The 288358-nt window shown below is 41.0% G+C and overlaps 11 protein-coding genes across 13 annotated transcripts; 7 read left to right on the top strand and 4 right to left on the bottom strand.

Annotated features, from left to right (window-relative positions):
• Positions 1-109833: 109833 nt before the first annotated feature.
• On the top strand, positions 109834-110301 carry LOC121175691 (transmembrane protein 100-like). Its single transcript, XM_041029500.1, has one exon. It carries the CDS (start codon positions 109834-109836, stop codon positions 110299-110301), a length of 468 nt encoding a protein of 155 aa, XP_040885434.1.
• Positions 110302-147344: 37043 nt separating this feature from the next.
• Positions 147345-151199, bottom strand: LOC121201437 (solute carrier family 2, facilitated glucose transporter member 11-like). The gene has a single exon (XM_041067267.1). It carries the CDS (start codon positions 150960-150962, stop codon positions 149358-149360), a length of 1605 nt encoding a protein of 534 aa, XP_040923201.1. The 5' UTR covers positions 150963-151199; the 3' UTR covers positions 147345-149357.
• Positions 151200-151538: 339 nt separating this feature from the next.
• LOC121200925 (RNA-binding protein with serine-rich domain 1-like) lies at positions 151539-155137 on the top strand. Its single transcript, XM_041066422.1, has 7 exons — positions 151539-151588; positions 152167-152313; positions 152541-152714; positions 152864-152966; positions 153628-153781; positions 153893-154034; positions 154189-155137. Coding segments are annotated over exons 1-7 (822 nt in total). The 5' UTR covers positions 151539-151586; the 3' UTR covers positions 154289-155137.
• A 666-nt stretch (positions 155138-155803) lies between these two features.
• LOC121175500 (C-C motif chemokine 24-like) lies at positions 155804-156865 on the top strand. Its single transcript, XM_041029279.1, has 4 exons — positions 155804-155915; positions 156040-156196; positions 156338-156419; positions 156714-156865. Exons 1-4 carry the CDS (start codon positions 155849-155851, stop codon positions 156738-156740), a joined length of 333 nt encoding a protein of 110 aa, XP_040885213.1. The 5' UTR covers positions 155804-155848; the 3' UTR covers positions 156741-156865.
• A 1717-nt stretch (positions 156866-158582) lies between these two features.
• Positions 158583-183674, top strand: LOC121201232 (arf-GAP with dual PH domain-containing protein 1). 2 transcript variants are annotated; one of them, XM_041066975.1, is made up of 12 exons: positions 158583-158674; positions 160878-161092; positions 169458-169585; positions 173849-173940; positions 175605-175687; positions 179435-179547; positions 179659-179805; positions 181110-181193; positions 181485-181547; positions 182675-182746; positions 182836-183064; positions 183545-183674. In XM_041066975.1, exons 2-12 carry the CDS (start codon positions 161002-161004, stop codon positions 183571-183573), a joined length of 1131 nt encoding a protein of 376 aa, XP_040922909.1. In that variant the 5' UTR covers positions 158583-158674; positions 160878-161001; the 3' UTR covers positions 183574-183674. The 2 variants fall into 2 exon arrangements, with proteins under 2 accessions (XP_040922909.1, XP_040922908.1); XM_041066974.1 differs by having other exon boundaries at positions 179435-179805.
• Positions 158994-160036, bottom strand: LOC121201233 (cytochrome c oxidase assembly protein COX19). Its single transcript, XM_041066976.1, has 3 exons — positions 159874-160036; positions 159469-159580; positions 158994-159371 (listed from the first exon to the last, which is right to left on the bottom strand). Exons 1-3 carry the CDS (start codon positions 159953-159955, stop codon positions 159278-159280), a joined length of 288 nt encoding a protein of 95 aa, XP_040922910.1. The 5' UTR covers positions 159956-160036; the 3' UTR covers positions 158994-159277.
• Positions 183675-187650: 3976 nt separating the features above from the next.
• Positions 187651-190409, bottom strand: sox8a (SRY-box transcription factor 8a). Its single transcript, XM_041066973.1, has 3 exons — positions 189880-190409; positions 188554-188804; positions 187651-188435 (listed from the first exon to the last, which is right to left on the bottom strand). Exons 1-3 carry the CDS (start codon positions 190281-190283, stop codon positions 187651-187653), a joined length of 1440 nt encoding a protein of 479 aa, XP_040922907.1. The 5' UTR covers positions 190284-190409.
• Positions 190410-191222: 813 nt separating this feature from the next.
• lmf1 (lipase maturation factor 1) lies at positions 191223-207117 on the top strand. Its single transcript, XM_041029421.1, has 11 exons — positions 191223-191466; positions 191926-192235; positions 192680-192690; positions 194267-194415; positions 199658-199723; positions 202657-202824; positions 203420-203600; positions 204773-204926; positions 205033-205216; positions 205519-205631; positions 206276-207117. Exons 1-11 carry the CDS (start codon positions 191223-191225, stop codon positions 206460-206462), a joined length of 1767 nt encoding a protein of 588 aa, XP_040885355.1. The 3' UTR covers positions 206463-207117.
• Positions 207118-208181: 1064 nt separating this feature from the next.
• Positions 208182-217488, top strand: LOC121201334 (sterile alpha motif domain-containing protein 9-like). The gene is made up of 5 exons (XM_041067126.1): positions 208182-208354; positions 209968-210123; positions 210582-210719; positions 211207-211252; positions 211371-217488. The coding sequence occupies exons 2-5, from the start codon at positions 210023-210025 to the stop codon at positions 216207-216209; spliced, it is 5124 nt and encodes a 1707-aa protein (XP_040923060.1). The 5' UTR covers positions 208182-208354; positions 209968-210022; the 3' UTR covers positions 216210-217488.
• Positions 217489-218844: 1356 nt separating this feature from the next.
• On the top strand, positions 218845-280367 carry LOC121175668 (ras-related protein Rab-26). Its single transcript, XM_041029480.1, has 9 exons — positions 218845-219303; positions 221043-221153; positions 246563-246604; positions 248067-248133; positions 256142-256194; positions 275007-275072; positions 275746-275802; positions 276521-276597; positions 279001-280367. Exons 1-9 carry the CDS (start codon positions 219115-219117, stop codon positions 279101-279103), a joined length of 765 nt encoding a protein of 254 aa, XP_040885414.1. The 5' UTR covers positions 218845-219114; the 3' UTR covers positions 279104-280367.
• Positions 268026-270592, bottom strand: LOC121175667 (putative protein TPRXL). 2 transcript variants are annotated; one of them, XM_041029478.1, is made up of 3 exons: positions 270490-270592; positions 268731-269731; positions 268026-268552 (listed from the first exon to the last, which is right to left on the bottom strand). In XM_041029478.1, the coding sequence occupies exons 2-3, from the start codon at positions 269677-269679 to the stop codon at positions 268482-268484; spliced, it is 1020 nt and encodes a 339-aa protein (XP_040885412.1). In that variant the 5' UTR covers positions 269680-269731; positions 270490-270592; the 3' UTR covers positions 268026-268481. The 2 variants fall into 2 exon arrangements, with proteins under 2 accessions (XP_040885412.1, XP_040885413.1); XM_041029479.1 differs by having other exon boundaries at positions 268026-268549.
• Positions 280368-288358: the final 7991 nt, after the last annotated feature.

The following is a 288358-nucleotide window of genomic DNA, read 5'->3' as shown; positions in this document are numbered from 1 at the left end:
ACAGACTGTTCATTAAATAAAGGCCTAACCGCTTAATTTTTTTTCTAAAACGGGGACTTCAGCAACACGCTGCGGACACTCACACAAATGACAAGCAAACTGCAACTATTTCATACACGCAACACATTTTTCGAGCAGAATGTGACACATCCCTCAATAGGAGTGTTTCATGAGTAGCACCACCTTTCAGCAATGTGACCTAGTAGCCTGAAAGGCCATTTGATTGGTCTACTCCTGCCATTTAGTTTTGCACTTCCATAAAGTTTGGGAATTGCAAGACGTTTAAAAAGAGAATGGTTAAAAATACAGGCCAAGCTTTATAACCCCTGGATCCTACACTTCCCATAATGCAACTCTGCAGTGCTATTTGTTTGACCCTTTCTTCCTGGTATTTAAAGTCATTAATTAAATCATTGGCTTCCTGAAGAGGCTTCCAGCTGTTTTCGAATGTTCTCCACATGATGAGTTCACTGAACCTGATGCGTAAAAACTGAGTGAATGAGGTAAATCCAAGGAAATAACTAAACAGCTGATAGAAACAACCTTAGCTAACCTTTCCTAGATACACTGAGGTTATGTCTTTCTAACTCCGCCCCCCCCCCCCCCCCCCCCCCCCCCCCCCCCCCAACAGCTCGTGTTGCGACTCTTAGACGTTATTTTATTCACAATCCAGAAGGCTGATCATATTTTTTTCTGGACAGAGGACCAGAACAAGTAGAGTGTGTGATTTCTAAAGTTAGTTCAGAGATTCTACAGATGCAGTAAAACGCATCATCATAACTTTCCATCACGGTAATTGATAGGCTGTCTGGGGGAAAAGGAGCATTCCTGTAGCCTGACTCCCATGTCTCATTTTCACTAATAGGACATTGCACTGGGGAGATTCTGGCTCGGAGAAAACAAGGAGCATGTATCGGAGATCAGCCAGGGAATGCAGCTAAGCAGACACAAATACTCAGAGTGAAAGTAAAGAGGGACCAGAAGGAGGAGGAGTGGGATGTAAGAGAGGGATGGGAGATGAAAGAGAGAGAGGAGAGGTGCAATGAGAATAATAATAGGGAGGGATGAATGTTTTGTTTTTACATAGATGAGGACCTAAAGCTGTGAAATTCAAGTCATGAAGTGGGAGAGGTGGGACCGACCAACACACACACACACACACACACACTCAGACACAAGTGTTTATGCTAGCAGATGCTACAGACATACCTGATTGAAAGACCATTCTGCAGTAGTCTTTCATCATATTGCATCATCTCATAATATTACAAAGCTTGGTAATGTGAGGCTCTACTATGAAAATAATAGTAATAGCAGTCGTGCCTGAGGGAGTTATGTTTGCAGTAGAAGCAAAATATGACTTGGAGGGGATGTTAATCATGAGATTACTCTCTCAGATTTTTGAAACATGTTGCAATCCTCCCAAAGAAGATGTGGTGTATTGCTGCTGCAGCTGCTGCTCGCACTTAAAAACCACCGAATCCAGCCAACGCACACATGGCTTCAGATAAATAACTTGCAAAATATATTCCTTGGTCAAATAATGTGATGGCTTTAAGTCTTACCTGATTGGTTGACTTTGATCAGCTTATTGTTTCTGCAGCAATCCAAAGACTGTACTAATTCAAAGAATCACTGAACATGGGCTCACTGTGGTGCTAAGGGTGAACTAGGCCTTGGCCTCTGCCTGTATCCTGACTTCCTTAACTCAAATGAGATGTGATGTGTCAGCTTCTTCTTCTTTGACGTTTTATTGCTGCTGACCTCCTTCATGTTGCATCGCTGCCACCTTCTGGATGTCATCTCAATGAATGCCCAGTCTGATCTGTCCAGTTACTCTGAGAAAAACAATTGATCAGTCTTAATTTTTCAGTTCTGTGATCATTTCCTGTCTCTGTTCTATGACGTTTGTTTTTGTTTATTTGTCCTTTCTAATTTCCCCGAGCATTTCTCAATTATGCTGGGACTCACATGAACTCTGTGGCCTCTTTCTCTTCCTGAACTATTATTGAGTTAGTGAACAAGATTTTGTACAGGAGATTCTGATGACTGCTGGATGCACCTGATTTAGTACTTGTGGCCAATACTAAATCACTTTATGTTTGTATTTCAGCATACACCGTACCTTGACTTAATCAGGTTTTCATCTAGAAATTTCTATATACTGTGAGTGTCATAACAGCACTTACAAAAATTCTTCACATGTTGAAATGTTTAAAGGTTATCACTCAATCATGACTTGGAAACCTGGGCAGTAAAATTTTCCCTTATTTTCTGACTTGATCATCCAACCTTATACATATAGCAGTCACGTGAACCTTCATTTTTCCACTGTACCATTTCCGACAGCACATGACTGCAAGGATACGTTCTGTACTAACACTCCAAAACAGACTCTCCAGCTGATGCCCCCATTTCCCTGCTCAATCATCCACCGTTCCATTGTTGATTTCAATTGGTCTTACATCTTCCTGTATTTTGTTAGATGCGATTATGTTTTGTATTTTGGCTTTGCTGCCAGATGCAAATTGCTCAAGAGAGATGATGAAGCATTAAAGTCTAACCTAAGCCTTTAAAGAGGGTGTTCTTTACTGTGATCATGGGCACAAAAAATAGCATGAGTTAGGAAGAATGAGCTACTTTATGTGTGTTATGACTAAATGTATTTGAAGCACACAATGCTTATTGTTATAATTAATGTTGTCTATGGAAATAAAGACATTTTCTGAAGCTGATATGGCTCAACAATCACAGCTCATTATGACCAAATTTAAGCCAAAAGCTGGACTCTTAGCATGTTGCCCTGTAACTGCTGGCACATTTTAACCACTATTTTGATTTGACTGCTTCACACATTAAATCATAAATTTTTGACCTCAGATTGTACAAAACATGGCCTTTAAAAAATACTGCAAGGGGTTTGTGTTGGTGAAGCCATCACAGCCAGGTACTGGTGAGACATACAATATGATCCAGGAAGTCCAATCTGAGGAACAGAGGGTCCAACTTTGACCACTGTTAGATCCATGATTTTAAAAACAGTTATGTTCTGCCCTGTATTTGACTGAACTGTAAATACTCATCATGAACCAGTTTATCATCCTATGACCTTTTGTCTATGAAATGTGCTATACAAATAAAGTTGCCTTACTTTGACTTACTGTAACCATCTGCAAAGTATAAACAAAGGCAGCATCATTGCTTTATTTCATCCTGGAATGATTCATACATACTTGTGTGTACTGTACTTTCAGTGATCAGAAGAGTACAGACAGACATTTTCAAAAGATTAAAAAAAAAAAAAAAACTTTCCCTATAGCTACTGTCAATTGTTGCTACAGTTGTTTCATTGAATATGTTTACATGATTTCACTACTACTTAGTAGTGAGATTTCTCCCCTACCAATATTATTTTGGAAGAACATGTTGCTTATATAGCGTGTTACCTTTACCAACAGCTACTTTGTGTGTGTTCACCAAACCCTCAAGTTGCTGCTCAAGTGGAGGAGCCCAGTGCAGCCTCTACAGCTGACAGCAGAAGCCTGTGGCTGCCCTGGGATGCTCCCAGGTGTAAATGTGTGAAATTGTGTGAGTGTGAAGCAGGACGTGGTGAAAAAGAACATACCTGCTGAGTGAATCTTTGCTGGATAAATAACGTTTAATAAAGTCAAATAAAGCTCAGTAGGAAGGACTAGTGTGGCCAAACAGATCACTTAGCTGGAGCTCAGTATTGCATAAGAAAATTCAATAACAACCTTAAAGTTAACTGTTTCTTTTCCTTCCCCTGAGTGCATGTCATCTCTCCTCATTACTGGCACTCCTTTTTTTTTCTTTTTTTTGTTTTGTTCCTGCACACATTTGGAATCATTTTCCTGATCGCTCAGGAGAATTCAGTTTTGCCGGACCCTTGTGGGATACTTGCATGAAGAGCATAGCTGGCTGATGCTTTGTTATCATGTTTGTAATTTTTTATTTCTTTTTTTTTTTTTTTAAAGCAGAAACAGCTCCAACAAATCGACCGACTGGAGAGACAAGAACATTTGGTCACCAGATTTTTCATGTTCCTCGTTACTGTTAGCAGGAAAACCTGAGGGTTTTTTAGAAAAACATTGTCAGTCGGTGGCCATGGATCTGACAGGAAGAGAAAGTGAGAGAGACTGAGAAATTGAGGCATAATGAAAGTAGTACTGAGGAAATGATGCTGCCCTTGAGGAGCACCAAACCCCTGTGTGGGAGTTGTGGGGAGGAGGCAGGGCTGAGGCTCATTGCTCATACAGGAGCAATCTTATCTCACTGTCATTAATAGCATCCTGCTGTTCATGTCCTCTGTTGCAGTTTGTGCCGACCTCTGCTGCTCCTCTTTTTCCTTTTCTTTCCAGTAAACATGTTCTGGTATTTGTACATATACTAATCAACTTGTGCTTAAACTTTTAAGAACCAAAGAACCAACAAAAAGATGCATCATCTCAGGAGCCTGTTTTTTCATGTAGGACTATGGGCATGTAAATTTTCTTTTTTCTTTTCTTTTTTTATGATGCTGACAATTGTGCAATTGACTGACATAAAAATGACAGAGATAAATGAAACTAACAGGTAACTTTATTTAATTGTAAATTCTGTTACATACTGTACTAACCACACTCTTCCCAGTTGGTTCTGGCTTAGGACCTTTGATGCCTGTGCTCAGCTTTCTTCTTCCCCATGTTTCCTGTCAATATCTGTTATCTGTCAAATAAAGGCAAAAATATCATTACAATGATTTAAAATAATAATAATGATTTGTCACCATTGCATGTCCAGCTGTTCAGTACTAATGTTAAAAAAGAAGCCTGTGATCTAATCTAATCTTTGACTGCGCTGTCTTTTGACGCTCATGGACCTGTTTTGTTCAGCTGAGACATTTAACCAGGTTTAGGACGTCCCTTTCCATGCTTTCATTCATGCTTGCTATTATAACCTGTGGTTCTTCACAGTCCTGTGTCTTGCATAGATACATGTGATTATGACTGAGGGTAGTTACTAGTAGCTTTTAGCATGAGCTAGAAGCAGATCAGCTGTCAAAACAACACCCATTCAGCCACAGAGCGTTTAGGACATGCAGAGAGGGGATGGAGGAAGGGAGGGAATTGAGATGAGAGAAGGAGGAGGAGGAGGAGGAGAAGGAAAGCAAAGGAATTCTGGGATGCACAGACCTTCCACCCTCCTCTGGCCTCCTCTCAGCCTCCCCTCCTCCTCCTTTTCTCTCCCTTCCTCAGCCAGGAAACCCCCAGCGGTTTTAAGTGGAAACCAGATCTCTCATCTCTCGTCTGCATGTTGTGCTGGGATGTCCCGGCCTCATTATCCTGCTCATTATACTCCCCTTTTATTCCCAAACATAAATACTATCTCCCCTATGTCTTTGTCTGTGTCTCCCTTCCCTCTTTTTCTCTGTCTCTCATTCATGCTCTCCATTTCTCCATCTCTCTCTCTGTCACTGTTTTTGTCTGTCAAACTCCCCCACGTCCACCCAACGATCCCCAGTTGACCATTAAAGGACCAATGATGTAATCAACTGCTCATAAGTCATTGTGATTGACAGCTGGCATTGTGTGTGTATGTGTGTGTGGGGGGGCACAGTCCATCACTGCTGGGCAACTTCTTGATTTAATTTCAAGACAGAGTGAGAGAGGGGAGGATGTAAGAGAAACAGATGCATTCATGGGTGTGTGGTTCTGTGTGTGTGTGTGTGTGGTTGTGCAGCAGACACCGGCAGGTCCAGGGCTTTAGCTGATCAGCAGAGACCTGTCAAAGAGTAAAACGTGTTTTAGACAGCTTGCATACAAGTTCAAAGTTCAAGGTCAAACTGGAGTTTCTCGTGCAGGATAAGACATGTAGCAAATTGTATGCGCATAATATAATGTGCACTCACCTGCCATAAAAGTCACCCATAAATTTGAAAGCAAAACTTGGCACAAAGCACCAATTGTTCTGATATTTAATCAGGAATTCACAACAGACACAACTCTTCAACGCATTGCTCATTGAAATGGCACTTTATAATCTTGATTTTTTTTTTAAATATCTCTTGCATTGTCTAAATTGTGCATCATTATGTGTTACACTTGTTTGAATTTAATGTAAAGCACAATTATTAACACTGAACTCCACCCTGTTAATCATCCAGGCAGGGGAGACAGATGGAGAGTGCAGTGTGCTGGTTGAAGTGACCTCCGTTTTGGAGTCCTGTCAGACATAAAGACGTCTTGTCTCACTTCTGACTTTCTCCTGAATGCAAATGTTGCAACTGCAACAACAAGTGGCTTCATAACATGTCAGCTCAAACAGCAGTCATTAATCAAAACTGCCTTCCCACTGTCTCCTTCTCACTACGATGGGCCCCTCATTATGTCACATTACACTAGTGGCCATTGTCGCTGTCACTCTTCTTGCATTTTTGTCCCGCACCGACCACACTGTTCTTCCTGGAGATGAAGTGACAGCTGAGCAGCTGCTGGGTAAAGAGCAGCAGCTGCGACTGAGCAACTGTGATTGTGTTTCAAAAACACTGTTTACATTAAACTTATCACACACTTTTGTGCTACTATTCAATTCTTTAAAATAATTCTGCAGTGTGCTCTTCACTCAAAAGAGTGCCAACAAATAAGGCCTGACAGACGGATCATAAAACAGAAGTTGAAGGACAGAGTGTGAAAGTAATGGACAGAAGAGTGGCAGGGAAAGATGGATGAGGACTGTGAGGGAAGGACAGATGAAGGGAGGAGAAGAGGGAGGCGTGACGTTGATTAATGACCCTCCTGGTGTGCGTATGTGTGGGTGGGTGTGAATGGTACAGTATGACAAGCTTGTTGGGGCCTTTATCAAACCTTGTGTTACTAATAAATTAAATATAAACAACAACATACAAATAAAACAAACACAGATATTTTTCAAGAGAACAACTAAGGGACTGAATGAAAATGATTGGGTATAGGATGAGGGTGGGGGCGGGGCTATGCACCAGAAGAGGTTTAATGTACTTTTCTTTTGATAAATCTTTTACTTTTTTCAGTTAAGATTATTTTGTAAAGCTACAACTTCTATGTTTGATGTCTATGAAACATCACCAAGCAGTGAAGTTTCAAGGCGCACACAAACTCCTGAAGGCCGTGACCTCTGCCCCGCAAAACTTCCTGTCATTAGCCAACCAGATGATAACATCCTGGTGACATCACCGTTCATCCATCATTTCACTGGCTGGAGCACTGCTGCATTGATTGCAAGGCCACTGATAGTGATTGGTGATTGTGGTAGGATGCTGATTATGCTAAGCACTCTCACAATTGTGTACCAGTTGTATGTGTGTGTGTGTTTGTGGGTGTGCGCATATAATAGCAAATAAAGCTCCACTCAGTCATCTGCAGAGATGCGTTCACATTAAAACCTGATTACCATTCAACCTGCTGACCCCGACCATGAACCCTGACAACTGCATGACTTCTTCTTCTTCATCTTCCTTTTCCTTCTTTCCTGTTTCTCTCTTTGTCGTCTCATCACTCCTTTCATTTCCCCCTTTTTTTCTTTTTGCATGTTTGATTAGGTTAGAATTACCACTGCTGTTCAGTAAAATAACCCCCCCAAGAAACATATTTTAAGGCCTGATTTGTCACGAACACCACTTCTCAAGATCATGGCACCTCAAATGTTGTGGTTAGACCTTAGGTAATAATATCCAACCATGCAGGCACACAGCACTCACTATAGTTGCACTTAATCATAGAGTTTGCTGTGTTGGGGGGTATAAAATAACCCCCACTGGTCTGGATTTCAAGGGAGAATAAGTTTGGCTATCATTTCTTTCCATTTATTACAATGGAACAAACATGCTTTTCAAACCACTGTCATGGGTTATTCAAGCCGTGGTTGCACCATCGTGGAACTGTGCTGACCACAAAGCCAAAAAAGATACTTTAAACTGACCCTGCACCCCACAAAACTCATTCAGCCTTTCCCCTAAATCCTCTCTCAAGTGAAAAATGAGGGGAAATGAATACAAATCCACCACAATCCTCTTTTGTTGTATCCCACCCCCACCCCCAAATTTGGGGCTGCTTTTTGCAATCACAGCACACACGCACATACACATACTTCATGGCTGCACAAGTGTATTTAACACCTCTAGCCTCCCCCGTGTATCCACCCCACCCTGACTCTCCCGTGTCTTTTCACCCAGTGTACTGAGATACAAACTGCTGTGGGCCAGAAACACCCTGTTAGCAGAGAGAGAGACAGAGAGGAGAGGCTAATGGCTCTGGGTGAACAACTGCCTGCTGATACTGAACATTCAGTTTTAAAGCCTGTAATAACTTTTTTTTCCTCCCCTCCTTCCTTCTTTTGTTAAGAACGCTTGCCCAGGGTTACAGTGGGTTGCATTAACTGATCAGATGAGACAGACAATGGAGACGATGAAGGGAGAGTGGATGAGATACAGGAGGTTACAATTTGAGCTTTAAGGGATAATTCCAGTTATTATAACTTGGGTCTTTCATAGTTTTGGCCATCATTTCTTTCGACTGTGATAACATTGTATTCAACAAAGTCTGACACGAGCAACTAGAATATTGAACAGGTTGTAAACAGGCCAACACAGTCAGATTATCTGAAATACTTTATTTGGAAGTAAAACCGCATGCGAGAAAAGCCAGAATGTCAGCGGTAATTTCTCTCTTTGCATCAAAACTGCACAGTCGCAGTAAGTATGATGGTCAAAGTTGAACCCGCATGATGGTCTGTAAAATGCAAGTCCCTATGAACAGCGCTTGGCTGTGAGGTGCATTCGGTGTAGTGGTCACAGTCAATACTGCAGGATTACAATGACACACACTAGCCTGAGAAGACTCTGCTGTAAAATAGGGCCAAAATCTACAGAAACCCAAGAAGGCCTGAAAACTATTTTTGGCCAATGTGTCTGGTGAGCAACTTTGACTAGAATGAACGATGCACCATGTTGGAACATTGTTGGCACCCCGTTCTCCTGATACATTCACTGGAAACTGTGATGAATGTTTACAAATCAAAGTTTGGTTAAAAATGTTTCCTCTCTGCCATCATTTTCTTTTCAAAATAAGTTTGGCTAACTTGGGCCTTAGTTTCTACAGACATCAACTATGACCTTGCTGAGTGTAATATTACTATTAATGATAGGAATCATGGCCAAAACTGTGAAAATGAGATCCATGTTGTAACAACCCAGAATCTTGGAGATTTACTCCTGATTGGTTTGGCGACAGCTGTGGTTACGGCTGGTAATAGTGAAGGTGTTATAATTACACAGGTCTTTTACAGGAGTTCTGTTTGAAATGACATATGTACTTCGCCAAAACTGCAACAGCACACTGAGTTGAAAGTTGGGTGCTAACTGTGGGTTCATCACTCTGAACAACTCCTTTCACACTATCCACAGTCATTTGTTACTATGTTAATTTGAACATCTCTATCAGTCCAGCTATAAGGATTATAAACGGATATAAATGGACAAATGCCTACATGTTTACAACCAAACAGCACAGCAGCTGATTCCAGCAATTTGTTTCTTCCATTCTCATAAAAAATGCACTAATCAGAGAAATCAGCAGCTTGTTTGGAAATGAAAAAGTACTCACTCTCGGAACATTTGGCACATGCTCGATAATCACAGCCACGGGTAATCAATCCCCGCGTACCTTTTTACGATCCCCAAATGAACCCTTCATTTTTTTAGCTTTGTGCAAGACACTAGCAGAGAGCTGAGGGTCCAACTGAGAAGGAAAACAAGACTCCGTGGCTATCCCCTGAGGCACGAACTAGCAGAGCAACAGATGTCACAGCATGTCAGACAATTAAGATCCTCTTACTGATAAAACAAGAGGAAAACTGGGTGGACATCATTTTAATTCCACAAAATAAAACAGAATAGAAAAGACTAATATGAAATGGTGTGTGGTGGTGTATATGCACCAAGTGCTCTCATGTCCACCAGAGACTCAGTTTGTGTCCACATGGATATTATCCGCTTCACTGACTACCTCTCTCTCTGCTAAAATGTTGTTTCACAGTCCAACGGATGATCAAGTTTCCAAGCTCCAATCTGTGGTGAACAATGCGTTGCCAATAATAGCGTTCACATGAGCCTTGATACTAACCCCGGTGAGTGCCAATGCCTAATTTTAATTACGGGAAACCTCTTGGTTCGCCAGCAGCTTTATCACTTCTAATTGCCCCTGTTTCGAAACTATGTTGTGTCCACGTTGAGCAACACTGAGGAATTTTTGGAAGGTGCGGTGATAGATGTTTGGGAGCTTATCCTTCATGTGTCCTGCATGAACACTCCCCCAGATATTCCTTGTCACTTCCAATGATAACTAAGAGAGAACAACTTCATTTTTCCAACCATCCTCTGAAGGATGGAGAAGAGCTGCAAGGATAGTTAAACTAGAAAACAAGCGAGCCTTCTGCTGTGGTTACATCTGAGATGCTGAGCACAGAGGAGCATCTTATGATCATTAAGCAGATACAGTGACGGCCGCATTATCTGAGGAGAGTAGAATATAATGAATGACTGATACGGTAGAGAAGATGAGACCCCATGGGAGAGGGGAAAGAAGAGCCTGGGGATGAGAAGACAGGAAAATAGATTATGGAGAGAGAAAGTCTGAAGGAGGGAATGTAGGAAAATACCAGAGGTGGAAAAGGTTGAAAAACAGCAGAGAAAAGCAGACGATATGGTGTCCTCCGGAAGGTCAAGAAAAGAAATACTGATATGCTTTGCAGAAAGCTCTCCCTGAAAATATCATCTTCTCCTGAATCTAAAGACGCACAGGATAAGAAGTCAAGAGAATAAAGAGTGAGTTTTTTGACCCGCAGCTGCAGCGTCTTACACATGTCCGGCTACCAAAAGCCTACTGAAGCCTCGCTATAACAAGCGGCTAGATGATGAGGTGCCTATGAGGTAGAGGTGGAGGGAAGGAAAGAGGGAGAGGAAGGGCTGGATAAGACCACAGGATCAAAGTCAGATTCAAACCGGATAGCTCTCCTTAAACCCTCCCGTTACATTAGGTCACCCTGCGAGCTTTGTCACCTTATGAATTCTCATGGAGCATTTTATGATTTTTTTAATGATTTCCACTCCTTGCCATAGTCACACCCTGACGCAATGTGCTGCAGCTCCAAATAGAAGGTTTTTAAATTGCAACTGCGTGTTTCCAAGTTAGTGTACATGTGTGACACCCACATAACTTCCTCTCTCTTGATTGCTTCGTCTTACCTTTAAATGAAATCCCTCATATTTCCCCAAGGTGTGTGCGATACCACGAACTGCACTCCAAAAGCCAGCTCACATGATTAAGGTCTAATCCTCCTGTTAGCTTCTGGACCCTGATGCACAAACACACACTTCTAATCACGCACACAAACATTCTCACCCACCCTCCCCTCCAGGACCGTAGGGATCAAGTCTGTCCGCCTTCGAGTGTGTGATGTGGTGGTAAGCCAGCTTACCACAGAGCAGAGTGAGTCCCTTTATGGACCTAGGCTGAAGCCTTATAACTAAATATTACACTCTGCCTCAGTTGATTCACACACATGCTGTCGATGTTGAGTTAACACTGTCTCTAATGACATGAACTCAAATGTATGAGTCTGTGTGGTATGTGCTCATGTGGATTTCCACTTGGAGTGTGATGACTTCTACAGTTTGTTGTTTTTGATCAGAAGATTAGCAGAAAAGTTCATTTCAGCCACTCTAACGGCATTGCACTGAGGATGGCAAGGCCAGTCTATCGGTCTGTTGCTCAGCTGGTCCTGACTGAAACATCTCAACAACTACCAGATGGATTACTAATACATTTTGTACACACATGATCCTCAGAAGATAAATTCTAATGACTTTGCTGATCCCTTGACTTTCTTCTTGCATCACCATGAGGTTGACATTTGTGGCTGTGAGTGGAATATCTCGACAACTATTGGATGGATTGCTATGAAATTTGGTAGAGACGTTCATGTCCCCCTTAGGATGAATTGTAATAAACTTAGATAACTCTTGACCGTTGACTAACTAAACACATTCCCAGCAGGTTCAGCTGTACTTTTAGTTTAGTGCAAGGTAAACAGTATATCTTTAGAGTCTGCTCAGGTCTTGGTTAAACTGCTAAACTTTTCTTATTATGCAGCCTGGCACTGAAAAAAAATTACAAGACAAACAATCTGGAAATGCTACGTTCATACATCAGACTTTGAAATACAAACAAAAAATGTTTCATGAGGATGGTAATAGTTGTAAGAAGTCAGTTTTATTGTCTTGTTTTGTTGTGTTACATGCGATTGTTGTAAATTAATGATGTGTGTTCTTACGTAACTATGTGATGCTTACTTTATGTATTTTTGCCAGGTCTTTCTTGTTAAGGAAAGTAAAAGACTTCCAGTATCTCCAGAGACTTCAAGGTTAAATAAAGAAAAAATAAATATATCGCCAAGCTAGGATTAGCACTTAGCTCAAAGCACTGCTGTGTTTCATAACAGCCCCTCAGAGCTCCTAGTACTGCCTTGGCCTTGTTTTAAATTATGGGGTGGTTTAGGTTCACAATGCCTTAATACAAGTGAACCAGAACTTGTAAACAAAAATCACATGGACTCACAAGAAACTCATTTATTGGACAGAGTTTTGTCATCTGTCATCCTGCAAAATTAGACAATATGGCAATAGGAGAAATCAAAATAAACCATTCAAATCCCTATAAGTTTATTTCATAACAAGCAATTCCACATCCTATTGCAGTTTAACTAATGCCCACTTGGCTGCCATCTTAAATTCAAATTCAATTGGCATTACCTGCCTAAACAAGCCAACTAATTCTAATAAAAGATACTGTGAAAGCACCCCTAACCTTTTCCCCCCATTGGAAGTGTGCTCACAGATGAAGCCATCAGACATGGAGTTGGAAGAAGACCCGCAACATCTGGTGGACATTTTGTCAAGAGTCACGGCCCCTCTCCCTCTCCTTGTTTGTTTTCTCCTCCTCCTTCTCCTCTACAACCATTCTACCCGATCTGCTTGTGCTGGGTTGCATTGGTCCATGCCTCTGTGTTTGCGCAAGGAACCAAAGGGGAGAAGCTGGAGTGCAACCTAAATTATCGACAAGTGTGTGCTGAGGTCAAATAAATTGTGTCAAAGCGTGTGTAGCAATGTATGTGTCCTTATTGTCATGTTTTTGTACAGTGGTTGTCATTATAAAAGGCTGACTTCATGCTTCTCTCATTCATTGCTATATTGTCAACCTTTGAAAGAGGAACAAAATTATTTTTGACAAACAATACTCTTGAGGATGGTACAAAATTGCAGTGAGCTGAACAGGCCTGTAGTAAAACGAGACTTAAATGGCCACATATGTTCCTACGTCATATCTGTGGATTAATAGACATGAGCTGGATACCACTTAGAGCTGAGACAACATAGGACAGTTAACCCAGTCCTTGCTCTTAAAAGCTGATCTCATTTTACCTCCATGACCCTGGTGGTTTTGGATTAGGTTTTAGGTTTGGCCCAGTTTAGCATGGATTCACTTGAGAGGCATTGGCCTCTTTAGTCAGGTCTGTTGCAGAACTGAGCACCATAACACAGAGAGAGTGATCGGGCTGACATATGAGTGTAATTGAGAGACATATTAGAATAATTGATTAACTAGTTTTATTCACAAAAATGTCACCAAACAATGAAGTCAAGAACTTCACACAATTAAGTTTCAGGTCCTTTTGTTGGAAAACGTTACAAATTTAGTAGTGTCAGTAGTCCGATTTGGGGGCAATAAAAAAAAAAGGAAAATGTTACTACAGCTGTTCTCGCTGTATCATCAGAGCGGTGTCGTACTACCACAGAATAAAACATGAAATTAGCTGCCACAAACACAATCTGTTTAAAGAAAGTGGTCCAATGTGGACTGGGATATGAGACAAGGATGCTTCTGCTACAGTCTGAAGCTGATGGGGGAACTAACATGATGCATTGAGCGCATCTTCTCTGTTCTTTCTCTCTTTCTGTCTTCCTCTCACACCCCCAGATCATGTTCACCAAATGTGAGATTCTGTCCACCAGGGTTTGAGGCACACATTTTTCGGGTCAGGCTCAAAATACTTTGGTAGGCCTGTTCCCTAACACAGATTGAAATTATCTACCAATGGTAGATAATTTATGGTAATTGGACAAATCGTTAATGGCCAGTTTCTGCCTAAGCACTGCCCCGTGTCAGGTTTATTGGTCAAAACCTTGAAAACTAAAAGCTTTATACCACTTCTGATAAGCTCAGTCCAGTGAAGATCTGTGGAAAATTTGGAAGCAACCACACTTATGGTTTAGGTCAAAAAATTGAATTGTTGGGCCTAAATTACAGTGCCACCATCAGGCTCCTGTTTCTTGTGAAGCATTTGCACAGTTATTGGGCCAATCCTCATGTTTGTAGCTCATTCCAGCTCACAGCAGTTTAAGCTGATTCGGCATAAAAATAATAATAATAATAATGATAAACCAGTAAAACAAACAAACAAACAATAAGGTTCTGCCTCTTAGAACCCTAACAAGGTGCTGCCAAACAAAAGAAAAACATTTAGCAGTAGATTACCACCTTAAAAATATAATATTAGGAAAGGCGTTTGCCTTTTAGGATGCTTTATTTGGCCATAGTAGCTATACACGCACACATGAACATACACACTGATCAAGCTTTCCAATGCCTCACAGCAGCACCCAATATGCTTGTAATAACAACGATGACCAATCCACAGCAAGTGCCCTCATAAAAAGCATCTTGACGTGCGACTGCTGATGGAAACTCTCTGTTCTCCTAATAGTCCTGGAACAGAACGTGGTGTCCTGTCCACTCTGAGAAGGAAAAGTCAGTGGAAGAACCTTTAAAGGTGCCTCATAATAAAGTTCCACAAAGGTTCTTCGGAGACACTCTTTAAATATAGATCTTGAGTCATTGCAGTTCCTACAAGATGCTTTAAAATGTGTGAGGTTCTCCACTAAATCCTTGTTGTGGTGAGAAAGACTGAGGTGTTTATTAGCTTCCTCTTTAAACACCCCCAAAACAATTTCTCTTAAAAGAGTGCACGTCTCAGCCCCACCCCTACAGAATTGCCTCTATCTTCCGCCATAAACATCTCATTTCGTAGGTGGATGGGTGAGTGGGTGGGTGTGGTTGAAAGGGCCGAGGGTGGTGAGTGTTGCTTGGCTCGATGTCACATTTTCCAGCGTGAGGAAAACAAGTCTATTTGTGAAGTCGCCACAGGAGCAGAATGTACCTTTGCTACAGGAGCGTGTTATGCGTGCTGAGTCCCCACGTGTGCCTCTGTGTGTGTGTGTGTGTGAGTGTCCACGGGTGTGTGAGGGTGTGTGTGGGTGTGTTTGCAGGAGCCTGCTTGCTGGCTGGCTGGCTGGGCTCAGTGACATTTGTGCTGTCATTGGGCAGCTTGGTCGGTGAGCCATGTTATTACCAAAGCTTGGTTACACACAGACATAACCAAATATGTATTAGAACATGCAGCAGCTTTCAGAAATGTAAACCGATTGAATTCTTTCACCAAACAGTAGAACAACCTCAAATTAAACAAGACATGTCGTAAAAGATGTCTTCTTTAGGCGCTGAAAACAATGCAGTTACCATAGATTTTCCCAAGATCCACAGTGCTCTGTCTTCCTCTAAACTCTTACATCACTCATCAGTGTGTGAGAATGAAAAATGAAATATGTGTGTGCGTCTGTGTGTGTTTGTGGGATAAGGATGATGAAGCAGAGAGAGCATACAAGGCTGTAATTTAGTAAACCATGAGATTGCGGGGGTATCAACATGGCAGAACAAATCAAATGTCACAGTCACCCCGTCTCTCTTTTTCTCAGCCACTTTTCCATCAGGGGTGTAGTTAGCATGGTGGGTATTAGCCTGTACCCACATCCCATAGCCATAACTTTGAGGTCAGTGCTGCTGTTTAAAATCGGACCAAACGGCACCAGAACAAAAAAAAAAAGGCCAAAACCTATCAAGCGATTTTCCACTGCAGTTTATGGGTCAATGAAGTCAAGTCAGGTAGCAAATAAATGCGCTCGATTGCTAAGAAAGTTATAATGACATAATGAGAAACTCAACATACATTACTTATTCAAAGAAGTTTAATCATTTCTTCAGGTCCCCTGAGAATTTACCCTTCTAGTTCAGTTATTTAAAGTTGATTTATTTCAAGGGATCAAGTATGAACTGTTCAGAGTTGTGTAATAGCAAATGCCCAGTAATGTTCTGTAATGTGGACTAAACAGTGACACCAACAGCAACTCATTTCTCCATTCTACTATGCAGAGACTGTGCTCCCAGGCAAAATGACTGCATCGGCAATTTCAGCAAGTGCCACAAAATGATATATGTTTACTTTTAAGCAACAAAGATCTCTGGCATCTGTAGTAGCCTAATTAAGACAAGAGCAACAAGGAGTCAGAGGAGGGTTTTATAGAGTGACCACATAGAAAGGATGGGGCACATGGGATAATAAAACCCAATATTTTGTTGTTTAATTTGAAGGACTTGAATATCCAAACAGTAGTGCCAGGGGAGCAGACCTTGTCTAAAAACACCTTGGAGAATAGTTTATAAACAGTTTAGTATCACTTCACTTCATTCATCTGTACTGCATAATTCTACATCTCAAGATTCACATCCCAACCAACCATACTTCAGTATCAGTCTGGGAAGTAGTGTCCCCTTTCTGTAGTGGGGACAATTTTGAATTGTTACCGTGAGCTTTCCCTAACCTTAACTAAGTGGTTCAGTTGCCTACCATTAACCATACTTTAACTAAGGTTGTTGAGCTTCATGTTACCTTATGTGAGAATGATTCCAAAGATCTCCACACAGTGAAGTACACAGGGTATGGAACAGGTGATCTGTATCAGCAGATAGCAGTTCAGGTACAGAAATCGGCATCTGGAGAAAAAAAACCCCATTGGTACAGTAAAAATTAGTATTATAAAAAAGTATTATAAGTATTAAAAACAAAATTGTTGCCACTAAACGTAACCAGGGTTTTTTTTTTTTTTTGTTTGTTTTTTTTTTAAGGCAATTTCCCTTTGTCACAGTAACCCACATTTGGATGCCCATGGAAACTTGCTGAGAGATGTAAGATTTCTATCCTGAGCCTGTAAAACACCCCAAAAGTTTTTAGAATTAACCTACTTTGCAAGTCCTCAAGATTCAGCTGATGTTGACTGTACTATGTTAAATCAGGAAGGTGAATGAAAACTCCACTTCGTCCATGATTTCACCAGAATAGGAGGTTATTTGTTGTAGCAGTGTGCTCTATCAGGTTGCTGAGCTCCGGGACTTCAGCAGTGGAATCAGTAAGGATGGGCCATGACAGGCAAAAGTGACTCAAGAGCAAGGTTCGTATGCTGGGACGTGAGAAAGCTCTGGAACAATGGAGCTTAAATGAGGTCATTGATATGCTCCTATGTTGTCGTAGGTTATAACCAGCGTGGGAGTAAAGTAATTGCAGACATTGCAGTTCATTATGAACTTATCAGATTACATTACATTACTCAGGGAAGTACTTTACAATGGAGGTCACCTTTATGTTTAGTACTGTAGACAGTCATACTGAAAGTTGTACTGTGAAATCATGAGTGTATTCTAAATGGCTGTTCTTTCTCCATTTTGTTACTTAAAAAATCAATTGTTGTGAACTGATCTTCCAAAAAGTTGTTTTACTTTACAAAAATGAAAAAATAACACAATCCTACTCCTGAATATAAGAATAAAAACAATAAGTTTCATCAGTTTCATTCCAAGTTCAAATCTCAGACAACTCTTCAATCTGTCAGTTCTCAGTTCAAGGCCATGCAAGTTTGAAATCAGACAATAACCAAGTTCAAGGTGGTCCAAGGTGGAAACGCCCTTAGCACTGTTTTATGTGTCAAAATGAAGGTTAACCAAACAAACTCTTCAAACATGTCTCTGGCCAGATTAAAAAAAAAAGAAGTGATGCACAGAATACATCCAAAGTGTGAGAAAAAGAAGCTGAGAAGCTCAGACAGAGACTGGACTACAAACCTTGACTAGATAGACAGTTTGGGGAATGGCACTACATTTGTCTGGTTTTGACTTATTTGTGTTTTATTTGTTTCTTTTTTGTACTGCTGCCTTTGCTCTTTGGCACTTTTAAGAGAAACTGATCCAAAACCAGCTACTCTGACACAAAAATGACTTTCAACCTGTCATATAAAGGTGCACAATTAATGGAAAATTCTGTGATTGGTGATCTGACTGAAATAGGAAATCACCTTAGCAGTCATTTTTCACACACCTTTTTCATCCCTCGGACTTAAACCCTTGGACTGGCAGAGATGGGTCATGGCCGGTTGTGACTCAGTGCCATTGTTCATAGGGTGGGAAAGAGGAATAAGTGAGAGACGGAGTGGAAAAGAAATGGAAAGTTTCTTTTTTGAGAGCGATTCATTTTCATCCTCATCCTATTTATCTTCTTCTCTCAGACTGCTGTGGAGAGGCATCTCATATATCCTAATGATGAATATGAATTTGTTGTGGAGGTTCAAAGCCAAGTGGTGCAGGACTGACAGCAAGACTGACCCAGACAGACAGCTAGACAGATAGTCATCCTGTCCGCCAATCTCACCTTGTCCTTTGAGAGGCTAGTGTTTCTGGGAAAATCCCACTCCGCCTGCTGCCCTGTCAGTTACTTACAGCTGGCATGGGCATGTGGATGGATGACAGAGTGCAGGGGAAAATGGGATCCAGTGAGCTGGTAAGACAAAGAGTGGGGGAAGGATGTGGGTGATGGACATGGGTGAAGGAGTGGATATGGTTTAGTCCACGAGTGACTGTGGATATAATCTCCCACCTCTGGTTCTTTCTCACCTCCTCTAATTGCACCACTTTCCCCTCAATGTTTACGACACATACACAGAAAGCCAGTGAAAGTGGCTTGGACACTTCCCTGGCAAACAGCAGCTCCTGAATGTCACTCTCTTTCAGCAACACTGAAATCACCACAAATCCCAGGGTCCAAGGAACGAAAAAAAGAAAAGGAAACATTTTACCATATGACAACAGGATGCAAGTCTGAGGAAAGAAGGCGGCTGGAGAAAGCACTCGTTTTTCAAATTATTCTTTACAATTTCTCCCGACTTCCGTACAAATTAGGTGCCATTATTGGGCCGACAAACCTGGGCATTTGCTCCAAAGGGGAGGGTCAGACTTGGACGGGATGTCTAAACAAACGCAACAATGGTTTTTATTGTCGGGCTGGCTCAAATTCACCCACACACCCCTGGCAGGGAACACAGCTTTCAGTGGAACAGCCCGTCAGTAAGCATAAAGTCAATCTGGCTGATTATGAACTTGAGTGGTACTCTTACAGAGACAGGGTTTCAATTTTTCTCTCTTTTTCTTTCACTATGCTGTGTTCCCAGCTTTGTTGGACGGAGAGATAAAGGAAAAGGAGGCTGTCAGAGACACAAAAGTGATGGGACAAGGGGGTTTTTTTGCTTGTCCTTGAGTGGTTTCCAATTATGTTTTCTTTAATATCACTCTGTAACTGATTTTCTTGGAGCTGTCCATTGCCTTTTGCTTTTCATATGTGTGAACAATGAATATTGGTGGCTGCCCAGCTAATGTGGCCCTCCCGGCTGGCACCATGCATCCATCAAGTGGCTGTTTCAAGCGCAGCATGGTCGGCACTGGAAAGCCTCTGGTTGTTAGTGGTTAACCCAGGGCTCCCCACGGGGCTTGCTGCTCACTCGTCATCCTGCCAACCTCCCAGTGAATTGCATGAAGTTTCCGGTGTTGATGACGTAGGAGTGATCATTCAAAAATATAGGACGGTATTTACATTTAATGGTGAGAAATGACTATAGTTTCCATATATTGATGTAACCAGAAGAAGAAGAAAAAAGATTTTCCTGCAACACAAAAAGTTCCCTTATATGAAGACATCCTATATTGGTCCTGTTTTAATACTGTGGGAAATTCTGTCTTTAATGGTATAACCAAATTAAGTAACTGGTTTCCAACAAATCTGTCTACAATTCCACAACGTTACAGAATTTGACTTTGAAGCCCAGGAGTGACTTTTTGCAGGGATAGTAGGTGAATCACTGTAGATGGTGAGATAACTTGTCCATCACACCAGCAGCTGTAACAGATTGTGTCCCCAAACTGAAACCAAACTTTATCTGAAAGATTTCAATACACATTTTCCTCATGCCAGGATGAGCAACCTTTATTACAAAGCGACAAGAGTCAATTAAGAGGGCAGGTTATACAGTAGACGTGTAGCCACGCATGATACGGACAAGTGCACAGCCCTTTTAATACCCATGACCAGTGGAAAAGCAGCCTTCTGATGAAAAGCCCAGAGAGACAGAAAGAAAGAAAGGGGGGGTGTGCTCATTGCCAAAAGTATCACACTCCACAAAACACTGCAAGTAACCCACAAACTGTACCACAGAGAACCACAAAGTCTAATTTAAAATCATGAAGTATCACAAGGTACTACACCCAAAAAAAAAAAAAAAAACTGAACTGCTAGACTCATTATAAACCACAAAATAATGTAATGGCACTGGCAGCTTTGTAGAAGTTCATGTTGATCAGTTGGATAACAAGTGTGAAAAAGTAAGATGCTTTCCTGAACCCTGAAGGCTCAATATGCTCCCATCTTATCATCAGGATCCGACCCAGCGACGGCACACGAAGCCTAACGCTCACAAAATGCACTCACTACATTTATTTTCAGTGCCTATACCTCAGCTTAACCACAAGTCCTGGCTGCGACACCAGGTTTCAGTTTTATTACTTCTCTCATCTCCTCCAGTTCCCTCTTCTTCTTTTCCTCTGATGATTATTTCTCCATGCCGCTCTCTCGCATGTGTCTGCTCTTGGGTATCTGAGACTTTCTGGCAAAGGAGCAGAGCTGGACGCTAAATGTTGCACGGTGTTTTGGTTACTGTGGCATAGCCTTGTGCCATTTAGCACTTGAACGGTTATGTCAAAATGCTCTATGTCCATTCTGGGGATAGAATCATTACATAAAGTTCCTCATGCCATATTTCTTAATTATTGATGATTTGGTTTGTGAGTGTTTGCCATTTTGTCAGGCAAGAACTTACAGTAAGTTACCTAATAAGTGCCATTTTGTGTTTTAATTATGTGCTATCAATCATTGTGTAAGAGTACACATTGCCTTTTGCCAGTGGTGTATATCTCATTCTCTCTCTCTCTCACTCACTGTCTCTCTCTCTCTCTCTGTGTCTCAGATGAGCTGCCATCAAACATCGGTGCAGAGGTAGATTGTCTAAAGGGCACGACTCCCAAAACCACAGCGCCATCAGAGGAGAAAACCACAGATGCAGCTGTTCAGACAGAACGGAGTGAAGGATATGTTTCTCTCACTCTCCTTCTCTGTCTCTCATTTTTAAAAGACGGGCCTCATTAAATGGAAGTAAGGCTGCTCGGATCCAAAACCAAAGAGAGTCATGCCCCTCGAGAGCGCTCCGCTGCTAACCATAGAGCTGGCACGGCGCAATGTGGAAAACAAGTGAATCAAATGCAACCGCTGAGCTGCAGCGAGTGTACAAAGACATAATATTACATGGTATTACGTGAGTTCAGTAACAAGGGATCAGCTGTAGCAACAGCACTGCTGCTTCACAAAACACTATTGAAACAGTACAGGACACTTTTTTTTTTACCACTGAGTAAATCATGTATCACAATGTGGAAGCACAATAGTCAGGGAGAGGGCGACAGTAAAGTCACCTCAGTCTCACTTCATTTTCCACCCACACAAGCAGCATCTCGGCTTCTAGGAATCACAACGTGGATTAGTCAGTCCACTACTTTGGTCCAGACTGAAATATCTCATCACCCTTTAAATGGACTGCAGTGAAATTTTCTACTGACATTCATGGTTCCCAGAGGATGAATGAATGAATCTTGTGTCCAACACCCAGAGTGAAAACGAAGCAATAAAAGCAAAACTAAGCAAAATAACGTACTTCAACCTTAAACCTGCAGTAACTGAGTTGTGAGCATCATCTTCAAGCTGATGTGGTGAACTTATTAGCAAACACATCCAACAGTTATGGAGCAACTTTATAATTTATTTGGAGTCATACTTTTGGCCATCTGACGTTTTTGAAGATAAATTTGGCATCTAACTGTGTCTATCTGCTGTTTGGTGCTGAGCCGGCAGTGAACAGTGGGTTTTTTTTAGACCCTACAGCTGCTTTGTGTGGCTAAAAGTGACGTTGTGACAGTCGTGAGAGTGAATTAAAGCAGTGATTTTACAAAGGTAAGAAATAAAAGTCAAGGAGAGCTGTAGATGTGGGTGATGATGTGCTGTAGGTTCATCACGACCACTGACTCCTTTCACATTATCATATTGTCTTGACATTAGGAAAAGTTATTTTTTAGACTATACATGTAACATATTAATGTCCCTGAGAATATATTAAAATTACACTGAAATCATATGTGTGAAACTAATTCAAGTGCCATGGATAGAGGCAAATATTACATTCATGTAGCTCAAAATCTCCCCACTCTTATTTGCTGTAGCTGTAGCCATGATAAAACATAAACCTTACATCATTTATTTGAGTCAGTTGTCATTTTTGACATACCACGGCAGCTTTAACTGCATTAACATGAAGGACAAGGAGACATAACAGAGAGATTTGATATTCACTTTTACCACAATGTAGTCTCTGACTGTGTCTGTAGCGGAACAGTATTTTGTGGTACTTTGTGCTTTGGGTATGCTTTGTGGTTTGTGCTGGTAGACTTCACTGTAATTTGTGCTTGTGTGTTGGCCAAGTGGAAAAACAAACAGACATGATCTTTTATTTTTCTTTTGTAATCTCAGAATCACGTCAGTTATTGTTTCAGATGTTACTTACGTTCTACAGCAGATATAAATTTTCCCAAATCAGCTACGTGCAGCAGTTCAGAGTTGACCATGAAGGCCTGTGATGTGGATATAGCCTTTTGTCAGAGGGACACAGACCAGCTGAGATTTTGAGCAGGGAAGAGAGAGAGAGATGGAGTAAAAGAAGGCGAAAGGGGTAAAAAAGACAGAGGAAGAGAAAGGAATGTGGTTAGGAGTCTGTTTGGTCACGCTCCACAGCCAACAGCCTTAAACAAACACATATTTGGCTCCTTATATAAACTATTGCTACCTGAGTCTGCAGCGTGCCCTGATCCTCCTTGCCTGAAACCTTGTCTGTGGGTTATTTCCTTTTTTGTAGTTCATACACTGGGTTTGAATTGTTCCCTATTTAGAAAACTACGTGTGCCATGGTTATTGATATGAAGCAATTAGAAGTAATACTGTGTGGATTCATATATTTAATAGTCTTAGATATTGATAAACATTTTTCTTAAAGTGTCCTTAAACTTGGGAATGAAGAACTGTTACAGCATTGGTCCTTTTTTTCTTAATTTAGTGGAAATATTCTTTTATAGTAAAAACACATTTTACCACAAGGAAACCCAAGCAACAAATAAACAAGAATAAGAGCCTACAGCCATACTAGCTGCTCTATGATGCTGCACTCAGGTACCACAGTGGTTTGAGCTAAGTGCTAAGATCAGATCAGCTCATGCTAACACTGACAATGCAAACATGCTGATCTTTAGAAGGTATACTATTTACATTGTTTGTCAGCGATCACTACAGTCATTAGGATTCATTCTAAATGTCTGTACGTGCCGTTTTTAATGGCAAACCATCACCATCAACCAATAGCTGTTGAGGTATCTAACTCCAGAACAAAGTGGTGGACTAAGCAACAACACAACATTACCATCCCTAGACCTATGCTTTGGTTGAAAGGGAAATTCAAGTATTCACGCGAATGTAGTTTGACTGCCTATAAAAAAAAAAATCAAATCAAATGTAGTTTCTAACTAGTTTTCCCTAGACCTCAACCAGTGAATCTCATTTCCATATTGCCGTCCTCAGCCTTTTATGTTACCCTTCATTTCACAAATATGACAGCGTAAAGAAAATAATATACTGCATCTGGCAATGTCCCTTTTCTTTCAGACCATCGAGTCCTCGCCGTGTGTGGTTGGGATACCTCATTCAAGCTGAGCAGCATTCCCCCCTCCACCACAGACTGAGATCAGTTTCTCTCAGATAACATCTGAGTGGATGGTTAACACAGCCTGTTTGGCCTTTCCTGCAAACAGACGATCAGGTTTGCATGTGGATGTTCCATCACACGACTCCCTCGACAGGTTTGTTTGGTCAGTGTGGCGCCCCATGCACAAATACCTGGGAATGGATAGCACGTACACACATCACACCCAAACACACACAACAGCGCATGTGCAAGTGCACACACACACACACTCTCTTGCAACAAAGAGAAAAAGCTGAAAAACCACAATGTTGTCTTTAATGAAAACATTTCCTGATTGTCATGGCAACTGCTAAAGTCGGCCAAGGAAATTCAAACCACAGATTTCACCATCCATCCCGTAAAGATGACAACTATTTATCTTGTCCCACATTCAACAGCAAAATGATATGGTATCAAATCTGGTCCATGAGTACATAAAAGGCTCAGAAACCTCAGCTAAGCTGCTGTGAAACACATAATCTCATGGCGGGTGGAAAATCAATTTTTGATGACCCTTTAAATACTTTTCCACAGATAATCACACAGCACAGGATTAGGTTAATACACAGGTAACAGTGACTACAGGGAAATGCAGACTGCTCTCAAACCGGCATGAATTCAGCAAATTAGGACACGGTCACATAACACTTCTATCCCACCTTTTTCCCATTCGCTTTAATTGGAGCTTGTGCTGCTGAAAGATTCGCGCATGTGTTTTGTCTTTCAGTGTAATCTGCTGATCAGCTCTGACAAACTTGCATGTCAGAGTTCACCTTTATTTAACTTTGTTCTGTGAACTCGCATACTCGGCCAACACAAACATTGATGCTCTGTGTCTGAGAATTGGGGGAAGTCATTATTACAGTGATGTGTCATCATCACGCTGCTGGATTACAAAGTGCAGCTTTGTTCTCAGACACTGTTTACAATTTGCGGTCGCTCTGCTCAGTATTTATTTGGATCTGTGACATCACATCCTTTTACTGGAGCTCAGGGCAATTTAGCAGTGAAGGCTGATGTGACCGTACCTTAATAGCAAACCACTGAAATGAATTCTAATGAACTGAGCTGGAGGTAGGATGTAGATTGTGAACAGTGGAAGCAGCCTCACCTAAGTACTGTTAAACAGCTTACATATTAAATGTTGTCCAGTTTAATCATTATTTGAGCAAAGTGCTCAATAATTGCAAGGTAATTCTTCATACTAACACAGTTGTAAGGCTGTCAGCAGACATAGAGCACCACTCATGTGACATGTGTTAAGCTTTTGGGCTTATCCATCTCAGCACTGGATAAAATGTGTTTTTTCCCACCTCAGATATAAAAGAAATAGCTTGCATCATTACACAGAAGTAGTGACACCATGGGGACTGAGGATTTATAAAAACAACCGACTGTTCACACGTTCGTGCACCATACACAAGACACTTGCGTCATCCGTTTATTAATGAAATGCAGTAGCTGCGGCGTTTGGAAAGGAGACACACTCCAGTGTTCAAGCCCCATGCCATGCAGGTGAAAATTTGCCAGTAAAAGATATGAGCTCTCATTAATTTTAACAGGGCAACAACCCCCTACCCGGAGTCCCGCCCCCGCAACAGCGAGGGTGGGATTTTACTGGCTCGTTAATGTGACTGACAGCTCAACAAGGTTGGTCTGTTTGTCTGCTGCGATGCAACGGCTTCCATACTTCATAAAGAGAATGACGACAGTGGGTCAGTAGTGCCAGTGAATTACTGGCTGTAGATATTACAGCATACAGGTTTGTGCCAGCTGGTTGGGTATAAGCTCTGTGGTCATTAGACACGCATAGCTCACTCTCTCCCTTCTATCATCCACCACACATGTTAACTACCGACAAAAAAGAAACCAGTCGGCCGTCACATAGACAAACAGCAAATGAAGTTACATTTAAAGCAAAATGCCAAACCAAGCTCTGTTCTCTCATCTTTTTCCACCACGACAATCGATTCTCTTGATGTTGAAATATATTACTTGAATGAATACAGAGGTACTTTTTTCTTTATTTGGAAACCTATGTGGGACAGGCCTGATGTGTGGCACAACACAAACATAAAAACTAAACTATAATTAATTATTCTCAGCTCTCATAGGTTATACATGAAAATATATAATGTGGTTTTATATGTTTCTGCTGCTGCAAATCACGCCAATAGACAATACAGTATTTATTAATTGATTTCCTGTCTTGCATACAGCCATGTTGTATTTTATTTAATTTGCAGACAATTAAAAACTGCTTTCATCACAGAAGAGGTTTTGCCATCCCTTTTTCATTATCTCTTCATCCAGCCTGCTAAAAACTGATCAGTTAGCTAAACTTGCCTCAGCATGCCTTAGGGACATAAAGACCTGGATGACCAGCAATTTTCTGCTATTTATGAAAAGTGACCTGAGATAACTTTTGTTATGATTTGGCGCTATATAAATAAAACTAATCAGACAAGTCATTGTGTCTCTTAATGGTCATTTTGTGGCAATTTGCTGTTGTTTTGTGTCTCATTTGGTGGTTTTGAGTCACTTTCTAGTGGTGTTGTGTCTCTTTATTGTCATTTTGCTTCTCTTTGTGATGGCTTGGCATCTCTTTGTGGTGGCCTTATGTCTCTTAGTTGTTGTTTGACTTTCTAACAAGAAATGTTCAATGTAACTCTATACAGAAGTTCTGATATTAACAAGACAACTATCACCTTCTTACTGGTGATTGGCCACCCTCTGATTGGCCAATCATATACCAGGGGGGCCTGGCCAACCCTCTGGACCTGCCTGTACATTCTTTGCAAACCTCCTCTCCAACACATTACAGAATACTTGCAGACATCATGAAAAAGAAATCAACACTTTCATCAGTACTTCATTGCACTGACTACCAGGGGACTGCAGACTTCATATCCAGGTGTTTTAGTGCATACATTCTTTAGATTTATATAAACAGACCAATGCCAACAAATTTATTTCTGTCATTGCTATTTCCACTAGTGACAAACATTTTTGTTATTCATATTTTATAATGCCAGAATGTGTGCCAAGTGGTGTCAGTGTTATGGGCTGTCCTTTTGTTGTTCCTGTTTCCTTCCAGGAATTACTTCTGATAATTGCCAATGTCTAAATATTTGCTTCTCTGCAAGACACCTAGACTTTATTTGCAGTTGAAGGTTTTGTTCCTTCCCAAAAAAGCTAGTCAAATAAGTATGTGTCACACATGCCTTCACAGATCATGACTAGTCGTGAGACCTCTCAGACAACAAACCAAAAATAACTCTATATATTATAATCATTGCACCAACAAGTGCAATGATTATAATACAGTCACAGTTTGTAATGAGGGTGCCACTTTGAGAAAGCCCATGTGGTGATTTATTACCATAGCATATGAATGTATTAATGTGTATATTCTTGGATCTTGTGCATAAGGAGATTTCCATCCAATAGGGGCAATAAAGGCAAGTGATCATTAGGAGCATTAGGATTAGGATTAGCATTAGGATTTAACAATGATCAATGAGAGCAAATTGCATGAATCAACTGCCAAATCTTTTTAGCGCCATGTCACTGTGATTCAGCAGTTCATTTTTGTGCAGGTGAAACTCACTCTCACAAACACTGTACACACTCACAGACAGACCTTTCTCACGGAAGACATTTTGACATGTCCTGGTTGTACAATGATTAATGATGGCTGAGTTCTATTTAGTTGCTTTGGTTACGGGGCCCTGGTATTGTACTTGCTGGCTCACTGTCACAACGTCATTAGTAACACTTGTGCTTTTCCTTTTGTAATATAATTTTACTTCAATTTGTCATTTTCTACATTTTCCAGACTGCCTTTTGGCAATTTTTATGTAGAAAAAAATGAAGAAGCCAAATGAACATTCAGCTGTGGGTTGTATGTTTTAGTGGTGAGAGCCATAGTGATGTTGATAGTATACTAAGACATAGGGAGAGACCTTTCCTGCTGAGCAAAAGGGAAGCAGCCATTCTGGTCTCTTTTCTGCTACAGTGAGTCTAGAAAAGTCGTGGGTGGTCTCTGACCAACACCTGATATTTACTGTACTGTTGTTGGTTTAAATCCCACAGTTATCTACAGTAGGTTTGGCATATTAATAGTGTTAAATTCTATAAATGTACGCATGAACATGTTCATAGATTTGCACAGAGTTTTATCTTTACAGACAGTATCCACCACAGTATCCTGAAAATAAAGAAAAAAAGCCTGGCTCAGACAGAGCCTGGGGACAGATTTATACAGAGGAGATTTGGATGATTACACACCATGAAAGTTCTCAGTGATTGAGATTGGAAAATCACACCGGCCAATAAATCAACTATGGGATACAGTAGCCAGTGCTCAGAGTCTGGAAATTACAATATAATGTAATATAAAAGTAATCTTTTATTAATGGTACAAGTAAGAAGAGACATCCAGATGTGGAGCTGTGCTCATTGTAAATGACAATCAGGAAAACGTAGGAACATCAAGAGAGAAATAGATGAAGGTCCTGATCCAGATATTTAAACAACACAACCCTCACCTGACTTCACCTGACAAGAATGTTATATGTTGATATTGTAGGCAAACAAGGACAGAGAAAGATTGCAGTGAAACTTAACTGAAACTCATGTGTCCTGCATGGAAGAAAGTCAGACTTGGTACCTGCCCATCCACCTCCCTGACCTCCACACTCTCACTTTCTACCTTTACACATAGAGCACACACTACTTCCTGCCTCCGCACTGAGATCTGATCTTAGATATAAATTGTGAGAAGTGGAATTGTCTAAAATGATCGTAGTTAGCTAGATACTGCGCTGAACAACCAGACTAGTCTTGTCCACACTCTCCATTTTTGTGGACCATGTTCTTGGTCCTGCCTTCAAAAGCTCTGATTGGCTAAGTTCTTTGTCCAAACTGGGAAACAGCCATCAATGAGCACAACACCAGACGTTTTTGGAATCACTGAATCACGTGTCAGAGTCATTTCAGAGATCTGAAATGAGGATAAGTCAAAACAGATAGCTGGCATTTCACTTCTTGTCTCCCAAAAGAAGAATCAGAGGAGTGAAGAGGGAGAGACAGAGGGAGACAGATAGACAGACAGGCACTGCTACATCCAGACTGGTGAAGAGAGATGGATTGATGGCCAAGTGAGAAAGGATTTGGATGGATGGATGGAAGTCAAAGCATGTGGGCAACAACCCCAGCCATATCTAAAAAATGCACTGGAGCAAACAATAGCATAAATTACAAAATATTCAGTCTCCCATGTCTGAATGTGTAATACTAAAAGTGCACACAATCATCTCTTCTGAGCTGCTTTGCATTGAAGAATCCAGTAAGTTCCATATATTAAAATGTATTTTTCCACTGCATGATGCCATTCTAGATGTCCATTGATTGCAAATTATCTGTTATATTACCTGCTTTGTATTACCTGAGTTTATCGTTACATATTTTCCTCAGTTTATGTAAATAATGGCGCACTGTGCCAACATAGACATGGTTATGAGTATACAATTTTACTGTAATCTTTATCTCAGCTTACACCAGTGGAGGCTGGCTGCCTGAATTGTATACTGTTTGTGCATAGATGTTCTTTTTCTCTGATTAAATCCTTACACAAGCTTTTATTTCAACTCCAAAAATTTGCTCATATTCTCCCGTTCACGTTAGAGGTCTCAGTGATTCCTTCCTGTGTCTGTCTCACTGAGGAGGCCGATTGTCTCCTCCGTGTGCTGGTCTGAGGCCAGCTGGCAGCGAGTTAAACAGCAGCAGCAGTGCAGGACTGATCCTGGAGAGCATTAACGGATCCCAGATGACCTGATTGGCCCACCTGTGCGTGTGCTTGTGCAGTGGTGTAAGTGTGCTGATTAGCACTGCTGCTTGTTATCTCTCTTCACTGGAAGCTGCCTGGTGTTTTATGAATCTTTCTCTCTGGGGGTGGATGTGTGTGTTTGTGTCTGATTGCATCCCTCTAAGATTAGTTGCTTAGTTGCTTTCATCTCCACATTAACACACACACACACAGCAAAGTAGACTCATAAAGAAACAAGCCATTGCCTAATGCCACTCAGTGTAGTACCAACAGCAGTTCAATGGCCTGGGGAGCGGCAAGTACAAGCAAACCTGTGCATGTTCTCTGCCACATAAAACACATAGTTAGCCATCAGGAATCTTGTACCAAACAAGATTGTGCACATACAATACTGTATACAACACAGCAAAATGCTTTGGCACACATCTCATATCCCCTGCTCTCTTTACAGGGCACCCTACAGCCACTGTCAAGCACTGAGGGCAGTTTACGATACATGGGAAAACGCAACCTTGGCACCACACCCAACTCTCTGCACAGAGTTCTGTTGCAAGTGGGAGATGGTGGCACACACTGAACAAAGTGTGCTGACAAAGGAAAAGCTTGTAATAGACGTGTATATTGTTTAGGAAAGTTATGATTTTGCTAAATTCCCAAGCATCCTCAACTAAACTTTCAGTGGCTAAAACTGATAGCATTCACAGCCTTTTGTTAGCAAGACAGAAAAAACAACAGGGTAAAGCATACATGACATTAGTTACAGCTCGTTAGATAAACGTAGCTAGCTAAGCATAATTAATTGAGAGCGTTGGTTGGGTCTGAAGAATACAAGTGTGTTAATCTGAGTTAGAACACAAATTACAACTTGTGCTTGGTTGTTCATGTTTTTGTGATTTGTATGCTTGTTATCTATTAATTAATATCTTTTAGATGCATTTTACATATTACCTTGGGCTTCGGTCCAGACTGAAACATTTTATGATCTCTTGATTTCATGTTTTTTACTCTCCTTCCTTACTAAAAATGCCCTGTTCTATCTATTTCACTCCCTTTACCTTCAGTGAATTCCTTCAGTTTTCATCTCAGTTACTGTTCATTTGGAGCACAGTCTCTTCAATGTTTGTAACTGCCTGTGTCAGGCTTTGAACACAACCCAATAATAATAAAAAACCCACTAATGGGAGTGTGTGGAAAAAAAGTGTACCAAATGCTGTGTATTTTTTGCTTTTTTTTTTTTTTATCATTCTGATATCATCTACAGAACAAACCAAGTCCACTGTTGACACATTTATCTGTTTCTTACATCTGTCCATAAAAACACAGTGACTCATGTAGCCTCCCGCAGCTCATCCTCATCACCAGGAACTACGAACGCAGCGCAAGGGTTGACTGACCGGGCTAAATTATGTCATCGACCATACATCATAAAATAAGATGTCTGTGATTATTTACCAGACCTTGTTACCATGCGGGCTTTTTATAGGTTCTGATCCGATGAACCTTCATAAGTAACGGTTTCCTACTCACTGATGATATCATAGTCTGAGAGTTTAGAGGTTGATAAGCATTTTGAGGTAAGGAGATAAATGTGTGTTTGCTGTCATGCTGGCATGAGAATTAAAGGTAACAGTAGGACTGATTGTGTGACGTTAAGCAGTCGTTATAACTGGGTTGGAAATTTGTGGGTTGTGAACAAAGAGAAAATGTTGGAAAAGCATTTGCAAGGGAACACGCACAGCTGAGGAAAGTAGGTGAATGGACCACACACACACTAATCTATGCACATCAGTGTCAAAAGGGTAGGAGTGCTAAAAAGATTTTTGAGGATAAAGTTGGAGACTGAGTGCCCAACAGCAGTCCAGGGGAGGTCAGGGGTTTTGTGAAGAATCTGTCCTGACATAAAACTAAAAGTTATAAACAGCAGCTACTTTTCTGCCAAGAACATGTTCTAATCGCACCTATAATTCTTATGAAGGGAACAGTGATTTACTCATATGTGAGCTCTTGTGTTAAGCAACAACATTTGTTCTTATTTTCCTGCATTTTACTCACAGATATGCAAAACCACTTTAAAGAAACCTTTGCACTTAGTCATCTGTCAGGACAGAATAGTGACTTTTGGTATTTATTAATAAAATCCAAAAAATACAAATACAAAATATGTAAATGACGTTTACTGTAGCTGGAAACTGCAGCCCTCCCAGATGCCATGGATCCAATCAGCTTACCTTTTACTGATCATATGCTAAAGCCCTCCCCTAACCTGCAACTGTCCAATCATAGCTGAGCAACAGACCTGTCAAGCCACATGAAATACTCTGTCTCTGAAAAGGTTGGAAGGTGGAGTTTCAATGTTTAACTTAAGTAGCCAAAAATCATGTAATGCAGTGTTTTTCACTCTCATGGTACTGCCTCTGTTCTGCTAGCTCCTTAATTAGTTAACTGCATTCAAGTGTGAAACAGTCTTTAATTAGTCTGGTTGCTATGGTGATTTAGTTTGCTCATACTAAAGAGTTTACCTTGATGTTTTACCAGCAGTGATTTTTTTTACAGCAGCGATCTCTTTGTTTACTTTATTATGCTGTTTGATTAGTAGGAGTAGGAAAGGTGAGTGTTGACAGGCTGAGCAATGAAGCAAGGCAACTCAAAGGTGATGGCTGTTTCCGAATAACTATCACACACTGATAACGAACGTGTTTACCGTGTCCCATTTGTATGACCTGCATAGCTGTGTGACATTTGATGACAGTGGAACCTTCCTCATACGGCCCAGAAAAACTCCACAACAACAGATCAGCGTCTAATAGATTTAGATCTTGTGGCAAGCTTGGAACGGATAGACGCAAAGCAGGAAAATGAGTGATATGAGGCAAAGCTCATGTCTCTTATTTCACATTTGCTGTGCCGTCTGTCCTCATACGGCCTGGACACTGATCGCATCACTGAGGACGCCTAGGTTCTTTTAATGTGACTGAGAACAGAGGAAAAGGCTAAGGACTGATTTTGCTGGTGATTTCATGCCTTTCACCTACGCTCGGTAACACAATAACCTGTGGCTGCTGTGAATGGACAGAGCTGTGATACCAGGAGGAAAACAAACGAATGTCAGCGAGAGATTTGTTAGATTAATCGAAATCATTAATACTCCATATTGTACTCTAGCTGTCTGTAAACAGGATATTTGAATTTGATTACATGATTCAAGCTGAACCTGCAGCTGCCTTTGGAGCAATATCAAACATATATGCTTCATATTTAGTGACTCATCACTGTGCACTGTACTATGTCAGCATTTGTATATTTACAGTCATTTAAATGCCATTGAATGACAAATGACATAATCCAGACATCTAAAACTTTTTTCAGACCAAACTTCAATCAAATTTTGCCCAGTTTTAACCAACAGATATCTTTGCCCTACATATCAGTGCTTACTGGGTGCATTATCCAACTGACAGTACAGGAAAAAGGCTCAAAATTTGTGCTTGACAATGACAAATGACAATTAAAAAACAAACACTGAGACAAATTCCAAAAACCCCTACTGTTAGCAGGTAACAGAGCATGACAGCTCTTGAGTGACACAGACATAAAGTGAGTCACTCTGGAGCAGCAGAAACCTGTTTGGAGGGAGCTAGGATACAGTTCCCCTACAGCTTTGTACTGCAAACATTAACTAATGATCACATTTACCGTATTGTATCATGACGGGGGACAGAAAATGATTAGCCTTTTTAAGGGTTTTGCCATTGGCACACACCCAAGCACGCACACTGTGCTAGTATGTACAGAATGAAGACATCTGAAATGACTCTCATACCCAACAAGTTAGCAGACCTAACAAGCAAACAAGCAGCTGTATTTCACCAAGCCTGCAGTAAAAGAAAAAAGAAAAACCCAAAAAACTTCAATAACAAGCACAAGCTCGACATTTCAACCTTGCCAGACAGGTCCCATAACTCTCGCCCACAGCTGGTCGACCTCTGGATGACCTCGAGAGGAAGGGTCAACCTCCCAGTGTCAAGTCTTACATTAATGTTCCCCCTGACACACACTTACAAACATGTCTGTGCACAGGCGTACGTGAGTGGACCAGACTAGAGGAGGGTAGGACACACACACAGAGACATGCTGGAGGGTCCAGGTGAACTGTGATCCTAAACATTACCCACTGGACCCTGTTCAGCCCCCTGAGATATTTACATCACACGTGTTTGTTTTTGCTCTTTTCCCCCCGCAGAAATCATTCTCTTGTTCCCGTTTCACTATCTGAAACATGATCTTCCTCCATGAGGTTGCATGCTTGCTCTTGTCTTTTTTTCCATTAATGGCTTTTTGTGACCTCTCCACTTTAATTTTCTCTGTAAGTAATGAGCTTTAACACCAGTGGAACACACAGGAATACAGACACAATTAATTTTACAAACAGATACTGGTGGCATTTTCATTCTTACATATAAAACATATAGCAAGAATTTATCTGTACGTTTCATAGATTAAAACAGAAAGCAAAATCTTAGTCAAGAGCTGACTCTTTTGGTCTGGACAGATATTAGGAACAGAACAATGGACAATTACTGACATTTGCATATCTAGGTCAGTGTCACCACAATAAAATCCTGCTGTGTTACTATTGTCATGATGACATGACTGTGGTAGAGTGGAGTTCATTTTCTCAAAGACTGGTGCCAGCTCCCTGTGATTACTCCAAAAAAAAAAAAAAAAAAGCCAAACGTCTGTGTGTGGTTGGCAGGATTTTGAAGTTAAAACACTGAGGTTTGGGAATAAGACGAGAGGAAGCGAAACTTTAAGAAAAAATCAACTCACAGATAAATGAAATTAAATGGAAGAGGAGCGGAATGGGAACAAAGGGGGAGCAAGGAGGTGTAAGTAAATATAAGGCCCTGTGTTACAGTATTGCTCCTGCCAGCTGTCTATTTACCTGACTAAGTTACCAAAAATGCATGACTGATTTCATCTCGCTCGGGACATGATGATAATTTGATTGAGCTTGAAAGAAGAAGAGAGATACAGTGGAAACAATCAAAAACCGGTCGGAGGAGGATGTAACATGCTCTTCTTTTTAATAATCCTGTTGATCTTTATCACTCATTTCTAATGAGCTCCTCCCGGGTCAGGTTACAGCAGCAGCGGCAAGATGCCGCAGTCTACGCGGTTTCAAGACCGTGCTAGTGACAGAGCAGGCTGGCTCTCTTTCAGCTTGGTTCAGCCTTGCTCCGTCTAAGCTCCTTTACTGGGAAGATAATTAGGGAGAAATCCCTGTTTGCAAACAGGGTCACTGCCTTGGGATGAATCCACAAACAGAGAGGACTGATCTGTCTCATGTGTCACCACTTAGCAACCGAGCAAGACATGTCAAATTTGAACTAGGGTGGATAAGGTTACATTGTTGCTTTTATGTGTTTTTATATTACCCAATAAACAGACAAGGACTAACTCATTTATTGGAATGAGCTGTGGTAACTCGTTCTCCCTTTTTGCAAACTGATCAAGCGAACAGCTCTTAACTTTAATAAAGTATAAAAAGGTTTTCTGTGCTATTTGTTAAACCAGTGTAGAGAACATGTATAGGGAACACACTCAAGCCACTGCAGAGACCTGGGCTCACTTGCTTAAATGGTGTGTGTGCACAACAAAAAAGATTTAAACACCATTTTTCAACAAATTAGTATTTACAAGAACATGCATACTTCACGCCTGCATGCATGCACATGGTATTCTAGAGCCACCCAAGACTGAATGTAATAATAATTGATATACAAGACTAGTGCATGCACAGCTTTATACATTTGACAAACATTGTGCACATAGATGTTTCTGTTTTTGTGCATCTTTTCTGGCCCTTGAAGTCTGAACTGCAACTGCTGGCATTCAGGCATCTGCACTCAGCAACAACTCAGCCTTATTCCATTATGTTGCATTAATACATCATCATATTAAAATATTACAGCCACCATTACTGTCTCTATCAAGCCAGTTGGGCCAGTTACTGTAGCTGCTCTTTACTTGGGTGGGGGAAGAATTCAAGAGCAGTTAAAGGTATGTTAGATCATGGTGTAACAGTGAAAGCTCTGTCAGGATTGCTGTGGAAGGTCGCTTGTGAAGCTTCCACTTTAATTCAAAAGGAGGCAGAATGCCTCAGTTCAAGTGTGCAGAACAGGACAGGGATTATTGGTTTTAACCCAGGAGTCCCTCCGGCCACAGCTCTTCAGAACAGAGCAACCTGACACCTGAGCCTGACCCAGGGCCGAGACAGATCACTGCATGATCAGGAGATGGTAGAAAACTGGAAAATTAGCTAAAGAAACACTATCTCCTCCCTTATGAGCTTCTGATAATCCTGTCCATGTGCTGTCTACCACAGACATCATCGGATGAAGGGGGTGAAAGCATGGAGTTGAAGATGAGGAAGAAAGAAAAAGAAAGAAAAGAAACAGTGAATTAAAGAAAAATGAATTAAAGAAAAACCAAAAGAAATAAAAGGAAAAATCTGATTTTGTGTGTCTGTGTGTGGTTGTGTGTACCAGTATGTGTGTGGCTGACTGTGTAAAACCACAGGCCTTAGTCCCACTGGTCCGATTGCTATGGAGGAATGAATATGAAACTAGAAACATAGACTGGGTGATGTGGTTTAATCGTCTATTAAACTTTTTAATTAGAGGCTTTTTTAAAAGATTGGACCGAGTCACTGAGACATTCACTAACACACAAAACTTAATGTAACTTCTCCTGTATTTCCTCTGCTGTTTAGGCCGAATGCCTAGAGAGCTGGAGGAGGGGGGCGTGGGTGATGGCACCTCCCATCACACATTTGGAACTAGACCCATAATGCCTCTGGGTGATAAACCTTAACTTCTGGCTTCTCACAGTGTGGTGGGTCTTCACTTAGTGGACATTGCTGGTTATACTACAGCTAATCAGTATAGCTAGAAACAGAGAAAGAGATGTCCTGCAACTTACAACTAAAACCGAATGATGGCTGCGTCAAACCTAAGGCTGACACATGAAAAGTAGGTTAATTTTCACCAACCAGCCCTGCAACTTATTACATCAACAAGGAAGAGTCCATGCCAAAATATGCAGAGGTGTGAAACCTAACCCAAGGTCTGTGCTGTTTACATACACCTGCTGTTTTCACGGTGCCTCTGCAGATTACACACGCTTTCTCACTGCGGCCTGCTTCTAATCTGTGGATCTGGTGGGAAGTCACAGTGGGTCAATATTTGTCAGGCCAGTAGGTAGTGATCAATACGGGCTCTGTTTTCACACAGATGATAAGGAGATTAGTTAAATCTGAGAGCTGTCTGTGATGACCTGTTGACTATGAACTTTCATGTAAAGAAATATGAACCCGTGTGTTAGATTTCATGGGAACATAGCTGACAGAGATGGATAAGTAGTTCGGGCCAAGTACTATGTGGGCCAAGTGGCAAAAACACGATCTGTTGATCATGTGATCTTTAGTTGATAAGAAATGACCTGGTGTTGTCAGTCTAAATCACAAAGGCGGGGCACAGTGGGGAGGTGTGTACTCACCCCCAGGTAAAGTACACTACAACTAAGATGTATTTTAATCCTTAATCTTGTGGCTCTGTTTTGGAAAGCTTTAGGTGCCATGATCAAAGGTGCTGCAATATTAATTCAATTTGATTTGATAGCTTGATTGAAATTCAAATGATTTTATGAAAAACATATTTTTAGCAGCGGTTTTACTATTTTTATGTTGTGTTTTCAAACATATCCCAAAGGAAGAAATAAGCAATGAACATCAAATTTTGTTTTCTATGCAGTTTCCCTGCAGCCAATGACATGACAGCTCATCGTTGCCAGTTGTCACAGTAATGCGACAACCTAAAGTTTTTCACATACAAAGAAGTCAGAAACTGCCACTGTCAGAGTAAGCGATGGAAACATTCGTCACTGTAAAAAAAGGACTTCAAACAAATCCTGATACATCTTAGTCATCCCAGCATGTTTACTCAAATTACCATCTGGTACCAAGTAAAACATTTTCCAGCTTTGGGGCAGAGCTTGATTTCTGGGTCTCTGTCCTCATAATGAGATGTCATGTATAATAATCTGCTGTGTGAGCTGTACTGTGTGCGCTGTACATAATGAGATGCACATACATGTACATACACAATCCACAGAGTGTGGGGGGTTGAGGTGGTTAATGATGCCCTCAAAAGGAAATTTTTTGCCCTGGCACCTACAAAAATGTTTAATCTGGCCATGATTTAATGTGTTTATTTTCTGTATCTGCTCCTCCGACTCTGAATCTGTCCCAGCATGCATTAGGTGAACAGGTAGAGTAAACCCATGTCACATTGCCAGTCTATCACACACACAAACAGATACACATGCACACAAATGTATTCTCAGCTGGCCTAACCAGCATGTTTCTTTCTGCAGTCTGGGAGGAAACTGAAACACCAGCAGACACGTGGAGAACAAACTCAACACAAAGTGTGACATCCAGAGAAACACCCAGGACCTTATTGCTGTGAGGCAACAGAGCTATAACCACTGAGCCACTGTGCCACCACTTACTGATGTCACCTTCCAGGATCTGTGGGTACTGCAGTCAGTTTCCTCCAACTGCCATCTGGCCCTCACATTTTGCCTTCCATTCACGAGAGAACAGAGTGAACTGCAACTCGTCACAGTAACCAGGATATAAAAAAAAAAAAAAACATTTAAAACCCTGGTGGATTTCCTCTGAGTCTCGCATCCCTCTGTTCATCCTCTGCACTCACCCACGGGCGCCTGTTTGTGCGTGGAGGCAACACACATACACACGCCTTGTATTCCCACTTATACACATTCAGAAACACCCATACTGTACACATTTATATACACACACACACACACATGCACACACACACACCTCATAAAAGGTCAAACCACAAAACACTGCACTGTGTTGAGTCATCACCAAAAATGGAAAGTTTTAATCTTTTCAGCCTTTTTTTTTATTTTTATTATTTTTTTTTTTCTCAACACAAAGAACAAACTGAGAAATAGGAAGAAAAAACAGCCATAAAAAACCAGGCCATTTGTCATAATTTCCCGCTGCCGGTAGCTGTGGACAGAATGAGAAAGTGGTGGCGGTAGCTGGGGACATGATGGTGCATCTTAAACAGGGGAGTTCCAAACCAAAGGGAGGGGTGTGTGGCACTGGCGTGGCCCAAGACGGTGCACAGGTCTGGAAGTGGAGGGACTGAGGTGGCCCCTGATATGAAGTGTAGCGTGGACATGGAGGTGATAGATGGAGCTGGAGGCAGGATATCTGGGTAGTGTTGAGGTGTGTGTGTATGTGTGTGTGTTGGTGTGTGTCTGGTCAGTGTAGAGAGGCTTGTAATGATGTTGGTCTGGCTGTACTCACGAGTGTAGAACACAAGCCATTCGTTACACAGAGACAGTTACACACCAGGCTAAATGAGGCTTATCCAACAGTCTGGCTGGAGGTGTGTGTGAGGGTGTGTGTAGGTGTGTCTTAAGAGTTTTACTGTTCTTTAGTATGAGTGTATAATGTGTGTTTCTGTGTATGTGTGCGTGTGCGCTCCACTGTACCATGTCACCACACTCATAAAAGCCATCACAACGGACGCTAACCTCAGAACCAGCGCGACCCAAAAACGTGGCTCTTGATGTGAGAGGAATCAGAATTGAGCTCATTACTTTTTCCACAATGAGAAAGTTGTTTGTGTGACACTCCTAATGCTAATACTTGTGCATGGCCTGCTTTTATTTGGAAATTTCCCTGGCTGTCCTCTTTACTCTTCTCAACACACTTGGTCTGCTCACTTTTCCTGAGCCGCATTTTCCAGAAAAGGCAATAAGTTTGACATAATTGACAATAAACAGAGGATAAGCAGATTAATTAAATCAGCTCAAGACAAACATTGTAAAATGAGCTTTCTGTTGGATGTAAGCAAAGAGACCAAAGACTTTAAAATCCTGCCTGCGTGCCAGCGACAAAAGAAAAAAGCCCTCGAGCAGTTAGAGGACAGAATCGATAACATAATGAAAAACTGTATTCCAAAACAATAATCTGCCTGGTCCTGGCTTTACAGCTGCTTTGGGCTGCAAACAAATTAACTTCTTGCCCTTGAATTACTCATAAAAGAAAAAAAAAAAGAACTGATGTTGCAAACATCAGTTCTTTTTCTTCTGTGTCCAATCTTTTATCTTCTCTCAGTATTTGCTTTTCAAAAACAGTTATTTGCCCAGAGAAGACTCAGCATGCAGGATCGTTTTCAGAAACGCTCGGCTTCACGTTCAGGTAGTTAGGAGCTGCACTTGGGAGCTGCCAGTTTAACCACAGTCCACTACTCATGGCCACTGAACAGCTCTTTTGGAGAAACTGGGACCCCCCCAGGGGTAGAAGCTGATGGAGGTTGTTTTTCTTTAGTCACTGGACAAACTTTCACATGAGAGGGGCACAGACACTGCAATTTTATTTATTTAATTTTTTTTGCTTTTCTTTTTGCCACAAAACCCATTTGCATGCATTTGTTGCTGCTGGGGCCCCACATATCGGCATGTGGTGGTTTTGTTCAAGTGAATGGGAGGGCTGCCCAGAGTCAAGACAACTACCAAGGCATCGGACACTGAAACAGAGGCTGAGGAAGGACTCAGTACTCTTCTCCTTTTCAGTAACACACATCTAACAAACCCACGACACTGCAGACCTTCTGTTAAGAACCAATCACGTCTCTCTATCAAAGTAAATGAACAAACTTAAACATGACTCCTATACTTCTACAATGAGAGAGGAACCTACCAGTGTTTGTTTTATATCACAAAAAGACATCCATCTGTTATGATGATGCTATCAACAGGTGAAATCCAAATTAACTGTACTGTATTTCAGTTGTTTGTCCCTTCCCTCAGATGCGAGCCCTAGGAGCGTCCCAGATGTACCGGGCTGTCATCGTCATGGTAACAACGATAAACACAGGGGTGAGGTTGTGTACTAAAAGATACTGCATTCAAAACAAGGGTATGAGGGGATGAAGTAGCTGAGTGAAACAAGGCTGGACTGTCAAAAGTACAGCTTTAAAGTCCAAGAAAACATAAGCAATACATGAAATGAACTGGTCTGGCAACTGTTCATCATCCATTTTCTATAACCACTCATTCCTCGGTGGGTTGCAGGAGGATGGAATCTATCCCATCATGCCTCACAGAGGTCAGGCTGTACTGCATGTTATGTCAAACTGGTTTAAAGGAGGATCAATATTATACGTTTCTCTCCTTTTCTAACCTCCGATCATTCGTTTGTTTTCCACTTTCTGACCGAAATCAACTCCTGCACTCTCTCTCGCCCTCAGCCCACAGTCCCCTTTAGCTGTCTTGCCATTCCTCCACTGCACCCCTCTCCCCTCTCTCCCTCTCCCTCTCTGCCCTCTCTGTTTCCTCCATAATGATGTTAATAAAGTGAGCAGAATGGATTATCCAGATTCCCATGGCAGTTGGCCTGCCCTCTGCTCCGTCTCCTGCTCCCCCTCTGTTTACTGGAGGGAATCATTCACTTAGTCTTATCGCTTTACACCCACACTATCTGAGCACACACACACACAGGCCATGCAAACACATATACTGATTAGCGGCGTGTTTACATGGCTATGATGTGAACACAACGTAAAGTTAGGAGATGGGAAACTCAGAGGGGATTTGATAGAAGCTTAGGTAACTAAAGACACAGATCAAGTCCAGTTGTAATGTAGAGGATCAAACACAGAAGGTGGAGAGAAAGAAAGAAAGAAAGAAAGGAAGGCAGCATCCTCTAAATGCTTTCCAAATGTTTCCTCCCTAAAGACTAAGGAGACAGTGCACAGAAACAGGCCCATATTCCCACCACTGGTCACAGTGTAATTGCTCTAGCAAACCTCTCTCGAATCTAATATAAACTAACGAGGCAGATCACTCCATCAGACGTTACCAGACAGTGGACAGTGAGCAGAGAACATGCTGTAGTTCCATTAAGCCGAAGTTTCTCAAGGCAGTGGAGAAAAAAAGGGGGGAGAGGTGAGTGGCTGGATGTGGAATTTGTACCCTTTTTTAATAAGTTAAGCTTCTACGTAGCACGTGCTTATTCTTCATTACTCGATTACTTTATCCCCTGTTGGTTGTTACCACAGTTACTCTTCCTGTGAAAAAGGAACTGAAAGAAAAGAAATTGAAAATATGGAAAAAGATCTCAGGATTACAGGAGTATTAAGTGAGAGGCAGCTGGGAGAGGTGATTTACTGGTGCTGACCAGGATGCACTTCTCCCTTCTATCAAGCCCTGAATGGGAAAATGATTCTGAAACCTACTGACAAAGACCAGGCCAGCTGTGTATCTTAGAGTGAGAGATTGGGCACATCTGGATGATATCATAAGGAACAGGTAGTGTAAGTTTCCCAAACATGGTACCCAGTGTATCCTGCATTTGTAATGCAGAACAGTGGAGGAATATATAATAAGTTAGGACACTTAATCAAGCACTTTGCCTAAATGCAAACTTGAGCTTTGTGAGTGTTTAACTCAGATACTCAGACTAAATAAAACCAGTGTTTTGGGGATTTTTTTTGTCTTTAAACAAATACTTCAGTTTTTTTTTTTCCAAATCAGTCTTAAAACATTACTCACATCTATAAATCCATGGAAACTGTGTTTGTTTGCTGCACTTGTTCCCTCGTACTGGTCGTGAAAAGATCAGTTCTTAATGCAGTTCCACTGTAAGGGATGGGCTAAAATCCACAGTCATGGCCATGGCTGTATCAGCAGTAGACCTCGAGGAAAGAGGGTGAAAGAGCATGAGCAGTAAGAGGGGGAAAAAAAGATTTGTGAAAGAAAAAACAGTGATTTGGAGTAAAGAGCCATGGAGGGAGAAGAGTAGGAAACAGAGGTGAGATTGTAGCAAAGGGGCTAGAGGGAGGGAGGGAGGCAGGAAAGGAGGCACTGGCCAGTTGGTGAAAATGGGATGGAGACTGTACCTGAGAATGAATAAGCACATTGCAATTCCTTAATACGGTTAGCCAATTAGCTAAGAGGAGAGCCATGCCAGCTCCAAAGATTCGTTACGGCCTCAATCAAGTCATTCACAGTCAAATATGCTGGCATTCAATATGGAATCAAAATGGAAAAGTGCTTGATTGAGTTTAGAAAGGAATAGATCTTAAAGAATTAGGAATAGGAATACTTTGTGTTGGTAGCAGTACAACACTTGGATGTTAGACCCCTTTTCACTTTGCTCTTGGAGACCAGTCAGGATTACGCAGCAACTGAGGAGACCAATTAAATTTAAGCAAAACAGAGGAGCAACTCTTCCCTCATTCCTCATCATCCTTCACGCTTACTCCAACGATCCTCCCTTCGCTTTTTCCTCCCTTCGTTCGTTCATTCCTCCTCCTCTCGTCTTTCAGACGTCGCTCATGTGTCCGTGCATCTTTTTCCATTAGTCAGCGACTCTATCCGTCTATCAAAAATATCTAAATCTCTTATCTTTGTCCTCATCGCCCCCATCTCGTTCTGCAGTGGGGTTCAGCAGAGCGCCACCAGGCTCAAGGCAAACCTAATTTGGACTCTTAATTACTGTCAGCCCTGTTGGACACAGTCATGAGTAGGAGGAGGGGTCTGTGCGTAGCCTCGAGCGAGAAGACGGAACAGTGCAAAATGTTCTTGCTCTGCTTTCCCCCTTTTTTTCCACCTCTCTCATCGTCACTTTTCTTTATTGTCCCCCGTCTCTCTCTAAATGTCTTTGCGCTCCTCTCTCTCTCTCTCTCTCTCTCTCTTCCTCTCTCTCTCCCTCTCTCTCTCGAGATGCTACCCCCCACCCCACCAGCTCCCCCTCCCTCTAATTAATTATGCTGTGAATTAATTACCAGGAGGAATCTTCCCAAAACAGAGGAGAGAGGGGCGAGAGTGGGGAGCAGTGGAGAGGGGATCTGCATTAATCACCTCACTATTCCTCAGCAAAAGAAAAATGAAAAGCTCGAAACAAAAAGAGGCCACGAAATGAAAGAACAGCACAACAAAAACACAATAAACAAAATTGTTTACTTCGCCCTCACCTCCGCAGATGAAACCCCATGGGGATGTGATTAGGAAAACAGAGCTCTTTCTCTCCCTCTTCTTCTTGTTTTTTTTTCTTTTTTTTTCTTTTTTTCTGCCCCTCCTTGCTCCGCCGCTCACTCTTCTTTGATGAAGTTGTGGGAGTTCAGAGGGAAGCTGCGCAGCTGGGATATCGCCCGAGCACAAAGCACCATGGGAAGAGCAAACTTTGGCTCATTTGAGGAGACGGTCGGGAAGAGGTGTCTGCATGTATGTGTGTGTGTATGTGTGTGTGCGTGCGCTCTGCGACGGCTCTCTGTGCGTGCTTATACTCAGGAGTGCTGTCATACCCGGCTGATTAAAACTTCAAAAGTGAGAAATGTGAAGTTAAAGCCTTTTCACTGATATTTTACCTCATGCCAGATCACTTCCCCGTGTCCTGCATGCTAATCAAGACGTTTGTTTAGCACAAAACACAGAGGCTTGTCAAACTTCAGGGGGCCCAACAAACCAGTGACTCAGTCCTGCTTATGCGCTCGTTACTGAGGTAACCCAGACTCCCTGAAAGAGTGACAGCGAGGGGATATGATGTCAGGAAGGCGCAACCTGATTGGACGCATCTATGTCGAACAACATTACACTTTTTAATGTCGGATTTCTCAATAATTCTCGGTGAGAGCCAGAAGACATTTTCACGTTTCTCTCCCACATGGGTGGCATGTGAGCAAAGTCCCTCAATCTGAGCGCGTGAAGGAGGGGGCGGACGCTAGTCACACTCACAATGAAGATGTCATCAAACGAAGCCTAATCCCCCGCCCCCCCCCCCCCCCCTCCCCATAGACACATGTTCACGCAGCAACTCACCAGCCCCACCCAGAACTGAACACACAATGCATTCACACACTCCATCTCCACACCACGCCAAGCCCTGATCATCAGCACAATAGCTGTTCCCCTGCAATAAAAGGCGGATTTGAATGAAATCCTAAACTGTGGTGCACCACATAGGAAGTGTCCTGACCTGTTGTCAGAAGGAATAAAGCTTGTCTGTTGATATATCTCGAAGCACACGAAAACAAACGGCCTGAGCCTGCCACCTCCCACTCTGTTCTCAGGGTGGGACGACACCTTCAGTTTGTTTCAAAGTCACATGGACTCATGGGTAGCTGCTTTATTATTCTTAGACTTCCATCTTAATGGCCCTGAAGGAGATACGAAGCTGAATGTGAGCAACCATCCAGACTGCGGTTTTCCATCAATTCATTTTGTTATGATCAGCTTTCCAAGCTCGAGTAACTGCTGGCTATCACGTGTCAACACCCGTCTCCTCATAACCATAAAAATTCTGTGATTTGGGGTTTGTTTCCTGTTGGTTCAGATTACAATTCTAATGAAACTCGCCGCAGTTTGCTTGGCAGAGGAGCGAAACCCACATTTGCAGTCATCACGGTTATGTCATGTGGACGATGGTGTGGCATCTCTCTCACCTGGCCAAAGGAAACACACTAATGGAAGTAAAAGCTCTTGAGGAGTTTAAATGTGCTCTAAAAAGCACAAAGCTTTCCCATATGGCACCTTCTCACAGCCTGACACCTTCCTGCTACCAAACTAAACTGTAAACATGTTTAACTCGCTGAGGCAGAGACAAAGTGAGGGGCCAGTTATTATCATACAACAGAAGCCAAATCGTTTTATGATTCATGTTTTTGAGGTGATACTAGGATAAATACGGTTCAAAAGGGTTTTGGATGAAGAGTTTCTGTGGGAATAAAATGTTAGAATATTGCCAGCATATTACAGTAAATGACACTGCATGGGAATGAAAAATGCAGACATGTTACATAACTTCTGGTAAAGTTTGTACTTTAACTCCAGCCTGCTTCAAAAGGGTAATCATGTTTTGCCATTTTAGGTTGAGTGAAAGTCTGACATAAAATGCCACAAAATTACCACGAGCTGCAGGAGTGGAGATTAAAACTCTGGAAGTGTTAATGTCTTGCATTCTTTATTAACCCTTTGGCCCCTGGATGTTTTTGCTTAGGGCTCACTCCCATTGTATACATGCTTATTTCATAGTAGCTACATGTGTTACCCAGACATGCCACATACTGTTAATTTCACAAGAAGTTATGCCACTCAGAAATGCCAACATCTCAGTGTTTTCATGTGTAACCATGTTGATAATAATACATTATATGTATTAGTATTGCCACTACAGCTCTCGTCATGCCTTTGGGGAACAAGTGCAATGTTGCCATCCAGTCAGAGACAGAGTCGAGGTCCAGTTTTTTCAGCTGATATTGGTTTATGTTTTGGCAAACCTGCACCATTGTTAGTCCTGCTGCTGTAGGTGCAACAGGATCATTAAATCAGTCTCATCCGGCTGCGAACCGGAGAGAGGAGGAGGAGAGAGGCTGTGCGCAGGTGAGAGAGGTGTGTGTGTGTGTGTGTGTGTGTGTGTGTGTGTGTGTGTGTGTGTGTGTGTGTGTGTGTGTGTGATGGACAAATGTCTGGCTAAGTGCAGAAGAGAGTGGGACGCACATAGGGAGTGTGCATGTGGGTGAAAGCAACAAATGATCTCCAACTTGAGGTTAATCCTAACTGGGCCTGTACCCAATGAATCCTATCCAATCCTCAACTAGCTCTGAAATCCCTGCGTGGAGGAGTGTGATGAGAATAAAGGCAAGACAAGGGAGACAAAGGGAGTTAGAGAAGGAAAGAGAGAGAGAGAGAGAGAGAGAGAGAGAGAGAGCACAGTTTATTTTCATTAATAGCAAACAAAGAAAGTAACAAACAGTCTAGGACCAAATTCTGTGTGAACCACAGATGAATTCAGATAACAATCACTCTGACTAAATATTAAATACTAAGAATAACTTTAGTGCAGGTTCAGAGTTCTTGAAAATCTTTAGGACTGAAGGGGAATAACAGAAAGAAGTGGAGTTTCTGGTGAGTTCTGAGCTCTGTCTGAATACACCTCCAGAAGAAAAAGGTCAACATCTGACACAAAAAGCAACAATCAGGTGTCAAGCTGTTAATGGTTAAGTTCCAAACGTAAGACAATTCCAAACCAGTGCTTCGCTCAACCCAAATTAAATTACACAAGACCACAGGTTTCTCAGACTGCCGCCATCCGTCATTTCAGATACACTCCATCACACTCAGCGACACTCTTTTTTTTTAGTGAAGAGACTTCAGTGTGTCTCAGCTTAGTCTGGGCTTCTGTCCTCCACACAGAGGCCTATCGACACCGTTTGGAAGCGGGGATGATCGATGAGCTACTGCGTCATTCCCCAGAGCGTGCTCCGTCAGAACTGTCACCGTGCGCCTCGTGCCAAGCCCGCCGACGTCCAAAGACAATGTGATGCATCAGTCATCAAGCCAGATTTTTCCCCCGGACTAGAGGATCTGAGCCCAAGTTAGAGGGTGGTACATTTTCCCCTGCTCTAATCCCATCTCCAGCCATGAACCATCAGCTGCTATCCCAACCCAGGCCACATAGAAACCAAAGCCTTGTGTATTTCAACTCAAAGCCAAGCCTGTCTAATTTAGCTCACTTTATCACTCCAGTAATCAGACCACTGCTCCCACACAGAACAACATGTCCTGTTCCTTCCAGATTTATGCCAAAACTCCATTCATTCCAGTGTATCTCAGTGAGACTCGGCTCCTGAGCCAGCAGAGACCAACATGTTTCTACCTTATGTCCAGGGAACCTCTGCTGTTTCAGTCCTGAGCTGGCACCGGCAGCATGTGGGGAGGGGTAATGGAGGAAATGGGACTTTGTTGGGGCAGGAGCTGCAGGATGAGAGACATCCACACAAACGCAAACCAGATGGAGGAATAGACGGATGGATGAGTAGAGAGGAGAGCCTGAGTCATCCTCTTTCTCTCTGTCTTCCTCTCATTCTGTTTCGATGGACACTCTGATACAGGCTGTGTTTGCCTGCATGTATGTGGTACTGAACAACAGGTAATTTCCACTGATTGGTCAAAGCTAACCTTGTTAATAGCAGTGCACGGTTAGAGGGTGTCATACTTTGGTGATTCATTATTGAGTAGTGATTTTATGCTATATATTATAAATGACTTGATTCTTTTTTTATTTCCCTTAGTCATCAGTCAAGTTTGCAATTGTGATACTAGCTCTTATTGTGGCAGAAAAAGGATGTTTCAACCATTTATTTACTGCTACAGCCCTCGGTCTAAACATTTGGTGTTAAAGTGTTACAGCTGACTTAGGTCAGTAATCTGGTGCCAATCATGTTTCCTACAAAAACTATTTTCAGTTGCAGTTTAATTTTATATAAAACATCATTTTTAGGAGACAGGATTGTATTTCTGACATATGGTATCAGATTTAGTTTGTATTTCCAAGTCATTGTTAATAGCACAAGTAGTCCTTTTTTTGGGTTTCTGTCCAAACTGCATTGAAATGTTGCACAATTCGGATCCGGAGCCACTGAACTGATCTGCCACCTGTACTCCAAGACTCACACTAGCATGCGTCAGCATTTCCATGACAACTAGTAAATCTTACGTCATTTATCTGAGAAAGCTGTCATAGTTTTGGCAGCTTTTACATGGACAACAAAAAGACACAACAATGAAAAGAGAGCCAAATCACTGACATCACTGGAACTTGGGGAGATGCCTGATTTCAGTAGTAACCTCAGTGATATAATGCTGACTGAGAGATGAGATGAATCTTTTGTTATTGTTACTGTTTGCATAGTTTTCTTTGAAAAACTGCTGCTGTCAGTTCATGTTGGTATCAGTTGGCACTAGCTGAAGTCATAGATAGTGTTCCAAAGAAAGAGATGAGTGGTAATTTTGGTATGAAGACCTGTGGTGTGGACTGTCGTATTTTCCTTTCCCCTCTGTCTCTGTCTTTTCTTCTTCTGATACATTACAATTTGCATGCCTCTTCCACTCAGAGAAGGCGGCAGGTACAGGACTGCACAAAGCCGCTCCGTTCGTCACACCCTCTCCATCCTACTAAATCTATCAGAGCGCAGGCCAAGAGAGGCCGAGCACTTATATAAAACCATACACTTCACCTCAGACAGAGTTAAAGAGTGACAGAGAGTTAGAGACTGAAATGAAAAAGAAAAAGTGAAAAATAACAAGAAACATGACAGCTCTGATGTCATTCACCATTAGAAGCCATTAGTGGGTTTGAATGTTCCATTGAATGTTTTCAAGTCAGTGCAGTGTAGGTGAAAACCCATTGACATCTTACTATCACCCCATAAGTAACTTCACACACACTTGTGTGGATGTTTAGTGGTAAATTGGGAGTAATGAAGCAGAAGTGGGGGTCACAGTAGCTCTTTGACGAGCACGGCTTCCACTGCACCTACACAATTACACATGAACGCACACACACGTATGTATGTATGTACGCAGACAGGCCATCACTCCACCGCCACCTAGCAGTCGATGGCATGATGTCATCAGCAGTGGCCCATCCTGTTTTTCCCTTGGCAGCGTGTTTGGTGTGTCAGGCTGAGGTGGCGCTGACCCGAGGAACGAAACATGAAAGAGAGACAGGGTGAAAAAAAAGGGGATGAGGAGGGCTGCAGGAGAAGACAGACACGCACACAGAGACCTGTCACTGCCTCAACACTGCATCATTTCCAACCACTTGGCCGCTCATGATTTCTCCCTCTCTTCTTTCCATTCAACTTACCTGTTACTCCCTCATCTTATTTTGAACGGCTTTGAACTTTTACTAGCTCAATATTCTGCCTCTATAATGTCGATGTGAAAAATAGCAAAGTGAAAAACTAAAAATCTCTGTTCTTCTCATTTTTATTCATGCTGTGGTTTGATAGAGACAAGAGGAAGCCAAGCCATGACTTAAATTGCATCTGACTGGCCAGTGGGACCGCTCATCCCTGCCGTCCCTGCTTGCTTTCATCACTCCTGACAATCATGGCTGGTTACATGGACCATTTGAGGTGAATGAGTTGCACAATAGACAAAAAGACAATTTCAGCGTGGACAACAATAACAGACAGTCAGGAAGTGTGGCTTGCTTTGCAAAAGTCAATGCACATTGGCATTCACGCTTTTGGTGCTTTAACGATGCCTCTATGCAAAAAGGATGGCGCTGCAAAACAATTCGGTTATCCAAAATGGACTAGTGGTTCCAGTCCAACCACAAAGGCTTTTAACAACATTGTCCATCTTGTATTTAACTCCTGAATGAAGAAAACATGCCATTTTATTTTAACCTTTTACTACCAGCTTTTCAGCCAATGGAACACTAGCATCACATATAACTCCCATGGACTACAAGTACTGTTGGCGTCGACGCCGTCCACATTGGGATAATTACAGTTTTCTGATCTGCTCAGTCCATGTGCTGTGGTGAGTTCATTTTGATGCAAAACGCTACAGCTGATACTGAATCCTCAATTTCTGCATGTGTTTCACAATGAATATGTTTTAAAACAAATGTAAGCCTTCAAGTTGCATTATGGGAAAAGAAGATTTTTTTGGAGATTGACCAGTACTAGGTGCTTCAGTTTTCACTTCTCTTTTTACTGTATCAGCTGTATGGAAGCGCAATGTCAAATCACTTGAATACCTCTTAAAGGAAACGTATTAAATCTGCTTCATTTTATTCATGATAAACCTTTTTTAAGCAGCTGGAGATAAAGAAAACACAAGGGATGAATGTGTCTGCTGGAATTGGATCTGTACTCAATATTAGCCAGTATTTGTATCAGAATCAATACTGGTGGTAAAGTTGGTGGAAAAAAAAAAGGTACAGTCCTACTTTTTGGTCATTGTTGTCACTTTTAATAGACCACAGGTGTTGGTCTAAACTAAACAAACTTCAAAGGCTGCCACTGTAGGGGCGCACAGGGAGCAGATGTGGGTCACCTTGGGCCCCAGATTCACATCCAGAACCAGTACCAAGACCAGAACAAGCAGAGCGGAGCCCCAGTAGATATACAAGCTGCCTGCCAGGACCACAGCCCAGCCATGGAGCTTTATAGAAGCTGGGTCTGGTTATAATATGAGGGAGAGAGAGGTTGGTGGGGTGGAGGAGTTGGATAGCAGGGGTTATGTTTCCATGCCCCTGTGCGAGTGTGGATGATCCAAAACCCCATGTCTGTAAATGTCAAAGTTAGGAAGCAGAATCCAAGACTGAAATCTCTATAAGCTGTCCCGTAAGAAGCAGTAAACCCAGACTGGAATGGAACTGAGATCTTTATCAAACTACAGACCAACACATTTTGCTGCAAAGACGCTGCTGTGCTACAGTGGCAGCTATTGTGTAAGTCCTCCTTCAATCTGCTATCTTCCATCTACCTTTCATTAGTACTGGCAGCAGTTGATTTTTTCATACAGTTAATTCCTAAATTGTCAAACAAAACTCTCTTGTTTCTGCTCCATCTAGTTCACAGACGAGTCCTAAAGCTTCTGACACACAAACAAGATCAAAACTTAATATTTCTAGTCATTCAGTCAAGGAAAAACAGTTATCTCATTTGGCCTCCTTGAACTTTGAGGGTCCCCTTTGGCCTCCAACGTGCTATTTGTTTCCAAAATTTTCAGTTTTCATGGACAATGAACTCTTAGACAAGATATAATGTTACTAAAGTCATTACCATTTGAGCGTTTCTTTCAAAATGTGACACATGGGGACATGGCGACAAACGCAAGAGAAACATGAGATTTATTGTATGACTCAGTAAATACAATAAGAACAGATGAGTCATTTGCAAATGTTACTGTTGAGTTTGGATGCTGCAGGTCACATCTCAAATCTGTGCTGCGATGTGGTGTACAGTGGAAATCTCTGTTCAGAGCGCTACCTTCTGGTTCTCATTATTCTGAAGGGAGAGGATCTCTTCTGCAAACCCAACACTGTTAAGCTTAGCACATTTTGTGAAATCTGAGCACAAACACCAGCTTGAACTTCTAGAAAGGTGGTCAAACAAACTGATTGCACTGATGTTCAGCTGAGTGCACAGTCACGTTGGAGCTCCACAGGTCTTGAGTAACAGTGAAAGTGAATAGCTGATTGCATTCAGAATAGTATGAGCTTGTCAGATTGACGGTTAGATAAGATCACATGACTAGCTAATCTGTGTGTTCTTGTCTTTTGCCCCTGCCAAAGTTAGCAGGCTTGTTAGTGTAACATTGAAAACAAGAATTAGAAACTGATATTCTTTTGGCCACTTTGGGGCAGCAGAAGTAAGTTGTTAACACAGAGTAGACATATCATCTTTTAAGATGAGGTTAGCAAACTTTATTTATTTATTTGGAGGAACATTATCTTTAATTTGGAGTCATGTTTCAGGCCACCCGATAACTGTAGATCCAATATTTACTCTCTTTTAGTTCTGTTTTTGGTCTCTACCAACTCCTAAGGGAAATATCTGTTTTTGTTAGCTGCTAAATACTCCCCTATGTTCACCAACAGACTGTCTGTCTGCTTTTCGGAACTGAGCATGTAGTATATAGTGAGTTTTCAAAGTTTTTGCTGAAAACAGCAAAAAAAAGCTGCCTGCTGAGGCCGAAACCAAAGTTTTGGGTGGGAAACAAAGGGGAGCTCCAGATTTGAGTGTTAATTCTCTGTTGCTTCATCACTAGGATCAACCCTTTCACATTATCACATTGTTTTCACCCTACTACATAGTCTTCATCACTCATTTGTCATGGAAATGGACCTGTTGGTCTCAAGCTGGGATCATAGTGAGCACAGTGTTATCAGAACCAACAGAGCCACCAATGTCCAGGGAACAAAGATAAAACCCAAGTTGTAATAAATCTGACTAAACTGTATTTTTGTATCAGATCACAGACCAGCTTTAGATACACATCTCTGCTGCTTACCTATATTCATGATTCATTATCCATTATCCTCATCATTACTATAAGTTATCTTGAAATACCTATCAGATGCTGGGAAAGCAAAGCTAACCAGCTGCTCTAGGACTAGAAGAAGTGCAAAGAAAGAAACGGGGGACCACTTGATCCCAGGAATCCCCAGTGAGATTTTTCAGCCCTGCAGCCTTTTAGGAAGACCAGGGAGAACAAACAACATGAGATAAAACACGGTCACACTAGGAGTTTACTTCAATGTCTACATCTATTTACTGTGTGAGGATTGCAGTGATTCTGCGGGGGATCAGCTGGATGTAATAAAGTGATCAAAATGACATGATGGTTTATAACATAAACCAGATTTTAGAAAGTGCCTTCCAAAAGGCTTTACATGAGAAAAACTACTAAAAAACATGAAAATAGAGAAAGATGTGAAAGAAGTGATTATTAGAAACACAAGAAACCACACAGCATGACAAACTTGGCAAAAGCATTCCATAAAAGCAATTCTTCAAATAGCAAATCAGGGGCCGGATTCCCAAACATTCTGAGAATACTCACAGAGAGAGTCCTAACTTAACACGGAGTCCTAGGAGTGATTTAGGAAAACTCTCTGAGCCCACAAGGTTGACCCTGTTGCAAGGCATGGTGCATTCTTTTGAAAGCTGTGATTTTTGATAAAAAAAAAAAAGAAAAAGAACAAAAATACACTCTGAGCGACAACAATAGATAGAATGGACAGTGAAATCCATAGGCCTAATCATAGACTTAAGTCTCTATCAAAGACGTGGTGTAAGTCGGATTTCTATTTAATATAATTAACATCTCTGTTGAATAAATTGTAAATCATACTTTAAATGCAGTGTATGAAAACACAGTTGTACTTATTCAGTAGAAGTACCAGTATACCACAATGTAAAAATTCTCCATTACAAAGTTAAAGTCCTGCATTTATAATAATATATGAAATAATGTTACTTTTATCCACTTCAGATAAAGTTTGTGTGAGCTCTCATTCTGCATCAGAAAAGTAATTTTTTCAGTTTTCAAGTTTTTTGCATTATTTCCTTATTTCCTTTATGTTTTATTTTGATGTAGTGTGAGTAAAGTTTTAGATTTTTGAATTTTCTAGGCCTGTTTGAGTGTCGCACATTTCAGTCGTGTCTCTGGTCGTTTTAGTTTGGTGTTGTGTATGTAGCACTTACAAGAGAATAAAAGAAAAGATTATGCAAATGAGTGTATGCACACACAGAGACACACACACACACATTGACACACGGTCCAGCTGGACACATCATGCATTTTTTGGCTAATGGCTCACGTGGCCAGTGGTTAAGCGGGCAGGCGTCTCCACCACCCCCAGCAGTGTCTGAGGAAAGACCACAACCACCATCTCCTCTCCTCAGCCAAACCTCCGGCCGCCTCGGGAAAGGGTGAATATTCATGTGTGCATGTGGGTCTGTGTGTACGCCGTGCTAAAAGGCCTCCAGAACCTCCAGCACCTCCCTCCTCCAAGCCAAGCCCCAATCACAACAAACCAGAAACAAGCTCTAAATGGGGTTGCAACACGCTGCATGTTTGGATCTCGCTCCTTCTTAAAGATCGTCAGCTTTTTTTCCTCCCAGGGGTAAAACAGTTACATAGACCATCTGCTGCCATGCAAGTTAGATAACATTCCTAGTTAAACTGAACCCCTGGCAATCCTAAATTCAGCAAGAAGATGACATGCCAAACTGAAGGAGCAGAGAGTGTGTGTGTGTGTGTGTGTGTGTGTGTGTGTGTGTGTGTGTGTGTGCGGGAGAGAGAGACAGTGAGCGAGGAATGTGGTGGGCTTTGTGTACTATCGGTCACTGTCGCAGTTAATGGGCTTGATCAGTCACTTACTGAGGAGATTTGTGGCCTGTACAGTAGCTGCCAGGAAAAATCCAAAGCAACACACAAAGACAAACATGTACAGTACACTTAGAGCTCAGCTTACTGTCCCACATTCAAACACACAAATCCTCCTTCGACATCATTCTGTCATAAGACTTCTTCTGCTATCACATGGCAGTCGTTTGGCTCGACCTATCTAATCGTCTCAGACATTTCCTCTACACTAGCCATCTGGGTACCTCTGCAAGAACCAAGATCTTGTCACCACCTTCACAATAAAAGGCCTTTAATCTAGCTCTGGCCCACAACCCACAAAACACAATTTTCCCTCTGTGCCTCTTTCTTTGTAAAGTCACTTATATGAGACAATCTGTAGCTAAATACACAATCAAATCCTTTGGCTCTGGGTGAGGCAGGTTATCCAGGTATTGGCCATGTTTGGAAAGCTCTTCCTGTACCTCGCTTCCTGTGAAAAATATGGACATTCTTTGAAATGATGGAGCATTTTTAGAACATATGTACTTTAGTTCTGGTCCTGTCGCACCAGCATTTAAAATGCCAAAAGTCGGCGGCAACGTGAGTTAATTTCAAATGAGTCACTGTAATCATTGGAAGTAAGTCTGCACAACTTCAACTTCAGTGAACTTTGACACATATATTTAAACTGTTGACCAACAGACAGAGCCTAACTTTGAGGGAAAGGAGAGCTGGTAAGTCCAAAACAAAGGAAACCATCATGCTCTATTACCTGTGTTGCATCATCAACTTTTATTGAACAGCCCTCTGTAGAAGTATAAATTGCTCCACAAAAGAGGAATAGTTTTCCTACTTCAGTCACTCTTGATGGAATAAAATGACATACAAGAACAAAATCCCAAAGAAAACAGAAAGAAGCTGGAAAATGATTTTAACTGACTAGCACTGGCACACACACAGCTTTCTAGCATGTTAGGCAGCTAAAGTAGTTGGCCAACTAGCCCTTCCCTGTTTAATTTTTTTTTTTTCCATGCCACTTTCTGGTGTAACCAGGCAAATCTGAATTCAGTATTTCTTTATTCTATCTTTAAATTGCAAGAAATGTGATCTTATTGATGTACATTCTACTAAATTAACAAAGTAAATTGGCATCAATAATAAAATGAATTGCAGATTCAGATTTCCTAAACTTGACCTTCTTCCCTCACTTAACACTCGACTCAACAGTCAGTTGACGCTGAGGCGTCAACGGTCGCCCCAGCTTGGTCCAGCGGTGTGAAAAAGTCCTACATGTGGTTCAACAGTGGTATTGGTCCTAATTATGTTGCAGCAATGGAGCTTTCCTTGACCGCAGCACCAAAGGTTTACAGGGCTCTCATTATACACTTAGCTTCTACTGTAAACCAGGAAACAAGGAGCCAGTAAGCTGCTGCTCTAAAACCACACCACTTCCTAGTAGGTCCAAAAAAACACTTTGTTCCCTTTCTTTGTTGTCCACTGTGATCACTGTCAAAAATCAAATGAGTGTTTTATTCGTTTGCCAGCTGGCGCACACGCACAATCAAAACTGCGTCGCTATCCTCTGTATATGTAGTTGTTTTGATTCAGTTTGATGTTTTACCGATGGTTACGTTATATGATACTTTAGCTATTTCCAGTTCCACTTTTTAAGCATACCCTTATGCTAGTGGTCATAGCTGTCTTATGATCAAGGATGTATGTTCCAAACATATACATTTTCTCTGTTTGTAAAAATGAACTTTAAAAGAGTGTAACACACTCAGACAGTCCAGTTGGACTGCTCAGTGTTATTTCAAAGGATTGGTTCTGAAAATACAACACATTCCAGTTAAATACACATTGAACCATTAATCGTATTGGACTTATAATGTGGTATAACACATAATTTGGAGAACATTTTCTCAAAGAGCCTTACAACACTTTGAGTGCATATATTTTTTAGCAAAGATTATCCCAGCGGGAATCAAACCCCCAACCCTGGCAGTGTTCGGACTGTGGTACAAATGTATCACAGTTTCCATTTGTCAGAATATACAGTAGCTTATCAGGATCACAACTGCTTTGATAAAGAATAAATAAACATTTAATAATGATAGTAAAAACTAACTAAGTGGAATAAAGGTTGTCTGTGCAGATCACAGAGCCAAGGCCTTGCATTAGTAGAATTAGAGAGTATTTGAGAGTGGCTCAGCCTAAGCCAAGAGTATTGGGCATACTGTTGAAGATTATAACCCGGTCTGCAGCCCTCTGCAGTTCTGTTTCCAGCTCATTTCTGCAAAAGATGATAGTCTATTGGCCGAGTTCCGCTGCGCTAAGTGCCATGGAGAGAGAGAGAGAGTCGTACTTAGCCAAGTCCACTGGTCCACTGGCAACAGAGACTGGCAGGAGAAAGTCCCAGCTCCATGGTTTAAACAGCCAACAGTAGATGATTGGCCTGGCAAAACAGACCCTTTCTGCCTAGCAAAACACATGGCAGTGCTTATGTTCTTAACCCTTACTCAGGTCCTACACTATAACATAGCTTATACATGCATCAGCAAAGAACAGTGGATGGCTCAGACAGTTGTCCCTTATGTCGCTACCGTCCATTTCTGATGGTTTCTTTAAAATGTCTGCTTGTGTTACGCTACGGGCTGAAGAAGGAGACCTTTAATCAAACAAATGGTTAAAATCTGATTGGATAAAATCGGAAAAGTGAATCAGAAGTGTGCTGCCAGCTCACAGCTAGTAGTGTCAAGTTGTTCTTGAGCAAAGAACAAAATGCTCTATGCTGCTGGAGCTGCTTATTGGACCTGTAAACGCAGCGATGAAGTATTACCATCATTTGAATCATTGATAAATTCTGTGATTGAAATAGTCTCTCATTGAAATCATGGCATGGATCTTGATAAACCAATCCAGACTGAGGCAATCACATGTGATCTAATGATAGCAGGAGAGGATGTTGTTGCAGCCTTTCAAAAAGCCCCAATTTCTCTTGAGAATTGCAGAACTTGTGTGGTTTTGTGCCAAACTCAAAGGGAAATCATGCAGAGAAATCAAGATTTACTGCCTTTTTACCAGATGGAATTTGCAAGTAATGATTAAAAAAAATCTCATTTATTATGCTTCTCACATTCAATAAAAAAATTAAAAAAATATAAACTAAAAAAAAAAAAAAAGTAACCTGCAGAATATATGCATGGTCTGCAGGGACTGGATAAAATAGTACGAGACATATTGCCTTTCCCTTGAACGTCACACACCAAAAAAACACACACACATACCAGAGACAAACAATTATTGACATTGGGTTTGGATTTATCTGTAGCTGCAATCCTGGAAGCAACTGGAGCCAGAAAGTTCTCATTTGGGCAAAGAGGTTGAAGCCTGGATGGATATGAGGTTGCAATATTTTCTTTTAAGTTATATTACCTCCTTACGGAAACAAAATACAGAACTGAGATTATAACTTCTTGTGGGGTAAACAAAGACTGAGAGTATAGGGCCTAGGCTTAGAACACTGTGGCTCCAGCATTCAGCCATAGAGGCTTCAGTTCAGATCAGATGATTTCTATGAATCACAATTCCTGCTGTTTGCCAAAACAGGCTCTGTATGGTCATACATTACTTAAACCTGCAATAAGTGTTTAATTTTCTGGCCACTTGCGGGCAGTGGAAAGAAACAAGTTGTGAATGAAACATTAATGTACTATATCATCATCATCTCTACCAACGCCTGAGGGAAATGCCTGACTCTTTGGCTGCAAAATGCTCCACTATGTTCACCAGCTAGTCTCTAACTGTGTCTGTCTGGCGAGCAGACAGTGTGCAGTGGGTTTTCTTCTCAAAAACCTGCTGGGGGGTCAAAAAACAATGCTATGAGAGCAGTGAGACTGAATCCAAACAGTAAAGTTGGTAAATAATGGGCTGAATTTTGCTGTAAAGCTCCATAAAGTCAAGTGAAGCTGCAGATTCAGGTGATCATGCTCTGTGGGTTTGTCACTACACGCGACCCCTTTCACAGTTATTTCATCCATTGTGGTTATAAAAATATTGATTACAGCTGATTTAATGTCCATTTATTGTTGCTGAAGATTGAAGGGAGCTCATGTCACAAAGAGCAGCAGTGCATAACACGTATGCTGCAGAAAACTGTGGCCAAACTTCCTTGCATGTGTTTTTCCCTGACATGTTCAGACTAATCAGTTACAGTTACCGATGATACCGTTTTAACATGCATGTGCATGGAACCTTTGACTCATTGATGAAATGCTTTAATGATAACATCTCAGAGAAGGGGGTGAAACTTTCAGTTCAGTTTATGGAAACGCAATCAATTGCAGAATAAACCCTACGCATGAATGCAATGCGTCTGCAGTGCCATCGATCTGTCATCTGAAAGGAACAGACCTCCATCTGAGAGCAACACGTTCAACAAATTAAACATGAGTCGAGGGTGAAAGTGACAGGTTTGCGAGGAAGAAAATGTTCCCATGTTCCTTCAGACATTTACTGGGAACACAGCTCTCAGGCTGAGCTGTGACACCAGTGGCAGTGCCGGCATAAAGCTTCACATCTACTACAAACCCACTGTTCCGGAGCGCAAAGATACACTGTGAGATACACACAAAAACTCAGTAAACAGCTCCTTGAGTCTGTAGTCCAAACCTCAACCCCCCAAAGACCTCAGACCTTAAGGCCTGCTCGTGGCCATAACATCTCTTAACATGCCGTCTTGAGACACAGACAGAGTGAGTGAGTGAGTGCCAAATAATAAGAGACAGATAGACTGACAAGAAGGCAAATTGGACTAAAAAAAAATCCCCTAAAACCAATTGTTACACAGAAGGAAGAAAAAGTCACAAGGAGAGGTATAAGAATAGATAGATCTCGCAGCCTGTTTCAGTGTGTTTTTGGCGCTGTATGTTGGATGGAGGGGATCAGATTGCAGCACTGAGCCCCGCCAGCCAGATTTCTTGGAGCGCCCGACGCTACGTTCTGCCAGGATTGTGTCAATAATCTGAGGCGGTGGACTCCTTCCACCTCCCAACCCACTGCCTGTTTATCAGCAATGCCAAGCACACACGCACACACACACACAGACAGACACAGACATACAATACAGCAGGGCACAAACATATGGAGAGACAGACTCGCACATAAGCTTGTTCATACTGCGTACAAACAAACCCAGTGGCATGTTTTTCCTGTCGCTTTTACATCAACCAGACAAGAAAACAAGGAGAACGCATGAATTTATAACGTACATTAACACAACGTACAGTCTATACTCTCCTTCCCAACTCACTAACATGCATGGAGCGCATATGGCCCATAATTCAATACTACACATTAGGTGTTGAAGATTTGCCATAAATTAAATTGCACAGATGTAGTCATTGTAAATTATTGTGGGCTGAATATGTTTATAAAACCCCCATTTACTCTGTTCATATTTATATCCTATATTTCTTTGATGTATCCTATTACTTATTGCAGCAGCAATAACCATATTTCTCAAAGGAGATGATTAAAGTTTCATCTAATCTAATCTAAAAGCCCCATTTTTACCCCATGCGGCACTTCGGCTTTCTATCCAAGTGGAATTGTTTGGAAAAAGTTGGAGTTTTTTTTCTCTTTTTACGCTGCCAGAAGTTACAAGAAATGGTCTGGTTGGTTGAGATACAACAAAGTTTTATGTAACAATATACTAATCTGCTCAGCTGTATAACATTCAGAAAAGAACCTCCTGCAGTAGTTATGAAAGAGAGATGCTAAGTAAATGCATGAATGGGGACTTATTCAATAATACACATTAGATGTTTTAGATTTAAGTGTAACTGTAGCAGAGACATTCGTGCAATCGGTGCAGCTGAACTGTGCAAAGGAACACACTACAAGCTGTGAATTCCAAGATAATGTTAGATTGTATTACATAAGATCCACAGAGAGGCTAATTTGAGATCCTGCAAAATTCTCTCACACCCTGTTTCTCTGTGATCGCCGAGGATTGAAGGAATCCGCAGAGGGGCCAAGATCTGGTCAGAGGCGAACATCCAACATGAGCCGATGGGAGAGGAAACGCTGAATAACTCTAACAATAATAATAATGATGATAATACACTCACTTTCCCTCCCTCCATCTGCCTCTCTTCTCTCACTTCACTGTCTTCCAGTCAAGATTTTCTCACTTTTCATTATCATTTTCTGTTCAGTTTTTCACAGTTTTTCCACACATTCTTGAGTAAACTTCCCCAAGTCCAATAAAGACCAGGACAGAGCTGTTAGTCTAAACTCTGGCGTCCGAGACTGGTGCTAGAGAGGACAGTCTTTAACACCAGACCATCATTTCCACACACTCAACATATATTACACAGTGGATGTGTTAGTCATAAACATGACTTTTTTTTTAAACCCATGACTCCACAAACTAAAGAAGGGAACAATGTTAAAGATATGTTCCTTGGCCTTGGAATAATGTTGAGATGCTGTTTGACTATGTAACATTCTGTTATAGGTGTTTAATCCATTCCTATACTTTTCCTTGAGTTTTTGGTTTTAGAAAGGCTAAAAAAAAAAGGACACCACCACAGTCCTTAAATGCCAAGTCTCTTACTACAGCTCCATGCACGCTGCTTAGTGGAGGGGTTTACAGAGCGGTCAATTGTCAACAAAGATAAGGACACAAAAAAACCTTAAAAATGATCTCTTCAACACGCCAAACCTGGTTTGGCTCGATCCCCCCACCCCACCCCCTTCCACTCTCTGTTTCTTTGCTCTCTAAACTGTGAAAGGATATAATGTTGGGAAAAACACAAACACAGAATCAAATGGTAACAAGCTGAAGTAGTTATGATTCATTCTTGCCGAGACATCTGGATCAAGGCGGCAGATGGGATTGCGGGTGGGGACACAGACCCATGGCCCTAAGCCTGCTCTCAGATCCTCATGCAGTCAAGGGATGTCACATTTAGCCCCAGGTCCTCTGGACTTCTCCAGTCCCCGCTGAGCTCTATTATCTCCAGTATATTAGGTAATACAGCAATTTGGAGATACAGTAATTTCACACAACTGGGGAAAACACATGTAGTAACAGTGACAGACACATACAACGTTAAATGTGTAATTTTGTATGACATTGTGTATTAACAAGATACAAGCTATTGCCAGTGAAATAAGATAACAGCACAGTTCCAAAGCTCTTTCACTTATTACAAGAATTTTCAAGCAATGTCTCAAAGCAAGAGAGATGAAGACATCGAGCAGAATCAAGACAATGGCAGCAATTCAAGGAAATTCTTCAGACAAACTGACTTACACTGGCAACAAATGACACAGTCTCACCCCACTTGCAGTTTCACTTGTTAAAAGGAAAATTACTTGGGTTTTTTTTTTTTGGTTTTTTTAAGACAAATAAGATAAGTCTTTGACCTTGACGGCTATTATGAGCTGTACAGGCGCCCACACTGAAACAGCTCGGAGACCCAAGCAGATGGAGTGTGAGACCTTTGTCCAAACCTCAATCCCCAGACCTCAGCTCACACTTGGCTTTAAACTTCTGTAACGTGCCATCAAGACAGGGGAAGGGAAGGAGAAAGAGAGGACAGACTGAGAAAACAGAAAAGTAATCAAACACTTCAGAGTCAGAAGAAGTTGATAAAAAGAGGAAATGCAGAAAACACGTGATATGGTCTAATTCCATCCAACACTATTTCAACATATCATCTTGGGTCTGTTCATAGAGATCTGAAGCCATTGCTGTGTTAATGTCAGCACATGTATTATCCAGATCAGGAGTATCACCCAGTTTTATGAAGACTGGACTGTCACCTTCAAGTCCCCAGTAGGAGCTGTAGTCCTGGTCCTTCTTTCATTTTTACCCTATGAAATCCTGTGTGTCAACAGCTGCAGTGAGTCAGTTGGATTTGACCATTCATACCAAGCAACAGGTCTAAGTATTTGCTTATATTTATTAACACAAAACTGAAAGTGTTGTTTTATACACATCACTGCTAAACTAAACAATAACAAGTTACTTTATCATCATACCAGCGTGCTGAGTAAATGAACCCAGATCCGGGATAACCTGTAAAGCTCACTTAGACCTGGTTAGCTCATCCTTTCTTGTCCGTCTGGGACTGATGTCTCATTTCCTTAATACTCCCTCTATTATTGAGTTCTATCCACAAATTCCCCAATTGTTTTTTTGTCTGCAGGAACAGTGTGGGGCTCCCAACAGGCTCAGATAACATGCCATCTGAGAGACAGACCCCTACAGTCTTCTCCAGATGGCTAGCCCTCATTACTCTTATACTTTTTCATCTTTAACAACTTAATAAACCTTCAATCACTAATTGTTGCGTTGTGGTTCAAATGGAATTCACGTGGATGGTCTGTAGGCTTTCTTTTCTGCGTTCTGTTACCTTGTAGAAGGTTAATTCAGCTGCTTTAAAAGTTTTTACAATTTTGTTCAAGTGCATTTAGAACAGCAGAGTTTAGGCCTGGGAAGGCCACAGATCACTATACCAACATCTACTGCTGCAGTTTCAAACCTGTGTCACAGGCACACTGGACTCATGTTAGTAACTTGATGTTAATCCATTCCCATCAACAGCAAACATATTCTGTCTAGGGCCACACTGTGCTCTGAAAGTAGCTGGAGTCCTATATACTTAATACCAGTTTTCACCTGTCTGCCAACTGAGTTTCCATGCACAGTCCCTAAGGGCAGCTCTTCTTCTACTAAAAGTACCACTTCCACCTCCCCCACTCCAAACCGGTGTACCATCCGCATCCCCACTCGCAGTTCCAGCCTTAATCCAGGTCTCAGTTCCAGCTCCTGTGCTGAGCTCCAGAGTATCCAAACCCCAGGCACAGACCAGGCCTGGGGTGGGCCCACTAGTTGCCGGCATCTGGATCCAATCACGGGTGTTTGTCGTCGGGAATTGAATCAAATTAAAAAGTTTAATATTTAATGCGACACCAGATGGAAGCGGAGAGGGGAAAGAGGCCCTGCGGTCAGCACTAATATCCCCTTCTGAAGAGCCATGCTGCATTCCTGGAGGGAGAGCCTCTGGAAATATGTAGAGAGAGACACACACACACATGCATACACGCACAAAATTGCATATGCACACAGACACAATTAGTGCATCAACACTGGCAAATGCAATGACAGCCACACACACACAGAAGAAATGCACAAAGGGTGAAAAGGTGCAGCATATGTAACGACATTACAAACCTACTGTGCACAAGAACAACAGGTCTACAAGCTGGCCTGCCAATCAGAGTGACAGACTACAAGATACACAGGTGATGAGTGCAAAACCTACTCACACACACACACCCTTTAAAAAAAACAACTCTTGCTGAGTCATTTAACACTGCAACTCATCAGCTCAGTCGCTCACTGTCGCACAAAAGCCCTGATGAAGGAAAAAAAACTACAAGCTCATGCATAAATAAGTGATATTTCTGACTATCATTCATACTCACATGTTACTGTTTATTCCTCCTATATGCCTCATTTACTGAAAATACAACATCAATCTCAGAATCAAGTCACTCACATGACGTAACTCTCAGTAAATGTGTCTTTAATTTGACTCTCAGACACCAATAGATTCGGAGTATTCTCATTTTGTGAAATCAGCATATAAATCTTTCTGACATTCTTCAAAAAGTCTCCAACATGTCTTTTAATATAGACTTTTACCATGTCATTATATATTGGGTGTGTGCTATTTTATGCTTATTTAGGTTGATATTAAATGCTTCGAGGACAGCACGGCTCCAGGATTCAAGAAGAAAGTCACGGTAGATTTGGTTTCCCTCATTTGTTACTGATGCATTATATTATTTATTGGGTTTTGATGTATTTAGTGTCAGTATACAGTACAGTACGTGTTTCTGATGTGCTTTTTTTTTTTTTCTTTTTTTTTTTTTTTTGAGCGTGAGGGTTTTTTTTATGATTCCCTCTGGGGTCTATAAAACTTAACTAGACTTGACCTATACTCAATTGAATTAAAGTAAACTAAATTAGTTTTATACCTACGAAGGCTTAAGGCCTGGAGCTGCCCGTTCTAATCCTGTGGTCTCCCACCATCATAAAAGAACTTGTGAGGCTCTGCCACTGATTAGGTACTATACTGCTGTTCTACTCTAGGGTACGTCGGATTTAACATCTGCCAGTATCAAACCTGGACTTTATCTTTACTATTTTTTATTGCTAGTTTGCTATAAAGGCGTAACAGTCATGAGGAACTGCCAGTGAGCTAATGAAAAAGTCTATACTAATTGGGGATGCACAGATACCAAGGTCATTTTAGTCAGTGAAGCATCTGTATTTACTCACCATTTTCCCATTAAAGGCTCATTACGTCTACTCAGGTGTTGTCTGGTTGGTTTGACCTCCATACACTTTAAAGTTGGGCCAAGCTAGGCTAAGCTAAACAGGTGTGACAAAACAAACAGGAAGATGTACACTGCCTTGTGCTTATACCCAGAGAGTCCTGAAGAAGATCTCTGATGGAGCACCAGGGGGACAACACGTGTGTGTGTGTACCATGGGTGGACATGGCTTTTATTTTATCTGAGGATTTTTTCAAAGTGTAGTACTGTAGTGACTGTTTATCCCTTAGTATGTGTCTTCAGATAAACCTGCTAATAAATATGTTAAAGGTTAAAAGAGTGGAGATTCCACTGTTTTTTGACTTTGTGTGTTTTGGTAGCAATTTATTTTTTTCATTTGTCAGATTTGTAGGATATGTGTGTGTGTAGGTGTGTGTATGTGTGCGTCAGATTTTCTAAGGTGTTAATGATTAACACAGAACAAAAAAAAGCTGAGATGTAGAATTTCTTTTTTTTACAACATATGTGTGATATGTCTCCAGTTAGTCCAGGGAATGTGAAGTGAGCTGCAACACACGTGCTTTGTGATGAAGTTGGCTCGTTGTGCATGTGTGTGAATGTGAGCCTGATTAATGTAATGAGGATTAATTTCAACCCTTCTCAGAGGACCACCCTGAGTGAGACACAAGACTGGGCACCACCTGGTTAGCTTTCCTTTTCACACACACACAGCAACACTTTGTTCATGATGCAGGAATTTGCATAGCATAGCAAGCCATCTCGCTGTGTGTGTGTGTGTTCCCAAACTCAAACATAACATTGTAGCTCATCGCAAGTAACAACCCAAACTTCTGTCACCACCTGCTAATACATGCACAAAGGCAAATACACATGCAAAATCCTCCTGTTGCATTATCTCATTGTCATATGTTGTGTTAGCATCTGTCCAGCCATTCACAGACACACACACACACACACACTGGGAAACCCCATCAAGCAGCATGGAATCTATAGGAGTGGCGTGGAAACAGAGAGGCTCGGCTGCTGGGGAGAAATCCAGCAGAAGTGATTTCCATCCTGAAACGGTTCACTGGTGCCCGACTGCTCTCTGATCCCCTGGCGGTAACAATATTCAGCTGACATTTCACTGGAGAAACTTAATCCCATCTTCCCCTGCCAGTGATACCTTATTTCAGGGCTGGCATGCACACATACACACACATGCACACACACACTTCCTGATGTAAACCATCCACACATGCATGTACACAACTGGAAAAACACAGCCACGGCTGATTCTCATCCAAGTCACACCCTCTGACCACCAATATTTTTCCCCCTTCATATATGTGATATATGTTCCTTCGGTCTTATTGTGGATTTGGTTGATATGCAGGCAAAACATGGACATAACATGCTACAAAGGTTGGGAAACCACTCACTTGATTATTGCAATGTGTGGTTTAAAAAAAGAGTTGAAATTTGCAAATATAAAGGTGGTAAAAGCAAACAAAGGAAAAGAACAGGATTTCTGCATGTTTGAAGGGATCACTTATATAAAATAAGTAGGCTAACAATGCAACACCAAACTAAATAGTAAATTCCTGATGACGAGGCAAATCTACACAGCTTTTAATTTACAGTAACTGTGAACAAAGAACATCATTATTATCCTTTCTTTTAATTGGTGCTTTCACACCTAACCCGTTTGATACGGTGCTAGCAAAGTTGTACGTTTGCCCGTTTGGTTCAGTTCCTTTAGACTGATGGGTAAAGATGAGAAATGGCCTGAAAGCATGATCTTGGTCTAGGTCTTGTATGGTTTGTTTGTTGAGTAAAAGCAAAGCAGAAAAGCCACAGCAGCAAGCTGTAAGAGAGGTCTGCCCATACTTGCATCCTACTCCTTAATTTCCTGTACATCCCTATATGTTGTAGTGTCAGACACCTCTTTCTCATCTAGCTTCTACTCGTCTGTCACTATTAATGACATATGAGGTCCAGTTGTGGTCTCAACTCCTAATGCTTGCAATCGATTATTTCCTCATGAGTTTTTGTGATGTCAGAGAGGATAAATAAACACATAAAGCAGAGTAAAGTGCGCTGTGACTTCCTGTTACTTGGTTAAACTTAAATTTTCCCAGGGCCCCATAGCACTGATAGTGCAGTCAGCTAAACATTTAAGCAGAAACTAGCTCTGAGTCACCAGTAAGTCCAACTGACCTTATACTTGAAAACCAAAGGGCAAAGATCAATCGTTTCTTTCCTTAGAGTTTTGATTCTCTATAACTGTAAGATAAAAGTTACAGTTTACTCCTAACATACATTTCCTGCAACAACAGCTCTGATTTTGATGTGTACATGTGGGACAATTTGGTGCAAGAAAATAGATAAATACAATTTTAAAAATCCCTGTATGAATCTGTGCTGCATTAACATTCATGCAGGCTCGTGACCAGAAGTAGTGAATCTCTGTGACTGAATCAGACAAGCAGGGCAGGGCTGAAAAAGATCCAGTGTGCACAGTCAACTTTCCCCAGATAAATAAAGGTTATAGGAAAAATCAAACAAGCATGCAAGCTTTCATTGCTAAAATTTTGGGTGCGTGATTTAGGTCTGGCATCTCAGCATTTTCCAATGTTTTCCACTTATGGGAAATACTGATGAATAAGTTCCAATGTGTGAAATTGGGAATATTTAACAAGTTGAGTGGTAAAGGCCACTACTACTGTTGGAAACAGAAATTCTTTTTTTTTTTTTTTTTTTAATTTGTCAGCTGGTGTGTGATTCACCCCGTGGTCCTCTGATTGTTACACGACTCCCAGGCCTAGAGTTGGGTGTCACATTCAAGTCCTACTGTTTACATTGGAGTTTAGACTCGGCCGTGCGGTCTTCACTGCCACTGTTATAGAAGAAGCAGTAAAATAATGGAAAAGGTTTAACACGAGTGTGTGGAAAGGGAGAGGCGTGCATGTGTGTTATATATATTTAAATACTGTCTGTGCTTGTGTGTGTGTACATTCTGCACGCTGTTAAATGTGCATATGTGCAGCTCACGTGTGTGTAAAAGCATGTGTGAGCGTGTACAGGCATGTGCGTGCATGTGTGTGTAAGCGTAGGCGTTCGGTATGCCTGCCAGTCTGGGGTTCTCCTGGCAATGAAGGCTTCCCGCTGCAGCATCAGAGGTGACGAGGTGCGAGGGCGTACGCACACACACAGACACACACACACACACACACACAGAGGGTTTTCCTCAGTCTCGTGCCAAAGCAGGGAGAGGAAAAGACCAGTGTGAGGTGCTGGGAAATAAGCAGCATTAAAATAGTGAGGGCTTTTTCCACTGGCACATTCCCACATATGGCGAATACACAGAAGTGACAGGTGACTAGGCCTGGCGTGACTTCTGTCTACACACACACACAGACACACACTTAAGGCACACAAACACATCATCCTCATATGCATACAAACTGTAAAAACCATAAACATAAGCATGCATTGCAGACGCTGTACATGAGCGAAAGCACAAGATGTGCATCAACACTCATGATGACAAAAGAGTGCACACACATGCCGAGGTTATTCAAATACCTTTAAATTCATCATTAACACAGTTAAGTCCACTATTAAGAAGGGGGGAAAAAAAAAGTTATGTTTTTCCTTGCCATGTGCTTGGGGCTTTGGCTTGTATTTTTGTGTGAAGTGTTCCACGCTATGAACTTGATTTATTCATTTGTTCAGAGAGGCTCTCTGGATCATGTTGTCTTTCTTGCAGTTTTCATTCTGCTTCCATTTTATATTCTGTATGGTTCCGGTAAGCAATAACAGGCCATCGTGTTCTTATTGCTCTCCAGTGTGTCTCCCTAGCTTGGCAGTTACTAGCAAAGTAGTCACACACACACACACACACACACACACACACACACACACACACACACACACACACACACACACACAAAACTGTGCTCATACACACAGGCACATGCACCCTTAAAACACAAACTCCTGCATACAGATACACAGATGCAGATTTACTGACTTTGCGTGGTGCTGCGTCACTAAACACAGATTTTTTTTTCTGGCTAAAATGTTGGAACAAGCCCAACTGAATGCTAAGCTTTCTGTCCTACTATAACTGAAAAAACCTGCACTCTATAATGGCATAGCTAGTTAGCTTAGTTGACTTTCTGAGTTCAACCTTCCAGTAATATGCAATTAAAAAAAACAAAAGAATAAAAGACTCATATACTGTGAGTCAACAGCTGCTAAAATACCGATCAACTTAAATCTACTTAAACCACATTCACACATCCAGCACAAAAAGAGCAACATTAGCATTTATTTGGAGTTGTGTGTATATGTGGCTATCTAACAAACATAATGCTTTGCTCTCCAGCAGCATCTGAGGGAAATATTTGGGTTCTACAAGCAACAGTATGTTCACCACTAACTCAGTGTGCGATTTGCTGCTGGCCAGGTGGTGTGCTGTTGGTTTATTATTAGCACTTTGTAAAAAAAAACAAAAAAAAAAAAAAACAGCTACATCTAAAAATGACACCCATCGAGAGCAAACCAAAACAGTAACATTGCAGGACATAAAACCAAAACAATGAGCCAAAAGATGCTAAAATGCTACACGGAGCTGAGGGAAACTGCAGAGTGAGGTGGTAATTCTCCGTGGCTGTGTCTCTAAGACTGACACGCATTACGGCCACAATGGACCACCCAACCAAAAAAGATAAGCTGAACTGCCCTTCTGGATGAAGCAATTAAATATTAATTGTATAATTTGTAAGAATATCATTGTTGTTGCTGTTGCCACCACAATGATTGGAAGGATGTCCCCACATACGTCCCTGGATGGTTGTATATTTTGAGTTCCTCTCTTCCCATTACCTTACCCAATTTGCCTGTGGCTGTGGCTTTTGTGGCTCAACCAACTGACGACTGACTCAAGCAGTGAGTTAATTTCTGCCTCCGGAAAAATGTTTCTATATAAATCCAACATATTTAATTCATACGCATTATGAGCACATTTCGTCCTGATGTGCACAGAAGAGGACATCATACAGGCATAAAAAGTGGCAGCAAGCAGCAGCGGGGTACTGGCTTTATGTGTGAAAGCCAGCAGCAGACATTCACAGTGGCTGTACACCATTCATCCAGCACATAAAACAATCAGCACCGAGCTTGCACCAGCAGATCATCAGAGAAGGAGACATGATTCAGTGGTGCCATACAGCCCTGCCACTCCCTGCGCTGTGTGTGTAGCCGCACTGTGTGTGAGCGTACCTGAGTATTCGCACTACATATCCCACTGTTATGAAATAAAGCAATAATGGATACAATGATGTAATATATACCATCTTCGGTTCACCATGACAGATGCTATAACCTGCCATAAGTTTCCATACATTACAGAGAAGGAGTGTCTGTGCATCAGGGAAAAAGACGGGGGAAAGGGACAGGGAGAACCGTGAGAGCGGGAGCTGTGTGAGGAAAAACTCTTTTCACTGAAAAAAAAAAAACAAGAAAGAAAAAAAGAAAAAGATAAAGCAACAATACAAAAATCCATCAATGATTACTTTGTGTTTAAAGACAATGCAAAACCTGCTACAGTTTCTAACAGCTGACCATTTAGAAATTAAAATTTCCTCTGTTGAACTTTTAGCTGAGCTGGCTCAAAGAAAAGACAAGAAAAAACTCACAGACTGCACTACCACCATCTAGATGTGGTTTCCGAAAGTCAGCCTAATGTTGCCTGAATAAAAATACTTTACATGATGTGTCATGACCGAGCTGCACATTATCTCTGTTGTCAATGATCTACATGAGACGTTTCCTTCCGTGGTGACGATGCCATATCTCAGAAGAATGTGCCAGTTAACTACCACATGTGGTCTGAAAGTATGCAAACAGTGAGAGAGCTCATAACCCAGTCAGTGTGTTAGAGGTGGCAGGGGCTTCCCACACATTAACAGATTTACAATTAACTAAAAATTACTATGGCAGGTTGAATGCTAAACTGTGGTGATACTGCAGAAAGAGAGACACCTTTTTCACAGGTAGAGCTAATAGCCTTGGGCAGTTATACTGAAATGATAACTTTATATCACATAGTGTGTTTGTAATTTAAAATTCAATAATTACATTACTGATAGTAATCCCAGATATGCTTTATTACTCTGACATTTTGAGGGTTGGGTTGTTTTCTTTTTGACTGTCATTAGAAGAAACAAAAAAGAGGACAAATAGAACTTCCCATAACTCCTAAGTTGTGTTACTTAAATATTATGCATTTGTAGTTGGCCATGGGTAAAGTCAATATTCAATACTTTGTTCAAAGTGGGTGTGTTAATTCCCTGGCAGTGATATGTAGATAGGCAGGCACCAAAGAACCAGCTGCCCTAAGGCTCGGCTATTATGTTACGTGGTTAACTGTAAATATTTAAATTTTGTGTTGTTATTGAAAGCTGCTCAACAACACACCCTGACTTCTCTGCGATGATGTACCACAGTGTAATTGACTCGTTTACTTGCTACTGCTACGTCCAAAAGCTTTTCCAATGCAAAAGAGCAGTTTCCACACGCGTGTGTGCATGCATATAATAATGTGTGCAACATAACTGATCTCAGAATAGTGGAAGCTGAGTCAAGGGCAGCTTGACAAACACACTTGTCTGTAGTTAGATATACCAAGTCACCCATCAGAGATCCCTGGACTATCCACAATGTTCAGGTTATTGTTATATTAAGGTTATTGTTACACCTGTGCTTTTTTTCCATGACAGGTCAGAAATGCCTATGTTGTGTCAGTAGATAATGTTTTAAATAAAATAAAAAGTAGAATACCAAATAAAACTGTTAGCATTGCCAGTTATTACCATCATTATTAAAAAGGCTGTTCAGATTCACGCCAATTCTCAGAAAAGATCTTTCCATGTATTTCGAGCCTTATTATATCGTATTACCTTAAATTATATAACATTATAATTCACAACAGACAGCCATCAATCATTTTATATTCAGATAAAATAAAAATTCTTCATCAAAAACCTGATGCTGGTTTGATTTGCTTGTTTGGCACCATGGGAGCAGCAGAAACAAGTTGTGAGAGCAACATTGATGTATCACCACCTTTTAAGTTGATACCTCTGATATGATAGCAAAGTAATTTGGCAGTTACAAAACAAAATTAGCCTTCATTTAGAGCTGCCATCTAATGAATGTAATTTCAGTATATACTCTTTCAGCTCTGTTTGTGCTCCATAAAGCTGCAGCAGGACTCAGATTCATGTGATAATTCTCTGTAGGTTCATCACTATGAGCCACCCTTTTACCCACTTTTGTCACATTGTTTTCACATTGTCATTTCATACATTTTTTAATAAAAATATCAATAACAGCCACTTTAAAGAAAACTACTTATTCAATTGTCAACACATTTTAATGGAACTATTATTATTACAAAATGTGGTAGCTTTGTGTTCACCTAACAAGCCCATAAAAACTCCATTGGTGCTGTGAGATCCTTCAGCAGTGAGGAGAATAATGGCTGTGTGATGCAGAGCGGTGAGGGTGATAGAGCGGTGAATATGAGTCACGCTGGTTTCCCCCCTTGGTCATTATTCTGTCATTGAAATTTCACTTGAAACTCAAGCGCAGTCCCGAAACAATCCAGGCACTCATTCACATACAAGTTAATACTTTACTAATTATGGTCTACGCCCACTGTATGGACCGCTCGAGTCACAGACAGGCCGTAAATGCAACATCATGTCCAGAAGCGGCCATTGTAGTCCTCCTTTACACATTTATCCTGCATCTGTAAAGTTTCAAAGACTATGAATTTATGAAGGCAGAGACTGATACCGCTATTATTGAATTAGAGTTGCCAATGCATATTTTTTTCCCGATATTCAATATCATAAAATGCGAACATTCTGATGCCAGAAGTATCCTGTTATTTTCTGTATTTCTGTCTACTCAGAGTTTCTTGGCAGGACAGAAAAGCCTCTAAAACTGCATTTATACCATTAAGCACTAAAATCCCCACTGATATAAAAATAATAATACTTATATCTATAATAATAGTCTTGTATACTTGTGAGAAATTGTGAGGAACATGTCACATCACAGTCATTTTAGCTTCCCAAGGGCTGGATAAAATTTTACATCATGTAGTCAGCAAAGAAGGAAAAATACATGGCTATATCTTTATCCATGGAGAATGAAATGTCTGTGGACATGCCATTGCATGCACACATTCATTCAGATATATTCTCAAGTCTAAGGATTCATAAAAGTCTCCTTCGACTGTCCTGGCTGCTGTAATCTCCTCCACCATGTCTGCAGTGGAACCCAAACAGCAAGACCTGTTGTTTGACTTATATTTATATAGGGTTTGATTTTTTTTTTCCCCCCCTTCATAGGAAGCAAATGTCAAGATCACTCAACACGATAGTGTAAACCCAAACATCCTATACTGCACTCTAGGAATTTTAGGAATTAAACTTTCCCCTGCACGCTTCGCAGGAAGCTGCGGCCTCGAGAGGAGTTTGTGGCTTCAACTTTGACTTCTGCTGATAGTCTGACAGGCTGTCAGTCTGTCATGAAAGCACACAGATGAGTGTTGAGATGCTTATTTAGTCTGCACTAGGCATTGCATAGACCATAAACACACAATCACAATCCAGTCAACTTCAGATCGAAAGAAGATACGCAAAACTGACAAAGGAAGAATACTGAACATAGAGATCCTGAAAAGTGATGACTGTAAAATCAATGGGAATTAAATGTTTGGGTGGAAAACAGAAAGAAATAGACACCAGGGGACATTTTCTCTTTAGCTTGACTGAGGAGACTTTTCTTGGAGGACCTTCAGAAAAGCTCTCATTCTCTGTCCTCTGAGAACTTCTCACTAAGTCCCAGTTGTTTTCTTAAAGAAGTGATCCGCCAAAATACTTCATCGCAGCAATAACAGAATTACAGCTGACGTCAACAAGAATTGCTGGTGTGAGTTATTTGGGGTGTCGAAAGATTTGATTCTTAAAATGCAGTTTCCGTTTGGATTTTTTTTTTTTTTTTTTTTTTTCATACTTGACATTAATGAAGGACATAAAACCGGTTGGAAATGCAAACGGAGTGGCAGTTATTTCCGAACGAATCCATTAACTTGCTCAAGCTCTGGGACTTTTACTGCCTCGATGTCTCACTTAGTGCTAAGACTAACTTCAACAAATCACCATGCATAGTTATTTCAGATGGGCTTCAGTGAGGCGGGGCCTGGTCGACCTGGCCAAATACACAAATGTTTCTTACCTGTAGCTTTGGGATCTTTTAATGTTCATTATATACAAGACAGAAATAGTAATCTATCACATAATGTGGGCATAATTCTCAAGCTGATTTAACTCAGGCTTTTCTATTTTCATTGCCAGAATGTAGTTAATGCTATAGAACAAGTAAGAATTTAAGATGTGCAACATAGGAAAACAAAATCACGGCATTTCATTTACTTTCTTGAATTCATCCCACTGAAACTGCAGCAGTTTCAGCTGGATGAGTCTTTACCTCAGTTTGCATCAGCTAAAGCAGATGTGCATCTCTTTGCCTCCTTTCATTTCTTTCCACTGACTTAGTGTGCATCCTTGCCCCCTCCATTTGGCATTTTGATGAGGTCCCACACTTCGAACCCTGCTGCTCTCTGAACCACCAATATATTACAACATGCCCTTGGAATGCCCTTCATATCACATAGTGATAAAAACACCAGACATCTTACTAAAGAACCAGGCCAGAACCATAGCAGACAAAGTCGTTCACCCAACTAAAAGACGTCAACCATATGGTGGTAATATCAGGGAAAGAGAGTAATAAAGAAAGGAAATGTGTATAATCTAATGCGGTAACTCATTAGAATTTCAATTGCAGTCCATTAATCATTCATTTCAATTAATTTTCTTTGTTTTTAGCAATGCTAAAAAGGACTGGCTCTATGGATATCTGTGTCTGCTGTGAGCTGCTCATGGCTGTAGACTCTAGGTCTTGTAAACTTTTCCCCCTCTTAAGCCCCCACTTTTCCAGAGATCCTCCTCTTCCCTTTTATCTGCCCCCATGCACCCCTCTATCCATCCAGCCCTTCCTTTACCCCTTCTTCTCTATTCCCCTCTTCCTCTCCATCTGCATTGCCCCAATTAGTACTCCCAGTCAACCATAAGCCCATCTCAGTCGTAATAAGCTCTGAGCCAAACAGACCCAAAAAGCATAACTTTACGAGCTGTGACTCTGTCCGTCTCCATCTCCAAGCCTGTTTAAACTGTGATCAATGAGTGCACGCAAGTGATGCTGCAAAGGCCACTAAACAAACTCTTAATGTTGGAGAGCAGCAGATGGAACATTGGGGAGGTGGTGAACAACATTCTTGACTTCCACTTGGTTGTTGATTGGAAAAAGCTTAAACAGTACAATCGTCTGCACTTTGATGAGTTTCCACACCATGAAAAGAAGCGGGATTGTAATGTTTGAGTCCTCAGACTGGCTCCAGAAACATCTGAATCATTCACTGTAAAAATGACTCTACATTGAGAGACAACAACAAAATCTAAACTTGTATTTGTCCTTTATTTAAAAAATTGCTGCAGCACAACCAACAACTGAACAAGAGCCGCACTTTAAAGGTATCCTGAGACTTTTCTAGCGCTTCCCAACCTGTTGATCAAAAACTTTTCTCTGAACTCATCATATTGATCCCACACTCCCCCTGTGGGTTCAGTAAATTATTCTATCTTAACACTCATCAATCTTAGTCAAATGCCAGCTGACGGCTTTGACTTGACTGCAACGACTGACAACAACATCCATGACATCAGTCCCAGTACTACAGTGATGCAACAACTAGCATGGTGAGAGATTGGTGCAAAGAGCCACATACTGAAATACTTTGCTGCTGACACCTGTCAAGGAGGGACAGAAGAGTGATAAAATGGAAAAGAGGACAGAAGGGGACGGGCTTGGGTGAAAACATGATCCGGTGGTGATGGATAGGCCTCACGTTGACAGCTCAAACGCCAGGCCTCCACACGACTGTCAGCGGTGTGAGGTGATGACGATAACAAACGCACGCCCTTATACACACATGAACCAGAGAGAAACATGCATCTTAAGCAGCATACATACTGACAAGTTTTAGGTAAGTGCATGTGTGTGCTGATCCATGCAGCTGAGTCGAGGGTAATAACACTGATTAATGTATATGTGTGTGTGTGTGTGTGTGTGTGTGTGTGTGTGTGTGTGTGTGTGTGCATGTTTCCATTTGCATCCAGATGCAGCAGAGCGAACAGGAAATGTGGTGTTAACTAGAGTCTCACTGCAGTGGCCCCACAGGTTAAATGGTGTCATACTCAAAAGAAAGGGTTAAATGGAACCACATGGACACACACACACACACACACACACACACACACAGATAAACCAACACAGATGCAAACAGATGCACATGTGGACACATCCTACACAAGAGGGAAAATGCACAGGCGCTTTTCTCTCTGCAAGTTTTGGAACATACTATGTGCACGCGCAACACGTGTGCGTGCACACGTGTTAAAATGCAGATGTTTTCCCTCTCTTTCCTTTTAGTTTCACACACTGAGACACATGCAGCATTCCATCATTATATTCTGTCACTTTCCCTCTTCCTGTGTCTCTCTATTGTCTGCTTGACAAGCCGGCTCAAGAGTGTGTGAGCGTTAGTTTTGTGTGTGTGTCTGTGTGTGAGTGAGTACGCCTGCACATGTGTGAGTGCATGCACTACGGCTCGGCAGCTGAAAAACCTCTTCTGCAACATATTAGCGGTTTTGTCAGGGCTGTGTGTTTGGCCCTGTTGCCACGGTGACAGACCCTGCAGGCAAGCTCCAGGGCTACTCTGTTAGCGTTAGCGCTGTTTATGATGGCACTGCGCGGAGAGAGGGAGGGAACCAGAGAGGGGGAAAAAAACAGAAAGAGCAAGATACTGAGAGATAGAAAGAGTATGTCAGACATGGTTTTCATCAATCATGTCTTATTTTTCTAATTTTATAATTTGCATTCTCCTTTTTTTGTCATTTCTCTCTTTATATGTTTCTTTTCTCTATATTTAGTGCACTTTAGACATCTCTTAACAAATGGTTACTTTCTGCTTTCTTGACTCAATCAGTTGCATCTTTTCTTTCCTCTTGTAATTTTCATCTCTGCTTTCTCTCTGAGGTGTAAAGTGGTGTATGTGGACACGGACTTGTTGCTGTGAGGGAATCAAGCAACACTGGTGACTTTTTTTTGTAACTATACCAATCAAAAAATACTGAAAAATACAATGTTGTTTCATCCATTAACAAGCTTAAAAAATGTAGCTTTTCCAGTCCATTTGCCACTTTTTGGGGTTGTCCGTGTGTGCTCCAAGCCTATTAGTGATATTTCCAACAACAAATGAAGGACTCAACTTAGATTTAACTTGGACTCAGCTTTGGATTTTGGCACCATCGTGTTTTTTCAAGAACGTTTTTCATCCCTCAAGGGAAAAAGAAAAAAAAAACAAAACACAAGTTTCCTCTATTTAGGAGGATTTAGCATTGCCAGGATGGTCAAGTCCTGTAACAGGTGGGCCTCAGAGCACCCACACATCTAGTTTGGTAAATATTTTTCCAGCTTATAGCCAATTATGGCTGATTTTTATTAAGAAACCATGAAGTGATATTTTAGGCTTGAGATTAATCAAAAACAGTATATGTATTAAACATATTTATATATAAAGGAGCCTATGCTCCTATACTGTTACATAAGGGGTCATGTAACCCATGACTCACAAGGCCTCCAATTTCAAATAAGTGCAGTACCGGATTGCTGAAATACTCCTTGAATAGCATATATTTACAGTATGTCACGAATCCTCCCTCCTCATAGTATGCAAGGTCATTGTCGCCTCTAGGCATAACTGCAAGGTTTCAAATCATTCAACCAAAAACAAAAAAGAAGCAGGAGAAAACAAACAGAGAGCAGCAATGGCAGAAAACCAAGAGTGAACATATGGAGAACCCCACAGATGATTGAATCTATTTCATTTGCTGCTGGACAGGTGAAAAATTAGAAGACGCTTGTACAAAATAACATATAATTTTGTAAAGTTTAAAATCAGTATTAATCAATATATTAAACACTAAACAATAAAGCTGGAAAGGCGGTGTCAGTGTTTCTTTCTTTCTTTCTAAAATATGTACATAAGCCTTAATAGCGCCGGCTGTACCGACTCTCTCAGATCACTGGCAGGGAGAAGTGAAAGGGGCAAGCTCTAAACGAGCACCAACTCCTGCACATCTTCTCCAAAACTCTCATCTGTAATTAGTTGTTTCACTCATCTGTCACGCTGCTAAATGACACGTTTCCATTTGTTTATTTCTGTTGCAGGCAAATAGGAATAAATGACCCCACAGATTCTACTGAGGAGTGTGTATTTGGTCTGGCCACTGGTTCCCATTTATTTCGCAACAGGTATTAAACAAAAGTCAACATGCAGAGATTTAAAGGTCTAAGTCATATATCACAGTAAAAACTTAGCAGCTTTTAGGTTTTTGCTGTGGCAAACCAGGGCTGTTTAAAAAAAACTCCTTACTGGTGCATTCAAGGAAAACTTGGCTGCTAAAAAGCATTGCATTGCACAAACAGCCCCTGTCCGCAAATTCACAATGCATATAAGCTTTCAGCTGAGATGTATCACCATAAACTACCCAAATACTAACAAACTATCCAACAGTATACCATTTAATTTGGCTCCACACTACCTGCATCTAAATTAAAATGCTGCACATTCAGGTCATCATTTAGAAACAATATAACTAAAAACATTTCATTCATTAAATGTCAAATACATTTTAAATATATAGTATAACAGAATTAATACTAGTTCAGCTACTGTGCATGAGGTCTTGTTGTGTGTATAAATATACACTTGCCACTTGACATGTTACTCAATGAGTTATCAACATTGTCTTGCTAAGCTGAAGACGAGCCTAAACCTACAAACACTGGACAAACCACACATAAAGACTGTTTCCACCAGCGTCCACACATGTTCCATCTTTGACAGTGAGGAAGGAGCATAAGCCTTACAACTAGGTAAATACACTAAACAACAAACTGAACCACTGCTCAGTAAGTCAGTGGAGTTTTGGTGGAAGAAAGTCCCTCAGATCCCGCCAAGAACGCCAACTGTCACGTGTTCTTGTACCAAAACAAACATGGATGGAAACCAGCAGCTTGGACTGTTTATGTGCAGTGACATTTGCATTGAAAAGGCCAAAAAAAAAAAAAAAAAAAGGTGGAAAAAAGCTCAGAGTTTGAATGAGATCCTGGATGGAGAGGCATCTGTATAGCCTACACAGGGAACTGGAAGTGGGTGAACTTTTTAAAACAAAGCTAACTTTAAGTTAAGGTTATTTACCAGTGTGTCTCCCTAGGGTGACACTCAAGTGTTACCCATCATTCTCTGGTGTCAGTCACAAATATCTAACAATGTCTACATGTGCAAAATGCAGTCGGCTTCAATTTTCATTCTATATCTTCTTTAGCTATGAAGAGGTTTGCGTTTCTGCCTTTGTGTTATAACTTTTGCAACGTCATTATTCATGTTCTAAACTGTGTACATTATTTTCTTGTTTTCATTTCCTGTGTTCTGTGTGGGAGACTTACTGTGGTATGTTAGATCAGGACACGTTACCAGGTGAATTGTCTTTTGCTGCAGTTTCATTAAGATAAATGAGATTCCAAGGGAGTTAGGGAGTTGTGGGAAAGCTGTTATCTGACCAGAACTGGAGGGTCTGAGGGGAGAAGAAAACCAGGAGCTCACTCTCACACACACTCACACTCACACTCACACACAGTTACAAAAAGATTGAAAACGTACATTGAATGCACACACATAAATATACTTGTGTAAAAGCTCAAAAACACAAATATGCTTAGTCATTCTACTCATGTGTTCATGCACTCAACACATACAAATTAACTACGAACACACAGATACACACACACACACACATCATGGGATCCTTGTTGCACATATCCAAAACACTAACCACAATGTTTACCCACCTACGCTCAACTGTAGCTTGTTACCACGACAACAGCAGCAGCCGTAACTCCCTATATTGACTGAAACGATCATTAATCTTTTCAAGTCTCTCCCAATGGACCAGTAATGATACGTTAGTATTCCAACCTCCTAGTACCACAGCGTTGGTGGACTATCACCCACCAAATGAAAATATGAGGCAATGGCATGTTGGAGACATGGAGAGAGAGAGGCTTGTTACCAGAAGGTTGCCAGTTTGAATCCCTGGGAAAGCAGGGAAAGTCTGACTGGGGATAGAACATGGGGTAGAGCCTGCAAACTGCTCTCCATTCTCTCCAAGACTCTGCCTGGGATAGAGGGGAAAATACACAGTGAGTCTGGGTCAATGGTCATTTTATTGACCACCGGTGATGAGGGCAGAGACACTGTAACCAATGACAACTGAGCAGCTGGGATCAAGTGATGAAAAGTGAGGCAGAGTATGGTGCAGACCAACCGTTCGGTGATTTACTCACGCCAAACAATTTATAACTACACAGGGGGAAAACATGGAGTGGCTGTGGAGCATGTGTGGCCTCCACCAGCAGCAGCCTGAGAATGGGAAACTGGCAGACTTTTATACTTTTTATACTATTTTTCAAACCATGTTTCAAATGTAGAATTGATATTTTATGAACACTAATAAATAACAAATTATTGACATTAATACAATATAAACCTAAAACCCCAACTAAACAGTTCCCCACATGCTGTTTCAACCTTTAGTCCCCCCTGGACTGGTGACTGGAGAGACCACTGGAGAGGACACAAGAAAAGACAGGTAAGTGAGAGCTCCACCAGTACTTTACATTGTAGTTTTGTTTGATTTGATGTCAGTCATGAATATGCTAATTAGTGTATTACTTTATCCAGTGACATTTCATTCATATCAAATGAAATATATTGTATTTGTGTTGCCCAAACCCACCTCCAAAATTAGTGTTAAAGGGTCTTTAACAGAAAAATAGAAAGGGACCTTGGGAAGAGCAACAGTGGAGGGATTCCTCTTCCAAGACAGACAAACATGCAGTGGATATCATTTGTACAAAGCAGAGAGAAATGGAAATACAATATTGATTGCAAACATATTTGATGAATATGGATCCGGGAAGACATCAAGCAACTTCCAGGTGCTGCCAAAAGAGGCTGAACCTGGACCACAAAACCTCCTCTCTGCCACAAAGAAAGGATGTCGCTCTCTCCTCACCTCCTGCTTATCTTTTATTAGCTTGGCAGCCATTAACTGTCTGAGGGAACCAAAGTGTCTTCTGTAAATGGAAAGTTAAACAGGAGATGCATCTCGGGGCTTGCATTCATCTAACTTCTATGAGCTACACTGACAAATCCTCTAAAAAGGCAACCTAAGAGCAACGAAGTGTAGGAGCAGCATTTAAAAGCAGCTCTCAAGTGATTGTGATTCATCACATGTAGTAGGAAGAGTCAACGTGACCTAAGAATATAAGTTCAAAAGTTTCATAAATATGGGCCCAGATCTCCAGAGCACAGTGTCCAACAGAGGGAACTTAATGGAACAAGGTTCGATGCCATTGCCTATATTTCATATTTCAGGAATTTGCTGGGTACATTTGAGTATTCAAATCATGTCAACCATTTTCAAAAGACGTTCCACCCACTTGACAAGATTACAAAACAAGGGTGATGTCATGTTTTGTTTTTTTTAATTTAGAAATTTATTGGATGAAAGTAATTGAAACATTACTTAAATTTGATGCCCACATGGTAGCAGGAACAATACCTATATATGGTATATATACCTGTGCACTGTATATATTCTGCAGATTTTTCATTATAGTTCTCATCCAAATCAAGCTTAAGAAGGACTTCATTAATAAAATCTGGGGGAACAAATCCAATTTTTTTGGACTCCAAAAAAAAAAACTCGCTAATGCTGCAGATAAGAAATCCGTCAAGTCACTCTGGCAGAATTTTATTCCAGCACTTCACTTCACCGCTCCAATCTTGCAACTCAAAACAAACCACTCATGGCATATCGAACATACCCGAGGCCGCATTCTCCATTCTCTCGCGCCGCCTTATTGACCGCAGTGGCATGTTTGTTTTGCTTGCACGCTAGGCAAAGGCTAAGATAAATATACAGAATTGGGAAAGCTACATGTGATGGGTTATTAATGCGGCATTTTATTGTGGACAAATATGTCTTGTTGCAGGGTGGGGGTGTCAGGGGCTGGGGCGGGTTGTGTAATAAGCACATTTTCATCTAACCATAATGACTTTGGACTGAGAGAGAGGAGAGCAGAGAGGAGGCGAAGGGAGTAAATTAAAACCTCCATCTCAGTTCCAGGTCTTGGAGCATAAGTAAAACTGATTGTTACATGTTTATCTAAGACCAAAGACAATATACACACAGTGATGGAGATGCATTGGATTCCTTTGGCCAATAATGGGGAAGCCATTGATGGCTTTTTTTTTTTTTTTACATGCTGCACTCTCTGTGCTTTCTCCATAAGCAACACCTCCCCCTATTCTTTTCTTTTTGGCTTTATCAAACACACACACACACACACAAAAGGAAAAAAAAGCATAAAAGAGTGAGGAAGTCAAATCCTCATCTCAAACTGTGTGTGATATTAGCTATTAGCCTGTGGGGGCCTGTAATCTCTATGTCCATATGACTTCACAGGCTAGGAACTCGCTGTTTCTGCCGCTCATGCAGTCTTCACAGAGCCTATGTAAACGATGAGATGATAAGCAGGGCAACTCTGCGCCTCTATCCAGACACGTGTATGCAGCGGACAGTTAGTTCCAGCGAGGTCAAGTGGGTTTTAAAAGAAAAGAGAAACTCAGAAGGAAGACGTGCATGTTAGAAGGGAGGTAAAGGATGGAGTTCTTTTGATTTGATGCCATGCTGCCATTTCATTTCATTTTTAAAATCATTTTATTTGCATTACAAATTATCTTGTCTGTAAAACACATAACTATGAAGAAAAGTCCTATGTGAAGTTCATTATTATTATTATTATCACGCAGACACACACTATGCTTGCATAGTGCTTGTTTGGTGTCATGTAACAATTCAAACTATTGTATTAGCTTAGCTACCGCTGCGCATTGTCACTGACAGAAGAATAGCTGCCCAGCCTCAGCTGATGTCCTTGACAACTGTCTGTAGGAGGCTAATACCTTAAAATGAATATGTATACACACACACACACACACACACAATGTAGTCTGAGCTACTTTCACTCTGACAAGCTGGAATTTGGTGCTGATCTTTTTTCACTCATATTCTGTGCTAAATGGCTTTCAAATGGCCGTTCTTGCTTGTAGATTTGTGACTGTAGAAGCCCGTAACGCAGCTTAAATGCTGCACAGATCTGTATGTTCATAATGAATGATGACCATTTGTTTGTGCAAAATTTTGATTACTGCAGCTTTGACATCTGAGCGTTAAGAAGCTTTAATATCACTATAGGCATTAGTTGACTTATGAGAACACGCAACACACACACACACATATTATGACACTTGCACGCACTCACATGCACGTACACTATCACCATTACCTCGTTTGAACACATGACAGAGACAGTGACAGAAAGGAAGAGGAAAGGAGAGAAACTGAGAGGCAGCACCTCTTTCCATCAGTCATTATTTTCTCTATTGAAACTGGATCTCACGGAAATTCAGGGTCTCGCTTTTTTTCCCTCTCTCCTCTATCCTCCAGCTCCCTCCTTCTCCCTCTGACGTCAAACTCAGCAGCAGCAAAACACACTGCCTGGATGTGGCAGCCTTACAAAACTTAATAACACATGTCAAGAGTCCCCTACCCATAACCAGTTGTGTAACACCGGTGGATCACATTATGTTTCTATTTTTGCACTGCTTTGGCCACAGTCAGTCTATTACACAATAAAACCCACCCTTATTTTCATTTTGCTTAAGTTTTACCTCTATATACTATACACTCACAGATGCCTTTTCCTGAACACAGAGTATGTTAACCCCGTTTAGACCTCTGAAATACAGCTGCTCCAAAAAGGAAAATTCATTTTTGATAGAATGGGAGAAAGAATTGTTTGTTGACAGGTGGATCTGTGACAGTGCCCCGTGCCCAATTTCAAATAAGAGTCCACATTCACCTTTTCTAAACTAAAGATGGAGGGAATCAAACATCCTTTTAGAGAATGATAGGTCAAGGGATTTTGTTCTTGTTCAGCAACTTCTCAGATCTAAAAATTGTCTTCTCTTGTTTATGATCACATCAGAGCAGAACTTAACAACAAGCTAAAACATGACACACACAGAGAGTGAGAGACACATGGAGCAACATTAGCACTTATTTGAAGTTGTCAATTTCCGGCAGACTGATAAATATATGTCCACTTCTTCTACTCTGCTGCTAAATGCTTCTCCGTGCTCATCACCTCGTCTCTTACTTCACTTGCCTCCTATCAGGTGCTGGACAGGTTGTGTACAGTGGGTTTTTTTTTTTTTTTATAACTTCTACCCTGACCAAAATGAAAAAAAAACTACCATCTGTGGCTGGAAGCAGTGCTGATGAGAGCGGTGAGACTGAACCAACACGTGGATCGTAAAAACCAAAAGAATGAGCTTACAGATGCTAGGATGCTCTGTAGAGCTGGGATGAGCTGCATCATCTGAGTAATAATTCTCTCTGTGTTTATCAGTATAGAGTGACCACTTTCACATTGCACAATGACTGCAACAGCAAAGTTAAAAGACTTTTAAAGTTAGGAGGAGCAAACGTATGCAAATGTATAAAAGCCTGCTGTACTGTATATTTTGCCTTTAATGCACCAGTGAAAGAGCTCATTGACCAGCATTTTTACTTTGTCTTATATCTTTTCTGTGCTTCTTCAACCTGCTGCACACTGAAGACAGGAAGTGAGCACTTCAAAGACGGCGAACTAAGAGGAGGAGCTTTTTCAGAGCTTTCCAGGATGCTCACTGGGTGAGAGGTTTTTCCTTTTCATCCCAGGAATAGAAGAGACAGCAGCTATGTGCCAGGAGAAGCTTTGAGGGTCTTGCCAAGGTACACAGAGATCAGAGAGAGATGAGTCTTTTTCAGAGGAAAGAGAAAGGAACCTCCATGGTGAGATATGACCTAAACCTCCTCACAGACTCATGTTACTTTGTGTAAAACCAAAATGCCACCGTAGCACATGAGGTTCAGGACAGTTCAGTTTTGACACTATAATCAATTTTTAAAGAAACTACATCTTAAATTTTTCTTTAGGATTATTTTAACTTTCTTATTTTAATGCTGTAATGACCTCTTCTTTTAAGATGAAAAATAAATAAGTAAAAATTAATAAATATAACAGCAAGATATTAAAGACACACATCATCTGGATTTTCAAACGCTGTCATGCTAAATTCAGTGTCTCAAACAACATGCGCGTATCTGCTAAACCCAACTATTAATATTTTCAAAAATGGAAACTAAGTGAGAGAGAGCCAGCTAAGACCGCACACACATTAAAATAACTGTGTTGTATCAACTTAATTATTTCATTATGGTGCAAACTACACCAGAGGGACACTGGTCCAGAGACATATCAGGCTGTTGCAGATACAGCAAACCTATGAGTAGATTCAGATCCTCTAAACATTAACAGAGGACGAGAGGAAGCACAAAGCTTTTGTGAGCTGAGGCTGGGTTTTCTGGGGTCACTTCTGGAGTGTGTGCGTTTGCGTGTGTGTATATATGTGCATGATATATATGTATCCCACTGACTCATTAGATGTAGAACAGAGAAAACACAAACTAAATGCACTTTAATTGCCTGGCTTGCATTTCTCCTCTGTTGGCTTTTTGTCTTTTTCTCCCTTTAGATGGACAAACATGACTGTTTATGCAGCTGCTGGCCACCAGCAAAACATGACGACAAATATTGGGTCTCAAAGGTCCATTCCATCAATTTGATCGTGCAAAGGTCTTCCTCTCCCGCTCTCTGAACCTCACTCATCTTCTCTGTTGCAACGAAAAACAGTGCACCCAGCTCAACAGTTCCTACATACTGAGCAGAGCCAGCAGGATGGGACAAGATCAATCTGCAGAGTATGCCACAGGATGTCTTGTTTATTACCCCCAACATCAGGTTGCTTATCTTATTAAGCAGCAACCTGACATCACCATTGACCCTTCCCTGGTGCAGTACTCAGGGCTGGACTCCACGGCTGTGCTGCAGGGTTATATGTCCTCTGCGTTTGATGTAAATCGGCTGCCAGACTACACAGAGAAGCTGGGATCTGCTCTGGGGGGTCTTGAATCAGTACCTAATGCGGTAGGACTTGGGTGCCTGGTCATCTCCATGATACTGGAGCTGATTGTGGGCAAAACAAATACAATAAGCACCGGAGACATGCTGCGCAGGGTGTTCGCTGAAGAGAAAGCTTCGGAAATCAGAGACCTGATGGATGAGTACATGAGACGTCTGTCTATCAACCTGAGAGACTCACAGCTTCAGCTGGAGGACACCCGCAGGATAGAGGCCATGCTGAGCACCCAACTCACACGGCTAAAAGTATACACACTTCATTCTAATCTTAAAATGTCCAGAGTGCGTGAAGGAGAGTTTTTGTTTGTTTGTCTTTTGTTTGTTTGTTGACAAGCAACAAGTGATCCAACACACCTGTCATTAAGGAGCTTTAATACAAATTACAACTTGCTTTTGTATATATTATATAACCTTTACTTCTTTCTCCTTTACCTTTGTTTGGAATCAGAACTCCATGCTGAAAGATGGACACATGTCACCTAGAGCTCTCAGTCACTGGGTGAACGGAGCCGCGTTCCACACCCAAATGCTGATCCACCAGGCTCGTCTGGAGGGCGGGGACGGATCCAGAGCCAGAGCTGCTGTGGATCTGTACCAGCAAGACCTCAACCTGCTGAACAACAACTACAGGAACCACGTGTCTGACTTCTCCAGACCTGTGCAAGTTAGAGGGCAAGACATGTCTAATCTGCAATGTAAAAGGGAGCTGGTAGAGCCGAAGAGATATTTTTCAGAGGTTCGGACCAACATCGATGCCCTTGTGAAACAGCATAACACTTTTAATGTTTTAATCAATTAATGAAATACTAATGGGATACTGAATGTCCCAGTAAGAGTGATTAAAGCATCAAATGACTTTACTATGTAGTTACATCTTGTGTTGAACTTTCTCTCCTGTTGATTTTTCTTGATTCATTAAATGTGATGTGTGATATGTGATCACAGTGTAGCAGTGTACCAAAAAAAAGAAGAAAAATAATTAAACTAGTAAAACTGCATGAGTTGGGTTTGTTTTCTATGAAAAACTGGTGGAGTAGGTAGATATATTAATAAGCCATCAGTGTTGTGCCATATCCTCTGGACAATGTTGGGCGGGGCCAGATTAACTCAACTGTGAACTACTTATCCCCGCGCATGGTTAAGATCAAGGTACATTTCTAAAAACTAAAAAAAGTACCTGTGCCAAAAACGCTGTCAACTATTAAGACATTGGAGGTGTTCACAAGAAGGAGAGACATACCATGACACACTGTACCTCTAAACTGCTGCCTTTGTTTGCTGCTGAAATGACTGCATTACTTATGAACATGGTGGAGACGAGGAGAGGCTGATTTTGTTTGATTTTGCTCTGGCCTTGACCTGCCTGAAATAGTACATAACAGTGAGGTCAACGCAGGCCTTTTGTGGATAAACCCAATAATACTGTGTAGGTCTGACAGCTCTAAATGTTAAATTGCTAAATACTCTGAACCCCATTTCTTGTGCCTTGCCCTTAAAGTCAGAACAGTGGTGTTGGGTTTGGTGCTCAGGTGGCAGGAGAGAGTTAATCCACAGCTGAGGGTTTGAAACAACAGAGGTCCGTCCCACTCTGGGCAGTCCAAACTCTGACTTATCGCACTCCAGCGTCTAACAATGCAGGAAACGAGCCCAAGCCGGATCCAACTGCCTCTGTTACATTAGCCACTTATGCCATGGGCTCTAATTCCACTGTGTGTGTGTGTGTGTGTGTGTGTGTGTGTGTGTGTGTGTGTGTGTGTGTGTGTGTGTGTGTGTGTGTGTGTGTGTGTGTGTGTGTGTGTGCACTCCATGTGTATGTGATGCAGGGGATTTGAGAGTGGGGTTTTAGAGACCTAAATCTTTTATTGCTCTTATGACCAAAGTGTACTCTGGACTATTTCCTCAACACACACGTTGACGCAGGTCTTGCACACATCTACACAAAATATACTTTTACTACACAGTATATACATCTTCACTGGCATCACACACACATTCAGTAGATATAACTAAACTGTGAGTTTGAGTTGGCTTGAGAACAGAGCAGAGCAACATACGAGCTGCTGAAACAAATCAGAATTCCTCTCAGGAACCAGCTGAGAAAGATGGATGTGTGGATTTGGATGTGAGGGCTTTTTGACATTATTAACAACTATTATTAACAACATAAACTACTTCTTTTACTGCTACAAACTCTGCTATTTCAGTGCCATAAAGTACAGAAAGTATGATGTTTTTATTAACAATCAGCTGTAATAAAACCATATAACTCACACCATACACATGAAACACCAAATCATGTATCCCCTGTAGATCATAAGCTCTAGTGCTCCGTCCTAACACGCTCTCATAAACTGTAATAAATTGAACAGATTTAAGATCAATAAACCTTTTTGCCTATACCCAGATATTTTTAACTTATGCTAACTAATTATTTAGCCATGTGGGGTCAGCATTAATTGTTAATGTATAATATGTATAATAGGAAATTTTGATTAGAGCAGCTTTAACTATTCAGGTTCATGTAGCTTTTCAGATACAGCTTCATACAGTAAATGACAAAAACTTTTCCAACCACAATCATGTTAGCATCTGACATGATTGCAGATAATCAAATTGATGGTATTGTTCACTTAAAGTTAGAGCCCTCTGGAGCAATCTTTGGGGACTTTACATTCCATGATTAAAAACTCATACATCAGGTAGTTTATAAGCTGAATCCGATATTTTCAAGACTTTATATGTTACATATGTTTACCGTCATCTGCTAACCGTGACTCCTTTTTTATTATTTCTGTATTTCTTGCTTTAAACTGCATTTATACCTTCATACTGGGAAATACAATTAGCGGAAACTATAACTGAACAGTAAATAATAAATAATAATAAAAAAGAGACCTTGTAGAGGGTGTGGGATATGTTGGGGGGACCTCTGACCTCAGTATGCTTACAGTCGTGGCTATGGCCCTGCGTCATTTGAAGGAATTCACCGCAGGGATAATACAGGCCTATTTTATTATAGGGGAAAAAATGGAATACAGTCAGAAGTCCATAAATTTTTTTATTTACACTAAGAAAGCACAAAAATGAGATTGCCATAGTGTTTGTTTAGGATTTTCCTTTCTGGGCTTGTGGTTTGGCGTTGTATATCCCTTCACATATATTCCACTGAAGCAATGACTTGACCGTCTGTGACAGATATTGTTTAAAAAAGAAAAGAATCTACATAAACACTTTAATGGTGACCAAATGGCAACACATCAGCAGGCTGTCCTCTGTGCCTTTGATGACAGATCTCACAGCTTTGCTGGTGTCATTAGCGCACTGAGTCAGCATAGAGGCAACATCAGAGGCAGGGATTTGTGGCGAGGGGAGGAGGCGCCTTTAGCGAGGTGACATGGGAGAGAACGACCGTAGGGGTGATAGCAGAAGGACAGGAGGGTTTTAAAGAGGGAGTCAGTCACTTTAAAGTCATTGGGTTGACCCCTGGGGGCCCATGTTTGAATGTGACATAAAATGTGAGACAGAGGCAGAATTCAGCAACTAAGGGCCATGTTGTAAACATATGTACGTCACACATGGACTTGTGTAATGTCTGTCTGTGTGTGTGTGTGTGAAGTGAGCAGGGAGCTGAGGACTGCAGCTCTCTGTAATGTTTGTTATTGTAGCACATTGTGCTTTTTTCCCTCCCCTCCCTCCATCTCTGTTCTCACTCTCTCTTGATGCTACATAATGAAATCCATCCATCCCAATTAGGAGGTGTCGCAGTCTGTTGTGGTGTGGGAGAATGACGGTGTGTGTGTGCCTGTGCGCATGTGCATGTGTGTGTGTGTGGGCAGGGGTTAGCTTTTTGAATTGGAGCTTTACATATGACAAACAACTGTACTAATGTGTACACAAAACTGATTCAAATCAGGACAAAAACCTTGTGTACATATATAGCTCTGAATATATGCATGTGTCTGCCCACGCATACTAGTATTCACACACACATACACACACAACTACATACACACCCAGATCAGTCACCCCAACACATGCTCCAGGAGAGTGTTTTTGTTTTGAGAGGAAGAGGGGTTAATTACTTACATTCTTCAATCGGAAACATCTTTCCACCCCCTCCCCCCTTGACTCTTTAGCTTCTTTTTCATTCTACACTCTAAAAACACGGGGTCCAGCTGGGGTTCCACGCTTGGTAAAAAAAAAAAAATAAATAAAAGAGCATTGGAAAATGAATCCTTCAAAACAAATGAACTGTTTGGGGGTTTCCCTTCTGACCAGTGCATCTCATAATCTTCTAATGGACAGTATGGAGGTTCTTAATGGGATCTTTCCTTTTGGAGTGAAGACAAAAAGAAGTGCCATATAAATGTTCATGGACTCATGTTGAGGGTTCATGAAGCTACTGTGGGGGGAAAAAGTTCTTTAGAAAAAAGTTTGGTGATTTGGTTACAAACTAAAGAGTCAAAAAAAAGCTCCTTGAATTCCCTTTGCCCCTTTTACTTTTTACAGTGTATGCTAATGGTGAGGAAGAGAAAAGGGGGATGGAGAGGAGATGGGGGGGTGGGGGGGTTAAAGTCCCAGGGAAGCTCAATGGGGACCAGCTGCAGGGTACTGGGCAAGGGCCAGGGAATGTTCTGGATGGATAAAAAGCGGACGAGATACCCCCAGGAGAGGAGAGGAGAGGAGATGAGGAGAGAAAAAAGAAGAAGTGATTGGAGATGAGATTTTTAAAAAAGGAGCAACTTTGCAAAGAGCAGAGGCAAGAAAAGACAGAAGCAGGAAAACAAGAGAAGAGATAATTCATAAATATGGAGAAGCAGTGAGATAAACTTTACAAGGAGGAGACGTAAAAGAAGCAAGAATAGTTAGACCATCCATCTGTGTAACCATAACCAGCTACCAACCAGCATATATAGTCCCATTTTGGGCGAAACTGAAGCAGGAGAGATGTTGGTTCAGATCCATCAGACTAAGGTGAGCATTAAGAAAGGAAACAGCCCTTCATTAAAAGGAGCTGTGTTGATTTGTGTACCAATCAGACAATGAATCATCATCCAGGAAGTAAAGTTTCAGTGATAAATCCACTCATCTGGATGCTTATGGATGCTTAAACGCTGCACGGTAGTTAATAATACTTTAAGACACAAATGTGCCTTTGCACATTTGCACCAGAAGTTCAAATATGAATTTTGACCCAGGCTGCACTGACTTTGGTGGACACAGCCAATTTCACCTGGTGAAATAACAGCATGCAGATGCTCAGTTTGAGTCTCTGTAATGTAGTGATCTACAGCTAGTAACGTTCGCATTGTAACTAAGGTGTCAGCTTTTAGTCATGAGGAGTTTCAAAATGGTAAATATTGCACCATCCAGCACAGAACACATACACACAGTGCAAGACCCTGGTTTTTCCAGAGTAATGTGAAAAGGCCTTAAGGTCCCGTCTGCACTGGCGAAGACATGGAATATGTTTCAGGAAATCCTTGAGTCCTTGAGACTGAAGGCTTATCAGACACTCCAACATCACCAGCAGCTACTCTGACACAGGATTTTACAACTCTGTAAAGTTATCACAACTACAACCATTTTAATTTTCAATGTGACCTTTGTTCTTTGCAATACAGTACTGTTTAGCCCTTGAGCAAAGCACTTAGCTTTCAACTACTTCAGTGGAGCTCCCCAAATATCAAAAGGAAAGGACCTCAGCTTTACTTTGCACATTCCAGTGTGGGATGACAGCAAGAGAGTTTGAAGAACAGTTTGGTTTGGCTGAAGAAAACAAAGACAAATGTATTACTGTCAGCAACAACTGAATAAAGATAGCTTCAATATCTCAGACGGCAAAGACATGAACGTGAGCACAGCCAGCCATCTCTCAGCTCCAGCCATTTATTCTCCCAGCAGCAACACAGCACTGTAGCAACATGTTCTGAAAAAATTAAATAAATAAAAAGGATTGTGGGTATTTAAATAAACACCTATCAGGTTGGTTCACCAAAGACAGATTTATGTTGAACGCACTTAATTTGTGGTTAATGTAGCTGTCAGTAGCGACAGATCAGGAAAAACTACCTTTCATTAACAACCACACCTTCACTGAGAGAATCATTCACTAATGACAGAATGTAAAGTCTGTTTAGAAGAACACTAGAGTTTTCGGTGTAGACAAGAAGTCAAGAGTTTCCATCAGAAACATGAGAAGGAAGGGAGAGAGCTGCCATAGTCTTGTCTCGTGCCACTAAGGCACATTAAGCAACAACGCTTGTGTTTTGTGGGTAGCTGAAAGCTCTGATATGTGGGTTCAGTAGCCAACAGCACTGATGAACACCATTGTCTTAGTGGAGCACTGCTGCCACCATGTGCCATGAATATGGAAGTTTATGCAAGGGTTAGCTTGATCCAAACAATCTGAGCATGGAAAACGCTGAGTAATATACTAAAGGACTGTATAGAGATGGAAACATCCACTGCGAAGATATTTCATGTTCCCCAAATGAAAAACAAGGATCTTCTAAAATAGCTCACAGTGTATTTTTGATACTACACAATGACTTTGTAGTGACATGAACTCATCCCCTGTATGTATATTTCACTGACTCATCATTTCTAATGACTACTACTGTACTCTTATTGGATTGTAAATGATAAGGATCACTGCTTTTGAAAGTACAGCAAAAATCACACTTAAAAGTATCAAACAGCACCAAGGTGTGTATGTGTAGGGCTCTTCAGGCTGATGTGGTGCTGTTATATCAGATTGAATTATATTGCATTATATTGTTGAGATGTGCAATAACTTGGGAGCAGCAGAAACAAGCTGCACACACAACACTCATGTTTTCTGCCTTTTAAGTTGATAAAGCTAACTTGTTAGCAAATGATATACTTGCTATTTACACATCCAAGATACATTTGCATTCATGGAGCAGTCTGACAAAAGTGAGACAAAACAGTACCTGAGCCAAATGACTCAGAATCCAACATATAGTGCTCAAATGGTTTACACTTTGACAACTCAGTAAAGATACATAGAGTATCAGTATCTCATGAATGTGATCTGATGTTGATTTATGTTCTAAAAGTCAAACAAATGTGATGGGCTCACTCTGCAAAGTAGCGACTGGAAAAGCACAACTATCTATGCTGTGATCACCAGCCACAAAATTAAAAACAGAGTGCTGGTGCCATCTAGTGGCTAATTTTTGTATAACATATAAAAAATGATGGTAATAAAAAAGTCTGTGTGTAGTGTTTAGGATGCTGTGCCTCCCTTTGTTTTCCCTTGTGTCTGTGATAGTCATGTTACAGGGTGACGGAAGAGCTTCGGATGAAATACTAGCAGTTGCTATAGGACGGTTGTTATTTCTGTGAATCATGAAAAATCAAACTATGACAAATCATTTTCAATTTAGTTAGTACCTTTTTTCTCAAACACAAACTCTGACAGACCCTTAAGAACAGCCTGTGTTACCTCATTGCTCATTGTCAGGTTACCACAGGGCTAATTTCCTCAAAGGACTGTTTCTTCCTGTAACTATCAAACCATCACTGGGCATCACTGATATCAGTATTACTACTTGATATTTCTCTGGATAATGAGTCATTAAATGCTGTATGTCTCTGTCAGGGAAATGTTACATGCTGACCTCCTGCTACATGCTGACTTACAGGTGTCAGGTTCTTTCAAATGAAATTCTAAAATGACTGTACATGAAAGAGCAAGCTGTTGTGTAGGCAGGATGGACTCAGTGTTTTTTCTCTGAGAGAGCCCACTCCATCCTCACTCCATCCCTCTCTCTCTCTATTACTATTTCAGCAAGTAGGAAATCTACTTATATCACTGACTGAGGCGAGACTCCATTTGTGAGCGTGCACCCACCACAAACCCACGGACTGGATATCGACAGAGAACGTATTCACTACTGCCAAGATGGAATTATATTTTTGCGAAACACCAAGAGGAAGCTTGGAAAACAGAGCAGGGTGAGAGACAAGACTGATAAAGAAGAGGAAGAGAAATACATAAACCCTACAGTGCTACTCATTAATCCTATTATAAACCTTATTATTTTCCCTTTAAGTATCATTGGGAAACTTTTTTTTACACTATATATGGTGCCGCACTAATTAAGTATCTGCTGATTCCACAGTCTTGTTGAAACAATAAGATATTTAATAAAAAAATAAAAAATAAAATATAATATAAAAACAGAACAAAAAGCAGAGTAAATATTGGACTTAAATCCATCAGGTGGCCAGAAATGTGACTCCAAATAAAAGATAATGTTCTGGATGTGTAAATATGTAGGCAACTGCTAAGATAAGCCATATCAACTTCAGAAGATATGTCAGTCATAAGTTAAGAGAAGTCTTAAAGTCCAGTCTGACTGAAAAGGTTGAAAAGGTTGTCCAAACCACTTAGTTTTGCCTCCATCAGGTTTTGCACCCCCCATCCCACACACACACCTGCCCCCCTCAATTGTTTGCACATGCTTCCTCTAGCTGCTTTCCAAAGACACCATTAACCAAAAGGAGTTGTCAGTAAAGTTGGCAGTGTCATTAGCAGAGCTGTGACTGTCAAGAATCAAAGCAACACTCAGAATCATGGAATTACCACAAATAACTTCTAACCAAAGCCAGTGATGGCTTTATGTTCACTGAGATGGATTATGGCTCTCAGTTAAAGCTGTTTTTCATGCAATACAGAAATTAACAGGCTGCTTCTTAATTGAGAAAAACATGTAATTTCCCCAACTACTGCTCTGAGCCTTTAAAAAAACAACAACATGAAAGGCGAGACAATTACATGGTAGAAAGGTCAATTATCGCTTACACCCTGTTAATTTTGTCTTAAAGCATCATTAACAAGAAGCAGCGATGGTGATGCGTAGACGTATAGCTCAGTGCTGACAGACTGATTTCACACACCTGGAAAAAAAACATCACATCGCAGCCAACTACTAATCATCCCTTCACAGTGCACAGCATGCTAATCAGCTAGAATGCATAGTAAAGAATGGTGAAGACTAAATAAAGATGAATCCATGGGCATGTTGTGTCAGAGTGAGAGCTACAGCCTGTTATTAAGCCCAATAAACACAACATGACATGCTTCTGAGGTGAAGTTAATGAAAATGAAGATAGATACTTGACAAATACACCTGTGGATAATGTGTAGACTTCATTAGTCGGCTAAGCCTTACATCCTTAAATCTGTACAGCAAACAAGAGCCAAAATAAATAAATAAATAAATAAATAAATCTGAAATCACTTTCACTAAAATGATTAAATGTACACCCACATACAGATTATATGCCTTTTCTCTCGTGCACTTTCCCTCCATTTGACATCCTCTCCACTTCTATTTTGTGTGTCACCCTAAATCTCATTTTTAGATGGCATTCCCTATACTGTTACAGCTATCAGATCACCACATTCATTTTAATACTGTGGCTTAGTGTGGTGCACCCAGCTGTGTTCTGGCACCAGAGGAACCAGCTGTGAGCCACCTCTGGCCTGTACTGTATCCTGTTTCCTGCCTGACTGCCAAACCTGGTTAGGTTTTGATGGTGTGTGGTTTAGCTGAATATGCTCCAGTTATCAGCATTTGGGTTAGCTCTGGGCCACTGGATTTGGACCAGCAGACTTGGGCCAATTCTGGGGTGTCTCTCTGCATGAGACCTGCAATCCCAATCCTGCAACCAGGTGGACACAGTCATCCCGAGGAAAGAGACAGCACCGGTTGTTTCAGCCCAAACATGCCATATGTTTATGTTCAAGTTATTGTGACTGTTCCTCCACTAGAAAAGAAAATAGGGAGATGATAGATGTTACAGAGCAGGAAAGTCCACAAGGGAAGACGTCTGGGTGGTTGGATTCGTCACCAGAATATCAGACTATGATATAAGATTTTGCTATTTGTGTCCTATGTTGTGTCTTATGTTGTGTTCATTCCCCATCACTTACACTGAAATCTCTTTAGATTCTGAAATCTCTTTTTTATGAGAAAGTTATTTTAACTCTAACCACAATCATTTTAGTCCTTAAACTTTAGTACAAATTTACCGTAGTGTTGTCAGATCAGAAAATGTTTGTTTCTTTGTTGTTTTTTCCAGTGACTTGTAACGGTTTTGGAAGGTGCAGACAAATGATGTTGTACATTGCAAGTACACTCCGTCGAAACTGCCTGTCAGATGGTTGAATAGCTTTGCTTCCCCCAGCACCTAACCGCTGTCGGGATTGTGTCTCACAATTTCTACGTTTTTGTGAATCCGACATTCACACGCACTTCAGAACGCCATTAGCCAGCTGTTGAGAAACAAGCCAGAGTTTTTTATTCTTGATATAGCTACTTCTTTTCATAAGAAAAACCAAGTGTCCAACACCATAAGTGGCTTCGAGGAATTTGCCTGAAAATGTGTGTTATCATCCATGCTTTTAAATCACATCACATCTCTCCACCTCACCATGATGGCAGGTTCTTCACTTGGCCTTCCAGTGTGGCCATTAAAAACAATTAGAAACATCTCACGTGGCTCTGGTCAGACAGCACATCGTACAGATTAGTTCTGTTCGAACATATGTGCACATAACACGTTATTTTTGAGAGCAAATAAAAATGGTGTATATTATCTAGCAACCAGTCCAGAGTGCTTAATTCTGTGCCTTTCACCCAGTGCATACTGGGATAAGCTGCAGCATTTATTAATTCTGAATAAAGAAAAAGCTGGTAAATGGATGGAGGCACGTTTTAGTGCTTTTCTAGTTCCAGAGGAAAACCAGCAATAAGAGCCTAAGGTTGCAGAGAATTTATGGAAAAGAGGGCAAACCAAAGCAACACATGATCCTTTAATGGAAGAGGTGACATTATTGGTGTAATGGACCCTTTTACAAAATGGTCTACTTCATTTTTTTTAACTATTATATTTCACAGGCTTCTGTCCACAAGAGTAGTCATGGCTTTAATTATTCAGCAGAGCCCCTCAGGCACCCACAGTGACACCTAATTAGATTTGGTACCACTTAAGTAAATGTTAAAGTGTTCCACAGTATCATGTTGCTCTGTTTATTCCAGTGCTATCTACACTGTGCATCTCACAGCCATTTTCATCCTATGTACTGAACCACGATAAAAACAAGTCATCACACACTGCCATGTCATTTTTCAGGGCTTTAAAGAGGAGTGGGAGACTTGTTTGCAAACCATATCGTTGTGTTTTCATTTTATTAAATCAATACTAGATGTGTTCTGTATTTCAGAAAGAGCATGGATATAGAAAGCTGGATCCAAATACAGCTTCTCAAATAGACTGCTCTCCCAGAGTGTGACTCATCATCCGACTTGCAGGCCCCTCACGCTCTCTTGCTTCATCAGATTATTATCGGTAATGATAACCAGCCATCACTCTGCTTTTAAAAGGTCTGAATTGCACCGACGGACCTGTCAGCTCACCTTCCTGTTGACAGGGTGATCAAATTGCCAGCACTTCAAACAGGAAAAAGCTTGAGCGTTTGCATGTGTATTTAGATATCCGTAAACACAAATTTGCAGGAGTAGGCAGTGTGTTAGAAAGATAATGCACTCTATAATGTTTTGACATGGTAAAAGACAGTCGAAGCAGCTCTGTGACAGACCACAGCAGATATTGGATGTGGAGTTTTCTGGGGCTTTTCAGTTGTTCTCATCTTTGTCAACAAACGTGTCCTTGGCCTGCGAGCAAACTTTTTTTTAGATTCATATTGATCTTATCTTCTGTCCTTTGCTACAATATGCACCAAAAGACCCCTTCAACCTGATATAACAAAGAACCTCAATTTGTTTTTCCTGACTAGAGAAACTCTCTTACTCATACACCTCTATAGCTCTTTTGTGTTCTTCACCTATATGCACTGTATAATACAGTCAGAAATTGTCTTTTGAAGCTCACAGAGATCTGAATAAAATCAGCACAGCTCAGGGAAAAAAGGACCTTAAAAATCCTGAGGTAAGTTTTCTGTGCAACTTCCCAATAGTGTCACTTTATTGTTTTATACTATAATGAGCCATACATGTCTCTGCTTTCTTATCTGAAAAGAATTCATCTGAAAGTATGTCAGATTCTCTGACATAAGCTCCTTGCATCCCGTTCACACAGTCCCCTGCTACTGGCCTGCATGTTTAGAGCAGTAGTTATTGCTCAAGGGCACCTCAGCTCTAGATGCTGAGACGGATATTCATCCACATTTTTCTAGCTCAAGACCTTTCCACCAAACAGACACTATATCTGTATCTCCATGCCAACACACACCCACACTCTCACGTTTTACACTCTTTAGATCCCAGCTCAAAATACATGTTCTCTCTCCACCAAGTGGTGCTGTTCTCTTCCTATTTCTCCCATCAACATGCTTTATGTTTACCACAGGGATTGTTTTCCCTCCTGCACTGGTTAAATTCATTACATCACATTACACAGCGCTGAACAATGTTATGTTTTTATTTTGCAGTTACTGAATTCACCTCCGCAAACTCATGTTGGCAGTGATGAATTCAGAGGGGTAGGATTACTGCTTGTACAGCAGAGACTGCGAGTACAGAGTAGAAAACCAGAACTGCATCATGTTTACAAAATCACCAATAGACATGCTCCTGACTATTTATGCTCAGAGACAACAACGGTCCATATTCAACACGGCCAGAACACCAGGCGCAGTTGTCTAATGCCTTGAGGAAAAATTGTAGTTAGATGCCTTCATGTATACTGGTGCCATGATGGGGGAAAAACCCATCATTAAATGTGAAGTTGACAAACAGGGGAAAAACAGAGAGAGAAAGGGAGACTTTCAGGGGTCAGATCACATCAGAGCTTATTTATGGAACTTTGACTTGGGGTGACTTAACTTTCTGGGTTCCCTCTCATCTCTCAGTGTTGTTTCCAGCAGCTGTTTTCTTTGAAAAAGCTCTGATAAACCCACTGTACACAAGAGACCAAAACGGTGCAACTAGAAGAATGAATATTTTGTTCACATGCATCAGGTGGGCAGAAACATGACTCCAGATGAATGTTAATGTTGCTGTTTAACTGCTGGATGTGTCAATAAGCCACTGTTTGCTAACATGCTATCACCTTCATAAGTTCACAATATACCAGCACTGTATTTACATCTAGTTAAATTGCCACAAAGCACAGACAAAAAAAAAAGAAAAAGTTACTACAAGCCACTTAAAGCTTGACTTGATATATATATGCAAGTTGCATAATTCTTTTACAATATGAGCACGAGGTAGAGTTTTCATTTACGGTTGAGTTTAATTGAGTCTAATTACCCCAATGATCAGCAGAAATACAAGTGGGCTGATGATAGCCAGCCTTTCTGTGAAGGATTGATTGAGGAAAATATTCAAAGGATACTTTATAAACTTGATCTTGTGTCAGAATGGACACAGTCCTCAGCCCCTTAGTAGCCTTTGTTGTTGTTTTTCAAAGAGAAAAGTCACTGGAGTAACTGCATGTCAATTAAGGATAAGGTACATAACCTGTTTTATCAGGACACTCCTTAGTGTGTGCTGTTTATGATGTTTGTGATTTAGACAATGAAATAAACTCACCCCCTGTAGTGTGTGAGAGTGTCAACTAAAAGCCTAAAACAGAAAGAAAAGAAAAGAAAAGAAAACCCAGCCAATTAGTCCGAAGCACAAGCAGCAGCATCTTGGCAACGATGGCCTTACTATCACTTACTCGTAGGCTGTCTGACCTCTGTCTCGCCAGAGTGTGTGTGTGTGTGTGTGTGTAGTGGAGGGACATGTGGCGTTTTTTTTTATGAATGTGTGTGTCTGCCTGCTGCAGACTGCTCTTACACACCCCCGGCTTCTCTTTATCTAAGTCGTGACCATTTGCCTGTTTAAAATTTAGAGTATTCCACCATGAGTCATAGCGACTCACTGTGTATGTGTGTGTAAAACAGTGTGTGTGAGTGACAAGAGAGAAAGTGAGACAGACTTGACTTCATGGGTACTATGTCTGTGTGAGCGTGTGTAGTAATGTGTGGGCTTTGTTTATTTAGCTTGAGCCTCATCTAAGTCCACTAATTCTCAAGTCCAACAAATAATAATGGAACAATAAGTAAAGCTTTAATCGAGTAAAGGCAGCAGAACCAGTCCATACAGAACGCTGATGATTAATATGTAGAATTTTTCGCCCGCTCTGTGAATAGCACTGTCCAAGGAAGACTGACCTTTTACAGAAAGGGAGAGATAACACTAACTTGACAGGGGTCTATAAAGGGCCTGTAGATTCATGCCTTTAAAAATGTCATCACTGTATCCTAGTGTAGCTGGTGGTGCCTTTTCTTTTTTTTTTTTTTTGTCCTATATTAATGAGGAATGAAATCTCAGCTGAATGTCATTTTGTATCTTACTCCTCCAGTTCACTGTATATACTGTATATATGCTTCAAACAAACTCCTTGTTCAGCCATCGAACAAGTGTGTGAAAACCTCTCGCCTACATGCTTCTGACATCAGAAGTGCGAGCCTGCATCTGACAATATTTGTGCGTAGATCTATAGGTAATGCCAGTAGGGGAGGGATCGCACTCCTTTCCCTCAGTCTGCAGAAAAAGGCGAGGGTGAGAGCTGTGTACTAGTTAGATCCCAGTTTCTGTTCCCGTTTCCTCACTATTTGTTTGTGTAAGTGATAGACACACATTTCTGCTGTAAGGTTCAAGTGTTTATTTTTTTGATTGAAGGAGATCAGGTCATGTGGCAGCTAAAGTAAAAAAGTCAATTTTGCTCATTCAGAAAAGGGTGAAAAAGGTAACTTAGCTGTGGAAACTCTGGTTCTGAGACTGCATACTTAAATCTCTACATTATGATGTGGAGGCTGCACCTGAATATCACATTAATGTATAGGTTTGATGATATTCTATTTTCCTATTGTCAACAAATTCCATTACAAGACAGGTATATGACAATAAATTGATCCTGCTTACGAGTATTGTCTGTCTGCAGTCTGATCGAGTTGATTCCTCTGTACCAGAGACCAACACTGATGTCCACAAACTATTCAACACACAACCTTTCTCTCAAGTCAAATTTTTTCTTTCACTTCCACTTTCAGCATCCCTGCATTCACATGTTCATGGCCATTCAACCAAAAGTCTCCATCAAACACCTGCTGACTTTACACCACCAATACCAGAGTACAGACTCCATCTTTACATCATTAGAGAAGACCTGACGGATTGGTGGTTTTGATTTTGTTCCACAGGATTTGTTTACAACAAGAAACCTCCAGAGTGTCCCCAGCCTGATCTTTTAAGTTGTAGTGTTGTAGTTACTGTGGTGGAGTGTATTTGGCTGTGTGAACATTTGCCTCCATGATCAATAATTTACAACTTACTGGATCATTTCCTGTCTAAAACTCTTGCTGCAGAAGTTTAATAATGCTGTCACTCTAATATTTCCCGAAATAGCAATTCAACAGCTTACGTATCGTCCTGGATTCCTACCTGTTGAGACTTTCTGTATGTATATTCAGTTTACCATAACCATGACAACAGAACAGTAAGTCCAACTATGCTCACTTTAGTCACCCCTCCACCCTCTTTGTAGAAATTAGACAACAGTTTTTAAATTGACGATCACTTAAACCAACAAATTGATCTGTATATTTTTGGAACAGATGTTCAGCTCTGTTAAACTGTCAACAACAGATTTGACAGTTGTCTTGATGAAACATGTTTCCCTGACAGTGCTGATGAAAGAGCAGCTCAACAACTTCCAGTACGGATTCATATAAAGACTTAAACTAATTGATACATTTTTTTTCCCTTAGTAACACAACACCCACAAACTCCCCCACATGGTTGTTATCTATCTTTGTCTCCCAGCAGAAACACACTGAAAACTGAGCACACTCTCACCAGCGACAGCCTCCCTGCCAATATTCATCTTCCCTGCATCAAGGTTATTTAATGTCACATCTATTTTAATTTATTTCCCACTTCACTTTGGTTTTTGTCTGATTGTCTTCTCCAGGCTGATTGTTGTAATTTTCTCTCAGTGCCAACTTAATTTATGTCTAATTATTTATTGTGGGAAGTCTTTCTTTTTTTCCCCCATAAGCCGTTTTTCTTCGCCTCCTCCTTAGTGTTATAATTTCTTATCACTTCTTCCTTTTTATAGTGATTTGTCTCTCACAAGCAAACCGTTACAGTTCGAGTTATTGATGTGATTGCGGAGGTGGAGGGAATCTCAACCTTACAAATGGAGGGAGGGGAACTTGAAAGAACCATTGTTCCCCTGAGAGCACGAGTGGGTGACCAGAGGAGGAGGGTTCAGACAGAGTTTAAAGAGGTAATCCACAGACTTTGTTTGGACCATCTTTAGTGCCATTGTATTGCTGCACTTTACTCTTGTTAAACCGTGTGGGCTGTGCTCTGATGCTCTTTTCTTTTGATTTACAGTTGAGGTTTGAGTATTTGTAGGTGGCAACTAGCACTTGGTGAGATTATTTTGCATGATCATGTAAAAGTGGATCAGTACTCTAACATGGCCCTGTGCCAACATCACGATACATTATGATGCAAGGCTGGGTACAACCGCATTAACACAATCCAACATGCTCACTCTTAGCCAGCCATTTGCTGTCATTCAGCTGTTATTTCAGCACCATGGAGATTCTGTGACCTACCCCCAACCTTTTCACCACCTCAACTGCAGTCACCTGGGCATCTCCAATCACCCTACAATCAGAAGTCTCTTTCTCATGAGGACATCACAACCTCTAGGTCCGTTCCTCATCACCACCACCACCACCAGCGTTTAGGCGGAGACGTGCACCAAAGTCTGTCCCTCCTGTTCTCAATAAATTTAACTTAAAATTTTCTACATTCTCTTTCATTCCTCTTGTACATCTCCCTGACTGAACTAATGTTACAAAGCTTTCTTCATACTGCAGGAAATAAAGGCCTTGATCTTAAATATCTTTAGTTGTTCTAGTTGTTGTTTTTGGCCAAAAGTAACCACAGTTAAAGCAGCAATAATAAATATTGTACTAACAATAAATCAAATGACTGTGATGTGAAAGGGGTTATTTGTAGTGACAAACTCACAGAGAACCATTCCCTGACTCATCTTAGCACCTTTTGGCTCATTGTTTTGGTTTTGGGGCCCTCAGATGTAATTCACTGTCACCACTCACCACCACCACTAAAGGATCATTTAGCAGGTAAAGAACCAGACATTTTCTCTCACAAGTTGTTAGAGACAAAAACAAATCTAAAAGGAAAGTGAATATTGGGCTTTACATTTGTGAGGTAGTAAGAAACAGAAATTCAAATGAATGGTAATGTTGCTCAGTCTCTGCTGGATGTGTAAATGGGCAACTGTTTGCTAACTTAGAATATTCCTTTTATAGGGTAAATTAAATTACCTACTAAACCAAGTACTACTAGGGGTTTGTTAGAAAATATGTGTATAAGAACTTGGGTGGACTGAACCTTTAACATGTTAAACAACATAAAACTTTATTTGTAATCTAATTAGTAAACATTGTTAAAAGAAAAAGTTTCTACTTTTAAACATGGCCCCAGTCACAACATCGGCTTTATACAATTAAAAAAAGGAGCAGCAGATGATTATATGAACCCAGAGGGACAAGAAAGGGAAAGTGGAGAGGTTACATCCTGGAAGTGTTGACGAGGATGTGAGTGCATAACTGAGCCTGACAGGTCATGATTTGGCTCCGGTCGCAGCCAGATGGGCTTGACAGCATGAACCTCAAGGCAACAGTCAACCTGCCAAGGCCCATCTCAGTAGCAGTGCCACTGCATCAATTTCCTGTCCAACAGGCGTTCTCCTGGAGCGCCCCGAGCCGCACAGGAGCTCGTGATGGCCACTTGCTTGTTTAAACAGACTGTGTGCTGGCTCGCTCCCAACAGAGCCGAGGAACAGAAAAGACAGAAAGATGGTGGTCTTGGCGTGACCAAATAAACAATCACATGGACCCACGCATGCAGACACACACTGTGTACTGCTATAGTATACTTTTTCTGTTGTGCAAGTTTGCTTGAAGTATAGATTAGATATAAGTGTAACTTTATACACAAAATAAGACTGAAGTTCTGCACTTTTACTGTGTGCTTCAGCCACAAAATGACACATTACTGTACATTTACATTAAAGTACAGATTTATATGCTAAAAAGTGGGCCAAGTCAGTATTAATGGGATCTGCTTACATGTACACCAACAGTTTATCTAGCATATTAACATAAGTATACTTATTCATAGAAGTATATTTAATGGTGAATATGGATGTTTGTTATTTCTTTTTAAGGGCTTAGACACAGTGTACAAACAGACACGCACACAAACACAAATACACTAAATGTCTCCTTCATTCCCTAATCTTCTTTTAATGCTCTTTCATTAAAGCCACAATAGACAAGCTGTTGAATAAATTCACATTCAAGTCAACCTAATGGGGACGGAGCAAACAACAGCAGCTAATTCCCACTAAAACGTCCTATTCATAACTCTGTAATTATCAACCAAGCATAGGTCGATAGGTCTCCTTTGCTTTAATGCCACAACACCAAAAAGGTCACAGGTGAGCACGGTTAGCCATAGGCTAAGAGTAACATTTGTTTTATAGGGTGACAGCTTAATGGCTCTAATGTCGGAGATAACAACAAGCAAATGTCCTACTGATTTTCTATCAAACCTTCATTCCCTATTAACCTGTGGGCCACCTCAAATCCTTCCAGAAAGAAGTGTAACATCCTGCAGCTGTCTTTTATGACTCATGTAAACATAACATAAATTATAAAAATTCTATTTGAAATATTACAGAGGTCCTTGTATGTAGTGTAACTGATCTGACTTTGTGCATGTAAAAATGCTGATTAGGTACCAATGTCATTTTAGTGTTTTCCAACACAAAAGTACAGTTCCACTGCAACTGTTTCTTAAAAATTACATTAAAGTTCCTGGTGTTGACATAATAAAGTGTTTAATTGTTGTGATTTATTTTCAGATTCCAAATTGAATAGAAATGACACAAAAAGGGTTAAAAATCCACCTCTCTGTAATCTGCAAAAATATATATTTTTAAAAATGTATACAAGTATTGTCCATTGTTGCTGCTGTTGACCATGAATAGCTCACACATACATGCACACAGCCCACATTTTAACCACAACTGCTCCAACTTCCTGCACTGCGATATTCTCACTTTGTTCATCTCACCTCCTGATAAACAATCACCAGCTCCACTGACCCACAAGCAATTGGTGTTTATGTTTCTCAGTGTGTTCAGTGGGTGTGTGTGTGGGATGGGGGGGTTATGTGTTTCTGTACATGCCTATCTTCAGCACAAAGCTGCTCATTGTTACCGAGCGTGAACGGGTGACGGCAGCACAGTGGACAGTAGCGTGTAAGATCTTTCTATAGCTCTCATCTATTCCTCCTCCTCCTCCTCCTCCTCCTCCACCACCCTCCCTCCCTCTACGCTTTTTATCCCCACCGTGTGTGTTCAAACACTCACACTATCCATTATTGAAGGCTGCTATCTGCTATTAGAATGACCTTCTTCCATAAATGGAGACACACACGCAGAAACCTGCGGCACGCAAATAAACCTTCATGCTATGCCAAGGTAACAGCACAATATCACCTTCACTGCCAATGCTTTCACAAGTGATTATGTCTCCAGATTAAGAGGGCTATCTTAGCCTTTGCTTTACTACTTGCAGGCTCCTTTGTGGCTGTGACACCACAGAAAACATTATAGCAGTGCCAGAGAGCATTCATGTATAGCAGAAAACACAAGGATGTCGACAATTCTTGCCTGCAAATGGGTATTTGGGGCATTTTAGAACATTTACTACGGTGTTACCAGTGGTAAAATGAACTCAACATGCGTCAGACAAAGCCCATAAAAAAAAATGGCGAGCAATTTTACTGCAGATTGGCTGCATTTGCTTTCTGCTACTTAAACACCTGGAGATACTTTATGGAGGCTTGTTACCAAACGAGACATCATCAAAACGTTTGACAACAAACAGCGTCAGCACACAAAGCCAGGGAAAAACTCACTGCTCATGTAGATGGCTCCAAAATTGGGCATACACTTCCGTTCTGATACAAAAGACAACACATAACACATAGATAGTGTCTTACCTTCAGTTGAACTTCAGTTGATGCTTTCAATCCAACAACAAGGGACACTGGCAAGGTCTCACACAGTGTCAGTTATTTCCACATTAATATGAGATAAGATCTGTTATTATCATGGTGACTCTTGGGCACCACTGTGAGAACACAGGGACTAGCTCAGGTATTCAGTGTGCTCTCCACTTCACTGGCCACACATTGCTAATTAGCGCTGAGGCATTGAGGCACTGACCCATTAAGTCACCACCAGCAACACCTGACTCATACTGTAAGTTGATATCAGGTAGAGAGAGATTTTAAAATCAAATATGTAGATTTTATATCCAAACACTGATACCATACTTTGAATCGCAGACCTTTTTCACTGTGGACACTTGGACTTGTCACAGCAGGAACAGCACAGGTGTAGCAAATGACATTAATGATGGTTCCACTCACCACCAGGTGTGCCGGTAATCCATGTCAGTGAGCCAGTGTGCACAATAGCACACAAAGTCCTGGAAACACACCTGAACACAAAACATTGACGCTATCAGTCAAAATGTCCGCTTAAAAATGACAAATTTACTGTTCAAACAAATTGTCTCTGCTTTAAGCTCATTTTAAGCTGCATTAGTGGTACAAGATACTCAGAAAACTTAACTTACATCTTAGAAGCTATTTTATTTCACGTGCCACAGGAAATGTGTATGGTGAAGAACAAAAGGAATGCTCACTGTGTAGTAATTTATTACAAAAAGGCAAACAATATAACTGTGGCTCACATCACATTTTTTTAACATTAGCAAGCTACATTAACATTTCAAGCTCATCAGACAATTTTGTTTAATTCTTGGAAGCTGTTTTAATTTAAGTGCTACGGAAAACAGCACTTTTATTTTACATCTCCTCTTGTATGTAAAATACATACAATATATGTTTTGTTGTGCCAGTTTCAGTGCCTGGTATTGTTCATGCTGGCTCACTGACATGGTGTTCTGGTACATTTCATTGGAACTTATCAGTGATGCTATTAATCACACCTGTCTTTGTCATGCCATGACAGGTCAAAGTGTCTGCTGTGAAAAAGACAGGCCAGTGGGACTGATTGAAAACAGGTGTGAAGCTGAAGAGTCTCCTTCATATTAAGGACGAGGAAAGGATTTCTAGCATTTTGTTTGCTTGAGGAACGACAGCCGGTGTTCAAAGCCAGTAGATAAATCTTATTTGCATCTGTTTACTGAGGCCACAGACAGTGGATGGCTTGGAAAATAGAGGGGATTAAAATTAAATGGATTGGGTGGTATCTCCCACCAAGTTGTGATTGTCATCACTGTCATTCTGGTGTTCAGGTGACATGCACTGTGGCAAACAAATGTGGCTTGCAGTCTAAAATGTGACAGGTGACAAATCTAATGATGTTTTCAAGTAATCTGACAACTATGACCCAGTGCTTGTGACAACTTTCAGGTGCAAACAATACCAATGTGCACTAGTTACATGTCTAATTCAGAAAAATCTGATTACAATCTTTTGTGTAGTGTTACTCTAGCTGTTAGTCAATGGGTTTATCTGAGCCAGCGATTAGTCGTCATTAGAAGAGCTTCATATCAAACCACGTCTATCTTGGATTCCATTTTCAGCTGGTACGGTTTCTGCGTGAATATTAGCTCCTCTTACCCTTTGCCATTTTCACTGGGCTTCAGTAATAGAAAACGGTGGCTCTGTGGCTCCACTGTTTGAGGTTTAATGCAACCACTGAGATTAGTGCTGCCTCCAGAGCAGCTGTGCCTGTGAGATATCAGCCGGAATCGAACATGGGATAATTACGGCAGATCCTGTAGACTGGAAAATTTTCACAGCCTCAAGAAAGAAGAAAATCATGGAGAATAAAGATTACTGCACATGCATGCACGCGCATACACGTACAAATATTGCACTGTATGCCCTGTTACCGGTGATATGAGCCGTCCCCAGGGATGCAGTTGGCTCATGTGTCTCACAGTCATTGTCTGAGAGGAGAAAGGGTAGCGTGCACAGCAAGGGGGACATATATGGGGAGAATTTGATGAGGACAGTGACAGTGACATGGTTAGCTGTCATGCCTTTGTGCAGGGGAACCAGGATGACGCACAGCTCGGTTTTCATGTGGAGTAGGAGACAGTTTGGAGGTACAAGGTTTCCAGCTAACAGTAATGATATTCTACACAGTAAAAAAATGCAGATGTTGGAGGTTTTCACATAACGAGTGTGACAGCAACTGTGAAAAATGGATAGAGACGAGAGACTGACATGCAGAATGGGCTGCACGTACACTGTGCATGTCCAGCCAAACCAGGAACGACAGCAAATCAGTGCTTATATCATGTTATTCATAAAAACTGCAACAATGTCAGATGATTTCTGCTTTTGGAATACGAACCAATTCACTTTGAGGCTGCAGCATACCAAAGACCAAGAGCAAGGCACTACCTTCAAGACATCTCAAATTCCTTGTCACACTAAATAATGAATTAATATCACTGAATGAGACCGCTGAACAGTTAACCTCACTCCCACCCCTCCTCCCTGAAATCATTCTGCAGAAGGAGCCAATTAGAGCCTTGCATCCTGTCTGCCACTCCCCTTGGCCCCTCCTCCTCTCCTCTGTGATTATATAGTCTATGGACATCGGCATCACAACACACACACACATCGTGCTGCTGCTGCTGCTGCTACTGCAAGCAGCTCAGAAGACGAGGCTGCTCTGAAAACATTCACCCATTCATGGACACTGAAAATACATGGTGAGTGCATCCTCTGTTATTTTTTTTTCTTTTTGCCATTTTCTTTATGAATGTTTGAGTCTGCCCAGCTGAAATGTTTGCCCAGTAGTTGTTTTTTCTTCTACATCTCGTCCTATTTTTTTCTCCTGCTCTATTTCCAGCTCTTCTCTTTCCTTCTCTCCAATTGCAGGCACATGCTGGCAAGTGTTGAGAGCAACAACAACAGCAGCAACCTCCCCTGCATTGACAGCACCAGAAGCAGCTTTAGAGAAACCCCCTGTAGCGTCATAAGCGCTTGTAGCAATCCTCGGACGCACGCTGAGAGGACCGCTGCCGCTTGCATCGTTATCCAAGGACAGGAGCTCCGAGATGGGCTGTTCTTCTGGCCGCCAACCCCCAGCCCCGGTCCTTCATCCGGACCTGGACTGTAGTAACAACAGTGAGGCCAACACCTTACCCCAGGACTCTGAGAACCAGGGTTTGAATGGCCTTGGAGAAGGAGTAGAAGGGGAAAGGAGCGTTGGAAGAGACCCAACAAAACCTCCGGAGTCTCTCCCCACGCTGGAGCGACTTGCTCAGGCTACAGGCGGGACAGAGAAGTCCTGGTATCGCTGCGTGTTTCCTTTTGGTGTCATATCACTTGTGATTGGCATGGCGGGCACCGGGGTGACGTTCACCTTTAACACGCTTCTCCAGACCAAAGTGGTGTCGGTGGCATTGCTGTGTGTTGGCGTAGTGATGTTGCTTGTGGCAGCCGTGTGCTGGAGGGCCCACAGACTGAGGAGGAGGAAAAAGAAGGAGGGTGGATTCTTCACCGCTGATCAGGGCACTTTGTGATGAAGGTGGACTGAAAGTCATATCCTTGTTAGTTTGGATAGAGCACTTCAAGTTGGATGTTTTGAATGAGAAGGACAAACCGTAGAGTAGAGTGAGATGTAGGGACATCAGTGCTTTTCCTCTCTGACCCAGGGCAGAGGGCGAATACTTATTATGCCAGGGGAACTTTGCAACAGTGATTCAGTATTCAGAAAATGCCACTTTAGCAAAGGCTTCATCGCCATCCTCAGCAGATACACAGGGTAAAGTATGACTCACACTAAAAACTCCCCCTCTCCTCTCCCATTCCTTCCTGTTATGGATTTACCTGGGGATCGAGTGGAGCACAGAGCCTAGAGCGCATTATAGATCATCGCTCCGAGGCTGGCCTCTTTGTGTCAGGGAAACGTATGAGAGATAGCCACCTCAGGAATAGTTCTTTAGCACCTCCTGATCCTCTATCTGAAGCTTGACAGTGCACAGTCACCCTAAAGAGGTGTGCATGTGTGAGACGGGAGGTGTTACGAACACATATGCCTGTCAGGAACATCTGGATCAGCTTATTTTAGAAGCGATCAGAGCAACTCTCAGGGGGGAAAATAGTTTTTCCTTCCAAGGGAACTGTAACTGAAACACAAGCTCACGACCACAAGTTTGCAAGTGTGAATCCTGGTCTGACTGGCAGAGGTATATGAAACATAATTTCCCCTCCCTACAAAACCACTGTCAAGGTGCCCTTTTGCACGTATGCCACTTAGTCTCTAACTGCTCCAGTGCCTCTAATCATCAGGCAAAAGTACCAAGCAGCAGTGAGAGGCTGTATCTGAAAAGGAAGTGGGGAATCAGGCAAAATCACACAAAAAGAGTGAGCATGTTTCAGGAGGTTTTCCATTGTGACAAATTCTATACACATGCAGCCTCTCCTTCATGTTCCTCATATTTCTATCTGCAGTGCAATTTAGTGTTATCAGACACAAAGGTCAACACTTTTCCTTCCTGCCACCAAGCTTTGTGTCGGATAATCACGATCCAGCTGCGACGGATCGATAGAAATCACCAGTCTGTGAAGTGTTAAGCTTTGGAGGTAATGGTGGGCATTTTCAGTCCCTGCAGATGGAATTGCTTTCCCCCCAGCACTTTTGGTTTTATCATAGGTGACTTGTGCATTGTATGACAAGGAAATCCCGTTACAGACATGCCTTAGTGAACACAGACCAACAAACACAAAGCATATAAAAGCCTCGTCGTTGCCTGCCTGATTCCTCTGATCTTCACCTCCTGCTGAACAAAACACAAGTGACACCGCTGAACATTTAGGTGTGAGCAGCGAGGGAAAATCAATTGTTTCCTTTCTTTCAGCCCTACGCTCTCCAGCTCAGCAAGGAAGGATTTACACTATTGTTTATATAGGCTGGATGTGAGGAATGGACATGGCGTTAACTCTTCCCTGGGCGCAAGCTTAACCAGGTTTAACTTGTGACTCCTCATTGGTCAAGTTAGTTCTCCTCCGTCTGAGTTGAGGAGCCAAAATGTAGCAGTAAATCAGCCACAATAGCTGTAACAGTGTACGGTCTATAGCAGCAGGTGACGTGATTTAGAGGAAAACCCAGCAGCTTCTTGTCAGCTGCAATGTTCTTGTGTTTGAGTGATGATATTTGATAACTAAAATGTTTACTGGGCATCATAAGTAGTCCATTTATTTTATTTATTTAGTTTGCATGGAGTTACTACAGTTACCATGTGGAGCAGCAGCTGTAGAAGTGTGCGTATGTGTGTGTGTGTGCGCGCACACCAAAAGCTACACTTAATCTTTTTTACTCTGGTTTCCCTATGTCCTCCTCCTCGTGTCGATTATCCAGTTTCATGGGGTGCTTTCACAGTTTGCTCATAAAGCCTGAGATGATCTAAGGTAATCCCTTTTTGTATTGATGTGTTCATGCGTGTGCGCACATATTTATTCTGAAATACTGAGTATTCTTCTAAATGACATATCATAAATACTGTAGGTACTGTGTCTAACTAAGAGTGTAGCCACATTTCTGAATGTACCTCCAGCAGTGAGTGTCTTACAAACATCCTTGTACAGATTGTAAAGAGTATTTATGGATCTTCTATTTTGAGTAGAAAGAGCAAATTTAGACATAATGTACAGTGTGTATTAATCTGAGGCAGTTGTTTACACTATTGTTTTTATTTCTGCTTCAATAGCTCTCTGGCTGTAATTATTTCAAGTGCGTTGCAGTGAGTTTAAATTGTAATTGTTTCATTCCAAAATGAGACGTCTGCCGTTTGAGGAAAGAGACATAGACAAAGTGGGAATTCCCATTAAAGTGAAGCACATTCTGGTTTATAATTATAGTGATTTTTAAGAACATGAACATTTTTTCGTTTTTTTTTTTTTTTTTTTAAACATTGACAATTAAATTTCAGATGTATTTTTTTTTTGCCAAACTTGATAAATATCCATGGTTTTGGAATGAAACTGTTCAGTTGCCTAAGTGATTGTTTAGTGATCAGTTTATTGGCATGGCCCAGCTTTTCTCTGAGTGCCTTTTACTTGCAACATTAATATTCCTCTGTAAAAAGCAGTTACTGTAAGCTGTGCAGACTTACTGGTGCCAGTAATAGAGTAGCCAGAAAGAGGCAGGAATATTTTCTGTGTGAGTGTTTTGGTGTGCATGAAGTTACTTTAAGTCACAGTTTGACACAGTTTCTTTAGTAAATACCCAGAAATACCAAATATATTTATCAAGAAGCTTATTTTTTGTCTCTCTTAAATGTGTGTAAGATTGTACTTATTTTGTTGTTGTTGTTGTTTACTGTAACATGCTGAAGCGCTGAATTAAATGCAAAAGTACATTTTGGAAACTAGCTCTGTGGTTATTGTTTCTCTTCACCCTGCTGGGAAAGTGCTGCTGAAATGCCATTTCGTGTCATTAGTGAAGTCATTCATACGGAGCGCTTGCAGAGCAGTAGGAGCAGGTCTGATATGACCACCATTTCCTCCTCACTGACCTTTTTTATTCAGTCCATAATACAAATTACAGGCAGCATACACTACGTTAGCTACTGCACAGACTTTTAGATGATGAGCTGAAGTGAAGCTTTAGTTGTATACTGCAGAGCAGAACCTGAATGGAAAGTTTAAAAAATCTAAAGTGACAATATTGTGCATACTAAACAATTCATTATGCAATATGTTTTTCATTTTGTGAAGACTAAAGAAAAAAAATTAGACAATGCAAGCTCTCCGTCAGTTATGCACCAAATTATACAGTAATGCATCCAATTGTTGTGGAGACATTTAACTCAAAACCACAAATTTCAACCTTATGATGGCGCTAGAGGTAAAGTTATATGGATGCATCCCCTGGGAGCCATGAACACCTGTGTAAAATGTGCCAATCTGTCCAATAAATCTTGAGATATTAAATATAACCATAGTTGGTAGGCTTCATTCTCTGGGGACCATGGATATGTGCACAAAATTTCATGGTAGTCCATCCAACAGTTGTTGAGGTGTTTCAATCAGAACCAAAGTGGTGGACTGACCAAATAACCGTAGAGCCAGAAAGCCATGCCGCTGGCACGGCTTAGAAATGTATGTTAATTCATGGTCATAGTATAATGATATGAAGAGGCCTCAGCTTTATAGAAAACCAGGTTAGTCAAAAGGCATCAGTAACCATAGTAATGGAAAAAAAATGGAAATCAAGATTTGCCAGAAATTGATTTTAACAGATCTGATTTACTTGCTAATCCTCTTCTCTGGAATGTCCTCAAAATACTAAAATAAACAAGTACCCGTCATAAAAAGATCAGTTCTCAGAAGCAACTCAGCATTGGCCGTTTAGAGCCTCTCTTACCATAATTTAACTTTAGCTAAAAGCTAATAATATGCAATATTAGTAGCATAGTATATATTTTTGAGAGAGAACCATAGCCAGAGAGCTGAGAACCTTTATTATGTCACATGAACCATATTAAATTTCAAATCATCTCTCGCTTTTATTGCTGTTGCTCCGTTACATGAGCATGTCCCATGTAACTTCTCATTAGTATGCTCTACTTATTAGTCAAGCCTATCATCCTAAGCTCTCAGCAGCGGAGACCTCTATTGATTTTCACCAAAGCATCCATGCTCATCTCCGTCTCGACACTTTTGTGAACACAGCTGTTTCTATGAATATTGAAATGAGCACCCATCCTGAATGCGCCCACGCTTTCTCCTCTTCCTCCTCCTACTCTTCTCATCCACCCATCTACGAGGGACTATGTCATTCTCTCTCCCTCTTCCTCTCCCCTTGGGTGGAGCTAAAAATAACTTGGGCTGATGTCAAAAGCAAAAGAAAACAGCGAGAGGGGTGGGCTGCTGGTTTAGAGAGGAATGTGTTTGAGTGAAAGTGGGGAAGCGGTTCAATTGCACCTCACGATTTTCACTGGACTTAATTGCCAGTAGATGGACACTGAAACTATTTAGACCAAGTGAAGATGCAACTGATTACTGTAACACAGTCACATCAAACTGCATGTTCAAGGAAATTACTCATTACACATTGGATTTCCTTGGTTTCTAAGGTGCACAGCTTTGATTAAACAAATTGTGAGGCACTCAGAGTGGCTATTATCAACATTTTTATACCAACAATGGATAATGAAACTAAAAGGATTTGCTCCAGCACAGAATCACTCAGCTCAATCCAGGTTCACTCAGCACTGCGGAGCTTTTTTACATGTTTCAGCTCATTGTTTAGTTTTCCATCCTGTAGTTTTTATTGTCTTGGTTCACGCTCACGAGTCTCCATCTGCAGGCAGCTGTTTTCAGCCAAAAAGCTCTAAAAAGAATTCACTGTACGCTGCCTACTCAGCACCAAACAACAACAGTTAAACAACAAAGTTAGTGGATATATGAAGTTAAACATTTAGCAGTTGAAGAGACAAATATTTTTCTCAGGGGTTGGTGGAGAACAAACCAGAGCTAAAAGGAGACTTGATATTGGAGTTACCTGGTGGACACCAGATGTAAATCACTTAAAGATCTTAATTGCAGGATTAAAATAACAGTTAAACATTTTGTTTTCTTTCTGAAAGAGAAAAGAGAATATCCTTGTTTCTCTTTGAGAAATCAAAATAAGCACATTTCCCAAAATGTTAACCATCCTTTAAATGTTCTTTGTTGTTACTCACCAATAAATGAAAAGCTGTAATAGACTAGTTATAGAAATATTTATGGCAGAGTGAGAGAAAAACGCTTCACTCTGTTCAGCGTCATTTACCTTTTACTATTTACACATGATTTCCACCTGCACATGAGCAGACCACCGTGGCGAAGCTTCGGCAAATTAGTTCTGATCACCTTTAAATATCACCCTCCGTGCTTCCATGCTGATTGCTTATTTCCTCCCCTCCTCCCTTGCCGTTCCCCTCGTAGCCCAGTGTCATGGACAAATCATCTCATTAGCGTGCTCTGTTAATTAGTCTGCCATGGATTCCTTCTGCTTAGTTGCTACTCTTTGGTGATGAGTCTGGTGTCAGAGGTTGCCAAATATCACAGAGCGAAGTCGCCTCACATGTTCTGATCTGTCAGCACGATCTCTCATCCCCTCTGCCATCTAGCCCTTCTGCTGCTTTCACTTCAGCGGCTCATTTGCTTGATTTAGAACGTGAAAAAAGCAGGTGTTATCACTATAAAAGGTGAACACCATCTCTCATTAAGCACCTGGAAAAGAAATAATCATTACACACACAAGCCTAAAGGCACTACTTGGCACAAGCTCAACTCTAAGAGCAAGGGCTGATGTTTGCTTATTCATGAAGAGTTTTGCAATTATGTACCTGTGAATGTCTGTATCACGTGTCCTCAGATCTGTCTCTCATGTTATTTCTCATGGGTGAGGGAAGTAAAGAAAACCTAAGAAGAAATACAAGCTTGAGGAGACAAACTGACATACAGGTACAGTGAAACAAGTGCAAAAGAAATGTTAAATTAGTAGGAAGCTATAAGGCTGGTATCAGTTGATGCAGGCATTCATTAGGTATGAGACACCACAAAACTTTCAGTATCACTAAAGTGAGCAGAAACACCTTGAAGAACTGCCTCTTGGAGACAGTGCAGGCCTTTCATGTATGTTATCTTCTTCAAAACAACTGGATTTTTAAAAAAAAAATGAAATGCAACAACAGATCATCTCATCTATTTCCGCCTCATTAGTCATGCCCAGTAACTACAGAGCCACAATAGGCTTGAGCCGTGAGATGATTGAAACTACTCTCTGTTGTCATGGTTTCTGGCGTGCTGCCAGCTCATCAGTTTATTCTGTTTTGATTTTCTTCTTATTCACCTCATCTCGTATCAGACCCTTCCACTCCTCACCTGTCCAGTGGTCACTCTTACTGTGAACCTGTTTAAAACTGATATTACCATGCAATATATATCTGGATATTTTATTCAAATAGGGAAAAACGCATGTTAACGCAACTTATAAAAGCAGAGTGCATTATGATCAGGATGGGACTGAAACAGCCAGACCACATCTGGAGGTGGCAGATTTCAGGGGTAAATGCAGTCCATACAGTGTGACCACATCGTTAAAGACAGTGAAATGAAAAATGTAGCTTTTGGGTAGCAAGCAGAGCAGAAGTTGTGTGTTTGGACTTTGCCTGGCAAAACCCTTACTAACATTGCCAAAAAACATGGTTGAAGTTTCAAATTTTGTATTCTGCACCTATCCTCAACCTCCCGAGCCTGTCCCAGCCCCAGTTTAATCAAATTTCAATCTTTAGAATTTGATTTACTTTTATAAAGATATCGCCCACTCACCTGAATAACAATTGCTTTCCAAGCACATAAGCCAAAAAAGTGCTTATAGGTTTTCTTCCTTGTGAGGTCCACGGCACATGCCCTGCCCGCATGTTCCTCCTCAACCCATAGACCAAAATATACTCCTAAATGTCTGTGAATGTTCTCATTCATCCAGGTCATAGTTCTCTCTTTGAAAATTGAATCGAAGGCAACTGGACATATGTTTGTCTGGGAAGACGTTTCGCTTCTTATCCAAGGGGCTTCATCAGTTCATACGCATCGGTCTATCTAGTCCGCACTAGTCTGTGTCTTCCCAGACAAACATATACTCCTAAATGTACAGAAACGAGAGGGAGTGAATTCCTGAAGGGACGGCTAAAACACCAATGTAAGTGTCTCAAAGTACCTTGGGATTGTAGTTCCACATTTTAGTGAGGACAAGGCCCAGGTAGTGGTGGCCTCTTATCTGCCTTCTTGAGCTGGAGAAGGGAGGGGACTGCTAGATCAACAGCCAGAGCAGTTCTAGCTTTTCCTTGGGAAGTGTGGCCTCAAGAGGGAGAACCTGCTCTGCACTAATAATCTGTGAAGACAGGTGTTTATAAAGGTGTCCACAGAAGTCTGAGGAAGGAGAGTGACCTAACACATCTGGTCCTCATCTGCTGTGTGTGTGTGTGTCACCCACTACAGTTGCCTGTTAAGCTGCTGACACACTTGCTGACACACCATCAATGAAACGGTTGCTATGTCAGTGTTATTTAAACAGTGATTGCGCACTTTTAACTTTTATCTTTGTATCTAGGAGATTAAAAGGTTTATCCACTTTGGGGCAGATTACCATCCAGATACAGATCACATGGTAACACCAAGTTAAAAGAGGCCAGTGTGTTCCCACCTCAGTTTGTCCCCACACCTGCCTGCACACCTCCCCCTCACTCCTTCATTAGCCCCACTACTCCACTGCCTGTGTGAGCTGGTTTTGACTGCCATCAAGTTTCCACTCTTGAGTCTCAACAAAGGTTAAATAAAGACAGTTTTAGCCTCACCTGCTGAGGCTTCTCTGACTCACTTTGCCATTACCATGACACTCTGTTCCGACAGAAGCTGACCACATGTCATTGCAGGTACGGCAAAGTTGTTCCACGTGGCTCCATTTTAATGGAGTGTAAAGCAGAAGTCATCTCTCAGGTCCTCTCACACTGTTCTGATCTCATCAATCTGGCGCACTTACTGTGCTCTAGGTGTTAGTTTCTGATCAAGTGTAAATGACTTTTCCCTGTGTCCTCAGAACTCCTCGCCCTGAATCGTCCTTCACTTCCTATAGTGTCCATAATTTAACGATTCAGTCTGGATAACAGGCATTGAATTATTCCATGTAATTAAGATGATTATACTACTGCTACTATTAGTTTATATTCTTAGTACAAGTGACATGTTAAGATTCCTATGTGATCATATAGAAGCCAATACAAACGTACACTGTTGCCCATAAAGTTAGAATAAAATATATTTTAGCTCTTCTCGTGAAATGATTGTGACAATGGGATTTATTCTTGATAGATAAAGTGTAAATTTTCTCAAAACTTTATTGATCAGTCTCTTCCAATGTGATTACTGATGTGTATAAATAGGAAGAGTTTGCAGGTGCTTTCCATTTGGTGAACATGACCTCTCACTTCTCTCACTTTTGTTTGTGAAAGGCTGCAGGCACCGTAAGTTTGTCCTTAACAGGCTCAGGCTGGATAGTATCAAACAAAAAAAATATTTCAGCTGTGCCGCTGTAAAGTACAAATATTTGGATAGCTAACTTTTTTTTTGGATAAGTAAAAAAAAATTTAAAAAGGAAAGAAAAATCTTTCAGCTGATGAAGAAAAAGTGGACAAAGGTGTAGAGAGTGGTTGACCAGCCACTTAACAGATCCCGAACAAAGAGGTGCCATTCTCCGGTAAAATAAACTTCCCCAGAGAATACACCTGTGGTTCATCACTCCACTAAAAGCCTCCTGTCTTCTCATCTCCTCTGAGATGCGTTTAAAGAACAGCCTCAATCATAGCAGGCCTTGACTGAATTCTAGGTCACGAGCTGGAGGACAAAAGGAAGCACAATTAGCTGAATGGAGAGCAGATTAAGGTTGGCTGTAATGTGGACAGCTGTGAAAGGTCAGCAGGAAACAGGGTCAAAGTTCAGATAATTAGAATTTTGAGCACAGAGCTGAAGTGTAAAATCTGACCAGTGCGCAGGGGGAGCGAGGTTGAGCATCACAGTTCTCTCCTTAAGAAGTGAAAACCTCTAGTTGCCATTTAAAAAAAATGGTAATCATGTGCAGACAACCATAATGTCACGGCACTGATGTAGATTGAGAAATTAGCATCCTCTGGAAGAGATTTTTTAACGAGTTAAAAAAAAAAAAGAGAGACTTGGGTTTAGGCTGTATTTTTCTGTTCAGTACTGCTGTGAAGCCTCTTTAATTATACTGTAGCTGCAGAAAATGCTTGTCCGTGGCTGACAAGTGTCCATTAAACTCACATAACAGGACACATCAAACAACAGGACACATCAAACAGGACACATCAAACAACATCAGTCAACGGTTTAATCACTGCGCAGAGTCAGTGCACAGTGACACAGCTTCTGCTTTACAATTTCTTTACCAGGTCACTGTCACCGATGAAGCCAGCCTAACTATGGGTTGAAGTGACTGCAAATGAAATTCCACATTTAGATGATGATTTGAATATGGCTTATTTTGTGCCAGTGTTTGACCTAAGACCAGTGTTAAAAAGACAATAAAATATCCCTGTTCCTCCTTTGCTCTACATGAACATGGAAACATTTTGACCACAAGTGGGTAAATGCGAGGGTGTAAAAACAGCGGTATGCAAAAGTCTGGGCATCATTTTACATATTTTGTTGATTTTTGAAGTGAAAAGAAGTAAAGACAACCCCTGCAGCAAACAGACATTCAAATATTTTTAGAGACTTTCTGCACTCGTTAGTGCACAGTTGCTTTTTATGGCATGAACTTAAAAAAAAATGGAAAAAAAGATCAGTAATTGTGGGTTTGGGCACCCTTCTAACACGCCTCCACTCCTCCACTTTAACTGACTCATTAAGCAGGTCAAGAGTTATCATTAGGAACTGTCAGCTGATGGCATTTCCAGAGCTGATTAATTCTCTGACTCTTCAAAACTTCTTGTAACAACCATGGGCTCCTCTAAGGAACCAACTGAGACGAAACTAATTGATGCCTACAAAACGGGGGGGCTAGGAAAAGTTATCAAAGAGCTTTCAGCTGGAAATTTCTACTGTTTGCAGAGACATTAATAAACAGCAAGTTGAGGGAAACTGTGGAAGTAAAGACAAGATTTGGATGATCGAGAAAACTTTGAGATGAAACTGCACTGGAATGAAGAATCTTTAATTTCTTTAAGTTCCTGAGCCCAATGAAAAACAGGCTCAATGTATCACACAGCAATAGAAAACTTTGAAGTCATCACAGAATAAATATTTACCAAAATAAAAACTGATGAAATAAAATTGCTGAATGTCATTTTGCAGCCAGTGAAAAGTACAAAAAGCTATACATTAATAAATAACAAAGGAGTAATATAACTTCTTGTTATCTTGTGTTTTTTTATATCCTTGCAATGAATATTAGAACAGTTAGTGCTTGGTTAGTTTAACTTAGGTAAAGGATGTGTGTTCCTCTGTCATCCACTTAGTCTCTTTGCTGAAGGAGAAGTAGAAACATGTTCAGTAACAGCTGCAATATTTTTTCATTATGAAAAAATCCAAACTGACAATAGATGTAACTGGTGACGGACATCACATCACATTGTGGCTTCTTCTCCATCTGTCAGGGCCTGTTATCTTTATAGATCTCAGGTTTTCCTGTGAGCTCTCTGGTGTTTTTTTTTTCCTTTTTTTTTTATGAAAGTCTCTTTTACTTAATCTTCTGAATGTGTGTACCATGAACATCACAAGCCAAGAGCATTTGTTCTTCTCTCAGATGAATCAGGGGCGACTGACAGGAGAGCAAATGAGATCTCCTATCAGGTTCTTTGTCTCAACCTGGCTCTCTATTTTATGTGTATGTGTATGTGTATGTGTATGTGTATGTGTGTGTGTGTGGGTGGGTGTATGAGTGTGTGTGTGTGTGTGAAGGAAAAGTTAATAATAGGCTGACCATACCATGTGAGAGTGGCAAAGTCTGACTCACTAATCAATGAACATCCCTGCAGACAGCTATGGACACTTCAATAACACATACATAAACACACACACACAAGCATAAACACTAGCACATGTGACCATTCAATTACACACACACACACACAGACACACACTCACTCACACACTGGACAGTTCATTTACAGGGTGACTTTGCCTTGTCACTACCTTCAATTGATGCTATTTCTTCTCTGGCTCAGATGCACCAGTGTGGAGCTGATGGCCACACAGATGTATAAAATACAGGGACTGGAAACAATAAAATTATACCATGTAATGTAATCCTGTGCATCAACACAATAAATAAGGGGCTACTAATCCTACATACATTTCATCTACACATATAATAAAAATATTGACTAGTGCAGCTTTAAGGAATTTGCTATTTATTCAGTTGTGTTCCAACAAAGAGACTGCAGGAGACTTGATTGCCTCTGCATGTTACCATGCAAATGTGCAGTTTTTTTAATCAGATTTCCAGAAAGTACATGATTACACAATCCAAACAGCACCAGTAACTCTTTTTGTTGCTGTTATGAATTAATTTTTTTCCTCTATCCATACATACCGCAAGTTTTCCAGATATATTAATGAGTCTGGAAATTCATCTGTTTGCTGTTAAGGTGTCATTTTGGGTCAGTTTATTAAATACACCCAAAAACAGATGGCGTTGGAATGAACATCACTTCATGAAAACAAGGTAAAGACAAGCAAGAAGAGCTAATTAGGGAGGCTTAATAAAGTAAAAAGCAAAACATCAATGACATAAAAGTGAACAAGAAAACAAGAAACAAAGGAAGCACTTCTCTGAAAGGCACAGATCTGTAAACCACCATAATCACACTTTATAACTGAAACTTTTCCTGCTGGCTGTCTTCAACTTGAATAATCACACAGCACTTTTTTGTGACTCAGTTTTATGCGCCTGAGAACACAATGCTTTTTTTCTCATCACAGGCATATATTATTTTTTGTGCTCCAGTGTGGAAAAATATACATTTTATTATACTGCAAAGAAATGATGGGGAGAATGAAAACCCAGCACCATCTGCTGTTATTACAGATTTGTCTTTTTTTTTTTGTGGAAGAGCAGGCAGCCATCACATCTGTCACTGCCGGGTAGAGCTAGCTTCCTTTGTATGCCAATAAACTTTCTTCTTTGTTTTTCTTTTTAGCAGCCAACTTTCTTTTTAGAAGTTTTGTTGTTCTTATTTAGAGTAAGATGTTTTATAGTCCCCTTGTGCATGGTCTCACCCACACATATTGTGATCCTATCTCTCTGTAAAAAACAGAGAAAAAAAGGATTAAAAGCCTATTATGTGTAATACAAGTGTGTAATTTTGTGCACTGCAATTTGAAATAAAATGTGCATATCAACATCAAAAGTTTGTCATGAACTTGTTCTATAGTATGTTTTTATGCATTATAGAAATGCAAAACAGCGGTACATTCATCCTAATGCTGGCACCATTCAAGTGGAATTACCAGAGGTGAAAATTTACACTCTGACGTTAGCTAATGTAGCTTATTTTCTGTGCTGCACTGCCCACTTTAATTAACATGGGAACTCTCCTCAGTAATGACCCCACAAAGCAGAAATGGTCTGCAGTTGTAAGATACAAGTTGATGGTACAAATACATCTTAACTGCATTAACTAACAGTTAAAGTTCAAGCTTGCTGATAACTGTCCGTTAGCATCAAGCTTGTTGCTAAGTGTCAATTAGCAAGCTTGTTAGCTTGGAGAGCCTCTGTGCTTCTTCAGTTAAAGTACCAGAGAGTAAATGACACTGATGCTTGGATAAATTTGGCAGTGGGGCTTTCTGGTGTGACCGGGCCTGAGCTCTACTTACTAAAACACATTATAAGTCTGTATAACTAATGCAAGCTCAAAGGGCTTTCATGGGGACACCTTGCAGTTTCAGTAATTAAGGAACTGGATTATTGGTTGCGCTCACTGATCCCTGTTCTGCCTAAGTACACTATCTGAATGCCTGCTGTGTGAAAGCCGAAACATGGCTATACTACCTTGTTGACTTTTCTCCAGGGTAAATGGATATAAAGCAGGCGGCTTACCCTGAATGAAATGTCAAAACTTCCATGGAGGAATCGATATCAATTTTATTTAATGCCATTTCGTAAAAGGCCTCGCTGAAGTCACCAAATTAGAAATGGATTAGCTGTTAGCTCTGACAAACACAGAAAGAACTCACCAATAATAAAACTGTCGTCAAGTATAGTGTTGCTTGACATTTTCCTGGTATTCGTTTTTGCAATTTGTGAGGCTGCTGTGCATATTCACTTTCAAATATTCAAAACAGTGGATCACGTTTTTTGATGAAGTTTTGTGGTTTAGCTCTGTTGCTTGTGCTGGGGCTTGAAAAGAACTTCTACCTATAGCTGCAAACCCTCTCAGGGGTGTCAAACCATAGGTGTTGATGATGGTGTTGATGTGGATAGCAATTATGTCTTAAGCTTTATGTATCCAAGAATTTTGCAAAGCACTATTTGTGTATTGTGTATTTATGTTTAATAGTTACAATTTTTCTCATTCAGTTCTGAGCCTGAACAACCACTTTTCTTTAAGCAGCAACTGACTGGGAGTTAACCAAATGCCCACACACTGTTGTCTTGTTCCCAGTTCTTTTTTTAACTTCTTCATGAATGAATGAATGGAATAAAGTGTCCACCTAAGGAGCCACTTCTTGTTAGAGTTGTCATGACAAAGAAGACCTGTGTATAAGAAAGCGGTGTGAAGAGTTTTTTATTGTCTTTTCTGTGGATTGGTTCCCAGCACCTTAAAAGAAATTATGGATGTAAATGCTTGATGATTGACTGACTCAACCAAATGGATGGGTGAATCAAAATAATGAATGAAATGTGGCTTAAAAGCTGCAAAGCCGTTCAGACTTAGATGCTGATTCTCAGTGAGAATGGTAGCACTGCCAGTGCTTTCCCCATTTGACCTTATAAGGAGTCAGCTCAGTCAGTGCTCATAAGAAGCTAAGAAAATCACTACATGGAGCTTTAAAGTTGGTAACTGTCATAAAAATGTCTTATGAATCATGTACTGAGCTAATGTAATGCTCTCTATGACTCATTGGTGTGACAATCTCAGTTTACAAGCCAGGTTGCACAAATGCCATTACAATACATTACAATATCTAAAAATGCCTTTTACTTTAAAACATTTTGTTGGAGTGGGAAGATTATACTGTAGGACTTAGACAGCGGTGACTGATTTGTTACACACAGAAAATTTAGCCTTTCACAATCCCACCTTTCACTAAATAACATTTACAATCTCTGAAGAGCCTTGGGCTAAAATGAAAGAGAGGAAAGTTTTCTGGTAAGAACCATTTTTGCTTCAAGCCGGGAAATGCTGCAGTCATCCAGGGGGACGTGTAATAATATGTATTATACTGTATATTGTAATGTGTTAAATTGCCCACACAGGGTTTGCTGAGAGGCAATGTGAGAAATCAGTAACTTAAACAGAAGCAGCAAAGCCAGTTGAGAAAGAGTATGTTTTCCAACTACAACTACTCAGACTTGTGGGTTATAGATTGGTTATTGATTTGTAAGTGTCTGTTTGTAACTGTCTATCACAACAAAAGGATACATTTTTGTCGTTGCTGTAGTTGATACTGTGTGGAACTTCAAAGTTACACAACTCTGTCAATTCTTGCATTGCAATGATTTTGGCACAAGTTATGAACCAAGCATTGTTTTCAGTTGATAATTCTTTTCAGCTATTGTTGGGACATTGCAGATCTAAAGTTCAATATCCAGTCAAAGCAGAGTTTGTTGGGCTTTTTTCCCCATAAATTCCATGCAATGTCCATGTAAATGTCCATATTTGCGATGTGTGTTCTTGGCAAGCCAAAGTTGCTCTATGATTGGTATGGCTAAGCTGACATACGAACATTTCATAGATCACTGATATAACGTTGAACATGTCTCCAATTCTCCTGTTTTCTTGTTGACCTGTTGCTTCATGCTGCTGATGTCTTAGGAAGGAGCACAGCACTACAAGCTTCAAAGAAAAAGTATGTGAACAGCAACTTTTATAATGTACTTATGTGACCTCTGTGTGACTCGTGTGACCCCTGTCTCACAACTTATCATATCATTAAACCAATTACTTCAGTCATGCAGAAATTTGAGAAGTATGATTTGTAGTCTAACAATTCTATTAATGCTTTGTTAGTCAAGCATTACTAAATTACTAAAGCGTTACTAAATTTCCACTACAATGGATTTGAATCAGCACCCTCATAGCCACAAGCCCACCTCATGACGACAATGACGGTGAAGGAGGTGATGACGTAATTTCACACGGTCAAAAGAAATTCAGAAATATAACAGCCTGCTTGTGTCAGATATTAGTCCTGTGTAGACCATCTGCCGCCTTTCTGTTTAAGAGCTGTTCAGAAAGCTGAAGTGGGAAGGTTGCCATGGATCCTTCATCAGCTTAAGATAGTATCTGTTTATCCTTCTCTCCCCCACTTCTTCTCCCTTTATATCTTCCTCTGATTCACCAAAAAACATCTCTTCCAGCCTGGCTGGGAGGTCCAGTCTCTTTTTTTGGTCACTTCCTCTTCCCTCTTCTGCCCATGTCTCTGATATGCTCCTCTCCCCGTCTCTCCTCAGTGCCTTTCCTCTCACATCCACTTCAAACTTCGGCACTTTACATGACAGTCTACCCAGAAGGAGGCCACTGGGGTCAGCTCCTGGTAGCCGGCATCTGTGCTGTGTGGCACACACTTACACACATCTTGGCATATGGGCAGAGTGTAGTTTTGACAGTGTATTGTCTGTTAGGCTGGTCTCCACGCTGAGCTAACAACACACCAGATGCAATCGTAACTTTGTGTGTAAGAGTGTGTAGCTGTGAAATCAATGGGCAGCCACTCACCGCAACATGCAAGCAGACTATCAGTAGCCCACCTCTGAAGATGTCAAATGTTTTTATTCAAGCATGTTGATGTATATACATATGTGTATACATGAGCATATATCCATCTAGCCATGCAAATATACACACAGATCACAATATGATCTTTTTCGTTTTGCCTGCCACAGGAGTTAAAAGTGTGTTTATAGCAACACGGGCTCTCTGATCTCAGTCAGCCACTGCCACAGGAAGCACTCACTCAGAGATTTGAATCTTATGTCCACAAAAGGTTATAACTGTCTTTGAAAATGGAAACATTTCCACAACAGCTGCTTTATCATTGCAGATTATATTTTCTTACACAAAAAAAGATCTAAAGCATTTAAAATTCTTAACTTTTAAAGCAGTATCCGCTGCACCATCGTGAGGTGTTTTTTTAATAAAACTTTCTCAGATGGATGATACATCATGTTCCCTACCAGCCCCTGCAGGCTTGCCAGCATCATTTGTGGGGGACGACATGTCACTGTTACCTTATTTTTGAATGAAAAGAAGAGCGGAAACACAAGAAACACCCAAAATATCGTTTTACAAAACCTCTCTTTCAGCCTGTGCATTTAGAGAGCGTGGTGTTAATTAGAGTGGATAGCAGCTCTCCATTCTCAAACAGATGCTCACTGCTTTATTTCACTCACAAAGATGTGTATCTATCCATCCATTTCTATGTTCAGAGGGTTTGTATTATGTTATCTGGTTTCATTACAGGTGGTTTTTCAAAATAACTCCTCAATGCTTCATGTCTGCTGATGGCTCATACGACAAGAAAAGGCAAAATAGACATCTTATTTCTATGAAAATGTCACACCATATTACTTTAATTGCACTTTTGCTCCACCGTAGATCCCCTTACACAGTTGCGCTTGTGTGTGGGTGGGTTGGAGATGCATTCTTGGATTGTCTGGGAAAATGTCATAGGAGAAAAAAAAGAGAAATTGAGAGGATGAAGCGGTGCTTGGGTTGACATTGATCTTCCCTTTATACTGCTGCATATTGCATCACTCACTCATTTGCAACGGGCCGTGTGCAAGCGTGGGTGTGCAAACGTCTGCGCATCCTGAAGTGTGTGATCTTGTACGTTTCTTTGTGCACCTAAATGCATGTGTGAATGCTTAACCTGATTTGTTTCACAGTATGCATCCAATTTGCCTTCAGAAGGCTCTTTTTAATCATCTCAAGTGTCTCCCATGAGCTTATGTTGTATATGTGCTTCATCTTCTGTGGAAATTGGCTTATCCACATGGCTAGCTATCATTTTCACTTCAAGTCTCAGGTGGGAAATGCAAGCCTTTGGTGGGTATCCAAAAATTAAAACACAAAGTAATGGATATGTTTGATCTTAATGTTTTGCTGGAAATAAAGAACATAAGTCACTAACCTCCCTTTCTTGATCTGGAAGTCACGAAAATATCAATGAGTTCAGTTCACGCATGCACAACCTCCTGTACGCTTTCCATATGTTGATCTGGAAAGAGAATTTGCAAAGTTCCAAAATTTAACCTAAAAGAAAACTGCACAGGTCACTGCTTCCCAGCAAAATAAACCACTCTTGCTTAATATTAACACGCCAGAGTTTGTGTAGGCTCCGTCTCATGTGTGTACATGTGCGGAGGAAGGTGCTGTGCGGCTGGTGCTAGTTGAGAAAAAAACTAAAGCACAAATTTCCTCCTTTCGTTCTTTGTCTGTCATGAAGTACCCTTTTCTTTTTTGCACCTACACTCTCTCAATGCATCATCTCACGTGGTAGAGGGAATGGCTCCCCTCATGGTCCTGCAGCGCTCTTAGCTTCTTCACTGGTCCACCCACAGCCCCTGAGAGCAAGGTGTGAGTTAACATCAACAGTCATTACCACTCTGGTCCTATTCTGCCTGGCCAGCATATGTGTCAGATGGTGCCTCCATATGCAGAGTGCGAGCAACATGGTGCTTGTCTCAGCTTGTCTTGGTGTGACAGCAACGAAGGCTGGGTGAACGCTTTAAAAAGTTTAAAGAGTGAGTACAATGATGCTTAAGACATTTAAAATATTTCCATATGGAATTCACTTATGGGGTATTTTAGGAGCTGTTGTGTGAAATCACCAAGAAAGTACAAATGTAGAATTCACATAAACAGCTCAAAACTAACTGCAGAAAGACGGTTTTCCTGCAATATCATCTATGTTCAATAAAAGAGAGAATGTGGAAAACGTTAGCTTAGCGCAGTATAGGGAGACACTGAGAGGTAACAAGTGATACCCCCCTAGTAATTTCAAAGTTGTCTTATTCACATGCTTGTCATCTTAGCTGGCTTGCTAATATTAGCCTCCGGCAAACATTAATCTTTATAGTTGGAGAATATGAGTGTAGAGTACCATTAGCCTTTACCAAAAGAGGAGAATGTACCGCATAGTAACTCCAAAATTACTGAAATCTTGTTAGTCTCGTTAGCTGGCCTGCTAACGTGTTCAACATACCCGTAGGAATCAGCAGAGTTTGTGGGCTAACATTAAGCAAGCTGTTGGCACAGCTATGCCTCATTTTGTTTCTACATGTGTTAAACACACATGATGTGATATATAAGGAGGCTTTGGAGCTGTTTACAGTCATGTTTGACTGAGCTGAGCTGAGTAACGAATGTTAAGTAACGAGTAGTGTAAATAATTATTTTTTCCTTTTAATTACTGAAGTAATTCAGTTCTTATTTCACTCAGTAATAATGAGTGGCCACATTTCCCAAGTAGCTTGTTCAACTGGGCTTATGTACCATTATATGGAGCCTGCACCAAGTTCCATTGTTGCACTGATTTACTGACACTTGTATTGACACCTGTATTTGTTACAGGACTGCTCTTCAGTGTACACATGCTCTTTTCCAAACATGAAGGCTGTTAGCCTTTTGTGCTCTACTCCTAACAAGTGGCTTCCAGCTACCACCTCTCTCTTATGTACCTGCCTCCTCCCCACCTACTCTCTCTGTTCTTTGTGATACCTCAAGTAGCTCTCATAAACACTGCAAGGTAGACTCACTTTTCTAAATGGTAAGAAAATGTGTGGGAGGTTACCCATGAGAGGGCAGGGAAACACTGACACCTTCTTTATGGGGTTTCATTACACTTATTGCTGAATCATATCGCTCTCCCTCTTCAGTCCTCAGTTGTTTTCACTGTTGTGTTGCTAACTGTAACTGTACACTACCGGTGTACCATTTAATGAACAACTTTATCCAGTGTGCCTCATTGGTGTTTGCAAGATGTAAACAAGAGTGTTTTGAGTGTCAATTGACCTTTGCCCCCCAGACACCAAGGATGACATATACCCTATACTTTTCTATTCACTTGTGTTTTGGCACATTAGTGATAAAGCTAACAATCTTTTGAATACCATTTTTGATAAGACTGGAACATTTCATTATATATTGTCCATGACACAGATTAGTGAATCATTTTACTGATTTTTTCCATAGCAAATAGCTTCTGTTCTTGGGAGAACATCAACAGCAGAAAACAGACATTTACCCAGAAACTAGCAGAACAGATAGAAACTGGCAAACTATATGGATTTTTATTCACTATTAGCACAAGGCAAATGTACCTGTAGACTTCCTAAACAGTTAAATTTGCTATGAGTTGCATCTGTGCGCTAATACTGGCTAATAATATAATTATATATTCATTTAGAGACATTTTCGCCAAAGAATTCACCAGTTATCGTAAATAATTATACAGTAAGTTATACAGTGAGTTATAAAAAATACAAACAAAATTCTTCTGGGAGATAATTTACCCACATAACAAAGGCACACATTAACATTAGCTCAAGAACACCACAAGCTTCAGCACATAAGGAGGAGGAGGAGTAGGGGCGAGATGAAGGGAGCGTTGACAAGCATTGAGTGTATTAGCAACATGTCTAGTTAGAAAGGCATCACGTAGGAATGAATATGACTGGAATGACAGTCAGCTTGGCTATCAGCTGCTGTATGAGCCGTTGACTCTGAAGTATAAATGGAATAGCTGATACAGATCAGCTGAGTGCATAGTGGCCCTTGACATTAAGGTTTACCTTGTTTTTCAGGTTTAATTCTCAAAGACACCAAGAACAGCTGCCACCAAATGGTCCCTCTGGTGTTCCAGGTAAGGGTGGAAGAGAGAAGAAGGGAGAGAGAGAGAGAGAGAGAGAGAGAGAGAGAGAGAAAGCAGTTGGCCTTGTTAATCACACCTCCTGTCAGAAAGATGGATGCTTATGCAGGCAGGCTCAGCCACTCTTCAAGCTGCTTCTTCTCTCTCCATCATCTCCACCCCTATGCGGTCTAAAGCCCCCCCCCCCCCCCCCCCCCCCCCCCCCCCCCCCACCTGCCTCATGTTTTATCCATGAGCGGTACGACCCATTTTCACTTAACACACGATGTTGTCATCCACCCAGGTTCCCACAATGGGGAGACACGCACACCCAGGTTTGTATTGCCGTACTTGTGAGGGCCTCTGTTGACTCCATTTTCTCTAATGGCCACAAGATGAGAACTCAAAGAAAACTGCACTGAAATTAATATGAAAGCACTCGTTTCCCATCAGAAATCAGAATCAGAAACACAGTATACCGTTTTATACAACCTACATTCACTTCATGTAATCCAAATTTTAAATTTAAATTTTACATTTTTTTCAAGCAAAACAATATAAAGAATTAAAGATGGGAATGTTTCAGGGGTGTGTTTGTTGACTTTTTTCTCTGCTGTTTTGTGCTGGGTAGGTGGTGCACAGTGGGTTTAGCACTTTTGCTGAACACAGCTGCCTATGCAGCTGGAAAGATGAGAGCTGTGTGAATAAATCTAAACAGTCAAGTTACAGGTCGTAAAACCAAAACACTGCTGAAACACGCTAATATACTTTGAGGGGAACTGCAGAGTACAGGGTTGGAGTCAGGACATGTTTAGCCTAGCTTAACATAAACTGGAGGCAAGAACGATTGGCTGGCTAAACTGATCAAACACATTGAAGGAAACCTGCCTGGTAGCTCAGAGAGCAGAACTATCTGACTAGCGATCTGGCCACAGCTCTGGATTTGATGAACGCTGTGGATGGTTGCAAGTTTTAAGGTCAGACATCTCACACTGTCACTGTGTGTTTAAGGTTGTTTAATGAATATTTCTGAGGCTCTGTGCTAGAAATGCATTGAGAGTTTCAGTTTGGGAATTGGTGCAAGCGGATAGAAGAGCAGACTTATTATAGCTTTGGATTGAAAATGCATTACACTGTGATGCTTTGTATTTTCCACAGAAAAAAAATTAAACCAGTGCACAGAGTCTCTTCTCATGATACTGTTTTAACATTGTGGCTGCATCGTGTTTTCTGCACAAATGCTGGGTGTGCAGCGTTGATTGTTTGTAAATGGAAAATGTAAGTCGACCATTAACTTTTTATAGTTGCTACCTTTGTCTCTTTGTGTTTATCAGAGCTTTTTCAATTAAATCAGCTGCGGCTGGAAACAAGATGGATGCACAGGCCTCCAAGCAAACTTGAGAAAGACACAAATTGTTCTATTTGCTAGTTTCAGGCAGTGCCCAGATCCCATCTTTATCATTTGTCCTATAGGGTACCTCAGTCTGCTGCACCTGTCACTTGAGTCACTCATACACAAATGCAAAGGGACATCTTGTATATTAACTGCTAGGGCATAAAATAAAGTTATATTCAAACTGTTTCCCCTCACTTAAAGTAACCGAGTCTAATATAAAAGGGAGAAAATAATAAAATGCACTTTCAAGAGAAGGTTTTTTTCACATTTCTATCTTTGTGAGGACACTTCATTTTCTGCATAAATATATAAGACAGACACGCACAGAGACATCTACAAGCGGTCGCAGGTGTGGTTGTTTTTTTTTTTTTGTGTTTTGTTTTTTTTCCAGCCCCAGCCTCTCGCTATTATTAACTTCCTCATTTCGTCTGTTGCAAGAATTGGCTTTGGGAATACAATTCTCCTCGAGACAGACAAGGCAAATAAGAAAGAAAAATTCACTGTGAATTTGTCTGTTACAGAGAGACAGAGAGATAACAGATTGCGCAATTGCATGCACAGTGATCGATGACTCATACAAGGAAGCAGCTGATGGACAAATGGGCTGCATGTTTTTTTTTTTTTTTTGTCATTCACAATTTAAAAAAAATGTATTTATTTATTTATTTATTTAGCTAGCTGTGTGTCACTTTCCAGATGTCATGAATAATTCAGTGTAACGTGTTTGGTGTGTGTGTGAAGGAAAGAGCTGAGGGTCGAGAAGGGAAATAGCTGTGTATATCTTTCCACCTCCCCCCTTCTCAATGTAATGTGGTATGAAAGCGTGAATTCAGCCATGGGACTGGTGATCATGTATGTGTGTGTGCACATGTGATGAGGGACATCACTCTTCTTTAAACAGGCATGCACTTCGCTCTGTGTTACATGCCTTTTCTTTGTTCTTGAAGCTGTTTCATCTGCGATATCTGTGCCACTTGTTGTAGTATGAGGGACCACAATGGACAGACTGTCTGGAGAAGATGAACTTTGATAGCAATATATGACAAAGATATTTCATGCATAGGAGACGCAAAGAAAGTCCTTTGCTGATGAATAAGTAAAAGCAACAGAAATGCATTTGCTGAAAAATTAACGAAACAGCAACCTTTGTAGTAAAAGGCCATCCATCCACCGAGATATCCCAGAAATGTCATTTGCGCTGTGGCTCAGATAAAAGCACCCATCATGGTTGTCTGACCAACAGAATGTATTGTATGTATTGTTGCAAAGTGCATTTATTTTTTGATCTCTGCACGGCATCAATTCTGTAGAAAGAGCGATATTTGCTTCAATACGTTGCCTACAACAGAGTTTTGAGGAAATACAGAATGTGCTCTGTGTGAGAGAAACGCCAGTAATGCTTTAGCATAAATGATTAATATACCATATAATAATCTGAATGTACCGTGTTACATTCTGTACATTTAATCCATTAAAACTCGTTTCATTCAAAATCCATAAATGACTCAGATGCCTTTCCTCAACTTGATGAATTAGAGCACACCGCTCAATTTGTAAAATCAAATTTTAAATGGATTAGTAAGAAGTGCCCGTCTATATTTTAATTTGGTGTATCATAACAACAGCTTTAAAAAGGCCGTTCATTTTTAATAATTGCCACTGCCGTTTATTTTTTGAATGGTCGTGGCAGTGTTGAGTCAAGCCATGGCTGTGACACTTCTGACTCCATTAGATTAATGTGTTCAGAGGTTTGGCAGCATAATCATCACAGTAATTGTAGGCAGTCGCATCTTCCCAGAGATAAAAATAAACCTGTATCACCAAAATAAAACAAATCCAAAAATCTGCCTTTTGTTGCAGTATATGGCCAAAAGTTTGTGGACAACAGATGATTACACCCATCATCACAGATTAATAAATTTCAAAGCCACGAGCATTAATATGATGCTGATGATAGCACTTAAGATTGTAGTCGGTGCAGAACAGATATTATAAGAAGAACTAAGTGCAGGTTTTATGTCTATTTAACCCTTTCTCTTACCAACAGATTTGCATACATAGTAAAATTTACTTGCAGAGTAAAATAACATAGACAGCTACACACTAGAGAGGGAGGAAGCCTTGTTGCCAGTCCTCTTGTCAAACACCAGGGGAGTTACTGAATCCTCAGACGGTGGGTGAGGTTACTGCCCCCTGTCCTTCACGGCCTTTAAGATTTGCTTCAGTGCGATGTCTTATTGAACCTCACCGGCTGAGACACAGCAACTGGTAGAAGGCCAACAAATCTGTTCTGAAAGGCTGAAGGGCTTGCTCTTTCAAACTATAGTGTTTGAGTCAGTCTCCCTATCAAAGTCCTCTAAGTGTTATTGATTTAGTAATGCATCAATGCTCTGTAGCTTTCCATTCTCCTCTCACCCTCATTTCTCTTGCCTGGCCCACTCTCTTGTTTTCACTTTTCATATTGTAAAGAAAATTCAATCAGTTCAACTAATTATACCACCAGCAGCTGTGATGCAACTGGACACTGTAATGAAGCTATGCATCATTTTTATTAAGTAACCAGTAGAAGATATAGAATAACAGAATCATAAAAGTGTTGAATGTAATATTATAGTTCAGTTATTGTTAATGTATTTAGCTATGGTGGAGACTCAGCTACACACACTCCATGTGGGGGGTGACGAACGTCACAGACATGCTCATCCACCCCCTGACCTCTAACACGCTTGTTTTCTGCTTTGCTATAAATGGCACACACTGCTTCCTGTATTGGCAAGTACATTTGCACTGGATGTAAACTGTGAGGTGCAAAATACTCAGATGTGGATGTAATACCTAAGGAGGTTTTTAGTACTGTTGATTTAGTTTAGATTTAACATTCATATGTCTTTATTAACAGAGGATTAGCTCTCTCAGCAGAGTCTTTGTTGCTGCTGAGGTTCTTCGAGAGCTCCCTCAGAGAGCAGAGGCTTTTCTGCCAAATGCAACAGCATCACGAGCTGCTATAATTGGTCCATTCATTGATGTGTTTCTGGCTCATCTGAAAAATGCTGCTAAGTGGTAATTCAGCCTAATTTGCCACACCTTTCTAATAGTGTTTGCAGCTGTAATGAAGTTAAGTCCCTTTCCACACAGTGATTGCCTTTTTTTTTGTCTCCCTGCTGCCTTCTGTTTGTTTCCCTGGCCACTACACATTAATGAAGTGTTGCTGTTTCTTCTTTTTTTTTTAATCTCCTTCTCCTCCGTGATGACAGCTGTGCTTTTTTTCATGTCAAAAGTATTCCTTTTCCATTTTTATCAAATTTCTAAATGCATTTACAGTACTGCTAAAGGATGGCAGTAGGTGGCAAAGACAGATCCTGAGACTCCAGGAGTTCCCCCCTCCCACCCCCAGCTGTCTCACCCTCTCCCTGGTTTCAACGTCGATAGAACAGGCTAATTTCTCATCCCCAGTCCTCCCTAGTCATTACGTTATTTCCCCATCACTCTTTTCCCTCTACTTTTCGCTCCCCTTGTCTCCTCCCCCTGCTTCCTGCTCAAACCCTCCCTCATTCATTTCACCATCTCCACCCCAAGTCTGGTGGTCTGTCAGCCGAGGTTAAATGCTTTCAGAGGGTGCAGAATGACTCAGTACATGTTTCTCCTGGAGGTCACTGTTAATGCATACCAATGGCAGTGTGGCCAGATGGCTGGTTTCTGGGCTGGGAGGATGACATAAGGGTAACAGCATTACATGGACTCAGCAGACAGCCTTGTTTTTTCCTGCAGTCGGAGAGGGCAGAGAGAAACGTCCCCATTTTGTTCCCCAGTGAATGAACAAAACAAACTGTCTGACATATAGCAAAGTTTCTGAAAAGTTAACATAGGAGACATATGGTTTTCATATGACAGCAAAAAACACTTTTTACATTCATACTGCAGCTACAGGCGTTTGTTTACTAGCTTATATCCCAATAACACTACTTATTCAAGTCGATTATCTCTTCAGACTGTCAGTGTATCAAGTACCTTATGTCATTTTTTTAACCTCCCATTTCTAAACTGGGGGAACAGATGTATCTTTCAGCCTGATATATTTACTGACATAGACATATTCACTTTCCCAGGGTAAAATGATGTAATGTAACGCAGACATACCGTGTTATTCAAGCCTTAACAAACAAGGCAGATCTACACTGTGACATTTAATCCAGCAAGTAATTTACAAAGGATAACTCAGTGTAAGCCAAGCATGATGTATTAAGTTACCATACAGTGCAGAGGGGAAGTGTGGGTGTCGGGTGCTGTGAAAACTGTAGGTGTTAACCTACGAATGGCATAAACAAAGCATAAACTAAATACAGTAAAGCCAAACACGACTAAGTTGGGCGGCTGAAGTTTAATACTTCCTGGACAGAAATGAGAAATAACTCTGAGCAAGAAAGCATATGAGCTAATGTGTCACCAACGGTTGAACTGTTCCTTCATGCTCTGATCGATTGATTGTTGAGACTGAACAGATTCATAGATCAGCATCTGATTTCAAATGTAATACTTTATACATACACTGTATCATATGTGATCAGGCCATATCATACTTATATAAATATATAACCCACAGTAAGTGAGTTTATGTCCTGTCATTTAATTTGTGATTCAGCTGAGCGAACCACATATTTATAGAACTTGACTTCTGTCTACTTATCTCATTACTGAATTGGAGACATGCAGACACTGCAGTTACATAGTTTAAGTCACTGTATCAAGGAATTTTGATCATATTGAGAATAAGGTTTTCAGTCGAGATGTCTGCAGCTTCCTCAGTGCGTAGTTACAACCAGGTCTCCCTCGAGATGCTGATTCGTGATCTGAATTGATTAAATGGTTAAAATAAAGATAATTTGAAACTGTCTTGGGTTAGGACCTGCATAATATCATACAAATTAGGTATGAATATAAAATAAAAGGAATCTCCGTGGACAAGAACAGTATCCAGGCTCCTGTGTCCCCCTGCTTCTATTATGCATGCTTGGGTGGCTCACTTGTCCACCTCACAGACAGGCAGGCGAAAATGAGGGTGGAGCACCATGCCACTCCACAACATACCCAAAAACCTCACCTTCTGTGCACACCATTATTACCTCGGCAGCAGTTACAAGTAATAAAAGTTTATCACCCACCGTAACTTTTAACAAACCAGCAGACCTCTCATCTGTATATCTTCCAATTAATGAAAATAAAGAGGGGATGAGCAGTGAGCCAGTGCAGAAAACTAGAAGACTAATCACTTCTATTTCTTCCTCTCCCTCTGTTAAACAGAAACCAAATTCCCCATAAAAAATAATTACGTTCTTTCATCCTAAATGAGCAGTAATCAGCTATCTTGCATGTTCAAACCCATTCCAGTTTCCTTCTGTTAAGACATTTTGCATAGATTTGATTATTTTACATACAGTATTGGATGTATAGGACAATTAGAGCTGCATGCAGTGATACAGAAATACGACAGCTGGGCGACAGTTATCAATGTAGTCATGAGCTATGCTCCTGTTTTATTTTGAATGACCTTTATAGTGTGTCCATAATGGTGTTACTTCCTGTCTTTGTCCTTTTCCCTATGTGATTGTCTGTCCTGGCCTAATGTGTTGCACCTGTTCCCAATTACCTCTGCCTCTGTATTTAAGTCTCTGTGTTCCTTTCACTTCCTGCCAGTCTGTGTGTGCACTATCCCTTGTGTTCCTCTGGAGTTTAATCCTGTGTTAGTTCCAGGGTTTACATCTGTGCCAGCTTCCTGTATTTATTTCCCTGCTGTTTGTTTATACATGGGATCTCATCTGCCAGTAAGCCTGATATTTCTTGATTTTTTTTGATTGCCTTTGGGTCCACAAGGAAGAGAAAGCAGAATTGTGACATTTCAAATGTTGTCTGTGTAAAATGCTGGGTTCCATTCAGGCATTGCAGTTCCAGGGTCCTGGAATATATATTTTTTTTTCTGTTACTGGTTGTCAGCATGACGTACTGGAACATCAAAAGTGGGCAGCACATGAACTAATTTAACTGAAACACAACTGCAAGTGATCTAAAAGCCATAAAATATATTTGTAAGGTTTAAGTGTATGATAGACCCCACAGATGAAGCTGCACACTGGCAGCTCTGTGTAATTCACAGCCTGAAACAATACATTTATTGGGCATCAAACATCCAGGGCTGGACCAAAAAGCTTTCATCTCTCTCTCTGTGTCTCTATTTGTTGTCTTGTACATTTATGCACAAAGAAAAATGTCAGACATTTAGATTTTTCAATTGTATTTAAATTGCATGATCACTTTGGACAATTGTTTTCTGTGATGACACACTGTGATATTTCAGTTCAGCGCAGTGTCAGGAATTAGGTAGAGAGTAGCACCATCACTCAGTTTACAGCCTCAGTCTACTCTCCTGTGCTCACATGCCTTTGACGCTGTTCGCACATGTAAACCTTCATCAGCTAATAACTCGAAGGAGACTGCCGTCGTTACAGTTTTCTAAAGAACTATGCAAACACACAGATGCACGCAGTCACGAGGATTGTGTTGATGATAAAGAGCTAAAGGCATAAGACCTCATGGCCTTAGCTTTCAGATCAGCACATAAAGTGTTGTGTTTTCACTCAAGCTTGACTATTGCACTCATCTTTCATTCAGCTGGCAGTTCAGGCCTGTGTGAGGATAATGACAAACAAAGCCCTTTTCAAAACAATAATGAAAAGGCTCACATTTGATTCAGAGCAGCACAGTAATCAATAAACTACAGTTAGAGAGAAGCTAGAATAGTTTTCTTAATTTATCATACATTGTACTTCACAGTGTTGGCTTTACTATGCACACACACACATATCATCTGGGATCACGGAAGGGCTTTTTCAGGCATGTGAACCATTAAATGGGAACCCAGGGCTCATGCTGCACTTGTAATTGTATAGATTTTGCTCCAGGGCAGTATGGTGTCACTTTCTTTGCTTCCAGAATTCACTGTGATCCATAAAATAAAGCAGAAGCACCTCTTACATTTTCATCGGTCTTCTACTCTTTTAACTTTTTGTGTTTAATGTGGCAAAACTATCACATCTCACTCTGCAGAAGAAAAGTAGACTTTGATCTATCTCCTCTGTATACTTCTGTGAACTGGAAAAAGGGGCATTCAGGATACAATGAGACAGGTTATCACACACACACTGTGTGGCTTTGCCGACAGGAGCAATACATCAACAGTGGGCAGGTTAGGTAGCATCTATATGGCTGTGAGTGTTACCCAAAGGAGGAGCTGAGCTCTGACAGTCGCAAATTCTCAACCAGTTGTTGTCGTTCAACAGTTTAACCGTCACTCGCTGTTTAGTTTGTCACAGCTTTGCCTTTTGTAATCCGAACTCAGCTGACACGTCTGAGCTATGACTACATGACTGAACCGAGAAGAGAAAAGACAAAGCAAACTTTAACTGAATGATTTCTGAACTACCAGATTATACTGTACATAAAAAAAAAGATGTATGACTTGAAAAGAGAGTCATACATCTCAGCTGTATATCACAGTGATGACCACTGAAATATACAGTCTAGGATTAAAGCTCTTTGGTGTTCAGTCTTTTGTCTTCATCAGGTTGAGCCATATATTGCCAGTCAGTTTAATGGATTTGAAAAGGGGCCTCCACTGAAATGTCCAACCTGTCTTAAAACTCTGCTGGACAGATATCAGAGTGACGGCTCAGACAGAGCCTCACAGCATGCAAGACGGAAGTAAATGCTAAATGAAGACTTACAGTGTATGTTCCTGTGGGGACAGATCAACAGTGAAATTGTTTTAGTTCAGAGCGGATATTTCAGGTATCATGCTTTCAGTTCCTGTTGGTATTGCTCATGTCACTGCGCTTTTGTTCGGAGGCTTTTTTGATTAGCACGTCAGGGTAACAGTATTACACTATGTCCTATTTTGTGCTTTATGTGATATATACCATTATGTTTCCCGCATCCTCCGTGTTTTGTTGTGATATTCTCAAACTTTAACATCTTAAATCTTATTTTTGTGTTACAGGATGGGCTGTGGTCGCCTCTGTACTGTGTGAATGCATCAATACCTGACTAACAATAAGCGCTGGCACACAATGCTCTATGAAGAAAGTGTTGGAGCATCTAAAGCTCAGACAAGCCACAGACAACATTTTCCTCAATGACCCAGATAACAAGAAATTCTTTGAGTTTCAGTAATCTCCACTGAGGAATGTGGTGCAGAAGATAAACAGTATTCATGGGCTGTTACTGAGAAACAAGAGGAGGCTGTCATGTATGGACCTTATTATCCTAATTACAACAACAGAAGGAATCCTCAGAAGACTAGAAGGTGTGTGTTTTCACCATGAACAGCTCATGTTTGCTAAACCTTGTTCAGAAAGCTCAGGAGTGGTGGACTGTGTATGGAGTAAAGGCTCATTTTGGTTATGTGATATGTTGAGGCTTCAAAGGAACCAAAGAAAATCTGTTCAGGGACACTGACGACAGCCAAGTGGATTGTATAAATCAAACTGAGGACCATGAGGACTATGTTAAGGACATAGTCACAAAGAAGCCGACTGAAGACTTCAATAAACTGCACCGTCCAGCTTTTTATCAAAGATATGGTGAAGTTTGCAAACAAATACTTGTAAATTGGAAGGATGCAGCTTTCAGAAGAGGCAAAAGGTAATTATATTTTTGGTAATTATATGTGGCAGTATCCCACTTCTACATGTTGCCTCCATACTTGTCACAAGCAAATTAAAGTTGTGTTGCTAACATGCTGTGCAGTTTAGACACAGTATTCTTCATACAGTTTATCAAACAACTTTCATATTATAGACAATAAAGGCCTTTACATATTAAAAAAGCTCCTCTTGTGGATGCACATTTGTACTTGTGTCAGTGGAGGGAGCTCCATGTTACAATAACTGCATCCAAATAATATCAATCATGTGCACCATTCTTGCTTCATAAATAGTTTATCATGTATTTTTCATAGGATTGTCAATACTGACATGTTTTTATACTTTAAATCCGAAGGACAAAGGCACACAGTGAAACTGATCCACAAACACCAGGCCGTCAGGAAGCTGATCCCAAGATGGATACACAAGATGGATATCAATTGTGAGTCTGAGGACAAAGCAGGAGAAGAAATGTTGCTGGAGGAAATGAAATGGCTGAAAACTGTCCTGCAGAACGAACGAGCTTCGTGAGGTGAAGAAAAACTGAGGGCGAGGGAGAATCAGGAGAAGCTCAGCGAGGAATGGGAGATTGTGAAAGAAAGAAAAAGTTTTATTAAGAGCAATGAAATTATCCATGAGAAAATGGAACAAGCCTCGCCTGCCAAAGAAAAACAGAGGGCAAGAGAGAATGAGCAGAAGCTCAGCGAAGAACTGGGAGGGTCACATACAATGAAATGCTCTGAGACACAGTGGATTTGTTAGAGAGGGCACAGGAGATGATGCTGCATTTACAGGAGGACTGGATAAAACTTCAGCAAAACTACAAGAAGGTGATAGGACTCCTAAAGTATGAGAGAAATACACATAACGCCCCTCATGTGAAGATCCAGCACCTTAAAGAAAAGCCAGAAGAGGGAGTTGCTCGAAACCATCCACAACCTGAATTTGAATCTGGCTCGGTAACAGAACTCACTTTACGGGAACCAGGCAGAGATAGCTGCTCTGCAAGAGGAAAACTCCAAAACACAAAACAGCTCATGTACGTAGGAGGAAGGTCAAGGAGGAGGAGGTGGAGAAAATGAGTGATGAAACGGCACCTGGGCCTCCACAGGTGAGCTGTAGACATAACAATGAGTTGCCTGGAGTTCTGATAAAGAAGGAGACATGGTGTAATGGGATATGATATTCATGGTGACAAAGGTTCAGAAATTCCGAATCAGATTTATCCAATTTCCAGTATTCAGTTTGTATTGAACTAGCACCAAAGTAACAGAGGCTAATCCAGGGAGGCTAATCCAGAGCCTGCAGCTGTTTGAAACACTGCAGCTGCAATGGAAGAAATCAGTGCAACAGGGCCATGTGTTAAGAAGTGCTATGACAATGAAGGAAGGCATTGACAAAGACTCCCTAAGAACTGGTCTGATAATGGATGGGTACAGCCTGTGTCTCTGACTAGATTAATAGATGTTAATCTGCTTTTCTGGCAGATTATAGTTTTAAGAAATGTCCTTCCTTCATCCTGCCAACATGTGCCTGATCCGCTGAAGAAAAGACTTGGCTGTCGTAGTTACTCCTCTGTACCACAGTTGCTTGAGATGAACAGATGAAACAGTTGCATAGTCTTGGTGCTTTGACTGCTGAGAGACTGTCATTGGTTTTGAAGCTTGGTCTGTGGCTGTGTAGAATAATAATAATAGAATAATAATGACTCTGTCCATCCTATTTATGACTCATCTTGTATCATTTTCAGATATGGAAAAGATAATGGTGAAGAATGATTGTGTCTTAAATGATAATGGCTCAATTTCCGATGGGATGGCTTCCTCCTGCCACCAGAAAGCAGATGACAAAAACAACAGAAAATGATTTGACAAAATCTAGACTGAGACTTTATGCACTAAATGCAGAGAGCAATTTCCCCAGGAGGGATCAATAAAGTATAAACTTACTTACCTTACCTTACTTATGTTGAAAAGGTCAGGCCCAAAGTTATTCATTTAAAGCCCCTCCCCTGATTAATTTTTATGTAACCTGTAACCACAAAATGTAGCCTCAAATGGTCCTTGGCCTTGGAAGTCAAGGTACCATATTGTTGGTTAGCCAGACATGCTAACAGATTACTAGCAGATAAACACACTGTTTAATTAGTGTCTGAAATGACACTGCTGACTAGAGTCCTGCTGACAGTGAGAAGCAGGGTGACAGCATCCACTGTGGGTCAAACGTGGGTTTAATTGGTCTGCATCATACATGGGTCTGCTGTCTGAAAGTGGTATAAACTATATTGGAAAATTGCAGTGTAGAGGCCTGAAGGAGCACTGATGCATTATTTATGCTGTGTTTTTAATGTTTAACTAATTTTAACATTAGTGATCTAAGAAAGAAAACTACAGAGCTCTGGCTCTGAACATGAGCTACATGACAAAACTGTGTAAATGCAAAATGTCGCCTCTCCACCTTTACAGTATCAAAGCACAGGCAAACACGTTTGGGCCCCCCCAGCAAACACCTTTCAGTGCAGTCCAGTCAGTGCAGACGGGCTGACTCTCCGTTATGTTGATCTAATGACAGCTACTGCCAATTTAGATGAAAATCTGCTGTTTGAGTGCTTGCCAGGTACCTCATTATGTTCGCAATGGCTCTCATTCACTGCTAAATGCATCCTCTCCCAATGTGGGGTGATGAGGAGAGAGATGAGGCGATTTTTCTCCATCATCCTGTCATGATATCCACAGGAAGACGCGAGGGGGGCTGCCCTGAGAGCTCCATGCCTGCTGTAACTGCCCTCTCCCTGGATGCACAGCATCAGTCATGTCCCTTGAAAAGCCCTGGGCCTCCCCTGGGTGCCAGTCATGTTGTGAGCTCAAGTAAGCCTCCATTTACCCAACACCAGTCCAAAATTCAGCCACAGGTGACATTTAGAAAAATGGCAGTCTTTTTTTTGTTTGTTTGTTTTGAATATATAACTCCATTCCCTTCCTCATCTTCATTTTCTCTTCCTCTCTTTATCTGTTTTCATCTTGTTCTTATCAGAGTGTAAATAAGGCCATCAGGAAATCAATGCTCTGGTTAAATAAGATTACTTTTTCCCTAAAGTCCCCTGAGTGATGCCTACTGACACTGCTGCTGTCAGACACACAGATCAACTTCCTGAGGGAAGAGAGCAGTTGATGAAAGCCCCTCCCCCTCTAGCAGTAATTTTATATGGCACACTTTTTGGATAAGGCTAGAGCTAAAGTATCCAAATAGATGAAACTTACCAGTGTTTCTTTGTAAATCACATCAAATGTTTTCAGAGAAAAGGTACAGCTGCTGCAGCCCAGGGCCTCCTGTCCATTTTAAAAGTGACAATGGCTCAGTAATTGTAAAATTCAGATACTCACTGCTGTTAACGAGAGGCACAATCATGTTTCTCATCATCAAAGTTTTATGTTATGTTACACAATAAAATAGAGAAGAGAAACTTAATGTGAAACTAACTGCAAACTTCTTTTAACTGAAGTATGCATTTGTATGTGCATCTTGAAAGAGGCAGAATCAAACACTTTGGTCCTTTTACTGAGGCTCGGGAAAGTGAGGAAACCCTTTAGTCTGTTGGTGAATCTTTTTCCTGTTAACGGTGACATTGCACCTTCCCATCAAGTGCAACATGAGGACAAAGAGATCCTTTTCTCTTCCTTTTGCTTTTCTGGGGCCTCTTCTGGGTTCCTCTTCTGTTTCCCAATGTCACTGTCTCTATTTCATCCTTCCTCCTTTTCTTGCTCTCTTTCCATTTTCATCCTTTATACTTCCCATCATTGGTGCACATCAAGTTGTCTCAGTTTTCTTGTCCTTACTTTTCATTAGTCTTCTGGTCATCTTAAATACATTTCTTTCATTAACTCCAGACATATTATTACATCTATTGTATGACATGGTGCAAATGGTAAACTGTTACTGTTGTCACTGATATTAAGCCTTTTAGTAACCCTTACAATTAGGTGATAATTCGCTGTGGGTTTGTTACAGCAAGCAGCCCCTTTCTCATTTCACTTGATCATTTGATTCATTGTTAATATAAAATCATTGATTTGTGTGGCTTTAACACACAGATTTGAGATTGATATCGATCTTCTCATTTCACCTTTGGCCAGAAGGCAAATAAACATATTTTCCAAGCTGCTGAAATATTTATTTTAATGATTGTAATGTTTTTTGTGTTGTTGTTGTTTTTTGTTCAGGTTGGATGTTCCCTTTAAACCTTCTGACCTGTCCATTTTGATCTCAGCTCTCAAATACAGGGTAATAAGGTAAGACAATAATGATCATACAGATGGAAATTGTATGATTATCCACCATATGTGAGCTGGACAACACTGATCAAACCATGGCCACTTTGCCCAAGGCTGATGGTTAATACTACTGTGTTGTATGTTCTCAGCTATGTTCAGTCAATATAGTGCCAAAGTGCATGTCTCTCCCTGTTGCACCTTCCCAAGACAAAAGGTCAAATGCTAATAACGACTCAATTTCTCCATGCTACCTGCTCATATCGGAGTTACAGGTCGGTCTGTGTCGAGTACAGTGGTGATGATGATGAGGCTCTCTGGTCCACTGTGACCCACTGTCTGCTTCATAATAGCATCATCAGCCTGTTTTGTTGTGAAGGGGCACAGAGAGACTGCAACTCTTAGACAGCTCTGATGATACAGACTATTCTTGTCCATGGCATACGTGTATAGGTCATGACAATAGCCTCTGATATTGTTTTCTATATTTTTTTTAGCCTATAAAATTGTGTTTCAGCTCAGTTTTCATGTATTTTGTTCTCTCAGGTGACTGGCAACATCTTCTCATATCGTCATAGAAACCAACAGGAAATGTAATGAAAGGTAAGGGCCCAGTATTTCTGTACTCTATTTCTGGTTGCTAAAAAAAAAAAAAACTTGTACTCTTCAGATGCAAACAGCAAACAAACACAGCGAGCTGAAACACGCCTTTCCTTCATTGTCAGTCCCTTTTTGCAACCACTTCTCCAAACCTGCTTTCACCCAGAAAAGACCAAAGACGCTGAAGCACCACTTGGTACCAGAAACGTTCAGAGCAGAAAAAAATGAAGAGATGCACCTCTTTGAATAGATATGTCAAGAATACATTAAAATAGATGAATGTGACATGTCTCCTTCATGAAAAATGAAAGACTCGATAACAAAACCGTTCATCCATTTAAAAAATGCCAGAAACCGGGCCAGTGTCCAACTTAAATGTCAAAATAACCTCAAATGTCATCTTGAGCATGTTTCAAAGTTTGGATACTGAGTTCTAGATCAGTTTTCTCTTAAATTCACTGATAGGAAGTGACATTCAAAGAAGCACGTTTTTTTTATACGAAACTATTGGCTTAGACAGTAGTGGAGTAGTAATCGAGAGTGTCAAATCCCAGTAGACTGGTACCATTTTAGGCTGGCACTGTGGGCCAGCTGGTGCTCCAAAGTTTGAGTGTTATTTTTCCTTGGTGTATACCAGGTCTGGATGTCTAAATGAGAATATTTAGCATTTTCCAGTATTTTGTGGCCCTTTAAGGCCACAAGAGTGCAGGACACACAAACATGATGTGCCAGTATCAAGTAGAAGTAAAACAACATCATTAATCTAACAGTCTCTTGGCTGAAGCGTCATGTTTAACAGGCTGCTGTGAGAGGGGTGTCAAATTTTGGATCTCATTTTTGGTAGCACATTCCCCAACATGTCTGATTATTTCTTTAACTACAGACTGAAAGTTCCCTGGGCACTGAAATTTCTCAGACTCAAAAGAAGTAGAGACCATCTTGTGACAGGATCACGCCAGCTGTGACACCCATCAACATGCTGACATTCTGATACATAAGCACTCACTGTTGTCATCAATAATAATTGATGAATTAGTATTATTACAAGAGTACTTGATACTCATGGCTTGGACCACACCCATCTTTGAATTCATTTTGATCTCAACTTCGCACTTCGTGGTAGTTTCTGGTACAGTGGGTGTCTCCAGGACCAAAGTTTGTTTTCACAAGGTGAAAACAAAACCAACCATCCTGTTGAGGCGGGTGATTATTATTAGAAAATGAGCGTAAATAGTAAATGTCATTCAGTGTTTTCCCAGGTTAGTCCGATGAGTCACTGTGTACTGTATGAAATCTCCGATGTGCTTTGCCGAACTTTCACTCCAGCCCTAAGCACTGATAAACACACAAAATCCCTGAGATCATTAGCCAGCCCGCAGAATGGACCAGTGTGTGTCCAGAATTTAACTTGCACTAATGAACATGTTTAAACATGTCCCTGTCTTTGTCTGGTCCATCTCTCAGGGCTAGATTTACTGTATCTTTTCTTAAGTGTGCCATGAACTGGTTTTGCAAGTAGAGAATCTCTTTTAGTTTCTACTGTCTTAACAGTATTTTTTTATTTTTATTTGCGTTATAATACAGCCAAGGCTAATGGATTTTAGAGGCCTGCAAGAGCAGAAATAATCTGTTGTGATTTAAAAAACAGTTCCAGCTAAGATTTCTAGTGTTTTTACAGCCATTCTCTCCTACACATAAAACACCCATTTGTCTGGCTAAACAATTAAATATGAGTCTTGTTTTTTTTTCATCTGTTTTCAATTTTAACAGCCAGGAGGCATTTCTCAGTTATGCTGAAATGATGGAGCAGGGTCCGGTGAAATAGCACACTTGACCATCTCACCACTTTGGAGTGAAGTCTTCTTACACAGCACTTGTTTCCATAAATAAACAGCATTACGTTAACAGTTTTAACGAGAGTGGGAGCAGTTGGATTAAAGTGCTGAGAAGCAAAGGCTGCCAAGGTGATCAAATGTAATTAAGGAATCAGCTGGATCAGACAGGCAGAATCACTCAGTGGCCAAAGACAATCATGGTGTAGGTCAGCACCTTTATGTTTTATTATTGCACATATATTTTATCATTGTACATATAGTAATAGTTTGCATTGAATAAATAGAATTTAATAAATAAATGCAGCCAGAGAAAAATAAATCTTTTCATTGACTATATAATACAACCTGAGAATTACACAGGGTGGTTTTTACCATATCGTTACTCTTATAACATGCTTTGGATAGCCGGTGTCATACAATAACAGCAGTTTCATTCAGTCTGTGCACAGCACCTTCGACATGCTACAACAATGGTTCTTTACCTTAAATCCAGCATGAAAATAGACGTTTCCAGGAAGTAGAAGGGTGATTTGTGGCGAAAGATTCACTATATTTACATTTTCCTGCTATAATCTTAAAAGCACCTTAAATAAAATAATAAAATAAAATATATAGTTATCTGCTATTCTAAGAAATGATTCAAGTGACACAGACTGATAAAGAGAGCATACAGAAGCAATGACAGATGGCCAACAGAAGGCCTGGAAGGGTTGTGAGCTGACAGCTGTTGAATTTAAAAGTGTCATCCTCACTTGGATGTTACATCTGTGATTCACTTTGCTATTATACAGCTTTATATTTGAGTGCATAAAGGAGAGCAAGCCAAGAACACTGCTGACACCTACTGGTCAATTTACAGTGCTGCATTCATAAATTGCTCGAATACACAGAACATGTTTCAGACGGTGGTTAAATTCCTTTTGTACATGCAGTTAGTAGCAGTACCATAGGGTTTTTTTTTTTGATATTCATTTCAGTAAATAAATAAATGTCCTGATGGACATCATGCAGATAAATGTATGACAGGCGAGTCTAACTAATATAGTTCAAATACACGTACAGTCCAGTCCAGACTTCCAGAGTTTCAAGTCAATATTTCCACTTGGATCACAGAATGGGAAAATTGTACACAAACATGAATCACTGAACTGGACAGATAAGTCAACAAAACAGAGAATATAGTCAGATGACACAATAAACAAGCACCATTAGCTACCCAGTGCAGAGGTGTTGAATTAGGGTGAGGGTCTACTGTAAAGTCCTTCAGAGAGTTTGAGTGGGTCTGAATGAAGCTACATTTGAGGTATATGATTGTCTTGACTGCTTCCTTGATATTAGAAACAAGCATCAGGACTCAAGATGATTACTTAATGTATGTTTCTCAGTGAAGAGGCAGAGAGAGTAGACCAGGTTTAAAAGCTCTTTAAAAAGCTGTTTGTCAGCAGTTGTTGTTGCTACACGAATTTCTTAAACATATAAAGGTACAGTAATTCAAAATGCCGATCAGGCATAAAGTCATGTTTATGAGGAAAAAAAAAACAGAATCATAACAGTGAGGACAAACAGCTGATTGAGGTAATATAAGGTGAACTGTGATGTGAACAACCTGGGAATGTTTCTCATGCCCATCACATTGCTTTTTAGTTGATCAGGCAGGGTGTGCTGAATGAACGGGCGATAGGACAGATTTGAAAACTCAGTACAATAAACCTCCTCATATTCTACGTTTGCTGGAGAGTGAGTGGACGTTTGTATGCAACTCTTTGAAAGGACAATTTCATATTCAGATCACAGTTATGCTGTTATGTGACAAGAGACTTTGTATAGAGAACAGATCATGATGTCATCGCTTTTGAGAGCATCAGTGAACTGCTGGATGCCTATTCTGTGTAATCCTACTGTATGTAATTACTGAAAGAGAGAAAACAGCATCTTTGGTTGTTTTAAACAATTTAACACCCTCTTGCTTGAGTATTATGTTAAGTACAGCACTTCTACTTTACACATCCAGTTAACAGATACAGAATCTTAGAGGACTCAGCTGATGAAACCATAATTAAACTGAATTGTCAGTCATTATGCAGAGATTGTCTTTCATAAGTAGGAAACTTCACATTACATCTCTGGAGTAATCTGTCTGACAGTGCATTAAGTGATTACAAAGGCACAGCCTGGTTTGTTCCCTCTGTTACTGGATCATATCAAATTTCAGTCCCCATTTTTATGGCTAGGACCAGGATCTTGCGTTAGGGTATCAAAGGAGCAGGCTGTACCCGGTTGGTAGTGATTCATAATGGGCTCATCCACCTGCTTCTCTGGCCTCTCTTTCTTTGTTTCTTTTTTTCTGTCAAACTCTGCAGTAATCTCAGCCAACGTCTTGCCTTTAGTCTCTGGCAAAGTGAACCCCAAAAACACAGCGGACACAAAACATACGGCCAAGAAAGGCAGGAAGCAGAAGTTCCCCAAGCTGTTGACGATGAAGGGGAACAACATTCCCACCAAGAACAGGCTGATCCACATAAGAGAACCAGCAACCATATACGCTGCCGGGCGAGCCGCCTGGTCGAAGATCTCGGCTGGTAGGATCCCCGTCACCCCTGCAGGACCCAAGCCAAAGCTAAGGATGTAGGCGAAAACACATGCCATGCTGAGGTAGGGCATCCCAGCCACCCCGCGGCTCTGGAGGGTAAGAGCTACAGTGAAGACTACAGTCCAGCAACACATAAGACTGTACCCTCCAACAAGAAGGTACCTGCGGCCCACACGTTCAATCAGGAGATTACTTAATATAGAAGCAGTGAACTCAGATGCCCCTGTGCCGATGGTGGCATACTGGATTTTCTCTGGTGGGATCCCTGCTTCAAGAAAGATGTAGGAAGCATAGAAGTAAATGGAGTCATTGCCGCAGAGCATCATGGCACTACTGGCAGCCATGACTGTTCTGAGCTGGGATCGCAGGTCATGATCCTTAAACAGGGACCAAGGCGTCTTGGCAGAAGGTGCAGATCCAGGATTTAAGGCTGTTGACTGTTGCTGCTGCTCCTGAAGCATCTCTTCCATCTCCAAGACAGGAACTTCCCCGCCACGGAGTCTCCCAAGTGCCTGGACACAAGCCTCCCTGTCTCCTCGGTCAATGAGTAGGTATCTGGGGCTTTCAGGGAACCAGGGTAGGGTAAGCAGCTGGATCAAGCCCGGCAAAGCGTTACTAGCTAGTAAGTAGGGCCAAAGAGGCTCTGTGCCCAGCAGCTCAGTGAGTCCCACAACCTGACCCAAGAAAATCCCAAATGCAGTGAAAACAGCAGAGGAAAAAGCCACAGCACCTCTGAGATGTTTGGGAGCACTCTCACCAAAATACATAGGCTGGATGTTCATACTTACACCTGAGTTCATCCCCACCAAAAATCGAGCAAGAATGATCATCTCAAATGATTTAGCCATCCTGCACATTAGCACAAGCACAGTGCCAACAAACAGGAAGGAATTGTTCAGAAGCAGGGATTTCTTTCTCCCAAAGCGGACTGCCATAGGCCCTGCTAACAGTGCACCTAGCAAACCTCCCAGTGAGAAGGCTGATACAATCACAGTCCACACTAGGGTCACCTGAGAGATGTCCAAGCTTGTGCCCCAGCGCTCCATGTAGGTATCATTAATGAAGCCCTGGATGTAGCTAGTTGGAGCGTTGATGATTGAGATGTTGTAGCCATACTGGAAGGTGCCTCCAATGGCTGCAGAACACACTGTCAAAGCAAGTACCCTGGCACTGCCTGATGGTATGTTGGTTTCTTCTGGCTCAGTATCACCTGTGGAGTTCATCTGAAGTCCGGCTGCCCCAGAGGAAAAGAAACGTGTATGCCCTTCCCTCTGTGTCCTACAGCACAAGAACCCTTACAGGAACTACAGTTAGCTTATGCTAGCTTTAGCTTAATAGATAAGTTTACTGTTTAATAATAAAATGGCATACAGGAAGTGTCTTTGGTCTTCTGTAACCTAGCTAATATTCTCCTTTGTCGGTTTGAAAGACAGGGAAACTCATATTTTACTGTTGAAAGGGGTTTCATTTTATTGTGTATTTTTTGTGCCCTCAGTGTAACCTGTCAGGCAACTTCCCGACTATCAAATACACCAGTTTGCTGCACTGCATCTACTCCAGCTGTTTAACATAGTCGTCCTAAGCCAATGGAAAAAGTCGGAACGGTAACGCTGTAACAATGTTATTGCGTTCAACTGTTACCGTTAAACGTATGACCAGGGATAACAAGGGCTACATAACCAAGGAAAATAGTAGAAAATAACCTGACAGCCAGTATTGAGGGAACACATTTTTAAGGGCGAAAGCATGTCACCGTCTGTGTGCGTACAGAGTTGTGATTGGTTTACATCAAGCTGGAGCGTCACGTAATCTGTCTGCGACTATAACTGTCACTAGTCGGTTAAAACATGTAAGTATATGTCCATTTTAATTTGATGCTTATAATTTGTCTTACAATAAATTTGACCAGTAAATAGTAACTCAGAGTCGAATATGTATAATATTTTTGTTTTAAACACGTACACCTGAATACCAGCACCAAACCAATATTAGTTCACTAGCTAATGCTAACATGGACAGGCGTTACAAACTGAATACCGTTTAAACGTATGCTTTCCCTCCTGAGCGGTTTTGTGTTTGGGAAATGGCATGAGTCAAATTCTGAGGAGTCAATTCTGGCTTTGAATTGTCTGTTTTATTGCACTGTATATTTTCATACATCTTGTCAATACGGCAAGTCTTTATACGTGAAGGGACAACATTATTACACAGGTTTATGATAAAAGATTGGCTGTTTTTAATTCCAGTGGACACTTACATGACTACTTATGGAAATTTCTTTGGAAATCAAAGCCATGTTGTACGATTGAGTGAGAAATATCTATACATCTATTTTTGCTTTTTCTGAAAGTGTCTGATTTCATATCCACTGAGTGAAATCCTTTTCCTTAAAGCTTAACTGTTGTTTGTTTTCTTCTTCACCAACAGGGCGCCTTCCCCAACAAAGAGGAAGGAGGATGACAAGAGTAAACAGCGAGGTAAGGAGAAGTCAGGAGCCACGAAAGAAGGGGCTGAAAAAGACCGGGGCCGAGAGAAGAACCGTACACGGCGTAGTGCTTCCAGTGGAAGCAGCAGGTCAGATTCATTCGGCTTTTATTGCATAAGAAGGAAACATTAGATAAAAGGTTGTTTGATTTCAACAGTGGTTCTCTGTCTGTCAGTAATAAGCTGGTCAGTGTTGACTCTGACACAGTAGTGTTGATCTTTAGTAATTCCTTTTGATAGTTGAAGAGTGACATTTAAAGTCACACTACATGCTGGTTCAGCCACTTCTTCCCATTCTAAAACCTGCTGTTGTTTAGGTCCAGCTCCAGCTCCAGCAGCAGCTCAGGATCCAGCTCCGGCTCATCCAGCGGCTCCAGCTCCTCTAGCCACTCAGGCTCGTCCAGCTCCCGCTCATCTTCTTCCTCCTCCTCATCCTCCTCGCCAAGCCCCAGCCGCCAGCGCCACAACAACAGACGACGCTCACGCTCAAAGTATGGAGCGGGTCATTATGAAATATTTTTTGTCCCTTGCTCAAGTAAAACTTTAAAACATGTATTTTACTTGTAACACAGTATTGCTACACTCTAGTATTTCTACTTTTCCACCACTGACAATCACTGAGCTATAAATATCACTGTAGGTCGAAATCAGCAAAGAAGGATGACAGGGACAGACGGCGTAGGAGCCCCACACCCAAACCCACCAAGGTCTACCTGGGGCGGCTGACCAGAAACGTGATTAAGGTGAAGGCCTAACCACGCTGCTGACCTCGAGGGACATCTCTCTGAATTGGTTGCTCATAGAGATGCTGCTGCTGTTTTGTGCTACTTAACAGCAGTGGTTAAATGCATGCCTGATACAGGCAGTGTGCATCAGGGCAAAAGGCAACACATACAAATTTTGGCAATACACTGTGTTAATTCTAAGCTGTATTGTTCCCACTGGTTTTCCATCGTACTTCAATAATTTGGCACAGTGAAAGAAGAAAAAATAGACTCTAAATGCTTATTGTGTGATGGTTGTGGGCTTCATTTTCTTTGGGTTGCATTTCAGTGCATTAATTTAATTAAAACAATAACAGAAATCAGATGGAGGTGTTTACACACCTTAACGCTTAATGAATAATGTCATTATCTTTATCTGGTTGTATTGTTAGAGTGGTTGAAATCCTTCCACAGAAATGTATAATATTTTAATTAGCTCCTCTTGCTCCATTTTTAGCTTTATGTTTGAAAACCACCTAAAGCTTTCCTCATATGGTTTAAGTTCATACATAATAGAAAAGTATTCTACATATTATTTAAAAAGCATTGGATAAAGTTTTCGGTGGGATTATTTTGAAAATATAAATGTATCTAGATGTAGATGATGGGCCAAATGTTCTTTTATTTTTTGCCTTTGAAGGATCACATTCAGGAGATTTTCTCCACCTATGGCAAGATCAAGATGATTGACATGCCCATGAACCGCATCCACCCTCACCTGTCCAAAGGTTACGCATACGTGGAGTTTGAGACACCCGAGGAGGCAGAGAAGGCCCTGAAACACATGGACGGAGGTAAGAGGAAGACATCGTGGAAGACACAGAACAGATTGAATAAGAGTGCAGTGTAGCTGACAACAGAGGCACAACTGTGTCTGTTTTCCTGGATTTTTTTTCTTCCTTCAGGTCAAATTGACGGTCAGGAGATCACAGTCACAGCTGTGTTGACTCCCACAGTGCGTCCTCCCCCTCGCAGGATGTCCCCTCCTCGCAGGATGCCTCCTCCACCACCAATGTGGCGACGCACTCCACCTCGAATGAGGAGAAGGTAAGCAGCGTGTTGTTAGTAGGCTTTCAAACTCTACAATACTGTATATATAAAAAGAGTGAGCTCTATTCCTTTTTACTCTTGTTCTTTCTCATGTTCTGTCTTTCCTTCTGATTCTTTTTCTGCCCCTGTTTTGCTTTCCTTTTCCATCTAGGTCTCGATCTCCACGGCGACGCTCTCCAGTACGACGCAGGTCTCGATCCCCTGGACGCCGTCGTCACCGGTCACGCTCCAGTTCTAACTCCTCCCGCTAGTGACGAGGAAAACCCCTCCTCCTCTTCCTACTTCCCCCTGGATCTGTTCCTCTGCTGTGAAATATAAAAATATGTACTAAGTTTTTATGGTTGAGTGATGAGAGCATGGACATCAAAGTCATTACTGTGGCATTACTGTAAATTACCAAAAATCTACTTTTGCTTCTCTCTACTGTTTCTTGTTACCCGTGGGCTGATATCTAGACCCATATATCGGCAAAGCTAATATCAGCCTATATGTTCCATGTTGCTCTAGCTCTACTTGCAGGTATATGACCAGTACAGGTGACGATTAAAATATATATATTTCTGCTGTAAGTGTTAAAATGTCCTGCTTTGATATAACTTGTTTGCACCAGTTGAGTTAGACCCACCACTGAATCCTGTGCTGTAAACACACAGGTATGGAGTTATTTCATTTAAAAAAAAAAAAGTGTTTCTCCAAAAGCCATGTAATAAACCCTGAAGACAGCAGCCACATGGCATTTCTGTTTGTTTCATATACTACTTGAGGAAAGTTATAGTCTTCTAAAGCGTAAAAACTCAAAATGAATGGAACATGGACGAATTGAAAGCCTAAATGTTTTATTTTCACCTAGCATCATATGTTGAATCCGTGTTAGCATGGAGCAAATCACCTCCTGGGAATTCAGGGTTGATCCTTGTCTCTTTGCTCTCATCACTGAACCAGTATGTTAACTTTAAAACAGTCTTTATATAATACGTCAGTCAGTGTTCTCTGAAATTCCTCTGACACGGCCAAGATGTTCAATTTTAGTGCTGTACAGTGTCATTTTAATAAATTTCAGATTTTAAATTGTAATACTTGTCATACTTCTAGCAAACATTAATAGTATATACTATATATGCTATATATATAAATATATATATATATATATATATATATATATATATATATATATATACACACACACACATACATACAGTTAATCTGCCTATATGCAAATAACAGAAGTTGCCCTGCAGCAGGTGGCATTCTGTTGATTTTTAGGTTGGGGTTGTATTGAACCACCTGTGTTTGTGACTGATGAACCAACATCACAGTTTAAAGTAAATCAGAAAGGCAGCTATATTACTCAATATATGAATCATATTGAGTAAAATACCAGTCAGTAACGTATGTGTTTAAAATAAGGTCAAACATGGCAAAGGTTACAAAATGGTCAGAGCGTCACTGCCTGAGTCACTGGTGCATCAGGAGTTTCTGTTCGGTTTTCCACGTTTTTTTTTTTTTTTTAATGTCACTGTGACCATCTGATCCAGACGTTTGTGGTTTTACTTCTGGGAGTGAGAGTGGTGTTAGAAGTACTAACTTGAATCACGGTTTATGTAATCTTTTTTTTTTTTTTGGAAAGAACATTAAGCAACCAGTCACAAAGAAATTTGGTGTTACTCAGAAGAGTTCTGAGTAGAATTAGTAATGAGGGGTGTGTCCCTCATATTAGTTGGTTTGTATAAAAGGTAAAAGATCAGAGCTCTGACTATTACTACTTCAGCTCTGACTATTACCAGATCTCTACACTGCAGAGACGCGCCAGGATGCCTTTCTCCATCAGCTGTAAACTGTTTTTGTGTTTAACTTTGCTTCTTTTGTTTCCCTCGCAAGGTGAGTGTGACTTTGAATATTAGTCTTTTAAGGATAACTTTATTAAGGCACATCTTGAATTGAAAACAAATAGCAGTATACACAGTTGATGGGAGCGGTAATAAAAGAATGTTTTTCATTATAGGGCAACCTGAACCCGCCTTGTTGAAACGACCGAATGTGCACCAACTCATTCCCTCCTGCTGCATGACAGCTTCACTGGCCCGCATTAAGCAAACTGTCATCGCCTGCTATGAACAGAGGGAAGGCTTCTTTGCTAATTGTAAAATACATGCATACATGTAAGTAGAAGTATTCAATCACACACAAGCTTCATTTGCTGTCTGTGTTTGTGTGGTGCTGTGTGAGTCTTAAAATGTCTTAACTATTCTTTTAATGTTGCTGCATTATTTGGTTTTTGATCTTTCTTTTCAAACCTATAGTTTTGTCACTAAGAGGAACCAAAAATATTGTGTGGACCCAACTGCCAGCTGGCTCCCAGAAAGGCTGGAGAGGTTAAAGAAAGTAAGTCTGGAAAACATGCTTTAGTGCTGAAATGTCATGTTTTTGAATTTCATGTCTCAATACTGTAAATATAGTTTGTTTGATAAAACCTTATGAGGTGGGGTTTAAGAAATCTCACTCAGCCTCCCAACTTGGAACTCTCAGTTCTTTTAATGCGTTTTGCACATTTTGTTTTTTCTGACACGGATTTAAGAATTTTAGTGTTTGACAAATGAAATGCAGCATAAATGGAGGAAATTCAAATTCCTATAAAGTGGAAACATTCCTGGCTCAATTAAGTATTTCTGTCCACAGAGAGGAATACGCTGCCAATCGCTGTGAAAGGCCTTCAACTAGCAGGATGAAGATGATGCATTATGACCTTCTCAACAGAAATCTTTTCACTAGCACCAATATTTCTTTAATTTATTTCCTCTGTCTTAAAATACATTGGTTATCAAATCACTGACAGGAATATGTATCACATTGTAAATTAATAAAGATCATTGTGAGAAAATGTTATCTTTGTATTATCTTTGTGTGTTTTTCTGCACTCTGTTATCAAATGATATATTTTGTTGAGTTAGTAAGTCAGTGCTCAGTAGCTCCACTTTGGCAGGTATCACAGCTTGCAAACGGTCTTGCTCACACACAGCATGTTTAAGATGTACGCACAGATTTACAATGATGTTCAAGTCAGGAGACTGTGGGTCAGTCCAAAAGCTTCAGCTTGTGTTTCTTGATATAGCTCATGATGAATTTTTGGGGGCTGCACAGGCAGGAATCCTGAGTCCAGAAATGAGAGAGAGCGAGAAATAAAAAAAAGGTCAAAACACAGGGAGGGCAGGCTGAAGCAAGGAACCAGGAAATTAAACACACGCCAACAAACATAATGCTCTGTCTGAATTTGACCGGTCCAATATGAGCAGCTTAATTTAGAGTTTATAAACCCTCAATAAAAACTGCCTAAAATTACATTTTTGAAATAGCGCAACAAATTTCACACTGAAAATTTGGCAATTTAAATGACATAAACTCAGACATATTTCACTGCTAAAAATAAAGTGGTGTTTTGACATGATGTATTAGTAATGCTTACTATGAGGCATGCATTACATATTTGTGATTTAAATAGTGCAATGTTTTTTTTTTCTGATGACATTTGCATGTGATCTGTCCACAGATGTCTTTTCTTAGCCCTGCAGGGAGGAAGCATTCTGATGAACAGCTGAGTAACCACCCAAAACTACAGCTGTGTTCCTCTTTCTCTGAAATGTGTGTGTGTGTGTGTGTGCACTCATATTGCCCTCATTTTTTTTTTTTTTTTTGGTCTTGCAAATCAGAACTTCACTTTTTACTTCACTGACAAATGCTGGGCCAGGGATCAATCTGGATACAGTCTTAACCTTTCCTTAGTTTTTGTGTGGGTTGGTTTGGGTTCTTTACTTTCTTTAATGTTTTAATGGGGATTACATGATATTTACTGATATCCTGTCGGCTGTACTTGTGCTTTCTGTGAAAGGGAAAGAGCAGTGTCTCTTGCTGAGGAGAAATCCACATGTAGTTGGAGGAACCCTCAATCACTGGTTCAGACAAACATTTAAAAAGTTAAAAACGTTTTGAGTGAAAAATCTGCTTGATGCTTCGTAAAAGAGGAAAAGGAGAAACTGAAAAGAAATAACAGAAGGTTAGAGTTAGCTAATGTCTGTTACAGTCAATACATTGGCTGTTTGGAGCAAATAAGCATAAATGGTCCAGTAGTCAAATTCATGTGAATGACCAGAGGTGAAAACACTTTCACTTTCTGTTTGAACACACCTTTAAAGCATGGGGATGTACTGTGGTGGAAAAACATATTAATCATAACTCTGTAAGTAATTAATCAGTGTTGCAAACACAACCACTGTTCTTCCTTTGACTTGGTTTGTTCAAACTGAGAGTAGACCCAGAGTCAAAAAGGGAACAGACTATGAGTTGAAACAGCCCATACAACACTGCAGCAGCCAGACACTTTCCACTCAATTAAAATGTTTCTCCCTGGACTTGAGACACATTTTCTTTGCTGCGTAATCTTGCTTATGTTACAAATGTGTTTCTGTGTGCTTGTGTGTGTTGTATTGTAGGGCGTCCTGAGCTTTACAAGGGTAGACACAGGGCTCCAGGACATCCTCCATTGCTCCTATCTTCTGCCTGAAAGCCTCAAAGGACCCATTGCTTCCTGCTTTGAACTGAACAAGACCACATTTCCTCACTGGACAATACCTTCATGCGTTAATGTAAGTGAAAGTATTAACTCTGATTATGAGCAGACAAACCAGGAGAGAGAGCTTTGGCACAAACTCCGCCCTCAACAGAAAAACAACACCTGTTATTTAAATTGCTTAAAATGACTCATAGGTAACCTGCTATCCTTGTTTCCTTTGACAATGACCATGATCTTTCCTTAACCTAAACCAAGCACTTTATAGTTCCTAAATTCTACCTCCACACAAATGCAATGCCAACAATTGACCAACAGAGGTCGCCATGTGTTCTTTATCAAATGCTTTGAAACAATGAACCATTTTCAACACAGTCGATCGACACATATTTAAATACAAAGGATTTATTGAAATGCCAAAACAACATCTCTATACATATTATACATTTTTTTCTTATGTACACAAGTGATTGATAAAATCAGGTTGTATTCTGTAACCTCAATCTAAGGCCACAATGCAAACCCCCAGTGTCCTCTTGCAGTCTGTTCTCAGTGTCACTCTCACAGCAGTCTTTGCCTTTAATATGTTCATCTTAACCCCAACATAATGTTGGAGATGTTAAGTTCAGAGAAACACCATCCTTGTATGTCTGTGTCAGCCGCTGTCGCTGTAACCAGGTCAGGGTTTATTCTCTGTGCCCGCTTGGCTGGGAGGAGCATCCATCAGGTCCTTGAATCCCAGTTTCTCCAGAGGCTCCTTGGCCATCAGCTGACTGGAAAACACAAAATAACAAGAAAATGATCCGGCTCCAATTAACCGTAACATTGAGTCACCACAGTGTAGGCAGTATTTTTAATGGTGGTTCTCACCGGTCCATCCGGCACTCCAGGTAGTCTTTGGACTGCAGTCGACACTGGGAGTTGTCGAAGTTGTTGTCTCTCAGACATTTCATGAACTTCTCCTTGAAGGCTTTACACTCTCCTGAAATAATAATGAGCCAAAATCAACCTCACAAATGTCAGCGCTCATGTCTAAAATTTCTGGGAGGACAGCAGATCATAACTGTAACTGCTCAGTTAGTAGCTCTAAGTTCAAACACAGAGTATCTGGAGCGGTAAAATGGCTTGCTGTTTATCCAAAAATCTGCAGACTGCAATGTTTTTAGTTTTGCAGGTCATACAACAGATGTGGTCTGAGTGTGTGTTGTGCAGGTCTGTTCCTCCAGTGTTATTCAACAGCGACAGATCACTGACAGAGTCCGTGTCCTCACTCACCAAAATGATCCAGAGGGAAAGATCCTTTATCTGGAGGCCGAGGTTTGAAACTCTTCGAGCCGAAATTCATAGCAGTAGACATGTTTATCTGAGTTTATGTGACTTTATTTAAAAGGCTGCGTCTCTTCTGAACTACAGGAAGGCAACAGTCACCGTACGTGACTCCGCTGTCGCGTAATTATGACGTTTTGTTTTGGGGCCGTCTCAGCAGGCAGACAGTAGTAATCGAGCGAATCTCACCGATAAGAACTCGGGCTTCATTTAGTTCTGAAAAAAGATAGTGTGCGTATAGGAAGAAAATGTATGTTTACCATGAAGTACAACACTAGTTGAAAACTACAAAATAAAAGTAGAAATACTATTACATTAAAAAAAAATCCTGTTAAGTTTTTTCTTTTGATCTATTTCATTGTTTTTTTTTTAATTCAACTTTCTCTTTAATCTCACATTTAAATCTAACATCTTTAAAACATTTCTCTTCTTGTGTATTAGTTTACAAGTGTTTTATTTGTTTCTCTTAGCACTGTCTTGCTATCATGCCCATGTGTGTCACCTGCAAACAACTGGAAATTGCAGAAAAACTGCTAAAAAAAAAGTTTTAGCACAGACACTGGAGATTTTATAGAAATATTAAATGTAAATGGTGTGCTGTTGGACACAACGGCTGACCTTTCAATGAGTTTTAGATTTTCGGGATGTGCAGTTAAGTTAATCCACCGCTGGAGGTCACACTATCATAAAATATATGAGTGGATGGAGGGAAGACAGATAGCCAAGGAGGGAGGGAGGGAAGGAGGGAAGGAGGAGGTGATGGTAACATATAGACTTGATTATTATGCAGTCAGCGAGACTAGGTAATAGAGCTATCAGAGAGAGAGAGAGAAAGGAAGAGGAGGAGGAGAGAGAGAGAGAGAGAGAGAGAGAGAGAGAGAGAGAGTGGGAGCCTCGGCACTGTTCGTTCAGCCTCATCCAGTCTTTTCTCTCCTGTCTTTCTTCTTCTCCAGTTCAGATTGGTGGTGGCAGGTGATCGGGCAGCCTGTCTGTCTGTCTGTCTGTCCGTGGATGTTCAGCGGATGTTCTTGTGCAGGCACCTTCGCACCGCGGTGAGGCTGGACGGATAAACTCACCATGGCGCTGGAACCGGAGGGGAACAACCGGCTCCTGCAAGACGTGCTGGCGAGACCGGGCAACGAAACGTGTGCGGACTGCGGCAATCCAGGTAAGCAATACCCGAGCAGCACGAGCTCCGGTGTCTGATGGAGCCAACGCATGCAGCTGCAGTTGCACTAATGCATGACAGCTGATGTGCACAAGGTGGGAAGATGATCCAACCGGTGCCTCCAAACAAAACCCAGTCTGAGTGAATTTGGTCCAGTTATGAAGACATGAAAGGCCTGGCAGGACACAGCTACCTGAAAACAACCCCCCTTTTTTTGCAGGTAGAAAAAAGGCCTAATAAAAGCAGACTGGACTCTGGACTTAACCTGAGCCATAAACACATAAAACACTTGTGTGTGTGTGGCTGCTGTGGTCTGTGAGGGTGTACAAAGCCATGCCAGCTATCCTCTCCACACCTATTACTGTTACTGACATTGTGTGCGTCCAAGGTGTGTGTTTGCTGGTGTTGTGGTCTGGTGTCATCATGTTCTACATTGTCAGCAACCTCCATACAGCTTGCTCAGTAGTTATTGGTGTGTGTGTGTTTTTTTTATTGTACATGTTTGTTTTTCATTTACAGAAGTGATATACATCCATATGTGCACAGGGCACTACTTTCACCTGGGTTATGCTATATTCCCTCAGAGACGGCTAAACCACATATGGCTTCATTCCTTTCTTTATCTCTCCATTCTCTCCCAGTTCCCCCGTTTATCCCCTCTCTTCCTCGCCAACCCCTCCCTCCTCCTCCCCCCTCCTTTCTCTTCACTGAAATGGCAATAAACCAGTGAGTGGCCACCGAGGCTCCAGTTCGGGCTGTACGCCCAGTGCTTGGAGCCCAGCCCGCCCAGGATGCCTGTTCCTTGGCCCTGGTTACGGCTCCTCTGAGGACTGGCTGTAGGGAAGCAGCTTTTGGAGCCAGCAGCGCTTTCGCAAAATTAGATAGCTTTGTCTGAGCGCTGAGCTCTTGAAGAGGGATTTCATCTTGACCGGAGGGTGTTATGTTGTTGAGAAACAGGCAGAGAAGTGTCTCTTTTCGTAGATTTTGCTGTATGTGTGTGTTGACTAAAGCAGCTTTGAAGTATCTGAAATTTTTATGTGGCCTTTTGCTTTTCTGTACAACCATCTTACATAACGCAGTTCAGCCGATAGCCAGTCTATAGAAGCTTTTACATAAAAATTCGGTCTAAATCATCAGTCAGTGGATCCACCTGTTTGGTCCAGACTGAAATATACCACCTTTGTTAGAAATAATTGTGTAAAGAAGGGAGAAAAAACAGAACTTGAAAGAGAAGTTCGAACTCTTTCTCACCTCCACACACCCGGGCGATGACTGTGTGAATTGGGTGTTAATGTCGGATTGTCACTTTTGGAAGGTTACAGAAATTGTTGGAAGCGTTTCCCTCGATTCCAGCATCAAGCAGACAGTGAGGCTTCCAAACCCGCTTGAGCAAGGTGTACTGGCATCTTCCAGATGATAAACATGGTAAACATAAATATCATGCTAGCATGTCTGTAGACTCTTAGTCTTATTTGTGGAAAGTGGCACACAGACCGATACCCACGTGGCCTTATTTGACTCTTGGACTCAGTTGTGGCTGGAGGGCAGCGGTAGCCGAACAGTCAGAACGGCAGTTAATTGCAGGGTGACTGATTCAGATCGCAGCTGGTGAAGTGACTCATGTTTTTTACTCCTCAACAAGTGCTGAGACTCTCTCAAGCAAAGAACTTCAAACGCATGCTGATCAGTGGCCAACTGGATAACTTTGGTTGAATTCAACAACTGCTTTCTTCCATATTTACGTTCATACTGACTGGGCTCGTTTTACGAAATTTCAGGAGAGCAGGCTGCACAGATGAAAGCCGTTAGGAATACCCATCCATCAACCGCACCATCACCCCCCACCCCACCCTCCCCACTACCAGATCAGGAATTCCCTGGCTCATCATTCATATCTCATAATGGTCAAGATATGAATTATTGATGAAGGTTCGGTGGCTCTTACCTCGCTGGCTTTTTCTGGAAAAATATTGCCGTTTCATTGCAGCTCAAAATACCACAAATCATCTCAACACAGCAAAGTAAGCAGACAAAGGTATTGTACTGGAGTGAGTGTGAACTAAGGCTACTGAGGAGGACACAAGGAGAATAGTGAAGTAGGATGCAACGGTTATTTTTTAGGTCTATGTAGACTCATAGATAAAGCACCTGATAACCTCTGTAGGTAGAGCTTACAGAGATTAATAAGTGATGGGCGTCTTTTTTTGTGGTAGCATTTTTGTGCTTTTTTCTAGTATGTGTATACCAACTTAGTGGAATACCGAAAATATCTGCAAAAGATTGCTAAATATCTGTCACATGGTTTTGTATTAAGATCTCACAAGCAAATGATTTGGAATCAAGGCTGTAGTCTTTTCCAAATCTACAACTACAGCACTAAAAGTATGTCTATGCTAATTTGTAGAGCTTCTGTTTTCCCCTTAAAACATTTCAGTCCACCAGTCAGAGTCGTTTTCTTAACTTTGCTGCCACACAGCCAACACTGACTGAGCAACTACGTACACGGCCAGTTACTGAGAGTCAGCCATTTACACCTCCATACAGTCTCCTCCTGCTCTCCATGGTCACCTACACTGTGTTGTAATATAGACTCATAGCTGGCAACTGAATGGGTATAAAATAATGACTTAATTTAATTGAATTCTGCTTATGGCCTGGGATTTTTAATTTAATCCCATAAGCATCGTTACTTCCATTTCCTGTTTCCTGTTGAAGATTCAGTTACACTTAATCAAATATGTTAACTGGAATGACACTCAATAGAGCACATACCACTGCCAAGGTGAAAAATGCCCTCTCTTACAATGTTAAGGAAAGGGATAAAAAATGAATGGACCCACCCCTATTAACCGGATACCTACAAAAATGTAACGTGTTCTTCCCTGGCCCATGATCCATCCCTCCACCAAGTTTGCTGCAAACACAACCTCCTTGGCGACAGCAATGGAAAGCTGAGGACCTCCAATATGGCTGCTTCATTGCATCACATGAAATCCCTGATTGTCTGTGAATTTGCAGGCTTTCCGGAGTAAAGGCAGACTATCACTTCATCAGCAGTGACCTGGCTGTTCTCCCTCACCCCCTGTTTTATCTTCCCATCACAGATACAACATCCATTAAGCAGACAGAAAGCTTGCTGGAATTGGTCTGAAAACACACAAAGTGGCAACACTGCTTGTGCATTTTTTATGCTTAGTCATTCTTACTCTGCCCTTCTTTACCTTTGCGTTTTTATTCCTTTTTTTTTTCCCCTCCACTATCTTCTTCCTGCTAGTGTGCTCAGATGAGACCGCTGAGAGGCTGAGCTGGGAGCTTATACGGCAGGGTTTCTCTGTAGCTCAGCAGCGTTGTGGTTCTGCCCTTCGCTAAGGACACACAAACGAGTTATTCCCTCCAGAGAGAAGCCTCAGCAGTCCTCTGAGCGATGAGGAAGGTGTTTGTTGAACAGCCAAAACAGCAGGAACTCTGATGAGATAGGAGCTCGCTCATGGCTTTCCTGGCTGTTTTTAATGTGTTTTGTTTTGTTTCACTGAACCTGTGTCTGCAAGAGATGGTGGTATGTTAAAGGCGTGCCCCTTTTCTTAGGGCATTTTGGGAAATAAACAATGTGGGAACACAACCTGTCACACCAGACAAAGGAAAACCTCAACAAGTAGCCTTGAATAGCAGCCATCTTTCTTTGAGCATCACCCCCTGATTCCAGGGAGTAAGACATCCTAGAGAAGCCATTGTACTTGAAATTGAAAACACCTGACATCCACAGAAGATTTCCAGCATCATTATGTTAAGTTTTTGCCCCTAGCCTTAGAGGCACCAAAACGGATGGTGCACTGGTGAAGCCCTCTTCAGCTTATAGAGTAAAGCATTTCTCAGTTCTCACCAGGAAGTTGCCTTCAAATTGGAGACAGAGTGGTAAATCCCAGCGGTAAACTGAGGCACTTTTAATGGTAAGTTGTGAGTGTCTTTAGACCACGGAGGAAAGGTTTCCTGCTTGACAGTCTGGCAGCATAGCATCTGTTTTTTTCAGTGTCTTGCTTTATACTTTTACCCTTGTGCATATGTTTTCTCAACCAGGGTGTACTGTGAAAAGATGACAGCCTTTTACTGCAACTCCACTGGAGTAATTCAGGGTTCTGATAAGTATAGTGGAGCAAGTCCTTGATACATAATAAGGGACAATTTAAAATCAACCATAACATGGATAGGAAGCCACCAGTGCAGGGAGGCTAATGCTTGGGCTTTATGGTTAAACCTACCAGCTGCTTAGAATCTGTGCAGCTCTACTTTGAATGAGCTGGAACCTTTTATTCAAATCAGAGAAAACAGAAAACACTATCTACTGTGGTCATGAACAGTCTAATCATTACTTACAGTGGTAAAACTATGCAAGTATATTGATGTTATTAATGATTTGCTTTAGATAGTGCTCCTAGGCTTTCAGTAGGTAGAGGGTGTGAAAAGAAGAACCTTTTAAAGGTCACACAAATGTCAAAATGAAGTGACCTTTTTTTCTTAAGCTAAGCATTTCTAATTTATAAACATTTCAGAGAAAATTCGTCATCTGGCTCTACATTGGATAACTTTGACTGATGGGTGGGTCTGACTATGGTGTAAAACTCAGTGTTGTCTGCATACAAGAGAAAAATAATGCTTCTAGTAACAAGCCCACATAACAACTGCAAAACAGTCTGTTTACGCAACCTACCTAAAGCAATGCTCCACTTACGTATACTACAATCTTGTCTGAAAGAAAAATGTATTATTGTATCAAATACACTTAATGTGTTAAAAAGAGTGAGAGCCTCTTTGCTGAACAAACATTTTAGTTAAAATAAAAATTACACTCAGCAAACAAACGCACTGTTTGCAGTCAAGTATTACAGGCATGTTATACAGTTACACATCTTTATTATAGTGCTGCAACAGACAGCAACTCATTTCATGAGGAGCCTTAGTCTGGATGTAAGATCGAATTAAGGACAGTTAAAGCACATAACATAGGGATTTCAGCTGAGTTAAAGGGAACAAGGAGGCAAACTTGGACAAAGACGTTGCTGACAGGGGATCAGTTAGAAAACATTGTCCCAGATAGGCTGCCTATACATCCGTCTCCATGGGAGGAAGTAGCCATTGCATTTTCTGAAAATAATTTTAAAGCATGATGTTTTGGGGTATTTTTTTTTTTACTTTTACAGCATCATAGTAATTTCAATTATTGGGCATATCCTGAGACATTATATTTATTCATATTTGTGTGAGGTCAATATGTTGTACTGTTTGATGCTGGAATGTTTGTTTTATGTTGATGAATGTCAACATAAAACAAACATAACACAACACATGGCCACACAGACTCATTCAGCATATTCAAGAGTATGAATACCTAACGTGTATACTACATTTAATGTTTGCATGTGCAAATATCCATCTGCAGAGTCAGCCTTTAAGAAAGGAAGAAAGCCTTGATGATTTTCTTATGCAAGCCTCTGGCATTTTTTACATTTTACAGACTCGGGGTCAAACTGAAGCTAAGTGCGTGTTCAGTAAAAACCTAAGACTGTAACTACTGCTGCAGAACTAAAACTGTGTGCTGTTGCCTGAGGGGTTTAGCTGAGACATGAGAGGGTCACAACCTCAGCTGGACCCCTCTGTTTAGTCATTAACCCCCACCATGACACAGCCACTGACAGACTGATGTGTATATGTCCAGACATACAAATGAACTCATGCAGATGCAGAAAAGTGACTGCAAATGCACACAGGCACAGGGGCTGCTATTGTATAAGTGCCCCCTCATTCAGTTATCCTGCATCTGCCCTGCAGTAACGCCACAGGCGCTTCTTTCTTCAACCTTGTGTGGTTGAATCAACAGCTCTGTTGTCTCTCCACCCAAAGAGCCCTGCAACTTCTCCAAAACATGATTTTTTTTTTTCTAAACAATTCCTTGGAGATGGAGCCAAGATGCAGCTCTTTACACGCCTTACACTGCTCAAACAGCAGTCACACCACATCAGGAGTTTTCCACCTCCTCTTCACTACGACTGTGCATCTGTTGTTCACAGTTATCCTGGTGAGAAACACCGTCTGCATACATGTAGAAGAGGAAGCCCTGTGTGTGTGTGTGTGTGTGTGTGGTTAGTCAGTCATGCGGCCACAGTAATCTCCATGAGTGCTGTCTGCGTCTCGGTAAGGCCTGACTCAGACAGGGATGACCTCACCGCTGAATGGCTGGTGTGTTTTGGTGTCAGCATGGTTGTGTGTATGTGTGTGTGTGTGTCTGTGTGTGTCTGTGTGTGTGTATTGTTGGCCAAAAAATAAAAAGGAAGAGGTTCGATTTCTCTACATCAAAGCGCCATCTCCAGTGCTTTGTGCTTGATCACAGTCCAGAGTGATTAAAGGATGAGCTGACATTTGTAAAAAAAAAATATTGCTTACTTGTCACAGGTTAAAAGAGGTAAATCAATGGGAGATTATCGTAGATGCCACATAACACCCTGGGGGATCTTGTGAGCTCACATCATCTCTCTGCATGATAAAGAGCCCACACATTTCCTCCCTCTCTCTCTCTCTCATCCATGTCTCATACCCTATCCTATCCCTCCTACCTCTCTTCCTCCATTGCTTCCTCATCTCTAAACCCTCTCCTCTCCCCCTCTGATCCCCAGTCAGGCTCTGTGGCATCTCCATCTATGCTTTCTCCAGCCTCAAGAGGACGGAGAGATGCAAGAATAGTATTTTTTTTGCCCTCTTCCACCCGTCTCTCTCTCCTGTAGCTCTCATATGACTCCCTTGAGTATTACACACCCTCGTTGTGTGCGTTTGCGCGTGCATGCCTGTGTGTATTCACATGGCTGTGATGCGCCATGCTGAGGGTCTCGTGTGAGAAATGGCAGCTGCAGAGAGACTGAGATGGGGAGAGAATGTAGTGACTTTTGAGCGTTGCCCTTTGAGGACATGACATTCTCAGCCGCTAATGGCCATACATGCATTAATGCATGTTTGAGGGATCGTTTATAGTTAGCTATGAGTCTACAACAATGCTCACAACGGCTGTGAGGCTGCACAGTGGTACTTTGAGCTAAATGCTAATTCCGACATGTTCACAATAACAGTGCTAACATGTTGATAAGTAGCAGGTATAATGTTTATTAGCTCAGTTTAGTGTGTGTCAGCAAAAAGTAAAATAAATCTGTTAAATCTGTTGATAAATGATTTCCTATTAACTTGTTATTTACATAGTGACCAGGATTGTGTGTCATTTGCTCTAACCAGTTTGTGGACTTGCACTCTAAGAATGTTTCTTTGGTTGTACCAACTGAGCTTTAATTTGCATTACTCAGATGATGTCTAGCCCACCGTCTGCGTTGGTATGTGACTCCCTCTCTCTCTCTCTCTCATTCCTCTGACACTCACTTCACACCACACACACTCTCTGTCTTGCTCACTCTCTGTCACCGTCTCTGCCACACTGCGTCTCTGACTTTGATGACTTCGTTTGCATGGACAGAATCAAAGTCTACGTGTGATACCATGACTCAGGCGTACCTTTTCTGAACACCCACTGATGCTGCTTCTGTGTCACGTTGCAGAGAACAACCTTTTTTATTTTTTCATTTTTTGCACATTCACTCTGACTGCTGATGAGTCTTAGTTTTTCTAGAGCTGTACTCAATGTCTGTTTAATCACATCATATTGACAATAAGCAATATATGGTCTGTTTAGAGGTGATGCATAGGTGTATGTGTGTGTTTTCTCTTTTGAATTAAACCCTTTAAAGTATAAAATACTGCGTGAGCATACACATGTAAGTGTAAGCAAGTGTTATTTTTTGGGGGTATGTGCATGTGCATATGCATATGTGTGATGATGCTATCACAGTGTATTTAGGAGTCTCGTGATGCAACTAACCTAATAACTATCTTGGCTGACTTCTGATCAGATCTCAGGCGGTCTGTTTCCTGTCAGTAAGCTAAACAGGATTTCCCCAAAATCATATTTTGCTGCCCTGCTCTCCTTTATGAGCAGGGACACACTCAACCAGAGTCCCTTGTAATTTTTGCTTCATTTATTTTACTCCCATTACCTCAACAGCTCCAGCATCAGCGCTTTCAGTATTTATAGCCTGAACCTTGAGCTGCTGTTCCCTTTGTTGCAGCACCTTTATGATAAGACTTTCTCACACCTCCTCTTTTTATCTGCCCTCTGTCTCTTTCTATCATCCCCCTGCACCGCTTTGTTCAATTTCATTTCCTTCCATCTCTCTTTCTCCCCAAACTCACATCCTCTCCTTTCACCTCCCCACGTCATCTCTCTTCCTCATTCCCCCACGGCTCTCCTTGCTTCTCTCTCCTCTCTCTCCTGCAGAGCCGGACTGGGCGTCGCTGACTTTGGGTGTGTTTGTTTGCCAGGCCTGCTCGCTGCTTCACCGGAGCATCCCCCACATCAGCCGGGTAAAGTCTGTCCAGGACACGTGGGATGCCAGCGAGGTGGAGGTAGGGCAGTAATGGCAAACATACAGCATATTGCAAAGTCCCAAAATATCAAAAACATGTAAACATCACTTCCTCCTGCTCTCAGTGGATGACTGACATTTGATATTTGTCTGGTATTACTTTACCCACTTTGCCTCGTGCAGGAACATTTTTGTATTCTCATCCTCACCCTTTCTTACTTTATTCTGTTAGCGTTCCAAGCCTGATTCACAAAACTGTCTTAACTGCACAAACCTGTTAGAAACTGCATATTTCAGCCTGATAAGAAAGAAGAATTTCACACTACAGAGTTTCAGCTTCTGCTTTTTCGGAAGTGAACAGAGGAATAAAACAAATGTAGCCGTGTCAGTGGACATATTAGGAAATCCAAAACTATTCGAAAAGATTAATACAATGCCAGTGATGTGTCATCAGAGCAGTGTCAGAAGTGACAGAAATAAACAATGAATGGTTTTACATGGAGTTACATGATTAAAGATGTGTTGCGTATACAAAGCATGAAATGGCGTAGGTAGGAGGACATGACAGTTACATAGTTGGAAAAGAGAATATGATACAGTGGGTGATGTTAAGCTGTCAGTGAAGGAGTTGTATAACCTCAAATTTGCAGGTTTATTTTAGTTATTTATTTTCCTAGTAGTTGATTTGATTTCCAAATACATTCAGATTATGAAGAAAGGCAGACCAGTTCATGACTTGTATGACAGGTGTGGACCACTTGTGAGTTTTGTTTATGCCCAGAGTCTTTTGATAGCCCCTCATAAAACCGTGGCCTGTCATTGTTGCACTTTTTTGTGCGAATTGAACAAACGAGATGTAGAATAATGATTTAGTGAACTGGGCAAGAAAGCAAGTAAGTGTATTTCCTAAGATATTGAGTTGTTCAGAATTACGTATCTGCTTGAATCTGATTCCTGTGAGCATAAAATTAAACAAATTGTTCCAGTATGTGGAACACAGAGATGCATATTTATTATGTACATGCTATGAATATGCAAATAAAAATATTAACTATGGAAGCCATGATGACTACACAGCCTGAAACTGTACCAATATATTTGTTGTTTCTATGGAAACGACTGAGTCAGTAAGTAATTTTCATAATAAAATGACTATATGAGTAAAGCAGGAAGTGGAGACACGTTGCTGAAATAAAGGCAGTGATGGATTTTTTTTTTTTTTTTTAGCTCTGTGTGCTGACACATACTGTAAGTCCACATCTCATTAACTCAAACTGCTGGCTGCTGTTTATTTTTTTGCTCTGCACTTTGCTTTGTACTTCGGTTTTGGGAACCGAAGAACAGAAGGTTACCACGGGAACAAAGGATCAGAGTTTTATCTGACTTAACTCAGCAAATATCGATCATTTAATAATGCTTCGATTGGGTGAGACACCAACTCACCAAGGCATCTTTAATCCTTGTGTGATACGATGATTTCTGATCAGACCAAAGAACATTGATCTTCACTCGACCCTGACCTCTGACCTCCCTGTGGAAGGGATCACAGGGATCAATAAAGTATTATTCCATTAGTGGGACTGTTTACACTTCTCTCCTGGGTGTTAAAAGAAAGCTGAGCTGTTGCTATGCCTTGCAAAAGTGCCTCCTTCAGATAAGTCAGCAAGAAATATGAATTTGTGCAAAACTGCAAACACAGAAATATTTTGTATATTTTGTAACAGGTGATACTGGTTAAAATCTTTGGCTCTGCAGGGGAAGTGTGAAGTTGTCCCTTGAATGTATCATGTCAGCGCTAAAACACCACCACCGGGTGACAAAAAGGACGTTGGGGGAGGTGATGCTGATGTGAGTCATGAGGAAAACCAGGAGGTTGGGAGATGTAGGAGGACAATAATTGGGATGTAATGGGGATTTGACTCGAGAGGAGAGTGGGGAGGTGGTATGAAGCAAGATGCAAGAATAATAATACAAAGCATTAGATGAGTGGATAGATTTGATTGCAGCGTAAGAAAAAAAAAGGGTTTTGTGTGTTGGTTTGTGTTAAATTTCCACTTCTGTAATTGTAGTATTGGGAGAGTTTAGGGTTGATTTTGAGATGCCGGAGTTTATTGTTGAGACTTTCAGAGCTGTCAAAGTCCCATTCCAATAAAACATCCACAATCAAAGGAGCCACTGGTGTCGAACAGCCACGATAGGATTCACCTTATGAACTTAACCTAGTTAATACTGGGTTGAACCATCTTGAGTTTAACAAGGTACCACAGATGTCTCATCTTCTTTGGGATCTTCTTTCATGTTGACTCACAGTAATATCGTCACTGAAATTCTGCAGCTATTTTCCCTTCCCTCTCCTGCCAGAGGTGTCTGGTATCTGACAACTGAGGTGAAGTCACTGTCAAGTCCTTGGAACTATCTCCAGAGCACCCTTCCTGAAAAGGGATAAGCGTGTTATTCTGAAAAAAATGGCTTTATGGCTTTAGGAAGTGTTACAGACAGATAGGATTATATTATCTTCAATATGAGGTGAAGGAGAACAATGGGAAAAAAACAGATTGGAGGATTTAAATACTACAAAATGACATATGAAAAGTGAATATAAAAAGTCTTGAGAAGATAATGTCAGACAGGTGCCGAAGTAAAAACAATAAAACATTTGAAACAATAATATGAGAAAATTCCTTCCTTGCTATAGTTGATCAACTATAGCAAGGAAGTCCACATGATGTATGGTAGAACGAGCTTGACCATTGTGCACACTACGTCACTCTCAGTCTAAACCAGATGTTTGTAATAACAAATTTTCTGACAATAATTGGGAAAATGGAACAAATGGAAAAATAGTGGAAACACTGAACACAGTATAAAGTACGAAACATAACTAACAATGCAGGGGCACACATGAAATGACAGTAATGCCCAAAAGGCTATATAAGCTGCATTCCGTGAAGCTTTGAGGATCTTAACCTCGTTGTCTGTGCTTTATGTTTCATCTTTATTTATTTTTTTGGTTGGTCTACAAGTCACCCTTCATGAAGGCCATGTGCATGTGGGTGACAGTATTTGGGATTCCAGGGATGTTTCTGTGTGTAAATTAGCTTTTATGTGCATGTGCAGGTGGATGTAGAATATGAGACTTATCATTGTTATTGTGTGAGGGTGGGAGGGCACTTGTTTTGATAGGCGAGGCCCCAGCTCTTTGCTTTATACGATGCCATTATAGAGAGAAAAAAATCAGACTTAACTAAATTATAACTGAATGTTATGCTCTGTAGATGCTTGGGATTCATTCATTTACATAAAGGGGACGTTTACCAAATAAATTGGGTACAGAGAAGAGGAGGTTATACTAAATGACTCAGAAATAGTTCCTGCTCTTTTGCTTTGATGATAATGATATCATGTTAAAATTGTCACATCTGAGGTGTCAGATTCGTCACATTTTGGCAGGAGATGTGTTGTATATCTTAATTTCTGTGACTGCTCTAGAGGTTTGTGTTTCGGTTACATTCCCTGCTGCTCTTTGACCTTCGCAATAAAAAGCCACAGTGCTGCATCCCTTCCAGACCCCCTCAGAGGATAAGAGAGGCGTGCTGAGGGATTCAGCCAGCTGGATTGGGCTCAGGGATTATCATTGGATGAAATGCATGATGGAGGAAAAGAAGGCAGGAGGCACAAACGTCCCAGTGCAGTGAAGTCATTTCCACCTTTAATCCCATAGAAAAGCATGGAGCTCATTGTCAGACGAACAAGTTCTATCATACCTCAGTTTTCTAAGCTTTAGCCAATTTTTGTCATCTTATTTAAGGTGAATGTTATTTTCCTCTTCCTATTGTTGTTTTGTTGTCACCATTCTCCAGGTCTTATTTCCTTAAAATGTCATGGCTGCTATGGTTCTGCTATAAAAGATGTTACCTAACAGCATTTGATTTTATAATTTCTATTTTATAACAAACTTAAGATACAAAGGTGTCGGTGATCGTTTTTATTTTAGCTGGTCTTATTTTGACGTCAAAGTGACAATGCAGGGAGGAATATTCAGCATTAATAGAAACTGCACATTTTCTATGAGACTGGAATTTTTTTTTTTTAATGTTTAATGTTAGTATGTCCCCAAAACCTGAAATTCACACTCCAATATTTTACCCGAATGAAGGTTTTTCAGAGTAAAATGTGTCTGGCTTCCTATTCCCATCTGAAATGCAGCGATTGAGGAACCTACAGTAAATTCAGCTGAAGTAAATATTGTGGACTGTGGACAGTATGTAGATTACCAGGTTGTGTTGTCCTTTCTCCCTTTCAGTTAATGGCTGCTATGGGAAACAATGCAGCCAAGGCCAAATATGAGCAGAAGGTTCCTGCTTTCTACTACAGACCCACACACACTGACTGCAAGTAAGTACTCTTTCTTATGTCGCATTCAAAACACAAACACTGGTGATTAAACTTTGTATCATACATAACACAGTTCTAATATAGTACATATACATTTAGTTTCAAATCTGTCATATGACAACATTCATTTTACATCTGTCTCTTTCTTCACGTGGTTATTACACATATTGTCAGTCAGTTCTTAGCTAATGCTACCAGCATCACTTAAATGTCACCGTGTGTGTCAGTGTGTAATACAACCTTTATTGAACAAAATATCAAAGGTGACGTGAAAGTTCACGTATATTTTGACTGCTGTTTTTTTTGACATGACAAAGTGTGAAAAGCACAGATGTAAACAGTAAAATAAATAATGGCTGAGTAGAACAGAGCCATTCGTTAGTCAGTGTCAATAAAAGAAACAAAAAACTGAGAATAAATTTTGTAATGAGTCAAGTTTTATAATTTATTGACTTATTTCACAATTAATTGGTGACTTAATATAGATGAAGCTCAACAAGCTATAAACACAATCCTGACATATTATCACCTCATAAAGTTGTTACGGTGTTAGCTAACAGTTATACATCTAACAGATAAGGTGCACAGTTACAATGGGTTTTTCCTAAAATATCACTTCACCTTCCTCTTTGTGTGAATAAGAAAAGCAGGTAAAATGATATTCACACAATATTCACAGTATGTGCAGTCCTAGTTTTTCTGTACCATTATATATTTTTGAATACCTATCTGCATCCAAACATTCTTGAATTTGCTCGTTGTCCATCCATCCATCTCTCTCTCTCTCTCTCTCTCTCTCTCTCTCTCTCTCTCTCTCTGTCAGCATCCGTCCAGTAAGATTTGATTAAAATGGACAGAAACAGAAGAATTAAAATCTAGAAAGCTCAGATGAAAGAGAAGTACATTTTTTCTGTGCCATGGTGCCTGGTGATGCTCACACACTCTTCTCCCCCAAGAACCACAGAGTTTAGTGTTTTAAGATCCAGTGTCACTAGAAGGTGTCATTCAAAGAGAGATCTGCCAAGAGGAAGACATTTTACCTCTTGATGCAGACAGAACAGTGGGTTTTATTTCTAAGAGAAGCCAATAAAAAAAGAGAAATGTGTAGCGAGAGAATGGTTGAAAGCAGTTTGGAGCCTGAAGGGGGAGGCTGAAAGGTTGGACGAGGTAGAGAAGGAAATGGTGAGAGAGGCTGTTGGCATGGTGATGTGCTGACTGTTGCCATTTGTTTCTTCTTCACACACTGAAGAGGAAGAAGGTCTAAAATTGAGATTGCTCCCTTTACATGCAGCTTTGGTAGAAACTATGGAAAGCAAAGGCACTGATCACATTTAACAATGAAATATTTATGCGTCAATGTGATGCAAATGACATAATGATACAAGTGTTGTAGCTCAAGGCCTGTTCCATTATCATGTATAATTGGGCTTAGGTAACAAACCTAAAGTAACAGCAGGGATAATGTTTTATCTGCCTTCTGGCCTATTATTTCCATGTTATTACTTTTGTCTTTTAAAAAGTACCAGAGTGTAGTATCCAACTTACTGAGAAATAATGGTTTGTGTGTGTGTCTGTGTGTGTGTGTGTGTGTGTGGATCGGGGCAGTTGGTGGGTGTATAATTGACATGAAAGCTAACTGTGTGTGTTTTTCATCACGTCTCCAGGCTGCTGAGGGAGCAGTGGATCAGAGCCAAGTACGAAAGGAATGAGTTTGAGTTTATCGAGAAACAGGAGCCTTATTCTGCAGGTACGCACATACTGACACGTTTGTTCTATTATATTTGTGAAAACCCTGATCAGTTCTATATCATACTGTTTCCCCAACACTAGCCCTCTAGGATTGAAAAATTTCCCCAACAAATACACTGTTTACTCCTGTATGAGGAGGTCGTGTATGATTTTGAGCTGCTCTGGTAAATTACTTCGCCTTCTTTTAAATGAAAGTATATGTTCTTGACCCATTTTTGAAAATTTGTGTGTCTAGTTGGAACGAGTGTCAGCCCAAATGCTCGCCAGCCTTATCCTCACGAAAATGAGGACATGAGACTTTAGTCTCTAAGACTTAAGACTTAAAAGAAAAACAAATCAAGTCACAGGTTTTGACCTCAGAAGTATAAAAATGAAGGCAGCATCAACCAGGCCCTGCAAGCCTGAATATGTAATGATGGCGTATGCATCGAAAGGACTTGGTATCAGCTATGTAAAATTAAAAACAGCTAAGCTACAATCAAGCCATACTCACCCCCCTCCTGTTCATGCTGTAGACCCATGACTGCATCCCCAGACATGGAGAGAACTCTATTCTCCACCGTGTTAAAGAAAGCTCAGAAACAACTGAAACTAAGGAGGAGGCTAAATTTCTGTGCCGAGCTCTTGTTAACAATAGAAAGCATCCTAACTGGAAACATGGGCAGGAGGGCTCTGCAACAGGTGATTAAAACCTTCCAGAACATCATCTGCACCCATCTACCAAGCACTGGTGATGTCGGTGATGAGTTTCTTCCCTCAGTGTGTGTGACGACTGAATTCATCCTCCGCTTTTTGTTTTTTGTTTTTTTTTTGTGAGTAGCATCAAGGGACTTCATCTGTGCTTCTGTTATTCAATCTTGTGTTGCATAATGATAATGAAACTGAATCTTGAATCTTTTAGTTAAAACTAACCTCAACTGTGAAGACAAAATGTCCTCATTTTGAATTTTACTAAAAAGATGCCGCTTCCACTGTTGTTTGGGCCGCTTTGAAGCTAAAACAATTAATAAAGTATGGCAGTTTTATACAGTTAATACAGTGTAATATCTTATCTAATTAATAATTTAATTTAATTAATAAATAGACTAAATAAAGATGGCGTTACCTTGTTGCTACCCGCGATTCCTTCTTATATCCCAAGCTGCAGTTGGAAACAACTGACTTCCTCATCATATGCAGCAGAGTACAGCAGAAAGAACACAAACCTTCACAGATTCATGCATGCACAAGCATGCATGCACGAGTTTTTCCATCTCAAATACAGCAAAAGTGGCTGTTTTGTTGTCGTGTCAGGCTCGTGTTGTTTACCCTTCGATAAGCAGAACCTTGAAAACTCCTTGGACAAACGTGTCCCAGTGGATGCCGGCAGCGGGGATTCAGTCACCCCGAAACATCCATCGACGACTTTCAAACATTCCTTTTCATCCTTCCTCTCGTGAGTGCTTGTGTATATGTTTGCTGTTAAAAGCATATTTAAGCAGTGACACTGTAATTGTCCCTGACAGAGAATAGAACTGCCATTATACGGTGTGTGTGTGTGTGTGTGTGCTTTGGTTCAGCAATGTGTGTGTATCTTCCAGTATACATTTCACGTCTTGTTGAAGATGGAGTTTTCTGATTGGCTTGCAGTGACCTCACTCATTTATTGTTACAGTGGGCACACACACACACACACACACACACACACACACACACACACACACACACACACACACACACACACACACACTTACATGCAGACAGAGTGTAATAAAATGAGTCATTCTGTCATCTCTATTTGTGCATTCGTGCTCTCTTCACTCACAGTGAGGTGCATGACATCTGCGTACAGTGTGTATATGTGTGTGTGTGTCTGTGTGTGTCTGTGTGTGAGTGTGAGTGGGTGGCTGAGACTGACTATTGGCAGTAACCTGGCCTCCACAGCGGCCAGTGTTAACATTGATCTGGTATGCAAAGGATAGGAGGAAGAAAAAAGAGTGTGAGGGAAGGAGGCGAGGGTAGGGACAAGAAGGGCTATTGATCGATGAGGTAATGCCAGTGTAGGTGAATGTTTCATGTCAGAAAGTCACAGCCACAGAGTGTGTGTGCGCGCACACGGCGATGGAGTGAAATGAGAGCAGAGGTCGAAAAGACAGAGAGGTAATCTATGGCAGTGAGTTAGAAGAATGGTGAGGAGAGAAGGTGAATAAAGAAACTGTGGGTGAACATGAAAATGAGGCACGTGAAAGATTAAACAATGATATAAGGAATATTCTGAATAATGTGCATGAATGTTTGGCTTTTGATGTTGACCACTGACTCTTCTTAAAGGTTCTTCAGTAAAAGCTGCACTATAAAAACTCATGGGTCGGCCTGAGTGACAAACCCACCGAGAATTACCAACAAGTCTCAGCTCCACGGAGGGTTTTAGCTGCTTTTCACATGTTTAGAATAGCTTAGCTCATTGTCGTGGTTTGGTTCACTGTGCTCAAAGTTAGCGACTTTTCAGACAGTCTCTCCTGGAAGACATTCACAGCGCTGCACGTTCAGACCCTGGCTCCTCTCTCAGCTCCACACAGCTGGCTAATCTCATCGTGAAATGGGCTTGAATGTTGAATTGTTGGTTTTGCAAAGTTACAGAAGTGGTTGGACACAGTCACCACCCCGCCCCACAGTGATGACGTCAGAACACACATCGGCTTTACTCTTGATCATTCGCTGGCCTCTTGCAATGAGCTGTTTTTAGTGGAACTACTGTCTGTAAGGAAGCTGTTTAGAGTAAGGTCTGGGGGTTTTCCACTGTAACTGTGACACATTCCTGTTGACAACACAAACAAAAGGCCATCCACCTCCAGAACATCTGAGGGCAGAACTTTCTCTGAAATCTTGAAAACTTGGGCAAATAAAAACTAATCCTACCTGCATTGTTCGATACAAATGCAAGAAAGTGAGATCTTTAATATCTTTTTTTTATAATTTAGGTGAACAGTCCCTCTAAAATCCTGTTACAAAAAATGACTAAACTAAAAAACACTAAGAGATATTCTTTTCTTTTGCTCTTCTCTGCATAAACATTCAGAGCACATTAGCCCCTTTAATACCCCATTCTCCTCATTTTCAGTCTAGAAAATGTAGTTTATTTGACAATTAGCGCTCATTATAAAACACTCAGCATCAGGCTAATGGTTCGAATGTAAATGAGTCACTTCTTTGGGCTGCCACCTGATCACCGATATGCATCTTCCTCCTCATTCAAGCCACAGAAATAGATCCTGAATAGAAATAAAACGCTTGACAGTGTGACAGAAATAGAAGAGAATAGAGAGAAATGGAGGCAGTGTAGGCAGAGCGTTTTACCAAAATAGGCAGAAGAAGAAGAAGAAAACATTACAGCCTATAAATGGAACAGCATATCATTAACTTGGAAAAGGATGTTCTTGGGTACAGAGACAAAGTGTCTATGTGCTGTCTCATGCTGTATTCTCTGTGAAGCGCTGTCCTCTCTGTTGGTTTCTTGGATGTTCTGCTGTGTTTTCTCACTCTCACACACACACTCTCCTTTTTCTTCCTCCTCTTCTAAATGGGATTTCAAACGATCTTTGATTTCAGCTTAACTAAAGTATCATCTCACACCAAACAGTTACAACATCTCTCCATTACACTTAGAAATGTCTCCTGTGTTTTATCTCTTGTCTTCTCTGATGGCTTTTTTGATACCAGGTTCCCAACCACATACATCTGTTTTTTTTTTTCCCTCTCTGCCCAGGGTACCGAGAGGGGTTTCTATGGAAACGAGGAAGAGACAACGGTCAGTTTCTCAGCCGAAAGTTCATCCTGTCGGAGAGGGAGGGAGCGCTAAAATACTTCAACAAGCAGGATGTAAGTGAAGTGACACAGCTGATTTTAAAGTGTGTTTACGGTGGCAGAATTTCACTTTGGCAAAAGCCTCTTGCATTCTACTATTTGTTGTTTACGTCTGCCTCCATCAAGGCCAGGGATCCCAAGGCGGTGATGAAAATTGAGACCCTCAATGCCACCTTCCAGCCTGCCAAGATCGGCAACCCCTGCGGCCTGCAGATCACCTACCTGAAAGACAACAGCACAAGGAACATCTTTGTCTACCACAGCGATGCTAAGGTTCGCTACCACGCTGTTATTCACGCTCATGCTCACTTGTTAATTCAATTGCTGTACACATGTATTTCTTCTTCTATAATGCAGTGATAGGCTTCAGGACAGAAGGTATTTAGACAGTGGGACATTTTGCGTTGTATTGTTTGAGAGAACAGTCTATGAGGTTAAACTGCGGACTTTTAGCTTTAATTTGAAGATGTCTACACCTAAATCTGTGAATTGTGTAGGAAGTGTCATACTGGATAAATATTGGGTAACTATGTAAAAAAGAACAGGCTGTGATTGCAACATGAGTCACTGTTCTACTACATACAGACAGGACTGTATGTCCGTTGTGAAATAAGGTGCATTTGCAATTTTTTTGTGTCATTATTGTGGCTTTGTTTTCTTAAACAGCTTTCAGTTCAACAATGTGTAATGTTTCTGAAATCCTGGAGGACGTTCACCCTCCGCTGACAGGATTCAGGCTACGTCCACACTAATGATACGTAGCCTCTGAGCTAGTTAAGTCAGTCACATGTCATGAGCTGCCTCCACCGCTAGTGCAGCATTTCAAAAGCCCCACGTCCACCCCACAATCCACCTGTAGGTTCTGAGTGTACGCTTCCTTAGAAGGAACGTCACTGCCCACTCCCTGCTGTGCTGAGCTTCAAGATTCCCTGTGGGGAGCAATGAGGTCAGAGTCTAGATGTCAAATGTCAGCACTGTTGGTTGACTGAAATGCAGATGGACGCTTTACATCCACAAAACAATGTTTTAAGCATTTAATAGTTTATAGATTTGCACACATCAAAACTTGAGCACACAAATCACTGCTTCACAATACATTCACATCTCCAGGATTTACTGTATGACTAAAATATAAAGAGAAAAAGAGAGAGAGAGGCGGGGCGGGGGTTGGGGAGAGAACATGATTAATCAAAAACAAGATTAGAGAGAAGAAAGAGACAGATATTAATATTCATACAGGAGAATGAAAGGCGAGGCAGAGACTGAGATAGAGAAAGCACTGCCCCCTCTGCTGGTTGAGCCGTGTTACTGAAGGCTGTGGCAGAGGGAGTTCATTGGGTTTGTTCACTGTCGCCGTCACTCTCGTTCTGTGGTGGAGTTATTGACGGGGCTGCAGCATCCACACAGCACAGATGCTCTTGACTGCACCTTGCTGAGTGGAAAAGACACCTTCACTGGCATCAAACTCCACAGTCCTCACTCTCAACCCCAAACACACACTGTGAAAAGACTGTGATTGTGAATTAGAGCAGGACATGTGACCACTGATGGTTTTTTTTTTTTTTTTTTTTAAACAGGAGATGGTCGACTGGTTCAATGCTATCAGGGCAGCCAGGTTCCACTACCTACAGGTGGCTTTTCCTGGAGCAAGTGATGAGGAGGTGAGGATGGTCATGGACCACACAGCCATCCAGCTTGTAGTTAAGAAAGGAATCAAAAAAATATATCTGATTATTTGTGACTGATTTTCTTCCTGTAATATAGATGACTGATCCCACCTTGGAATCGTTTGTGTCACTTTAAAATAAGAAAAATAAAAAACTCATCCACCTTGGAGTCAAACAAATGCATTATAATCTAGATATGTTTAATAATACCCATGCTAGAACAAGCAATGTTGTTTAATATTTCATGTATGCTTTTATTTCATGTGATTCTCTTTTGTCTTCCAGCTGGTGCCCAAACTGACCAGAAACTTCATGAAGGAAGGCTTTATGGAGAAAACAGGCCCAAAGGTTTGTGCAGTGGTTACACTCAAAGGATCTGACCAATTCTTTGAACTCAAATAAGGATGAATAATATTAATTACACCCCAGTTTCACTGTTACATTGGCTCAAATCCATCCAAATTGTCTGCCGACATCGCAGTGTTGTTAAAATGGGCTGAAAATGTTCAAAGAGTGCTGATACACACAATAAAATTGTTTCACCAAGTTTTAAATTGAAAGCCACAAATAGATTTAGCAGCACTGTGCACTTCTTGTTTGCATAAACATTAACACAGCAAATACCTTATGTCAACATGTGAAAACCATATCAAGTGTGCATTAAAGATGGCACCATGTGGCCGTGGGAGGTAACTGCACTCTGTGCACATTGCAGACAGTAAAATAGCAACTATAAAGACATTTCTTCACATTCTACAGTCAAGTAATGTGAACTAGTCTTTTTACAGATTTTGCTGCACTGGCAGTTTCATGCATCGCTGTTGGGAGAAAGCAGAACAACAGTGTTTTTTCGTGATTGACAAGCAAGTTAGACTCACAAAACAAGAGTTGCCTCCTTTCACAGCTATTATTCTTCTGCATCCTCAGCAGACATAGTGTTCATCTCGACCTCGTCACGTCAGTTCTTCTTCAGTGGTGTTTATTTCCAGACATGTTCCCACTCAAGTCAATCTGGAGCTTTTAGAGATCCTCTGTTTGCCTGGTTGGTTCAATCCAGCCTTGTCACAAACTCTTAGATTTAGATTGTGACAACTTAGAGGGTCCACAGCTTGAGATCCACTGCTATAGTACAGTATATACTAGGTATAGTATATTTAAGCTCTCAAAAACGTGGATATGATTAAAAGCAACCTTTAAATATTTAATTCAGCTTTTTAAGTCAAGCATGGTGCAGTGATTTTCCCAGGAGAAATCAGCCTAGTTATTTAAAACTCTTCAAGAACTGAAGTATTCATTTTATTTCATCTTTAATTCTCATTTAGTGGCCAAACTGGTCTTGTATTTAATCTAACCTACTGTGTATCAGAGTTTCAGATTGTTGACAGTGGCAGGCGTCCTGCAGACCTGTTATAATGAGTTATCCTTTGCTATTTTCTGTTTTCGTATAATCTTCATTCTGTTCTTCTTTGCCACAGCACACAGAGGGCTTTAAGAAGAGGTGGTTTACTATGGATGACAGGAGACTCATGTATTTTAAAGACCCTCTGGTAAGAAGAGACCTGCTTTTGCTTTGTCCTGATCAATAACACAGTGTTCACAGGTCTCTCTTCTCACCCTGTGTCCCCTCTTCTCCCAGGATGCCTACGCCCGTGGCGAGGTGTTCATCGGCAGTAAGGAGAACAGCTACACTGTCTTGGCCGGCCTGCCCCCGTCCACCCAGGGCTACCACTGGAACCACGGCATCACCATCGTCACGCCGGACAGGAAGTTCCTGTTTGCCTGCGAGACAGAGGCCGAACAACGGGATTGGATAGCAGCCTTCCAGAGGGTCATCAATCGACCAATGAGGCCGCAGGAATATGCAGGTACAGGGAAAAGACAAGTTATTAATCACAGCATTTTAGTAATGACAGGGTTTATCAGCCATATGTCACTGATATTACTGGCACTTCTTAGGTCATTGAGGAATAAAAATTCAATGCACCTCAGGGATGTTTTGGGGTTTAAGATAGTTCAGTTTAATGCTACAGTGCAGCTCATTTTTCAACAAGCAATCACAACACAAAATGTGCTCCACCAAACCTTTGAAAGGTTAATATGTATGCTTATATTAAATGTGCTTTACAAATGAAGATTGTATATAATATTAGTATTATTATGAAAATGACTTGTTTGGGAAATTGTGAGGGGCACATTATGGGGGGAAACAGGGAATGTGTATGTGTATGTGATCTGTAATATCAGTATCTTTAATACAAAACAAAATTGCTGCACAAAAAAAACATGTTGTTGAAAACATACTGTATTACCTGCATTACCTCATTTTTATTTGTCTGTCATTGCAGTGGAGGCCCATTTCAAACACAAGCCTTGAAGCCTGCAGGAAGCCACAGCCTCCAAAACACTCCAAAAGCCAGTCTCAGTCAGATCAGAGACAACCCCTGCGTGTGATCAGAGACCATGGCGGGACGAGGTGGGGTGGGGTTGGGGGGGAGATGGGTGGGATGAGCCAAGATGAGAAAAGATGATGAAGAAAAAGACAGAGGTACTCTAGTCTATGTATGTGTAGGAAACTCAAACTCTAAAGGGACCCTGAGCCCCTCATGGTGATCTGAGGCCAGAGGGTAGGGGATGTCATCCCTATTTGCACCTTCCAACCTTGTGCTCTAAATTACCATGCCAACCACTGCCCCCTCTCCTCAGCCATGTGGGCTCACCTCCTGCAACAACCTCCCCTTTCCTCTGGATTTCATCTTGTGAGCGATTCATTCTACCTGTAATCTAATGTAATTATGTAATCTAGTCATTTCACTGGTTGCTTAACAAAGACGAAGCATTGTTAATTTATTGAATGTACAGTTTTGATGACAGTGGCTTTACCGTGCGTGTGGAATCGTGACGTTTTCGTTGAGGACGCTGTGAGGTTGAACCTCCGGCACTGACACCCTGTTAAACCCTGAACCTACAAAGTGCTGTTAACAACAAATATGCATAAAAAAACACACACACACACACACAAACTCTCAGTGATCACCGTCGCTGTTAACGTAGCTGGAGGTGGCTGATCTGCATCCAGACAGGGTTCTTTTAAAACCTCAATCTGACAGCTGTTCTCGTATTTATTTGTACTGTTGAACATACTGAGTCATTGTAGACAGTTATTGCTGCTTTAAAGGATTGTAATGTGACAGGATTGTAATTTATACAACACTTCTACAACGGTTTTATTTACTTTTTGCATCTTGTTTTGAAGACAGATCATTGTGTTCATCCTTAATTGATAGTTTGTTTCATTATGAAAAAACTTAAAATCAATACAGATGAGTTTGAAATCAAGTGGCAGGTGAAAACTAGTGTTTAATACATTTCAGTAGTGTCCTCTGTGTCTTCACTACCCAAGGAATGATGCAGACTAAAGGATAAGTTTGGTTTATTAAAACTTGGGTCTCGTGGTGTTGGCCATCATTCCAATTAGTAATTGGATTGGATTGGTAATTGGATTTATGGAACTAAGCTACTTTGAAATGCCTGTTCCTACTATAGATTAGCCTATATACAAATACACAAACCCAATAAAAATACATGCAAAACAGCACAAAACACCCAAAACAAGTTATTTGCTGGGATCTGGAAATGTGGCGACATCAGACGGTGCAAGAAGCTTTAAAACAAACAAACCTTTCTGTTAGCCTCGTGTTTCTTGCCTCCTCAGCAATTACTATGCTGAGCACAAGGTTACCACACCTTAAAGAAATGACAGCTAAAGCTGTAAAACCTATAAGACCTAAGTTGAAATAAACCAGAATTCTCCTTTAAAGCTAGAACTTTAAAGTATTTCTCTATAACATTCAATGTTCATGACTACATAAGCAACAATTCAATATTAAAAACATCTTTAGGTATTATTATTATTAAGAGTTCTTTTTCAGAGTGTTTATTATGAAGTTGACTCTACATAGAAAGCACAGGTATCTCTATTTTGTCCAGCAGATGGAGCTCTTCTGTTACTTTAAACAGGAGCTCACACTGTCTCTGTGAATTCATCACAGGTTGAAATACTCATGAAAACATGGTGTCAGTCCCATGTTTAATACCATTTGAATCCAAGTTTTGAGATTTTTCTTTGAATTATATTGACAAATTAAAGGGATAGTTTGACATTTTTAGGAATTCATTCACTTTCTTGCCCAAGATTAGAGGAGAAGTTGACTCCACCCGCTTGTCTGTGCATTAAAATCGATGCAGAAAACCTGCTACCAACTTTACCCACAATGCAACTGACCACTGATATTTTGGCTTGAGCCAATACCCTGAAGCAGAGATGAGGAGCGGACTAGAGAGGTCTCGTAAGCTCACTTCTTTCTAACTCAAACTGAATGTCTTCTGTCCCAACTGAATCTGACTTTAGTGACATCACTTGTGGCTCTAGCTCCACACATGCCAGGATGCACAGGCATGAGAGTGGTATTAATATTTTTATATTTTTTTATATTTAATATGTTCATCTAGCTACCCTAACCATGGAATGACACCTCACTGAGACACTTAATGTTGGATTTTTTTTAAATTAATTTGTCATTGGAACTCTGCATACGGTCATTACAGAGGATGCAGTGCTCCAGTATTTTCCTATTTGTAAAGGCCTAAGGCTGTTCATTTCTTCTATACTACAGTAGATGGCACTCATCAGTCACTGTGAAGGCAGACTGAAGACACGTAGAGCTGCTCACTCGCAGTAGGACAAAGTGTGGACTGAAGGTCTGCGGGTGTAAATGTCACCTGATGATCTCGCCACTCTTACACATACACACGCTGGCTCCGGGGTCTTACGGAATTATGGGTAAATCAATGTTGCTTCTGTCTGGCTGACGTGTTGTCGTTGGCAACCGGGTTGTCATTGGTAAACTGCTAAGACAGTGAGCCACTGAGCTGCAGCAGCCAGGCTGAACCCGCAACAGGAAGCGTTTAAAAGCGGGTGGGGCTTCGGCTCAGCAGCCACCATGTTTGTCCTAAAGATAATATGGTCAGTGAGGCACTGCCACATGCAGCGAACATTTAGTAAAGGTAAAACTGCTGCTTCAGTACATTATAGTTTGGCCTGAATATTATAAAAACAACCCTCATTTTTTGTTGTTTTTATGTTTTAATCATTTGTACTTGTGAGTTCAGAACATCTTTTTTTTTTTTTTAAGTTGAGCTTAAAAACAGCAATAAAGTCAGACTTAATCGGTACGTTGAAATGTTTACGGTGCCTCTGGAAAACCCAGTCCAGCTGTCCTGTCTATCAGCCCCTGCAGTCAATAATCCAAGCAAAGCCAGGAGTGTGAAATTAGCTAATCTCCTCCCACGAAACCCAGCAGGAGCAGCTGTTGGACTGGAAACAAACTGAAAATGAAGCAGCGGTGAGGGACAGGTTGGCAGCAAGAAGAGCAAGAAGTCCAGGCAGGGGAGAAAATACCTCATAGATATTGGATTTGAATCTATTGTGTCGGCCTTGTGTGAATCTAACCCTTACAATTCTTTGGACCCTGTACCTACAAGACAATTCATTTCATAAAGGGTTGCACTTGATTTCTGTTTTGCGCTCACAAAGCAGTCAAATGTATGTGACTGTACAGTTACTTTTTTTGCTGTTAATTGTAATAGTTTGACATTTTGGGAAATTTCTTGCCAAGAGACAGATGAGAAAATCGATACCACTCATGTTTGCATGATAACAATCGAGGGGCAGTAAGCATAAAGACTAGAAATAGTCAGCCTGGCTCTGTCCAGAAGCACAGAAGGTTCTGCCTACCATCGCCTTCTGCATCCAGTCTTTATGCTAGTGGAAGCTAACTGACTCATAACTGTAGCTTTGGACTGGATTTAGAGAACAAGCAGGAGAATGGTATTGACCTTTCAATGTAACTGTACAACTAAGAACTAAGAACTGTATTTCCATAAATCAGAAACTTTGGCTTTAAGAGACCCGGTCCCATCAAGAGGCTGGGTCATTTTTATTTGTAGAAGAAGACAGAGACACAATTCTCTGTCCCTAAGGTTCAAAATCCTTCTCGCTGGCTAAAGAATCTGCAGTGAAAATGCAGAACCTTCACATATCTGCTGTATAAAAAAAATACAAAAAATGAAATATCTTCAATTTTCACTTCATGTAAATGGTGTTTCACATACTTATTTGTTTCTCAGTAAAGAGACAAAACACTGAATCTTTGTTTATCTTTGGAATTTTTTTCCATAAAATGAACAAATGTAACATTATATTGATGCACAATATGAGCCATTCAGCCAACAGATGCAGGCACTGTCCTTCAAAAAATCCAAACTGTTCAAAACCTACAAAAATAACTTTAAATGAGTCAAAATGTCAGCATATCTCCAAAACATTGTCTTTATACTTCACACGCTATGAATTGTTTTTGTCTATTTGGTCAGTTTTATTGTATCCGCTTCTTCAAGGCCTGCTGAGCGTTGTGTACATAGGTTGCTCCCAGCCAGAGGGAGGACTGTGCGGAGGTGGTGCCAAGGCCAGGCTGTTGATAAGCTGTGTGGCATAGGGCCCTCTGGAGGAATGGAAGTAAGGGTACTGATAGAGACTGGCAGGATAGCCAGAAAAGGCGCTGTAGAAACTGGAGCTCTGAAGGTCAGTGTAGTCAGACTGGTTGGCGGAAGATGTGGAGGATGTGGAGGAAGGGCAGGCTTCCGAGCTGAGGGAGGTGTACTCGGGTTGTGGTGGTGGAGGAGTGGAGGAGGAGGAGCTGCTGTAGTGACCTGGGCTCATCTGCTCAGTTTTAATCTGAGGTTTGTGGCTGGTGTCCTCATGGGGCCCATGGGTGTCACGAGTAGAAGAAGATGGTGGCATTCCAGTGGAAGTCCCACCAGAAGTTCTGGGAGTCCAAGTGGGAATGCTGTGGGATTGAGAGTGGATGCTGGGTAGGATGAATGATCCAGGGGGGTTATTATGTGCGTGGCTGGTATCTGGCGGGGTTAGAACAGCAGAGCCGTGGCTGTTGGGAGGCAAGTACTGGTCGAACTCATGGACATCAAACCCATCGATGGTGCTGATGACGTCGGTGCTGAGCTCTGAGATGTCCACGTTGCTAAAGTCAATGTTCTGACGGCTGGATGGAGGAGCAGAGCCGGTGCTGCCGTCCACAAGCCGGTGGGACTCATGTTTGCTCCCCACGGGAAGGTCAGTTTTAGGGGTAGTGGGAGGTGTTGGAGGTCCATGAGACTGACCTGGAAACCAAAACCAAAACAAACATCAATATTTCCATGCTGAAGCATAAAAGGGTAAAAGACATAAATTGCAATAAATGCCCCAATACTGTATCCTAAAAGTGTATCAGTCTCTCACCTGTCCTGTCTGCATGGTAATGATGGTGTACATCCCCCGTCCCAGCCAGCACCATCCCTGGTTCTGTCTTATACACACACTGCTGGTGATGCTGCTGTTGGACCAGTCCCGGTCTACCATCCCCTTGACCGGTTTTGGAGCTCTTGCGTCTCCGAGGCTGGTACTTGTAGTCCGGGTAGTCTATCTTGTGCTGCAGCCTCAGCCTCTCTGCTTCCTCGATGAAAGGACGCTTCTCTGATTCGGAGAGAAGCCTGAGGAGGAGAGGGGCAAGTTAATAAGCTACACATACATATCATGCATATGCACATGTAGATTGCAAAAGCTAAAAAGCTAGCTGAACGCCCCCCCCCCCAAAAAAAGACAAAAGTGATATTTGTGCACTTGCATTATCTGCAGCCACCATAGTCACGTCAGTCAAGTGAGGTACTCAACTACTTCTTGTCCACTACATTTCAGAGGGAAATTTTGTTCTTTTCACACCAGTTTTATCTGAAAACTATAGTAGTTATGTTATAGATTAGGATTTTACATGGAAAATATATGATAACCGTATGAAATATGATGCGCAGTTAGATTAGATAGATTAAACCCCCCAACAGTCTGTAAAATAGTTTAATTTAGCTCCATCTTGATCAGCTGCAACAGTAAAATGCTATTTACCCTACACATGCAATGTAATGATTATAATTTATAACAGTATAACACTCACTCAGGAGCTATTTTCTGCCTTAACTACTTTTAATTCTCATACTTTGAGTACATTTTACTACTAATACTTTTTACTTGATGGTTTATCTATTACTTCATTCTAGGTATGTGACACTTTCAATGCAGGACTTTTACCTGTGATGGAGTATTTTTATATTGCAGAACTGCTATTTTTGGGACTAGGAATCTGAATACTTACTCCATCACTGGCTGATTGGTAAATTGACTCAGCTGTACTGCACAGCTTTTTTGTTTTCATGTTTTTGATATCGGAATTAAAAAGTCATCAGTTTTACACCCATCAATGAACCACCAGTTAGCTGAGAAGTTATTTGTCTTTCATTTGGTCTTTTATTAATATGTTTTGTACTGCACAGGGGAAAGAGTATCCAACCAGCATGTTTACTTGTGCAAAAATCACAGCATATTACTTTATCTAATTTTGTACTTAATAACTTAAGTAATTCTGTTTCATTGCCTGTAAAAGTTCACTGCAGAGAGACCAGGATTTTGGTTTGGAAACACAAACTGTGGTGGAGTTCTAACTGAGTTGCATGCAGTGCGATCAGATGCTCATTAGTTGAAGTTGAGACTCTCTAGCTGAGCTCCAGTACTCACCGCCACAGTTTACCCAGAGTCTTACTGAGCTCGGCGTTGTGCAGATGAGGATACTGGTCCGCCAGCTTCCTCCGCGCTGCCTGCGCCCAAACCATGAACGCGTTCATCGGCCGTTTCACATGAGGTTTGTTCTTCAGCCCCCTCTCCCCTTGATTGGGCATCGGCAACAGCGACCAGTCGTAACCTTTCAGCACCTGCGACACCGCGTCGCGAATGCAGGCGGGGAAGCGCTCATCCTCCGTGCTGCTCTCCGGCTTGTGCGTATTTACGGACGCAGTCGCCTGTGCGTCCGACCCTGCTGGAGAAGCCAGAGACTCTGAGTCCGAACCATGCGGGGTCACAGAGCTGTCGCTGCCCGCCGGACTGCATGGATGGTCCGTCAGTGACTTGTTCTCCTCTGTCATGTTTGCCCAATAAAAGTTGCAAGAATGTTTTTTCTGGTGCCCAAAGTCCTGCAGACTTCTCCAAGTGCGTAAAGGCGCACGGCTCTGTAGACTGACTACAGACTGTTTCACCACGAAATCAAGTAAAATCCCACATTTCTTGTCTTGAACTTGCCATTTCTTTCCGCACCCTCTTCCACAGCAACACAGAGTGAAGCGAACCACGTTTTCTTTTTTAGCTCTTTAACTCTCCTTAGCACTTGCATATCTCCACCCCTCGTGTCCTATTGGCTTTTGCAAAGTTTTACCAGCAGAGTTCCTCCTAATTTGGCAGGAAGGAGCAGGAGAAAATTTTAGCAGACAATATTAGAGTGAGGATTTACAACTTTACAATTTTAAACTTTACGATGCTTTGGATAATAGCCTGCTCAATAAAAGTTAAGGGTGGATTCGATTTAAGTTCATTTAAGTTCAGAGGCACAAATGATGTACTTTACCAGAGGATTTCCATTTATGCTGCTCTAGGCTACATTGCATTTCAGGGACAATTGTATTCCACAGTATTAATCTGACATCAGTAGCTATTTTTATTTTCGATACACAAAAGATGCACTCACAAATGACATACACTGTGATGCATTAAATAAGTGCTTCAGATTATTAAAATTCTGCTCACACATTATCATCATCATCATCATCATCATTATTATTATTATTATTATTATTACAGACCAAACCCCCAAATTAGGCATAGTTCGACATTTGATTTTCAAATAGATTATTTTATTCTTAATTCTGTTCTAAGATGATGCTTGCGTTTTTATTTTATCTTAATATAATTAATTATCATTTTAAGTTCTGGGTAAAAACGGCATTTCTCTTTCGTACCTGTATTTTGAAAAGTAAACAATAATATTATATTAATTTAATATTAATAACAATAATAATCCACTTCCGCGTATGTTTAGTCACGTGACCGTGGGCGCCGTGAACATGGCGGCTCGCAGTGAGAGTTCAGAGAGCAGTGTGAGGAGGAGACGCGTGGACAGCAGAAAGACAGAGACAAACTCGGAGAACAGCTGCAGAGAAGATGGAGCAGACAGCAGCAAAGACTCCGAGACACAGAAGAGACTTGAGTCATTACAGACCGGGACTTACTGGCTCACCCGGATCGTGCTGCTGCGCTCCGTCGCCTTTATTTACTGTAAGTGTGCTGAACAGTTCAAACACTTTGCACCACAGTCTCAAATAGATGTGGAGTTATTTACGTAGTGTGTAAGCTGTGTTTCTGTCTTGGAAAATTAATTTCATATTTTATAGTTTGCAGTTTATGTCGGCATTACACGGTGCGTTTTCCTAAAAGTTGTGTTTCCTGAGTTGTGTTGCATCAAGTTAAGTCACATAATAAGTCACATACAGAAGACAGGTGGTTTTCCAGTGCAGGTACTGGCTGCTGGGGTTCTGGGTCTCAGTTTTTCTGTCACAACCACATGAGCACAGGTCTGTGGACTGGGACACAGACTGTTCAGACCCTGTTGTTTGACTTCATTGACAAAATTTACAATTGCAAGACCCATTGTATCACACCCTTATGCCCATATCCAACACTGAATTGCATTTGTTTGCATGTCCTTCATGTTTTGTTTTGCCTGCTTTTCTGCAGTGGTGGCATTCACTGTTGCCTTCAACCAGAACAAGCAGCTGATAGGTGAGCACGGTCTGATGCCCTGCAAGAGCTACCTCAACAGTGTCAAGCGCTATGTCGGGGGAAAGATAGGTATGGCTGCCCTTGCGTATACACCGTCCATCCTCTGGTTCCTGGACTGGGAAAACATGGATTCCAACCTGGACGGCATCGCCCTGGTGGGGATGGCCCTGTCGGCGTTTGTGCTGGTGACGGGAATGGCCAATATGGTGATCATGGTGACGCTGTGGGTGCTTTACCACTCGCTGGTCAACGTGGGACAGCTGTGGTGAGTCTGGGATAGATGTGCATTGATTCACGTACAACAATACAACCAGCTGCTCTAATTAGTTTTTCTAAACATTAACAAGCATGTGAACGAACCTACAGAGAATTATCACCCGACTCTTCCATTAGCTCTTTGGAGCATTTAGCAGTTAAAGAGACAAATAGTTTTCTTAGGAGTTGGTAGAGACCAAGGTGGACTTTTGTATTTAGAGCTTAATCATCTAGTTGATCAAAAGAAAAATAATGTCCAGATATTTTGTAATTACAAAACAATTAATCGATTGCTTTTGAAAAGTAATTGGCAGGTTACTCCGTAGTGAAAATAACCATTAGCTGCAGCTCTAGTTGTGTTGTCAGCTTGTTTCTGCTGCCTCAGTGTTAGACAAAGAAGAAAATAATAATAACAATAATGAAAATGATTTTTTCCTGCTCTTTCTCTTTCTAGGTACTCCTTCGGTGAGTGAACTTCATGATCCACACCAAGTGACTCACACACTTTTCAACTTTAAAACAGAATCCGAGAACGTTTTCTTTGATTCTCCTCGTCAAATAGAAGAAGTGGATTAGAGGAAAAAACATTTGTGTGAGACACTCAGGTTTGGACACCCTCTGAGTTTGTTTATCCTGAAACTGATGTGGTAAAATCCCCCAAACTAAGCTTGTTTATACACTGACGTCTTTTGACACTGATACATGTATTTAGATACTTTAGACTGAGGTTTTTAGAGTAGAAATTAGCATATTTTTAAAGAGGAGATGTCTGTCCAATCCCATTTTTTTCATTTCAATGAAGCTTGAGATAAGCACTCGATATAATTTTACTGGGAACTCATCCCAAAGAATAAAAAGAAATAATCACAAATTGTTTTATCCTTGGGAAGCATGAGGTTATAGAGTTGTGGATCATAAACATAATACATTATAATCACTGCACATAAATCTACTTTTATGCTTATGCTTCTAAATCTCGCCAGCAGTTCTCTCATGATTGTTTCCCAGATTGTTTACAGCCAGTTATTGGGTTAAAACCCAGTCAAGGGCAGAATTAAGGTTTACTGATGCACAGTACATTACCTTCTAACTTGGTGAACCCAGTTCCCAGTAAAGAGGGAGGACAGAGAGAAAAGAAATAAGAAAGTATAAATAGGAGGTTACATGTAGGGCTCAGGCCCAGATAAGTGGCGAGGTCAGTGGCAGCTCTCTGACTGGTTAATGACACTTTGTAGTCAGAGACGCCAGGCCGATGTCTGTGGTTAGGAGCTCTGGCTTCGATTTCTCTTTTTTTAAAAACATTTTTTTTCTTTTTCTCTCACTCACAATGTCTTTCTCCTTCACTCCTTCTTTTCTTTTGGGCCTATTATCACCCTATGGCTGACAGCGCAGCTTTAAGTCTGCAGACTAAGCTCCTCCAATTGTTCCCAAGTCTAGACTACAAACCAGAGGCTAGGGGTTTGTGCTGTTAGGGGCATTAGTGGCAGACACTGTTCAATCACTTGAACCTCTCTTTAAAAATTCAAAGCTGCAATATTGCATTTAGTAAGGTAAACTTGAATATAATCACATTATGTTGAATTTGTTTTTAATCATTCTAGCGCCGTGGTTTTAGAAACAGCGATGCTGGTCTGGGGGTCAGTCACGCCACCACTTCAGACAAAAATATCTCGGTATCTATTGGAAGGATTGCTGCGAAAGTTAGTTCAGACATTCATAGCCGCCTCAGAATGAATTGATTTTTATTTTGTTGATCCTCTGACTTTTTAGCTAAGACTGTCATCAACTTTGGTTTATGACCAAACACGTGTAAAACTAATCCCATTCTCACCATATGTTTAAAATAAGTTAGTAAGCACCAATAGCACTGGTAATTAACGTGTAGTAATCAAACACCAAGCAAAGCTTTGAACACTCATAGTCGACAAATATATGACAGAAATACCAACAAAGCGCAGCGAGTTCAGAGGAAGCTTGACTCAGCCAGGTAGCACACTGAGCCTTCCTTAAGAAAACTCTTAACAACTGATGATTTGTCCAGGTTGGGAGAGCCAGCTGTTGGAGACAGGTTTTCTGGCCATTTTCTTGTGTCCGGTGTGGACTCTGTCCCAGGTCCCTCGCTGCTGCCCTCCTTCCCTCATCTGCATCTGGACCTTCAGATGGCTCATCGTCCGCATCATGCTAGGAGCTGTGAGTATAACGTTTTAAACATAGGATGTGTCCTGCAGCTCAAGAGTCAGTGAGATATTTCTTTGGCTTCATAGCTTCTATTATCCAATATTTTAAAAATATTTTTAATATTTAATAAACTTTTCCTTCATGCTTTTGCAATTAGATCATTTTTCGCTGCTTCTTCCTCTGCATCAAACTTGTAGCGCTTATTTAACTTGTCAAACACAATAAAAATTAATCAGATGGAATTTACTCAGGGGCTCTCCTGTTCCTAAAACCCCTGTACTGCCAGCAGCACCTTGACTAACACATTTCCTGTGGGGAGACCCTGTATAGAAATGGATATTTCTGTCTAGGAGGAAGCAGATACTGTAAATTCAAGCAGAAAGGCATGTTCAGTACACACACACACACACCTGAATGCATCCAGCAAGCCAGTGTGAAGAAATGAAACCATTTCTCAGCAGCATAATTCCCCGGGATATTCCAGTGTTTGTCCTCCTGACTTTAGACCGTTACTTTTGGAACTGTGCTTTGCTATAAAACCCTGCCAGTATTTGGAAATCCAACCCAAATATATGGTCGGCTAAACAACATGTCTGGTTGTTTGACAGTTTCCATGGTGAATTTCAGACCACCGACTGGGTTTTATCTGCCAATCACTGCAGTCACCACAAACCCAGTGGGGTTTTTCCTATTAAGACCATGAAGAGAGCTGCAGCACAGGGGCAGCACCTCAGCTCTAGATTACTCTAAAGAGTTCACTACTGAACAGAACAGGCTTTATTCACTGATATGTGAAGAGTTAGGTGCTTTCAGTTCATCTGGACTTATTTTTAATTACAGAAATTTAATTTACTTCTATTGCAACCCTAGTGCATAGGTCAGTTAGCTAGTAGTTAGCTAGTATTCTAGTTCAAAGTTATTCCAACAATATACTTCATTGTTTAGTAGATTGCATTAGTATGTATTTATATATTAATTAAAAATAAATTATGATGTTAATTTCTTTATCTGCTCTGGTAAAATTAGTAGAAAGTATTATCATGTCAGACAAATGGGATCAGCTAATTAGATTGTGGTGATAATCCAGATCGGGGATTTCCATAATGAGATTTTCATTTTTTGGCAATTTATAACAACACTGCGTTCAGGTGCTAGAATGAACATCAGACATCCTGAACATTAAAGTTAAATTCCAAAGAGAATTCACATGCAGTTTTGTCAGGAAATCACATCCAGATGCTAAACAATAAACACGGGAAACAAACTGTCACAGAGGCTTTGACTTAAACGTAAATTGAAGAAATGTCACAGATTTGCTGAGTTTTAGGCTCTACTATGATTTTTTTTTGTCCAGAATTCTTAATTCGAAGCTATACTGAGCATCATTAGGGATTACATGAGATTATAATGGTTGGAGTAGAGCTAAGACTCCATCCCGCTGACTTTGTGTAGCATCTCTGCAGTGTTAAATGTAGTACAGCCACTGCCACAGTCCCTCAGTGTTTGATCCGCCCTGGTCCCAGCCGTTTATCTGTCTGACAGCCCGCGGTTCACCATAGCTATGTGATTCTACAAAGTTCTTGCCTGTGAGGACGACTTGGCTTAGCACACACTTCAAAGAACCCCTCAGTGGAAGGAAATGAGCGGGAATGGGGATGTGTATGAGCCCACCCACCATTTTTTGACTGCATTTGTCACAGCATGACTAAGGAAGTTGTCATATACTGGTTACTGTTTACATGGTTTAATCCCTGATGTTAACCGATGCCCCTTTATTCTGTCCCTGACATGGTAGTACATGCTGTCCCAGCAGCATCTGTTGGTTGGAAACTTTAATAAAGAAAAATACTCCAAATAGCCTACATTAGAGCGTACATTAAGGCTAGCGTTTGCAATAGTTGAGTATATAGCTAGCAGTTTTCGGATATCATAATATCTGCAGCTGCCAGGAGAAAAACACCTGCCTTAAAGAAACGTTTTAGGAAATATTACAATATTCTTTGTTCATGTAATACAGAGATATGTCCGGGACGTGGTTAACTCATTGCAAAGACTGAAAGCTGGGGTCGGGTGGGGGGCTGTTAGCCTTGCTTGGTCATAAATTGAGAACCACCAACCTTTCGACAACAGCTCTGCTATTTCATTAGCAAGTAAGCTAGTCATGTTGGTTTTGTCCGTGGTACAGTTGCTACAATGCTAACCACTGTCAGTGTATTAGCGTTCATTTTTCTTTATGGAAAAATCTGTTAGCTGAATCACGTTGTTTAACAAGTGGCCAGCGAATAAAAGGTTCTTGATATTTAATTTTGTTGTCCATATTTTTTGTGGAGGAGCTTTAAAATGGCTAATTTCTGTGGTTCTCTACTAATGTTTATGAGCTTCCTGTTTAAAGTGCTGCATGGCACGGGGATTGTGAATTGGATGTCACATTTCACTGCTGGCAGGAACATCTCTATGAAACCCTCGTGACAGCTGGAAACGCTCCGCCAGGTGTGGAGTTTCGGGTGTTAATTGGGATTCGAGCATTACGACGACAGTGTGCCGTACGACTTGACTCTGTAGGTGTGCGTCTGGTCCACTGGGAAAGGTGTTTTCGACTTAACTGCAGTGGTCAATATGTGGAGTATCACTGATTTTGAGGTGTAAATGTTGTTAGAGGTCACATTTTTTCTTACTATGAACTGCTGCTGCTCTGTGGCTCTCACCCCGAGGGAAAATTCTGAAATCAGATTTTCCTCTCTTTAAACTATGAGAAATCACAAGAATGGTCTGACAAAAAGCTGCTTTATAAAGGTTTTACTAGCTTGGGATGTTCATGGCATAAGTGTCTATAATACGAGAGGCAGGGTGTGTAGCTAGACACAGTGCTTGCCTTTTTTCTCTCACACTTGAAATGATGGGGTTTACCTCATGTCATAAGTGTTTTTATCTTTATTTAGAGCGTTTAAAACCTTTCTGTATCACATGACACATTTTCATGGCCTTTTTTTTTGATGATATTGATGGAAAAATCACCAGTTTTCCAGTTTATTTCTTTTAAAAGAGTAAAAACGTGTCCACAAATTATAACTTTCCAGTGGACCATCATACACATTTTTTGAAGTTTATATAAGTTTTGAGAGGTTTGTAATTGTATCTGTTAGAACTCCTCCAGTTTAATTTTAGTGGTGTTTCTCAAGGAAGCCTGTTGAATCCTGCTGTGGACACTGACCGCTCTGTTCGTGACAGAGATCTGAATATCAGGTCGTAATTCATGACATTTCAGGATCTCATGATTGAATTGGATTATCAGCAGCAACTTCAGCCACAGCATCTCGACAGCCAGCAGCCAAGCTCATAATCAGAATGAAATGTCCTGGTTTTTCCTAAATGTGGTTAGAGAGGTTAGCGGCCGATTTATTCCACATTCCATGCCAACCACATGACGGGTTGATGTGTCAGTATTGACAGTCTCGTGTCCCAGATAGCTCACTGTTTACTTAGTTCAGCTGGTGAAGAACATGCACGGGGCTGAGGACACATTTCTCTGTATTTCTGGTCTTGATTGAGTTTTATTTTCTATTTTATGAAGGAAAAATCCTCTCAAACGTACTGTGAGCTAATTACTGCCGCCAAGAAGTTTTTTTTTATCATCCATCTCTGTTTATTTTTATTTGTCAGGAGGATTTACTGAGTCAATTTGCACCAAACTTGGTGGAGGGATGGGGCATGTGCCAGGGAAAGACTCATTACGTTTTGGTACAGTTCTGGTTAAATTATGGCATCTATTTTTTAAAATCTATTTTTGTCATTTCCTGACGAAATAATGTTTGGATCTTGATGTAAAGGAAAATGACACATATTTGTGGTGTTGAGATCAATGAGTTTGTACACTGTGGTCCAGATCCAGAAAAATGATCTGGACCTGATGGAAGAAAAAGCTGAATCTGCACTACACACAGTTGTACTTACTATTTTTATGACAAATAAATCATTCATGTTATTAGACTCCTTCCTTTCCCTTTTTCTTCTTTTTTATTTACTGATAGAGCTTCTATTAGTATTTACCACCTTTTGATAACTGTATTCTGTCTATTTTTCTATGGTACATTTTTTTTTAGGATGAATTCCCCAGTTCAGCTCTTAATGGAGAAACAGCTACACATCTGTAAGCTCTGTTCCTGAGCGCGCTGAAGGTCGGAACAGCTAAAGGTTAATTGATAAAGAAAATAATCATTAATTAGCTGTATTACTTTTCTCCTAATTGTCAATGTGGGCACAAATGTTAAAATTCACTTCACCGTCATCATGTCAGCTCTATGCTGAATGTGTAAAATCAGGGATTCTGACAGAAGCATGAAGGAGGGAGAAGTGAGGTGATGCAGAAGAGAGCAGAGGATGAGCAGCCCTGTTCACATTAGAAGCAACACATTATCAGCTGTTATTGGATTATATGTAATGTATAAATGCAAGAACTGTGATAAATAAGCTGCACATGAATTCGCACATGTAGGTCTTGACCGCCATCGACACAGTTCTCTTTTATTCAGGTCTTCATCTTCTTGTTATTTATGTATGCTGTATATTTAACCTTATATGGTTCCATTTCTTTGCTCTTTTTTCTTTTCTTCCCTCATACCTCTGTTTGTCTCCCTATTTTTCCTTTCTTCCACTTTACAATATGCAGAAGCACGAGAGCACAAGCAGGACCAAGCACTGGACTGTAACACAGATAATATACAGTGGCTTCAGAAAGTATTTAGACCCCTTCACTTTTTGTACACTTCACTGCGTTGTAGATTCAATTGTAAATTTATAAAATTACTTTTTTTACCCATAAATTCTTCTCTGTCCTGGCTCACAGTGCAGTAGCATAATTGGTAACTACACATTATATTAACGAGATTCCGGTTTATGTAGGAATCTACTCAGAGCAGTAACATCATTTTATTATTAAGGGCTAATGTGCCATCTTTTTAACACTACCTTTTGTTTTGTTTTTGTAAATAACACATATCTCTATTTTTATTCAAAACTGTTCACTGGGAGTTTTCCTGAATTCCTGCTCCTTTGACAAAATGAGTTGCATTCATGTACGCACCTGGACGAGGGTAAAATATGTTTTATTCCCTTTGGACAGTTTCAGCTGAATATGTACTTTAAAGTCTGTAATCTGATTTTCTAATGGGCTGTTGATGGTTGCTTATTTTACAGGATTTACGGCACCAAAGTGTAAGCTTTCAACAGACGTGTCTGTGTTTTCTGTCTTTTTCAGGGTCTCATTAAGATCAGAGGGGACAAATGCTGGAGAGACCTCACCTGCATGGACTATCACTACGAGGTGTGTGTCTTATGCCTGTGTGTGTATTTACAGTGCAGTGTGTGTCTGTGTGTTATGTTCCGGTGCATTAGTTTATCTAGTGTCAAGCTGTTGAGTTAGTTTGTTGCAGTACAGTACCAGCTGACTCTAGGCAGAATGGAACTATGACCCAATGATGTGCTAATTAGTGTATTACATCATCATCAAGTGACAAGTTTCAACCCTGGAAAGTGAAATATGCCCATTATAGTTTCTCACACTTGGTACTCGGTTCTTCTTTCTAGTGCACAAGAAATTATGATGTTTGCATTTGATGTTTCCAGATGCAATAGTGAAGGAGGAGAGCGCGGTTATCATGAGCAGTGACAAAAAAAAAAGAAAAAATAAATAAGAGAAGCTCAAGTTTTCTCAACATAAATTCCCATGGTTGTTTGCTGACCTCAGAAGTGCAGCAACACCACATCAGTGAGCTCTGAGAACCAAAGATTTCACCAAAGCTATCAAATTACAAGTTCAGATGACACTTGTTACTGTACAGTATTATTATAAATTCTTCTTGAGGCTGCATGACCAGCAGAAATAAAGAAAAAATAAAGATAATTCTCTGGAAGACGACTTTCTAAATTTCCCCCAAGTTTTCTTTGACAGCCTGAATGTCTAAGACCGATCCAGATATACAAAAAACATTGTGCCTTGGCTTTGACTGATGACAAGACGGCAATGAACTCACATCAGGCAAACCAAACCATGGGCAGCACATTACAGTAACCGCTGTCGACGGTTTCAATAAATCAGCCCCTTACACAGAGCGTGAGGTTGTGCAAATCCAGTGTTTGTTTTTCCCCTGTGGGACTCTCAACCGCTCTGACCCACTGTGTTTGCGAGCCACAGAGGGAGGAGGGCCATCTTCTGTAATTAACTTAGACAGGAATACACTAGCTCATACGGGACTGGATGACTGGAGCTGACACGAATCAAGAAGGATGCACACACAGTCTGAAATAGAATAGGAATGCCTTACACACTGTAATACACTGGCTTCTGTGGGACTGGACAGCTTGTGCCGTACTTTGCGTTGTAAATCTAATTTATTCCCAGGTTTTTAGTTCCCATATTTAGCATTGCTAATGCCAAGTAGAGCAATAAACCGCTGGTCAAATTTGGGGGGTTGTGAAATGAGTAATTAGATTAGCACAAATCTTATTCACCGTACGGATTTAATATATCGATGGCATGCGAAAAACTCAGCACTCTCTGCAGATTATAGTGGAGGGCCACAAGCCAAAAGATGGCGACTGCCTCTGCCTTAGATCATGAACAGTTATAATACAGGGAATTAAAAACTAAAGAAACATTTCAGATCATCTCAGCCGTGCCTCTGCAGTGAGGACATATTGTTTTCAGCACTCACTGAACCTGCAAACACTACAGACTTCTTTTAAATGTTAAACAGTATGATAAAATAAAAATATTGTAATAGGTAACATTAATTACTGGACATCCAATATATCTTCTGTACTCCAGACTCATTGAACAGCCTGGCAGCAGTGCAGTGATTTTCCCTTCCAAAGTTTTTGAGTGAGCCTCGCCCCTTCTAACCAATCAGAGAAGGTCAGAGTCAGAGGTGGGAGCTCACGGCTGTCAATCATTGTAGTCTTCTACTCCTCGTGCGCCAAGGCTTCTAGCTCGTATTACCTGCTCGCAAACTCCACAGGCTGGGCAGCAAGGCCTGGGTGGAGGGTAACACTGGGGAGAGGGAGGGTTCGAAGGAGAGGAGTGGTTTGCCTTCAGCTCTCCTGTTTGTGCTAGCTTGGTCTCCAGAACTTGCATTTTGTAGCGTCAACTCAACCCTGAAATGGGAGAAATAAATGCTTACAATGGGAATTCTGTTAGTTCCATGGTGACAGGTATTTTGTGCTGTTCAACATATAATTAAATGGAGTGTATTAGAAAATGTGCTGTCACCTGATAAATTATGTTATAATATGGACCTTATTCCATGCAGGGTCATTTGACCTGCTCCAACCTCAAGTCTCAACGCCCTTAGGTGTAATGTAAATTCTCTCACACACACACACAGGTGAGCACTGGAAGCCACTGGCGCCAGGTGAAGCCTTATTAACCCCCGCTGACACAGTGGTCTCTTTGAGACCTGCAGAGGAACCGCAGATCTCCTCCTGTCCCAGCTCTCAGGGGGCTGCGTAGGTGTGTTTCAGCATAGTTGATGTTTTGTTTGCTTTGGTTTGTTTGTTGTAACGCAGCGAGTTTGCAGGCCAGGTGGGGTTGTTTGGTTGTCTGAGGTTGCAGGCTCTTTGCCCCTGGGTTTCCAGGGGTGTTTTGGTTAGCTATAGATTAAATAATTTTTTTTTCCTTCCATTCCATAAAAACAATAAGAGTATAGACTAGCGTGCCAACAGTCTTTTCCTTTTTTCCACACCTATTTCTGTGCGATATTTATTTTTAACCACCTCACCTGACACTGTTTGCATGTTCAGTTATTACATGGTTTGCATGCGACCACCTAACGCACACACACTTAGTCAAATGTACACAAACACTGCACAGGTCTGTATGAAACCTCTGAGTGGCTTTTTTTGTGTTTAGGTGGGGTTGCCTTCATTTAAATAAAGTTCCATCTTTATTTAGACATGGAAATGTTTCCCTCAAGGTGTGGCACCGTAAATTGCTCTCCATCCCAGGCTGAGACATGAGTTTAGTGCCAAAGTAAAGCAGAGTAAATAGATGTGAATTAGACAGACAGCAGAGGCATGTCTAATTCAGACTTTGGATTTTTTTAAGAATTTTTTTTTCTGTGCAGAAATTTGTGGAAAAATGTATTATTTCTCAATTTCTCTTGTCTCGCAATATAAGTGTGTCTGACACCAACAGAGACTTCAATGACTCAGCTTCACCTGTTCTCCTTCTCCATTCTCTGCCCCTCCATTTCTGTCCAGACCCAGCCAGTTCCCAACCCCATGTCCTACTACATGCACCGCTCCCCATGGTGGTTCCATCGCTTCGAGACACTGTCCAACCACTTCATAGAGCTCATTGTCCCGTTCTTCGCCTTCCTGGGCAGACGCATGTGCATGGTCAATGGAGCAATGCAGATCCTCTTTCAGGTAATACAAACTGTCCGCCAGCCCACAGGATTTACTATTATATATATGTCACAGGATCACTTTTTGGGCTTTGCATGAACCCTGTATTTACATTGTTATCTAGAGTAGACTCATAAGAATCATGTAAAAGTTTTGATGGAACCAAAGACTACTGCTTTCATTGTTGTTGAGCCGGATTTGGCCCTTTATTTAAAAATGTAAAAATCTCCATATATGGAGGTACATGGTTTTCACTGGAGAGTGTGTGTGTGGCTAGAGTTTCATTTTATTCTGTCTAGTAGAGGGCAGACAGAACATTGTAATTCCATTAAACAGTTTGATTTAAGGGGATGTTTTATCACATTTATCTGTGTTTTATTGCATTATCTGTTACTGTGAACGTTAATTTAATTTGTGCGTCATGTGCATTTAGCTTATGATACTGGATGCCAAGTTCATCTGGCTCAAAATAAGTCTTCAGGATGCCTCGTCACACTGAAGTGGTGCTCTATAATCATTCCACTGCTTGTTTAATGATAAACGTTAAGTATTCTGTAGGTTCTTCTTTCTGCTGTGTGGGTTTTTTATCTCTCTGCTTTGTCTTTTCTGCTGTAAGGTGGTTCTGATAGTGAGTGGAAACCTCAGTTTCCTCAACTGGCTGACCATTGTTCCCAGTCTGGCCTGTTTTGATGATGCATCCCTCGGCTTCTTGTTTCGCTCTGGAGAGGGAGCCAAGAAAGCAGTTCTGGAGATACAGAATGAGGATGCAGCTGGACGCACCCCCAAACCCACCAAAGGTGTTTAGATTAAAAAAAAAAAACATTGCACAAAATGTTATATGTTATATATATTTATTTTTTTCTGGTTAAAAAGTCCTGTATTTTATTTTGAAATTAAACAGCAGACTATGTACAGGATGTAACATTGTAATTGGTATTACCCAAATAGAGGCTAATGGCCTCAGATGGTCTGGTCATACTGGAGAGGGAATTATGGGAAGAAAAAGAATTAGCACTTGGACAGCTGAGTAGCTGGGAAAAGTTTGACATATGGTGTATTGGAATTTAATGTGATGTCGCTTACATTTTTTTTTTTTTTTACAGAACAGGCTGCTTAAAATGTTGTAAAAGAGTGAGAGTGGCCTCTCACTAATTGGTCTCATTGGACCCATTAGTGTCTTTACTTTATTGTAGGATGTTGAATATAAAACAGGCTTTTACCTGAAGTGTGGGTATGTTTTAATCATTTGAACAGACCCAGAAAAGTCTGTCTCGGTATAAAAAGTTTTAGCTGGATTATGCTGATGTCTTTACCATGCATGGGATAAGCAGGCAGACACAGGTAGGAAGGAACTGATGCAGACTCAGCCAACATTTGTCAATACCAGCCGTCCCATGATCTAACAGGCCAAACCTTTTCCACTGAGGAAGTGTTAAAGTGATCACACACGCATAAACACACACAGACTCACTGTACACTCTTAGTAACACTGACTCTATCACGTAAATCATGAATCCCCTTCAAGGCCAGACACTAACGAATATGTCACCTTGATTTAAGCTGTAATTAAAGTTTTCTTTAGGCCACTCAGCTTCATTTTGAAATCCGGGATCACACAGCTGTGAGATGCATTATTTCTCTAAAAGTCAACAGAACAAACACCGCAGCAGCTCCTTTAGGCTGAAAGGGAGCAGTTACATGCATCCAAGCAGTTTCATCAAAATTGGGTAAGAGCGTTGTAGATGGAGTGTGCAATGGATGGACAGACAGAGTGGAGCTGATCTGTAAAACACAAAAAAATCCCACAAACTGAATCCAGTGTCCATTTAGTCAGAACATGAAGTTGTAATGGAGAGTGAAATAGCAGTATTTCCTGGTTGTTTCTCATGCTGTTTCTTCCTCTCTCTTGAATGTGTGTATGTGTGTGTGTGTGTGTTTGTGTGTGTGTGTGTCTGTCTGTGTCTGTCAGGTATGCTGATACGTCGGGTGGTGAACATTTCCTTGGGCGTTCTGATTGGCTGCCTGAGCATTCCCGTGGTGATGAACCTGTTAAGCTCCAGGCAGGTGATGAACACCTCCTTTGACCCACTACGCATCGTCAACACCTACGGGGCCTTTGGCAGGTACAGTTGGCAGGGTCGTTGGGGTCAAAAGGTCAGGGGTCATGGGGTTTGACAAGACGTTAGGTGTTTCTGAAAAACACTGAAATCGTGTTTTCCACCCGTCCAGCATCACCAAGGAGCGTACTGAGGTGATTTTCCAGGGCACTCTGAGTCCTGATCCCAAGGACCCTGAGGCAGTTTGGGAGGAGTACCAGTTCCTGTGTAAGCCGGGGGACGTTTACCGGAGACCGTGCCTTATATCACCGTACCATTACCGGCTGGACTGGCTCATGTGGTTTGCTGCTTTCCAGGTACATATTAACCTGTTTTTGTGATATATGAATTATCCTTCTGTGGATATTCTGTGGAGTTCAGCTGATATTAGTGTTGTCTGAAGGTCAGATATGATACTGGGGTGTTTGTATTTGCTTTTTACATTTGAGAATAGAAGATAGAATAAATTCAAATCCACCTGAATTGTTATTAGTGCAAAAACTTCATCAGTGCTGCCTCAAGTTTTCACCTCCTGTGTCTAGACACTAGGTGGCAGTAGTTCCATGTACTTATTCCAACTTAACACTTTCTCATCCGGTCTTGCTCTCTTTTGGCACAGACCTACGAGCAGAGCGAGTGGGTGATCCACATAGCGGGACGTCTGCTGTCCAACGACAGCACAGTCCTCTCCCTGCTTGACCACAACCCTTTCCAAGGCCGAGACCCCCCCAGGTAAGCACAGAGAACGCAGCGACGCTCAGAGCAGTGCATCTTTCCTTTTGAACAGTGTATCCTACACTTTATCCTCTGCTGTGACTGAAGAGCTTTTATTAGCATGAAGCATGCAACATTCAACCCCCCCAAGCAGCACTACTTCCTTTTCTAAAATGCTCTTAATTAAAAAAAAAACTCCTCTCTGGGGTTATTTGTCAGTTGTTATTTCCTAACTTAGTGCATAACTTTCCTATTAATGATCACTGTGTGATTTAATGTGGCATGGATCAATCAAATAACAATCATACTCTCATGAGTAATTCTTTTCTGTCCTATAGCTCCCTCTGGTGAGGGGTGCACACAGGAAATATTCAAAATATTGTCCAGGGTCATGATTTACCTCATGATTTACCTTTACCCCTTACCTTTACCTCTTTTCAGGCCCATATTCTTGGTGTGGTGAGGCATGGCAACAGTATGAAAAATGACACATTAAGTATTCTCATTGTATAGTAACTAATCTGAACACAAAGAGAATTGTGGATTTTATTGTTAGAAATTTCTCATTAAAGAATGAAGCTGATACGTCCAAATCAGTGAGGTGCTTCATGTCTGTCTTTGTCTCATGGGACTTCACTCTGCTGTGTCCTCCTCCCTCTCAGGTGGGTGCGAGGGGAACATTTCAGGTATAAGTTCAGCCAGCCGGGCAGTGCCAGTGCAGCACAGGGGAAATGGTGGCTGAGAAAACGCATCGGAGCCTATTTCCCTCCCGTGGACCTGGAGGGACTCAGGGGCTACTTCCAGTCCAGGAACTGGCCCCACCCACATATACCACCAAACAGCAACTAAAGACACAACCTCAGACAGCAGCACCTAAAGGGAGTCAGAGGACTACAGGAGAGGGAGTCTGAAAGAGGTCAGATTTGGTGTGATACTGCTGGAGTTGGATAGATGTTACAAGGAAGGACCATGGATGACATCAGTGTAATTCTTAGATAAATCAGCCAGTTTTCTCACACAGCTACAAACAAACAGTATCTGTGGGGCTATTTTTAATCCTGTCAGTTGCCCATTGTTACTGTACACATTGCCAACAACATAATGAAAGATAATACTAGACATTTGGATTTCATTTGACTACCAGTGCATTACCATGCTCCTCCATGTTCACTATAGAGATGTTGCTTCCCTCAGCTTTTCTCTGATGCTGCAGCTGTTCATCATCTCTGGGTTCATTCTTCTCTGGTTTCACCTTGGGGTTTTCTTCATCTCTTTGCTCTTGAACATGTTTTCCTCATTGTCTTGTTGTGGTCCTGTTCATCTCTGGTTGTTGAACTGGGGCTGTCTCTCATCTAGTTTCTTCTGTTGGGTCCTCTGGGGCCTGTTTTTTTCATCCTTGTCCTGGAGTTGTCCAACAACAGCACGGAAAGAAAAACAGCCAAACAATCCGAACCAAATAACGTCTGTGATCATTATTCTTGTAACAGATTAAAATGTTGTGAAAATTCAATGATGTTCTTTCCTTTTAAATGAGCTACGTCCAGATTCCATCATGATGTGCTACAGGTGGACGTCTCATCTTACTTACCTTATTTCTTCATTGTCAGCAGCATTTTCTCTGGAAGTGAGGAGTTGTTGCTGGAACACTGATCAGATAAAATCAGATCTAATCAATCTGATGACTTTTTGACGCTGATAATTACATTCAGTCAGTTGTAGGAACACCTATAAACCTGCTTATTCATGCAGTCATCCAGTCAGCCAGTCATGTGACAGCAGTGCAAAGTATAGATTCTCAAATACAGGTCAGGAGCTTCAGTTAAGGTCCCCAAGCCAAAAACTGTGTCTTCCTTGTCTGCACGTCAACACTGAAACCCTGTAAAAGTTTCTGAACATCTTGTCAAAAAGGTCAGTTTTCAGTGACCCAAAATGCAGTTTGCATATGGACAAAAGGGCCAAAACACATTGAAAAAGCTACGTTTTAAAAAATACTTGTGTAAGTGAAATGCAAATATTATGCAGACTGGTTGATTGATGAAAACAGGAACTTAGCTGTCCCATCAGAAGACTGATGACTGGAAAATGCAGCTGAAGTAACAGTATCCATTTCCATTTAAGATGACTTGAGAAGATAAAGAGATTTTGAAGATCGATATTCCTGCTCAATATTTAAAATTAAAAAATGACAACACAAAAACAAAGTTTAAATCACATCCCCTGTAATCCATTCAAATGTCCCTGTTTGCTCTTGACAATAGAACTGCCAGATGGCCAAACTGGCCAAACTGGTTTAACAACTTTGTTAACTGCAGTCAGCATGTTTGGGTTAGTTGGTCAGAATTCCCAGCTCCCTGTAAGACAAAACTGGCATGATGTAAAAATACCCAAAGAAGCAGAGGCAAACCTGTGGTTTAGCTGCTTCCTGTGTAAGGATATGGCATGTATGTCTGAATGGCATGACACTTTATCTTCACTGGCTGGTACAGTACTTCGTCTTTGTGGTTCCTCCTCTGACTGATGTTGACACACCCACATGCCCACACAAGCTGCCCATTCCCGGAACAAAAATTGGGAGTGATCATACGTCGTCTTTAGAGTAGGTGTGAAAACTGCTAAGAAAGTTAGTGGTTTAATGTAATTTTTTTAGACCCACAAGGAAAATTGGTCAGTTACACAAGCTCTGTGGTGTAATGTAATTACCGTGTAATTACCATGTAGATAAACACACAGGACGCCGGGAGGTAAGAAACACTGTTTACTTAGAAAATCTGCCTTGTCAGTCACCTTGTTGTGAAATTTGTTGTTACTCTTTAACTAGTGATATCTGTGTCTGTTTACGTAAATGCCAGCCTTGTCGTGCTGTACTTTTCAATAATGTAGCTGAGGTTAGACTGATGCAAACCCTGTATACATATGTCCATTTTTGCTATATTTGCTTGCTCAAGTGTTGATAATTTGTCAGAGAAGGTGGTTTTTGCAGAAAACGCTTCAGTTGAAACATTCCACTGAATGTTTCAACTGAAGCGTTTTCAGTTGAAACATTCAGTGGAATGTTTCAATGTTGAAACATTCCAAAATATGTTTTACTACAACTGAAATGAATTTGTAATACCTTCCTCATATACTCAGGCTCCAAAAAAGCTCAGTTAAAGATTTGATTTAGTTTTAAAGTTACCCTGCTTTCATTTTCTCAAAACAAACATGCAATGGAAAGAAGCCTGAGGGTAAACTGTCCTCTCTGCTGTCTGATTATACACTGGGGAATGCAGAGAGACTGGCAACAGTGGGCCACACCTAAAGGTTTCTTTGAATCAAGGGAAGTACTGTCAAGCTGTTTAAAAAAAACAAACAAAAAGAAGTGTTTTAATAATATGAGGCCATAGAAATATGCTACCAAATGACTTGTTTGACCATGAATGAATGTTACAAATAGCTATCATCTAAAGTTACTGTCCGAGAGAGTTAGAGAAAATGAAGGTCTAGGTCCATCTGATTGGCAAGTTTCTTGTATTTGATGATAAAATCAGGCGATTCACTGGATCACAGTCCTGCATGACTACAGGTGAATGAGCATTGACTAACAAGCAAATAAAATATCTTTAACCATTTTCTACAGGAAATAAAATTAGACGATGGATCCTAATAACTTTTGTGAGGAAGCAGTATTTAAATTGTTCTTTTACCTGGCAGTTCTACTGGACTGTAAAATGTTTCCGTTCAATAATGCTTCATTACAAGTGCAAGTCCAACATTGAAAAATGTAATCGAAAGTACGGAAATATTAGCAGAAAACTGTCCAGAACTTCAAAAGAATCAACAGAAAAGCCCTCTTCAGACTGTAGCTTTTTGTAGCTGGTCTAGGTGAAGAAGAGTTTTTACTACTGTACTGTTGGATGACTTAATTTATAACTGTTAAGCAACTGTTTTTAGTTTCTGATTTATTTTATATCTGCAATCTTTAAATGTTTTTATCCATTTTATGATGTGTGATTCCAGACTAAGAAAGGAGTTGACCTTGGGCTTGGTTACTCTTTTTTTTTTAATTTTTTTTCTTAAAGCCACAAATAATGAAAACAAAATAGTCAGCTGCCAATTTACAATGGCTGTAAAGATGATTTAGTAAAGAACAGTAAAATAATTTTGATTTGTGATTTTGATTGAGATTAAATAATTTTATCCTCCAGAACAGAGAACAAGGAAATCAATAACAAAAGATGTGTCTGTGTACGTGGCATTTAATACTTCCTTTTGCTGAATGTCACTTCCAAACAAATGCACAAAAATGTGGTTAAACTAAATGAACTGGTTTTATAAGGCAGTGAGGTGTTAATAGGATTATCCTTTTCCACTGCAGGAGTTAATAAAAGAAAGTCAAGGAGGCCAGCCCACACCCTCATGACTGAGCAAAGATGGATGCCAAGCAGGATAAGCAAGCCAGTTCTTCAAGATGTCTCTCAACAGTTAGTGACTCGTCAAGAGAAGAACCTCCATATTTCAGTGATGAGGAAAGGTAGGTTTGGAATTAGCATCATTTAGTATTAGTAATTTGACCAAAAAAATAATAAATAAAAACACCCCCTACATGAGTTCAGTTTCTGAACGGTCCCATTTATCATCCAACTGGAGTTTGCGGGCTTTTTATGACAGAAGAGCATGTTAAGCATGCATGTGTCACAACACCTACATTGAAATACTTTATACAATCAGACATGATTGGCTGATTGTATAAGTGGATAAATAAATGGGGCAGTGAAATGCAAATCATGTAGATATAGATCAGTAGCTTCAGTTAATCAACTATAAGAATCAAAGATTAGAATGAGGAAAAATGTGATCTGAAAACTTTTGCCATCTTCTAATGCCTACTTCCTGCAGGATAATGCTCCATGTCACAAACCGAAAGTCGTGTCAAACTGGTTTCATGAGCGTGACAAAGAGTTCACCTTTCGTAACATGTATCACTTCCAGGAATCCTCTGTGTGCTGAGGCCGACAGAATGGATGCAAACGACGAAAAAAGACCCACATCACCAACTGCTCCCTCGCTAAAGAGTGATCGGTCGAGGGACCTGCCATTAGTGTTTAACTCAGGAGATAAAGAAGCAAGGCAAGACCTTTTGTCCACTCTTAACTAAAATGAAACACAAAATCAAGATATGTCCACCTGCTTCATTTCTGTATTTAAATGAATAGGTACAAAGCATTCATTGTAAATGCATACCCAGTGTCCAACATAACATTTTAGTTTTACAGGGCCCTTGTATATTTTCACTGGCCTTGGCAGCCAAAAAATTTAATTAGCTCTTTCCATAATTTAACAATTATAGGGGAACCACATACCGTACGTGCAACACATACAGTAAAAAGACATTTCATTTATTTCCCTACACTAAGACATTAGGTAAATATTTACACAATCAAAGACTACAGTGAAGTACATTGTAGGCATGCCATCATCATTATTGTTAGTTTTACTTTTCAGTAATCACAATATGAACATTGTACTTGTTGTATTTACTGTCACAGGCTGAGTAAAATCCAGAAACAGTACAATTTGCTGTGATTAAGTGTATTTCTTATTTTTTGGTTTACAGGAATGTGATACCAGTTGCAACACAATCCCATATTGATGGGCCACAGGTAAAAACAGTATGTTACTGCTGTTTTATCTCAATTATAGTAGTGTCTGTTTTGAAAGAAACTACTGTCAGAACATCCAAAATTAATTTTCCTCTTATTTTACCTTCTTGGTCTACAGGCAGAATACGACCTGAAACTCCCACCACTGATTGAGGACTGGACCAAAGAACACGTCAAAGACTGGCTGATCAGTAGACTTAGAGTACCAGCACAAATTGCACAAAATCTCTATGACCAAGAGTTGTCAGGAGCTTGCCTGGTCTCCTTTGAGAAATGTGACTTGTTAGAACTAGGTGTTCCACCAGCTCCAGCAATCCAAATCATACGACAGGTTGAGAGGTTCAGGAGGCATTCAGAGACTTTTGAGCCAAGCGTGAGGACACCAAAGAGTCACTATGAACCCAGCAAAGGTGAACTATGGAAAAGTACAGAGAGGCAGGTTGTGTCAGGAAATATGGATCAAACTATGGAAACTGAAACTGTTTCATCAGATTCAGGATTTCAAAGTCTCCAAAGCTCCACAGTGCAGATGTTGCAGATGGCAAGAAACAGAACAGGATCTGTAGCAGATCAGAAGGCAACAAATGACGTGCAATTACATACTGAAATTACTGACACTGCAACATTTCTACAGTTAAAGAGGCCAATATGTCAGATCCGGCCCTTTGACCAAAGCAATTCCAACGTCTTCTACATACAAAATTACATACTTCCTCCTGTGGCAGGTCCAAGTAATCTCCTTGACCCCGTGCATGAGTACCAGCTTCTTCCTAGTCCAAATGAAGCCAGTGAAAGAGAGATCCTTTATGAATTCACTAAAGAAGTATTTACTTTTGCTGCAAGCTGCATGAATTCACGAACCAATGGCACAATTCATTTTGGAGTGCACTACCAGCCAGAACAGGGACACGGTGAAGTAGTTGGACATGAGATCACCTCATTCAGTAAATATAATGAGGTATTTGAATCATGTCTGAGTGAATACTTTGAAGAACAGCATGTAAATGCTGCCAGAAGTTGCATCAGGCCTCCAAATTTTATACAAGTTCACTCTCAAGATGGAACAACGTCAGACAAATGGGTGATTGAGGTTGATGTTGTCCCAACATCTTCAGAGACACAACAGAATCTTTTCTATACTCTGTTGGGTATTACATCAACAGAAAAAAAGCAACAGTGCAAAACTGAATGTCTCTTTGTGCGGGATGGCCCAAGGTCAATCAACATTTTAGCAGATACTAATCCCCGGATATGCCAAGAGAAGATGAAAGGTTTGACTGATAAAGTCCAGTGTTGGTCTTCAGCACGAAAGACAGCAGAGGAAAAGGATGAAAAACAGCCCTCCCAAGGCCACCAGGGCCAAAGGTTAAAACAGCTGATAACTCGTGGAAGAGATGCATTTGAGAATTCCTTTCAATTTATTGTTGTCACAGACAAATGTCATCCAAGCCAACTGGAGCACTTGGATTTCCTGAAAGAGATTAAGTTGTTTGCAGTGCTTGAATTTGACCCAGAGTCTGATGTGAATGGAACATGCAGTTTTTACAGAGGAGACCGCATAGCCAATCTGCACTACCCACACATGTACACCACTCAGGACAGTCCATCTGCAGTCATTGGAAGACTGAACTTATCTAAGCAAACAAGTTGGATTTTCTGCAATGGACGTGTGAATGAAGAGGGTGAGATGGACAAGCCACTAACGCCCAGTGAATGGCTTAAAAAGCGCTCTGGTGATGTTAACAAGATGGTTTCATTTCTTTGTAACCCAGATTTGTTTCCCAAAGACAGACTTGTGGTATTCATTCTTCACTCAGCAGTAACTGACATTTCAAGCCCTATCTTGGAGACCTTCTGTGCAATCTATCGCACCCTGGAAGGGGCTGACAATATGTTGTGCATTTGCAAAAACTTCAGTGTATTCAGTCACTGGCAGCAGCTGATTGAGTCTCGCTGTAAAGAGGACATAACCAATAAATGCATCTATGAACTGAGTCTGAATGAAATATCAAGCACCATCAAAAAACTTAAAGAACCTCAAACACAGTCTTCTAGGAGATTCTTGCCATCCACAGGCTCAAGCTCTGTCCTGCTTGCAAAAAAAGATGAGGAGCTTATGACTGTTTTGGACATCTTGTGTGAAAATGAATGTCAGAACACAGAGATTGAAACGAATGATTCCTTTCAGGAGTTCAAAACAAAAACAGAGGAGCACTTTTACAGAGGAGGACAAGTCTCGTGGTGGAACTTTTACCTTTCTGAGATGGAGGGCAGCCTGCCATTCATCAAACGAGACAAATTCAATGAACTATATGAGCTGATCACACCTGTGGGAGGCTACACATCTCCATGTGTTATGATCAATCTCTTCCATCACCCTGGATGCGGGGGAACGACTCTAGCAATGCATGTTCTTTGGAACCTGAGGCATAAATTCAGATGTGCTGTTGTTAAAAACAACATGGCAACAAATAATGAAATTGCAGGCCAAGTCATGAAGCTGCTGACGTATGGCAAACAGGAGCAGTCAGGATATACACCTGTTCTCCTCTTGGTGGACAACTGGGATGATGTAGAGGACCTAAAGCAGTGCATTCTCACCAGTGACAGGAAGCGGCATAACAGTCTAATGGTAATCATACTGAACTGTGAGCGAACACAGGTCCCTGATGAGAAATCCAGAAATAGCCGCATTGCAAATGTGTTCATCACCAACAAGCTGTCACCCAAAGAGCAGAGTTTGTTTTCTGAGAAGCTTCAACAACTCAAGGACGACCATGAAAAGCCTGAGACTTTCTATGCCTTCATGATCATGACAAATAATTTCAGTGAGACTTACATCAAGAATCTGGTGAGCAACATTGTGAAAGATCTCGACACCACTACCCAGCAGGGTAGGCTTTTCTCCTTCCTAGCTTTGCTAAACACCTATGTCAATGGCTCCTACATGTCACTTTCTTTGTGTGAAGAGTTAGTGGGAATAAGGAATTCTCTGTGGAAACAAGAAACTCTTGAGGACAAAATGAATCCCTATTCTACACTTATGATCACTTTCACTGTCGAAGAGCATGGCACCTATCAAGCAGTGCGGTTCTTACACCAAATGATCGCTAAGGAGTGTCTTGAATTCCTTAACCAGAAATGCAAAGTTTCTCTGGCTGAGATAACTATTGATGTTTTGCACAGTGACAAACTCATCAAATCATACATGGGAAAGGATTTCCTGGTCCAAAACATCCAAAGCATGCTCATCACACGTCACAGAAAAGAACAAGGAGATGACAAAGACACTTTGTTTTCCCCGTTGATTGAAGACATACATGAGGAGGAAGGACCTGACAAAATCAAAGAAGTCTTAGAAAGAGCCACAGAGAGGTTTGACAGAAGTGCAACACTGCCACAAGCACTGGCAAGATATTTCTGCTTGAAGGAAAAAGACTTTGAATCTGCCCTCAAGTGGGCTTTGGATGCACAAGGGAAAAATACAAATTCCTACATTGCAGATACAGTTGGACAAGTGTACAAGAGCCACCTCAAAAGGGAAATTGAAGATTCCGAGGATCTCACTCCAGAAGCACTTGAAAAATGCTTAACACTAGGATTCAAGGCTGTAAATGCATTCCAGGATTCCCAGGAGCTAGCCAAGAAAGATGAACAAGTAGACCCACATGATCTACACACCAAAAAGAAAACAAAGTCCTACAATATATCCGGCTATGTTGGAGAGACAGAAACTATGATGATCCTTCTTGACTTCATTAAAAATCTTCCGCTTTTTGCAGTCAGTGACCTTAAAAGAGATCAAATACTGCAGTTTCTCAGAGGTAGCCACCCAGTGAGCAGTTTATATGATCACAGCAGCACAAGCAATAACCAGTTTGTGGCTGTCCTGGCAAACCATGAGAGATTTCTGACCTCCCTGAAGCCAAGGCTGAAGGAAATCTTCTGTTTTTTTGAGACCTACTTCCTATACCTAAAGCCTAGGTCAAAGGAAAGGGAAATAGCTGATGAAAGACACAAACGAAAGGTGTCTGACTTCTTCAAAATGTACATTCAAATATTCAGTGGTTCAGAAGAGGAAAAAGCATCTGAAAAAGCCAGTAAACCCAATCTGAGTCGCCATCAGACAATAGTCGACCACAGGTGCTATCTGGAAATGAAGCGAGCAGACACATTTGCCGGACTTTTGCAGTGCTTGAATGACAAAAATGGGACGGAAATGGAGCACATTCTCACAAAATGGCAGTCCATATTTGACAGCTCACCCAGAAGATATGTCACAGATACAGTCAACTTCATCTTGGCAAACATAGTTCTGCACTGTATCAAGCCCTCCTCCAAACTGCTGAAAAAATATGAAGACCTGGTTGGCCTTCTGAATGAGGAGCTGCAAAAGGAGGGTACACAGTCAAAACAGACAGAGCTGTACTACCTCTCCATGCTGCTCATGTGGCCTACACAAAACCGAAGGCTTGAAAACTCTGCAACATACAAAAATATCAGCATGTACATCACATCAGCGAAGAAATCTTTTCACCGACGCTTCTCTCACATGTTTTCAGCAAGAAGTGCTATTGCTCATTTCTACCTTGGGAAATCCAGTGGACTCAAGCGAATAGTTTCCAAAATGACGCTTGATCAAATTTTGATCCGTGTTTCGAAGACAGAAGACTCTCACAGTGCCCAAGGTAGTCAGTCACGTAAACTGCACCATCTCTGGCAGAGTGGTGCTGCATGGAAAGAGCCAGAGGTCCAGAGCAAGCTATTAAGGATTAAAGGGAAATCAGAAAATGGTGACATTTATGTCAGCTATGGTGGCAGCTTAAAAATGCCAGTGCGTCCCGTTTACCTGGGTGATATCCGCAGTGGGTACAGCAGGGAAGATGTATCCTTCTACCTTGGATTTACCATGGAAGGTCCTGTGGCCTATGATATTAAGTATGAAAATGTCCAATGAGCAAACTGAACTTGCAGATGTAAACAGTTGTAAGATGATAGTGGTGTATTTCACAGCAATGAAACTGATCACCAGCTTAGAGGCTAAAGGGAACTCTCAACACTGTGAGTGGACGGCTGTGGGTCACCCTGGCTTCTTTCTTTTCATCGAGTACAAATGATTTCGGTCTGTAACCCTTTGAACAATCTATTATCATTACAGAGTAAAGGAACATTAAACAATACTTAGCTAATAAGGATATTGGATACACTGTTTATTTGATCATCTTTTTTGTCTTTTTATACTCTATCTTTTTAAAAGTTTTGGAAAAGTGGCCATACATTTACACAAGTTAGTATATTACTTTGATTTAGTCTGTGACACATAGGCAGGCCACTTAAGAGAAGTTTCAGTTCCTAGTTTGTCTGCCACTGACATTTTTGTGTGATATTCAAGGTATTTTTTTCTTCTTCTTTTATTGAGAAAGACAGTTTTGTATATGTATATAATATTTTCTCATAGAGACCTCAATAATGGGAAAACCAAACCCTGCATGCTCAAATGTTGTTTAGTAAAAGTGAGACAGAGGTCTTAATTTACGGTGTGATGTCATGTTTTACATTTTTTTTAAGTTTTAATCCTTTATAGTACTTTAGTCCCTCAAGCTGGGAAAATTTATTCTCTGCATTTTACCCACACAAAGTGAACGAAACGTGCTGGGGTAGATCGGTGCCTTGCTCAGGGGCACCACGGCCATTGTCACAGAGGCGCCACCCATATCCATTGTGCTTGGCCGAGGAATCGAACTGGCGACCCTCCGATCTCCGGATTTGTTTAATACACGTTTCATGTTTATTTTTGAAGATTGTTGGATTTATTTGTGATTAAAGAACTGGCATACTGTTATACTGAAGTCAAAGTCAAAAATGTACATGTAAACATTTGATGTACTGTTAAATACAGATCTTTTTGTCAGAGCCTTAATAAAAAAAAAAAAAATGGTAGCTTGAGAATGAGGAAATCCTTTACTGTGGTTGCATCTTGTATATCATGCAAATGTCTTATAAATGGTGGTATGCAGAACTAGAGCTTGAGCTTGTCCAATCAGGCTGCAGGTAGGAACTCTATTATGGGAGTGATGGGTGTGTGTGCTCCTCCTGTTGTTCGCAGCTCATTGGTTTTGACAATGCACCACTTGCACAGCATGGCAGTTTTTAATAGTCTCCACATCAAACGTATCTGCATCCTGTTTGCTGTGTTCCTCGCCTCTGGACTGCAAATAAATTTCCCAGCTGAATTGATTTCGCAGCTTTTCTTGCAGTTTTTATGTGACTTTGATTTTTAACTTACAGACTGCACGGTGGATCACGTGGCCATCCATTTTCTGCTCTGGTTGTGTAACAGACGGCTGGGACATGTGTCTGCCTCATCTCCAGTTTGGCTCATGGCATGTTCCCAGTTGTTCTGTGATATAATATTAAAGTGGGGGTGGCAGTGATGCTCAAAGACTGGTTATGACCAGGAGAAGTGAGTGAATCACGTCACAGATCAAAGATTACTTTAAGTAGATGTTCGGCACCAGTACTGGTTGTATTGTGCAGCTATCAGGTGTGAAAGTTTCTATCTGTGGATAAGTGGATGTGGGAAAATAGCAGCCAAAAAAAGTCTATGATCTACTGAACATAAAGACAGACTCATGGTGTTTTTCCAGAACCTTGAAGTTATAGTTTTATCCTCATCTCACATTTTTGCTCAACAGGTACAAGTAAAAATCACATGGGTTAAATCTCAGTATCCAGAGGCAAAAACATGCATGTAAAAATAAAAAAAACATGAATGACAGGTGATAACAGGTGATCTTTTGTTGGGCTTCACTCAGTCACAATTCCACTGAGGTTTTGCTTAACAAATTAGATTATTTCTGCTGTAGAGCTGCTCTGAATACAAAAAGCTTTATGTAAAACATGCACCTGCTGTGAGAACACACGCTATCATACTATGTGAGGCCTAAAGTCCCACATTATGCCCTCTCCACTTGTGCCCCATACCCAGGAGGAGGTGTATGGATGGCACTGGGCACAAGTCTGAAACAGTCTGAATGTCAAAGCGTCTGTGGAGATAATGTGGAGGTTCCTACTACAAGCTGTCACCCAGATCCCAGCTCTGAATCGGTGCCAATACCAAACTGCACCTTTAAAAGAAAAAATACACCCTAAAATGGAATTTACATTTCATTTCCATTACATTGATAAACTCGGTTTTACATTAGAAAATGGGCCAAGTGTTTCCTGAAGATGAAGAGTGAAGTCACAAACTTCACTGATACACAAACACTGGAGCTGACACATAAGACACGTTAATAATAAAACACTTGGGACACTGACAGCTGGTATGCTGATTGGCACTGAGTCCTGCATTTAAATAATTGTGGATAGAGTATTCTTAAATCATTACAATCCCACTGTTAGTCAGAGTGCTTTTGTTGTATATCGATTAATGTCCAATATTATTGGGGTTAGTTTAATGGTATTTCTGTTTTAGGGTGGATTTTCTCTGTAAACGCACAGCGACAACCGTGCCTCCATGCGCTCCCAGCACCACATTACGAGAGAGGGAGGAGAGAGAGCTGTTTACATTGTGAACCAGACCTCATAGGTTTACAGTTATCCAGCTGCACCGCCGGGACAACAGCTGTCTCGCATCATAATCAGTTTTTGTCTGGGAAACCTTTATCGATTGAGGCTTTACGCACAGTCATGATTTTGACGCACAGGTGAACTTCTTTCGCCTTAACGCGCCTCCACCACAACTCAACAAGGAAAGTATCGTAGACTGAAAGAAAACCCCTCTCTCGTCTATTCCTCCTCCTCGTTCTTTTATCTGAAGTGCTCGGGGGTGAACGGGTTAGATCCAGAGATCCAGAGCCATGTCCAGGAAGAAGGCAGTGAAAGGCAAAGGGAGCTCCAAGAGCCCCAAGGCGTCGCCGAGCAGCGGCAGAGAGAGCGGGAGGACGGGGAAGGGTCTGGCCGCCGCTGCCGCTCCGTCCTCCGGACTGGTTTATCCCAGCAGACCGTCCATCAGCAACAGTGGGGAGTTTTATGACATCGCCTTTAAGGTGAGCTTGAGAGTTCATGCTAAAGACTAAAGAGATATCTTCTCCGAGCCTGTATTCAATTAAGCAATCAGTAAATTACCACAGGTGCGAGACTGCTGCTGCTAGGTAAAAAGCTTACACACGTCTAAAACGCTGAAATTCTACTTATTTGCAGTGTCATTCAAGATTTTTTGTTTCAGTAAACGAGTTATTCTAGACTATTTGTTTTTTTTCATAGGTGAGCCTGTGCAGTAGCTGTAGAGAGTACCATGTGGATAAGTGCTGGAAATGCTGCTCTTTGGGGGCAGGCTTGCTGGAAAACGCTAGTTCCCCCATGATTTCCCTCAGGGGACACAGTCAGTGAAAATCACAAAGGCTTTTGTTTTGTCCATATAAGTCAATTTGTCTCCAGTGTCTGTAATTTCATCACGTTTAACTCCCAAACTCTTCTCATATGTATGAAATGTTATCAAGTATGTCCGGTGCGTCTCCACTTTTGTCCTTTCAAGTGCAAACGCTCAGGAACTGTAATGGCCAACAGAAACATTAAGTGGTTTGTGCTACAGCCATAGTCCTGAGCAATAACATGAGATGAGATGATGGGGAGGGATTTGTCCAATGAATGAAATCAATTAATAGCAGTACATTAGGAGGCTTTTTGTTTAGCAGCAGTAGACATGACGACAGAACATCTGGCAGCTTCTGCACATCCTTCAGTAGACAAGTCATTTTCAGAGCTTTAAAATCCTGTTAATGTAAAACATCATAAATAACAGTAGCACATTAATTGTTTGTTTGTAAAGCTTGTTTGCAGCCTCCAAAAATGACAGAATATGTGTTTGTGTGGGGATGCCATAATACCACATTGTTGCTGCCAGAATTCCCATAATTTGATATGTATGTCTTTGGGTTTCATTTGAACACATCACACTGGGCACACATTTCCTGCCTTTGTCACTTTTCATATGCTGAATATTTAATTGATAGAAAAAAAAAACCCTGATAGATTACTCAGCAATGGTAATAAGCATTAGTTGCAGCCCCACTGACAATAAAGCATTGACATAGATAATAATTGTAAAAATTATGAATTGTTGATGATAAAGACTAATGATAATCGGCACTGAATACACGCAAATCTAAATTCTCATCATGTGGGTGGCAGCTGGTATTAATTTCGCACCCTGGTTAACAGCTGTTCCTGTGACAGTCCTGCCAAAATCACTGCTCAGCTCCGACTTTGTATAACACGTGCAGTTGTAACAGTTCAGTGTCTGAAATATCACCTCTAATCACAGCGACGCCAACACAGCTTTCATATCAGAATGTATTACTGCCAGTATGACAAATTAGAAAAGTTTTAATAGAAACAATACATGGATCAACTGATGGACACACAAGCATATCAAATGATACAAAAGTGAGCAGAGTTTTGTGTTGTCTGATGAGAACAAAAGAAACAAACAAGCTCTGGGTCCCACCTCTTCCTTGTCTCCCTCCCAGTGGTCTGTACAATCTGCTCTCTCCCACTGGAGTGAGTAGAAATACTCGGTTTCACCAGTAGATGGGTGTTTGAGGGTGTGTGTGTAAGTGTGTCTGTCAGTGTCTTGCATTGCCTAAACTCCTGTGTATTTGCAGATAAGCTTTCACCTGAGCGCTTTCCCTCCTCTATCTCTATCGTCCTCCCACACACTCACATACAGCTTTTTTTTTTTAAACTTCTATCAACCAAAAACTTTCCCCGTCTGTCCGTGTCTCAGGTGATGCTGGTGGGGGATTCAGGTGTGGGGAAGACCTGTCTGCTGGTTCGCTTCAAAGATGGAGCCTTTCTAGCCGGGAGCTTCATCTCTACTGTGGGCATCGACTTCAGGGTAAGTGCATACATGCACTCAGAAGAAAAGTGCACCGCAGTTCAGGATGACATTTTGGGTTTAGACGTTTTATGTTTTGTCAGCTACAAATTGCAGCTCAAGGCAACTGATAAATTTAAACTGTCATATGTCAGGTAACTGAACCCAGTACCCACAGTGTGTGGTGTGTCATACCAAAGGAAAGCTCTGGGCAAAGTGTTAAATCACTGCTTTTAGTAGGAGACAGTTGGAAAGTAAATTGCAGTATTTTTCTACTTTTGGTCTGTGTTCATTCTATAGGTCATGCTAACTTGTAACTCTCAACCTCTGATGGGAAAATTTGTGAGTCTGGCATATCGCATATAGGGGTTAGCAGTGCGAGTGGCCTGAATCTTTCCAAATGAGCATTATATAAGTAATTTTAAATGTTTGTCTCTGAATCTGACAGAATGTAAACACTGACAGTGGTCCGTTGGATTAGCTATTACAGCCAAGTTCATAGGGATCTGCTTTTTTGACAACTTGGCGGCTAACCAGGCCAGCTGTTTGATTAGCCAGTTAGCAGCCTACCTATTCATCTTCAGCAGAAACAAATATTCATTTCTTATCATTTAATATGTGGCATGATTCAGCTTCAACGGAGGCAAATAGATATAACAGAAATGACCTGAAATGACAGAGGTTCTCTGCCTGTTAGCTGAGAATTGACCAATAAGAGCACCAGAAATTCAAAGGAGCAAACACATCTTGCCAGGATTTGTTCTTTGATGAAGAGAGAGTAGTTTCCTTAAAAATAACAACAACAACAAATGAGGTTTAGGAGCCGATGCTCCGGTTCTTTTCCGTTGTTTCTTTTCTGTATGTCTTTTCTGAGGATGTGACTTTCAAGGTGCTTAAACCCTGCAAGGCCCACACATTTAAACAGAATTATACTAAATTAAAAAGGTAATTTAAAGTGAGGTTACTTATTGGCAGGCTAATCCATTTTTTACTGCTAATGGCTAACCCATTTTCTGCCCATTGTGCCCTGGGGGAAATTGCAGACAAGGGTTACAGTGCCAGTAAAGAACAGCCACATTTTAAGTGTCACAGCCATGGACTAGAAGCAGTGACCTGTTTCAGTCTTTTACTGTCTTGTTGCTCCCCTAAGCAAGATCCCTATAACTGCAGAATCTGACACAGCTGTCTGGAAAATCCTTCCCCTAGGAGGAATTCTTAGCCCTGATGCTGTCATCCAGAGCGACTTACGGTGGAGCTTGTGTAGCAGTACAAAGAGGTTAAATTCCAGTATAGTAAAGCTGTTAGCAGGAAGGAGTGCAGAGCTGAAAACACACTGTTGATACAGACCAGCAGGATGTCTTAGGATGTGTGTTGACAATCCAGGAATAAATAGAAAGTACCACTGTGTGGTAAGTTAACTGAACCACACTGGGTATAAAGCTTGCAACATAATTTGGTGTTTTGCTCTGGCATCAGGTGGCTATTGTTTTACCTGATTCCTCACCTAGGTAGCCAGTCTCTTAAGCAACATATCAGCTAGCCAATAAAATAAAAAGTACAATCAGCCAGATGTGCCAAGATAGGAAGCAGCTTTGAAACAAATACTGCTTTCCAAGGGCGATAATGCTGGAAAATGGGACAGTGGTGCGTAATACGTCACCACACAGCTACACAATTGTGTTTTGGCTGAAAGAAAGCAGAGCAGTTATTTCACATAGGCAGCTGAGGTAAAAACAGATAATTACCAGCTACAACAACGTGGCTGTTATTGTTTTCACCTAGCAAGTGTGTGTGTGTGTCTGTCTGTGTGTCAAAATGTGTTCCTCCAGACACCACCTGTAGCGAGAACTACCACAGAGGTGGTTTTTCAGTACTTTTGAGAGTCACGGCGGGTAACAAACAGAATAGGGAACGTGCAAAATCCAAAATCCAGCAGCTCTTGGATCAGAAAACTTCACTGTTTGCCCGACAAAGCTTCGTGAAAATCTCTGTGACATGGACTTGTCGCTTCATTAAATTTATTGGAACTATTGCGATTGGAACAGTGTGAGATGCTGTGTCTGTTTCGGCCCTCATTATCACTTCTGTACCGAGGAAGCTGGCAGATAATTACGATGAATGATTTATTGGTTATTTCATAACACCATTCAAACAGAATTGCAATCACTCAATTTTATTCGTCTTACTCTCTGATGAGAATTATTACTCACTTTTGCAGACTGGCCAAGTGTACACTCATATCAGCACTCACACAGTTGTACTTCTATACTTGTGGGGACTATTATTGATGTATTCCCTACCCCTTAATCCAAACCATAACTCTTACAGCTGCAGTGCATGCTTAACACCAACCCTTAATTTGACCTAAGTCTAATTAAAAAAACAAACAAAAAACAAATAAACATATTTTCCCAAAATGGGACCTTAAACTTTAAACCCCCGGTTCTTTTTTTTTTTTTTTTTTAAGTGAGGATTAGCTTAAATGTCCTCATTCTCAACATCTGAAACTTGAATGGCTTCTCACAAAGGTAGATGTACAAGAATGCACACACGCACACATCAACTTCCACTGGCTTCTAATGTGCTTGCTCAGTCTCACTTCTCTTTAGTCTCCTGCTTTGTATTTGATGTCTGCCGCTCTTTGTAACACATCTGTTTGTCTTGAGTTTTATTATTAGCAACATGACTAGAGCAACAGAGACCGAAAGAAATACACTCTTACAGTCTTTTGAAATTGGTTGTATTTGACAGCTTACTTATTATATTAGAAATGTTAAGAACACTGAGTGCATAGACATGAAAATGATTCACATCTGTCTGGTTAAAAGCTTCAATGTGCGCTTTTCTGTTTTGTAATAATAATTTTAGAGAATAGTGTTTCTTCAAAAATGAGAAAACTGGGGCAAGGACTCCACTGCTAAAGGCTGGTGTTGTGGATGTGAGATGATATGAAGCTATTTTTAAATAGCAGTAGCCACTTCTCTATGTTTAACCCTCCTGCTTTGGATAATGCTATCAGTTTATGTTAAAATGTCAGCGCTGGGCACCAGAGCTTGTTATGTACAAGGACACGTGGATGAGCTGTGCTCTTGTAACCTCATGGGTATATGACCAGAGGGCAAATGCCCCAAAAGCTCAGTCAATTTCTTTAATTGACACTGTTTGCTGATATTTGAAAGGATGTAATTAATTTTTAAGCAGCTTGCAGCTGAGACAGTGCAGCAGAGGTCATCTTGACTTTTCACCTTCTGTTTCGTTGAAATGGAGAAATGAGTATTTTCTTCAGAGTTAAACTGTTCTTTTTGGTGATTTAGATGAATGTTACAAAATCGCTCCCCAAAAAGCTTGCTTGTGGCAAATTCTGTTGCTTAGAGCTGTTTGGTGGAGTTGCAGAAAACAGTTATCAGAATGTACGTATAAGTTTTGTTTTGCAAAGTTATGGGTGCATAGTTCAGTTTGCTTCTTCTTATGTTTTTAAGCTACTTGGTTTATATGTTTTCATTAGCTGTTTTCTGACTGTGGGAAGTGTGAGATGATGACATGAAATCATATCAGTAGGGAAACAAAATGAGCTTGTTATATGTTCACACAAATTAGTTGTTCTGCTCTGTAGGAAATAATCACATCTCTGTGTTGGTTTGGTGTTTCTCACCGTGTGAATATGGGGCTACACTAAGTTGTGTTGCAGCCTTTGGGTCCGTCAGGCAGCTCTTTAAAATAAATATATAGCAGCACAGAGTAAAGTGTTGCTCTTTGGCTAAAAGTTTATATCTTGTATCTGTAAGTGCAGCACTGTGCATTAAAAACCTGCAGTTTTCAGCACTGTCAGGAATATGCAGTAATGTGACCTTTTACGTTACAGATAATGAGGAGTAGGAGTCAACACCCTATAGCAAAGAAAAGTTTTTAGAAGAGGGCACCACCTGACTTTTTCCTGCTATTTTATTTCTCTTGACAGAATGAAACGGCGAGTCAGAAATCAAACTTAAAACACTGCTCTCATCTCCTCTCTTCTGTCTTTTTCTCTGGGAGAAAATTGTTAGATTTGCTGATGAGATTTATCTGTTTCCGCTGTGGAGGACTAGCATCTCCTCCCCACTCGTCTGCACATTCAATTATGTGTGCTACTCCTCATTTCCATAGTTTGGTTTTTCTCTCCCTTTCACCACCTATTGACTCTGGTTGAAATGATGCAGCACAGCCATGGGCCGCTTAATCGTTAAACAAACTGCTGCGCCGCACACACACAGCAACGCACATGGTTTTCTGTGTGTGTGTGAGAAAGTGTGTGTTTGTGCCGTCTGGAAGGAGCAACAGCCTGCCAGAGCATGACAGGAGGATAATGCTGACCAGCCTCACTGCACTTTAGAGCTGATTGTCATGTGACATGATTTGCGTATGTGATTGTTAGCGAATTGTTAGTGAAAATATTTTAAAAACTAAACCAGCCTGATCTCCAAGTTTATTGATTCTTTATTCAAGTTTTTCATTGTTTTTCAATGCCTTCAATAAAAAGGCATTATACTGTGCTTTGCTTTAAGAATCTCTGGCATCCAAAAAGAGAGACAAGGTTTTGCATCCAGCTCATCAAACTCCAGACATGAAAGGTCAGAGTTCTCCTAGACTAGTCACCGAAGGCCTCTATATTGTGCATTTTACTTTCTGGGCCACAAGTTTGGAGGAAAATCTGCTGCTTTATTGCACAAAACTGGAAGAGACAACGTACTGGATGGAGAGAGCTGTTCCTCCTGAGCAAAGCTCCATAATTTAGTTGGTGGAGGAAGATGGTGGAAGAAGTGAGACAATTATGGAGAAATTATTTTCAACATCTTTATCTTTTTCCATTAAAGACGAAGAGAAAACTCTCAGCCTTGTAATAGGAAAACAGCATGTATGACATTTGCATTTGGTCACTGGGTTGTACATCAGGCTCATTAAACAGCAGACAGAGAAGAATGTGTGGCAGTTAAGTCAGGGTGTTCTCTGCATTTTGCTTTGGGAGCCACAGAGTTTAGTTTGGAGAAAAATAATCCTTAACTGCTTTATGATATAAACCTGGAAGAAGTTGCTGTTGCTGTTTGTGGTGAAGACATGACAAACTGGTGAAAGTGCTGAAAAGATAATGATCACTTTTAGCATGTTTTTTCTTTGGCTGCTCTGGAAGTGATCAGAAATGTCACTTTTCTTTTTAACTTTCCCACTGAAATTGTTTTCTGAAATTATGAAGGCTCAGAAAAGGCCACGCTTGATTTCAGGTCTGCAATCCTGAGTTTAGATTAGTCCTTTATCAAGAGATTGGTGAGGTTTCAGAGGCAGTGACTCCAGTTGCCTGTTCTTGTCATCATCCAAACTTCTCCTCTTAGCTGCCTGATCTGCCTGCTGGCCCCGGTTGATTGTCAGTCTGCGTGTATTCAAGACTAAAATTTTGCAGTGAACATGAAGCTTGTGAGATTTACACTTACTTTACAAGAGTGGGAAGCGAGTGTGTTCATGGGAAATGTGTTAATTTTAGAGCTGGCCATATTGATGGTGTGAGATAGAAGCTTCTTCTCATGGCCATGTTCTCTGTAATTAAACTTTATTTCATTTTTACAGAGTTTATCTTTAGTATACGCACTCTCCAAAGATAACTTTTTTATTTCTTGCCTCCTGTATTTTTAGTATTTTTATATATTTTTATATATATATATATTTTTTTTGCTGTATTTTTATAATGACGACAGCTATGTTTAGACTGCAGGCAAATCTCACGATTAAAAAAAAAAAAAAAAAATCTTTATGCTTGACCGTCTTCTTTGAAATATACCACTGACCACATCGGACAGCACTGGTCGTCATAGTAACAATGTACAGGTACACCAAAGGCAATTTTCTGACCACAATATGAAAAGGAGTGAAAGGTAGGCTACATCACGTATGCACAGGCACACAAACAGGCACGTTTTGCAGAATGAGTGTGATTCACACACACATACAGTCCTAATTACACACACACACGCACAGCGGGATAGATACAGTGGTTCTGTCATCAGCTCCTTATTGTTGAGCTGGTTTATTTGTAAGTGTAGGATGAATCATTGATATCTGTAGGGCCTCACTGTACATCCATGTTTTATTGTGTGTGTGTATCTTTGGCATTATCTATGACCAGGATCTGCTCGCAACACTCTTGATGTGAGGACACATAAGGGCACTTTGCCACTAACTCTGTAAACAGACTTACCACAACTCTATATTTTCATGTAGAACAGTAGTATCACAAGATATTATTCTTTGTATCTGCTGTTCTTCTTGATATATTGTTTTCTATGAATTCAGGCACAGGCCTGTATTTGTGGTCAGCATAGCATTAAACAAGACTATAACAGGTGTCATTACAGGCTTATTGTTGTTAGATCAACAGAATAGAATAAAATATAGTTTATTTAGATATTACATCAGTTGTTTACAAATAGAATAATGGCCTTCAAAAAATATGTTAAATTTACTGGTTACAGCTGCATGTTTATCCAGCTGCACCTAATTCTGTTTAGTAAATCACAGTCATTTAGCACCTGGGTGCATGTGCCTATACAAGCCTCATTTCCCACAGTTCACCATAAACAGATGTATAAATGCCGTTAAACATCTGTTTACATATCGATACTTGTGCCTGCTCCACAGCTAATTAATTAGACCTGTCAGTGAGAAGAACAGCAAAGAAGTGTTATATCGGTGGGGTTCTCCAGCTGCACCAGATCAGCTGCCGTTACGCAAACTTCACAGACGACACTGCACGTCCTTGGGTCCTCAACAATGTAAATGATAGGTGTAAGAGAAGCTTTTGTTCAGTGTTGGTGGAGGTTTCTGCTGAATTTTGCTCCTTCGCACATGTAATGAAAAATTCAAACCATGCACAAACGATAACAAAGGAGAAAAATAAGATCAAATGACCATCAAGTCTAACTTAACAACCACCAAACAAAGTACACAATGGATCATCACTGTCAAAAGCTTCCTGTGGGTCTGCACCGCATGGTCTGCCCTTCTCCCGCGCTGTCGGCTGAAAATAAGCCGTATGCAGATGCACTTCAGTATTCATGAATAAGCAAAATGATGAAACACACTCATGCTAATAAGCTGCCACGGGACTGCAACAACACCAGGAACAGTAGAAAGTCAAAGCCATATTTTCTGTGCTCTTACATAACGTATCATTTCCACTCCCTTTTCCTCCATTCCTAATCCTCTCCACTGTAGGTTTTCATTTAAATTTAGTTTTTCTCTTCTTGAGCCTGGTGAATTACTCTTGTTATATAACATGGCCCCATGAAGGGAAACGGCCCCGTAGACCTGAAGACCTGGTGACAGATACACAGCTGACAAAGGCACCTGCAGAGTCAGGCATGTTGGTCTGCTTGGTTTCACCTTTTTCCCTTTGCGTCACATGACTCCTCTTGTTGGGTTCCCAGGAGACTGTTGTTATGGACCAGTAACCGTGACAACGAAGCAAAGCAAAGGATGCGAGGAAACTGCTTCTACCGGATTCTGCTCCTTTCAGGTGCCAGATGGCTCTCAGGCTTCAGGGTTGACTGAGGTCATCAGCCGGAGGACAGGGATTGTTTTAGTTGTCGTCGTTTCAGCCCGCAGAGCAAGTCAGGACCGAAACCTGCACGTGGTGGTGACACATTTACAGATGGGTTTTTAGACACTATTCATTCAGGGGCAGGTTGGCCTAAGAATCACTTTGCTTCACACACTCACAGTTCAGTGCGCTCAGATTTGGATGCACTCCACTCTTCAACTGGAGGCCGCTGATCAGCTCCACTGGAGCAAGTCAGGGTTAAAGAGGACTGATTACTTTCTATGAAAGTTAATTATTAATATATTAGTTTCATATTAATATCAGGGCTGTAGCTATTCAAAGGACACATCCTCAGTGTTGTTGCTATAAATATGAGTTTTAACAACTTGGGGAGGAGTTTACATTCCACAATTATACATCAAATAGATTGTAGTGAGATTTCAAGGCTAATTCTGTTAGAGGTAACATTCTTCAGTGTGATTGTGTGGAGCCAGAAATAAAATAAAGTGAAATTGAGGGATCTGGGACTGCAAACTGGTGATTGGGGGAAAGATTGTGTTAATAGTTTAATCATAAAAAGGCCCAAACTCTATCACATGGGATGCGAGCTTACACCAAAGGTGCTGAAGGCAGATACTACATCCATCTAACAAGCCCAGGCTTCATACAGTTCCCTGAATTGATACTGAAGCTGACACTGACAGCTGATAAAGGATGAGTAAACATATGTGTCATTGTTGCACATATTCAGTGTCTTCTTCTGAGCTGCTGAGCTGGAGCGCCTGCTGAGCTGGAGCGCCTGCTCTGCTCTAGAGCGCTACAGCCATGTTGATAGGACAACACTCATCAACCTTCCCTGTTCACCTTTCCTCAGCCAGTCCAAGGTTCCAAACTGGTGACTAACACTCTTTCCTGCCCCTGTGAGTTTTTGTTTGTGCCGTCCTTGACAGAGTGATTCAAGTTTATTTTTTATAAATAAATCAGAATCTGAATTTGAGAAGTCTGCTGCTGACCTTGAGGTTATTGTCGTCACTGGTCACGGTTTATAATTAGAAGTTTAGTAGTGAGGAGGAAGTGCAGGAGAATAAATCAAAAGAATTGCTTTCCAATTTAAAAAACAGCAGTGTGAGTGTGCAGCATTGTCTGGCTCATGCTCTGCTTGAAGATGACAGATGATGTTACTGTGCGAGGAATTGGTTTTGTTTTTTGTGTGTGTGCGTCTGTGAGTGAGTGAATTAGTGGAAGATGGATGGACAGAAGACGGTTAACACACAGTGTGAGGACAGAATTAGTCTCTATCTGTAATTTGTCACAGTTAGGAGAAATCACAACAGCTGTATTCACTTCTGTTCTCTCCATCTGAGCTGATCTCGTCTGAATTTGTCTGTGTGTCTCACCAGTGTGCAGCTACACAATACACCACCTTCATTAGGTTTCAACAAATTATAGACACAGACTTCAGACTGTCCCAGAATATTTGGGAAAGTGGTTACAGAGGCTTTTGTCTCATACCTGCCTCCCATTCAGAACAGAGAAATCCCCAGTGTCTGTCCACAGGAAGGGAGTTCAGTTATCTTTTTAATGGGATTGAAGATAATTTCACAGAACTCTTTTTGAGCGTGATGCTATTCAGGCCCTTACAAGTAAGACGCTCCCATGACAAAAGTGACAAAAACTCACTATTTCCAGAGCATCAGTCCTCTGACCACAAGCTCAGCGCAGAGCTATATGAGCAGCAACACTAGGAGTTAGCAGCAAGCTTTCTTTCCCAGCATTGTTACAGCAGAGATAAATGAAATGTGCTGTAGCAGCATGAAAGAGGAAATGACTGAAATAACTTTTTTATCGTGTATTCATTTTGCAGAGATGAATACACGATAAAAAAAAACTTGTTTTTTTTTACCGTAACCTCTAATTCAAACACCACTCAAATCTCATCACTAAAAATGGACCCTTTCAACTTAAAATAACACCTTGTTTTTGCTCATCGTCACAGCCAGACTCAGCTACTGCACTGGTATTATATGTGGCACATGCTCCAAAGTCCTTAATTAACTTGTGGTTACTTCAGCCTTTTCCGTTGCACCCCCCCCCCCCCCCCCCCCCCCTCCAACTCTCTCCACAATCTGCTCCAAACCTGCTGTGTTCAGCAGTATCAACAAACTTTCCTCTGTAAAAAAATGCTTTTAATTAACTTCTTCTTCTAAGTGCTCTTTAAATTAAAATGTACTATTATTACCACCATCAGCCATTCACAGTTTCATATATTTCTTTACAGACACAGTACAGTAAGTAATGGTAATGTAATCTCAAGGTAATGATTCATTTCCAGTTACTGTACCTCTCTGTATGTGCACCTTCTTATTTAAAGGAACACAAAAATAGAAATCTCAATCATGTTTAATGTTATATCAGTTTAATTACATGTGCCACAGCAGACTCAGTTATTGGGCATAGTTTATCAAGTAAGTGGCCAGTGTAGAAATTCAAAGAATGGCTCACCAGACACAGTTTCATACAGTTTACCATCAAGCAGTGTGTCCTAAAGTATCGGTATCTACTACTTAGTATTCAGTTCAGGAAAATGTCTGAATTGCATACTAAGTAGTAGATGCTTTCAAAACGAACTCATATTGTGTAGAAGTTTTCTGCTTGTTAAAAGGCAAATCAAGGTGATGTAGCCAGGGCTGCATTTAGGGCACGAGTCTGATCAGCATTTTGCAGCACTTGTTAGGAACGTTACATAGTTAGTCTGCAGTGTTACTGCTGCTCTTGGCAAAATTTCTTTATGTAACCGTGTTGTCAGCCTTAGTTACAGATTGGGTGAGGGAAGATATCCCACTACCCCTTACCCCTACTGGTCACAAAGAAGAAAAACTGTCTGAGGAGTTCATCACAGTCCACAAATAATTACGAGAGTCACCGAACATCTCAGATGCTACACAGTTTTTTGGTGGCTAAATTGAGCAAGAAATTTTCAGTCCTTTTTTTAATGACATATTCAGAGGAACCACCGGGCACCTCTGTGGAGAAATGTTTCTCTAAACCTTCTGAAATAAGGTTTTGAGAATCCATTACCCTATCTAACCACAGAAAGTGCACTCAGCATGTTTGAACTACATGCAAACGCACCAGCCAACCCGTAAGCGAGCATCTGCACCTGACAATCATGCATATTTATAGACTTGCACAGGCAGATGTTTCAGGCTTTAAAATGAGGGGAACGAAGCGTAGTATTTCATCGACAGACAAACTCCAGCTTGGAAAGTTTTTTTTTTCTCTGCATCCCTGAATTGTAAAGTGTTCAGAGGCTCTGCTGATTTATTATGTACAGTTATAGTGTGCTTGGATTTAGGTTTCACAAGATGTGAAATAAAACCAGTATTTATTAATATTCATTTAAATACAGAGTGAGAAGAAGCGAGGGTGCGATCATGTGTCGTCTCGCTCACTCCCACACTTAACATGTCATAGATCAACCTCCCCCTCATATTTAACCCTTATCTTGGATGTGGAAGGGCAGGGTGGTACCGAGGCGATCAGTTAGTTCCCATGAGTTGTCTTCGGTGGAAATAATGTAGTCCCCTCTCTGTCTGCCTGTCCCAACCATAATGAATCAGCTCTAATCCTGTAACAATGATATTCACAAATCATGGCCGTGGACAGGCTCTGCCGAGGATGGCAGCGCTGTTGTGTTTCTTGCTTTTAATGTGAAGGTGATTCTGAAGTTGGCACAGATTGAATTTTTAATTTCTTTCTGCCAGTTTAGGAGAGCACAGTGTACTCGCGTGGCAAATTTTCACGACTTTCATAGATGAGTGGAACTGAAGGACACAGGAAAAATAAATAGAGATGTTTGATCCGAACAATGAGGACAGGAGCTGAAAGCTCTGACAAGCACATCAACATACTGCTGAAAATAGTTTGCTCTGTGTTGTAGTTATTTCAAGGCCAATACAACACACACCTCTGAACGCTCTGCAAATTACAGTTTGTGTGCTCTGTTCCTGCAGCAACATCCCATGTACCCATCAGTTTATGTTTCAAATGGAAAAAATTGTTTTGTTTTGTTTTTTTAAGGTGAGCTGTCTGTTCTAAAAGTAGTGGCACCGGTGTCATTATGGTTTGACTTCAAAGCAACCTACAGTGTTAACCACTATAAAAACGCTTTGTACATTTAGTCTGCATTCTACAGGGCAGTACTGCAGAAACATCTTTGTAGAATACTAAACAGTTGAACCACAACCAGAACTTCAGCATTTCTTGGCCAACTTGTCACCATGGAAATGTACTTTTTATAAATTCAAAAAAAAAAAGAAAAAAAGAAAAAAAAGAAAAGGCCAGGGTAATTTGAATTTTGTTTCAGTTCATTTGGAGCATCAGTTACAGGAGTAGATTAGTAAAATGCACTTAAAAGTAGGGTAATAATTTGGTAGTTCTCAATTAGTTGATTAATTTATTAGTCGGTCTCCAGAAAAGAAATCACCTGCTTTGATAATCAATTAATCATTTAGGTAATTTACTGAGCAAACCTGAAACCTTAGTTTCATTCATTCATTTTCTACAGCTTAATCCGTCCTTTGTATACAACCCAAGTTTAGTAAGACCATTTGTGTATCCAGACTGTAAGGCCATCCAGGATTAGCCACCAAGTACATGACAGTTTAAAATAAAAGCTCCAAACGTTGGTTTGAGTTCAAACCACTGGTCCTCAGGAGGTTCCTTGATGAACTCCTTTAGAAAGATTTCAATGGCTTTTCAAGAGACAGTTAAGTGCTGTTTAAAAGGCCCATTTCCTCAGGTGGACCCTTTATATTTGGAATTGAATAATTCTGCACTGCATTCAGGAAACATGCGCCAAGCAAGCGTAGTCGTACAACGCAAAGTGTGGATGCTCGTGTGTGTGTGTTCCCTGTGTAATTCTATTCTGGCTACGCCTTTATCACAGTATACCACTGCCTGTCATTACTGACCCAGGAGAGTGAAGGATGAGCAGCAGAGCAGAGGGGTGAGAGGGGGGGGGGGGGGGGCAGTGCCTTACACGCACTGAAACTCACACACACACATAGACACACACACACACATGCTAAATACGGACACAAGAAATCAGGACAGCAATGAACTGCATGACTGCACATACAGAATAAAGATTTTCTGTTGCTAAAGACTCTTTTTCATTCTGTCCTTTCATATCTTCACTGCCGTGACATAAGTTTCTCTCTCTCTCTCACACACACACACACACACACACACACACACACACACACACAGACTTTTAATATCTAGCTTTCTTTCCCTCCCTCTCTCGCTCTCTCTCTTATTCCATCCTCCGAAAGTGCAGTGACAAATGTCAGCACCACTCATACTAATAACAATGATCAAACTCTAGTTTCCAAGAAAATAAAGGCAGAGAGGATGAAGTAATGCAACAGCTACCAATATGTGAAACTAATTTCTCCGGCTTTTGATTATCAGACGCAAACACTTTCCCTCCTACACACACAAACCGAGGAGGACTGCTCCTAGAAAACAGCAACCTTTTAGTAAATTCCTTCGTCAGACCGCAGAGATACACAGTGACTATTCATCAAGCTGTCAGCCCCTGTTTTATTTATTTGGCAATATCAAAGCCTCAACAAAACGCTGAAATATCACACAGTGCTCCTAGAATACTTTAACTAAAAGAGCTTCCTCACTGTGTCCTTTTAAATACAGACAGATAACACTGGGGCTTAAGCAGAAGTTTTAAAACCCAGTAGGACTTACTGGGAGACTGTGACATGCCCTAATAGGATTCCCAGCCTATTGTTTGGATAATACTATCTTGTCTGGGCAAGGACTGAATGGTTTATTGGGCATTACATGCTGCACATGTTCTGTTGAGTCTATTCTAATGTTGCAGACAGAGGCAGCTAGCACTTCATGCTACCTTGTAGAGGAAAATATCCTAAATAAATTCCTTGAGGATGAGTTGAGCATTCTTTCCAACAGCTTCCTCAGTCAACTATATACATGTCCAAGGACACCGTACATTTAAAGCTACGCAATATCTCAGTTACATGATGGGTAATGCACTGACATAGTGATTCAACTGAACCACTGGTAAAATAGTTATATTGACTTTGTATCATCTCTATAAACATGTGAAATAGTGTTCCTAGAATGAACGTTCCAGTGATAGTTTGGATGTAGTGGTTGATCATTATGGGGAAAGTGTAAAGGATAAAATGGAGAAGAGTGTAATCGTATGAATCATACGTGATTACGTATCTGTAATTATCAAAAACAAAACCTCCTCCAGGGGTTACATGCTCCATACCTACTGTGTGTATGAGAACTGCTGCAAGCAAGAACAAAAACATGAAGAAGAAAGATTGCTCACTTTGTGATTACCATAATCATTCCGACGGAGGCCCATCAAACACAACTGTGCTTCATTAGAATTAGCACGGATGTAAAATCATGATTTAAACGTCTTTTCAGCATTTTTCACTGCAGCAGTGAATGATTTCCTCTGGGATCCTGTGTAAAAGTACAGGTTAGGGAAGTGTTAAAGCTTTCTCCTGAGACGGAAAGAGAAGACAAGTGGAACAGACCAAGGTTTAAAGTGGACAAGTCAGACTCACTGTGGTTGGCTGCCTCCAAAATCTAAATCTTCACTGAGATTTGTGACGAGACCGAGAAGGGAAGAGAAGCAGAGAGAGCCCCCATGGGTCCCTGGCTATCCAAACCTTAAGCCAGACTTCTCAGAGACAGATGGAGAGACATATCTCATGTTAGACGTTAGACACAGTTATACTAATCTACAGGGAGAATAGTCAGTGTAAGGAGCAGTGAGACATGGACTGTTAAAATGGGAAGTGAAGGATGAAGAAGAGGGTGGTGTCTCAGGAGTTTGATGTGTGAAAAGGAACACAAGGTTAAATATTTTAAGACTTGATCGACAGATGGAGCTGCACAGAAATCACAGAGGTCAGGCCAGAGCACAGCATGAGGGAACAAGAATCTGAGGAGGGTGAGGAGAGGGAGGGAGGAAGGAAAGAGGCTGAGCACGGAAGATGAAGCTCTGAAAGGAAAGCCGGGCATGGGCTGCCTTTATAATAAGGCAAGTAAAAGAAGGCACAGACGGGAAAGAAATAGATGGTGAAAGAGAAGAAGGGGAAGTGGGAGAGAAAGAGAGTCACGGAGGGTGACAAATCTAGGATTAGCTGGCCTTATTGCCGGATACAGGGTGTGAGCCATTCTATGCCAAACCGCTGCAACATGAGTGGAGAGCAGAGGATGGGAGAGGAGGAGGAGGAGGAGGAGGGGTAGAGGAAATGAGGTTGTGCAAAGCCAGCCAAGAAATTTAGCTGCACTTGCTGTGGTGTAACAAAGCTGTGTGTGCATCTACCTGGGAAAGGTTTGTTTTCAATGGGAGTAGAAACTCTAGTTGAAATTGGTTTGAAGCATATTGGATGAGCCTTTAGCCAGTTCTCACATACAGTAAGTCAGCTGGGCTCTTTAACTCAGCCAAAAACACAAGCCTAATGCAAAAATGTCTTAGTTTTCATTTTAAATAATTCGCTGAGTTTATATCCTTCACATGTTATTTCCCATAAACTATTCAGTCTGTCCAGGTTTGAGCACAGAGCAAGAGTCTACAGCCAGACTAGCAGCTCAGTAAGGTTGTACTCAATTTATTCATTTGGCAGACATGTTTGTCCAAGGTGACTTTTTAGTTCATTCAGAGTTGATAGGAACAAGAGCATAATGTCTTAGATTGGAAGTGAACGGTGGTTCTTCGAGTTCAATGCCAACTTCAGAATGGCAACAGATACTTTAGTACGACCAGGCAACCAACATTTCCCATCGTACAGCCACACGATAAGTGCCGTTGGAAAGAAATGGACAGGTTAGCATGAGCAGTAACGGTTACTGTGGTTAAAAAGATAAAGTGGAGCAGATATACACAACCTTGCAGTTAATGGTAAACCAGAAAACAAATATACTTGCGTCTATGTTTAAATGCCTCTAGCGCTTTTCTTTCATGTGCTGCCTTCGGTCTGAATGTGCTTCCTTATTTACCCTAAATAACTCTAAAAGAAGTGTGTTGGCTTTTTATCTAGAACAAATGTCCATTTCCCTGAGACTGTTAAACTAACACGGCAGGCTGCTCCTTCTGTTTAAGTAGTCTGCTTAAGACTTTCCCTCAGTTCCTTCCTCCGACCGTTTGAGGAAACAGACCTTTTTCACAGCAGCCATTTCAACCTGTCACAGTAGGAAAAGCACAGGTGTTAATAAGTATCCCAGTAAGCCATGAGAGAAAATGTCTTTGGTGAAAACGTCCTATTCTGATATTCTCTGCAGTCAAGAGCCAGATATTTCCCTCAGGAGCTAAGCAGCTAAGCCTACTTTGCTACTTGCCTATAGTTGTAGTTTGTTTAGTTGTTTTACCATTTGGTTTTAAATGTGCAAAGAACTGGTTGATTGTAAAGATACGGTTACATTTTATTTTTACAAACATTGATGTGACAAAGAGGCTGTTAAGGGAATAAAGTCCCTTTATGACTGATCTGTTCCAAATCAAAATCAGTGGGGTATATTACGCTGATTACAGTGTGTGAGAGACAGGGGTTCATTGATTTAGTTTTCCTCTCATCAGTGGAATAGGTCCTTCATTAGTCATATTTCTGTGCAGTCTTTGTCAAGAACCAGTTTCTGACAGAGGGATGAAATGGGTGTTCATGCTACAGTGCTTTATGTGAACCCAAGGCCAGCGAAAGCAAATAACTTCCTTTTATTTCCCTTTATTTCTGAACTTTTGATTTCAGTAACCCGCAATAGGCCGCATCTGTCACTGTCAAATGAGTGCCTGCCGTAGTTTCTGTATTTTCTCATAGACCCACTCTGGGTTTTCGCTTAATTTGTCTTTACCTGCAGCCTCATTTCCTCCCGAAAACTTGAGGAGCCAGCAAACTGAAGTAATTAAATCTCATTAAGTCAGCACTAATTAGGCAGAGTATTGTTAAGACATGCATGGTTAATGCATGTGTGTGTGCTGTAAAAGCTTTTTGATAGAGTTCGCCGGCTGCTTCATTGTTTACCTCCCAACAGTGAAGTAGAAGCCAGGGAGAAAATGAACAGGAGCTGAAAGCCAAATGCTGACAGTTTTGTTTGTTTCCGTAAAGTTTGCCTGATCTACCTTTGCCAGAGAAGCACCTGGCTGTTCTTCTAACTACCCATTTGGCTGGTTAATATTAAAATCCTAACGCAGACAAAACGCTGCTGTCCTCCTTGACACGGATGATAACTCTGGTTTTTTCCAACTTATTCCAAGCCTCGTTAGTAATAATGACATTGTAAGCTAATGGCTGAGATGTTGGAACACATTGACAAAGAAGATCTCCAGCTTCTCAAATTCAACAAAAAGGCATTTTCATTTTTTTCTATGACAGTAAACAGAAGATCTTTGGGTTTTGTAAATTTGACCCCATCAAATTGCTTTCTGGGTTGTATTGTAATGAACATTTTCTGAGACGTTGAGAAAATAATCTGCAGATAATGAAAATAATTATTAGTTACAGCTCTTGTGAGAGCTGCTTCAGCTCACAAGACTCGATGCTGGATAAGTGGAGGAAAATGCATAGATGGATGAATGGATCATCCATCTGAGCTGTTCCAACAGTCTGATTTGTCACATGGCAGCTGTCACAAGATCTGTTATAAACTCTTAGTGAGCTTGTTTTAATATTACTGCATGTTCTAACTGTTGTGTCTTGACTGAGACTGTGATGTGACAGTGCCGCAGAACAGACAGACCATATTGTCTCCGTCTTCCACCCATCTGCACCTCCATCTTTTTCTTCTTTTCTTCTTCTTTTCTGTTTGTAGTAGGATTACATGAAGTCACACTGCCTCTCTCTTCTTCTCAGCATTGTTGAGATTGTGGTTCCCTTGTTTGAATAAACTTTATGTAAATTTTTGCTGGCCCAAACCAACCAGCAGATTTGTGTTTACAGTCAGTGTGAGCAGCCCTGTGATGGATGGTCAATTCATCTGTACAGCATGAAAGTTAAAGCAGCTTTATTTTTTAATGCTAGGTACAATTAACAGACTTCAAAAGGCCTGCTACAGAGAACAGATGTACAGAGTATATTATGGATATAATAATAATAAGAGCACAGTTTATTGTTTATGTATAAGATCAGAGTTTCAGCCTTTTCCTCTTCAGTTGGAGGACTTTTGTTGTGAGCACTGATTACTCGTATATATATTCAAAGTACAGGCTGGTGAGGCTGGCAGGATGATTGACACATAGCTTAGACGTGTCTGATTCCTATGGCTGCCTTTGAATATTAATGGCCATTTGTCAATAGCCCAGGATTGTGTGTAGGTCTTAGTGTGTTTATTCTTTGCCTGTGTGTGTGTTACTCTTTTGTGTCTTAATCATTTTGTGCTGTAATAATTGGTCAGCATGTCTAACTGTCGTTCGTTATTGTGTGTTAGTCTTCCTTACTTACTGTCTTTTGCTTGCACATTTGTGTGTGTGTGGGAGTGGGTGGATGTGTGTGGGTGAGTGCGGGTGGGTGTGTGGGTGTCTACACTGCACAGCACACTAAAAAATTGTCAGTCTGTCAAAGCCCATTCGAAAATCTGCCACTTTACTGCTGCCATTCTTATCAGCTAACACACACACACCTTAGAAAATGTGACTTAAGACTCTTTTTTTTGGGTCAACTTTTAACACTGGCTTCCACAGCTCCCCACTGAACCTCCTCTATTTAATTTTAGGGATTAAGCACTAAAGGGAAAGTGGGCACACTATTTCAGAAATATGATATTTTATTAACTTAAAAATAAATCAATAAAATAAAAGCACTGGACGACGGTGGCTCTAACAACTCCAATAACCCAGACTCATCATGTCCCAGAATATTTGCTGATAAGGAAGAAAAAAATGCCAAACATTGGAATGGACTATAAAGGTGCCATTTCTTGAATTCTTACCACAATCATCAGAAAGAATTATATCCAGAAGCAAACAAGACTACGGCTGAAAATTTCTGACTTATCTCCTGCCCTGCACCCTGCATTTTATGGTCTCTGTTTTTGTGTAAATACATGGTGTAAAACTGTAAAACTTAGCTCTGCTCCACCAAAATTACAATTTTTTTTTTGGAGGCATACACACTGCAGTTCTTTCTCCACCTCTCCAATTTTGTGTTTTTGCTGACTCAAGGCACACCACATTTGGAGGCGAGGCGCAGTAATGTGGGCTTACTGCAATCCTGGTACCAAGATTGACAGCATGTCATGCTTTTTGCCGCTCGCCTGCTTGGAGCAGGTCAAATTGAATATTTGAGCTGCTGTAAATGTTTGCAACTCGGCACACGCCAAACAGGAATATTGCTTTATTCCCAAGAAAACCAATTTGTTAGTGCATCATGACTGAGACAAACCTGCTTTTAAGGGAGATGAAGGAAGTGGATGTGATCGGCCGCGACTGTCATGTCACACCCACCTATAATTTAAGAGAATCACTGGTGGAAGATGCATTCGTTTGCTTTACTTAAGTAAAAGTAGCAAAGCAACAAGTGGGAGTCATACATACAAAATGTTATAATGTGAAAGTACAGTATAATGCATGTAAGCAGCATTTTGCTTTAGGTGGACTTTTTGGTATTTACTAAAGGCTGGTTTAATCTCTAACGACGCATCATATTGTATAAGCTCATGACATGTTCAGTGAAATATTTATCTGTAAAGTAACTAGAAACCAAAACTGTCGAATGAACATAGTCTTTGATAAAGTCACATAAAATGAACACTTGATTTATGTAGTTACAGTCCAGCCCTGATGATAGTATTTCCTTTTTAATCTCCCAGTGCACAGGTCATGGCACACTTGACTTTTCAATTTCATGAAAATACAACTACAACATTAACATGAAATGCATTCAAGAGCTAAACAACAAGCCAAACTCTTCAGTGAGTCCTTTTCATCTTAAGGAGCTGCTTTAGTTTGAACCACATCAGTGGTAATCTGATTTGGATCAGGTTCAAGGTGTCTCTAGGCTGGACTACAGTCATCCGTGTTTGTCTGTCTGAGTGGAGGGCTTGTTATCATCTGCGTTATGTGAAAATTCTTCCAAAAAAAGAGACTGTGACTTTCTAGTGTAACAGATGGCTGTTTGATTCATGAGACTGTTGAGAAGGAAAGGAGCAGAAGTCTGAAAAGCGGAGATCCCGTGAACACAAATACTTTACATGGAGAGAAAAACAGGCACTTCTCCTAATCACACACAGTAAACTCTTATTTCATCTTTTTAAATTATTCATACCATTTTGCATTTTCTCAGACTTCCTTCTCTCCTCTGGCCTCTGCTTCCATCACTTTGGTTATTGAGCAGCTCTGGCGGACCTCATCACAATATAAGAGGATTGAAACAGGAGAGGAGGAAAGGAGAGAGAGCGAGAAACAAGGAGAGAGTAAGTGAAGAGGTCGAGGGCACAATGAGAAAAAGAGTGGGGATAGGAGAGAAGATAAAGGGAGATGAGATGGAATCGGAGCCTCAGGTTATTGAAAAATCATTACCAGGGCGGCCATGCAGATTATTGCTTATATGTAAGAGAGAGAGAGACGGTGTGCGTGTGTGTGTGCATGTGTGTGTGTGTGTTCCTGTTGGAGCTTTACAGGGAGGTTGATTTAACCATTCTTCTCTTTTTTAAAGGTTCAAGTTTAGATTCTGATGTTTTGGATGAATAAATCTTGAATGGTGATCTGGATTAGGATTAGTATTTTGGTTAAGGTATAATCACTGGAAAAAAAAAGTACAAGTGTGTGTTTTCTCTAGATCTAGATTCTTCACACATATGCATGTGTGTTTATGTGCTAACAGCAATAATGTGTGCACTTTACAGCTGCATCAGTGATGTGATCAAAACAGGATCTTATAAACTTTTCTATGGATCTTGACAAGACTGGTGATCAGTTTTCAGAAGTGGGGCAGAGTCTTTGTTCTGTGTGCATAAGGGGGTTTGTGTCTACATGTGTACAGGTGTGTGATTCACATGTGCCTCCTTGTATGGGTCACACAGCCAAAAAAAAAAGATGCACAGTTTGAATTTGTTTTTCTAGGTCAGCGTGAGACTTCAGATGCAGTTTAAATGAAGCTGGAGATTGTTATTATTTTAGGCTCTGGGAATGGCTACATTGGTTGAAATATCTCTACAAACTATAGATGGATTAATCTCTACAGACATCCATGGTCCCCAGAGGATCCTTCCTAATGACTTTGATGATCCTCTGACTCTCAGATTGATGTATTTGGTTTTTAGTGAAATGTCTGGACAACTATTTGATGGATCACCGTGAAATTTGGTACAGACATTCAGAGTCCCTTCAAGATGACTTATAGTTACTATGATAATCCCATTACTTTTCATCTGGCACTTCATCATAAGGCCAAAATTTCTTCTTTCTTTCTTTCTTTCTTTCTTTCTGTGTCCAGTAGTTCAGATCAGACACCTGCAAAAAACCTAAAGACTTTCATGTCAGCCTCATCGTTGCAAATACACAAATGATAGTACACTAATGTAATAAAAGAACAATTGAAATGATAAACATGGTAAAGATTACTCCCATTAAAGCACTTTAGGGTGGTTATTTTAGGCTGCAGACTCTTAGTCTTATTTTATTCTTGATGATTTGTTTTTATCAATGATTTTGTTGAATAATGGTGACAAAGACACTCACTGACAACACAGTATAATTGAGCTGGAAAAAGATGGTACTAATAATTGGTTCTATTGACAAGGTCAAATCAAATCCGCTTTATTTATACGGTGCTTATAATAAACAGGATTTAAAAGATGGGATTTATAAGACAATAGACACAAAAATAGATCGTATGATCACATGGGCTTGATCCAAATCCTAATTTATTTCAAGCGCAACTTGGACAAAAGCTGCTGACGCGTATGTGTACAAAACCGCATAGAGAAAATGCAGAATTTTTCTTCATTCTTTAATTCCTCCATGGAAGCTGCCTCGTATATTTCCATCTGCTCGCCTCGGATAGCTGGTAGATTTCACATCAAAGCTGAAACATTCTGCAGGACGGCGTTGTGGCCTCACAGTTATGTAAACACCCAGCCTACACACAGTGCTGCGAACATCTTTGCTCCAGTGAAAAGTAAAACATTAGTAACACTGTGTGTCACTGTAGCACTCCAGCTTCAATCCCTGTTAGCGCTGCACCCATCAGACATTAACACAGTCATCTGCTGTGGCTGTTGCATAAAAGAACCGAATAAACTGCAAATTGCAAAAAACTAAATAATAATAATAATAATAATGCCTCCAGTGACACCAAATGTTGTGGTTACTTGTCATGGTTGAAAGCCCTGAAACGTCTGCTCCACTCAGAGGTGGAGCCACAGTGCAGCAGCAAATGGGTTTGGAATGGCTGCACCTTCTCACCTAATGTGTAATTTTTGTTCAAGTTCAGCTTCCTCCTGGTCCATTACACAAAGTGCCAAACATATTGCTGTATGCTTGGTGCAAGTTAACAATATAATTATTTTGTCTAATTTTAGAAAAAAAAAAATCTCACCATGAGATCCCCTTAATTTCCCTAGAGAAGTGAAGAGTTAGCGTAGCTGATCCAATGCGAATGAAATGCAATGGGTTCTCCCCACTGCAGTCGGTCTTATATAAGCTTGTTTGTGGTTTAGTCTGAGGTCAGTCATTTTCAGTTAGTGTGACCCTCCTAGAAAAGGGTTTTAAATCAGCAGCCTGCAGTTTTGCCTGAACCAAGATAATGGTGTCCTTGTTGATGAAAGGGAGCGCAGAGATCTGGCCTTGCCCCCCTTTGAGGCTGAAACATTCTTCTTTTGGCTGCATGTACACAAACGTGCACGGGCGTTCTTCACAGACCTTCACTTGGCTGCATGCACACCTTGTGTAACATCTACGCTTTTTTTTTTTTTCTCTTTTTCAAACCTGCCTCACGACAGGAGTGGAATCAACCAATCAGCTTGCTTGTTGAGTCCAGACTACCTGTTGTTGTGCATGTTGTTTCCTCTGCTGGGCTTTGTGACCACAACAATGAGAAAGCAAACCTTGAGAGCTTCTCAGATTACTAATTAAGGTTATAATCTGTACGTCTCCGTCAGCCTGTGTCATCATTAGGCGACTTCCCCCAAGCCTCTGTGGGCATAAACTGTTCTGCATTGCAAAACCTCATTGTTTGTTTCCACAGGCTGCCCTTGAGCAGTTACTCTTTCCAGGCATTAATGTGGTATATTGCAGTCAAAATGAGACTTAGGAGCTGTTAAGTGCTTCCCATTTGTAAGGTAAACTGACTATAACTCACAATATCCCCATGCAATATGGATGAAATGCATTAAGAATGAGGGGAGAGTATGTTCTTGGTGAATGGGCCAATTGCTCAAGGCTTCGAAGCTGGATTTACATTTTAACAGCAAAGCAGAGAAGTTTATGTAGAAGCAAAGGAACTTTTGGTGCAGGAAGCATTAAGTGGAGGGACCAAATCAATTAGCATCTGTTTGTTCTTGTGATTGGTTTATTTTCTCTCACACAATGTGCCGAGCCACTTGTAGAACTACACGCCTGCAGGGTTCCTCCAGCCTGTGATTTGTGCCTCTGTTTCATACTGTAATCAGCTTCAGCCCAGCCAGTTCTGCTTGATGAAGAGTTATTTTGTGTGTGTGTGTGTATGTTGTACATGTTTTTCAATATACTCCTCACTCTTCCATATTATTAGGTCCTCTTGTTGTCTGACGTGGCAGCCTGCCCACTGTGGGTAGTTGTGTGTGAGAGTCAGGAGAAGTCAGTGAAAAAGACTTTTTCATCTGTCAGTGAAAAACAATCCTAACTTCATTTTCTCTGCTGTTGAGGCTGGAGCAACAGATCAGATGTTTTCTCTCAGCTCCCTTTCCTGTTTCTCTTGACTCTAAAGATCCACCCCTCAGGTCCTCATCTGGGATATTGGAGCAGTGATCTGGCCAGCCTCTTTTGAACTCACTGAATTGCCCTTAAATGTACACAAACATCAGTGGAACAGTAACTGAACTATCGGTCAGTGTGCTTACACTCCTTACCTGAGAGAAAATGCAAAACCATTTCACCACCGTTTCTGTCCCCAGGCTGCACATACTGTGCCCTCAGCTCAGGTCTCAGAGTATGTGAATACTGCAGCTCAAGCACAGGATCTGCATATAGTGTTTGTATTAACATTAATGGGTCTGTAGAGAGAGACATGCAGAAACATTCTAAGTATGCACTCTATAAAAACCCATACAGTTTAAAATAGTTGTCTCATTAGGATAACATGCACTGCATGTACTGACTTTAAAATGTGCCTTCCTAGTTGCACATGTTAAAGCTACAGAGTGAGAAAGTGTCTTGGGTGATCCTCAGTTCTCAGATGTAATTGCCTGTTCACTAAAATCTGTCGTCTTAGTTCTGTTGCTACACCTGCTAAGTTGTCTGTTCTCTCAATGCATATATGCAGTTTAGAGCAATAATGGTTGATCAACGCTTGATTTTGTTTGGAAAAGTCCATACCTAGTTATGGTTGCTAAGCTCATTTATGATTGGACAGTTGCTGTCTGGGGGAGGAGTTTAGCACAAGGTTAATTTCAGCTTTAATTGTCAGATTTCTGAATGTCCCTCTCCTCTCCCAGTTCTGAAAGCCATTGTTGTCTTCTACAGCAAAAACAAGTGAATCTGCTTATGCAGTGGAAGAGTTCCCCTGAGGTCTTCATCTTTCGCCCCACAGAGACCTCAAAGCATGTGACTGAGTACCACATTCTGCGGTCTCGTCAACACAGGAACATTAGAGTGTGTACTCCATTTGTGCTTTTGCGTGCAGAAATTCTGCCACCCTGTTCCCCTCTGTCCTGAGAGGCACGTGTTCGATGACTGTCAGGATGGAGAAAATGTATAAAGTGCCCAGGGGATCATCACCGAGGCGCAGACACAGCAGTAGCATCCCAGCAAGCACTGGTGGACAGAGATGTGTGTTGGATTTCAGACATTTCACAACAGAATAATAAGACATGTTTAAAATGCATTGAAAAACCAGTTTTCACACATGCTCCAGTTGGAAACCTTCCTCCTTCAGGAATATTTACCTGTATCTCTGTGAAACAGATTAGACAGAGTTGCTGATATTCCCACTGTTGTTGTGTGCTCATCCATCTTGTTTGCCAGTATTAGTACACCTCCTGTAATGATAGATGACAGAGTTAGATCTGCTCTCTATCTAGTGGAATATATGAAAATCATACAGCAGCTGCTGCAACAGGCAGCCATCAGCTTGGTGTCAATTTGAAAAGATGCCTGCAACCAAATATTTTCTTGTGAAAAGATATTGCAGAGGTGTGTGTGTGTGTGTTCACTATGCTAAGCTGTCTGACAGCCACGGTATTGGTAAATGATGCAACTCCCTGAAACAAAGATCTTGATAATAACAAAAGGTGTGTGTGTGTATGTGTTTGTACGTGGCCACAGACCCGTAGATAGAACAGTGTGCTGACACCATCGCAGTGATAAAATAGAGCCTCGCGGCAGAGACCAGCACCTTATTACACCAGCTGTGGTCACAAAAAGCCAACCACAATACATCAGCATCGCCATACACCAGTGGATTTACTTTCCAAACTCTATTTCCTTTTAGAAAAGATCATTCCCCTTCAGCAGTGCCTTAAAGCATGTTTGATGCCTTTGTATTGATTTAAATAGCTGTTTTTACTCACTTGTGTCAAGTGAGGAGTTTTTTTTTCCTTCTCTGTTCCTGCTGCCTTGCTTACATCTGAAGATTTTCAATTATGTTTACTTTTTTCTCATGTGTTTCAGAATAAAGTTATGAGCATTGATGCCGTGAAGGTCAAACTGCAGGTAAGAACAAAATGTATATTGTGTGTGTGTGTGTGTGTGTGTATGTGTGTGTTCTTTTTAATAACAAATCACCAGCAACTGTTTCCCGTGGCATAAAAACCTCCCATACATCTTCATTGCTTTCTGTGGGAGGGCGAAGGAGCCGAAACGATGACTTAATGAGGCCGTGGTTAATCTCTGTCAGTCAATTAGCCCGCTGCTCTGCCTGACTGAAGACACTAGAGAGAAGAGCTGACTTTCCATCAGATTATCAAGCCTGGAAGTTATCAGCAAGAGGCACCGACAGGCAGAGATGCCAATGAGCCCTCATCGTTTAAAATCGGTATTAGATACTGTCTGATGAGTTTCTAACCTTAGTTTCACAACACTCAGCTGGTTATCAGCTATGTTTACTTGTAAAATGATCACACAGAGAGAAAGCTGGAAGCTCATTCACATCTGTATCAGCTGGCATGGTGTTAACTGAATGAGACGCATAGAGAGGTGATGCCTGTGGAGGGAAAGCCTCCGCAGGCATCACCTCTCCAAGAAGAGATGATGCATCTTGCTACATATTGGCCCAGTTGGATGCATCTTTCATAGGAGGCAAATTATTATATATTTTTGTACTCTATTACACACTTGCCCAGATGCATAAGCTCATGCTCCCTGCCCGACTCTGAGTTCCAGAGTTATCATAAGCATCAGTGGTGCAGATGTTGCAGATTTGTTTTTAATTTATCTTCTGTAAATTCCCTTTTGACACTTGCATTTCTTTTTTTCTTGTAATCATGACTTTGTTTTATGTTGGGATGCATTTCTCTCAGCATGATTATTCACCTTTACAAGTTTATTTATTTATTTTTCTGTATATCTCTGTCTTGTTTGTTAACTGAAATTTACATGGAAGATCGTACGAGAAACCAGAAGGGAGCAAGAGATAATGATACATGATACAGGTGTACATGCCCTTTATAATGTCCAGAGCCACCATTCTCAGTGTCATAATCTTTCTAATGACTCTGCCACTGTAATATCCTGCAATACAAAACACAGATAATTAGGTCTGGTGTAGGTATGAATGACTCCAGTTTATGAGAAGAATGTGGCTTATCAGTGGTCTGTTGAGTCTTCTGTTCTGTGTGGTAGAGACTGTTTAGCCTTTCTGTTCTCACATGACATACACACAATTAACAATGATAACAGTGGCAGATTTACTGCTACACATTATTATTTTTTTTTTAATTTCTCTTGATTTCACACAGAAAACAGACTTCTCATTCCTATCCAGTCATCAGCCGATTTTACTTCTCGATCTTTACTTTAGTTATTTAAGCTATTGTGTCCCAAGAGTTGGTTTAAAACGGCTTCTCTGTCTGACTTAATCACATAAAAGTGGGTTCACAGTCACATGCTCAATATTTTGTTAGTTGATGGTGATGATGATAGTGATGAAGACGTCCTCTTGTTCTTCCTTTTTCAGATTTGGGACACTGCCGGTCAGGAGCGTTTCCGGAGTGTCACTCATGCTTACTACCGCGATGCCCATGGTAGGATTCCTCTGTGTTTGTTAGTGTGAGTGCGTTTGATTGTGACTGACATTCCTCCCTCTTCTTTTTATTTTTTATTTGACACAAACTGTTCTCACTGACGTTTCAATGCTTTTGTTTTCTTCAAATGGATGATTGACGTCAGCAGTGGCCCTGCTGCTCTCTCTTTCCTGTTGGGAAAGCAGAAAACTCTTAGGTTACAGCTGATTTCATAGACTGGGATGTCTGTGTGTGTGTGCGTGTGTGGGCGTGCGTGCGCGTGTGCGTATACAGGACTTTGCAGGAGCCTTTGTGATGTGCAGTTTCCTTTAAGCGAGAGGCTAACCACTGGGTGGGAAAATGAGCCTGCCTCTCACACAGTGGGGGGTGGGACAGCTATGAGCTATTCTCTTGTTTGTGTGTTCGTGAGTGTGTGTGTGCGCAGCAGTTATATCACGAACAACCCCACTGAGTACAGATAGCAGTGTGCCTCAGGCCAGCCTGAATGAACAGGTGTTGGGGAACACACACACACACACACACACACACACACACACATTGCAGTGCAGGCATTATCTTGAACACAAATTTGTTCTGCAGCATACAAAATAGCATTGTAATGGGTGGCTGTTGTGAATGTGTTTTTGTTGTACCTTTATGAGTGTGTGATTGCACGTCTGCATAAGACTGCAAATGTGTGTGTGTATGTGTATGTTGCTGGCCAGTTGCCCGTTATCATTCTGATCTGTCAGTGCAACAGTTAACCCTCGCTGATCTTTAACAAGGCACCCAGGGAGCCTCGAAGCAGCTCCTCTGAGTTGTCCGTCTGCTACTGACTTTTAGATAAAGCTCATTCAGTCTGACAGGAAGGACCAGGGGAGAGGATGCAGCCTGAACGCAGCTGTCACGAAAGCTGTCGATTCCTGTGAACTAATGAACAGCATTTCCTGACTCGGGCTTGAAAAATAAAGATCGGACGGTTAGAAGGCTCTGCCACGTTTCTGGACATTGACAGGTAGAAGTGAGCAAGTCCAGAGTTTGAAAAAAGACTAATGATTATAGTGTCTCAGCTTTGGATCTATATTCCAAAGAATGACACATCTAGTCTGGAGAAAAACATTGCCAGATATTCATCATTTCAGAACTTGAATGGAGGATAAAGTACGAAGGCTTTCATGAAGTATTCAGAAATCCATGTAATTACATTGGTTCTAATGCCATTATGTTATGTTAATTGCATTAGAACCACTGATTTCATACACATTTACATTTTCCATGCTCGTGTTGCTTTCTTATTCTGTGTCATCTCCACCTGGAGACGAGATAAGAAAAATCCATATTGTGATTTAGGACAGTGACATTGGTGTGAAAGAAGTCCAGTGGGACCGGCATGATCAGTCACATAATCATAGACATTTTAAAATAAAGTTTAACATGAAGGTGAACATTAGAATTACCAGAGCCCCACTGTTTGTTTTAAACGTACATCATGGTTTACAGGCCAACCTTTTAGTTTATCTTTGACCTCACATACTTTTACAGCTGTGCATGAGCAATAAAGAGAAACTGAAATCTTGATCTGATGATGGTGCTAGATGAATTATTGAAATTATGAAGTAATTAGAAATCATCCTGAGGGGATAACGAATGTTTATACCAGATGTTAAGGTAATCTTTCCAATAGGTGTCAAGATATATTATTCAAAACCACAAATGTCAGCCTCATGACGGTCACCAAAGTCATTAGGATTCATCATCTGAGAACCATGAATCTTTGCACGAAATGTTGTGCCATTCTGTCAATTAGAAGTTGAGACATTTAACCGGATGAATGAAAGTTATGACCTGCAACAAAGTCATTAGGATTAATTTTCCGGAGAGCATGGACATACTATGCCAAATTTTACTGCAATCCATCCAGTCGCTGTTTAGATGATTCAGTCTGGACCACAGTAGAGGACAGAGAGACTGACATTGTCATTCCTAGAACCACACAGCTTGTTTGGCTAAAAACACTGCAGCATTTGTTTAAATGCTACAAATGTTTTGGCCAGCGACAGGTCAGTAGTTGTTGAGGGAGAGTACAACAAAGTGTGACTCTGCCCCCTGGACAGCTATGGATGTTTGTTTTATTCAGCTTCGGCCCTCATCTCCACTGCCATTACGCCCTTAATGAGAGAGCAAGAAGATCCAGACCATCAGTGCAAATGAGCTGGTGGTGTCTGTGAGCTCAGTGCTCATCTGCCAGGCCCATCTGGTGTAGAGGGCGCCACAAAAGTCCAGCTCGGCCCAGACACCAGCCGCAGACTTGTTTTTTTCCTCTCTCTCCCAGTGGAGCTGACAGTTTGTCATCTCCGCAGCATGGCGCGAAACCACAGGGTGTTAAAGAAGAGGGAAAGCAGACTCAGAGGGGGAGACAAGCAGCGAGAGGGGGGTAGACAAGACAGGGAGAGACAGAGACGTAAAATAAGACAGGCGATGTTGAGAGAGGGGGAAACCTGATGCAGGCATGAGAGGAAGAAGATGAAAGACGGAAAAAGATTACGTAACATAAATGAATTTATCAAGTCATGAAAGGGAAAAACAAGTGATCCAGAGGAGTGTTACTGTTTCAAATATGCAAAAAACTAACCGGCACCACTCTCTGGCTTCACCTCTCTGGCTGAGGCCGGAACCACTGTGGCACACATTGACGGATGCAGAGAAAGAGTGGAGGGTGAATTAAAGGGTAGAGCAAAATCATTGCAGAGCTTTCAATAGGAGCTCGTCCCATAATGAAGTGGCATTATGCCTCAATAGAGGCAGCAGGCTTCACGCTGAAATGAGCACCGAGGAATTAAAGAAGAAAGGAGATTGTGAAGAGTGCTCAGGTAATAGAATACAGAGCGCGGCCTCCTTCCAGCCCCTTCATTCACTCATCCTTTATGCCACATAATGTGCAGGCATGTCATTTCTGAATGTAGTAGTGAAATTACGGAATTAAGGAATCCCTCTCTTCCTGAAAGAAGCATCATCTCTGCCCATCAACTCTGTGTGATCAATCACTTTGTAACATACGGTGAAGTCCAAAAGCTCGAGATCAAGAATGGAAAAGTGGTCTCAGACTTTTGGACCCCTTTGTAGACGTCACATTAGCAAATGATGGACGTTTTAGCTTGAAATGAAACTCGTATCCCATTACCTTATTGCACAGAAGGAGCCTGCATGATGAATTTAAAGAAACAAAATGACAGAGTAAATAGATTTCATGGAACAGGTAATGGCTGCCTTATAGAAGACGGCTCCAAATGGTGCTATACGACTGAAAGGGTTGTTTGAGCTGTATTGTCCAGAATGAGATGCTTCATTTCTTTGTGATGGCCTTCATCGCCTTCTCTTTGTTATCCATGAGTTGAGGAGGGGGTTATGGCCATGAAGCAGAGTGTCAAAAGAATACACACAAGTTCAGTATTGACGCTGGTAGAGATTTGTCTCTTATGTTGAAGTTGAATGTCGTTACCAAATTAATCATTCAGTAGACAGTAACTGCACTGTTAATGGAATTGTTTCTTAAATTTAAGACATTTTCCATAAACCCTGTGGCAGTTAGGATATAGAAAGCTATGTGGGAGCTAAATGGGAAATTACTATTGTACCAGGCAGTAAAATTTAAAATTTAATTGTTTTAATTACAATAAACATGATATAAAATGTAAAACCTGAAGATAGATGCAAAGGAAAATAAAGTCTAGGCACAAAAACCTCCATCAGCCCTATCACATAGCTGGAGGAGCTGCTGATGGATAAAATGGAAACAGATGTATGCTTTAAAAAAAAAAAAAAAAAAAAAAATCTAGTTGCACCCCACAGCCCCACTTAATCCATGGCAATTATACAGGACTACCTGGTAACACCCCCGAAAAAGTTTAGTTCCTAATGGGCAGTACTCTCACAAAAAGGTGTATTATACTTTTTGTCGTGTCTTTTTCCAGCAACAACTGAAAGGATACGGGAGGACAGACACAGTGACAGATGACAACTGCAGGACGAACAGAGCCCTACATCTGTTTCTTATGAAATCAGTCTCATTACCTGATTATATCGCTGCTCTGCCTCATCCCATCCTGTCTCCATCATCTTTTATTCCCTCTATTCCATCTTCTTGGGTCACTACTTTCAGCACTAATGAGCAACTGCAGGCCCCAATCAGCAGGAGCTTGTGGGGGCGAAACATATCCCGACTATGACAGGAGGTTGGACGGCGGCAGAGGGAACAATGATGAACAGTTGAGTGGACAAAGTGTGGAAGAGGAAGTCTGTTTTATGGAAGAGGACAGGAAAAATGGAGGGAGGTTGATGGAGGGGGGAAAAAAAAGAAAGAGAGATGGATGAAGAGGAGGGAAACGGCAATTGGAAAATGAAAAACATTGAGGATATTGCTCCACTGTAGGGAAGGCCGTGAGCTGTGTGATCCATCACCAAGCATTCGCTTTGTCTCTTTCTTGTACACAGATTCACACATAGACACACAAACAAGTTTACCCATCTATCCTTGTCAGGACATTGCATTGACTTCCATTCATTGTGGAACAGCTTGACCCTAACCTTAAGCCTGATCTCAGGAATGGTGTTTTGCCTCATTAGGACCAGGCTTTGGTCCCCATGAGGACTTGCTGGTCCTGACAAAGTTGGTATTTGTTCTGGAAAGGGTCCCAAAGAGGCAACTAAAACTTTCTCTCTCTCTCTCTCTCTCTCTCTCTCTCTTCTTGTATATTAAAACAGATATGCAAGGTCACAGTCAAAGGCATTTTTGAGGCTTTATTCTTGGACATCTGTGTGAAGTGAAGCTGTGTGAAGCTCAAAAGGGTGTGTGTGTGTGTGTGAATATATCTATCTGCTCATACTCCATTGAACTTATTGTCTGTCCATTTTAATATCTTTGCTCATTTTATCTTCTTCAGATATTGATCCAGCCATCACCTGCCACATACTTTACCTGTTCATTCCTCTTTAGCGTTTATCCGAAAAGCCCGTCCGCAGATATTAATAGCTGCAGCCGTCACTGCGCCTGGGAAGTTTAGTAATCGTATATCGTGGTGATTGATCCACCGCTTTCTGAAACAAATGGGGTAGAAAGGAGCCCCCTGGGCCGTGCTTAGCCGGGAGAAGAGGTAGAAATGACAACTGCTGCTGGAACTGTCAGAGGATGCAATGAAGGTGATGGAAGGAAGGGACGCCGGTAGCAATTTCACACGCTCTCTCTCATTTGTCCGTACAGTAGTATCAGTGCTGGGGCAGCAACATGCTTGACGGGATAAAGGTAAACTCATCAGTCAGATAATACACACACACACACACACACACAGCATTTTCATTAGCAGGTGTCCTCAGTGTGGAGTAATCATCAGTGCGCTTTTAATTTTCAAGGCAGTAATGGGCCAGAAGAGTGACTGTTGGCACTTAGTCACTGCGATTTGCAGGCTGATGGAAATATTCTGGCAGTGTTCTTAGTGTGCATGTAAATCAGTTCAGTCTGTGAAAGTCACTCCTGAAACCACATTTTAAACTTGATGTCTTTCATAAATCTGAAATTCTCATTTATAAGCAGTGGCAGAGGAAGCTTTTAGATTCTTTACTTCAGTAGAAACACTACCATGTAATCATGTGCCGTAACAAGTAGAAGTTCTGCACCGGGAGTTAAATGAGAGAGGATCAATACCACTGTTTGCTAAATATCAAGCCAGAGCCAGTGGGTGATTTGTATGGCTTAGCATAAAACCAAAAATCTGCTTGTAGCACCTCAGTATTTTACTGATTAACACACATACCTTCTTTGTTGAATCCATATAAAAATTTTCCCATAAGACTGTGGGATTCCATAACTCCTGCAGCCACTGGTTATTGCTGTGGGCTGCAGTCAAGTACTTGTGGACAATATGATTCTCTGATCATTGTTGTGCAAAACTGCAAAAACAGCATTCATGAAACCCCTCAGTGTGTTGCAGGCCTATGCCTGTTTGCATTTGTATGCATACGTCTGCATGCATTGCTTGCTTATGAGACTTCTTCTTAGAGGAAGGAGAGCAGCCGAGGTCAGTCAGCGATTATTGACGCAGATTATCATTTGAGAGATGATGGATTGCTGTGCTCTTTATGGATCACTTCACTCCACCAGACTCCGTCTCTTCCTGCTCAGGTTTTCCTGCAGGAACTTTGATAGCGATGGTGGCAATGGCTCACAAGGTCAGATAGTCAGTATTGTACGTATTGGCGTGCTGGCAGTTTGCACAGTAGGTGTAAGTTGTATCTTTCTATTGTATTGCTCTATTTCTCTTACAAAATAAACCTGCGAAGTTTATAGGTCTTCCCCATTAGTGTGTCTATTTACCCCAGTGTGTCTCTCATTTAATCTTATGTACTTGTGTCACCTTTTTGTCTTTTCTTGTCTGTATCTAATGTCCTTGTTTCACCGATACCAGCTCTCTCTTCCTCCTTCTTTCACAGTTGTTTATTTCTGTCTTGTTCCTATTATTTTGCTGCCACAATGCAACTGTGATTAAAAAAAAACTCTGTGCTTCTCCACTGCTGTGAGAAAGTTCTCTGGCTTCATATGCCTGGTGCTCTAGGCAGAATGTAATTGGATTAGGGGAGGGTGAAGGAAAGCAACTCCTTGTGGTTTACTCTGGTCTTCTGGTGGCTGATAAACACTGGAGCCACTTGACAGGAAATTAGCTCGTGGGGCAGGTTGCCTCTTTCTCCCTTTGTCTCCTTTTCTTTCCACTTTCTCCTTCTCTCTCTCCCTGTCTGCGTTTTCTGAGTTTGACAGAGCCAGACTGCGCTCACAGCGATTACAACTCATTAAACACCCTTCACGGACTTGTCTGGCTGGAATAAACAAATAGAGGACTTAATCTAAAATAGACTGGTGAAAACGTGGCCACGGCTGAGGGGTGGAACAGTGTAGGAATGAGGATGGACTGAGATGTAAGTAAAAGATGTCTATGGGGATCAGATGCAGTGGTGGGAGGAGAGGTGCTGTGGGGGTAATTATGGAGGCTAATTCTTCCAAGTGAACGTTGATCCAGCTGAGAAAATGAGTTGCAATTGCCCTCGTAGGTGTAATGAGTTTTTCTGTCTGACAAAGCTTTATAATGCACACCCTCCAGTTTGTGCTAAAAAGAAAGTACCTGAGGTGATACTCTCCTGTACGGCAGCATGGTGCAGTTGGAGGTAATTAGAATTCACATGTGTGATTATGTTGTCAGGTGTGATAATAATGCTGAGGTGAATGGGAGAGCTCAGCACTTTGTTCAACTAACAGTGGAAACCATTTTAGAAATTTCTCTTCCGGCATTTCTCCTGTGATTCAAAAGCTCTTGATGCCCCTCAAACAGTGGAACTTAAATACATAACAAATCTCTACAGAGCCTATAAACACAGGTCGTTCTTGTGCTACCTCTCATTTTTTTGGTTTTGTTTTTCAGAAGTGGATGCATTAGTGCTGCTAAGTTTGTAAGAAAGTACTCAGAGCATGGCACACCTCCACAGGGCTGCACAGCCCTCTCAGGCTTTGGACATCTTAATGAGTTAACCAGTCATGCCAGATCTCCTGGTCTGTGCCACTGCTTCACAACACTTTGCTTCATACCATGATTCGTTACTTCATGTTGCACACATTTTGCAATTTGCTCTTCTTTCCTCATGTTCTTCTCACACTTTGTGAAGCCGAATGTCGTTCCCACAGTTTTCTGCCGATTTGCTGGTCACGTGTGGTATTGATTTCGTAACGACGCTGTGACAGCAAAGAAACTAGTTCCACCTCATTAGTAAATCAGAGCAAAGTTACAGGGCCTGTACAGGAATACATGTTGGATGATAAAAGCTATAAACTGAAAATCTCTAGCTCATTCCCACTGAATATTTTATTGTTGGTTGTTTTTGTTTCTTTAGTTTCTCTGAATCAGAATTCTGACGTGGTTTGTTAGAATATTTAACAAATACAGTCAAATTTCAAATGTGTCTGATTATTTTTTTCCCTCTCTCTCCTCAGCTCTTCTTCTTCTGTATGATGTTACTAACAAAGCATCCTTCGACAACATCCGGGTAAGAACAGTTTCTCCTTCTTCCTTCACTTGTTTGATAAAACTCAGTGCTGCTTGTCTTATGTCAATCCCAGAACATGGTTTCTGGGAAAATGAACACCTCTTGGTAGGCGAAGAGTTGCTGCCCCAAGTGAAGGAGTTCAAGTCTCTTGGTGACCTGTTCACAAGTGGGGATTAAATGGAGTAATGAGGTTGGCCCACTGGTGTAGTTTCAGCAGTAATGACCACTGAGGTGAACAGAGAGTTGAGCCTGATGGCAGAGCTCTCAGTTTACCAGTCAATCTATGGTCCAACCCTCACTTATGATCACGAGCTTTGGGTTGTGACCGCAAGTATGAGATTGTGGGTACAAATGACTGAAAGGAGTCCTTCCTACAGTGAGTGAGCTCAGTCATCCGAATGACTGAGCACATTTCCTACCCTCAGTCATCTGGAGGGGGGACTGAGGGTAGACCCAGAACACCCTGGAGGGCCTGGAGGACATGTCTGGACCTGCCCTGCGCATCCTGCTGCTGCTGTGACGCAGTTCAGATTTAGAAACATAAAATGGGATATTATGGCTGTTTTGTATATTAAAATGATTCAGAGGCTGTTAGATTACATCCTAATTTCACTCCATATACCATCAATAAACAGCTGAGATTGTGACTCAGGGATGCTTGAAATTACCATTGATTATTCTGAGGAAACAAATTCAGTGCTACTTGGTGGAATAACCACTCACACATTCACCTTTTAACATTTACATGAAGCAGTTTGTGAATATCATTGCCTGTTTGAGGTTTTTGTAGATGTTGCAGCTGCCTAATAGTCTGTAGGTCAACATAATCTTTTGGACATCTAGACAAATTGTTAACAAAGCAGAAATATAATATGGCTTATACCTGATAGTGCTCTGGTAGTGCTCCTGTTCTCTGTAAGTGTGCATCTGAGTGCAAAAGTTCTTGAAGGAGTCTGCAGAGTTGCCCATATTGGCTCAGACTCACCGCAGTGAATGAGGCTGACCACAGTGGCAACAAATGAAAGGAGGTGATGAAACTGAAAAGCACGGGGCTGCAGATTAGAACTCTCTTTTTCCCCAAATGTACCCTCCTCTTTGTAGTCGCAGCCCGTCTCTCCTCTGAACTCGCCTCCCGCTGTGATTTTCCAGCCATCTCCTGCCCCATTTGGTTCCACTCCCTTCATCCCTTGTAGGTGCATTACTCTCCTTTGATTAACGCAGAGCAGAGTTAAGAGCAGAATACAGCCATTATAAAAGTGTGTGTCTCACACATGAAGGAGAGAGGAAAGGCTTCATAGCCATCTGGCAGACCTGATGCATTTACATCTGGAGCCTTTGTGTGTGTGTGTGCGTGGGTGGGTTTGGTGTGCCTGTGTGCTCAGAGCTTAGCTGTGTCTTCGAACAGCTGGTTAGCATCATTACGCTTTTAATAGTTTCTATTAAATCGCTCTGTCTGGCATCTGAAGCCTCGGATCTAATGGGGACGGGAAACAGTTCACAGACGGCGGGGAAGGAAAGATGATGGAAAGGGATAAATTGTTAGTGAGTAAAGTTCACACCAGTTTCCAGTGATCTGCTCTGCTCCCGTTTAGACTCAATACAACATGAAAGTTATTGCTTGGACAGAATAAATGTAAGGTCTCAGCCACATATTCTGTTTTAGGAAAGTACCATGTTGTTCCATTGGGTTTTCTAGCTAAAGCCAAGCAACTGAGTCAGTCACACTCTCACATGTCTGGATACAACCCGTAAGGTGGGTTTGGCCAAAAATGGTGACAGTAAACTATGGTGTCATGGTACTTAATGTCCCAAATGTCTAACATAAATGCTTGATTACTTGAAGAATAAAAAGCAATTAACAGCAAAACACTCAAGTTTTAAATCTGTATTGTCGACAACAGTGATTATGATAGTGTTAGACAGTGTCTGGATTACTTTCTGTTTTTCAGTGAGTGGTTGAAGCCAGGGTGTGCTTGAAACAAACTATAAATAGTGATCCAGCCTCATCTGAAGTGTTTAGCTTTTTTAAGTGGCTGCTAGTGCTGAGAGGTTCAAGTGCTGTTTCATATTGGTATAAGCTGGGTCTGGACTTCAAAATCTATTTTGAGTTTTCCAGTATTTGTTATTGCACATCTTTCAGTGCAGGACACAGGATATGCAGGATATGCTGGTGTCAAATGGAGACTAACTGGCGAACTCTGAAGCTCCCGTTCGGCCTCTTCTGCATTCTTCAGCGTACGGATCGCAGTTCGGCGCGTACGTGAAGAGCTGAGGGAAGCGAGTATGTACGACAGGCAGGTATCAGCAGCGCCTGGAGTCAGATGTGTTTGTGTTTGTAGTACTGAACGGTCTCAGCAGAAGGCATACACAGCTAGGATAAGCCCCACGGGAGAATCATGATTCAGTCGGTCACCAGCTGTACTGCTTAAAGCTAAACTTTGTCACTCGGGGCTCAAGTGAGCTTTTAACACTTTTTAAGGTTGGAATGTTTTCGTTTATATGGCTGTCAGTTAGTCTGGGGGCATCCAAAAGCTGAGTAGGCACAAAAGGTGATGAAGTTGAGTGAAGAGAGCTTTAGAAGTTCAGATCCTGATTACTTTCTCGCTAATCGCTGCATGGAGTGGGCGTGATTTTTGGATTGCTGGTCAGAGAAAGTTACAAAAACTGCTGTCATCAGGGGTTATTTCTTTACACTTATACAGCAGTTTTAACAGACTGAGTAATAGTCACAATAAATAAATCAACTTAAACACAAGAACAATTAGAAAACACTGGGTGAAGCCACGGAGTGTTTGATTTTCAGGTTAGAAGTCACCATGGTACCTCTACTGGTCAGGTGAGTCAAGAGTTCACTAAGATTAAGATCTGGTATGGGGAGAGAGAGACAAAAATATACTGTGACCACATATTTAAATGCATAGAAACTGGTTCTTGGTCAGTGTATACTACCTTCTTATCCAGTGTTATGAGTTTCTTTTTCTGCTTTATGAAAAGCACAGCCCCACAGCCACAAATGGCACGGACAGGTCATGGCTCTTCCCTTGCATGTTAGAGTTCTTGAGGTCCATGGGAGAATCTCCAGTCAGACTGGCAGATAATCTTGGAGCAGTAAAAAGAAAGTGCAAAGAACAGGAAGTGAGAGGATGATGTGAAATCAAAAAGCTTTTGTCAAAATAGAAACTGGGGACTGTACTGACTGTGAGAGATGGTGTGTACAAGTACAAAGGTTTCACATATGATTGCACAGATTTCTTTTTTGCTTAATTTGAAGTTATGAAGCAGAGGCACTCTGTGTATTGTCTGAATTCTCACTTCAGATTTCAGATGTTGGAATTTGGGCTCAGAAGATAAAACCTTTTCAGCCTGGTGTTAGGCCGCTACACACATGACAGCATCAGCACAAAAACAACTCTAAGGCTCCAGAGCAGATGCAAAGACAGTGGGAGGCAAGTGGGCAGTCTGTGTGAGTGTGTGTGTGTGTGTGTGTGTGGTGAATATACTGTATGGGCTGCAATCCCTGGGGAGAGGTGAGAGAGCACACCTGTTCAGCTCAGTGCAGAATTAAATCTTGCAAGATACACACACACACACACACACACACACACACACACACACACTCATATACCAGCGAAGTGACTTTTTCCTGAGGTGCAGTTTTCATCACTCTCACCTGTTTGCTGTAATTCAGTGGACACACTGTGTGCTGTAGTGGCAGGAAAAGCCAGAAGTGTCGCTGACAATCCAGCGGAGCATTGAAATTGCATTGTCAAGATTCACTGCATGTCGTGCTGTCCCCCCACCCACCAGCTCGGAGCAGGTCAGCAGGACACACGTTTGTCATTTTTGTCACTTCAGCGTGCGTGCACCGAATAGACCTTCACAAAGTAACACATATTATACATGTTACAGCGGTGAGCCTCGGCAGAATGGATCAAAATCCATTTATTCATATCCTGTAACTGAAGCATAGAAACACATAAATACACAGAAAACACTGATTTAAAAAAGCAAAAGGCTTGCAGAGTAATAGTTTGAGCTTCAGCCTATGAATACATACATGTGGCACACACAGCTCTGACTACATACATGTGCATTCAGTGCTGATGCAGTACATGGTATCAGCACATGCTGATGTCTCTCGCAGTGTGAATCCATTAGCAGCAGTGTCAGGGTGAAGGCTGGGGAGCATTTGGATGAGATGGAAACACAGCGGCCAGTGCTTTCCATCTCTCACTCTCTCATGTTCTTTGTTTTCATTCCTCTTTTCTTTCCCCATACCATCTGTAATCATGACCACAACCCCTGCTGATTTCTACCTGTTCCTCTCTTCGACTTCTATTCACCTTCACGTTTATGTCCTGCTCTCTTTCTTTTTCTTTGGTGTAAGGTTTTGTACACTGCTTTACATTTACACATTATGTTTTTTACCACCAGTATATTTGTGCTAATTCTGATAAATGAGCTGGAAAATTGAAAAGGAAACAATTTAAACCACTATTAGTTTTACGTTTTGGCCTCTTAAGCCACTTTCAGACACACACCTCATGTAAATAGCACAGCAATTTAACGTCAGCTTCATGTCTGAATAAGTGCTCTCCATATTTACGTAGTCACAAGGGCAATTTCACTTGGACTGAATATTTCTATAAAACTTGCAAACTGAATGCTGTCAGATTAACATAAAAGCCACAGCAACACAAGGTTAAACACACAGTCCTCCTTTTTTAAATGCACTGTTGTAAATTCATCACTTAATCATTGTTGAACTGCAATAATAATAAGAGCTCCAGTCTTATTACTGTGTTTTCACTCTATCACTGGTCATTGTTAAACATTATAAAGAAGGAAACCAAGCTGCTGCGCTGCAGCGATAAAATCATTATTTTAAAATTGCAATGTGTTTTGACAGAATTATGGTTATTTTAGTATTTATTTTATTCCAATTTACTGTGTAAATAAGTGTTAGCTATTTTTTGAATCCAGTTTTCCAATGGAGAGAGGGCTGGAACGGAGAGAAAAAGATGTGTTCACAGTTTTAAAATGCTTTGTGTGGATGTGCTCTGAGAAGGGGGTGGTGTGTGTGTGTCTTGTTTTCACAGTGATTATTCATTAGCTTCAACAGCGAAATAAGATTAAAATCTGTCACTGATGCAGCTTAGTAGGGAACAGAAATCACTTTTCTGCTTTGGTATCATTTTCCAGCTGCTACTTGTCGCTTTTCTTTTATTGACATCGGAGGAAATACAGAAATTTTCTAAATGTGTCAGCAATGATTGTGTCTGTCAACGGGATTTTAAGAAAGGTGTATCTGTGAGTGAGCGACACACTGCAACTCATCTCACCACCTTTCATTCCCGTTCTCATCCTCACCCCCCGCCTCAATTTGCTCCAATTACATCCTGTTCGATTTGCACCACTGCTAACAGTAAAGGGAATGAAGTGTCATGACGCTCAGCACAGCTGACAGTGAGCCCGCCATCTGTGACACATGAAGCTCTGAATGTGACAAGGTCTTCAGCTCTGCCCCTTTTCATGTGACAGCATGATGTGGTCCTGTTATAACAAACACGAATGGAATTTCCTTCTGAATGCTGTGTCTATAGAGCAGCACACCGTAAACATGTCAAGGCTACTCTGCTTTCACACGCAGTGTAAACACACAGGGATCTATAAGCATTGATACACAGTCAGGAACACAAACGTATCTCACAAACCTCATCATTTCTATTGTGGTGCTACGTGATTGTACAATCTGTAATTTCATTCAGGTTCCTCACTGGTCAAGGACATGCTGATGATAAGTTGGTACTTTAGTGGATATCATGTCAGCCTGTTCACGATTAGTTTCTACCATCCTTTTTCACGATCATTCTCGGCATTTTAGATTGGACCTTGATTGTCTCTCTTTGTGACACACCATAATGGTCGGTTTCAAATGGAAATTACAAAAAAAAAAAAAAAAAATTCACATTATCAAGGGCACTAGAGAGAGATGGATTCCACTGTGTCCAGTGTACCCATAATGATAATGCCACACATATTGCAGTTGAATGACACTTGAATTTCCACAACTTCATCTGAATAATCAGAAAAAAAAAATACTGATGAATAGGAAAGTAGCTAAATAATGGCTGCTCAGACTATTGCCGAGGCTGCACTGTTCATACTAGATGTATTACTGCATGCACATAAATATAGTCATAATTTTTCAGGAGCCTGATGCCTTTAAACCGAATTTTATGCAGCTTCGTATCAGGGCTTTACAGCTGCTCCTGTGGCACCATATACCCTGCCGGCTAAAGACACTGCTCAGTTGCACATTTCCACTCACTCACATACCAGACACACACACACACACACACACACACACGTGCACATTAATATACACAAACACGCACATGCAGACAGATTTTATTGGTATTGACCAGCACGCATGGGCACAGAGGCCACAGAGGAAAATCATTAAATCATTAAATCACTGAAAGGCCTCTCGCAGCAGGGAGGCTTTGTTGTTTAGAAGATTCCTACAACAGTAAAATAAAAATCAATGTGATGTACACCCAGTGTCAGCTGGCACACGGCCAGCTTAATGTTCAGGGAGGGGAGAGAAATGGAGCTGACTGTAGGGAGAAGAATTACAGTGCGTTCGTGCAAATACGATCAGTGTGAGTTTATGCTTTCTGTTGCAGTACTCCCATGAAGTGGGCCCTTCTTGGCATGACTATGCTGTAGAGGATAAGGAACAAAATCCACAGTCGTCGCATAATATGACATTATAAAGTTCAGCTAAAGCTAATTTGAGGCTTTGTCAGTCTACGCTAGGCAAATGAAGAACGCTCAGTATCCTCCTGAAATAAAGTTAAACATCAGTCAAAGATAAGGCAGATCTCTTACACATGGAAACAGTAGTATGATATAGTGTAAAGTGTCTGTCAGTATGATTTTAAGTATGTTGTTGCAGTGCACTGTCACCTTGTTATTAGACTGAAACCAACGAGAAACGTCTGGATGAAAATTATGGAAACAGCCTGAAGCTGTTATAAGTATAATGGGCCTTTCACACAAAAGCTGGGAGAGCAATAGGCTGCTAGTCGCTGTGAATGGGACCTGACAGTGCAGCTCAGGGCTGCCCGCTGAGGTATAGAGATTTAATAGTCACCCAGTGGCTCGATTTTATGCAGATGTGCTCTTATGCAATGTGGGAGAGGTAGATTGTGCTCGTTTTGATTCCCACAGAAACAGAAGCACGACCCCACAGCGCAAATGGAGCGGGCGTAGCTTCCAGCTCAGATACAGGATCACGGTGCAGATCAGTTTCGCCTGCTTGAGCAACATTGTGAACCTCAAGGTGAAAATAAAAAAAACAAAAAACAGAAAAAAAGACTCTTCTGTATTTGGGGAAACAAACTGTGCAAGTGGGAATGAACTGTCTACAGCTCAACCCTGTCTCCAAGAAATGTTATTTATGTACAACTAAACTGCACCAGCAAAGACATTTGGTAGGAAAGATAGGCTCTGGTTGGATTATGTTAAGAGGCAATACTTTTTCTGTTTTAAACCAAACCATAATATTTTCCTAAACTTAACCAAAGTGCTGTGAGTGAGTGCATCAGAACACAACTGTCCAGTTGGAGCAGAGAATATAAATCACCCACTCAGTGCAACACACACACACACAGCCACAGCCTCCTGAGAGGCCAGCGACTGCCTCCTACTTTGTGTGTGTGTGTGTGTGTGTGTGTGTGTGTGTGTGTGTGTGTGTGTGTGTGTGTGTGTGTGTGTGTGTGTGAACACAGTGTAAGCTGTCACCCTGACCTAACCTCTGCACCGTTAGCTGGATACATGACCACTGATCACTTGTTTCAAATAGGCAAAAATATTCCAGTGGTAACATTTGTGTAAACACAGCAATGAAAAAAGAACCACTCTGTGGTATTTTCTACTGTGTGGTTATGCTGATCAGTTGACCGCCCTCATGGAGAGCAAGAGTAAGAACCAAAAACACTTTAAATGTACCTGTAGACTTGTGCTCTTCCCAGGCACCACCCTCCACCTAAACCAAACTGAGTATTTCCAGTAGGTAAGAATGTGTGCAATGTCCGGTTTGGTGCTACATGTGAGACAGGGCAACTCTGGACCTGATTCTCTAGACATTGTCCATATGAGAGAAGAGGCTTCAGTGTCAGTCTGCATAATTGAGCTACAGAGATGCCAAAAAGTTTTTTGGTGGATAAAAAAATAAAAATAAAATAATAATAATTTAAAAAACCCACACAGTTGATTGGCAGGCGAGGGTGACAATGTTTTGCTCTGCAAGGTCCTTTCCTTTGCCAAGCAGAAAATTAACGAAGCAACAGCACTCCACAGCTCTCTGCCTGTTTATAGCTCTGAATCAAATAATGTTTGTCCTTCTCTCTCCTTCCCCTCTACTTTCCTGTCTCTCTCTCTTCTGCACATCAAATTTGTTGATTTGCTCCATCTTCCCTCACAGCCCTCACATTTTCTCTATACTTTCTGCTTCTTCCTCTGTTTATTTGTCATGTTTTCTTCCTCCTGTCAAGGCCGCGTCTCTGTAAAACCGAGTTAGCCTTTCAAGCTTTTTTTTTTCATTTCTGAAAAAAAAAAAGAAAAACATTCCTCACGTTGCCACAGCTTATCAGATTCAGGAGAACAGAAAACAGCTTGAAAAGGCCAATGTATGTCGTGAATATGTAAGAAGGAAGGAGCAGGAGATTAAGATGTGAAAGATAGGTGGTGGTTGGATGCTAATTGATTACTCAGCCTTTCAGGGGGATTTAACAAACTTTTTGGCTCCATCTTTAGTTGGCTGGTTGCAGTATGTGAAGGACACACACACACGAATGCATCTACTCACATTAATGCTCTTGCGTATGCTGTTGCCCTAAATGTTGACTCCCACACACACAGTAGCATTCACATAGACACACACTGAAGCACATACAGAAACTCTCACACCACACACACGTGGTACAACCCCAGACTTTGTTTATTGCGATTTAATTAGTTGTGTTCAGTGCTTAATTTAAAAGTGATAGTAAGATACAAAGTGATTGCTGTTATAGGACTTCAAACCCACACTATGACTTACAGATACACACACTGCTCATGCAACCTGATGGTGTCCCAAACCACACACACCGTCACCACACACACACACACAGACACTCTGTGCAGCAAGCTAAGCAGGCTAAAAAGTGTCTGTCTGTTGTGCCTTGGCTGCTCTGCTCACTTTGAGGGATGAAAAGGTCTCTCCCTCTCTGGCTTTTCATCTTTCTTTTCTTGTTCCTCCTCAGAGGCAGAGTGTATCCTGCCATCTCATTTAGACTCCTGAGACTTTTGTTCCTTTCTGCTCTTCATGTTTCAGTTATTAGTCACTCAGTTTGAGTGAAAAACTTCATTCACACCAAGCACATCTGTGTGAGTTGGAGTGTCTTTTTCAAACCCTGCAAGTGTTTGATCCGTCAGCTCACTTCATTTGGCTGCGTGAGAACAATGTCTTTTGAACTCAGGCACCAAATAAAACCACTGAGGTGCTTTAAAAAGGCAGCTCAGTGGCTTGTTGCAGAGATGCACCAAACCCACTTATCTTTCCCTCTGTCTTTGACCAGTTCTGACATATTAACCTGAGGAGCAGATTGGGATCATTCAATGAAGTATAAATAGGCTGTAACATCCCTTCCAAACTATAAGTGGTAACGATAAAAACTAAGAAACTGTGTCTCAGGGACATCAATACCTGATCTACTTACTGAGGTCAGTATAAGTGCTGAGAAAGTTTACCTACAATAGAATCACTGGGTCTTACAGATAATATCATTTCAGAACACTGATGCTACGCTTCATCCAAGAAGAAGACAGAAATGTTTGACTAAATTAACTAGAATGAAATGTTCATGTTTAAGAACCAGTTGCAACAAACATGAGTACACCCTTCACCATTCTCTTATTTTCTAAATATTTTGTATGTCCGCCTTTATTTTTGATGACAGGTTTGATCCTCCTGGGCGTACATGATACCCGTCTTACATAAATCTGTGGAGAGATGTTCTGTCATCCTTCAAAGATGATTCTTTTTAGCTGTTCTTTGCTGGAGGGGTTGTGTTGCTCTACCTTCAGATTTAAAATACTCCAGAGGTGTTCTGTCGGATCCAAGTCAGGGAACATACTAGGCCAGGTCACAAATTTCACCTTTTTCTTCTGTTCAAACTCCTGTGTGGGTATTTTTTTTTCTCCAAGGTGTTGCAGATCATAGTCATGTTGGAAAATTCCTCTCCTGCTCAGCTTCTTAAGACTGGGAGTCATCTTTTCCTTCAGTATTTGTGTATACAAACATAGTGCCAACTAGAAGGCAGCCCCACACCAGCACCATGTTTCATAGTTGGCACCGTGCAGTCTCTGTGGTGGTCCTGGCCAGGTCCACGCCAAACATGCTGGACCCCATCTGATCTAAACACATTTATTTTGGTTTCATCTGACCAAAGAATGTTCTACCAATATCCATCAGGATTTTTTTTCCATGATCTTTGGCAGAGTGTAATCTTGCACTCCCTGACACTGTCTGATCAGTCACTGAAATATCAATTTCCACTTACAATGTTATCCTCCTGTTCGCCAATGCAAGGTTCTTAAGAGTGTGGATATCTTTGTGGGATTAATCCTTCTAGCTGGCCCTCATTTCCTAAGGGGAAGAATTTTAAGTTTTAAGTTTAAATTTAGGATTAGGTTAAAGTTTAAGAAAGAAAATCAACTGTGATTCATGCAAGCACAACTTTTCCTCCGTTGTTTGTAGTTCAGCAAATGAAAAAAAAGTGAACCCAGAGGGAAACATGAGATGCAGTAGCTTCAGATTAATGTGCGCATGGTGAGAAAGTGTACGTGTGTGTATGGTCTCTGCATGTGTTTAAGTATGATGAGCTGCAGTCGCACCGCTCACCTGCCTACAGCGTTGCTTCCAGCCTACACTGCAGATCTCTCTCCACTCAGCAGCTCATCTCACTGGACCAAACCCAGATTCATTCATCTTACTCCACCCAAACTTCTCTCTCTGCTTCCTTTTACCTCTCACTTACATTAGTATAAGGGTAGTTCGTTTTACCTCAATACGCAATTCTGTCTGAGCCTGCTTTGCCAAATGTGTCACCAGACAGTGATGTGAATACAAACATGAGAAGCAGTAACAGAAGGTAAACACATCCTGGCCTTTGGCTGCTACTTTACAAAGTGTGGACTTAGACTGATGTTCTGTCATCTCAGCATTTTCTTTTGGATCCTCTTGCCCACCGTAATTACAAAAATGTCCCTGGTGTCGCTGTAGAATATCTGAAGAAGCTGATTGTAGTCTGTAAATACACACTGATAACACGGTTGTGCTTTTTTTTTTTTTTTTTGGTTAGATATTTTCCCAGTGATTACCCAATAAGCAGCTGTCCCTGTGTGATTAGACTATCTTTATACTTTTTGCTGTCTTCAGCTCATTTTTCTGTTTTGTTGAATGTCCTCAGATAAGAAAAGATTGTCAGCACTTTGCACCTGTGTGATGTTCACACATTATTCCAGTTGCATTACAACTACAATAAGTTAGAGTTTGCTGTTGCACTTTGTGAGTGTGTGCATCTGAGGGGCAAACACACCAAATGTACTCAGGTATTGTAGTGTAAATAGTAAGGGCCCTGCCAAAGCTGATATGGAGCTTAGCAGCAGAAATTCATCTGGAGGCAGAGCTTCAGAGACATCAGACCGTGGGAACCACTCGTAAAAACAGAGTGAGTGTGAATTCAGCACAAAACGTATTAGAAATAAATCAAGCTTTAACCAGTGTTGATTTTATTTGATACAGATTTATGTTTGACAAGGATCCACAACTTCAAAAAATCAGCTGAGAAAAAGATCAGTGATTTATTGTCATCAGTTTATATCCTGTTTATAAATTAATCCATTGATCAACTTAACAGGTAATATCAGTGTACACAGTTATTATACATTTCAATTTTATTTTTAGTACAGACAATATCATATCTTCTATCACAAGTAATATACTTTTAACAAAACACAAGGCAAAGTATATTGTACAGGTGAATATACAGCAGTAATTTAAAGGGAAATTTAGTGATTTCTAATCTCTACCAGCAGTCAGCAGGGACTGCATCATCTGCAGGCTTCTTCTGCTTGTTTGTGACCAACAGGAAGAACAAAGAGGGGCATTAGCTATACATTTACAGCAGGGATCCAGGTTGAAGGATGAAGACTTAAGATTCGGTTGTCTTCTCTCAGATTTCTCTGCCAGGGAAGCGTGGAGAGGGTCTCTCCCTGTCGCAGCTGGTATCCAGACGCAGCCCTGCTGGAGCACAGTAAATGTTGTTACTATTGATGCACGCTGTACAACTCCTCCTCTCCTCTCAGCGCATCACATAGGAAATCAATCAAAAGCTAATCAGGGTGAAAGCCACTCAGGCATCTGCAGTTTGATGTTCAGCAAACTTTAATGACAGTGTTGTGCATCATTTTCTTATACTCACCCATTTTTTTAACGTGCAGGCTGCTGTGGTCCACAGTCTGATGTGTATGTTTAGATGAACGAGCAATCAGTTGCGCTATTTGTCTGGCCATGAAGGTCTTTTCTGGAACTGGAGGTGGTATTTTGCGTGGCTGAGAGGTCACCTTCACCTTCTCTTCATGCCCTTCAATGAAGACATCATCAGACTCATCTGAATGGGACACCGGGCGGAGACGGATGGCGCAGAGCTCCTCAAGTGTCACCACAGGCAGAGGGTTCGCCAGAGATCTGAGGAAGGCTGAGGACTCTGAGTGGTGCCTGCGGAATGGTTTGGGTCTGAGAGGAGGTTTGGTCTTAGGGGCAGGGTCTTCATTAGGAGTGTTGTCTGATGGAGAGGTTGCGCTAGGACTGGATTTGGGGTCAGGAAAGATAACGGGGAGGGGAATCTGCAGAGACAGCCTTTTAGTGCGAGCAGAGGTGGAGCTCGATTTAGGATGCAACTTCCAGCCTAGAGGGTCATGACCGGTGATGACGGATGTCTTCACAGGAGGCGGAGAGGAGCAGGATGAGGTGGTGGAGGAGGAGGAAGATGAAGACTGACTCTGTGAGGTAAACATCCCTAGCGGGGGGCAGGAGTAGCGTTTGAAAGAAGAATAGGATACTGTGTGAGAAGTGCGGAGGGATACTCCTCGTTGAGGAGGCTGTGGTTCCTTCTTGTTCTTCTTCACAACAACGACAGGTGAGGTCTCAGATTTACTAAGGTCAGCTGACCACCGCCGCTGGTGAGATCTGGGGGTCACACTCGAGGTGGAGATTGTTAACAAAGAAAGCTCTCTGAGCTCCTGGCTGTGTGTTAACACTCTTCCTGGCCTTTGACTGCCCTTGCAGTTTCTGTTGTAGCTCACGTTATTAACATTAGACACCTTTTTACTCATCGGAACACACTTAATAGCAGCAGAACCTTTATTCATCTTGCTTGAGGTGGAACTGAGTATTTTCAGATCTGGTGACTGTAGATAAACCCTGTAAAGAGAGACATGGAGAGAGAAAGGAGGGGTGGAGGTGGTTGGAGGTCAGGATGTATAAATATTGAAAACAGGAACAAGAAACACCCATCGCAACTTCTCAAATAAAGTTTGACATTTCACAACCAATGCCTTTTCACAACAAAGCTAAATACTATGTCAACAGCCATCAGTCATGGGAGTATTTAAAAGGCCTTTATTAATCTGAACCGAAAACCTCCTGTTGTAATTTATAAAGGTGATTTTGACATTTAAATAGTTAAACAAATAAATGCTAAACTTCTGTTTAACTTTGAGCTACAATGCTAAAGCATTGTAACACGTGTGTCAGTCACTGACTCAGTAATATCCTTTATACAGCAATATAACAGCCAAAGCTTTTGCTAACATTTGCTTGCATAATCCAAGCATACCAGATTAAGGCTGTCAATGTGGCTGTCAGTATTTTGAATTGAATTACTTCCGAATTAATCTTATTAGAGGAAGACTGGGTTATTTGTCCTCTTAAAACTTACACAGTATTATTTCAATTATATAAATAAAGTAGTTAGTTTGAGTAAATTACAATATTGCACATAGTAACTAAATAATAAACAAAAATTTTCTAAAATAATTCATATCGTAAATTTTTTTTATTTAAAAACATGGAAATTTCAAATAATTATAACCAAAAACTTGAAAATTAACATCAGCATGTTTACTATGTGCATACCTTTGTTCCCAAGAGGTGAATGTAAAGTATAAAACAGTGTTTACCTGCTGTGATATGTTGATCTCAGTTCTCGACCAGTCTGGACTAATCTGTTTCTCTCATCTGTTTCTTAATAGCACTCTCTCTCTCTGTTTCCCCACCCAGCAGCCCAACCTAATCTGACCACAGCTTCCTCAAATTAACGCCCAGAAACCCTCAGAGTCCCCTACTTCTCACACACAAACACAAAACCACACACACACACACACTCTCATACCAACCAGTCAAGTTTGATTAACAGCTGTTTTCATAGTAGCATGAAGAACAACAGTGTGGGAAATGATGTATTTGTCCGTGACGATCACCTTCCGCTCAGCTTCGCAACTATTTAACTATTTTTAGTGATAATCCAGTTTCCTCGGTGTAAATAAATGTCCATGTTCTATTGTTTATCATTACCTGACATGAGCAGTAGTAATTTAACCTACAGCCAGTTCAGTAAAGTTCAGTTCAGTTCACCTAAATCATGAAAAAACATTGTTTCCTTCTTTATTCACAAGTGAAAGCTGTCCACAGTGAGGTCTGAGTAACCAGAACACTGTTTCTTGGAAGAAACTTAGTTGTTGAGTATTTAAAAAGTTATTTGTGAGGGCTTTGAGTTCCTGGCCGTTGTCTTTTGTTTTCAAGCTCATTGTAATTAACCGCTTTCTGCTTCACAAACTCAGCTGCAGCTGCAGGCAAGAACATTCTTAGCCACACTATCGGCATTGCTTTAAAGATGGCAGTGACAGTCAGTCAGTGGGTTCACCTCTTTGGTCCATACCGTTCTCAAAGATTTATAAATGTTAATGATTTAGCACCTTAAAGCCCGTGTAGGATTTCCTTTGTGTACCACAACATGAAAGATGAAAAAAATAAAATTATTCTACAAGTAGCGACAAGTGGTTGGTGGTTTACACCTTTATTGCTGTGCATTTTTAATAGCCACATATACTAAAAACAGACTTCACCACAAAAATGAAAAAAAAAAAAAAATCCTAGAAAGTTTTGAATTTTCCAGGTGACATTATTTCTTGAGCACAGGGATAAATATGGCAACAGTTTTTTGCTTATCTATTTCAAAGAGACGCACAATGTTCAGGAAGCAAAATGCAACTTCTGGTAACTGCTGTAAACAATGTCTATAATTTGTCTGACGTTTTGCCAATGCATATCTTGCACCTTTGTCACATTTTGAAGTTGTTGTTTTCTGTGAGCTAAAAATAAAACGTCCCTCGCGTGATTCTGCAGTAGCCTCTGTAAAACCCCACAGCCACGGGCGTTTCTGTGATATCTTTGTACAGCGGCTGAAAGTCAAAGTGCAAAGCTGAAAACTTAGACCAGCTCTGTAAATCTCTCACAGCAAGTCATAAGCTATCACATGTAGACCCCCACATACACGTGTTATCCTCCCATGCTCCTACACACGGTATGAACTCTAACGCTCGGCGTTGACAGCGAGTCCTTTGAAGTCTGATCAGCTCAGAAGCTGCGTTCCTTCCCTCACTTCCTCCTAATCCACCCACAGGCTCGTGGAGATCTTTCAAGGCTGTGTGAGTAATTGGCAGGTTCGCATGTTGTGGAGAGTCGGGTTCTGCTAGGTGAGGGCTCACTACATTAATCTCGGTGTAATGAAGTGATGTAAACCCCCCGAGAGGCAATGCAGAATACTGTAAACCTGGAGACGAGGTGGGGGGGTTGGAGGGGGGGATTACCACTGATCTGAGTGGTTTTTGTCTGATGATACACAGAGAGAGAGAGAGAGAGAGAGATGTGGGGGATGCAGGAGGAAATGTGTGTCTACTGTACACTGTGTGTATGTGTGAGAAAGAGAGACCCGACCTTTCTCTCACTGTTTCATTCGATAGCAATAAAATATATTTGCTTCTGCTCCCCGCCAGTCAGAAGTGGTCAATATGTGCTTATTGATGCTTGAAATGTTAACAGCAGCCCTCTGCTCAGCTGGCCGTCTCTACTTATGTTATGTTTGGGTGCTGTATTTCTTTTCTATACCACATCACTGTTAAAGCTCATGCTGGGGACTTTCAGTTCAGTTTGTTCTTTATTTAAAAAAAAAAGGTGAAGTTTATTTTTTCTACAATGTTGAACAGAAGTTTCACATTCGTAACAGGACTGAGTTTGAAGCTGGAGAGGAAAGGAAAGAATATAAGGTCCAACAGTATGAAGAGAAACCTTTGGAAGTCAGGTGGGAATAATGTCCTACAGAGCAGGAGGAGAATTTTATAATGTCTCTTTATTTTTTTCTGAAGTTGACAGAGAGATTTCTCACAATGGGTAAGCACAGAAAGGCTCAGCGAAGACGCGCTGTACAGCTCTGTGGAAAATGGAGAGATTTGAAGGCTGATCCCTTCAGGTTTGCCGGCGAAATGATTAAAGGAACCCATCAGATTTTTCGAGGAAGGATTCGGAGATCTGAGAATAACACAAAGTCACACAGTGGAAGGGCTTGCAGGATTCCTGGAAGTATAAAATGTCAATGTAAAATTTAATGGTTTTTAAACCGTTTGGCGGAGCAGAGAAGTAGAACCGCTCAAGTTGGGATATCTTGGTGGAACATTTGTTCCACTTAACCTGACTGAAGTCTGGCCCCCCATCCAAATGAAAAAACACTGTCTCCAAAGCAGTTCCCTGCTTTGGATGAATCCCCAGAGATAGCATCTCTTTACATGGTTGTCATTTACGTAACCAGCCCAGTTTACCTGCCTTTATAATCTGCCATATGCCATATACTATGGATTTATTCATTCTAAATGAGTGTGTCAGATGTGTCCTTGTGTATTGAAAGCTTCATGTGTCTTTGCTTCTCGAGGTAAAAACAGGATGATGTAATACAAATGAGTGTGTTTTTTCATTTGTAGAGGTTTTGGTGAAGGACATCTTTTTTTTTGTTCTTTTTTTCCTTTTAGTTTTGATGAAACCAAAATTCTCCTCTCATGTCATGACAGCAAGGAAGATTATTCCTGTTCTCTCTCGAACAGTAGAGGTGTTTTGACACAACCTTGAACTGCTCTTAAAACGCTGACTTCACTGTTGCATAAGTTTTCTATTTAATTACACCCAACTCCATCTTCTTCTCATTCTTATCCAGGCTTAATAGCCGAATCTCAGAATCTCTAACCGTCCTTCACGATATCATGTGAACAGAAAATTAAGCAGACGGGAAAGTTAATACCAGTCCTACCATCCTCTGTGGCTCATTCTTTAGTATCTTTACTATCTTAAAATTAATTTCACGGCCAAAAATTACAACTTTTCAGGATTTCGAATGTATAATGGTTGAAGGTCAGATTGCATTTTGATTGAATCATGCACACAAAGCCACACACGCATAGTATCTGCTCAGAGAATGTTAAGGGACGGTAATTACCATAACTGAAATTATTTCCATAATCATATAGGCTAATTAGAAACATGAAAGTAGAGCAGCTCCCCGGCTGCAATGTAAATTATTGTTGCCTGCATTAATAATCCTATTTTACTATTAACGCACAGTCATCATCACAACACACACGCACGCTGCTCAGCCAGCTGTATGTATATTGTGGGGACTTGCCTGTTACTGAAATGCTTCTCACTATCACCGTGACATTGCAAGCAATAACTGCGTTTTAGGAAAGTTTAAATAAACAGCATATGATTCACATCCTCAGACATTAACTGCATCAATTCAAACCACTATCAGCACTGATCTTCAATCAGTCAGTTATTCATTCTGCCATTTTGAGCTCTGTTATTGTCAGAATTCATGTCGGCTCAGAATTACAAAGTGCAACATGTTAAATGTGTAGACATGTTAAATATATATTGTTACCACTGATTTCTTTGCCAAACAGTAATGAAATGTCTGCACAATGTTTGTCCATCACAACCTCTCAGAAATGCCATGTCCACTGGTTTCCTGTATGCACACAGAGCTCATCAGAGCTGTATTACCTTTAATCAGTGCATCAGTGGAATATTGCCAAGTACATTTATTTGTTATTGGAAGATTATGAAATACAAGCTGACAGCAAAGACAGACTTGTCCAATACTAATCCGATCTGGAAGGACTGTGACAGTTTTTTTTTAAAGCTGCATTTATCATCTTGTCTTAGCTTCTCACTGATCACTGCACAGTTTAAAAGTTTGCATGTGTGTGTGGATTAAAGAGTCCTCCAGCGACACTAAGTGCTTTTTAACCAAGACAGGTAACAGAGAGCCAAGAGACAACTGGCATGTAATTGGAAGAAGATGGATGAACAGAGTGGCAGGAGGAGTGAAGACGGGTGTAGAAGGGAAGCTCTTGAGGAGGAGGGGAGGGCCAGATGAACTGTAGCCAATGACCAATAAATGAATCTTTGTCTTTCTCCCTCTCTGCTTCTCTGTGGATCAATCCGTCTCCTCTGTCAGCAGTCTTTATCTCCAATCCCTCCCCTCTATCATGCCTGTCTCCCCCTTACTCTCTCCTTGTCCTTCCTTTTTTTCTTTTCCTTTCCCATTTTGGATTCTTCACCGCTCTGTGTGCTCTCTTTCCGTCTCCAGGCGTGGTTGACGGAGATCCATGAGTACGCTCAGCAGGACGTGGTTGTCATGCTGCTGGGCAACAAGGTGAGACCTTGTTGCCAACACTGGGAGATGGATGGACAGATGGACTCATAGAGGGAGGGAAGGATAGGGCGCTATGGTGGGATACGGATGCATGGATGTGCCTGAAAGCAGTAAATCAAGAAAAACATAGTATCACACACAGGATTCTTAAATGTCAGCATTAAGCTGAAGAGGTAGTTAAAGCCATTGTACAACAAGCTAAAGGAAGTGCATGCTAATGTTACTCCATGTCTAAGCTGTTTGTTAGCACATTTGCCACATCAGCTTTGTATGGTTAAATCAGATTTATAGTTTCTGCTTCTTTACAGAGCTCTTCTCCCTCCAAGTGGACAACAGAAACAGTTATTACAGCTTTAGTGTCTCCATTTATGCAACAAAACACCTTGAAAAATATGTTATTTCTGTGACCTTTTACTGTATGTCCACTTTTTCAGCAGCCGTGGTTATAAAAATAGAAATCAGAAATTGCAAACACTGTTAAAGCAGCTGGTGAAAGGTGAAAAATAAATGGCAGGTGTGGAAATTTATGCTGTGAAAGAGGAGTATTGGATAACAATGTATGTGGCTATGTCAAACATGGACAACAAAATGCTTTAAATTCCCTTGTTAGCACTGACCACTATGCAGACACTGACAAGTCATGGGTTTATATTGTGTGTCCAATGTGTTGTAGGCTGACTCCACACATGACAGGGGGGTGAAGCGGGAGGAGGGAGAGAAACTGGCAAAGGTGAGCTCCATGATACACACACCCGTGCAATTAGATGCATGTAACACGGATAAAAGACATGTTGTACTTAATCTACCCACACAGCCACATGAACCACCCCCCACCCACCAACTATCCTCAGCAGCTGCTGTGTCTTTATTAGTGTGAGACATTATATATTCATGGAGGCACATAATGTTGTTATTGTTTGGAATAAATGATTGGGGGGTTTGCTAACTTAATTTTCCAGGCCGTTTCGCTCAGATAAGCTCTGAGAGGCATGTTCGAGCAAATATGAACACAAGTGGTAGGGGGTAGCATGGCAGAAGAACTGCAGCTGTCAAGGTAACACACAGCGTGGATATTGACATGCACACACACGCACACACACACACGCAGAATTACATCATTACACCAGACATCGTCTTCCATCGACTACATACTGTGCTCTCTGTGTTTCTTGTAAATTACAACAAAGTAGAGAGAAAATTAGATCTGAAGGCCAGAAATCTCAGAACCCAGAATTATTATTGGTATTGATCAGCAGCCCCCTCCCCCCGCCGGTACTTAAAACCGTACCTCTAAACCTAAATCCCAAATCCTAAATCACTCCAACCTCCTCTTTGTGTCAGCATCTAGGTGTTTTCTCCTCATAAGGAAAGACCTGCAAGAGTGCCAAGTCCACACACACACAGACACACACACCTAATAACAGATGCTTCTCTGTTTCTCTGTGCAGGAGTTTGGTGTCCCCTTCATGGAGACAAGTGCTAAATCTGGACTGAATGTGGAGCTGGCCTTCACTGCTGTGGCCAAGTGAGTCGTGCACACAACAGCACAGTATGAGGAGCACAGCAAGGATCCCTGTGTCCTCTGAATGAAATGTAACTTTACTTTGAAGGAACACACAGAGATGTTGAGCTGAGAGTTTGTGCGGCGCTCTGCCTATTAAGTGATTAGACCTGGGAGATCAGGTGTTCCATGAAAATAATCCTGTGGGTGAAAGCAGCGTCATCTGAAAGTGAGAGTATGGAACTTATGAGATAATAACATAATCCTCATTTTACAAATGCAGAGTTGGATTAATGAGCAATAAAACACACCTGGGCTCCATTCAGCAGGCTGAGGGGGTTTTGCTGCTACAGCCATTAGCCTGGAGCAAGAGGCTAAAGTTACCAAATTTTAGAAACGTATTGCCGTGTAACTTGTTTTACTGACTTCTCTACTTGTGCTCCTGCTGCACTATATTTTAAAATGTTGCACATTTACACTTGTGTTGTCACATAACTATATAAAAAGAAAGAACAGTGTATTGAACCTTTTTTAAGCTGTTTATGGACTGTGCAGTAATCTACTCTGTGGTGATCACTGATTGTGTTGCACCTATCTGATCAGCTGAACTCCTGCTGCAATGTTTCTCTAATCATAAGACACATTTTAAATTTTTTTTACTGCTTGTGTGATGCTGCTTTGAGTCCTTTTCTATTCGGTTTCTGAATATAAAAGGGCCTGTCCTTCATTTCTAATGAATTAAAAAACAAGAGCAGTCTCGTAATTATAGGGAAGAGCAGGGTTATTAAGAGTTAGTTTTTGACATGATGTGCATTTGCATTTGTTCCCTGCGGCCATAGTGTGATAATAGAAAATGCCAAAGTCAAGCACATACACACACAGGGACACAAATTACAGATTTGTTCTCTTGACAGCAAAACACCAACTAATCTGGTTTGTCTTTAATAAAAAGGAATAATGAGAATGCTATTTTAAGTGTGCGTTTCACTCAAATGTGAAGTGTCAGACAGTTTGTGTGGGAGCTGCTTTACGTTCGTAGCCTTGTTATGGTAACAGGCTGCCGTGGTTGGGTTTTGCCAAGAATAGCGTGACAGTCTGGCTCATAACAACCTGCAGATACAGAATCTAAAACCAGATCTTTTCTCGTTGTTGTCCTCTACCTCATGTTAACACCTCCTCAGTTTTTACATCTCTTGCTTTCTCCTGTCTCTTTGTTTTTTCATCTCTCTCCATCGCTTCTCATCTGTCACTCTTCATCTCTCTTGTCTCTTCCACTTCATCTCACTCATTGTTTTAGTTCATTTCACTGCAATAGCACAAACACACACAGGCACACGCACAAGTACAGAGAGTAAAAGCCACAAAAACACGATTCACATGGAAACTGTGATAATGGCACTAATCTGTACTTAAGTGACTGCTGTGTTATTGAACCACTGACAGGTCCAGGCATCATGTATCTCTTTATCTGCTTTAATGTCCTGTGTGAATGTTGCTTTTGTTCTTCACTTGGAATATGCTGCTTGGAGATTTTTTATTTATTTTTTATGGTGAAGATAGAACCAGTTTCTAGAGATATCTTTAAAGTAAATGTGAAGCTACTTCCAGAAAGTGTTTAGCATAAAGACTGGAAACAATGGGAAACAGCTCGCTCGGCATGTAACACCACAAGTTAATTAGTGAGCTTCAGTGCTGATGCTAGGCTTATTTATACATTAGGCTCCTGGCTTTAGACTTAACCCCATTCTTATGATGACATTTCATGACCACCTTACTTCACAATAACATAAAGTATATGTCAGAGATTACAAAGAAAAGAGGAATTTATGTTGTAAACAGATATAAATAGATACATGAGGTAGTGTAAGGCAGGGGAGGATAAAAGTCTCTGACACTGCAATTATTTTGTGGGAGAGATTTCACCTTACCTGTGGTTCACAGTCCCATGCATTCTGCTTATTAATATTTCCATACAAAGTAAATCAAGAAAAACATAGAGCCACTGAATTCAGGCAAGAGGATGTGAGGGTGTACATCTGACTTTTTTTTTTTATAAAGATGTTGTAGGGCTGATAATTTTGTTTATAGGGAAATCATGAATAATCTGTCTTAATTAAGTTTCGAGTTCTTCAAATCTCAGAGTGTATTAAAATTAATGGGAAACTGTAGCAGCCTGGAAAAGCACATTCATTAAGCTAAAATATGGTAAACAGTCCACAGTAACATAAACCTGTTTTGAAATTAATGGACTAAGCTTACAAAATAATAAAATTTCACTTAAATAGTATATTATTGAATCTGGCTAACTGTAAGCCTGTAACGAACCTCATCACCATGGCAAAAAAAAGGTAATTGTGATAAAACCCCAATGAAACCACGGTGCAGTTTGAATGTTGCCTCACGTTGCCGTGTCTGTCTCTGTCTCAGAGAACTGAAGCACAGGACCATGAAGGAGCCTGACCAGCCCAAGTTTCAGCTGCAGGAGTACGTCGACAAAGAAATGAGGACAGCTGGCTGCTGCCGCTCATAGACTACATCCCATCTATGTGTGTGTGTGTGTGAGTGTGTGTGTGAGAGAGAGAGAGAGCGCGCGAGGGAGAGAACAGGTGCATTCTGTTAGAGTATGTAATAAATCTGAGATGGTGTGTCTGGAAATAATCATGAAATTCTCAGTGTTTGTAATATTTCTGTTAGTGGTGATGCAGCCAATATGCTCTCTCTCCCAACCCACCTTTCCTCTGCAACTGTGAATGTAATATAATTCCTATGTACATGCTTGCACAAATACATGCATGTTTTTCTCTCTTTCTCTGTCACACACACACACACACACACACACACACACACACACACTCACACACAGCTATGTTTGTAAGTCTACTTCACAGCCTGTTTAATCCTTTCTGTGCAGGTTTCCATAAGTGTGCTGTACATACTTTGAATGTAATTTTGATTTTGTGTCTGAAGTCTTTGTAGTTTTTAGATACCTGTCTTGTTGAAACTGAAGTATATGGCCAGAATTATATTGAATGTTAAATCAATCTTCTTCAGTCTTCTTAAAGTAATAGAAATAGATCTTATGAACACATTTGTACGGATACACTTCTGCACCTCATGTAAGCTGTCAAATGGCACTGTGTGCTGTTTATGTACAGGATAAAGTATGATAACTGTTTTTAATACTTGTACCTGTGATCATGACTCTCATCACGCTGATGTGTCTGTGAAAATACGATGAGTTCTTGACGTTTTGTACACAGATTGTTCAGTTTGAGTTTTAAAGCTGCTATGTGAAGCGTTTACCATTAGAAAAAGTGCTGAGAGTTTGTTCAACCTACAATAAGGTTTGGTTGAACCTATTCGTCACTTGTTTTTCCCTCCTGAGGTTTTGTCGTTCCTGTCATTCCATAGAGATGTAGCCATTGTTAGTGGATCTTTGCTGAACTAATGTTGCGCTACGGTCCCAGTCCCCAAGAGGAGGGTCGTGGCAAAGGTAATTGGATGGGTTGAGTGATGCTGCTGTTGTGTGTTGGTTTCAAAGAGGAGCTGTCCACAGTAAAGAGGCAGAAAAGATGGAGGATTGATGAGTAAAGGAGGCCTTTCAACAGCTGCTTTGAATCAGTAACTCATCATAGGCATTGTTTGCTCATTTTTTTCACTGATTCTACACAGTGGTAACACTAATTTATATTTTGTCCGATGTTTTATTGAAAATGGTTCTGCTACTTTTAAAAATACTAATTTTATTTGAAAATACTGTAAATACAGATTCAAAATTCTTACGTTCACTTGAAAATAAATCACATGTCATTCATTTATTGTTAACTTATAATCTGTTTATTGTATGTTAACTGAAATTATTTGTAATGTATCAATCTCAAGTATTCACATTAAAGAATCGATCAACAACAAATGAGCTGTTCTTACCTGTGGCTCAGCAGTGATGACACATGTATATTGATCTGTAGCACCATCATGTGGCCATCTCTTGTTATTACAATATGAACTTGTGAAATAGCATTCAGTGAATAATCTGGTACAGAATCATCTCTTTTTAGGAACTTGAAAGATGGAAACAATCAGTCTCTTGAGCAACATTATAAATTGAACTGACTTACCATTGTACTATACTGTACTTACTGCCCTCACCTTCTTTCATTTTTGCCCTAGATCTTTCTGGCCTTGAAAAGCCTTAACCCAGACTGGTCAGCAGCACTTCCCACGCCATCAGCACCGAGACAAAAATCACCCCTGTTGCTTGGTGTAAGTGGTATGAATGCATTTTCTTTATACAGAGACATTTTGATCTGAAAGTTATTTGCTCATATTTGTTATATGCTCATAGTCTTCTTTCATTCAGTACTATATTATGCAGGTGACATGCAAATGTATATCCTGGTAAAGAGCAGTGAAGAGACCGGCTGTCTGAAATAAACATTTTGAATGTCCCCTCAGCTTGCATGAAGCACAGCTGCTTGGCTTTTAACAGATACCAGAAGACAAGATCACATCACCAGTGTTGTAGCTTCTTGTTACTGGTTGGTGATCAGTTGCAGAATTGATTTTAATAATTTTTAAATTTACTGTTGCCTATAAAGCACTTAATGGTTTAACGTCCTGTTATATTGCTGAGTTATTACTGCTTTGAATGTTCCTCCATCTTAGATGACATTGCTCCCATCAAGACCAAGAAATCTGGTCTTGAATCTTTCCCCACAGCCACTGATCTCCTTTTCTTCTCACTCTGCCCTCTTGTTGCATGCAGTGAAAGATCTGAACTTCCTCTTTCTTGTACACAGCCTCAGTGTTGGTCCTCCAGTCCAGTCTGCTCTTCAAGTGGATACCCAAGTACTTGTAGTGCTCCTCAGCTCCTACCTCCTCACAATCAAGCACAACATAACTCCTGCAGGTAACAAAAGACACCTGTGTTTCAGATGAAATCATGCCCTGTGGTATACTGTTCAATCTCAGCTATTTAAGCCTTATTTCATCCTGTAAAGCAGTCAGTAAAAATGTTTATGATACTTGAAACTTCAAGGAGGTGGGAGGGAGAGCTATTGCCAGGCCGGATTAACCCGGCGGAATGATGTGTAACAGTGTGGGCGAGGGGACAGTGGAAAAACCATGCTCTCGAAAAGCAGAACACAGAGCGAGCGCAGGGACATTTTAACCCGAATGCCTCTCTTTACCAGTCAGTACCGAGCTTTGCTTTGATTGGTCTGACGATGTTTGACGCCATGACATTCTGTAACAGGGTAAAACAAAGTGAAAGGGGGATGGAAGAATCAGTGGGAGGAAGAGAGGAGACAAAGTGACCAGAAGATAGGAGCAGGTTAACATCACACCACACAGACCAAACAAATGTCATACAGGTAAGACACAGAGAAAACATTGTGACCCACTGCAGGAAGTGCAGTGTTTCATTGAAATCATTCATTATTTCAAGCAAAGCGAGGCTAGCTGCTTTTAGTGCAGCAATTCTGGTTCATGTATGATCTCCAATCTGTCTCACTTCCTCCATTAACCTTTTACATGTGTCTATATTTTAAGATGTTATACTGCCACCTACAGACCTCTCATAGAACCAGCCGCCTACCATCAGAGGAAGTGCAGGCAAATAAGCTGATTTTCATTCTTTCAATATTAAAAACATAAGACTGCTTTATCATTTAAAGTTTTAACATGAAAGACTTGGGACATGAGAGACTGTCCACTTAAAAAAATGTCTGACAACCGCTAGCAGCTGTAGTAATTATGATGGGGAGCAAAGAGGAGTGAAGGAGGAAGTCAGATGATGTAATATATGTATATGGTAGTATATAGATGGATGTGTTGGCCAGACATGTTGTTTTCCAAAACACTAGAAAGTTATTTTCAGATTCATGTGCTGAAGGGCAAAAGTTTCTCTGAGTTTCCCTTAAATCTGAGTTGAACACGTGGATGTACCACTATGATTTTGTGACTTCACGGCGATTTCAGGAGCCGCTTGTGGTCCAAAATGCAGCTTATGCAAGTGTGATGTGGAAACTTGAAGCCTCCAGAATATACACCGATAATGGAGTTTTCAGTGAAGTAGGAGACATCTTGTGTCCAGCAGTAGAACTTTTGAAACCAAAAAAACATTTGCATATTTGTGGCCTCTCCCTTTTCAGCAAGGCGGGGAGGAGTGGCCATCATTGTGAGAATTTTTAGCCAGGTAATTGGACCATCACCACATCCTTTTAAATTTGTACAAAACTGCACATGATGATATCAGAATATCTGATTTTGAAATGTCAACTTCTTTACTTTGAAGTTGCTTTGAGATGCCGTGACAAACTTCATCAAACGTCCACCTTTCATCTACAAACAGTCGTGTCTTGAGCTCAGTTTTCTGAACTATTGTTATCACAGTAAGCTGAATAAGTTTTAATTTCTTCAGGCTTTTAGTTTAAACCAGCCTGGCTGTCACTGCTGCTGTGGATGGTGATGATGGAGACAGAATGAATTTGCACCGTGTTCCTGTCCACTTTTGTTCAGTCTGGTGTTCTCTCTCTCTGTTATTGTGTGCTTTTTTTGTGAGCAGAGAACAAGTTTCCATGCATACATGATCAACACAGTGTGTTCAGACAGGCTGTGACTCAGACTCTGACTAATAGTTTTTCCAATTTCCTTAAAACATCCCAGTCTGGAACACTATGACAGTGACACCCAGAAATATTTCCCCACTCTCTCTTGTTTACTAGATTCAGTGGCACGTATTATTAGAAGATGAGTGATATGAGGCACATATTGACCTGATAAAATGACCCAGAAGAGTTTTGTCACATACTGTGTTGTGGTGAAATCCCCTTTTATTAAATATAACTGACAGGCATGCCTCCCTGATTTTCTATGGCACTGCAGTGCAGCAAAATTTGTACTAAACTTGAAGTCACTTTATTCAGTTCTGTCAAGTTTGAATCATTAATCTTTCACTTTCAAATCCCAGATTTGCCAAGCAGTTTTTAAACTTCTTAGAAACCTTTAGTGATGTCAACAACATGATGGATGTTTCTATTTTGCTGCAATTCTTTCTCATAAATTTGGAAAATGAACACAAAGTTTAAAATGTTCCCCATGATTTCTGCTCAAAATAAAGGTGATGCACATTTAGTCATTTACACAAAAACAGCATGAGTTTGTTAATTAATTACCACTTTACATAAATATAGTTTTTAGTTTTCACACTTGGTAGCCTCATGATTAGGTTGACAGTGCACGTTTGTGATTGAGCTGGTGTGAGCTGTAATGCCTCATATGCTCAGCAGGGATCACACTTGTATCATAGATATGCTACATAGTCACAAGCAGCACTTGTTGCTCACGCTTGCTGTTTTTTTTTACACTGAAGAATGAATTGAAATACAAAAATGAAAATAAGATTTCATTAATAAGAACCAGGGGAGCATTTAACTCTGTGTTTGGACAGTTTCCTTTTATGCAACATTGTCTCTTTCAGATGAATTATTATTGAAAACAGTGAAATGCACCACACAGTTGCATCCTGTCAGGTTTTCTATCTAGTAAAAGCACTGTCATAATGCAGCCTCATGTGCAACCAGTGTGTGTTAAAGAGCCCAATATGAAGCCAGAAATAAAAGCTTGCCCAAAGTTTGCCACATAGGTAAAGCTGGAACTCAGGACTCTGTCTTAGCAGTCTTTCTGCTGATGATCTTGGCTTACCGTGTAATGGTTAATGTCGCTAAGCTCACTCACTAATGATTTATCCATATACAGATCTTCTTTGTGGTAACAATTTTGTCTACCGTTTTCATTTTCATCCTCAGGAAGAGAGAGAAGCAGAATACAGGGACTGGGTTCAGGGGGTGGTAATGCTGCCTGGAGGTGTGTAAATGTGCTCAATGGTGTGAATAAGTAAATAGTACACAGTCATAGTCATGCCACTTGCTAAACGAGGCCCTCATATGACTTAGCGGGAGCCATCTGTTGCACTGGTTGCTCTCCGTGTCATTAGTCCTACCTGAGGGCACCTTAACCCCAGTGGCTCTTCTGTAGTGGTCAGTGTGTGTGTATGTGTGTCTGATTGTGTGTTTGCACATCCCTCACTAGTTGCCAAGCAGTCCACTCTACTGGGCTAAAGTGACCAGCAACCCCAAACAAAGCCATGTGGTCTGTGTATTGGTGTGTGTGTGCGTGTGTGTCTGTGTGTGTGCGTGTGTGTTTGTGTGCGCGTAGTAATGCCTTGTCGAGAAGGTGTCATCACTTATGTTTCTGGAAAATTCTGAAGTCTTCCCACTAACTGTGTACACACACAGATCAGCCTACCTGTGCTATTTTAAATGATCCTTGTTCACAGTTAGTCCAACAGCCTGGAGCAGTAACGGTAACACCACCATATATTCAGCTCTGGCTTATTTTTAAAGTCGATAATGATCAGTGAATATCTACAAAGTGAGGAGGGGGTGGTCTTTTTGTTATTGTTGCTGTGATGAGGTCAGCTACTGTTAAATGCTGTGGTGGGTGATCAGTGGATTAACCTGAACTGAACTACAGTGTTCTGGATTGGACTGGTCTCACCTGCTCTGGCCGTGACTTGACTTGACCTGATCAAACTGGACAGGTTTGGACTGGACTAAACCAGTCCAGTATATGGATTTGATTGGATAGAATTATTGGCTTGAATGATTGATTGGACTGGCCTGACCTGGACTTGACTACATTAGGTTTGATGAGATTAACTGGACCCTGTCTGGATATTTAGACCATTCCTACATTTACTTAATCCAGTCGTCGTGCAGCATACGGATCCTTTCTTTGCAGAAGTCGGTGTCTTGGACCTCCAGAAAGTGGTCTACAGCGGCAATCATCATCACAGTCAAAATGGCGACCACTGAGCTCTTTCCTCATCTTGGGGAAGAGATGGTAGTCTGAGGGGCCAAATCAGGACAAATCAGGACAAATCAGGCCAAGGACCTCATTGAGTGATAAGCCCTTGAGGCTGAGGTAGCTGATGAGTGCACAAAGGCAGACACTGTCCATCTTCTCAGACAGTGCTGACTCGAATCACTCAGAGAGTTGAACTACATGTGCCCGTAAAGAAAGCTGTATAACTCATCTCCTTCTACCTTAGGCTACAAACTTCTGTAAGTTATGTCAGATGAGGTCATGTAACAACAGATACTCAAGTGTGATGTAAAAGACAAAATGTCCAATTCACAAACTGTCCAAAAGAAAGAAGAGACCATAGGAAAATAGTAGCTTGGCTTTATGATCCAGTAATGGATAGAGAAACAAATGTTCCCTCTGTCACTCTTACAATGTGTGATCATCTGGGCTCACAGGAATATTTTGGCCCTTCCCTAATCATACTGCAGGGCCCCTGATCCTTCCCTCTGGTTATTTTGAATGTTAGTCATGGATAAAAATGTGTTACAGTTCTTGCAAGTGAAGCATTACGACCTAATTTAAATAGACTGATCATCAATATTGGAAAGAAACACTTCCTTAATCTTTACTGGTGTGTGACCGGGGCTGACGGTAATACGAGGGATTTAGTGTTCATTGGCAAATGTGAATGGAGCAACATTAGTTTCCGTGTTTGTGTTGGAGCGAGTACATGTGTGCGTGCGCACGTCTGGTTTCTCTTATGGTGACGAGCGGCCTTCCAGCTATGCGGTCCCATTAAGATAAGCCTCCTCTCCACTCAGCCGAAGAACGTCAACAAACAATGAGGAAAACCTCCTGCTGCGACACACACGAGCTCTGCTCGGTTTGTTTACTCTCTCTGTCGAGTAGTCAGGACGGGCCACGTGCGTCTACTGTACTGTATGTTTTCATCCACGATTCCACCGTCGCTGACATTTACCCGATAAGATGAGATGACAAATGATGAGGAGGAAGAGGCAGGGAATAGCACACAATAAATACTCCAAGTGAAATGTTGTGGAGGAGGTACTTCATGTGGTTATCTTATTGTCTTATTATCTAAAAGATTTATTTATTATGGGTATATGTTGTTATTTGCTAATTAATTCCTAAGTACCTCTCACCAGTTGTATGCAAGGTGAGAGGTAAGAGAAAAACATGTTATGACAAACAAAATTTCCCTCCTCCCAGCCTCTGCCTCTACCCATGTGACATTTAATCACTGATAACATAACACAAATAAATGATGTAAGAGAGAGTACCTTGCTGTTACATAGCATGCACATGACTAAAAAAAAAAATTACAAACAATATCACATTCACAGTTATACATAATGGATATGGACTGAAAAATTGTTCCTCCTGCAAATGATGCATTCAGTGAAATTAGGAAAATTGGCTGAAAAACAGCTTTATAATTATGCAAATTGGATGGTGCAACACAACTAAAAAGGTATTTGAGTGTCCTGTATTTGGGACCCTCTGGCTTGGACAGATGTCAGCACTATCATGACCTTTTACTCATGGTAAAACTGTACAAATTACAGCACAAAAGATGGATATATGGATTTCATGGATGTTGTTGCTCACAAATTTGACTCAGCTACTGCAACAAAAAATCTCTTAAGGTCCAAAAAGAATTTTACTGTTATTTAAAAAAAGATGTCTGTAAACAGGACACCTCAAACTGCAACCAAGGTCAGTGAAGTTTTGAAGTTTTTGTATTTGTAAAACATCCCAAAGTAAAGTCTCACATTTGCAGTGGACTTTGCAACATAAGAAGAAAAAGAGGGTCTAGAAAACTGGGTAAGCGGTTTTTATTAATGAATCAGAGCTCCAGTTTGGGATCTCTTTCAATGCAATGCATAGCTCAGAAGGACATGAAAGCAGAGTTGCAGTTGAGTGGTAGATGGAATGAGGAAAACTCTTAAACTCCTGCACACACACACAAGTGTAGATTGAATTTCTCCATTTGGCTTAAATTGTGACTGGATCCAAACGTTCCTTCTCTCCTCTTGAGGTCTGGGCCGTTTTTCAACTTTTTATTGTGTGATGTACCTGAGATCCTTGCTGTCATTGTGACAGTGTGAAAGTGAAAGTGTGTAGAGAGTCGTCACAGAGATCCAGACCTGATGGGAACACGGCAGTAAAAGGGTAATTCAACAGACAGAGGAAGACCAAAACAATGAAACGGTCACCAGATTTGGCGACATTTACTTTTGGTATTTTCAACACTTGTGGTGGCTTTATATAGACACTGGTTACCTCATCTCCAGGAAAATATGTGGGCCAGTAGAATAACTTCTAATACAATATCTTCTGCCTTAAGGTCGAAACGCTGCATGATGTCGCTGTAATCACATTCCAAATCGACGACTTAAACAGGCACCCGCCGGCTCCTTCCATTCCTCCTCTGTAACTGTTTGCCATGGACAGAGGGCTTCAGCAGCCCTGCTGTGTCCAGCCGATGCTCGGACCATTTGGGTTTTATTTTAACTGTGCTCAGTCTCTGCTGCTTTAAAAGGAGGGTAGCAGTCTGACTGTGGGGGCAGGTTTTAGAGTGATTGTGCCACTCTGGGGCCTCAATTCTGCAGTAATTCCTGTGGGGAGAAAGCATGCCATGCCAGTGGGGTTTGATTTCAAGGACAATATTTTTAGCACTGTGTCTGATTAGGACTGAATATGCTGTATGCATTTGTAGATAGGGATTTGAAGGTGGAGTCATGATACATCGTTGTCTGTGGCTGATAAGGGACATGGTGGAGGAGTGATTTTTGCTGGGGGCTCTGTTTGGTTAAACTCTGAAAAGATAATACTGAAAAGATGCACTGTTGTTTTTTATGTGTCCAGGGTGGCAACAACAGTGGCCGGAGGCATT

The sequence above is a fragment of the Toxotes jaculatrix genome, chromosome 21 (genome assembly GCF_017976425.1).
Source record: "Toxotes jaculatrix isolate fToxJac2 chromosome 21, fToxJac2.pri, whole genome shotgun sequence".
Classification (NCBI taxonomy): domain Eukaryota; kingdom Metazoa; phylum Chordata; class Actinopteri; family Toxotidae; genus Toxotes; species Toxotes jaculatrix.
This window is presented reverse-complemented; position numbering and strand designations above follow the sequence as displayed.

What these genes read in the sequence shown, in the direction of transcription:
- LOC121175691 (XM_041029500.1), top strand. Translation starts at nt 109,834, where the DNA reads ATGGGCTGTTCTTCTGGCCGCCAACCCCCAGCCCCGGTCCTTCATCCG.
- LOC121201437 (XM_041067267.1), bottom strand. Translation starts at nt 150,962, where the DNA reads ATGAACTCCACAGGTGATACTGAGCCAGAAGAAACCAACATACCATCA.
- LOC121200925 (XM_041066422.1), top strand. An exon ending in AGACGACGCTCACGCTCAAA is followed by an intron (nt 152,715 to 152,863) that starts GTATGGAGCGGG and finishes ATATCACTGTAG; the next exon opens with GTCGAAATCAGCAAAGAAGG. An exon ending in TGACCAGAAACGTGATTAAG is followed by an intron (nt 152,967 to 153,627) that starts GTGAAGGCCTAA and finishes TTGCCTTTGAAG; the next exon opens with GATCACATTCAGGAGATTTT.
- LOC121175500 (XM_041029279.1), top strand. Translation starts at nt 155,849, where the DNA reads ATGCCTTTCTCCATCAGCTGTAAACTGTTTTTGTGTTTAACTTTGCTT. An exon ending in TCTTTTGTTTCCCTCGCAAG is followed by an intron (nt 155,916 to 156,039) that starts GTGAGTGTGACT and finishes TTTTCATTATAG; the next exon opens with GGCAACCTGAACCCGCCTTG. An exon ending in GGCTGGAGAGGTTAAAGAAA is followed by an intron (nt 156,420 to 156,713) that starts GTAAGTCTGGAA and finishes TTCTGTCCACAG; the next exon opens with AGAGGAATACGCTGCCAATC.
- LOC121201233 (XM_041066976.1), bottom strand. Translation starts at nt 159,955, where the DNA reads ATGTCTACTGCTATGAATTTCGGCTCGAAGAGTTTCAAACCTCGGCCT. An exon ending in TTTCCCTCTGGATCATTTTG is followed by an intron (nt 159,581 to 159,873) that starts GTGAGTGAGGAC and finishes TTATTATTTCAG; the next exon opens with GAGAGTGTAAAGCCTTCAAG. An exon ending in CTGGAGTGCCGGATGGACCG is followed by an intron (nt 159,372 to 159,468) that starts GTGAGAACCACC and finishes TGTGTTTTCCAG; the next exon opens with TCAGCTGATGGCCAAGGAGC.
- LOC121201232 (XM_041066974.1), top strand. Translation starts at nt 161,002, where the DNA reads ATGGCGCTGGAACCGGAGGGGAACAACCGGCTCCTGCAAGACGTGCTG. An exon ending in TCTACCACAGCGATGCTAAG is followed by an intron (nt 179,806 to 181,109) that starts GTTCGCTACCAC and finishes TTTTTTAAACAG; the next exon opens with GAGATGGTCGACTGGTTCAA. An exon ending in TGTATTTTAAAGACCCTCTG is followed by an intron (nt 182,747 to 182,835) that starts GTAAGAAGAGAC and finishes CTCTTCTCCCAG; the next exon opens with GATGCCTACGCCCGTGGCGA.
- sox8a (XM_041066973.1), bottom strand. Translation starts at nt 190,283, where the DNA reads ATGACAGAGGAGAACAAGTCACTGACGGACCATCCATGCAGTCCGGCG. An exon ending in ACTCTGGGTAAACTGTGGCG is followed by an intron (nt 188,805 to 189,879) that starts GTGAGTACTGGA and finishes TCTCCTCCTCAG; the next exon opens with GCTTCTCTCCGAATCAGAGA. An exon ending in TTACCATGCAGACAGGACAG is followed by an intron (nt 188,436 to 188,553) that starts GTGAGAGACTGA and finishes TTTGGTTTCCAG; the next exon opens with GTCAGTCTCATGGACCTCCA.
- lmf1 (XM_041029421.1), top strand. Translation starts at nt 191,223, where the DNA reads ATGTTTAGTCACGTGACCGTGGGCGCCGTGAACATGGCGGCTCGCAGT. An exon ending in CTCCGTCGCCTTTATTTACT is followed by an intron (nt 191,467 to 191,925) that starts GTAAGTGTGCTG and finishes GCTTTTCTGCAG; the next exon opens with TGGTGGCATTCACTGTTGCC. An exon ending in CAAGGCCGAGACCCCCCCAG is followed by an intron (nt 205,632 to 206,275) that starts GTAAGCACAGAG and finishes CCTCCCTCTCAG; the next exon opens with GTGGGTGCGAGGGGAACATT.
- LOC121201334 (XM_041067126.1), top strand. Translation starts at nt 210,023, where the DNA reads ATGGATGCCAAGCAGGATAAGCAAGCCAGTTCTTCAAGATGTCTCTCA. An exon ending in TATTTCAGTGATGAGGAAAG is followed by an intron (nt 210,124 to 210,581) that starts GTAGGTTTGGAA and finishes TATCACTTCCAG; the next exon opens with GAATCCTCTGTGTGCTGAGG. An exon ending in CCCATATTGATGGGCCACAG is followed by an intron (nt 211,253 to 211,370) that starts GTAAAAACAGTA and finishes CTTGGTCTACAG; the next exon opens with GCAGAATACGACCTGAAACT.
- LOC121175668 (XM_041029480.1), top strand. Translation starts at nt 219,115, where the DNA reads ATGTCCAGGAAGAAGGCAGTGAAAGGCAAAGGGAGCTCCAAGAGCCCC. An exon ending in CCGTGAAGGTCAAACTGCAG is followed by an intron (nt 246,605 to 248,066) that starts GTAAGAACAAAA and finishes TTCCTTTTTCAG; the next exon opens with ATTTGGGACACTGCCGGTCA. An exon ending in AGGGAGAGAAACTGGCAAAG is followed by an intron (nt 275,803 to 276,520) that starts GTGAGCTCCATG and finishes TTCTCTGTGCAG; the next exon opens with GAGTTTGGTGTCCCCTTCAT.
- LOC121175667 (XM_041029478.1), bottom strand. Translation starts at nt 269,679, where the DNA reads ATGAATAAAGGTTCTGCTGCTATTAAGTGTGTTCCGATGAGTAAAAAG. An exon ending in CCTGCACGTTAAAAAAATGG is followed by an intron (nt 268,553 to 268,730) that starts GTGAGTATAAGA and finishes ACTGTGCTCCAG; the next exon opens with CAGGGCTGCGTCTGGATACC.